The sequence below is a fragment of the Pseudorca crassidens genome, chromosome 2 (assembly GCF_039906515.1).
Source record: "Pseudorca crassidens isolate mPseCra1 chromosome 2, mPseCra1.hap1, whole genome shotgun sequence".
NCBI classification, from domain to species: Eukaryota; Metazoa; Chordata; class Mammalia; order Artiodactyla; family Delphinidae; genus Pseudorca; species Pseudorca crassidens.
In genome coordinates this window covers 25,204,624-25,484,398 of record NC_090297.1, presented here as the reverse complement: position 1 = coordinate 25,484,398, position 279,775 = coordinate 25,204,624, and the positions used below count along the sequence as shown (strand labels likewise).

At 47.5% G+C, this 279,775-nt stretch overlaps 17 protein-coding genes across 48 annotated transcripts in view; 5 read left to right on the top strand and 12 right to left on the bottom strand.

Annotated features, from left to right (window-relative positions):
- BSDC1 (BSD domain containing 1) overlaps positions 1 to 16,028 on the top strand; it is a 23,662-nt gene extending 7,634 nt beyond the window's left edge. For 2 of the 5 annotated variants that reach the window (XM_067725288.1, XM_067725286.1), the window contains 8 exons: positions 1 to 143; positions 1,584 to 1,638; positions 3,579 to 3,694; positions 4,117 to 4,185; positions 4,355 to 4,433; positions 5,385 to 5,861; positions 11,686 to 11,789; positions 15,894 to 16,028. The exon at positions 1 to 143 is cut by the window's left edge and continues 25 nt beyond it. In XM_067725288.1, the coding sequence (XP_067581389.1) occupies positions 1 to 143; positions 1,584 to 1,638; positions 3,579 to 3,694; positions 4,117 to 4,185; positions 4,355 to 4,433; positions 5,385 to 5,861; positions 11,686 to 11,789; positions 15,894 to 15,929 (1,079 nt within the window). In that variant the 3' untranslated portion in view covers positions 15,930 to 16,028. Of the gene's footprint in view, positions 144 to 1,583; positions 1,639 to 3,578; positions 3,695 to 4,116; positions 4,186 to 4,354; positions 4,434 to 5,384; positions 5,862 to 11,685; positions 13,675 to 13,731; positions 13,904 to 15,893 lie in introns of those variants that run through there. The other 3 variants (XM_067725289.1, XM_067725287.1, XM_067725285.1) reach the window with 2 other exon arrangements.
- Positions 14,884 to 17,422, bottom strand: TSSK3 (testis specific serine kinase 3). Its single transcript, XM_067725293.1, has 2 exons — positions 17,278 to 17,422; positions 14,884 to 16,508 (listed from the first exon to the last, which is right to left on the bottom strand). The coding sequence occupies exons 1-2, from the start codon at positions 17,420 to 17,422 to the stop codon at positions 15,847 to 15,849; spliced, it is 807 nt and encodes a 268-aa protein (XP_067581394.1). The 3' UTR covers positions 14,884 to 15,846.
- A 416-nt stretch (positions 17,423 to 17,838) lies between these two features.
- Positions 17,839 to 18,791, top strand: FAM229A (family with sequence similarity 229 member A). Its single transcript, XM_067725292.1, has 3 exons — positions 17,839 to 18,119; positions 18,201 to 18,340; positions 18,533 to 18,791. The coding sequence occupies exons 1-3, from the start codon at positions 17,982 to 17,984 to the stop codon at positions 18,633 to 18,635; spliced, it is 381 nt and encodes a 126-aa protein (XP_067581393.1). The 5' UTR covers positions 17,839 to 17,981; the 3' UTR covers positions 18,636 to 18,791.
- A 21,471-nt stretch (positions 18,792 to 40,262) lies between these two features.
- On the top strand, positions 40,263 to 42,651 carry MARCKSL1 (MARCKS like 1). Its single transcript, XM_067725290.1, has 2 exons — positions 40,263 to 40,559; positions 41,380 to 42,651. Exons 1-2 carry the CDS (start codon positions 40,473 to 40,475, stop codon positions 41,887 to 41,889), a joined length of 597 nt encoding a protein of 198 aa, XP_067581391.1. The 5' UTR covers positions 40,263 to 40,472; the 3' UTR covers positions 41,890 to 42,651.
- Positions 42,652 to 42,844: 193 nt separating this feature from the next.
- On the bottom strand, positions 42,845 to 82,856 carry HDAC1 (histone deacetylase 1). Of its 4 annotated transcripts, XM_067725281.1 has the most exons (14): positions 82,699 to 82,856; positions 76,038 to 76,150; positions 60,734 to 60,851; positions 51,017 to 51,091; positions 48,904 to 49,042; positions 48,302 to 48,443; positions 47,105 to 47,197; positions 45,830 to 45,938; positions 45,608 to 45,748; positions 44,950 to 45,058; positions 44,727 to 44,857; positions 44,320 to 44,472; positions 43,734 to 43,782; positions 42,845 to 43,455 (listed from the first exon to the last, which is right to left on the bottom strand). In XM_067725281.1, the coding sequence occupies exons 1-14, from the start codon at positions 82,745 to 82,747 to the stop codon at positions 43,428 to 43,430; spliced, it is 1,449 nt and encodes a 482-aa protein (XP_067581382.1). In that variant the 5' UTR covers positions 82,748 to 82,856; the 3' UTR covers positions 42,845 to 43,427. The 4 variants fall into 4 exon arrangements, with proteins under 4 accessions (XP_067581382.1, XP_067581381.1, XP_067581384.1 ...); XM_067725280.1 differs by lacking the exon at positions 43,734 to 43,782; XM_067725283.1 differs by lacking the exons at positions 43,734 to 43,782; positions 45,608 to 45,748.
- A 3,350-nt stretch (positions 82,857 to 86,206) lies between these two features.
- LCK (LCK proto-oncogene, Src family tyrosine kinase) lies at positions 86,207 to 94,458 on the bottom strand. The gene is made up of 12 exons (XM_067711875.1): positions 94,330 to 94,458; positions 93,951 to 94,032; positions 93,671 to 93,761; positions 93,337 to 93,435; positions 93,082 to 93,185; positions 92,741 to 92,890; positions 92,323 to 92,475; positions 92,013 to 92,192; positions 89,748 to 89,824; positions 89,503 to 89,656; positions 89,290 to 89,421; positions 86,207 to 86,846 (listed from the first exon to the last, which is right to left on the bottom strand). Exons 1-12 carry the CDS (start codon positions 94,432 to 94,434, stop codon positions 86,644 to 86,646), a joined length of 1,530 nt encoding a protein of 509 aa, XP_067567976.1. The 5' UTR covers positions 94,435 to 94,458; the 3' UTR covers positions 86,207 to 86,643.
- A 12,751-nt stretch (positions 94,459 to 107,209) lies between these two features.
- On the bottom strand, positions 107,210 to 108,795 carry FAM167B (family with sequence similarity 167 member B). The gene is made up of 2 exons (XM_067711869.1): positions 108,320 to 108,795; positions 107,210 to 107,697 (listed from the first exon to the last, which is right to left on the bottom strand). Exons 1-2 carry the CDS (start codon positions 108,578 to 108,580, stop codon positions 107,467 to 107,469), a joined length of 492 nt encoding a protein of 163 aa, XP_067567970.1. The 5' UTR covers positions 108,581 to 108,795; the 3' UTR covers positions 107,210 to 107,466.
- A 3,278-nt stretch (positions 108,796 to 112,073) lies between these two features.
- LOC137218437 (myotubularin-related protein 9-like) lies at positions 112,074 to 122,386 on the top strand. 9 transcript variants are annotated; one of them, XR_010940704.1, is made up of 12 exons: positions 112,084 to 112,199; positions 112,362 to 112,766; positions 112,909 to 113,056; positions 113,229 to 113,354; positions 113,440 to 113,643; positions 114,124 to 114,350; positions 115,685 to 115,846; positions 116,034 to 116,175; positions 116,257 to 116,477; positions 118,157 to 118,308; positions 118,390 to 118,683; positions 119,512 to 122,386. XR_010940704.1 is itself a non-coding variant. In XM_067725263.1 (11 exons), exons 2-11 carry the CDS (start codon positions 112,582 to 112,584, stop codon positions 118,518 to 118,520), a joined length of 1,659 nt encoding a protein of 552 aa, XP_067581364.1. In that variant the 5' UTR covers positions 112,086 to 112,199; positions 112,362 to 112,581; the 3' UTR covers positions 118,521 to 118,703. The 9 variants fall into 9 exon arrangements, 7 of the variants coding, with proteins under 7 accessions (XP_067581368.1, XP_067581366.1, XP_067581367.1 ...); XR_010940703.1 differs by having other exon boundaries at positions 118,390 to 119,715; positions 121,733 to 122,386; XM_067725263.1 differs by lacking the exon at positions 119,512 to 122,386 and having other exon boundaries at positions 112,086 to 112,199; positions 112,948 to 113,056; positions 118,390 to 118,703.
- On the bottom strand, positions 118,750 to 127,042 carry EIF3I (eukaryotic translation initiation factor 3 subunit I). The gene is made up of 11 exons (XM_067725271.1): positions 126,910 to 127,042; positions 126,730 to 126,822; positions 125,363 to 125,450; positions 124,999 to 125,064; positions 123,693 to 123,842; positions 123,478 to 123,605; positions 120,571 to 120,681; positions 120,374 to 120,463; positions 119,980 to 120,053; positions 119,162 to 119,254; positions 118,750 to 119,032 (listed from the first exon to the last, which is right to left on the bottom strand). The coding sequence occupies exons 1-11, from the start codon at positions 126,910 to 126,912 to the stop codon at positions 118,951 to 118,953; spliced, it is 978 nt and encodes a 325-aa protein (XP_067581372.1). The 5' UTR covers positions 126,913 to 127,042; the 3' UTR covers positions 118,750 to 118,950.
- On the top strand, positions 126,973 to 131,972 carry TMEM234 (transmembrane protein 234). 4 transcript variants are annotated; one of them, XR_010940706.1, is made up of 6 exons: positions 126,973 to 127,047; positions 127,337 to 127,488; positions 128,291 to 128,357; positions 130,845 to 130,937; positions 131,217 to 131,367; positions 131,586 to 131,722. XR_010940706.1 is itself a non-coding variant. In XM_067725277.1 (5 exons), the coding sequence occupies exons 1-5, from the start codon at positions 127,032 to 127,034 to the stop codon at positions 131,768 to 131,770; spliced, it is 513 nt and encodes a 170-aa protein (XP_067581378.1). In that variant the 5' UTR covers positions 126,973 to 127,031; the 3' UTR covers positions 131,771 to 131,972. The 4 variants fall into 4 exon arrangements, 2 of the variants coding, with proteins under 2 accessions (XP_067581378.1, XP_067581379.1); XR_010940705.1 differs by having other exon boundaries at positions 131,583 to 131,721; XM_067725277.1 differs by lacking the exon at positions 131,217 to 131,367 and having other exon boundaries at positions 131,586 to 131,972.
- A 105-nt stretch (positions 131,973 to 132,077) lies between these two features.
- On the bottom strand, positions 132,078 to 136,664 carry DCDC2B (doublecortin domain containing 2B). The gene is given in 12 exon segments (XM_067709351.1): positions 132,078 to 132,331; positions 132,334 to 132,379; positions 132,655 to 132,758; positions 133,161 to 133,311; positions 133,942 to 133,996; positions 134,101 to 134,155; positions 134,158 to 134,237; positions 134,549 to 134,680; positions 134,922 to 134,998; positions 135,411 to 135,462; positions 135,573 to 135,581; positions 136,405 to 136,664. Coding segments are annotated over 12 exon segments (1,068 nt in total). The 3' UTR covers positions 132,078 to 132,284.
- A 496-nt stretch (positions 136,665 to 137,160) lies between these two features.
- IQCC (IQ motif containing C) lies at positions 137,161 to 140,002 on the bottom strand. Its single transcript, XM_067725269.1, is given in 7 exon segments — positions 137,161 to 137,551; positions 137,553 to 137,629; positions 137,631 to 138,275; positions 138,392 to 138,510; positions 138,744 to 139,008; positions 139,229 to 139,372; positions 139,784 to 140,002. Coding segments are annotated over 7 exon segments (1,389 nt in total). The 5' UTR covers positions 139,826 to 140,002; the 3' UTR covers positions 137,161 to 137,454.
- Positions 140,003 to 140,125: 123 nt separating this feature from the next.
- Positions 140,126 to 144,545, bottom strand: CCDC28B (coiled-coil domain containing 28B). 5 transcript variants are annotated; one of them, XM_067725272.1, is made up of 6 exons: positions 144,415 to 144,515; positions 142,973 to 143,160; positions 141,665 to 141,831; positions 141,353 to 141,546; positions 141,107 to 141,129; positions 140,126 to 140,321 (listed from the first exon to the last, which is right to left on the bottom strand). In XM_067725272.1, the coding sequence occupies exons 2-6, from the start codon at positions 143,134 to 143,136 to the stop codon at positions 140,267 to 140,269; spliced, it is 603 nt and encodes a 200-aa protein (XP_067581373.1). In that variant the 5' UTR covers positions 143,137 to 143,160; positions 144,415 to 144,515; the 3' UTR covers positions 140,126 to 140,266. The 5 variants fall into 5 exon arrangements, with proteins under 5 accessions (XP_067581373.1, XP_067581374.1, XP_067581375.1 ...); XM_067725273.1 differs by having other exon boundaries at positions 144,194 to 144,492; XM_067725274.1 differs by lacking the exon at positions 144,415 to 144,515 and adding an exon at positions 143,310 to 143,947.
- Positions 144,546 to 147,083: 2,538 nt separating this feature from the next.
- Positions 147,084 to 160,471, bottom strand: TXLNA (taxilin alpha). The gene is made up of 11 exons (XM_067725268.1): positions 160,320 to 160,471; positions 159,572 to 159,781; positions 158,173 to 158,511; positions 156,766 to 156,857; positions 156,003 to 156,173; positions 154,408 to 154,602; positions 152,515 to 152,634; positions 152,205 to 152,279; positions 151,598 to 151,690; positions 151,187 to 151,282; positions 147,084 to 150,457 (listed from the first exon to the last, which is right to left on the bottom strand). Exons 2-11 carry the CDS (start codon positions 159,747 to 159,749, stop codon positions 150,131 to 150,133), a joined length of 1,686 nt encoding a protein of 561 aa, XP_067581369.1. The 5' UTR covers positions 159,750 to 159,781; positions 160,320 to 160,471; the 3' UTR covers positions 147,084 to 150,130.
- Positions 160,472 to 162,982: 2,511 nt separating this feature from the next.
- On the bottom strand, positions 162,983 to 214,673 carry KPNA6 (karyopherin subunit alpha 6). 2 transcript variants are annotated; one of them, XM_067725260.1, is made up of 14 exons: positions 214,502 to 214,673; positions 180,428 to 180,561; positions 179,534 to 179,626; positions 179,029 to 179,128; positions 177,712 to 177,806; positions 176,792 to 176,923; positions 175,455 to 175,543; positions 174,449 to 174,548; positions 173,772 to 173,935; positions 173,514 to 173,592; positions 171,812 to 171,937; positions 171,366 to 171,493; positions 170,160 to 170,338; positions 162,983 to 168,206 (listed from the first exon to the last, which is right to left on the bottom strand). In XM_067725260.1, exons 1-14 carry the CDS (start codon positions 214,503 to 214,505, stop codon positions 168,019 to 168,021), a joined length of 1,611 nt encoding a protein of 536 aa, XP_067581361.1. In that variant the 5' UTR covers positions 214,506 to 214,673; the 3' UTR covers positions 162,983 to 168,018. The 2 variants fall into 2 exon arrangements, with proteins under 2 accessions (XP_067581361.1, XP_067581360.1); XM_067725259.1 differs by lacking the exon at positions 214,502 to 214,673 and adding an exon at positions 207,762 to 207,789.
- A 2,992-nt stretch (positions 214,674 to 217,665) lies between these two features.
- Positions 217,666 to 238,597, bottom strand: TMEM39B (transmembrane protein 39B). Of its 7 annotated transcripts, none has more exons than XM_067725253.1 (10): positions 235,575 to 238,597; positions 233,498 to 233,624; positions 232,767 to 232,986; positions 232,071 to 232,154; positions 231,599 to 231,753; positions 230,744 to 230,824; positions 224,169 to 224,505; positions 223,073 to 223,260; positions 219,639 to 219,759; positions 217,666 to 218,122 (listed from the first exon to the last, which is right to left on the bottom strand). In XM_067725253.1, exons 1-10 carry the CDS (start codon positions 235,660 to 235,662, stop codon positions 217,880 to 217,882), a joined length of 1,644 nt encoding a protein of 547 aa, XP_067581354.1. In that variant the 5' UTR covers positions 235,663 to 238,597; the 3' UTR covers positions 217,666 to 217,879. The 7 variants fall into 7 exon arrangements, with proteins under 7 accessions (XP_067581354.1, XP_067581352.1, XP_067581351.1 ...); XM_067725251.1 differs by lacking the exon at positions 235,575 to 238,597 and adding an exon at positions 235,286 to 235,481 and having other exon boundaries at positions 217,666 to 218,338; XM_067725250.1 differs by lacking the exon at positions 235,575 to 238,597 and adding an exon at positions 235,050 to 235,279 and having other exon boundaries at positions 217,666 to 218,338.
- Positions 238,598 to 243,654: 5,057 nt separating this feature from the next.
- On the bottom strand, positions 243,655 to 279,162 carry KHDRBS1 (KH RNA binding domain containing, signal transduction associated 1). 3 transcript variants are annotated; one of them, XR_010940701.1, is made up of 11 exons: positions 278,629 to 279,162; positions 266,102 to 266,226; positions 265,362 to 265,478; positions 263,858 to 264,004; positions 261,152 to 261,285; positions 260,166 to 260,367; positions 259,629 to 259,696; positions 258,772 to 258,830; positions 256,306 to 256,498; positions 253,641 to 253,700; positions 243,655 to 243,965 (listed from the first exon to the last, which is right to left on the bottom strand). XR_010940701.1 is itself a non-coding variant. In XM_067725257.1 (9 exons), exons 1-9 carry the CDS (start codon positions 279,008 to 279,010, stop codon positions 256,401 to 256,403), a joined length of 1,332 nt encoding a protein of 443 aa, XP_067581358.1. In that variant the 5' UTR covers positions 279,011 to 279,161; the 3' UTR covers positions 255,154 to 256,400. The 3 variants fall into 3 exon arrangements, 1 of the variants encoding a protein (XP_067581358.1); XR_010940702.1 differs by lacking the exon at positions 243,655 to 243,965 and adding an exon at positions 251,567 to 251,830; XM_067725257.1 differs by lacking the exons at positions 243,655 to 243,965; positions 253,641 to 253,700 and having other exon boundaries at positions 255,154 to 256,498; positions 278,629 to 279,161.
- Between the last annotated feature and the right edge of the window lie 613 nt (positions 279,163 to 279,775).

Below are 279,775 nucleotides of genomic sequence, written 5' to 3'. Positions count from 1 at the left end.
AAAAAATGAAGAAAGGGCTGTCTGACTTCCTAGGGGTGATCTCCGACACCTTTGCACCCTCACCAGACAAAACCATTGACTGCGATGTCATCACCCTGATGGGCACACCCTCTGGCACGGCTGAGCCCTATGATGGCACCAAGGTATTCACTAGCGGCACTGGGCTCTAGCTTCTAACCTGAGCTCACAAAGCAGTACACGTTCATAAAAAATAAATACATGTATATAATTAAATTGGAGAATACCAATAAGCAAGAAGATAATAGTTTCTAAACCCGTAATCCCATCACTAAAAGAGAACCACTGATTCTTCGTTGGTGTATAACCTTCCATTTCTTTCTGCTTGCAAACACTGGTAAAGATAGTTTGGGGTTTTTCTTTTTAACAGAAAAAGCACTTTATACATGCAATTTTGTAACCCACTTAAAAATTTGCAATTAACTATTAGCATCTTTCCTAATCACCATCATTTTTAATGTCTTTAAATTCTTGCAAGCGTATATAGCATAATTTATTCAGTCATTTCCTTAGTGCTGCACATTTGGATTCCTTTCAGCTTTCATCCATAATAAGGAATGCTCTGGACAGCATCTTTATGGGCATGATCTCCACATTTGTGTTATTTAAGACTAATTTCCAATAGGAATAAATGTACAGGGGGAGGATATCTTCAAAGCAATTAAATCAACAAGAATGGTAGTATATTTCTATTGCATTTTATCTTCTCACCATTACTTCTTTTTTTTTTTTTTTTTAACATCTTTATTGGGGTATAATTGCTTTACAATGGTGTGTTAGTTTCTGCTTTATCACCATTACTTCTTATATTTTGTGGAGCGTTTTCTCCCAGATTCACAGTGTGGTGTCACAGCAGTTTGGCCTTCTTCATAGCATTTTACCACATTGAATTTCAATTCCAAACATGATTTTTCAAGCATGTTTTTCAGCACTAGTATTAGCACCACCACTTAGTACACATTTAAGTGGATTGTGAAAATTTTTTAATTATAGGATTTTAAATTATAACAGTGAATCACCAAAATCGCTTGCTGAAGTTGTGATACAGCCAGCCCATGCTTCCTGCAATAATGAGGAAGGAAGGACGGGCTTTCCGTTTACCAGCTAAAGTTTGCCACTCCTGTGGCCCTAATGGGAACACAGATTGCAGAACACAATGGCAGACTGGCTATGAAATTAAGAAATTCTTGATGAATTGTTTTAATTTGAGGGAGTTAAATATTTCAAAATTTGCCAGTAAATTTTGCACTTTATTAATATACTTGCACTAACATTTTTCATATCTCACATAATTCAAAACCATTTTATACATATAATTTTATAGCCTCCTTACCCTTTATTTTCTTAGTTTCCAGGGGTGGAATACTGGGTGAAAGACCATTTTTCTAGGAGCCCCAGTTTTGGACTCCTAGCCCAGTGCTCCACTCCATAGCCCACAGTGTTAATTGCCAGGTGCCCTGTGGGTATGGTAGCCAACAGGGGAGAAGCTGGTTGTGGTTGATCGGCAGAGAGGGGTTGCTGTCTATCCCCATCACCCCAGAATTTCTGTTCTCTGTTTTTTTTAGGCTCGCCTTTATAGCCTGCAGTCAGACCCAGCAACCTACTGCAATGAACCAGATGGTGAGGGGGTAGCACTGAGGGTGCAGGCTTGCTGGGCAGGGAGACCAAGCGGGTCTGGATTGCGCACCCTGTTTGTCTCTGGTAGCAGTGGCCAGGCACCCCCTGTGTAGAGGGACCAGAGTGGGGCTAGTTTGACCCTTACATCTGGTGGGATGGGTTGATGGTCCCCCTTCCTCCCTGAACCCAGACTGTCTTCATCCCCTTCTACAGAGGCTTTGCTCCTCTCGTCCCTCATCCTCAGCTTAGGCTCCTTCCCAGCCCTGCTGCCCTGCCTGCCTTCCCTTTGGCCTGTTTGCTAAGCTCCTGCTGTGCAGCAAGCCCCAGGATGGGAACCAGACACCAGAAATGAGTCAAACCCTCAACCAACCCTGTCCAGACCTCCAGGAACCTGCTGTTAGGAGACAGAAACAGGGAATAAAGCAAAGATACTAGAGATAGAGTGACTTGACTGCTTCCACAGAAAGAGGGGAGCAGTGGGATCCCAGAAGATGGCATGTAACCCAACCTGGGAAACCTAGCATGTGACACCTGAATTGAGGTTTTAACGATGAATTAGAAGTAAACTAATTTTACTTTTAGAAGTGGGGGAAGGGTATTCAAGCAGGACAACAGGAATTTGAAGTTCTCGAAAAACCTAGGCATTTGGGAAGGCCAGACAAAGGGTGCATGTGAGGAAATGAGGGCAGTGAGAGCTGCCAGGGGCACCAGACTGGAAAGGCTTTGGGTACCAGACTAAGCAGTTGGAATTTTGTCCTAAAAGGCTCAAGATAGTGGTTCTTAACCTTTTTTTAAGTCACAAAGGCCTTTAAAAATCTGTTGAAAATAACAAGCCCTCTCTCAACAGAATTTTATATGCATATGGGAATTCTTTAACCCTTTGAAGCCTATCTTTGGACCATAGCCTGAAATGCCCTCCTGTACAGAACTGTTGAAGCGTTTTGAGACCTGATGTGATCAGATTTTGCATTTTATAGAAGAGCCTTCAGGCAGTGTTTTGTAGGATGAAATAGAGAGGGAGAGACGGAAGATGGGAAGACCAGTTAGGAGGCTTGATAGGAATCTTCATGTCAGAGGTAAAGCTGGAACCAGGGAAGGGGCGGGTGGAATGAGGAGGAAGGTATGCATGTATAAGAGACGCTGAGGAAGTGGAATCCAGAGTGACTCCATAAGGGAGGAGTCTGGGAGGGCCTCCAGCTCTCCAGTGGATGAGTGGGTAGGACAGGTGAGCGGGGGAAGAAAATGAGCACACGTTGTATTTGCAGCATATGTGCAGGTGGATGTGTCCAGGCACCTGGACCTCTGGATCTGGAGCCCAGAAAGGCAGCCTGAGCTGCAAAGACACACTGAAGAATTGTCAGTGGGAGGAAGAGGTTGAAACTCATGGTTTAGTGGAGGTTATCTTGGGGGAAAATGGAAAACGAGAAGAGATAAGGAAAGGAAAAAGAGGAGCCCACTGAAGACTCAGATGGAACAACGAGAGAAGTGGGAGGAAATATACAAAGAGTGAGAAGCCAGGAGAGAAGAGGGCTTCAAGAGGAAGGTAGTGGCTCCCAGGGCAGAAACTGTAGGATGGTCACATGAGGAGAAGGACAGAGAATCTGCCACTGGATTTGGCAACATAGGGTCACTGGTGGTAACCTGAGAATAGCTGTTTCAGAGAGGAGAGGATTCAGTAGCCAAGTGCAGTGGGATAAAAAGCAGGCAGGCATGGGAGAGAGTGGAGACTGCAGCCCCTCCCAGTGATCACTTAGGGGCCATGCCCTGATATCAAGCTTACCCACCCCTTCACCCTGCCTGACCCCCCACCTTGGGCCATATGGCTTTGGAAAAACCTTAAGTTTTCCTCATTGTCCATGTCCAGGCTTAGGTGTGATTTCTCTAGGCCCAGTGTTCTTTCTCCAGACCCACGGAACTGACCATCAGTGTCTGTCCCTCTGCAGGGCCCCTGGAGTTGTTTGACACCTGGCTTTCCCAGTTCTGCTTGGAGGAGAAGAAGGGGGAGATCTCAGAGCTCCTTGTAGGCAGCCCCTCCATCCGGGCCCTCTACACCAAGATGGTGAGGGCCTAGCCGGCAGGACCTCAACCAACTCCTGGCCTGAGGTGTGGGGAGGTGGGAGGGACATGTCCAGAGTCATTGTGGAGTCCTCTGGCCTAGAGAGCAGCAGGAGGCCCTGAGGAGCCAAACCAGCCAGCTCCTGAGCCAAGAATCCACATGGGGGAAACTAATTTGCCAGGCTTCTGGCAATCATGGTGAGAAATGGAAGGGCCGGCAAAGCCTGGTGGGAGTTCTTTTCTCCCTCCTTGGCCAAGCTGGGCCAGGAAGGTGGGTCTGGGGGGTGGAAGTGCTCTAAGAATCACTACTCAGCCACTTATCCCATCTGATATCCAGAGTGGCTGGGAGCTGGCTGATGAGGCTGGGAACATAGACCCCCACATAACCACTCCCAAAGTCTCATCTCCACTGTCCCCTCCCTCCAGGTGCCTGCAGCTGTTTCCCATTCAGAATTCTGGCAGCGGTATTTCTATAAAGTCCATCAACTAGAGCAGGTATGCTGGCCTAACCAGGGAAGGTCCTCCACTCAGCCATGAGGGAAGGGGGCTGGATTTTGTTGAGGGAAGAAGGGGACAGAGGGTGCCAAGAGTTCTGGGGTCAGGACCAGAGTCTGGGAAAGAGGGTTCCCTGACTGCTCCTGGCCATCTACTCCCCCACATTCAGGAGCAGGCCCGGAGGGATGCCCTGAAGCAGCGTGCAGAACAGAGCATCTCTGAAGAGCCTGGCTGGGAGGAGGAAGAAGGTAAGAGGTATTGAGAGGTGATGAGAAAGTACCAAGTCCTGCCTGTGGGAGACTGTCTGGGCCATTCTCTCTGAAGCCTGGAGGGACATGGCACCCCAGGGAAGAGGAGGGAATGAATATGGTGTTTGCTCATGCCAAGGATACACTGAGCTAACAAGGGGTTGTTTACCAAAGCTGGTGGATCCCAGGTTTAGCTACAGAAATCACATGTGTCACTTGAAGCAGATTTCCCTGCTAGCCCATGGACCAGTACTTAAGAGTAGGGGATGCTTATTGAAATTCCAGATTCCCTTCTTCCACTTCTAAATAAGACTCTATGGACATGTGGCCAAACTTGTATTTTTAACAAGCTCCACTGGTAATGTTAATGACCAGCCAAACTTGGGAACTGCTGGCTTAGGGACAGAGCTGAGCTTCCTCTACCTGGTAGCTCAGCTTAGGACAGTGTGTGGGAGCCACCTGCATGGTATGTTAACACAGTTACTAAGTGCTTATATTATATGCCCAACCTGTACTAAAAGCTTTACATGTATGGTCCTTACCACAACTTCATTATCCCTCTTTTGCAAATGAGGCAGATTGGTTAAAGAAGAGTTAAGTGTCTCGCCCAAGATCATGCACGTGGGATATAGCAGAGCCCAACCTGAACCTCAAACTGACTGACTTTAAAGTCTTGGCTTTCTAAGCTATAATATTATCTTGAGCTGCACTGCTAGAAGCTGAGTGCCCACCAGGCATGTGCTATGCCTCAAGGGTGGGAGAGAGTTTGACCAACAGGGATTATCTGCAGAAGAATTGTGATGGAGAGGGAGGTGAGGAAACTGGCACCCATTAGTTTTGGTTAGAGCAAACTTTGGTGGGAACCTGAGGTCTGTTTTCAGAGAGCTCCAAGGTTGTCTTGGGGCTAACCAGGGTACATCACTCTCTTTCCCTACCTTTCTCTCTTGACAGAGGAGCTTGTGGGCATTTCACCCACATCTCCAAAAGAGGCCAAGGTTCCTGTGGCCAAAACTTCCACATCCCTTGAAGGAGGACCTGGCCCCCGGAGTCCCTGTGAAGAGAATCTGGTGACCCCGGTTGAGGCTCCAACAGAGGTGACTCCATCGGAGAGCAGTGAGAGCATCTCCCTCGTGACACAGATTGCCAAACCCACCCCTGCATCTGAGGCACCAGTGCTGCCCAAGGACCTGTCCCAAAAGCTGCTAGAGGAATCTTTGGAGGAACAGGACCTGGCTGTGGATGTGGGCGAGACTGGACCCCCACCCCTAGCTCAGTCCAAGCCCCACACCCCTGCTGGCCGCCCCAGCGGTCCAGAGCCCCGGCCTCCAGCCAGAGTAGAGACTCTCAGGGAGGAGGTACTCACAGACTTACGGGTGTTTGAGCTGAATTCAGACAGCGGGAAGTCTACACCCTCCAATGGAAAAAAAGGTAAGCCATGGGCTTCCCTGGTGGCGCAGTGGTTGAGAGTCCGCCTGCCGATGCAGGGGACACGGGTTCGTGCCCCAGTCTGGGAAGATCCCACATGCCGCGGAGCGGCTGGGCCCGTGAGCCATGGCCGCTGAGCCTGTGCGTCCGGAGCCTGTGCTCCGCAATTGGAGAGGCTACAACAGTGAGAGGCCCGCATACCGCAAAAAAAAAAAAAAAAAGGTAAGCCAAGGCCAAAGCCCAGGGAGCGTGTGCGGGCAGGGCAGGTGAGAGTTGCCACCTCACAAGGCAGACTTGTCTTCTTGTCCCATGTGAGGATCCTAGGAGCAGATGGCCTTCATTTGTGCTACTGATGATGATGATGACAGCTACTATATTATGATGACAGCTACTGTAGTATTTATTATACCCTATTCCATCAATTCCAAGATGCATTTATTCTCTGAAATTAGGATGCATCTTACAGTTGTTGGGGTTTTAGATTCAACAAAATAAGGTTTATGTCAAATCATGTGTTAAGGATGTAATATTGCATTTAATTTCTCAGTTACCAGGGGAGCTTGTTAATTTCCAGTTTACAACTCACAACTCCATATAACTGTCCTCATTTTACAGATGAAGAAAGTGAGCCTCAGAGATGTTAAGTAACTTGCTCAAATTCACACGGCCAGGAAGTAGCAAGCCCAGATTCAGACCCAGCTCTGTCTGACCTGAAACCCATGCCCTTAACTACCACACTGTGTCAGTTTCTATCCTTTTGAACAGTTCAACTTTGGGGTGGGAACTCCTGTGACATTGATTGCTGTCAAGGGTCTTCTTCCATGGATGACCTCAGGAAAGTCAGTTAGCTTCCCTAGGCCTGTGTTAATTGTTATTATTATAAAATATATAAACAAAACTTACATGTACAGCTTAAAGAAGAATAAAATGAATACTCATGAACTTGCAGTGACCCAGCTTAAGTAATAGAGCTTTAGTTTCTTATCTGCATAATGAAATTTTAGACTGTAGACACTTTGACTTTATGTCAAGGGGGGGACCTCTCTCTAACTCCTGCAATTAAAGGACAGTGATGGCTCTGGTGTCAGCTTGTTTTGCCACATCCAAAATACCTCTCCAGAGATAGCCAATTGTCAGCAAGACCTCCCCTCAGCTCCTCACACGCAGGCATCCTGTCTGCCAACACTCAGCACCAGTTGGCCACAAAGCTTGCCCAGCAGGTGAGCACTGGCCTACTGGCAGTGAGGGACTGGCTTACTGCAGTGGATGGGGAAACAGGCTGATTTCCAGTTTCCAACACAGTGTTTTCCGTCTGACTCTGATTCAGTGAGGTCATCCATTGAGCTCCTACCCACTCTTTATAAGACACTGAGGAGGGAGGGGTAAAGGCTGCAGTCTATGATGAGGCACGAAGCAGTATGAGACAGGCTTGGTACAGGAGGAGTTCAGAGAAAGAAGGAACCTCTGCGCATCAGCAGGTGTTTCACCAAGGAGACAGGCATTGTATAGGAGAGTTGGAGAGTTTGCGGCAGGTGCGCAGGGAGCGGTAGTCCAAGCTGAGGGGGCCTGCAAAGTCCCCCACATGTCAGATCGTGTGTTGGGGACATGGGGCACATTGAAGCGGGTGACCAAAGCCCACGTTTCTGTATTGTTCCCAGGAGAGGGAGGAACAAGAACTTAAAATCTTAAGCCGAATTCAGAAAGTTGGACTTGGTGCCACAAAGCAGCAGGGCATGCTGCTTATATGCCCAACCTGTACTAAAAGCTTTACATATAGAGGCTAAGGGCTCAGGCTCTGGAGTTCAGACAGTTCTGGGTTCAAATCCCAACTTTGCTCATAAGCCATGTGACTTCAGAAAAGGTACTGATCTTCTCTAAGCCTCCATTTTCTCCTCTGTAAGTTGGGGGTAATTATTTCCTGATAGGTCCTCAGTTAGGGAAGAAATTTGGGTAGAGCCCTGCTTTGGGGAGATGATGCAGATAATAAGACGTACCATTCTCTGAGCACTTTCCATATGTCTGTATAGCTCTGTGCTAAGCACTTGATATGCATATCACTCAATCCTCACAAAAATCCTGAGATCTGTGAGATTTTCCCTTTTTTTTTTTTACTGGTAGGAAACTGAGATCAATCACCCATCTAGTAGGTATTTAGAAAAGTGTGACATTGCCTTTAGGAGAGTGAAGAGTAGGTGATGGACCCAATATGTGTTGTGTGGTTGCTGGGTGGATGGTACGAAGGGTCCATTTGAGATAATGGTCGTGAATTTTAAGAGACACCAGTCAGCACAGTAGTACTTTTGTCCAGCCACATTCAGTTGCTCAGGTGCAGGCACAGAGCAGATGGGGAGTTGGACTTAATCAGGGTTCAGGTTTACCCAGGTGAACTCAAAAAGACAAGAGTCCAAGTGTATGCAAGAAGTGATCAGAATGATGGTTCATGGAATCTGAGCTGGGTAAGGGAGGGAATAACAGTGAAACAGTTGGAAGGTTAAAGAATTATTGTTTCCATTGGGAATTGGGCTATTGGAGAGAGTGATGAGAAAAAATGAATGGTGGGTAGAGACTGGAAGAAATGAGATTATGGGGAAGATGCAACATAAGCTCTTAACAGTGCGCTATACTTCCTCTAATGCACTGGGGGATTCGCAAAAGGAGGGCCGGGGGATTCAGTGCAGGAGACCCACCAGAAGTAGTTGTAGTCACTTAATGGGGGGAAGCTGGGGTCTTAGACTAGAGTGGGACAGTAGGGACAGAGTAAAGGGAGGAAGAATCTTAAAAGAGGCCTGGAGGCAGAGTGACTCCTTCTCCCTCTTTGTCCAGATGACATGAGGGAGGCTTGGTCTCTGGATACAGCAGTCTCTGGAGGTGGCCCAGCCACAGGGACCTCTAAGGTTCCAGGGTGATGCCTGTCATTGCAGAGCTGCTTCCCACCTGTATATTGTGCCGAGATCCATTTGAGCAAGGAGACTAGACTTACCCTGCTCAGGCTCCCTCAGCAGGGAGCAGAGAGGGGAGATTAGGGCAGACCCTGTGGCCTGCGGACTGGAAGGAGCTCTGGGCTTAAAGCCCCACTTCACTACTGACTGACCTGGGAGTGGCTTTTGCTTCCATTTCTTCTCTGGAGAAGCAAAGAGCCAATTAAACAGAATAAAATGAGCTGTGAGTGACAGCACCATGAGGTTAATAATCACCTGAAAACTCCCCTTTCTTACAAACAAAAGAAAACAGTAAAACTTCATCATGAAATCTTAAATTGTTGTTGCATAGATCAGTTCTCTGCCACGTGCACAGTGTAAAGGAGAGCTTAGTACTCTCATTGTGTGACAGGACAGGGTGGTGGGAGGAAGCAGGTGGCAGAGAAAGTCCAGATTCACATCTCTGCCACTCAGAGCCTTTGTTTCCTCACCTGTAAATTGGGACTGTTAATACCTATCCCAGAGGGTGGGTGTAAAGTGCTCCAAAAATGTTAGCTGATGCTTTCTTTTTTACCCCAAAGGGTCTGCCCTAGCATTTAAGCCTGAAGAGGAGAGTTTCAAATCCCTAGAGGGCAACCTGGGGTTAGGAAAAGCTGTCATGACCACAGCCACAGCTCTGGAGGGAGAGATCAGCCGGGAGTCCAGCTTCTAACCCACAGGAAGCCTGCACTGACAGGGAGCCAGACGCAAGCCACCAAGAGTGTCCTGAAAGCACAGGGAGCCTTAGATGTGGAGTCAGAAGAACTGGGTCTTGGTTGCAGATCTGCCCCTGACTGGGTGTGGGACCATGTGTAAAATTACTTAACTCTGGGACCAGGCCTTTAACAGCTCCATTTGTTAAATATCCACTGTGTATATATGTTACAGGCACTTTACATGATACTGCTAATTTTAACACTGTTGTATCTCAACTGCAGGCCAAGGTCTATATAGAATCATCTAGGTACCTGTTTATAATGCAGAATTCTGGGTCACCACCTACACCTGCTGAATCTAAATGAGGGGGGATGGGAAGACAGGAATCTGCATTCTAATAAGCTCCTCCAGTGGTTCTTTGCAAAGAGGGTGGTTTTATCCTTATTTTATAAATAAACTGAAGCCCAGAATAACTTGCCCAAGACTACACAATAGATAAAAGAGTTAGGGTTCCACCCAGGTTTGCTTGGCTCCAGAGACCCTGCTGTTACCACACCACTTAGGGCTAGCTGGGTGACTAGAGAACAGTGCAAGAACCCGAATAAGGAATGCGGAGGCCAGGCTTGGGGAGGTCTCAGAGCCTGGGTGCATGGTGAGGAACAAGCTGGACAGGAAGAAACAAGGTATTTACAGGTGGTGCCATTGGGGGATCAGAGCTTACTCTTTTTTTTTTTTTTTTTTTTTTTAGAGCTCTTTTTAAAGGTGCTTTTTAAAAAAATGATTACAAAGTAATATGTGTTCATTTAAAAAAATATATTACCCCATGACCTCATCACCTAGTGATAATTATTGTTAGTATTCTTGTGGGTGTTTTGCTCATTCTCTCTGTATGTGTGCATGCATCTGTGAGTGTATTTTTTTAATGGAATCATACTGCATATGCTCTTTTTTTACAGGAACTATTTTTGTAGTTTTTTTCTTACTAATAACTTTCACATGTACATTTTTTTTATATTGCCTGTAAGAAAGCATACCCAAATATGAATGTTTGGAGCAGTAGTTGTCAAACCTTAGCAGGCATCAGAATTACCTAGAACAGGGAGGAGTAAATGTTTTCTGCACAGAGCCAGGTCACAAATATTTTAGGCTTTTGGGGACATACAGTTTCTGTCCCAGCTCTGTCGTTTCAGCATGAAAGCAGTCATAGACAATATGTCAACAAGTGGCCATGGCTGTGTTCCAAAATTTTATTTCCAAAAGCAGACAGTAGGCTGGATTTGGTCCACAGGCCATAGTTTGCCAACCCCTGATTTAGAGAAAGAGTCCACGAATATTTACTGAGTACAAACTATTTGTTCTAGTCACTTGGAATACGTAAGAAAACAGAAGATCCCCGTCCTCGGGAGCTCACATTCCAGCTCCTCTACTATTAGACAGTAAGCATAGTGAATCTGATTATGTAATACACTAGGAAGTGGTAAATACAATAGAAAAAAGAACAACCAGAGCAGAGTGAGGGGTCAGGGTGCAACTGAAGATAGGACAGTCTGGGTAGGCCACGTTTAGATGGTGAGATTTGAGTAAAGGTGTGAAGGAAGCGAGTGAGTTGGCCTGTGGGTATCTGAGGAAGAGTTCGAGGTACAGGGAACAGTCCTTGCAAAGGCCCTAGGTGGGAATGTGCCTGGTGTGTTTCAGGAGTAGCAGGATCAGTGTAGGTAGAAGGGAGTGATTGAGGAGGAAGAGGTTCATTGTTTATTTCTTCTGGAAGATTTCCATGGCCCCTAGGGAGCTTCTGGACCACAGTACTTCTCCACTATTCAGTAACTTGCTTTTTCTCACTTAATAGTTTAAGACTATTTTGCCATGTATATAAATGTTTTATAGCCTAACCTTTAAAAGCCACATAATGTTCCATCATATGACTATACCATTTATTTTTGTAATTCCCTATCAGTGAACTTTCAGGTAGTTTTTTAAGTTTTCATCACTGTAACAGCACTACAGTGAACATCCTTTTGGTTAAATTTTTTTACTGAATCCAGGATTTTTCCTTAAAATAGATTCCTAAAAGTGGGATCACTGAGCCAGAGAAAGCAGAATGTAAAGACGTTTGGTGTGTATTTGTCAGGCCTTTCTAAAGAGTTCCATCACCCCCAGCTACAACCTCTTCACATACCCCTTCCTGTCTCTCACACTATGGATCATGGTTCCAGGCTCAAGCACAGACATCAGTGAGGACTGGGAGAAGGACTTTGACTTGGACATGACTGAAGAAGAAGTGCAGATGGCACTTTCCAAAGTGGATGCTTCCGGTGAGGTGAGTCGGCCTGGTTGGCCACAGGGAGGCAAGCACAATGATTCCGGGTCTGAGGACTCTCCCTGCCAAGCCCGACTGTCCCTGCAAGGTGGATCCCACTCCTATCTGAGGTGGCAGGCTGCGGGAAGGAAGCTAGGGCCTCCCACTCAGGCCCTGAACAGTAGTCATTAGCAGGGTCTGCTTCCCCTCAGTTCCAGGGGGATGGATGGGGGAGTTCTTGACCTTAGCTCCTATCAGAATCACCTGAGGAACTACTAAAAAATACAGATGCCAGGGCTTCCCTGGTGGCGCAGTGGTTGAGAGTCTGCCTGCCGATGCAGGGGACACGGGTTCATGCCCTGGTCCGGGAAGATCCCACATGCCGTGGAGCGGCTGGGCCCGTGAGCCATGGCCGCTGAGCCTGCGCGTCCGGAGCCTGTGCTCCGCAACGGGAGAGGCCACAGCGGTGAGAGGCCCGCGTACCGCAAAAAAAAAAATAAAAATAAATAAAAAATACAGATGCCAAACCCTGCCCCAGACCTTTTGACTCCTGGTCGCCAGGTGTGGGACCTGAGCAGATTTCTGGCCTTGGAGACAAAAGACGATGTGATCACTTAACCTGAGCCTCTGTTTCCCCATCTAAAACATGGCACTGATCATTATAATTTCATATGCTGTGGTAGATGATGCATGTGCACACCTTAGGCATAGTGCCTGGGGACATGGGCGCACTAATAGACGTTCCTGAAACCACCACAAAACAGTCATAAGCTCAGAGGCCTATTATTCTTACTCTTCACTTCCTCTCAGAATCAAGGATGGTCGTTTTGAATGAGAGGCTGGGCAAAAGTCTCTCATAGCTAATAAGGGACAGGACTGAGGCTCCAGCCCACACATCTGATTCAAGTCAGTGTTATATCCACTGTCACACAAGAACCCCATGATTCCTTCCAACATGTAGCTCAGGAACCTGCTATAAAGAGGTGAACAGAGTAGAGAGAATGGGAAGGGCCTTGTTTTTCATGCTGAGAGACTGAAGCCCAGAGGGAGGTAGTGACCTACGCAAGAGTATTTTACACCTGTGACCTCACTATACCCGGGGTAGAGAAGGCCCATGGCACCTCTTATGCCACGTGGCCTTCATGGCTTTGGTGTCTTTGCAGCCCTCTTTAAAACCCGACATACAGGGCTTCCCTGGTGGCGCAGTGGTTGAGAGTCCACCTGCCGATGCAGGGGACACGGGTTCGTGCCCCGGTCCGGGAAGATCCCACATGCCGCGGAGCAGCTAGGCCCGTGAGCCATGGCTGCTGAGCCTGCGCGTCCGGAGCCTGTGCTCCACAACAGGAGAGGCCACAACAGCAAGAGGCCCACGTACTGCAAAAAAAAAAAAAAAAAAAAAACCCGACATACAATATATCTGAACAGAATTATTTATATCAGGGGATCTGCTGATATGAAGAGAGGCCAAGAGACAGTTGCCTGGGGAGACTTCAGCTGGGGATTAGGGTGCTGGAGCCCCTAGTGAAAGCCCTGCGAGCACCTGTAGTCCAGTGCCACGCTTGCTTCTGATCACAGCACCACTGTAAAGTTCCCTGTCTCTCAGGGCCATATTCTTACCTGCTCCGCAGGAGACAAGTTCTCCTTCAGGGATTGACTGACGGGCTTCTTGTAGTCAGGGCGTCCCCTTGTGGTGTCCAGTGTTGGTTGGTAGAAGCATTTCCTTTGAGTCTGGAACCATCAGAACAGCAGGCCCACCGCTTGGGCAGAGGGCAGCTCTGCTCCCCAGACATTCCTTGAAGCAAGTGGTTCGCTCTGAGAGGAGGCCGGGTATGGCCTGGGGGAGTTGGGGCTGGGGCTGCGGGGAGGGCTGTCCCGAATTGGAGGCAGCCGGGGAGCTTGGGTCTCAGCTTGACTCAGAGGAGTAATACGTGTTTGTGCTCTCCATTATCCCCTCCCTTTGCAGCTGGAAGATGTAGAGTGGGAGGACTGGGAATGAGGGGAGCCAGAGCAAGCCGCTCCCCTACCCACAGCACTTCCCACCTCCCTCGCTCGTCTCCGCCCGGCCCTGGAAGACACTGACTAAGAATGTCCCCCAAATGGCCTCTGTCAGCCAGAGCTCTAGGCAGATTCTGGGTTGTTCCTTGTTGGCCCTTTGGCCCTCTGCTCACATCTGGGAAGGGGCTTGCTAAATCCAAACCAGGAACTCTGACTTGTGCCAATCATAGGATGACCCGAGGGGGAGGAAACCTACCCCCCTCACCAGAAGAGCCTACATTTCTCTGCTGAACACCACTGTTCCTGGGGACTCTTGCTGGGAAGTCCCAATGGATAGCCCTAGCCCATCTGCCTGTGTAGGCAGAGGCCAAGCTACCAGTCTCTTGGAGGATGCCGAGAAAACACACTCTGTCACCCATAAGCAGGCAAAGAAGGCCATGCCACCTGCCCTTGGCTAGACAGGGATGGTGAACACATTTTGGTTCCTGTCCCAGCGGGTAAGAGGCATTCATTTCTGGGAAATTTGCCTCTCTTAGGAATCTCCCCCTCCCAGGCATCTTCCATTCCTGGAAAGGTTCCTTGTGGTTCAGAATCTAGAGACCAAACTCCCTCCTTTTACCCAGTCCAGGCTGGTATGTCCCCAACGCCTTTCCCAAGGCTTCTTCATGTCAGATGCACCTGAGTCCTTAGCCCAGCTGTGCCACCTGCAAGAGTGCTCTTGCTCTTCTTCCCCTCCCCAAGAAGGGAGGGGGCCACTTCAGGCCCTTCTGTGTGTTGCCTGGCGGGATACCTTGTCCAACCAGCTACCCACCTCGACTCCCCTGTAGCGTAGGACACAAGCCAGCTACCAGCGGTACAGAGCAGTGATCAAAGCTGAGTACTTACAACTCTGGTAAGCCCAACTTCTCCGCCTCATCCCTTCTGCATCTTGAAGGGATATGCTGGGGGTGAGCTTCTTGAGACTGTCATCAGGTTTCTGCAAAAGCTCTTCTTCCTGAAGGCAGATCCAATCCTTGTGGCTCTCACCCCCCACTCTGGTAAAAGCTGCACCTCTCTTGGGGGGATGAGGGGCTGCAGGAATCCCTGGAGACCCTGGTGCTTCACGATGCTGCTCTGGTGATTCTTGTATATAATCTGGTGTGTTCACCAATGATTTAAAGTGATTGTGGTCAGGGGCGCTAAGAGAGTGGTGGTCACTTCCACGTCAAACCTTCAATGAGGGGGTGGGATGGAGAGAATGCTGAATCTTTTTTTGATGGGATGGGGTTTTTCTCTTTGTAATTATTTCTTTAGTTTAATTAACCCTTTGGTTGTTTGTGCAATATTATATATTTTAAATTATAATGTATCTCCCCAGAGTATTTTGTAGCCGGGAAAAGAAAAAAGGAAAAAAAAAAGACTCTTAACAGCTGTTAGTTTTGTAATTAAAAAAGAAAGAAAAAAGAACTTTGTCCTGAACCTTTTCCAGACTTGCCGTTAACAGCTATTAAAGAGATTCAACAGAAGCTGGAAGGTGTCTGGGGCTCTGTTCTTGTACCCTACGGCAGCTGCCCCAGAGCCAGGGCAGAAAACACACTATGTGCGTTAGGATGGGAGGTAACCTGGGTTCTGAGGAAGTCCCTTGTCCTCATCCCAGGCTCACCTTGGCCTTTGGGATGAGAAAGGGACAGGGCCCCCAACAGGCCTCTCACCAAGACAAGGAGTCAAGAGGCCGTTACTGCATTCCCAACGCTTCTGCTTTTATTTGGAAAGGAAGTTGCAACAACAGTGGTTCCAGTTGCTCTTGGTCATTTTTCTCCTCTCCTCCGCCTGTATGTGTATGATTCTGGGGTCTGTTTTTAATTAACTTTAGTTAAACACCTGTATGAAAATCACTTGTCAGCTGTAATAAAAGGGAAGTCTGAATGAGGCCCTCTGGTTCCATGAAGATCTTTAAAGGGAAAGAGAAGTAAGGCTGGAGAGGGTGTAGGTAAGTTTTAGGATAAGTAAACAAAGTGTAAAATATATATCACCATTTTAGAAGTGGGTTTTTGGGTTTGCTTTCTCCCCCTACTTTACTGGGGAGGACTTGCCATTGCTTTTATCAAGTGCTTGCTAGCCATGGATGCCAACTGACTTCTTCGATTGAAGGCCGGAGGATCATGTCTGGTTCCAGGAGCCGCTTGAGCAAGTCCTGGCATTCAGCCGAGATGCCCAGATGAGTGGGGAAGGACACCCTCTTCTGCTGCTGCCACAGCATCTTGGGGATGTCTGTGTCATCAAAAGGTAGGCTGGCACAGAGCATGACGTACAGGACCACGCCCATGCTCCAGACGTCACCCTTCTTGCTATCGTGGGGAATACCCTGAAGTACCTCTGGGGCGGCATAGGCTGTGCTGCCGCAGAAGGTCTGGCTCAGCTCCCGGCATGATTTGGGCAACACCTTGGCGAAGCCAAAGTCTGTCAGCTTCAGGTTGAAGCCCTGCAACAAAGCGTTCTCGCACTTGAGGTCCCGGTGAGCCACACCACAGCCATGGCAGTAGCGGATGGCCTCGACCATCTGATGGAAGAGGGCCTTGGCCCGGCTCTCGGGCAGTGGCCCCCCATTCAGCACACAGTCAAAGACATCCCCTCCTTCAGCCAGCTCCATCACCAGGTAGATTTTCCCGTCTGCAGACTCCAGCGTCTCATACACTCGGATGATGTTCTTGTGGTCCAGGGTACGGACAATCTGGAGCTCCCGAGGCAGGAATCTCTGGATAAACTCTACGGAAACAAAGCGAAAAGATGGAGCATCAAGTCCAGAAGGGCCTAACTCCTCCCTCCTGTCTGCTGCCTTCCAACTTCTGTCTGCCTATCTCCCCACCATGTCTGGGTCTTGTGCCTTGGTTCCCTTTCATAGTCTTTAATGTCTGTCTGCTTGGACACTGCAAAGAATGTTCACCTCTATTGTTTTTGTAGTTAATATATTACTGAAAGGAACTACTCCCTGTCAGCCTCAGGGACTGTTGTGAGCAGCCTGTGAGACCACGGATATCAAAGTGCTTTTAGGCTTTTAGACTATTAGGGACTTTTAGACAAGGCTATTGAATCTCAGTTACGAGGCCTGATTTGCCCACAGCATGGTGAGCCCACTCCTCTCACGTCTGCCTCCTGACCCACAGTTCTTTCCATGAGCCCTGTCATTTCCCCATCTCTGCCTTCGTTGGCTCCAGCTCCTGCCCTCTGCTAGCCCTGGCCATGGCCTCGCCAGTCTCTGTTCCCCTCCTGGAATAGGAAAGGCCTTGTGGGCTCCGGCTCTGCTTCTGAGGATCCTTCACCTCCTGCCACTTTAATCTTGGATTTTAGAGGGTGTGATTTTCCTGGACTCCCAGCATCCCTCTGTTCCCCACTGACCTACCCCAGAGCCACAGTCTCTCTTGCTTTCCTTGGTTCCAGACTAAAGGGGAGGAGGGAATGGTCCTTCTGACTGGAGGAAGCACGCACCCACCCACCTCAGCCAGCCCTCGCTTCCTCCAAAGGGGCCCCAGCTCACCTTCTGGCCCTCCCATCTTGTCTATAATTTTAATCGCCACTTTTCTTTGGTGTTTTTTGGAAACTGCTTCTTTGACTTTTGAGTAGGTCCCTTCCCCAATGGTCTTGCCCAGCTGGTACCCATTGGAGAGCAGAAAGCCCTCCATGCTGTCTAGCACCTCCTTCCTTCCTATCACCCTCTCAGCTCATGCTGCCTCTGAGAGGCAGCTCTACTCCACCATTGCCCTTGGCCTGCTCCTTTTCATCCGTAGCCTCCCCCAGCGCTAGAACATTCTCCGTCTGGACACACAAGCCGCGGGTGGTGGAGAGGGAGGGGGGTCAGACATTTTAAAACTCTGGCCCAATTGTGATGTAGGTGTTGTGTGACCCTTGGCCAAAATTGGCAATGCCCCCTGCCTGCCCTCACCACCACCACCAAATCCAGAACGGGTTAAGTCACCGCTGCGCTCAGCCCCCGCGCCAGGTAGTGAGTCGCAGCCCCGCCTGTGGGGGGCGCTCCGGACGTCTGCGCGCGGCCCGGGAAGCCAGGCTCCTTTCCGTGGACACAGCCTCCTGCTCCCTCAACGGGCAGCTGGGGGTCTGCGCGACCCATGGCAAGAGCCCTCCAAGTACCGGCTCGCGCCGCGCTAAGTGCTGGCGCGGCGTGGGGTTCCCCGGCGGGAGGAACGGGTTCTATAAGGTCAGCGCGCCAAGGCCCGGGTCACAATGCAGCCCTCCCCCTCGACGCCCGGGCCCCGGGCGCGCCGCAGACACCTGCCCGGCTCCGCCTGGACCGGAGCGTCCTCTCGCGGCCAGGGCTCGGGCAGCTACTTCCTGCCTGGGACCGGTCTCGGCCTCCGACAGGTAAGCGACGGCCCACGGAGCGGGCGTGGGGAGGGGGTGCCCGGCGGCCCGCGAGCTGCCTGACCGCCACTCCCCGCGCAGAGCGCCTCGGACATGAGTGCCCAGGAGCCCCCGCAGGGTCGGAGATTCCCCATTGAGGCCGGAGACTCCCCTGGCCTTGCCTTCCCCCGCGAGACCCAGGACAGCCCGGAGCGGGTAGCTACGGAGCACAACCCGGTCAGGTGAGGCCAGCGCTCCTCCCCGCCCCCCCACCCCGGCCCACCTTCCGTCCCCCGATCGCCCCACCCCCGCCCCACGTAAGGTCCCACATCCACGCCCGAACCTCAGGGACCCCAAGTGCACTCCCCGATGCGTCCTGTACAGGATGAGCCTGCCCCGCCTCAGCGCCCCCTGTCGCGGCCCGCTTTCCCCAGGCCGCTTCGACGCTGCCCCGGCTGCCACTGCCTGACGCTGCTGCACGTGCCCATCGACGTCTACCTGGCCTTGGGCGGGAGCCCCCAGGTCCGCGCCACCTGAGTGCGCCTGCGCACGGCAGCTCCGCGGGAGCCGGGCTTGTACGTGGCCCGCCGCAGGCCACCACGCTGAGATCGCGCGCGCCGAGCAGGAGACAATGATGCACATTTTAAAATAAAAGAACGATGCACATTTTAATAAAGCACAGCATAAACTGTTCTTTCCACTCCGGCCAGTGTTTGTTTATCACGTCGGATCGGGCCCGCACGCTGCTCCGCCTCATCCAAAGGCATCTTCCCTTCTGCTGCCTCCTCACTTGGACCCAGCCCCAGGGGCCTGCCCTTCCGACTCCGCTTTCTTCTCCCTGGACACCAAGCCCTTCCCCCATTTCTTGCTGGTCATGATCCCTTTCAGGGCCGCCTTTCTGCTCAGGCTCTGCCCTCATCCATCTCCCCAACACTCTCCTTGGTTCTCCAGTAAAATTAGCATTACTGTGCTGGACTCTGGGGGCCCAGGGAAGCTTGGGACTGGAGGGGGTGGACAAAGAACTTAACGAGAATGGCCACCCACACCAGGCCCATTTAATTCTCCCAAGATGGAGTTTGGTTTTGCTACCTGCTGTTTTGTGACCCCGGGCACCCCTGGCTTTGTTGAAGGGGATAGGGGCTGCCCCGTCCATCTTGAGCTTTGGTTTCTCCTAGGACTGGTGGGGCCAGAAGACTGGGGAAGAAGTCGTTTGAAAAACTTCGATTTCTTATTCCTTTTTACAGGTGAGGGAACTGAGCCTTAAGCAACGTGCCTGGGGTCCCCCAGATGACAGGTGATGCTAGTGCACTCCTCAGCGTCCTCAGACTTGAGGCCCCAAAATCCATGCGTAGGAGGGGCCCATGACAGGAAGGCTGCCTGGAAGCTGAATGAGTATTTCCCACTTTCCAATTTTGCTTTAATGAACCTGTATTATTTTAATATTGGAAAAAATGTATGTAACCCAAAGGTCAGGTTCAGTCTCCTGTCCCCTGAGATTTAAGTACGATTGACTCAACACCCCTCCTCTAATCCACATGGAGTAGAAGTCTAAGCCTCCCAGAGCACTTCAGATCCCATGGTCACCAGAAAGGGCCACCCTTTTCGACTTCCACAACTTCCCTCCCAGGCAGTCCCAGATGTAGGAGGCTTATTGAAAGAAGAGAGGATGTTTGTCAAAAAGGATCCACTTGGACTTTAGACTTGACCATTCAGTGCCCTGGTCCTTTAACATCCTGGCTCTTAAAAGCCCCTCCATGCCTTTCCTTCCCCTTCACCAGAATAATCCCTGGCTTCAGGCCATAGTGCTGGCTTCTCTCTCCCTCCCTCCTCTCCCCCTTCACCCTTACCTACTGGAGACCACCCCCAACCTCTGCCCTGCCACCGGGACTCTCTGTTCTTCTATCAAGTGAAATAATCCAGCTGTTTCAATGCCCACCAAACTCCATGCAGGTCCTACTCCGTTTAACAACCCATTCTGCTGCTCTGCAGAAAAAGGGCCTCCCTGCCAGTAAACAGTACTCACCCTCCTTAGGAGGCCCTTGTAATTTTAGAGAGAAAAAAAACGGCCTCTGTATGGATAAGGTCTCTCCATTACAAGCAACTGATGTTAGCTTAAGCAAAAAAGGAATTGATTGTTTCAAGTTGCTGGGAAGGATATGTTAGTGATTAAAGGAAGAACTATAGGAACCAGGGCATCCATTAGGCTGGAATCAAGGATTCAACCCCACCAGGACTGTTGCTTTGTTCCTCTCATTCCTGATTATCTCCTCTGGGCAGGGAACATGGCAACATGGCTGCATCAGCTTAGAAATCCCAGGAAGGGGGAATTCCCTTGCGGCCCAGTGGTTAGGGCTCTGTACTCCCAATGCAGGGGGCCCAGGTTCGATCCCTGGTCAGGGAAATAGATCCCGCATGCATGCCACAACTAAGAGTCCACATGCCACAACTAAGAAGACCACATACCGCAACTAAAGAGTCCACATGCTGCAACTAAAAGATCCTGCATGCCACAACTAAAGACCCCGCATGCTGCAACTAAGATCCGGCACAGCCTAAATAAAAAAAAAAATTTTAAATCCCAGGAAGGGAGACCTGCTTTCTCCCAGTCTCGGTATACCTATCCCTGGGAAGGCCAGTGATTGGCCCTTTTAAATCACATGCACATTCCTTGGGCCAATTACCACTGTCAGGGAGATGGGAGACTACAATTGACTAGGCTGAACCACAAGTAAGCCTATACTTGAGATGCAAGCACAGCCAGGTGATTGACAGCATCACCAGAAAATAATGGGTAATGATGGAGAAAAAACATTCCAGGAGCAGAGACAGCTTATATAAAGATCAAGTACCCCTGGGAGGAAAAGAAGCCCGAAAAAAAGGGATAGAGAGTGGCAGGGGCCAGTGTAACAACTCAATTTGAAGGCAATGAGGAGCCTTAGAAAGTGTGACCAGGAGTTCTGTGTGACTGGGTTCTCCTTCAGGCTTTGCCCCTGTTTCATTCAATACAAGTCTACCAGCCAGGCCTGTGCAGGACACTGGGGATTCAACGATGAACTTGACAAACATGGGCCTTGACCCTCATGGAACTCACATGGCCTAGCAATGACCTGCTGGGAGGCAAATCCCTTCCCTCTGGGCCCATTTCCTCACTAGTTTAAAAAAAAAAAAAGAAAGCACCAGTGATCTCTATGGACCTTGCCAGCCCACAAATGCTGAATCCTTCCCATTCTTCCTTTCTCTCTTATCTCCCTCACTTCCTTTCTCCAATCTTCTCGACACTCCTTTCCTTTAAAGAAAGATTTACTGGGACTTCCTTGGTGGCACAGTGGTTAAGAATCTGCCTGCCAATGCAGGGGACACGGGTTCAATCCCTGATGTGGGAAGGTCCCACATGCCACGGAGCAACTAAGCCTGTGCGCCACAACTACTGAGCCCACACGCCATAACTACTGAAGCCCGTGCACTCTAGGGCCTGCGTGCCGCAACTATTGAAGCCCGCATACCTAGAGCCCGTGCTCCACAACAAGAGAAGCCACTGCAATGAGAAGCCTGCGCACCCCGCTCGCCACAACTAGAGAAAGCCAGCACGCAGCAACGAAGAGCCAATGCAGCCAAAATTTTTTTTTAATTTTTTAAAATAAAATAAAATTTAAAAAGATTTACTAGTGGCCTAGTGGTTAGGATTCCGAGCTTTCACAGCTGTGGCACGGGTTCAGTCCCTGGTCAGGGAACTTAGATCCTGCATGCTGTGTGCCAAAAAAGGAAAAAGAAAAACAAACAAACAAAAAAGATTTACCGCTATGTTTGTTTAGTGAGGGATGCAAAGAATACAGACAAACACCTTGCCAGTGGGCCAGACCCTGGGGCTACATAGCTCTAGAATGGCCATGAGCAAGGGGAAAGGGCATTCCAGGTGGAACACTGTGGACAAAGGCCTTGAGGCAGGAAAGTGGAAGACAATTTCAAGGAACTCAGTTCAATCAACTTTCACCAACACCTACCTGGGCCACACGAGGTGCAGAGAACCCAGGCCTTTATCTGACAGATCCCTTGCCCTTGCAGAGCTCAGAATTCAAGGGATCCAGGGATGAGTTAACAGAAGAGAAGCTGAATCAGGGAGGCCTTGTGTTTGAACTTTGTTCTGTAGGTGACAGGGAGAATGACAGGCTCCAACCTGGGCCACTTCACTCTTTTTCTTCTCCTTTTCCATCATGTTCTCTGTGGCTTTTTTCCCCCTGGAAAAGTCACTGGCCTAAACTCTAGTCCTAGATTTGAGTCCTGATTGCCATTTACTAGCTGTGCAAACTTGGGCTACATACTTAGCCTCTCTGAGTCTCTATTTCCAAATCTGTAAAATGGGGCTAATGAAACCTGGTGGAAGCTTTCAGTAAAGTCATGCACATAGAGCACCAGGCAAGAATGTCGTGCACCTCTAGCACTGAGCAAGAGAGGCTGCTGCTGCTCCTACCTTTGGCTTCAAGGGGCAGCAGAGAGCCAGCCAGCCATGTCCCCAGGGGCTGGGTGATGCCCAGCCTTGGAGAGGGTTGGGGAATCTCTCTCGCCTCCCTCTGCCAAGTTCCTCACAGTCCTGCTCAGGTGCTGAGGAACTTGGTGGGGAGGGGGCGCGGGTCATTTCCAGGGGAATCCCCAGGTGGGAAAGGCAGAACTGCCTCCCTCACCCTAGAGGGTAAAGCTTTCCCCAGACCCCCAGGCAGGACCCCCACATCCCAGCCTCATTCTCAGTTTGAGGAATGAGGAGGGGCCCAGGGAAAGGAGGATACTTGAATCACTGCCTTCCCTGACTTCTCTCTCAGACACCTTATTAGACAGCCCCTCCCTAAGGGACCCTCTTTTAGAAGGAGGGGGCGAAGTACAGATGGACCCCCCCCAGGTTACCATGGAAATGGCAGGGAAAGGGTTGCTATATCTCCATGGCAACAATTGACGTCAGCGCTACCCTTTCCCATCGCTTGATATGAGAAGGGGGCAGCCACCCCAACCACAAGCAAATCCCCCACAAAGCCTCCTCCCTTTACTGAGCCAATCAACCAAGGGGTCGACAAGCTTAATATAGCACAGGAGTTAAAAGCACAGACTCTGATGTCAGTCAAACCTTGGTTCAAATCCTCTTTCTGCATCGTTTTAGCTGTTTGAATTTGAGCAAGTCCCTTAACCCTGGAAGTCTAGTACGTACAACAGGGATAGTAAGCTACATGCCTCCGAGGGTTAATGTGAGGATTGCAGGGGATTATGCAGGTAATAGGCAGTGGGCCAGCTCGTGGGAAGTGCACACTGATGCTAGCGACTCTCTAGAGTCCTGGGGACTTGTCAGGGCATTGTGGCTTCTCAGATATAGACTCGAAGCCCCTAAAAGGCCCCCAGAACCCCTAAGGACTGGGCCCTGAGTTTGAGCATTCAGAACTGGGGGGGGGTCTCAGGGTGAAGCCAGAGACGGTGGAGCTTCCAGACCCTGAGGAAACCCCAATGCCACTTTCCCTGCAACCCCATCACATCTGGACCCTGACCCAAATTCCCCTTCCTCCCCCCCCGCCGGCCTCCTCCTAGGCCTCCTTAGCAGGCATCTAACACTCGGGACTCCATCTGCTCCTCTAGGAAAAAGCAGGGATGAGGGCCGTGGGAAGACATCAGGCAACCTAACACCAGGTAGATCAGTGGGTTGGACCCCACAGGAATATGGGTGTCCCAGCTCCCACTGGCCTCTCCCCACCTGCCCTTGGGGTAAGGATACTGGAATCATTCTCACTCCCTCTCTCTTCTCCAATTCCCAGTCCTGGTGCCCACAGTCTATTCTGCTCTGCTCCAATTCCACCGCACTGCCCTGAACCAGACCCCCATCGCTACTCATCTTGATTACTCCAGCAGCCCCCTAACTGGTCTTGTGCTTCCTTCCCTGCTTGATTCCTCTAGCCCAGAATTATTCTATAAAGACCACAACCCAGCCATGTAATTCTCCTATTTAAATCTCATCAATGGCTTCTTTACATCACTCGTCCAGCCATGTGGACACCCCTGAGTTCTTCACAAAACCTTCTTCCCACCTTTCAGCACATTGTTCCTTCTGCCTGGAATAGCCTCCTCCCATCCCCCTTACCTCTCAGATCTCCACCAAATGTCACTCCTCAGAGAAGCCTCCTCTGACCACCTGTCCTTCCCCTCCCATAGCACCTGCTTGTCCCACTGTGTACTCATCTCTTCCTTGATCCCTGTTGAGTGCCTGTTTACCCCATTACACTATGGACTCACGGAGGGCAGGGGCTGTGTCATATTCATCCTAACATCCCGGGGCCTAGAATGGAAGCGTTCAGGAGTTGGTAGAATGTTTACAGATTAGACTGGCTAGTGAATGACTGCTTGATCGGTCTACAGAGAGGCTGAGCACTGTGAGGAGAAGGAACAGCAGAGCCAGCTGCGGGATCTGGGATGGCTTCCCTAAGGAAGCGACACTGGAACTGAGATGAGAAGCAGTTACCCAGACAAGGACATGGCGGTGGGAAATATCCCTGGCCCTGGGACTGGGCTGTGCCACGAGTGAACGTGGTGGTGAAGACACAGTGAAGAGGGACACATTCATGTTTTGGAAAGACAATCCTGGCTGCTCTGTGAGAATAGACCACATAAGAGATTGAGAGTAGCAGCAGGGAGATCATTCAGGAGGCTGCGGCAGCCTCCCAGGTGAACGGCGATGGGGCCTTGGACCAGGTGGTAGCGGTGGAGATGGAGAGAAGCAATTGGATTTCAGACATATCCTGGAGAGGACAGGATTTCGTAACTGCTTGAATATGAAAAGGGAGGGACAGGGAAGAGTCTAGAACCAAGCCCAGATTTCCAGTTCAGGCAACCGAGAAAACGGCCAAGCTGGGGAACATGGGAGGAAGGGCCGGTGTGGGGCATGTTTGCTGTGAGGTGAAACATCCAGGCGGACGGGGCCAGGAGACAGGTGTTGGGCAGGGAAGAGAGGCTTGGGCTGAAAGAGAGAAGTGAGTCTCTGACACAGGCAGACACCAAAGGCATGGGAACCCATGAGATCCCCTGGGACAGACTGTAGAAGGCCCAAGAACACCCATGATTAGGCAGTGAGTGAAGGATGAGAAATTTGCCATGTGGCGGCAACCACATGGTTGCAAATAAATAGCAAAGAAATCAAGAGTCCACAGTGTCCAGAAAAACAAGGGCACAAAAGTGTTTCAAATAGGAGGGAGTGTTTGTGTCAAAGTCAGCCACTGCTAAGGGGTCAAATCAGATAAAGACTCACGAGCATCCCTTGGATTTAGCAACAGGGAAGTCAGTGGTGACCTTGACGGGCTGCCCCTGTGGAATGGTGGGGGAGGAAGCCAGACTGCAGGGGTTGGGTGAGGAAGTGGAAACAACGTGTGTACACAACTCTTTCAAGAATGTTGGCTGTGAAGGGGAGCTGGAGAAGGACCTGGGGTCGAAGGAGGGCTTTCTTCTTTTTCAAACATAGGAAAGATTAGAGGCTGTTTGTTTGCTGCTGGGAAGGAGCCATCAGGGAGGGAGAACTTGGAGACAGGTATAGGAGAAAGGAATGAGAGGAGGGAAATTCCCCAAGGAGGGAAAAGAGGAGGTGGAATCCCCAAATATAGCCACACAATTGGGAGGGGGGCAAGTCAGGGCCATACAGGGCTCTGGGGCTCAGAGCAGCTGCCCACTGTCCCCAGCAGGCAGTGTGAGTCACTGGGGGGAAATAGCCCAAACAGGCAGTGTGGGAAAGGGAGTGGGGCCAGCGTGCTCCTCAGGATCCCCAGAGGGTGGGGGAGCAGGGCCCAGCCTGGGCTCTGAGCCCGGAACCCCATGCTCTGAGCAGGGCAAGGGCACAGAGAGGTTGTCTCACCCTTTGTAAGGATGGGCAGAGTAGTAGGAAGCCTGGGTCTTACTACTGGGTTTTCTCTGCCCCTCTCTGAACCTGTTTTCCTTTCTGCAAAAAATGTAGGCTTTTAATTTTTTTTTTTTTTTTTGGTGGGAGGGTGGGGGGGTGGGGCTGGGGGAGGTGTCAGGGACCCTTTCTAGATTCCTTCCAGAAATATATGTGTGTTTGAACTTTGCAAACAGTTTCAGGCCTCCTGAAGCTCCCACAAACTCAGTCCTGGCTTCCAGATAAGAACTCCTGAACTAGAGGTGGCTGAGAAGCCTTCTGCCTCTGATATCTAAGAGTGCCCCAGAGCAAGGGAAAGGCTCTTGTAAGGGCCATGAGGGCAGAGTTGGGAGGCTCTTAAGCCCGGGAGCAGTGAGGCCTTCTGAGGTGTGGTTTCTTCCTGAACACACCATCAGGGGTGTGTAAGCAGAAGCTGGAGGCCCCTGGGTGAAATAAGGAAGGGTTTATCCAAACGGCAGCTGACCTTCCTATCCTGGGCCCCCTCTTGCTGCCTCTGCCTGTCCTTGCCTTTCTGTCCCTGATCCTGGGGGAGGAGGGTCTCAGGGGATCCTCCAGCACTGGTGACCAACCCCCTCCCACTGAAGCAGCTGAAGACAGACCACGGACTAGACCCCGCCAGAGGGGCTGGCGCTGCCCCACCCCGCTCTGCCAGCTGCCGCCTCCTGCTAAAAACAGCGGGGCCCGGGGGGACTATGGGCTTTCAGGCCCTCCCCTCCACGTCCCAGGAGGTATTAAAGAGGCCGAAGCCGGGCCAGGAGGACTGGACACTATGCTATTCACCGAGACTGCCCACTTCGCGGCGAATTTTCTTCTGTCCCGGTGAGGGGGCCCGGGAGAGGGTGTCGGCGCGATGAAGGGCCCCGGTCTGGCAGCTGGGGGGGAGGAGTCCAGATCCTTGGGAAGGCCCCGAGGGGGGCCTCTAATCCCCCTCCCCGCCCCTCCACATGGGCCAGGAGTGACCCCGACCCTCGCGCCGCCGCGTCTGACACGAGACTGCCGCCTACTCCCCGCCTCTCGTGCCTCCTGGGGTGACCGCTGCCCGTCTACCCCGCAGGCGCCCCCGGGCCACGCCCCCGCACCGCCTTGACCAGGAGTTGTGTTTCTGGGGCTGCCGGGGCCCGGCCATGCCGGCGCCCGCCGCCCACCGCAGCCTGGGCGACTACTGGCTGAGCCCGCAGCGCCGCCGCCCGCCGGGCGCCGCCTGGCGCTGGCCGGCGCGGAACCTACTGCTGCTGCCGGGTACCACCGGGCTGGCGGACTTACCCTCAGCGTGTAGGCCTAGCTGCTACGGCGCGCGCCCGCGCCTCATGTGAGCGCGCGGGGGCGGGGCGGAAGCCCTGGGAGGGAGGGGCGGTGCCTACGGCAGGGGAGGGGTCTGTGGGAAGGGGCGGATCCCCAGACGCGAGGGTCGGACAGGGGTTGGACAGGCTGGGCTTGACTGTACCTAGGAGCGGGAGGAGTGGGAGGAACTGAGTGGGAAGGGTGGGGCCTGAAGCGGCTGACCACGGAAGGGACAAGGCGAAGCGGGCGTGGACTCAGAGGGGGCGGGGAGCCTTGCCGCCGTCCTGTAGGCCCAGTTTTCCCTCCCTCCAGGTGGAAGCACCGGTGGCAGAATATTAACTACCAATATCTGGGCAAGAGGAAGACACATCTAGCTCCCCTGCGCCCGTGAGAGCCGGTGAGGGGCGGGGCCAGAAGAGGGCGCGACCTCGGAGGGGCGGGTCTAGAGGCGGGGCCTGACGGAGGTTGGGGTGGAGAAAGGGTGATACCCGGGCACGAGGTTAGTCCGCCCTGCCTTACAGGCTCGAGGACCCAGAGGGGTCGAGCCGCAGTGAGAGGCCCCGCGGGCCGGGCGTGGGTTTCTTCAGGGTTATTCAGCCCTGCCCTTCTCAAACCACCACAAACATTTTTTGGAAAATTGACATTCGACTATATTAAAATTTCTGTTTATCAAAGGACAACTAAAGGAGTAAAATAGAGTTCCAAAGAGGGCTCTTCAAACATAATGCCAACTTGGTGCCCCGCGCAGGGAGTGTGGAACCAGAATAGGTCATGCCCTTGGGCACCAACTGAGTCGGTCCCAGGACAGGAGTCACCCCAGCCCCAGGCCTGATGACCAAACTGAATGACCAAAGGGAAGCAGCCTGCTTGAAGGACACTGTCCTGTGTGTGTCTGTGTGTGCTTGATATTTTGGGGCATCTCTGAATGTTTGCATCACCTCTGAGCATGGCTCTTTTTCTCTGTGTGTCTGTCTATCCCTGGTCTCTGTGTCCATTTATTTCTTCAACAAATATTTATCAAGGGCCTATTTTAGAGGGTTGTGCCAGGTTTATACTCTGAGTCATTGAGTTCACATTGGTGAAAAAGAACAGTTGAAGTCCCTGTCCTCATGGCACTTACATTCTGGTTGGGAAGACAATAAAAAAGTCAGAGATATGGGGACTTCCCTGGTGGTCCAGTAGGTAAAACTCCATGCTCCCAATGCAGGGGGCCGAGGTTCGATCCCTGGTCGGGGAACTAGATCCCACATGCATACCGCAGCTAAGAAGTCTGCATGCCGCAACTAAGAATCACGCATGCCGCAACTGGAAGATCCCGCATGCCACAATGAAGATCCTGCGTGCCACAACTAAGACCAGGCGCAGCCAAAATAAATAAATAAAAGTTTTTTAAAAAAAGAAAAAAAGAGATAAACAGTGTGCTCTGTTTGAGAAGATCGAGGTGGGCCAGGTGCTACATTATATGGAGTGGGCAAGGACTGTGTCTTGTTCACAGATCTAGAACAGTGCCTGACTCCTAACTGGGGCTCACTAAAGATTGCATGAATGAATCAGTTGGCTGAGTGGTCCTGTCTGAGGAGGTAACTCTTAATCAAGGCTTGAAGGTTGAGAGATCAGCCACTCCAGACCTGGGAAGAGTGTTCTGGGTGCAGGGAATAGCATGCATATGTCTCGCGGGTGGCCCTTTGCCCCTGGCTGTCTGTCCTGGAATACCCCTTTGGCTATGTCTCTGTTCCTGTCTGTTGTCTCTGTGATCTTGGGAGCCATGGGGCAGGTTTAAACGGGGCCCCTCCAGGCTCTCTGGAAGTGAGGTCACTGCTGAGCTCATTCACTCCACTGGCCCACTCTGGCCTAACCAGCCTAATCTGGACATTCCCCTGGAAGCAATCCCTCCCCTCAGCAGCCTCTGTCCCACGATCTCTGGCTCCTTCCCAGGATAGCATCCTGCAGTCTGGAAGGAAGTCCTTCGTCCTGCGTAACCACAGTCCCTGCTGGGGCAACCGCAGCCCTTTCCTCTCATTCTGCCTCATGGGCCAAGAGGAGGAGATGGGCTGGCCCTGTGGCAGCAGATCCTGCCGGGACAGAGAGCCCAGTAAAGGCCTGACAGAGTGGAGGTGACAACCCCTCTGCAGCCCCAGCGAGATGAACCTCAGAGGGAAAGAGACCATCACTCAGGAGTCTCTGCCACAGCCATTATTTCATTTAATCCTTCAATATCCCTGTTTTGTTTTTTTTTGTTGTTTTTTTTGTTTTTTTTGCGGTACGCAGGCCTCTCACTGTTGTGGCCTCTCCTGTTGCGGAGCACAGGCTCCGGACGCTCAGGCTCAGCAGCCGTGGCTCACGGGCCCAGCTGCTCCGCGACATGTGGGATCCTCCCGGACCGGGGTACGAACCCGTGTCCCCTGCATCGGCAGGTGGACTCTCAACCACTGCGCCACCAGGGAAGCCCAATATCCCATTTTTTAGTTGGAAACTCAGGCAGGTCCAGTGAGGAAAACATGGCAGAACTGGGACCAGAACCCAGGTCTCTTGATGGAATAGTTATAATCCTAACAACTCATTTTTATTCCACATTTACTTTCAGCCAGTTATTATGCTAACACTTCGCGGGCCTCATCACAACCCTATGAGGTGGGTACCATTGTTATTCCCATTATTCTCAGATAAGGAGACTGATCAGGGCTCAGAGCCATTAAATGACTTGCCCGAGGACACCCAGCGAGTTCACAGCAGAGCTGCACAAGAGCCCAGACAGTCTAGGGTGCTCAGCTACACAAACTGTGCCCCAGGTCCCAGAGGAGGGTCACAGATGTCTGTTTTCCAGGGACTTGGGAAGACAGGCTTCAGGTTCATCTCCTCATGGTCCTGAGGCTAACTTGTGCCAAGCCAGGATGAGCAGGAAGATGCCTGGAACACTGCACAGTCCTGTGTCCCCTCTCAGTGGATGAAGATTGTCCACCTTTGCCCTCTCCCCTGGTATCTCCATGTTTCTGCCCTTCACTGCCCGAATAAAGCAGCTTTCACTGCTCTCTGGCTCTCCCTACTTTGGGGGATGATGATCTCTGTTCTCCCGATCCACACACACTGAGTTAGACTGAACCCACAGGGCTGGGAGGGCCTCTGTAGCCGCCCCTGAATGTCCCACTGCACCCGTGACCACCCCCCCATGGGGTAGACTGAGTGAACCCGACTTGTTCCTCCTCCCTAGACTCTCACAGGCCATAGAAGGAGAGAAGCAGAGACATACGCCAGCTCAGTAAAGTGCCACAGAGGGTGACATTAGTTTGTTTGGGGCACAGTGACTCCTCTGGAAGATCAGGAAAGCCTTTTGGAGGGGTACCTTGAGCTGAATCTTGACAGATGGGCAGGCCCTGGGTAGACCTACAAAGGGAGTAGCAATCCAAGCAGAACTGGCAGCATGGAGAAAGGCTTGGTGATTTGCAGCCTGAAATGGTATCATCAGAGCGGTCATCCTGCTGAGAGAACCGTGAGACTGGCAGCCAGGAGGGCTCTGCCTAAGATGAAGCTAGCTGGGCCTGGAGCTTCAAAGACCTTGAAGGCCAGGCCAAGGGGGTGGACATTCTCCAAGAGGAAGTAGGGAGCCATGGACAGGTTTAAAGCAAGGGAGGGACATGGTCCCATCGTGGCACCTCTAAGCCTAGAGCCCTCCCGGGGTCTCAGAGTCCACTCTGGTGGGCAACAAGTGGTCTCTGGCCCTCAACTAGGTCCAAGGCCCTGAGCACCTGTCCCTGTGTTCCCCTTTACTCACTCTCGCAGGTCCTACCTGGGATTGAAGCTGGGAGTGGATCCCGCTCATGCCTTTCGGCAGAGGGTGCCGATGGTTAAAGGAAGGAGGCTTCGGGTGTCCACCCTGACTCATGCACTCTGCGGTCAACAGCAGCCCCCTCCCCCCTCCGTAAGACCCACTTATGACCCCTCCCCTGCCCTTTTGGGAGGGGTCTCAGTCAGATAAAGAGGTGACTGCAGGGCAGCTGTCCCCACTCTCCACACCCAGCGGACCCCTAGAGCTGTCTCCCTTCCTCCTCTAGCCCCTCTCCCTCCACATGGAACCTCGCCCCCATCTCTGGTGCTCTCCGCTCCCTGAATGTCTCTGCACTTCATCTCCTCTGCCCTCTGCCCTTGCCTAGTTCAGGCCGCCTTTGCCATTGTCTGGACCAGTCTGATCAACTCTTCCCTGGTTTATCTCGCCTCCAACTCTGTCCTTTCTAATCTGTGTCCTGAGCCTGTTTTTCTGTGTCTTGTAGGTCCCTGTGGGACATGCGGGGTGATCTCCAAGGGCAGCCAGAGTTCTGGAGAGACCTGGGCTGGAGATAAAGATTTCATAACAGTCAGCATATAGATTCTTTCATAAATACACATAGAAAAGGATAGAGGAGAGGGACTTCCCCGATGTTCCAGTGGTTAAGACTCCGCACTCCCAATGCAGGGGGCACAGGTCTGACCCCTGGTCAGGGAACTAAGATCCCACATGGCACGGCCAAAAAAAAAAAAAAAAAAAAGGATAGAGGAGAGAGTGACAGAGACAGACACACACACACACACACACACACAGGGGATCTTCTCTTTTTCTCTCCAACACACATTTCATTCCAGACGCATAGATCCTAATGACATTCCAAAGGCACCTCAACTCAAGCTGTCCAAAGCTGACCTCTCCTTTTCCATGGTGCCCCGCTACTCCTCCCTAGGCCTTCTGTGTATGGCTTGGCACCTCCTTCCACCCATTTCCCAAGCCAGACCCTCAGGCACCATCCTCGGTCCTTCCTCCTCACTCCCGACATCCATAGTCCTTTGCTAAGACCTGTCACTTCTGCCCCTGGACCCCTCCTATACCTCTACCCCTCCGTCTTCCTCCACCTTCAGCAGCATTTGACATGGCAGATCACGCAATCCTTCTGGAAGCCATTTCCTCCCTCAGCCTTCAGGACACCCCTGCTCCTGGTTCTCTTCCCTTCTCTGCCCACGAGCTGAATCCCCCTGCTGGCTCCCCACTCAGAGTGTCAAAGTTGGAGAGCCCCCGGCACTGTCTTCTTGAGCTGCTCCTCTCGGTGGATCCCATCCAGTCCTGTGGCTTCAAATTTGGGAGGCCGGACTTCCCTGGTGTCACAGTGGTTAAGAATCCGCCTGCCAATGCAGGGGACACGGGTTAGAGCCCTGGTCCGGGAAGATCCCACATGCCGCGGAGCAGCTAAGCCCGTGTGCCACAACTACTGAGTCTGTGCTCTAGAGACTGCGAGCCACAACTACTGAGCCCGTGTACCACCACTGCTGAAGCCTGTGCGCCTAGAGCCCGTGCTCTGCAACAAGAGAAACCACCACGATGAGAAGCCCACTCACTGCAACAAAGAGTAGCCCCCGCTCTCCGCAACTAGAGAAAGCCCGCGCGCAGCAACAAAGACCCAATGCCACCAAAAATAAATAAATAAATACATTTATTTATTTAAAAAAAAATTGGAGGAGGCCTCCAAGCTCTCCTCTGAAATCCAGGCTCATAGATCGATTAACTGCCCGCCTGATGTCTCCACGGGGACCCTAATAGTCATCTCAAACTTAAGCTCCAAGGCTACACTTGCAGTCCCGAGCACTGAGGACAGAGTCTAGCTCAGGAAATGTTGGTGTTGGCTGACTCTCCCTTCTCTCTTTAGTGCAGGTTCCCCATCATCACTTGCCTGGATTATTTCAACAACCAATCTTGTTTCCCTGCTGCATAGCAGGGAAGAAGGACAAAGCTACATGAATGCAGGAAGGAGAACAGGGTATGGCTTGGGGAAAAGCCCAGAGTGCGCTGTGGGGAATCAGACAGGGAGGACCTTAAATATAAGGCACAGACTTTGTGCTGATGGCAGTAGGGAGCCATGGAAAGGTTCAAAGCCAAGGGGGATATGCTTGATTCTACATTTCTGTCACTCTTTCATTCGTTCCTTCACTCATTTACTCCATCAGTCAACAGATATTTATTGAGCACCCTCTACTGGAAAGTGACCCTGAGGCAGAAAACAGCTAGAGGGGCTAGACTTGTGCAGAAAGACAAGTGAGAAAGCTGATGAAATGGCCCAGGTCCAGGTGAGAAGGGCCAGTTATGGAGGTGGAGACGGGATGATGAGCTGACGGGGGTGGCCTGGTGATGCAGCCCAGGTTCCAAGTGGTGGGAAACCGAGTGGTGGGAACCCTAAGCCCAAAGGTGTGGAGCAGGTGGTGGGAGAGCCATCCCTTCCTCCTGGGGAATCTGGAAAGTCCTCAGGAGTGGTTTAAGAGAAGAGTAGAAATTCAGCAAGTAGAGAAGTGGAGAGAGACACTGTAGGCGGAGGGAACAGCCTGTTCAAAGGCCCTGAGGTAGGAGAGGCTCAGCTCTGATGAACTAAAAAGTCAGGAGAGTTGAAGGTCAGTGGGCCAAGGAGCAAGAAGAAGGAGGTGAGGCTGGGAGCCCGATCTCTCGGAGGCACAACATGGAGCATTGAGGGCCAGTCCCTGGGAGCTAAGGCCTCCCTGTGCAGACAGATGGGAGGGAAGGAGGATGTGAGAGGCTGGGAGGGGACAGACAGACGACGTGTGCGTTGGAGGGGGGTCCAGAGTATGTCTTTTCTGGGAATAGTCACCAAAAGGAGGTCCCCGGGGGACACTTCTGGGGTGTGAGAGGAAAGAAAGAAAATCCTCAGGGTTCTGGGGAGAGGCAGATTCCTTTGCCATTTAAGGAATTGACTGAGCCAAATAAATTTCCCTTCTGAACACTTCAGCACCAGCCCCACCACCCGCCCCAGAAGAAAGCTGATGGAGGGGGTGCAAGGTTATCCCAGGGTGGTCCTGGACACCTACCTCCTCTCCCTAGGGCAGGAAGGGAAGAGAAGGGAAGGGAATGGCCCTTGCCCAGCATTTCACGTAATCGCTTAGGAACATTGTTGAATGTTCCCGCGTGCTCTGCGCCTCAAGTGCTTGGTCCTCAGGGCTTTACGTCACGGTACTAGGTCATTTGTCTCACAATAACCCTGAGGCAGTAGGTATGATCATCATTCCTATTTTACAGATGAGGAGACTGAGACTCAGATAGGGCCTAAAGCCACACCGCTGGGATATGACGGAGCCAGCTCTTCACCACTACAGTTGCCTCCGCACAGCAGTACGTCACTGAACCCTTTGCCACAACTCGAAGTGGCGCCTGGTGTCCTCGTTTTACAGAGTGGGCGTTGCGAGGCTCAGCAAGGGGAAGGGACTTGTCCAGAGTCACAAAGCTAGAAGGTAGCTGTAGTCTGGATCCAGATCATTTGGGAGAAGAAGCTGAATGGGAGAGGTGATGCGTCAAGGTCTGAGCAGGGTGGAGAGGAAAGGGTGGGACTGGGAACTGGACTAGGAGAGTTTCAGTTTTCCTTTTAAAGGGACTTCCCCTAAATGGGGGGTTTTGGTTGGAAAGTTGTTAGCAGTCCACATTCCACTGGTTTGGCCACCTCTTCCCCCAAAGGCACCCAGGATCTGAAAAGAAACTGAAAGTTAGAGAAAGGGGAGGGAGGGAGGAAGGGAGAGGCTGAGAGCAGCCCAGAATAACTGGGTTGAATTTCTGGTGACCTCACTGAGCCTGGGGGAGATAGGCAGGCAAGCTGGGATTACACACCTCTTAGCTATTGGAGAAATTGAGCCCCAGAGATACAGCTCTATTAGATAGTGGCTGGGTGCTGTCCAGTTTGCACAGCCACCCGCAACACACACACACACACACACAGAGAGAGAGAGAGAGAGAGAGAGAGACCAGGGGAAGAGGGAGGGAAAGGGAGAAATGAAAGGTCTGGGTGGCCTAAAATCCTGAAAGGGAATTTCCAGAATCCCTTGTCTCTGTCATGTGGTGACTGGTTGGATGGTGGGTCCCAGTGAAGGGCCCCTGAGGTGTCCCAGTATCCAGACCCAGGTTCAAGGCCCAGGACTGGCAGGAAGGCTGCACACCTGGGTCCTACTGACAAACAAGCCAGAACCAGCGTGCCCAGGGTGCTGGGGAGTCAAGTCCCAGGGATCCCAGCCCTGCAGCTGCCTTGCCTCTCCCTGCCGACATCCCTAACTGCTTCTCCCAAATCAGAAGCATCAGGACCCTTTGTGGAGGCCCCCGGCTGAACCCAGCACGGCCACGCCCCTCTTAGTCCTGACCTCCTCCTCTTCTGCTCACATAAACACTCCGCCTCCCTGGGCTTGTGTCCTCCTCTGTAAGGGGGAACAATGATGCCACACAGCTCACCGGGTCATGAGGTAACGTATGGAAAGCAGTTGGTGCAGGGCTTGGTGTACAATAGGCATGTAATCAATGCTGGCAGCTATGATTATTATCACCGTTGGTCATTCCTACCTTTTTTTAAAAAAAATACATTTATTTATTTTTTACTTTACTTATTTATTTTTGGCTGCATTGGGTCTTCGTTGCTGCACGCCGGCTTTCTCTAGTTGCAGCGAGCCGGGGCTTCTCATTGCAGTGGCTTCTTTTGCTGCGGAGCACAGGCTCTAGGCGCTCGGGCTCAGTAGTTGTGGCACACGGGCTCAGTAGTTGAGGTGCATGGGCTCAGTTGCTCCGCAGCATGTGGGATCTTCCCAGACCAGGGCTCGAACCACTGTCCCCTGCATTGGCAGGCAGATTCTTAACCACTGCGCCACCAGGGAAGTCCCCATTCCTACCTTTTTAAAACTCTCCCGTGTGGTCAAGGATCTCATGATTCTGTCCTCTAGGGTTTTTCTTCCTCCTCCCTGCTGGCTCCCTTCCCGGGGCCCTCTCTTGCTGCTGGCCCCACCAGTAGCAGAGCTCCCACCGCCCAGGGACTTCCTGGGTGACCTCATGCACTGCTTGGTTCCAGTCACCCTCTTACTAGCAGCAACCAGAGATCCAGATTTCCTGGGGTCAGTTCTGGCTGAAAACCTTCTATCTGTTATCCCTTTAAGGTCACCAGCCAGACCCTAGCCTTTGGGCCCTGGCCTTTGGCTCAGGAAACATGATCACATGTCTATGTGCTGAAGCATATAGACTGCAGACTTCCTCCTGGATGTCCCCCCCAAATATTCCCTGGGCACCTCCAACTCAGCAAGGCTAGATTCAGCAACTCCCTCCCAAGTTTGTTTTTCCTCTGATGCCCTATATCAGTCATGTATCCATTTTGGCAGGTGTCACCCAAAACAGAAATGTGGGCTACAACATCATCACTCCCATATCCCCACCCCCATCCCTGTACCAGCCAGTCCCCAAATCCTAGGATCCTGTCCCTTAAATCTTGCTCCAGACAAGGCCTCTACCTTCATCCCCACCCCACACAAACCATTTGCTGTTCCCCTTTGTGCCCTCGAAGCCCTTCCTCCATCCCCAGCGCCCCCCGCACAGGCCCCTCATCTGACCCTGCTCTGGCTCTTTCTTTTCCTCGTAAGGTGTTGCCAGGAAAGCCCTGAGAGCAGGGGCCCTGCATGACTCACAGCTGATGCTCTGCCATGCAGAAGCAGAAGGAGGAACTCCAGTCTCCATGAATGTGAATCACAGACGCCAAGCTGTCACTGTGCAGATGAGTAAACTGAGGCCCAAGAGGAGAAAGGACTGGCTTACGGTTAAAGCAGGAGGCGGGGGCTTCCCTGGTGACGCAGTGGTTGACAGTCCGCCTGCCGATGCAGGGGACACGGGTTCGTGCCCCGGTCCGGGAGGATCCCACATGCCGCGGAGCGGCTGGGCCCGTGAGCCATGGCCGCTGAGCCTGCGCGTCCGGAGCCTGTGCTCCGCAATGGGAGAGGCCACAACAGTGAGAGGCCCGCGTACCGCAAAAAAAAAAAAAAAAAAAAGCAGGAGGTGGACCTGGGGCCAGAACTAAGGTCTCCGAGTCCAGCTGATGCTCCCTGGAAGGAGATGGGGACCCTGGGGCTGGGAACTGTGCCGTGCCAAGTCACCATTCCTGAGGCCTCCACTGGTACCTGGCCATCCCCTGGTGTCTCCTCCCCTCTCCAGGCCTTGGCATATGCTGGTCCCTCCCCTAGGAAGGCCCATCCTCCATTTCTGACAAGATACTGCCCTCACCCCTCACCTCGCATCTAACCTGATCACCACCACAGGGCCCTCCTCAGAGGCCTCAAAGTGTCCCCACAGCCTTCTCTATGAGGCGGTGCTCTCTCCTGCCCTCCTTCAGCCCCACGCAGTGCTCTCCCGGGGTCCCATTCCCCTCTGTCCATGGGGACTAGGAGCATCTCAGGACAGGACCAGCGTCTGAGCCTTTACTGGAGAGCTGGGACAGATGGGGGATGTGCGAAACAGTCTAGACTCTGCAGCTTCCGCCATCCAAACTCGAGCCCCCCTGTCTTCCCCACTCCTCCTTCCCCTGCCACTCTGCCCTGGCAAAAGCTCACATCTCAGAGATCCTGAGCATCACAACCTGACTGGCTGAGGCACACACAGCCACTCACACAAACACAAAGTTAGCCACTCTCTTATGCACATTACTCATAGTTATACACCCGATCACAGCCAGACACAGTCACCAACACAACCTCAAGGACAGACAGGCACATACCCAGAAAGACTCAGAAAGTCATCGAGAGTCACCAAGGCTCTCTCTCTCACCCTAAATACACATCACCAAACAAAGATGCAGACTCACACAACTACAAAAGTACACACCTGGTCACACACACACACACACATACACAGAGTCACAAAGTCTCTCACACACAGACAGATACCGAGCAATACACAGTCACACACAGAGAAAAACAGACACACACAGTTGCACACAGGCCCCTGGAGATACAGAACAATGGGCGCATTGTCTGGGCGGGCAGCAGCTGGGGAGGAAGGAGCCGAGTGTGGATGGAGGAGGCTGTGGGGTCTGCTATACCACCCCCACTCACACCCACAGCATCCTAAGCCTCTTCCCTCTTCCAGAAGCCGGATTCGGCTGGGACCTGGATTTGCTGAGGGATTCAGCTCCCAGGTGCCCCCTCCCCAGCCTCCTTCGATGTCTGGTAGGGGACGCTTGGGCTCCCCTGTGGACCAGCCTCCCTCTGGGGCTCTGGGGACATGGGATCCTTTAGCCCTGATGCTCCTCTGTCCTCCTGGAATCATCCTGGCGATTTGCCTCTCATCCCCACGGGGCAGCGTCTGGAAATCGGGAGCCTTAGCATCTGCTCCTAACCTCGGACTCCAACTCCTCCAGGACTCACACACCCTCCATCTGAGCCCTGCCAGCCGGTGTGGGCCGCGCCTGGCAGCATTGTGGGCTCCCTATTGTGGCCGAGACAGAGACGTGAGTCACAACGTCCATCCCTTAGTGGCAGTGGGTAGAGAAGTCACCGTCCTGTCAGTGAGTTGCCGTGGGGCATGGTGTCCCTTCCTCTCCCCAAAGCTAGCTCTTCTCACCTCCCACGCTAACCAGGCAGCCCCAGATCTCAACAGAGACTCCTTCCAGGACTTTCCTTACAGCCCCCAGCCCCTTTTTGCAGGTCTCTCCAAACTCTTAGCCTCAGCTACTGGTATCTGCTATGTGCCCTTGGACATGTCACTTTCCCTTTCCGAACCTCAGTGTCCTAGTCTGTAAAATGGGGGGTGCTAATGAAGCCGAGAGTATTCTGTAGTCTCAGAGTGGGGGTGGGGATGGAGGCTACAGGAGTGAGTTGGTATGTAGAAGCCACCTCAGCCCGCCCCGCCCCTCTGTTGTCAGATCTGTAGGAGTTCCTGATTTCTCAGTCCCTGGGGTGTCTCCACACCGAACAGCCTCAGGCCTCCCAGGAGGCCATACTTGTAGGAGGGAAGGAGCAAGGGAGCGACGTGCTGAGCTGTCCCGGACACAGCCTTGCTTTTGCAACACTTTGCTTCCTCCAGCCCCCATCCCCTTCCTCCTGGGGGCCGAGGGCAGGCAGCCAGACACACAACCGGGGCCAGCCAGGACTCTGGGATTCCCCCTGGCCTGGGCTAGGGGGAGTGGCAGGAGACTCCAGCTGGAGAGTCTCCAGCCTCCTCCCCCCTGCCCCTGTCCCCGGGCTCCCCTACTCAGGCGGGGCTGACGGCTGGACTGGGCAGCTTGGGGGCTGTCCTGAAGGGGCCATCCAAAGCTCCTCCTCCTCAGGAACTGGAGTGTTTTAAGGGTTGTTGAGCGCCCCCCCTTCGGGGAGCCCTGATGTAGGGGAGCAGATGTGAAGGGAGAGCACCGAAGTCAGACAGGTTATGTCCAGGTCTCTGAGCCTCAGGCTCCTCGGCTTTCAAATGGGGATGGAGATGCCCCTCAAGATCACGGCACCACCCCAGATGGGACTTTGTCATGGTTCAGGCTGAGAACAGGAGGGACCAAAGGTGAGCTTATCTGTGGGGGCTTAGTGTGACGGGCCACCAAGAGACTGAGAGGAGGGATGAGGCACGACCTCACCAGTCTGACCAGAGTGACCCTGCGGTGGGTCAAACCTCCCAAGCTGCCCTGGACAGGCAGGCACGTGGGCGGGACCTCGGACCGGTCTCCCGGCCTGAGGGGGCACAAAACCCAGCTGGGGCCCTGCGACTTCCATGACCATATTCTCTGGAGCATAGTAACTCTGGACCAGCCGGCTGACGAGTCTGGGCATGTGAGCCCTTCGAAGAGTTCTAGGGGGAGACTGACAGGGGCTGCCAATGCGGGACCAAGGCGATGGGGGCCACTCCAGGAGCTGGGGCGTCCACCTGAGAGGTGGGCGGTGAGAGGAAGGGACGACTGCTCTGTCCTCTTTCCTCTAGGAGCCCCCCTCCACCCAGCTCGCCTCTGGGCTCGCCTCTGGGCTCGCCTCAGGCACCCGCCTCTCCCCTTCCCACCCTGGACCCCACCTGCCCCCGGTAGCCGTGCGGGTTGGGGAGACCAGACCGCCAGCGTCGCCCACCGCTCAAGTGGCGCCCGCGACTTGAGCCCGCCTCCGCCCCTCGATTGGGCGCTCATTTAAATGTCCGGCCCCGCCCCGAGCTCCGGGCGCATATATATAGGCGGCTCGGCGGGCGGCGGGCGGCATTCTGGCGCGGAGCGGAGCGGCGGCGGGTGTTGCTAGCGGGTCCGGCACGGAGCGGGGGTGCAGCTAGGTTTCCCCCCGACACCCCTCCCCCTCAGGCGCGAGCCCCACCCCTCCGCCGGCCAGGCCCACCCAACCGAACTATCCCCTGCGGCGCGAGCCCGGGGCGGCTCCGGGCGCCCCCCAGCAGAACCCCCACCATGGGCAGCCAGAGCTCCAAGGCTCCCCGGGGCGACGTGACCGCCGAGGAGGCAGCAGGCGCTTCCCCCGCTAAGGTCAACGGACAGGTGGGTGCGCTCGGCACGGCCCGACTCGTCCCCCTCCTCTCGTACCTCGCCCCCTCTAGGGCCTCGGGCCGGGGCCGCGCGCTTTGTCCGGCCCGGGACACGCGGCGCCCCCTCCCCCGCCCGGTCCCTTTGTTCTCGGCGCCGCAGCCCCCGCGGGCGAAGCAAGGGGAGGGGCGGGGAGGGGGCGCCGGCCGGGCCCCGCCGCCTTCTTTGTTCGCGGCCTCGGCCCCCGGCGCTGCCCCCTGGCCGCCCGGAGTGCCGCGCGGGGAACAAAGGCGCTGCTGGGCCGCGCCAAGGGGGCGCCCGGGGGCCGCGGGGCGGGGGCCGGAGGGGAGGGCACTCCCCCCGCAGACTCGACCTCGATAGCCCACAGCTTTTTTTAGGGAGGAGCCGCGAGGTGGGGAGAGCCTGAGGTGGGTGGGGGCCGTTTACACAAAGCAGGAGGCTGGGAAAATAGGCCGTCCAGGTGTGGGGAACAGCGCCCCGGGGCGGCTTCCCGCCCAATATCGGCTTCACGGCTCGCCCGCCAGCCCGGGATCCGCGGCCGCGGGCGGCCCTGCGCGGAATAGAGAGCGCGCCCCGGGGGAGGTGGGTGGGGGCCCCGGGACCCCAGCGCCTCCTGTCGGCCGCGGCCCCTGCGCGCCTGTGCGGGGCAGGAGGGAGAGGTTTGACGGGATGCCGGCTGTGGGGTGAGGTTACAACCAGGCTCTGGGGGTGCGGCGGAACGAGTCGGGACCCCGTTGCGTGGAAGAGGTCAGAGGCGGGCTGGGGGAGGGGAGTAAGAGCCCCGGCCCTCATTGCTGTCTCCTCTGCCCTGCAGGAGAACGGCCACGTGAAAAGCAATGGAGACTTATCCCCCAAAGGTGAAGGGGAGTCGACCCCCGTGAACGGAACAGAGGAGGCAGCCGGGGCCACTGGTGACGCCATCGAGCCGGCACCCCCTAGCCAGGGCGCTGAGGCCAAGGGGGAGGTCCCCCCCAAGGAGACCCCCAAGAAGAAGAAGAAATTCTCTTTCAAGAAGCCTTTCAAATTGAGTGGCCTGTCCTTCAAGAGAAATCGGAAGGAGGGAGGGGGTGATTCGTCTGCCTCCTCACCCACAGAGGAAGAGCAGGAGCAGGGGGAGATCGGTGCCTGCAGCGAGGAAGGCACTGCCCTGGAAGGGAAGGATGCTGCCACCCCTGAGAGCCAGGAGCCCCAGGCCAAAGGGGCAGAGGCTAGCGCTGCCTCCAAGGGAGGAGACACAGAAGAGGCAGGGCCCCAGGCCGCAGAGCCATCCACTCCCTCGGGGCCGGAGAGTGGCCCTACACCAGCGAGTGAGCAGAATGAGTAGCTGGGTGGGGGCAGGTGGGTGATCTCTAAGCTGCAAAAACTGTGCTGTCCTTGTGAGGTCACTGCCTGGACCTGGTGACCTGGCTGCCTTCCTGTGCCCAGAAAGGAAGGGGCTGTTGCCCCCTAGCCACGTTCCCTCTCCTCCTCTCCCTCCTGTGGATTCTCCCATCATCCATCTGGTCTTCCTCTTAAGGCCAGTCGAAGATGGTCCCTTGCAGTTTCCCAAGTTAGGTTAGTGATGTGAAATGCTCCTGCCCCTGTCCCTGCCTCCTTCCCTGTCCCCACCTGTGCAGAAGGCAGTTGCTGGTTTTCTTCCCCAGTTCTTTTCCAAGTAGGCTTTGTTTACTCCCCAAATCCCTGAGCCAGAGGTGGGGGTGCCTACTCCCACGCCCTGAGTGTCCACCTTCCCCTGTTGTTTGTAGTCTCCTGTGCTGGGCCTAGTGGCCCCTGGGCTGGGGAGGACACTGCCCCTGTCTAGGTTTTTCTAAATGTCTTACTCAAGTTCGAACCTCCAGCTTGTGAATCAACTGTGTCTCTTTTTTGACTTGGTAAGCAAGTATTAAGCTTTGGGGTGGGGGGGAGGTATGTAATGTGAAACAACTTCTTGTTGTCTTTTTTTTTTTTTTTCCCTCCCATTGTTGTAAATAACTTTTAATGGCCAAACCCCAGATTTGTAATTTTTTTTTTTTCTAACTGCTAAAACCATTCTCTTCCACCTGGTTTTACTGTAACATTTGGAAAAGGAATAAATGTCGTCCCTTTAGTGGTGCTTTTTAATGAGTGGTCTTCTGGGGTAGGGTGAGAAGACTGGTCTACCTCAAACCTTGAGGGGGGACTGAGACAGGTAAGTTTGTGGGGTTCTTTTGTTTTTGAGGGGTTGCCCAGATCCTCATGGACACCAGAAGGGCAGGGAAGTGGAGTCGAAATGAACCCAGGGATACTACTAGGAGACAAGCTCAGGAGGGTGTAGAAATGTACCATTTTATTACAAAGATTCTCACAAAAATGAAAATAGTATCTCAAAAAGGAAACTAGACTACCAATCTTCATCTGCAGAATTGGGGGGAGGACAGAGAGGGCAGGCAGTGTGAGTTTCTTGGCTCACTGGGGGCCAGTGGGAAGGTATGAGAACAGAATCAATCTAAGAATGGCTGATGACAAGAGCCTGAGAACAACAGGGAGTCCCTGAAGACCCAGCCACCCCTTCTAAAATGCTCAATAAGGGCACCTTTTCAAAGCAGGCACTTCAAGATTTTGTCCTATGGCTGCTTTAAGTGTATCCCTTCCACCCAGACCTGGCATCCGTTATGGTTCAAAATTAAAGAGTTCGGGAGGGATGGGTGGCAAGGCAGCTACTAGAAAAGCTCACCTAACACGTGTGCCCTGAGCTCAGGGCCCTGGTTCCTGTCTAGTCCCTGGGGATATTTATATTTAATATATTTTTATATAAATACACAGAGAAATAGAAAATATAAAATCTGAGGGGTTGTGGGATAAAGGTGGGGAACTTGGCAAGAAGCCAGAACTGGAGAGGTCTGTTCAGGCCAACTTGACCTCCTCCTTGACCCTGTGGAGAGAGCAGAGATTGGCATGAGATAACCCACCCTAGAGGCTTTAAGGCAAAAGTGTGGGTACAATGACTTCCACAGGACCCCGGCTGTCCAGGTGACTGCTGAAGGCTGGGGCTTCCTAGCTCTGCCTAGAACTGCAGAGACAGACAGACTGGTCCCTGAAAGAGGCCTTTGTAAGCTGGACCAGCTGTCCCTGCGCCTTCCCTCTCAGCGTGGTGGGACAAAGGGGCTGGTGCTCCAATGCCAGGGAGATGATAGACAGCTCCTTCCTCACCCTTTGGCTTCTTGCTTCTCCTCCTTGGTTTTCTCCTCTTCTGTGACTTCTAGAACATAAGAGTGCAGGGATGGCCAAGGGCAGCCCCTCTGGAAAGACCCATGGGATCTCCACTTTGAAACCCCTTCCCCAACACTACAGCTCACTGGACATACAAAAGAGAGAAAAGCCCATCCCAGGCCCTCCCAGCGAGCCCTGCAGAGGACAAACAGGTTGGACCGGTTTCCCAGCCTGCTAGAGCCTGAACCCGGTGGGTGGAGGCAGCCCCCTGGGAAACTGGGGTGAAGCACTGAGAAAAGGTCTTGGGTGGTATGTGAGAGCCATGCTCCCGACCACGGGGAGCCCAGGCATGTCCCTGGCTCTGGAGCCTGGCAGGGCTCAATCAGCCAGTGAAGATGACGAATTGAGTTTCATTCTTTTGTGGGCCCTGCCACTTCTGGGAACCAGTGAAAGGCCCAAGTAGCTAAGGAAGAGCCCTAAGGAGCTGGCAGGGCCTGAGTCAGCTCCCTCCTCCCAGTGCCCTACATAAATTCCTCCTCCAGGGCCTGGGGCTCAAGATCCAAGTCCTGGCCCAACCCAAACCCACCTTTCTTCTCTTCTGGGTCTTTCTCTTTCTCATCTTCTGTTTTGACTCTCTTGGCTTTTTTGAAGTTGGAAGAGTTCTTGCGACCGCCTTCTCCCTCCTCGTCAGAGTCGGAGAACTCTTCCTCACAGGCAATTCGTTTGTCCGAGGAACAGACTGGGAAGTAATGGAAAATATGGGTGGGAGAGCAGATTCTTTATCTCAGGGTCTGCCCAGCGCTTTCTTGCATGTTCCCCCAAAAGACACCAAGGGAAGGGGACCTGGACCCTCTAAATTATCCCTACAGGCACAGGTACTTGGGTTTCTCAACAGGTGGGCAGCTTGGGGAGAATGTGGAGCCAGGAACAGTGGAGGGAAGTCAGAACTGCCTGCGGAGTAGGAAGGTGGAGGCCCCTGGGTCTCGGTCTTACTTGAAATGCGCTTGTCAGGGTCTTCTTCATCCTCATCGCCACTCTCCTCTGGAATGGCATCCTCAGGAATGGCCTGCATTTGGACCCCAGGCGCGTGGGGCAGCATTCTCAGGTTCTCAAACAGTCGCTGTCTATGGCCAATGGTAGAGAGGTGGCTGGGCTCTGGTCAAGGACCAACCAGAGCCTGGAATGTTGTTAGGGGTGTGGGGGAGGATATACTCACTTGATCTTTTCCAGGTACTCATTAGTGTTCTGGTTAGTCATATTGGAAGGACTGATGTGAAGTTTGAAATCTGGTCCAAAGTATTCGAAGTAGTCGTTGTATGGAAGCTCTAATTGGGGCAGAGGGTGAGAGAGTTAAGAGACTGGCCACCATGGGACCCTGAGAAAAGCATCTGTAGGTTTATCTGGACCTGTGAGCCCAACTATCAAACAGAGAAGCATGCCTCCAAGATAGGGTGAGGCTTGGGTACCTACAGGATTTCAATTTTTTTTAAAGCCATTCTCCAGTGTCCACACCAGTGGTGTGTTTGTGTGCATACGTGCACGTGTGTGTGTATGAAGCAGGCTGAAGCCCCTGGTTTAGAAAAATTTAGGCAATATTCATTGCGAGCACTCCCTCAGTCACTACCCCAGTTACCCTACAGAGTATGAATTCCAAAGCTATAGATAAGCACCGATAATTTTGTCCAGACCAGCAGCTGAGGGACAGGGGACAGGGTCAACTAAAGGACTCAGAAAAAAACTGACAGCTACGGTCTGAAAACCACAAGAGGATAGCAGGAGAATCAGACTCTGAAGAGGAGAGGTTGTAGAGCCAATGGGAAAGGGGCACGTGAGCTCCTGCGCTGCCCAGCCCAATCTGGCCCTGCAGCTATTACCATTAGGGATCTCTGTGTCCAGGGCCACAGCTGTTTCGTATGTCCAGCACCGGGCGACATTACGAATGGTGTAGCCACCTCCTCCCAGCATCAGCATAGGCAGGTTGAAGCTCTTCACAAATTCCACACACTTGGCGTGCCCTTTGGTGGGAGAAGGTGTGCCAAGTTGCAGGAGCACCCAGCAGGACCCTGCCCTCCCGTCTCTATGCTACCTGGCCTCACCTTTGATGGTCAAATTGAAGCAACCTAACCGATCACCAGACAAGGAGTCAGAGCCACACTGTAAGACGACTGCACTGGGCTGGAACATCTCCATTACTTTGGACATGACCTGAAAGGACACAACCTGGTCACTACCAGCCTCAAGAAAAGCTATTTGAGGTTCAGGCTGAAAAGTGTGGGTGCAGCACTTTCTTCGGCTCCTTATCACTCACTCCTACCTTTCCACTCTCCCTCAGAGAAAAGGGAGTACAAGCCTGGGCTTCTCATTTCCCCACTTTGTTCAGTTTTCTAATTTGAGAGGATCTCCAAGAGCCTTCTAGCTCTAATAAGGAGCCTAAGACAACCTCCTTGTCAATTCCCTAGATCTTGCCCTCCTTTCGTTGCTCCAAGAAGCCCTTCTGATGCAGCCCTTAGCTGCGTCTGCTCTATGAATTTGGTCCTGCAGACTTTGAGCCTTACACTGTGAGGAGGCGCTTCACTTTTGTTTATCTCATTCTCACTAGATTCTAATGTAACTGAGGACAGAGACCATAACTTAGGCTTTTCTGTTGCCCTTACTACAAGGTACACAGTAGGCACCTGGTGTTTGCTAAACGACTACCTAACCTAACCTAACTAGGTTACTACTCTAGTAATGGTTCCTTATTGCTTACAGGTGAAGATTTAACTCCTCAGCATGGCATTCAAGGCTACCTTTGAAATACTGACCCCGACAAACATTTCCCGCCACATCCTTCAACACTCCTCCCTCACATCATACTGGCCTACATACCACGTATTGGCACCTCTATGCTTCTGCTGGTGCTGTTCCCTCTGCTGAATGCCACCCCTCCCCTCCAGCCCCCACCTCCTTCACATGGGTAACTCCTCATTTCTCAAAGTCCAGCTCAAATGTCACTACCTCTGTGAAATCATCTCTGACTACGCTTTCCCCAGCCCATGTTCATCCCTCAAAAACAGCACTGACCACATGCTGTCAGGGATGTGCTTGCCTCCCACACCACAGACTGTGAGGTCTTCAAGGGCATGGATCATGTCTTAGCTATTCTTATATCCAGCAGAGGGCCTGACCCACAGAAGGCATCAGTAAATATCTGGATGAATTTTGTTCCCCTAACTGGCCACACAGCATGCAATCCAGGGTTCAAACACATCTCATTTCCAGCCAGCCTCTCAGTGGGGAGACATCCTGAAGTACACTGGAGGTGTTTTGCTACCCCTCCCTTAGATCAATCCTGTTTATAGCCCAGTGGTGGATAAGCCTAAGCCACTTACCGGCTTGAAAATGGCCTCATAGGACTCGTCATCAATCCCATCTCGGAGCGGGTAGTTAACAGCGTAATACTTGCCTTTGCCAGCCCCAATATCCTAATCAAGAAGCACATTAAAGTAAAACTGAAAGATGATGAAGCTAGGAGGAAGTTCAAGGATGAGGGCTGGAAGGCTAAGGAAAGAAGCAGTGGTTCTAAGAGAGATAAGCTGGGCCCATGAGGTGGGCCAGGGACAGAGCAGGTTAGCACCATTCCCCTCACTGGTGGAACAAGTCTAGCTCACGTCTCTGGACACACCACTGAGTCTGCACCCAGGCTGAGAATCATTTATGGAACCAGAGACTGAATATCCTACCACACAGCATGAGACCTCTCCCCCTGGACTGGGTTAAAGGTGGCTGGGGGCTGGACCATAGAAATAACACCCACCCCACGACAACCCTTTCCTTTCCAGAGCGCTTTACTGCTCACTCCTCTACCCACCACTCTCCTCTCTAGGGAGGTGTGGAAGGAAAGCAGAAACGGAAGAAGAATTCTTCAAAATTGGAAAGGCTCAGTTATTATAATGCTTGCCACGGCAAACAACTGAATTAGTGCCACTTTTTCACCCAAGGGCCACTGGCATGGCAAAATGGCTGGTTTCATTGTATTCATGCTCTCACAAAGCAGAATAGTTTAATGAATCAGTTTCCAGGGATTCTTATCCTGAGGTCCATGGATGGGCTTCAGTAGGAGGAGGCATCTATTAACTGTTTGATAACAAATGTAAAATTTCATGTACTTATGGGGAGAGAGTACATAGCTTTCAGTCAGATGGTCAAAGGGGAGGGTAACCTAAAAACATTAAGAACCCTTGAGATGGTCCATAAAGGTCCCAATTCCTAGCCCGTGGGAGAGAACCTGATGTTTCTAGCCTAAAATTCAAGCTGTCTGGGACATGTGAATAGTGTAATGCAACTCAGCTGTGGCCAGGAGGGAAGTGCAATAGTCAGGAGACCCCCATCCCTTCCAACCCTTTATGTACCATCATTCCCTTCCTCCAGAATAAGAGAGGGAAAGAGACCATGGCAGGTGTCCCAGGCTGGGGTGTGGTATTCTGAATGGCAGAAGACGCAGGAAGTGGTTTTTGGTGACATGAGATAGGAGAGTTAAGAGCTGGCAGCTGAGGGTGAGCTGGTTGGCCCCTGAAGGGAGTTCTCACCCGTAGGTCCCCAGTTCCTGGGAAGTACTCTCCATATTTATGAAAGGACACAGTCATGACTCGGTCTGTGGTATAGAAGGCCTCTTCCACGCCATCGCCGTGGTGAATATCAATGTCAATATACAGCACCCTCTGGTGATACCTAGGATCAGAAGGGGGTCAGGGGGTTCTGGGGACTCTTTGGGAGTGGGACGCGCCAAGGGCGCCAGGTCCCAGCTTACCGGGCTGGCTGCCTCCCTCAGGTATCTCTAAGCACCAGAGACGCGGAAACTGGCTGAAGGAAGGTGGAAGAGCGGCAGGGTGTCTCCAGAGGCCTGACCAAGCCGATCAAGTCCGATCTTCCTACTCTACAGCCAGGGTCAACTCCAGCCACACAGGGACACTCTGGAGGCAGGATCTGAGCAGCGCCTGCCCCTGATCTTGCCGTGGGCTCAGATCAAATCAAGACCCCGTCAAGGAGAGGATGGCCAGAGACACTCACCGAACACATCCTAGCCAGCACACTGCTAGGAAAAGCAAACTAGGGAGGCAAGCCCGGGGGAGGGGGAAATGGGAACCTGGCCTAAGGTGCTCCTCCAAGAGACAAGGCCAGGAAGGCATACTTTAGCAGTTCCAGGATGGCCAAGACGATATCATTGACGTAACAGAAGCCAGATGCCTCGGACTTCTTTGCATGGTGTAGGCCCCCAGCCCAATTCACAGCGATGTCCGTCTGCTGCTTATTAAGTTTCACGGCACTTGCTGGACGTGGGAAGAAAGAACACAAGCCTATTATCAAGCCACTCTCTCCCTTTCCTCCAAGAAGCCAAGGGAACCCAGTGAGAGGTAGGACCTGCCTATTCAACAGCTGTATTGTACAATTCACAAGCCAGTCCTCTCCCCCTACCCTATTCCAATAGGAATAAACATGATATTGGCTACTCTAAAAAAACTGTTTTCCAAACTGAAGGTGGTAACTCACTAGTAGGCCTTCAAATTGGTTTAGTGGGTTATGATTAGTGTGTATATATATATATATATATATATATATATTTTTTTTTTTTTTTTTGCTGTACATGGGCCTCTCACTGTTGTGGCCTCTCCCGTCGCGGAGCACAGGCTCCGGACGCGCAGGCTCAGCGGCCATGGCTCACGGGCCCAGCCGCTCCGCGGCATGTGGGATCTTCCCGGACCGGGGCACGAACCCGCGTCCCCTGCATCGGCAGGCGGACTCTCAACCACTGAGCCAGCAGGGAAGCCCTAGTATATATATTTTTAAATGAGACAGACTAGAATAAAAATATCAGAATAATAGTAAAGGTAACCACTGTTTTGTGAAACTGGCTTCAGAGTGAGAGAGGGTGTTGTGCACGTGCATGCATAACCTGGATTGCAAGTGTAAATACTTCTAAATGTGGTGCATGGTCAAAACGTTTTGAAGAGGGGCTTCCCTGGTGGCGCAGTGGTTAAGAGTCCGCCTGCCGATGCAGGGGACACAGGTTCGTGCCCAGGTCCGGGAAGATCCCACATGCCACGAAGCGGCTGGGCCCGTGAGCCATGGCCGCTGAGCCTGCGTGTCCGGAGCCTGTGCTCCACAACGGGAGAGGCCACAGCAGTGAGAGGCCCGTGTACCCCAAAAAAACAAACAAACAAAAAAAAACATAGAGGGAATTCCCTGGCGGTCCAGTGGTTAGGACTCCACGCTTCCACTGCTGGGGACCGGGGTTCAAGCCCTGGTCAGGGAACTAAGATCCCCCAAGCCACATGGAGTGGCCAAAAATAAATAAATTAAAAAATTAAATAAATAAAATGATTTACTGAGTAAAAAATGTAGGCACAAAACTATACATATATATGACACGTTTTTTGTAAAATACAGATGTATATATGTTATGTCCAGATATATGCACACAGAAAAAAGCATGGATGTACAAACACCAAAATGGTAATGATGGTTATCTGTGGACAGTGTGATTGTAGTCAGTTTTTTTCCCTGTGCACTTCTTTGTTTTCTGAGATTACATTAGGAGGTGGTAGCGAGGGGGGAGGAGAAAAAACAATGATCATAGAAAAATAAACATTTGTTAAAAAAGGGTAGAGTGGGACTTCCCTGGTGGTCCAGTGGGTAAGACTCCACGCTCCCAATGCAGGGGGCCCAGGTTCGATCCCCTGTTGGGGAACTAGATCTCGCATGCATGCCGTAACTAAAGATCCCGCACGCTGCAACTAAGACCCAGTGCAGCCAAAATTAATTAATTAAAAAAAAAAAAAAACTTCCTACATTTTAAAAGAAAAAAAAAAGAAAGCGTAGAGTGATCCTGGAGGTAATCTAGACATTACAAATGGAAGTGGGAGATGCGTGGGGAGTATTTCTGACCTCCAAAGGTAATTACCATACTCTTTTGTAAGACAGATGATGACACTTCCCATTTTTATAGCACTGTGCAGTTCACAAGTTACTTTTATGTACAGCATCTCAACAAGCCCATGAGGTCTGCAGAGAGTTCCTGTATATAGGATGTCTTGGTAGGAGAGGACAGCCAAGGACACCTGTCTGTACCATGTCAGATTGAACCTGGGCTGGGACTAAACCAGGACATTTTCAAGACCTCAGGTAAAAACTCACAGGACCATTTTACATGGTCACAGGTCAGCCTCACTGGGATAGTGGCCTAAAAGACAGACCTCACTAGTACAACCCAGCACAGCCTTTAAGGAGGGATGTATATTCCTTACCCACAGAGCCACCAGTAGATAGCTGACAGAACTCAAAGAGGCCATCAAATACCGGACAGTCCTCACCAACGTTAACTTGAAAAAACATAGGAAAAGGTTAGTTTCCACAATTTCCTTTAGTTTTTGTTTACATATTTATGAGCTGATGGAAAAAATGCAGAATTTGGATTCAGAAGGCTTGGGTTCTTGTCCAGGCTCTACTACTTACTGGCTGTGTGACTGGGTCCAGTCACTTAACTTTGTTGAGCTTTCGTTCATTATCTATAACTAGCAATAATGACATCCACCTTACCCAATTGTTGAGAAGATTGATAGAAATCTTATATGGGGAAGCATTTAGCAAGTAAATACTTGGAAAATGTTGGTTCATTCCTGAGGGAGAAAAATACAGCCTCTTATTCCAGCCTGGGTTTGTTCCTGGACCTCACTCCAGCTGGCCAACAAGGAAGTGAAGAACAGAGACCTATACTGTCATCCACTGGATGCTTAACAACGTGCCGGACACTATGCTCAGTGCTTTAAGTACCTGGTGTCGTTTATCCTCACACACCTGAGGTAGGGTTTGGTCCTATTTTATAAATGGAAAAACAGGCTCAAAGAGGTGAACTGTCAGTAAATGGCAGAGGCGGTATCCAAGGATTGGTCTGCCTGTCCTAAAAGCCTACGAAAATATACTCTGGCCTCTTCCCCAGTAATTTCACATACACAGTCTCATTTGATCCTAACAAGCCCATAAAAGCTGGACGAGACAAATATCAACCCCACTGTGCAGAGGAACAAACAGATGTGGAGAAGCTAAGTGACTCGCCCAGGGTTATATAACCAGGCAGTGGTAGAACCAGAGTCCAGGTGTCCTGACTCCCACAGTCCAGTGCTCTTCTACTATACCAAGTGACAACTGGAGGAAAGTTATTTCAGGCCTAAGGGGTAAAAGTACAAACTAACACATAATGTGGAACCACATGCAAACAATAATGCAAATAAAATGAAAAAGACAGGAAGGGAAGCACACCTGAAGGCTGCAGACTCAGAGCTACAGAGGAACCTTATGGCTCCAAGTCTGCTCTCACAGAAAAGGAAACTGCTGAGATGTCAATGATATACAGAAGTTAGAGGCAGGGTGGGGCTAAATTCTCGTTCTCTTGTCCCAGTCTTCCCATTGCATGCATTATTATCAACGGGGGTTCCCACAGTAGAGCAAGGAGGAGGAGCCCTAGGATGAGGAGGGTAGGAGAGCCCAGCTTAGACTGTGGTGACCTCTTGAGACACAGCTGAAGCTCAAGGTTTGCAATAACCACAAGAGTTACCACCTCTGGCACTGCCCTAAACTTGGGAGGGTGCTCTGATCTGGTGCCCTGCCAAGCACAGTGCTCTGAGGAAAGGTGGCGTGTGTATGGGGGTAAGCAGTAGGTGGCTCTCTCCCCCACTTCCCAGGTAAACACTGGGAGGCTGTGTCAATAAGAACTTTGGTCCCTGAGGCCAGGCTATTTATTTATCCATCGGCAATTGATTTCCCTCTCTGGCTGCTTCCTCCTTCAGTGGGCTTGGTCTGTCTGGGTTCCCAAACCTTTGCTTATACTCCTGTTTGAGATGTGGAGCTCCCATGACAAGAAATTGGTATTTTAGAAACGAGAAAAAATATATTCCTTCAGGCCCCAAACCAACATGTGGCTCAGATGGCCAGTCCATTATTCCCAGCTCAAGGGAGCTGTGTGATTACAGATGGAAAAGGGGTAAAATGGGAGAGCAGACCCTCACTTGGGACTAATCTGTGAGACTAGGGAGGACTTTTCTATGGGTTTTCCCTCTTCCCACTATAAAACTTCTCTCATTCTTAGGCTGGCTTTAGACTGATGGGGAGCAATACTGGGTGAGAGATGGGGGAGCAGACGTAGGTCAAGAAGGCACTAAAAAGCATATACTGCAGCAAGAGACACATGGGATTAAACACTGACTTCAGGATAGTGCTTACACCTTGGTGGTGGTGGGAATGGGGTGGAGAGGGGGGTAGAAGAGGAAGGGCATGTGATCAAAGAGAGGTGCCCAGGAGGGCTTCAACTGTACTGGCAATGTTTTCTTTCTTAGGCTGGTTGTAGGGACATGTTTGATCATTGTATAATTTTTTATAGTTTTGTGTGTGTGTCTGAAATATTTTATGTGCAACATATTTTAAAATAGTCCAGAATCAGGAAACCAGAGTTCCATTCTCCATTCCACCACTATCTTGCTGTGTGACCCTGGGACAGTCATCTCACCTCCCTGGGTTTCAGTTTATACATCTACAAAATGGACAAGAATGCCTCCAAATTTTACCAGCACAAGTCCCTTTTATCACGTTTCTACCATAAGCCTCATGTTTTGATAGACTATCTGCCAAAAATAAAAATTGCATTTATTTATGTTCCCATTTTTAATTATTAAAAATTATGTCAGAACTTCTGCTTAAGATTCTCAAATTCTCAAAGTGACCATAAAGCATTTAAATTACATCCTAGCAAGAGCAAGGAAACCAGACTTATTTGGTCTTATTACATGTATTAACTTCCTAGGTTAGGTGTTGGTAAATACTGAAAAAAACTCAGCTCTTCATCCCTGTTATTGTCCCTGTAGACACCCCTGGTTATAAAGCACTGCACTAGTGACATCTCTCTGAATCAAGTCAGTAAGGTGCCTTGAAGTACTTAGAGAACCTCATCCTTTTTTTTAAAAAATTTTTTAATTTAATTTAATTTTTTTATACAGCAGGTTCTTATCAGTTATCTATATTATACATATTAGCGTATATATGTCAATCCCAATCTCCCAATTCATCCCACCACCACCACTCCCCCGTGCCACTTTCCCACCTTGGTGTCCATACATTTGTTCTCTACATCTGTGTCTCTATTTCTGCCCTGCAAACCAGTTCATCTGTACCATTTTTCTAGGTTCCACATATATGCGTCAATATACGATACTTGTTTTTCTTTCTGACTTACTTCACTCTGTATGACAGTCTCTAGATCCATCCACGTCTGTACACAAATGACCCAATTTCATTCCTTTTTATGGCTGAGTAATATTCCATTGTATATATGTACCACATCTTCTTTATCCATTTGTCTGTCGATGGGCATTTAGGTTGCTTCCATGACCTGGCTATTGCAAATAGTTCTGCAATGAACATTGGGGTGCATGTGTTTTTTTGAATTATGGTTTTCTCTGGGTATATGCCCAGGAATGGGATCGTGGGCCATCTGGTAATTCTGGTAATTCTAGAATTCTAGAAATCTGGTATTTCTATTTTTAGTTTTTTAAAGAACCTCCATACTGTTCTCCATAGTGGCTGTATCAATTTACATTCCCACCAACAGTGCAAGAGGGTTCCCTTTTCTCCACACCCTCTCCAGCATTTGTTGTTTGTAGATTTTCTGATGATGCCCATTCTAACCGGTGTGAGGTGATACCTCATTGTAGTTTTTATTTGCATTTCTCTAATAATTAGTGATGTTGAGCAGCTTTTCATGTGCTTCTTCTCTCTTCTTTGGGGAAGTGTCTATTTAGGACTTCTGCCCATTTTTGGATTGAGTTGTTTTTTTAATATTGAGCTGCATAAGTTGTTTATATATTTTGGAGATTAATCCTTTGTCCTTTGATTTGTTTACGTATGGTGTTAGGGAGTGTTCCAGTTTCATTCTTTTACATGTAGCTGTCCAGTTTTCCCAGCACCACTTATTGAAGAGACTCTCTTTTCTCCATTGTATGTTCTTGCCTCCTTTGCTATAGATCAGTTGACCATAGGTGCATGGGTTTATCTCTGGGCTTTCTATCCTGTTCCATTAATCTATATTTCTGTTCTTGTGCCAGTACCATATTGTCTTGATTACTGTAGCTTTGAGGTACAGTCTGAAGTCAGGGAGTCTGATTCCTCCAGCTCCGTTTTTTTCCCTCAAGACTGCTTTGGCTATTCAGGGTCTTTTGTGGCTCCATACACATTTTAAGATTTTATGTTCTAGTTCTGTAAAAAATGCCACTGGTAATTTGATAGGGATTGCATTGAATCTGCAGGTTGCTTTGGGTAGTATGGTTATCTTCACAATATTGATTCTTCCAATCCAAGAACATGGTATATCTCACCATCTGTTTGTGTCATCTTTGATTTCTTTCATCAGTATCTTACAGTTTTCTGCGTACAGGTCTTTTGTCTCCCTAGGTAGGTTTATTCCTAGGTATTTTATTCTTTTTGTCGCAGTGGTAAATGGGAGTGGTTCCTTAATTTCTCTTTCAGATTTTTCATCATTAGTGCATAGGAATGCAAGAAATTTCTGCGCATTAATTTTGTATCCTGCAACTTTGCCAAATTCATTTATTAGCTCTAGTAGTTTTCTGGTGGCATGTTTAGGATTCTCTATGTATAGTATCACGTCATCTGCAAACAGTGACAGTTTTACTTCTTCTTTTCCAATTTGTATTCCTTTTATTTCTATTTCTTCTCTGATTGCCGTGGCTAGGACTTCCAAAACTATGTTGAATAATAGTGGCGAGAGTGGACATCCTTGTCCTTTTCCTGATCTTAGAGGAAATGCTTTCAGTTTTTCACGATTGAGAATGATGTTTGCTGTGGGTTTGTCGTATATAGCCTTTATTTTTTATTTTTTCGGTACGCGGGCCTCCCACTGCCGTGGCCCCTCCCGTCGCGGAGCACAGGCTCTGGACGCGCAGGCCCAGCGGCCACGGCCCACGGGCCCAGCCGCTCCGCGGCATGCGGGGCCCTCCCAGACCGGGGCACGAACCCGCGTCCCCCGCATCGGCAGGCGGACTCTCAACCACTGCGCCACCAGGGAAGCCCCGTATATGGCCTTTATTATGTTGACGTAGGTTCCCTCTATGCCCACTTTCTGGAGAGTTTTTATCATAAACGGGTGTTGAATTTTGTCAAAGGCTTTTTCTGCATCTATTGAGATGATCATATGGTGTTTTCTTCTTCAGTTTGTTAATATGGTATATCACATTAATTGATTTGCGTATATTGAAGAATCCTTGCATCCCTGGGATAAATCCCACTTGATCATGATGTATGATTCTTTTCATGTGCTGTTGGATTCTGTTTGCTAGCATTTTGTTGAGGATTTTGCATCTATATTCAACAGTGATATTGGCCTGTAGTTTTCTTTTTTTGTGACATCTTTATCTGGTTTTGTTATCAGGGTGATAGTGGCTTCATAGAATGAGTTTGAGAGTGCTCCTTTCTCTGCAGTTTTTTGGAAGAGTTTGAGAAGGATGGGTGTTAGCTCTTCTCTAAATGTTTGACAGAATTCACCTGTGAAGCCATCTGGTCGTGGACTTTTGTTTGTTGGAATATACATATATTTTTTAATATGTGGTTCTTTTGTGGGTTTTTTTCTCATTTATTTTTGGCTGCGTTGGGTCTTCGTTGCTGCATGTAGGCTTTCTCTAGTTGCGGCGAGCAGGGGCTGTTCTTTGTTATGGTGCGCAGGCTTCTCATTGCAGTGGCTTCTCTTGTTGAGGAGCATGGGCTCTAGGCGCGTGGGCTTCAGCAGTTGTGGTGCACGGGCTTCATTGCTCCGCGCCATGTGAGATCTTCCCAGACCAGGGCTCGAACCTGTGTCCCCTGCATTGGCAGGCAGATTCTTAACCACTGTACCACCAGGGAAGCTCCTGTTGGAAGATTTTAAATCACAGTTTCAATTTTATTACTTGTGATTGGTCTGTTCATATTTTCTATTTTTTCCTGGTTCAGTTTTGGAAGGTTATACCTTTCTAAGAATTTGTCCATTTCTTCCAGGTTGTCCATTTTATTGGCACAGAGCTGCTTGTAGTAGTCTCTTACGATGCTTTGTATTTCTGTGGTGTCTGCTGTAACTTCTCCTTTTTCATTTCTAATGTTATTGATTTGAGTCCTTTCCCTCTTTTTCTTGATGTGTCTGGCTAAAGATTTATCAAGAGAGCCTCATCTTTTCTTTTTTTTAACATCTTTACAGGAGTGTACTTGCTTTACAATGTTGTGTTAGTTTCTGCTTTATAGCAAAGTGAATGAGCTATACACATACATGTATCCCCATATCTCCTCCCTCTTGCGTCTCCCTCCATCCTCCGTATCCCACCCCTCTAGGCGGTCACCAAGCACTGAGCTGATCTCCCTGTGCTATGCAGCTGCTTCACACTAGCTATCTATTTTACATTTGGTAGTGTATATATGTCAATGCCACTCTCCCACTTCATCCCAGCTTACCCTTACCCCTCCCCAAAGTCCTCAAGTCCATTCTCTATGTCTGCTTCTTTATTCCTGTCCTGCCCCCAGATTCTTCAGAACCATTTTTTTTTTTTAGATTCCATATATATGTGTTAGCATACGGTATTTGTTTTTCTCTTTCTAACTTACTTCACTCTGTATGACAGACTCTAGGTCCACCCACCACACTACAAATAACTCAGTTTCGTTTCTTTTTATGGCTGAGTAATATTCCATTGTTTATATGTGCCACATCTTCTTTGTCGATGGACACTTAGGTTGCTTCCATGTCCTGGCTATTGTAAAAAGGGCTGCAGTGAACTTTGTGGTACATGACTCTTTTTGAATTATGGTTTTCTCAGGGTATATGCCCAGTAGTGGGATTGCTGGGTTGTATGGTAGTTCTATTTTTAGTTTTTGAAGGAACCTCTATACCGTTCTCCACAGTGGTTGTATCAATTTACATTCCCACCAACAGTGCAAGAGGGTTCCCTTTTCTCCACACCCTCTCCAGCATTTATTGTTTGTAGATTTTTTGATGGTGGCCATTCTGACTGGTGTGAGGTGATACCTCATTGTAGTTCTGATTTGCATTTCTCTAATGATTAGTGATGTTGAGCATCCTTTCATGCGTTTGTTGGCAATATGTATATCTTCTTTGGAGAAATGTCTATTTAGGTCTTCTGCCCATTTTTGGATTGGGTTGTTTGTTTTTTTGATATTGAGCTGCTTGTAAATTTTGGAGATTAATCCTTTGTCAGTTGCTTCATTTGTAAGTATTTTCTCCCATTCTGAGGGTTGTCTTCTCGTCTTGTTTATAGTTTCCTTTGCTGTGCAAAAGCTTTTAAGTTTCATTAGGTCCCATTTGTTTATTTTTGTTTTTACTTCCATTTCTCTAGGAGGTGGGTCAAAAAGGATCTTGCTGTGATTTATGTCATAGAGTGTTCTGCCTATGTTTTCTTCTAAGAGTTTTATAGTGTCTGGCCTTACATTTAGGTCTTTAATCCATTTTGAATTTATTTCTGTGTATGGTTCTAATTTCATTCTTTTACATGTAGCTGTCCAGTTTCCCCAGCACCACTTAATGAAGAGGCTGTCTTTTCTCCATTGTATATTCTTGCCTCCTTTATAAAAAAATAAGGTGACCGGGCTTCCCTGGTGGCGCAGTGGTTGAGAGTCTGCCTGTCGATTCAGGGGACGCAGGTTCGTGCCCCAGTCCGGGAATATCCCACATGCCGCGGAGCGGCTTGGCCCATGAGCCATAGCCGCTGAACCTGCGTGTCCGGAGCCTGTGCTCCGCAACAGGAGAGGCCGCAACAGTGAGAGGCCCGCGTACCGCCAAAAAAAAAAAAAAGGTGACCATATGTGTGTAGGTTTATCTCTGGGCTTTCTATCCTGTTCCATTCATCTATATTTCTGTCTTTGTGCCAGTACCATACTGTCTTGATTACTGTAGCTTTGTAGTATAGTCTGAAGTCCAGGAGCCTGATTCCTCCAGCTCCGTTTTTCTTTCTCAAAATTGCTTTGGCTATTCAGGGTCTTTTGTGTTTCCATACAAAGTGTGCAATTTTTTGTTCTAGTTCTGTGAAAAATGCCATTGGTAGTTTGATAGGGATTGCATTGAATGTGTAGAGAGCCTCATCCTTTTTACCCCCACCTTCAATGACAAAAAAATCTCAGACCTCATTTTTCAATGCACAACTTTAGAATGCTGGTTTCAGGAAAACTGGAGCAAACTGGGAGCCAGAACCAAACCTGAGCACTCCTGAGGGCCTAATATGTCGTTTGTCTTGATAGATTTGAAAATAAAAGCAATAAGTTGTAACAGCAAAAGCTACTATTCACTGCTTTAAATACATTATCTTGGGCTTCCCTGGTGGCGCAGTAGTTAAGAATCCACCTGCCAATGCACAGGACACAGGTTCGAGCCCTGGTCCAGGAAGACCCCACATGCCGTGGAGCAACTAAGCCCATGCACCACAACTACTGAGCCTGCAAGCCTGCGCTCTATAGCCCGCGAGCCACAACTACTAAGCCCGCATGCCACAACTACTGAAGCCCACACTACTAGAGCCTGTGCTCGGCAATAAGAGAAGCCACCACCACGAGAAGCCTGTACACCACAACGAAGAGTAGCCCCCGCTCACCACAACTAGAGAAAGCCCTCATGCAGCAACGAAGACCAAACACAGCCAAAAATAAATAAATAAATATTTTTAAAATAAATAAATAAATACAGTATCTTACTCATCCCCCCAAACTCCATTATGAAACAGGCACTACTGTCTTCCTTTTAAAGAAGGTAAAACAAGGCTCAGAAAGGCTAGGGGACATACTCAAGAACACAGAGCTAAGTGGCAGAGCTATGGGATTCAAACCAAGACATCAAAGCTCATTCTCTTGCTTTAATACGAAGCTGCTTCTCTAATGAGAGCCCTCTCTACTGAGAGTAGAGCCTTATCGCTAGCCTAAATAAGTTATGGAACGGCCCTAAAGCCATCTAAAGCAAAGGAATGAATCTGTCTCACCTGAGAAGGAAATAAGACCCTGTCAATTCAGACAGTAAGTACCTCACTTAGATGGGGCAGCAGCTCCTGGAGTTGTGCGTGGCAAAGAAGCTTAATGCTTCATAAAAGGTCCCTGTGGTTCTCTAATCATTACCAGTGCACAATTATTGTAACAAATAAATTTCTGCCTTGGGAATCAGACTACCTTGTGGCCAGTAGCAACAAAAAAGTGCCATAGATTTCCTGGTATTTCAAAATAAGCTGTCATAAACTATTCAAAACTTCTTCTAGACAATACTGTTACATTGTTTTATTATGAGATCTTAGGTGCTAAGGGATAATTTCTAAAATAACACAAGTGAGAAATCAGGGATGACAGTTTCTTCTCAAATTTGAACATAATTTTTCCACACAGCTAAAACAATCCCCATAATTCCTATAAGCTGAGCGTGGCTTCTGAGATGTGACCTGTTCTGAGTTTCAAGTCCCAAGGGGCAGGGGCAGAATCACCTTAACTCAAAGATTACATCACCTAGAGTCTAAGTGGCTGCTAAGTTCTTAACTAATACTCACATAGTGAGAGCAGTTACAGTTGCATGGGATGACATCCAGTCCATTTTACAAAAGAAAAATCTGAGGGGAAGTGACTTGCCCCAGTCAGTTAAGAGTCAGTGCCGGGACCTATATCACCTGTCTCCCCAACCCAGGTCAGTGCTTTTTCCATTACAACAATTACAGTTTGGTGGGGCGGGGATAATGTTGTGAACCTAACTGGACAAAGTTCAATCTATTTCTTACAATCAGGAAACAAAGAAAACCAGTCTTGAGACAAAAGAAACACTTTGGTACCCTCAGGAAGCAGGGAAAATCAGGTGTCAGCTGAATGGGGGATACAAGGGAAGGTAGGGTGAGTCTCTCCAACTTGAAGGGAGATCCAACTGGGGGCTTGACAGTAGGGAGGGAACAGAATGGACTTACATCTCTGCATCTGCTTGCTGTACTCAGACATGTTATCTGGGCGGATGGAGCGCAAGAATTTAATGTAGTCATCACTGTGGTACTTGGTCATCTCCTCAGCATTGGCTTTGTGAGGGCGCTAGAGGGCAGAGGGGAGAAAAGAGCATGTTATTCTTGACTACTGCCAGTCTTCACTCAGCACTGAGCTAGGTGCTGTACAGAATAAAAAATGACTGATTAGATTCAGTCCTCAAGAAACTCACAATCTAGTTAAGCAAATAAGATTATCAAAAGAGATTCCATATCTCAAGACCTAGATGGCATCTCAAGCTCTATTGCCTAGGCAAGTCTATATTTTTTTTCTTTTTTTCCATTTTTTAATTTAAAAAAATTGTTTTAAGTATTTAATTATGGTGGCAATTCTATCTCTTGAGCCTCAATTTCCTCATTTACCAAATAGGGATAACAACATCTACTTCACAGGGAAGAGGTGAGAATTGGATGAGACTGTTAAATCTCTTTGTAAATTGTTTTACAAATCACTTTCTTTTTAATATTCAATATAACAATATATAATTATGGGCCAAATGGCTCTAAGAGTTCAAGAAGAAGGGGTGACTAGTAATAACTGAAATAGATGGGAAATCCTTTATGAATCATCATCACACCAACAATTCTGATCACATCCTCCCCATAATAACTTCCTTGACATAGTAATTTCCAGGTTATCCCAACATTCTGATTCAGCCTGTCCTCTTTTTAAAAATTCTCTTCCTCTCCTGCCTTAAAGGTGGGTCTCCTTCAAAGACAACCCTCTTCTTTTCTAATAACCAATACTTTTATAGTTTATAAAGCATTTTCAATACAGCTAACATTAATTATTTACTCTGTGCCAGTCACTGTTTTAGGCACAACCTTTTAAAGTCCATACTATTATTATCTTCACTTTGCAGTAAGGAAACTACAGCAGAGAGGGGTTAAACATAATTTGCCCAAGGTTACATGGCTAGTAAGCCAGAATAAGAAAGGTCTGGCTCCAGGGACTATTTGACTCTCATTTAAGCCTCACTTAATATAACGAGAAATACTGAAATTGAAAGACTGATACTGTTTTATTAAAAAACACCCATAGAAGGCTTCCCTGGTGGTGCAGTGGTTAAGAATCCGTCTGCCAATGCTGGGGACACAGGTTTGAGCCCTGGTCCGGGAGGATTCTACGTGCTGCAGAGCAACTAAGCCCGTGCACCACTACTGAGCCTGCGCTTAGAGCCCATGAGCCACAGCTGCTGAGCCCACGTGCCACAACCACTGAAGCCTGTGAGCCTGGAGCCTGTGCTCTGTAACAAGAGAAGCCACCGCAATGAGAAGCCTGGGCACCAAAACGAAGGGTGGCCCCCGCTTGCCACTAGAGAAAGCCCATGTGCAGCAATGAATACCCAAGGCAACCAAAAATAAATAAATTAAAATGAATAAATTAATAATAAAAAAAGACAGCTGGAGGAGCAATACTCATATCAGATAAAATAGATTTTAAAATAAAGAATGTTACAAGAGACAAGGAAGGACACTACATAATGATCAAGGGATCAATCCAAGAAGATATAACAATTATAAATATATATGCACCCAACATAGGAGCACCTCAATACAAAAGGCAACTGCTAACAGCTATAAAAGGAAATCGACAATAACACAATAATAGTGGGGGACTTTAACACCTCACTTACACCAATGGACAGATCATCCAAACAGAAAATTAATAAGGAAACAAGAGCTTTAAATGACACAATAGACCAGATAGATTTAATTGATATTTATAGGATACTGCATCCAAAAACAGCAAATTACACTTTCTTCTCAAGTGCACACGGAACATTCTCCAGGACTGATCACATCTTGGGTCACAAATCGAGTCTCAGTAAATGTAAGAAAATTGAGACCATATCAAGCATCTTTTCTGACCACAACGCTATGAGATTAGAAATCAATTAAGGGAATAAAACATAAAAAACAAAAACAGACGGAGGCTAAACAATACATTACTAAATACCAAGAGATCACTGAAGAAATCAAAGAGGAAATCAAAAAATACCTAGAAACAAATGACAATGAAAATACAATGATCCAAAACCTATGGGATGCAGCAAAAGCAGTTCTAAGAGGGAAGTTTATAGCAATACAATCCTACCTCAAGAGATAGCAAACATCTCAAATAAAAAATCTAACCTTACACCTAAAAGGACTAGAGAAAGAAGAACAAACAAAACCCAGTTAGCAGAAGGAAAGAAATCATAAAGATCAGAGCAGAAATAAATGAAATAGAAACAAAGAAAACAATAGCAAAGATCAATAAAACTAAAAGCTGGTTATTTCAGAAGATAAGCAAAATTGATAGACCATTAGCCAGACTCATCAAGAAAAAGAGGGAGAGAACTCATATCAATAAAATTAGAAATAAAAAAGGAAAAGTTACAACAGACACTGCAGAAATACAAAGCAACCTAAGACAGTACTACAAGCAACTCTATGACAATAAAATGGACAACTTGGAAGAAACAGACAAATTCTTAGAAAGGTATAACCTTCCAAGACTGAACCAGGAAGAAACAGAAAATATGAACAGACCAATCACAAGTAATGAAATTGAAACTCTGATTAAAAAAAAAAAAATGTCTTCCAACAAACAAAAGTCCAGGACCAGATGGCTTCACAGGTGAATTCTGTCAAACATTTAGAGAAGAGCTAACACCCATCCTTCTCAAACTCTTCCAAAAAATTGCAGAGGAAGGAACACTCCCAAACTCATTCTATGAGGCCACCATTACCCTGATACCAAAACCAGACAAAGATAGTACAAAAAAAGAAAATTACAGACCAATATCACTGTTGAAAATAGATGCAAAAATCCTAAACAAAATACTAGCAAACAGAATCCAACAACAGATTAAAAGGATCATACACCATGATCAAGTGGGATTTATCCCAGGGATGCAAGGATTCTTCAATGTATGCCAATTAACCAATGTGATGCACCACATTAACAAACTGAAGAAGAAAAACCATATGATCACCTCAATAGATGCAGAAAAAGCTTTCGACAAATTTCAACACCAATTTATGACAAAAACTCTCCAGAAAGTGGGCATAGAGGGAACCTACCTCAACATAAAAAAGGCCATATACGACAAACCCACAGTAAACATCATTCTCAATCGTGAAAAACTGAAAGCATTTCCTCTAAGATCAGGAAAAGGACAAGGATGTCCACTCTCGCCACTATTATTCAACATAGTTTTGGAAGTCCTAGCCACGGCAATCAGAGAAGAAATAGAAATAAAAGGAATACAAATTGGAAAAGAAGAAGTAAAACTGTCACTGTTTGCAGAAGACGTGATACTATACATAGAGAATCCTAAACATGCCACCAGAAAACTACTCGAGCTAATCAATGAATTTGGCAAAGCTGCAGGATACAAAACTAATGCACAGAAATCTCTTGCATTCCTATGCACTAATGATGAAAAATCTGAAAGAGAAATTAAGGAACCACTCCCATTTACCACTGCAACAAAAAGAATAAAATACCTAGGAATAAACCTACCTAGGGAGACAAAAGACCTGTACGCAGAAAACTGTTAAGACATTGATGAAAGAAATCAAAGATGACACAAACAGATGGAGAGATATACCATGTTCTTGGATTGGAAGAATCAATATTGTGAAGATGACTATACTACCCAAAGCAACCTGCAGATTCAATGCAATCCCTATCAAATTACCAGTGGCATTTTTTACAGAACTAGAACATAAAATCTTAAAATGTGTATGGAGCCACAAAAGACTCCGAATAGCCAAAGCAGTCTTGAGGGAAAAAAACGGAGCTGGAGGAATCAGACTCCCTGACTTTAGACTATATTGCAAAGCTACAGTAATCGGGGCTTCCCTGGTGGCGCAGTGGTTAAGAATCCACCTGCCAATGCAGGGGACACGGTTCAAGCCCTGGTCTGGGAAGATTCCACATGCCGCGGAGCAACTAAGCCCGTGTGCCCCAACTACTGAGCTTGCGCTCTAGAGCCCATGAGCCACAACTACTAAGCCCACGTGCCTGGAGCCCGTGTTCCGCAACAAGAGAAGCCACTGCAATGAGAAGCCTGCGCACTGAAACGAAGAATAGCCCCCGCTCGCCACAACTAGAGAAAGCCCACGCACAGCAACGAAGACCCAACGCAGCCAAAAATAAATAAATTTTAAAAAAAGCTACAGTAATCAAGACAATATGGTACTGGCACAAGAACAGAAATATAGATCAATGGAAAAGGATAGAAAGCCCAGAGATAAACCCACGCACCTATGGTCAACTAATGTATAACAAAGGAGGCAAGGATATACAATGGAGAAAAGAGAGTCTCTTCAATAAGTGGTGCTGGGAAAACTGGACAGCTACATGTAAAAGAATGAAACTAGAACACTCCCTAACACCATACGCAAAAATAAACTCAAAATGGATTAGAGACCTAAATGTAAGACTGGACACTATAAAACTCTTAGAGGAAAACATAGGAAGAACACTCTTTGACATAAATCACGGTGAGATCTTTTTTGACCCACCTCCTAGAGAAATGGAAATAAAAACAAAAATAAACAAATGGGACCTAATGAAACTTAAAAGCTTTTGCACAGCAAAGGAAACTATAAACAAGACGAAAAGACAACCCTCAGGGGGCTTCCCTGGTGGCACAGAGGTTGAGAGTCCACCTGCCGATGCAGGGGACACGGGTTCGTGCCCCGGTCCGGGAAAATCCCACATGCTGTGGAGCGGCTAAGCCCGTGAGCCATGGCCACTGAGCCTGCGCGTCTGGAGCCTGTGCTCCACAACGCAAGAGGCCACAACAGTGAGAGGCCTGCCTACCGCAAAAAAACAAAAAAAAACGACAACCCTCAGACTGGGAGAAAATATTTGCAAACAAATCAAAGGACAAAGGATTAATCTCCAAAATATATAAACAGCGCATGCAGCTCAATATTAAAAAAACAAACAACTCAATCCAAAAATGGGCAGAAGACCTAAATAGACACTTCCCCAAAGAAGAGAGAAGAAGCACATGAAAAGCTGCTCAACATCACTAATTATTAGAGAAATGCAAATAAAAACTACAATGAGGTATCACCTCGCACCGGTTAGAATGGGCATCATCAGAAAATCTACAAACAACAAATGCTGGAGAGGGTGTGGAGAAAAGGGAACCCTCTTGCACTGTTGGTGGGAATGTAAATTGATACAGCCACTATGGAGAACAGTATGGAGGTTCTTTAAAAAACTAAAAATAGAATTACCAGATTTCTAGAATTCTAGATTTCTAGAATTACCAGAATTACCAGATGGCCCAGCGATCCCATTCCTGGGCATATACCCAGAGAAAACCATAATTCAAAAAAACACATGCACCCCAATGTTCATTGCAGAACTATTTGCAATAGCCAGGTCATGGAAGCAACCTAAATGCCCATCGACAGACGAATGGATAAAGAAGATGTGGTACATATATACAACGGAGTATTACTCAGCCATAAAAAGGAATGAAATTGGGTCATTTGTAGAGACGTGGATGGATCCAGAGACTGTCATACAGAGTGAAATAAGTCAGAAAGAAAAACAAGTATCGTATATTGACGCATATATGTGGAACCTAGAAAAATGGTACAGATGAACTGGTTTGCAGGGCAGAAATAGAGACACAGATGTAGAGAACAAATGTATGGACACCAAGGTGGGAAAGTGGCACGGGGGAGTGGTGGTGGTGGGATGAATTGGGAGATTGGGATTGACATATATACGCTAATGTGTATAAAGTGAATAACCTATAAGAACCTGCTGTATAAAGAAATAAAATTAAATTAAAAAAATACTTTATGGGTTAAACAAAAATGTTTGAGGGGTTGAATTTATCTCATGAATTAATTGTACCAATCTACTGATCACAATTTTACTAGCAATTCTCTAAGGGAATCCTCTCCCATCTTTAGGCCTTTGCATATACTACGGCCTAGAATACAGTTCTCTTCACACCCTCTATTCAATCTTTAAGTTGCAACTGAAAAGTTAATTTCCCCAGAAAGCTGTCCTTGACCCCCAGAGTCTCAGTTAAGTAACTCTCTGAAGTGCTCCCCTGAGAACCCTGTACTTCTCTTGTCATTCAAACTGCACAGAAATTGTGCTTGCTTGCTCTACTCCGGGAGGCCAGGAGCAGGTCTATCTTTATTCTAAGAAAATAGCACAGGGGAGTTCACTGGTGGCTTAGTGGTTAGGATTCTGGGTTTTTACTGCCATGGCCCAGGTTCAATCCCTGGATGGGGAACTGAGATCCCGCGCGGCTTGTGCACAGATGCCCAGCACTTAGTAAGTACTCAATAAAAATCTGTTGTCATAATAAATTAACTCTCATTTGGATTATTTTTTGGTTTCCTAATTGGTTCCATTTATATCCAGCCTTACCCTGTTCCAATCCATCTTCCATAACGGTGTCACAGAAATCTTTGAAAAAGTCAATGCCCTCCTCTAGAACATTCAGGACAAAAGAAAAGATTCTAAAGACTAACATAGTAATCAAGGAACTTTGCAAGGTTCCTTTTCCAATCTAATTCTCCCCCTACTCTCTTTCATAATATTATACTCCAGACAAACAACTCTTCTGCAACAAGACCTACAGAGCTTCCCACCACAGTGACTGTAATCAAGCCTTCCTACTATTTGAAATTCATCCTTATCCTAAATCTCTGAAGGACAAAGCCCACCTCAAAAGCTGCCTCTTTTACAAAGTAAACGCAAATCTCACCCTAAGAACCCATCTTTATCCCAGGCCACAAAGTTCCAGGAAATATGACCTCACAATCAAAAACCACAAAACACACAAGGAAACAAAGCACCAGAGGTAAGAGCCCATAGAAACAACTAATAGCAGAATCAGATCCTCAGGGACCTTGGATATAAGTTTAAATAAAAAAGAACAGCACTGAATTTCTATACACCAGTAAGCAATTAAAAAATAAAAAATTCAGAAGATACAATTTATGACAGCATTAAAGAAATGAAGTACTTGGAAAAAATCTAATAAAAGATGTACATCAGCTTTATAGAGAAAATTACAAAACTTTATATTGATAGCCAAAATCTCAACTGCCCATCAACAGTGGAATGGATAAATATAGTATATTCTACAATTAAATAGTACACAGCAATTAATATGAATAAGCTACAGCTACATACAAAAATGTATATTGTATAATTCCATTTATATCAAGTTCAGCAAAATTAAACTATATTATTTAGGGACGGGTAATTAGGTAATTAAATTATGATGAAGAGCAAGGAAGCATTAACAGAAAAGTCAGGATTCTAGTTACCTCTGGGGGAAGAGAAGAGGCTGTGATCAGGAAGGGACATATGTAGGTTTCTGAGGTACTGGCAATGTTCTATTTCTTGAACTAGTTTGTGTTTACATGTATGTTTACTTTATATCCATTTGTTAAACTGCATATTTGTTTTATGTACTTTTCTGTGCATGTGTTATATTTCATAATAAAGAAGCTAAAGGAAATCTTTATGTGAGACATTTAAAAAGAACTAAATAGGGACTTCCCTCGTGACACAGTGGATAAGGCTCCGCGCTCCCAGTGCAGGGGGCCTGGGTTCAATCCCTGGTCAGGGAACTAGATCCCACATGCATGCCACAACTGAGAGTTCACATGCCACAACTAAGGAGGCCACGTGCTCCAACTAAGACCCGGTGCAAATTAATTAATTAAAGACCTAAATAAATGGAGATATACCATGTTCATGGATTCAAAGACTTAATATTCTCAAGATATCAATTTTCCCATTTTCCCTAAGCTGAGGCACAGAGTCATTGAAATTTCAACAAAAATCCTAGTAGATTTATTTGTAGCACTTGATGAGTTAATTCTAAAATTTATACAAAAGTACAAAGCGCAAGGAACAAGTCACTTTTTTTTCTTTTAAAGAACAAAAAAGTGGGAGGACTTAATACTAGATACCAAGACTTCATAAAAAGCTATTATAATTAAGCCACTGTGGCAATGGCATATAGGGCAATAAAGAGACCAAGTCAAGAGAACAGAGAGCCCAGAAACAGACTCAAACATAGTACCTGGCACTAAGTAGGTGCTTAATAAGTATTTGTGGAATAAATGAATAAATACGGACATTTCAGATACAAAAGTGGTGGCACTTAGCGGGGAGAAAACAGACTTTTCAACCAATCAGCTGGGACAATATGGGGGGAAAAGTTTCAGTGGATTCCCTCCGTCAAATCATTTTAGGGAACTCCCTGGCAGTCCAGTGGTTAGGACTCCATGCTTTCACTGCAGGTGGCACTCCTGGTCGAGGAACTAAGATCCCGCATGCTGTGCAGTGCAGCCAAAAAAAAGAGATACATAACAAACCATATTACAAAATCAATTCCAAATACAGTACATATCTATATGTGAAAGGGAAACCTATAAAGATTTTAAAAGATTAATATAGGATCATACTTTAAGGGTTGGGAAGGATTTATTAAGACATAAAAAGCACTTATAAAAGAAACAACAAATATGACTATGTTAAAATTAAGAATCTCGGGACTTCCCTGATGGCGCAGTGATTAAGAATCTGCCTGCCAATGCAGGGGACACAGGTTCGAGCCCTGCTCCAGGAAGATCCCACATGCCGCAGAGCAACTAGGCCTGTGCACCACAACTACCAAGCCCACACTCTAGAGCCCGTGAGCCACAACTACTGAGCCCACGTGCCACAACCACTGAAGCCCACGGGCCTAGAGCCCGAGCTCTGCAACAAGAGTAGCAACCTCAATGAGAAGCTTGCACACCATAACGAAGGGTAACCCCCTCTCCACAACCAGAGAAAGCCCGCGCAGCAACGAAGACCCAACACAGTCAAAAATAAATAAACGAATAATTTTTTTTTAAAAATTAACAATCTCTGTTCATTAAAGATACATTAGATTGAAAAAACAAAACCAAAGTAGAAAATACTTACAGCAATATACTGACAATGAACTATATATACCAGAATATATAAAGAACTACTACAAATTGTTAAGAAAAAGAAAGTCAAACAACCCAAGAGGAAAATGGGCAAAAGACATGAAAATACATTTCACAGCAGAGGACATACAAATGGCTAATAAACATATAAACAGATGCTCAGTTTCACTGGTCACTAGCAAAATGCAAATCGAGACCATAATTACATATTGTTTTTTTTACACCCATTTGATTAGTAAAATTTAAAGTCTGATTCTAAGTGTAGGAGAGGATGTGAATCACGGTATCTCTTATATATTGCCAGTTCATTCAACCACACTGAAAACCAACTTGGCATTTAATATGCACATATTCTACAGTCCAGCAATTCCACTCCCAGAGAAAGAGCCATAAGAAAATTTTGCCTATATGCACTAACAGACATGTACAAGAATATTCATAGTAACACTGGTCCTAACATTGAAAACCTAGATACAAATTAAGACCACAGGAGAATGGATAAATTGCAGTATACTGACATCATGAAATATTATTCAGCAGAGAAAAATTAAAGAATTATAGCTACATGCAACAAGGTGGATGGATTTTAGTAGTTATAATATTGTGAGAGATAAGCAAGTCCCCAACGACTACACGTAGCATGACACCTTTTTTAAAGAATTCAAACACAAGTAAATAAATACTATAACTTGTTTAGGCACGTACAGACATGATAAACATAAAAATATGATAAGCAAGAGAATGATAAACACGAAATTTAGAAGAGTGATTGGGTTGTAGGAATATGAAGTTCACAGCATTATTAAAATATTTAAGTAAAATGAATGAATAAACAATAAAATAACATTTTTAAAAAGAAGACCAAGCATGAACCTTCTTTAGATGCTTATAAACCAAGGATAATGATTAACCCAATTCTGTGTATCCAAGGTCCAATTAAAAGAGAAACAAAACAATAACCAGACAATCAAAAAGAAAAATGGGCAGAAGGCTTGAATAGGAACTTCAAAAGGGAAACCTGTAAAAAGATCCTCAACCTCACCAGTAACAAGCGAAACATAAACTGGCAAAAAAATTTAAATATAACAAAATCAAGTGTTGGCAAGGACTTGGAGCAACTGTAATTCTTCTACACTGGTGGCAACTGGAAACCATTTTGGCATTATTTAATAAGGGTGACTGTGTACCAATGTCCTGACCCAGCAATTCTACTCCTAGTACCTCCCCTTCTGAAACTGTAGCATATATGCATCCAAGAAACATGCTCAAGAATGTTCACAGCAGCAGTGTTTGTAGCAGCTCAAAACTAGAAACAAACCAAATGCCCACCAATAATAATAAATAGACAACTTGTAGTATACTCTTTCAATGAAATACAGTGAAAATAAACACAGCTACATGTATCAACATGAATGACTCTTAGGAACATGTTGAGCAAAAAAGGCAAGTCACATAATAAATACTGTATGGCTCCACTTATGTAACATTCAAACATGTAAAACATGTACTATTTAAGAATACATACGGGTAGGGACTTCCCTGGTGGTCCAGCAGTTAGGACCCCACACTTCCAATGCAGGGGGCCCAGGTTTGATCCCTGGTCAGGGAACTAGATCCCGTATTACCAAATCCCACATGCCGCAACTAAAGACCCTGAGTAATGCAACTAAGACGCAGCACAGCCAAATAAGATAAATAAATAAATATTTTAAAAAGAAAAAAAAGACTACATAATGGTAAATTTATAAAGACAAGCGAGCAAATAATAAATCCCAAGTTCACGGCAGAGGTTAACTCTGGGAAGAAGACAGGATCAGGGAAGGGCATACAGGAGCTTTAGCAGTCATGGAAATACTCCTTTTCTTAAACTAGGTGGTATTAATAATAATGTGGGGCTTCCCTGGTGGCGCAGTGGTTGGGAGTCCGCCTGCCAATGCAGGGGACGCGGGTTCGAGCCCTGGTCCGGGAAGATCCCACAGGCCGCGGAGTAGCTAGGCCCGTGCGCCACAACTACTGAAGCCCGCGTGCCACAACTGCTGAAGCCCGTGCGCCTGGAGCCCGTGCTCCGCAACGGGAGAGGCTGCTGCGATGAGAGGCCCGTGTACCACAATGAAGAGTGGCCCCCGCTTGTCGCAACTAGAGAGGGCCTGCGTGCAGCAGCGAAGACCCAATGCAGCCAAAAATAAATAAATAAAATAAATAAATTTATAAAATAATAATGTGATTCTTTATACCCTACATATATTTTATAAAAATTCTTTCATATCTATTCAATATTTTATAAAAACATTAAAAAAAGAACAGAAGACAATGAATAAGAAGACTGGGACTATACAAAATTAGCATCCAAGGCAAGGAAGAGAGCAGGATTTTTATTATGTAAATAGGAAGATGCCTGGATGAAAAGTGAAGATTTAGATTCTGGGACAGATTAATTAGACGTGTAGAGACAGAATTGGAGAAGGAACCAAAGAGGGTGAAATTGTGTGAAAAAAACTTCAACGTGTCTCCTTCAGGTACAGAAACTTCTATGAGCAGTCTAGGGAACTTCTTTCAAGACTGACTCTCAAAAGCCATTAATTGGGCTTCCCTGGTGGCGCAGTGGTTGAGAGTCCACCTGCCGATGCAGGGGACATGGGTTCGTGCCCCGGTCCGGGGAGATCCCACATGCCGCGGAGCAGCTGGGCCCGTGAGCCATGGCCGCTGAGCCTGCGCGTCCGGAGCCTGTGCTCTGCAACGGGAAAGGCCACAACGGTGAGAGGCCGGCGTACCGCAAAAAAAAAAAAAAAAAGCTATTAATTTCAGGACAGACACTAAAATAAATGGCTCTTTGTGCTTTGGGAAAGGGATGCTAGAATCATAGCCCAGAGAAAGGAGAAGAAAGAAGGGATGAATGCAAAGAAATACTGCTGAGGGGAAGAGGACTAACGATTCATACTCAATAAAGAGATAGAGCCAGAGAAGGAAAAAGATCACATGAAAGAGAACGAGGTCTAGAGATTTCAGAAAGAGATTATACTAGGGTTTTGCTTTAGAAGTTTACAATAAGCATACCACACAGATGAAGTAATCTCCAATAATCTCTATTATCTCCTATGATAGCTACTGTTGGTTGCTTCCCAAAGAACCAGTCTTTCCCTTCTTTCTTGTTAAGAGATCTCAATTTGGTTGCGTGTACCCAGCCCCAAGAATCAAATTGCTGGTGAATGGTCTAAGGACAGCAAATGACCCAAGGAGATTTAAGGGGAAATCTGTTAGGAAGCTTCTAGGACGAGTTTTCCTCTTTAATAAAAAATAGAGTGTGGGGTGAGGACAATGGAAAGTGATCCAAATTAGGGTTGCTGTAAACATTAAGGAAATAACAAGTAGCTCTGGCTTGGTACCTAGCAATCACCAATAAATGTTAGTTAATTTTTCTTCTCACTTAAAGATAGGATCAATTTTTTTTTTTTTTAATATTTTCTTGGGGGACTTCCCTAGTGGTGCAGTGGTTAAGAACCTGCCTGCCAATGCAGGGGACATGGGCTCAAGCCCCGGTCCACGAAGATACCACATGCTGTGGAGCAACTAAGCCCATGTGCCAAAACTACTGAGTCTGCACTCTAGAGCCTCTGAGCCACAACTACTGAGCCCGTGCACCACAACTACTGAGGGCCACATACCCTAGAGCCCACACGCCACAACTACTGAAGCCCGCATGCCCTAGGGCCTGCATGCTGCAACTACTGAAGCCCGCGTGCCTAGAGCCCGTGCTCCACAATAAGAGAAGCCACTGCAATGAGAAGCCCGCACACCACAACGAAGAGTTGCCCCTGCTCGCCGCAACTAGAGAAAGCTCACGCACAGCAACGAAGACCCAACACAGCCATAAATAAATTTCAAAAATATATATAAATATAAATATATATATATATATTTTTTTTTTTTTTTTTTTTTCTTGGCCGTGCCGTGCGACACGTGGGATCTTAGTTCCCCGACCAGGGATAGAACCCTTGTCTCTTGCATTGGAAGCCTGGAGTCTTAACCAGTGGACCGCCAGAGACGTTCCAGGATCCATTTCTTTTTTTTTTTTTTTTTTAATTTATTAATTTATTATTTATTTTTGGCTGCCTTTGGTCTTTGTTTCTTTGCCCCTTGGAGGGAGGGGGGCTGGGGAGACTACTTTACATTGCGGTTGCACGGGCTTCTCATTGCAGTGGCTTCTCTTGTTGTGGAGCACAGGCTCTAGGCACATGAGCTTCAGTAGTTGTGGCTTATGGGCTCTAGAGCACAGGCTCAGTAGTTGTGGCATATGGGATCTTCCCAGACCAGGGCTTGAACCCGTGTCCCCTGCACTGGCAGGCGGATTCTTAACCACTGCGCCACCAGGGAAGCCCAGGATCCATTTCTTAATACCTCAATATCACTCATGGAGGTTGATATAGTCCCTGGGGTATGACAAGTACTCAACAAAAATCTGTTAAATGAAAAAGAGAGTGCTTAAGGTAACACTTGAAAATGAGTAAGATATAACTGGACAGAGTAAATAATGCTCCCAATCAGGATGGGGTGGAAAGAGGCAGAATCTGATCTGGCTGACTTGGAGAGGTTCTGAGGAGGGGAGTGGCAGGAAAGGAGGCAAGCTGAGGCCAGGTCAGCATGGTGTAGGTGTGCAACAGGAAGCGCCATAAGGCCTTGATGCTTACTATTCCACATTCAGGTAACGTCTCTTTATCTAAATGCTAGTCTGCTCCCTAGAGTTCCTGGAAACCTCTGCTACCTTTTATGTTTTTCATTCCCAGATGCCCTTCACACCTGAAAATGCTCTCTAGTCCCAAGATCCGTCTGCTCCTCTATCTACCTTCCTTCCTTGCTTCCCCAGCTGCCTCCTCCAGTGGCTCTAGAGACATGACACAGCCATCTGGGACAGAGACTTATCTCCTTTCAGTCTCTGGAATGGTGAGGAAGGATACTGCTGTTGCTAGGTTACTTAAGCTGTCAGCACAGACTTTTAACAAGACTCTTATGCTCTAACTGTAAGACAACATAGGGGGCTTCCCAGGTGGTGCAGTAGTTAAGAATCCGCCTGCCAATGCAGGGGACACGGGTTCGAGCCCTGGTCCGGGAAGATTCCACATGCCGCAGAGCAACTATGCCCGTGCGCCACAACTACTGAGTCCGTGCGCCACAACTACTGAAGCCCACGTGCCACAACTACTGAAGCCCACGTGCCTAGAGCCTATGCTCTGCAACAACAGAAGCCACTGCAATGAGAAGCCTGCGCCCCACGACGAAGAGTAGCCCCCGCTCACCGCAACTAGAGAAAGCCCGTGCGCAGCAACGACGACCCAACACAGCCAAAAATAAATAAATTAAATAAATAATAATAAATAAATAAAATACTTCACTTGCTCTTCACAGCTTCCAGAAGAGGTTCAGATTGGGAACCTCTGGACCAAATTTGGTCCACAGATGTGCTCATGTGCTTTTGTTTGCACACATTTAAAACAAACAAACAAACTTGGGCCAATATTTTAAACCTGGGAGATTTTACATAATAATCTAGAGTTCTGGCTTCTCTTTAAAAACTGATAGATGGGGCAAAAGTCATCAGATGGAGCTGAGTCAAGATGTTAGACAGTCCATACTGTCTAGTAACTAGAGACTTGGCATCTAGTTCAACACAGTTCCAATCACTCTTTTTTTTTTTTTTCTCCAGCCATTGGATTTTTTGACCCTGGCGCCACAGAGTTGCTTAGTACATCCAATCGTTGCTGACCTCTCCAGCTCTAGCTCCCCTCTCTCACACCTGTGAACTTTATACTACAATACCTGCACACTGAACTACTTATATTTTCCCCAAACACACCATATTGTTCTTACCTCTCTGCCTTTTTGTGTATGTTCTTTCCTCAGCCTAGAATGCCAGTCCCCTCCTGAACTCCAGGCTAAATTCTATTCAATCTTTAAAACACTGCTCAGATATCACCTCTAGAGAACATTCCAAGGCTCCCTTCCACCTTCACACCTTATTATCTCTGCATCTTATACATTGTTTCATTGTTGCACTTACACACTGTACAATTTATTTGTGTACATGTTAGTCACCAGCATTAGAGTGAGCTCCTTAAAAACAGAGAATCTCTATCATTTACAGTGTCTGCCATGTAACAGTCACTCAACACATTTGATAAATGAGTAGTTGAAAAAATGAGATAATGAGTGACATATGGGGAACCAGAGCTGACGAGGTTAGGGAGGGGTGACGCTCCCAGTAACTCACATAGATTTCCATCTTTCGGTAAAGACCATAGTTAAGGAGCAAATTGTGAGTCATGCGGATTCGGTGAGGCTTCATTGGGTGGCCTTGTCCATAATAGTAATTTCCAACATCCCCTGAAGAAGAAAGAGTGACAGTTTCAGTGACACAGTTAGACATACACTTCCAGGAGAACCCATGAATATTTACAACAAATTTCTAGGCAAACTCTCTTTCTGGTTCATCCTAGACTCCAAGATTCTCTCCCACCTCAAGGAAGGGTAACTCCAAAAGAAAAAACAAACAAAAAGCAGGGGACCTTGGTGAGATGAGCATTTAAGGATGTCTGTCTAGCCCAGTTTTTTCCCCTGGAGCCTACAGGCACTAGGATAGTGTGAGGAGGTCATTCCAAATCTACTGGGGAACAGCAGCGAGTGAGGTGACTCACCTCACTGTATCTCCAAGGAATTCATTCCCACAACAGAAAAATAACCATCACTACTTAGAATTACTGTAAGTCACAGTTCACCTCTTGCACATCATGACACTTTATGGTGTCAACGTACATTCGCATTCATTTTCCTACTGGATTCTCACAAAAACCCTGTAAAATAGTTAGGACAGGGAGTATTATTCCCAGTTTATATATAAGAAGACTAAATTCACCATCTCTTGATTCATCTATAGCAATAACCTTCTAATTGGTCCCTCTGCCTTCAATTCAAACTATCTGCCACACTGTTACCAGTTATTTTCCTAATATACAGCTTTGATAACATCACTCGCCTACTCAAAAATCCTTAATGGTTCCCCATCCCCTACAGGATAAAGAATAAAGAACAACTTCAGTATCCTGGCATTAAAGGAGTTTCTTAATCTACTTTTCCAACTTCCTACCACCACCACCTTGCCCCAGCACACTCACTCTCTCTCTCTCTCTCTCTCTCTCTCTCTCCCCCTCCCTCCCCCTCTCTCCCTCCCTCCCCCTCTCTCTCTCTCTCTCTTTTTTTTTTGCGGTATGCAGTCCTTTCACTGCTGTGGCCTCTCCCCTTGCAACTCCCTGACGCGCAGGCTCAGCGGCCATGGCTCACAGGCCCAGCCACTCCGCGGCATGTGAGTCATGTGAGTCTTCCCGGACCGGGGCACGAACCCGTGTCCCCTGCATCGGCAGGGGGACTCTCAACCGCTGCGCCACCAGGGAAGCCCTAGCTGCCTGTTTTTTGTAAATAAGATGTTATGGCACACAACGATGCCCATTAGTTTATATATTATCTATGACTACTTTCACATTATAATGGCAGAGTTGAGTAGTTAAATAGTTACTACAGAGACCCACCCATATGGTACACAAAGCCTAAAATATTTACTATCTGGCCCTTTACAGAAAGTTTGCCAATCTCTGCTATAAATGCACTAGATTATTACCAGCTTCCTGAACATGGCATTCATCTTCACACCAAAGTATCCTTTGTTCAGACTGTCCCTCTGACCTGGAATGTCATTCCTTCTCTGATGATCCTCATACTACAAAGCAAGCTCCAACCATAGTCTTGTTCAGAATAAATGGTCTTTTCCTCTGCATGCAATTATATATGGCATGTAATTTTGTTTTGTATCTAAATTATTTACATATCTATTTTATGTCTACAAGACTAGCTCCTTGAAGGCAAGGACAAATATGCCCTGTACATCATAGAGGCTCAATAAAGATTCAAGGAACTGAGGTGAGACTCAGAGAAGTTATGTGCCTGCTCAAGATCACACAGCTAATGAATGATCTGGGAGTCAACCCTTCTAACTCCGAATCCGGAATGCTAAAAACTGCATTGGGTTTCCCAGGTACCTACTTCAGTTCGCACTTCATCTAAAGGGCTCTGTGAGTCTACTTGGTAGAAAGTTCCTGGAACAATATTTCAAAATCACGTGAATTGCACACCCAAAGTTCTCTCCTTGGAAGTCCATCAGGATGAGGCAGATCTTTCAGCACCAGTGAAAAAAAGGCCCCAACCTCTTAATCATTGATTTGGTAGTGCCAGAAACAGGCTTCATTCCAGGGAGCAATGCACTGTGGGGAATGCCACCAACAGCATCCAAGCCACTCCAGTTCTCTTTGGCACAGACATGGCCTGGGATAATGGGAAGCTTCTAAACAGTTGGATATTTAGGATCTCATCCTCTTCTCTCTCTTTTTAAATAAACTTTATTTTTTAGAACAATTTTAGATTTACAGAAAAATTGCAAAGAAGTACAGAATTCTTAGATACTACACTACTATTTCCCCACTACTAACATTTTACATTAGTAAAATAAAAAGTATTTGTTACAATTAATGAAGCAATATTGATACATTATCATTAACTAAAAGTCCATACTTTATTTAGATTTCCTTAGTTTTCACCTAATGTCCTTCCATCCTCTTCTCTTAATCTTAGTGAGGCCTGTGCTCTCAACCAGAGCCACAAGCCAGAGCACAGCATGTAGTGGCATTCAAGAGGGACCATTGTCCCATACAGGCACAGACTTTGAGACGCAGTAGCAGGGAAGGCAGGCAGAAGAGTTTGTTCCCAGGGCTCCTCAGACAACCTTATCAGCCATGGGGGGCGGTGGGGGGGGGGTAGAACATGTTCTCAAGGCATTGGCAGAGACATCCAGATGCAGACCCAATTTGTGGGCAGTCAGGAGTCACAAGGTCATTACTATGTGATATAACTGGCTTCCTGCTTACCCATATCTCTGGCCTATCAACCCAGAATCCAGCCAAGGTTTAGACCTGGGGAACTAAGATAACTTATGTAGAAAGCTAAGGGAGTACCTGAGGGTGGGGCCCAAAGATACCATTTTCCTTAACAGTTTTTAATCAGGTTGCTGAGAGACTTTAAAAAGAAATAATGCTTTTTGGGCTTCGCTGGTGGCACAGTGGTTAAGAGTCCGTCTGCAAATGCAGCGTACATGGGTTCCTGCCCCCGTCCAGGAAGATCCCACATGCCATGGAGCGGCTAGGCCCATGAGCCATGGCCGCTGAGCCTGTGCGTCCGGAGCCTGTGCTCCGCAACAGGAGAGGCCACAACAGTGAGAGGCCCACTTACCGCAAAAAAAAAAAAAAAAAGAAAGAAATAATGCTTTTTATATAGAATTGGCCATCCCCATCCACTAACCCTGGCTAAGGAAGGCCTACTATACTATGCAATTTTATGTAAGGAATTTGAGCATCCTTTTGATATTTGCACTGGGGTCGTGGAACCAATCCAGCTTTTTTAAACTTTTTAAAACTTTTTTAAAAAGAGCTTTTTGCACTGTTCTTATAGTTTCTCAGCTTTATAGGGGAGTGACCTGAGGCCCGGTAAGGTAAAATGACTTGCCCAATACTTCAAAGCTTCTGAGTGGTAGAGACAAATCTGAGCCCCAAACTAGTGACCTCACTGCAAAACTCACAAGTAGTTTCTCAAAAAGTAAGAAATCTCCCTTCTCTAAAGACTGATGTCTTTTCACTTTTTCTCTTTTTAAACTGAGAGTGTAGAGATCACAAAACTGTGCAAACTGATAAGGCTACAGAGTCAGGCGCCAGCCTCAAATGGGCCCTCACCACTGTCCAGCAATCCTTCCAATTTTTTTTCCTGGCTCCCTCTTTCATAACAGCTATCTCTCTTCAAGATTCCTACTCTACCAACTGCCCTCCCCCACTCTCAGGAAAAGGAATATTCTCTTACCTCATCTTGAAAACTCCCTCCACTTTCTCCCCATCATTTCCCCTTCAAACTTACCTATCTCTGAACTTTTCCTTGCCACTTAACCTCTCTGTCCCGGAGGAACTTCCCCTTGCAAGACTAGTGTCCCTACCTGTGCTCTGGTTTCCATCTCACCTGGTCTCTTCTCAGGAATCTCCATCATTACTAGCCCCTCTCTCCAATATCTGGCTATTTTCCTTAAGAATTTGCAAATACTCAACTCTCAGCCACTACATCTCCCCTTTATCAACAACCCTCTCTCTCTGTCCCAACAAGCTTCCTTTAAAAGATCGGCCTAGGGACTTCTCTGGCAGTCCAATGGTTAGGACTCTGTGCTTCCACTGCAGGGGGCACGGGTTCGATCCCTGGTCAGGGAACTAAGATCCCGCATGCTGCGCAGCGCTGCCAAAAATAATATATAAAAATAAAAAAAGTTCAACCTAATGTCTCCTCTTAACCCATCCATTCATTCTTCAATCTACTGCAATTCAGCTTCAGTTCCAAACCCTGCACAGGAAACAGCTGTTGCCAACACTTGGCCACTCCCTCCCTCTTTTGGCTACTGTAACCCAACACTTTTTGGTTCACTTACATCTCTGGTCATTCCCTTTGTATCTTTATTCATTTAATCAACAAGTATTTCTTGAGAAAATATGTGCCTACTATGAGCTAGGCACTGTTTTGGGGACTGAGCATACAAAGGTAGACAAAACATGATCCCTTTCCCTAAGGACCTTACTGTCTTTAAGAAGTATGAACAAGTAAATGGGCAATTCCAATACACAGTGACAAATGCTATGGCAAGAGAGTGCAGAGCATGAAGAACACTAGACTTTTTCTCAGTCCACTTCCTTAGAATTCCGCCCTGGACCCTCTTCTCTTTTCACCCTATACAACTTCTTACATGGGATGCGAGGGTGACTGCATCCTCTCCTATAAATAAAATTATCACCTGTATGTATGTATTCTGACAATCACCAAAAATCTCTATCTTCTTGTTTGTCTTCTAAACTGCAGACCTGAATGGCCAACTGCCTACTGGACACCTCTACTTGGATATCCCCCAGACATCTCAACAAATATTTCTTCAAAAAACAAAACCCGGGGCTTCCCTGGTGGCGCAGTGGTTGGGAGTCCGCGTGCCGATGCAGGGGACACGGGTTCCCGCCCCGGTCCGGGAAGATCCCACACGCCGCGGAGCGGCTGGGCCCGTGAGCCATGGCCGCTGAGCCTGTGCGTCCGGAGCCTGTGCTCCGCAACGGGAGAGGCCACAACAGTGAGAGGCCCGCGTACCGGAAAAAAACAAAAAAAACCGGAACCTCCCTGGTGGCGCAGCGGTTAAGAATCCGCCTACCAATGCAGAGGACAAAGGCTCGAGCCCTGGTCCGGAAAGATCCCACATGCAGCGGAGCAACCAACCCCCGAGCCACAACTCCTGAGCCTGCGCTCTAGAGCCCGCGAGCCACAACTACTGAGCCCGCGCCCAGAGCCCGAGCCCCACAGCAGGAGAAGCCACCGCAGTGAGAAGCCCGTGCACCGAACGAAGAGTAGCCCCCGCTCACCGCAACTCAAGAAAGCTGGCACACAGCAACGAAGACCCAAAGCAGCCAAATAAGTAAATAAATAAATAAAACAAAACCCAAAGTTATTAACTGACCCTGCCTTCTACAAACACTCAGCATCAAACTGCCCAAACCAGAAACTTGGGATCCTTGTCTTCTTCCTTACTTCTCCATTCATGCGTTTAATTTCTGTCCCAGAGTGATAGTTCCAAGGTATAAATATGATGATGTCACTAACCTGCATACAACTTCAATGATTCACAAGTGCCCTCAGAATAAAGTCCAACTTCCTTAGGGTGGTATGCCCAGCCCTTCATGACCTGGTCCCCATTTACTTCTCCAGCCTCATCACTTGCAACCTTTCTCTCACTCCTGCTCTCTACCTTCTAACACTGTGTCCTCAAATCTATGCCTCCACCGTTCTGCACATAGACCTGCCGTTTTTCAAACGTGCTGTCCTCTTACCTCTCAACTTGCTGTTATCTTTGCCCTGCCTGGGCCTGGCTAATAACTCCTGTTCTTCAGGTCCTAACTGAGATGGCACCTCCTTGCCTGACTCCTCAGGCTGGGCGGGTGCTTCTTCTCTGTGCTCCCAGAACACTCTGAGCTGTCCTTCCTCCCAGCCTGATAGTGGAGAGCAATTCTCTGTCATTGTCTACCTGCTCCTCCGGACTGAGAGGAAGGTGGCAAGTGCTTTGGTCTTCCCATGGCCCCAGCCCCTAAATGCTACCTAGAACAGAGGAAGCTGCTGCTCCACAGATCTCTGTTCAACGAAAAAGTTTGTTCTAACAAGTTGCATCCTTCTCCTTCCAACCTCAGGGGTTCCATTTCCCAGCAGCAACTGCAGGGCCTGCTGGGAGATGGGGAGGGATGCTGGTGACCTCTAGGTGGTGAGCTCTGATGGCCTCTCACCAGAAGAGATGAGGAAGGAAAGGGGCAGTGAGAGACCTTCGGATTCTCAGCAGTAACATGTAACCCTGCAACCTTCTCCACCAGATTCTGCCTCCCCCCTCGGACTCTGCCTCCCCTCTAGGAGGCCGCCGCAAACTCCACATCAGACTTCAGAAGTCCCCTCCAAAGTGACCTCAGGCTTCCCCAGGCGACCCTCTCAGCCTCGGACTCCTCCCTCAGCATCCCCTCTCAGCCTCGACCTCCTTCCCCTTAGCCTCCTCCCTCAGGCTCCACCTCCTTTCCTCTTAGCCTCCTCCCTCAGCCCCGACCACCTTTTTTCAAACTCCGCCCTCAGCCTCGACCTCCTTCTCTCAGCCTCCTTCTCTCAGCCTCCTCCCTCAGTCTTTCCCCAATGCCTCAGCCTCCCCCGAGATCTCCTCGGCTCCCTCTCCCAGATGCCGCCTAGCCCGGCCCCGCCCCCTACCCCGACGCGAGGACTGTGCTCACCGTCGTAGTAGTAACAGACTTTCCTCCTGGTGCCCTGAGTCTGCGCCATCTTGCTCGCCTCCCGTCCCTCCCGTCAGTCTGTCCGTCCACCCTCCCGCCCGCCGGCAGCTCCGCTCAGCGTCAGACCCAGTAAAGAGGGGGCGGGCCTCCAGCGCGTTCCGCCCGTCCCCGCCCGGGCTCACCTATAGCCGCGCAGCCCGGGCACCGCTCCAGCCAATCAGAGGCGCCGGGACGGCCCGGAACTCGGCGGGGGGCAAGGGCAGCCCGGCGAGGCCTCGGAGGGCCCCCTGGGCCTGTACCAAGGTCCGCGACAGGGGGTGGGGCTGCCCCAGGACCGTACCATTCGTCCCGGGGGAAGAAAGCCGGACTGCAAACTTCGCTGTCCCATTCGGCTTTGGGAGAGTGCTTGGAGATCAGAGACCAACTTTGTCATTTGACAGAGGCCTACGGTGGAAAGTGACTTGCGCAAGGTCACTCAGCTGAGTTTGGAGCAGGAGAAATAAATTGACAAAGGACAGGAAACTGCTGTAGGCCAAACGCTGTGCAATAGCTTTACCGACATTATCTCAGTCATCTCCATTATTCTTCACGACGGCTCTGGAGGGGGCCTTTTTATCACCATTTAACAGACAAAGATAATGAAGTTCGGAACTTTGTGGCTTCCTCAGAGTCACACAGTAATTACGTTCAATTTTCAATCGTAATTTTTTGAATGCCTACTATGCATCAGAGGCACATTAAAAATGTGTCAGAACCCAGCCTTTCTTACTCCAAAGCCTACGTCCCTGATGCAGTCACCTAGGAGAACTGAGTGCATTTAGATGGGAGGAAACTGATTGTCCCCTTATACTGGGAGCAGAGTTTCTCAGGATACTGAAGCTACTGATATTTTGGATAATTCTTTGTTGTAGGGGACCGTCCTGTGCACTGTAGGATTTTTAACAGCATCCTTGGCCTCTCCTTATTAGATGCCAGTAGTACCCTGACCCACCCCCAGCTGTGACAACAGAAATTGTCCTCAGACGTGGCAAAATGTCTCCAGGGCAAGGGGGAGGGGATTGGAGGGAGTGTAAAAGTGCCCCCCACCCTACCCTTGAGAACCACTGCACTAGATCAGTCATCAACTAATCATTATTGAAAGCTACAGACTGAAAAGCACTGTGATGCGCTATTAAAATAACAACACAGGGCTTCCTTGGTGGCACAGTGGTTGAGAGTCCCCCTGCCGATGCAGGGGACACGGGTTCGCTGCCGATGCAGGGACACGGGTTCGTGCCCCGGTCCGGGAAGATCCCACATGCCGCGGAGCGCCTGGGCCCGTGAGCCATGGCCGCTGAGCCTGTGCGTCCGGAGCCTGTGCTCCGCAACAGGAGGGGCCACAACAGTGAGAGGCCCCGCGTACCAAACAAACAAACAAACAAAAAAAAACGACAACAATATTAATATTTAGTGAGTGCTTACTATGTGTGAAGTAAGTTACTCATGAGCCTATAGATCTATAGGATCTATAGATATATATTTTATGCCTCTTTACATCTTAAAGACTGCTTGGGCACTTGTGTTCCTCACCTGGGAACTGCATTTGGGCCACTAATTACAAATGTAACAGATCTAAGACTGGGCACTTCTATTATAGAAGCAGCAAAAGACCAGGGAATAAACCCTATTCCCAGTTCTGTGTTGCTGCTTCCTAGCCAGGAACCTTTCTGGGCCCCCATTTCCCTGTTAGTAAAATGGAGAGTGTAAGAAAACAAAGTTCACCAGCTCTGTGGCTGCAGCAGTGTCCAAAGGAGGAGGAGGGTGGGGATCAGATGAGGTCATGGGTGTGGCAGCATTTTATAAAATGCAGAACAGGAATCACAAACTCAGACGCTTGCAGAGGTCACGCAGGTGATGTAAATGAGTGGATTTATATTTATATTGGTTTGATTCAGGTACTTTGCTTTTTAATATTGGATTCTTTTTCACTTTCTAAAGAAATATGTCCTTCTCCCCATCTTTCTTCAAACACACTGCCATCTTCAGGGATCTTTAATTTTCCCACTTTTTAATGGAAATATGGGTGCAAAAAATTTTTCATTTTCCTCTTTTTATAAAAACAACAGCACGAACATGATGATATATAACCACTAACACTCAGGTTCATTGTCTGGGAGCAATAGGGTGTGAAGGGGCTCTGGCAATGGGAGAGCTCATACCCCACCTGAAGGCATTAGCCACTTATTCAGCTCCATGAGGACAGGTAAGCCCAAAAGAGCCAAATCTTCCTATTTTTTTCAAGAGGAGGCAGAAATCTGGAGTTTTATGCAAAACTACCTCAGTTTTATAAACTGACTGCTAACTCAGTCTACTTTCAAGACAGCAGTAAGAGCCATCCTTTTAAAATGTAAGTCAGCTCAAGTCATGGCTCTGCACCCTGCAAAGGCTCCTCAAAATGGCTCCTGCAAAGGCCACGAGGCCCCAGGCCCCATAGGATCTATCCCCCTCCCTCAGGCTACCTTTACCTCTGAGATCTTGCCAGGCAAGCTTCTGCCTCAGGCTGTACCCTCTGCCTGACTGCTCATCCTGCATACCACGTGGCTCACTCCCTGACCTTCAAATCTTTGCTCAAAATTCACTTTCTCGGGCTTCCCTGGTGGCGCAGTGGTTGAGAGTCTGCCTGTCAGTACAGGGGACGCGGGTTCGTGCCCCGGTCCGGGAAGATCCCACATGCCGCACAGCGGCTGGGCCCGTGAGCCATGGCCGCTGAGCCTGCGTGTCTGGAGCCTGTGCTCCGCAACGGGAGAGGCCACAACAGTGAGAGGCCCACGTACCCGCAAAAAAAAAAAAAAAATTCACCTTCTCAATGAGACCTTCCCAGACCACCCTCTTTAAAACTACAAACCTCCCTCAAACATGACATTCCTAATTCCCCTTACCTTGTTTTTCTCCCCTTAGCACTATCACCTTGTAGCATACCATACCATTTACTTCTTTGTGATGCTTATTGTCTATCTTCCTTTACAGAGTATAAGCTCCAGAGATTTTATCTACTGCATATCCTATGAACCCAGAATCATGCCTAGCACACAGTAGATGTTCAATAAATATTTGTTAGGTGAGTGAATAAACTCAATGTTTAAAAACACCTTGAAGGTGAATCAGAACATATCTAAGGTCAAATATAGTCCTTGAATCAGTAGCTCTCAAAAATGCTGTTGCATTTATATAATGGGAGGGGGGAGTGTCTTGGGACACAGCTACTCTCTAGGAGGTTCTGGGTAGGGGTTGCCCATAATCCTTTGGGGTGGGGGTTTGAAGGGGTTCAAAGAACCCATACAGCAAAGTATAGGGACCTCCTCTTGGCCCCCAACATCAGCAGGGCTGGAAAAAGTTCAGACATCCCTTCACCCCATCTTTCACCCCAATTCAGGGTGCCCCAGTTTCCATCTTCTGAACGCTCACTCCCCACTCCCAAGGAAAAGGAGATTGGAGTGGGGAGCAGAAAGATGTGCAGTCTTCACCGAGAGACATTTATTGAGCTCCTTATGGGTGCCAGGCACCAAAGAGGAGCGCACAGAGGTATTAGATAAGGTCCCGGCCCTCAAGGAGCTTCTTGATGACCAGGGGAAAAGAAAAGGGGGTGGGGAGAAGCTGGTGTCAATCACAGGCCTCTCTCCTTTCTTTGGTGGTCTCAGAAGTGGCCGGGCCCAGAAAGGGACAACTTGGACGAGTGTCCAAGACATATATGCACAAGCCACACATGTACAAGACACATGTGCAGAGCCCACCCAACTACAGAACCCGGGTACAGGACACGAGAAGTGTATGTGTCGCATGTGGGCGGGATTCACATGCAGAGTCCATATGTGCATAGGCCACATGGGTGTAACACAGGAACTGCATCTCCCCAAGCCGGGTTGGCTAGGTAGGGGGAGGGCTCCAAGCCCCAGCCAGCTAGGCTCCTCAGGGCTGCGGCTGGTACTGGCCCTCTGTGGCTGTGAAGAAGTCCTCCAGCACGCTGCGCAGGTAGTCAAAGGTGGGCCGGTCCTCCGGGAGCTCCTTCCAGCACAGCATCATCAGTTGGTACAACTCATCTGGACAGTTGTCAGGTCGTACCATGCGGTAGCCTTGCTCCAGGTTCTGAATCACCTCAGGATTGGTCATCCCTAGAGGTTGATGGGAGAACTGACATCAAGTCTCCAGGCTTTGGAAGCCCACAGGCAGGGGTGATGGTCAAGATATTTGACAACTTGTATAGTGTGAGCACCAATCCAAAGGGATCTTGGTCTTCATCAATGGTAAAGCTATACTTGCGGTAATTGCTAAATGTCAGTCGTGCCACTTGTAGTGTCTGCTATGGCTTAAACACTCAATAATGCACACATGTGGCTGTGAGACTTTGGGTGAGCCACGGCACCTCTCTAAGCCTCAGTTTCCTCATCTGGAAAATGGGATAACAGTAGCTCCTACCTCATAGAGGTGTTATCAGGATTGAAAGAGAAAGTGTATATATAGCATTGAGAATGCTGCCTGGAAGAGGAGATGCAGCATAAAGAGTACCTGTAATGATGATTATTTGGTAGGGAAGGATGGAGTGGTCAGGGCCCAGGGCAGGATGGGGGCCCACAGCCAGGACAATGGGGGGGCTTCTCCAGCTTTTAGAACAGGCACATGAGATGCTGCATCAGGAATCCAGATGGACCCTGGACCCCAGCAAGGCAGACCCTGCATGGGGCAGAGAAGATTCACTAGGCCCCTCCATGATCCAGATGAAATCATCTTTGGGCCACTTCCTTCCCTTGGTGCTGATCCTGACCCCCAGAGTAGGCTCTTTGCATGTAGACCCCCAAGAGGAGCTGCTCTGGAGAACTGCATGGTCACAGCAGAAATATAGCTCCCTGTTTCTAAATTACCTGTATGGCCTCTGGTTTCTCCTTCATTCTCTGAGAAGAGACTGTGACAGGCAGTCCCCAGAGCCTAACCCCTAGAGGGTCCTAGCAAAACAGAAGTTTTACTCCTACAAAGCTTCAGACTGGACCCTAGTCAATAGAGACCTCTCTTCCCCAGGCCTTTCCCCTGGGGGACCTCTAGCTATGTGTCACTCAGATTTCAAAATCAGGACACTGAAGGACATAGGCCAGGGAACAAGGGTACAAACCTATTGGCTACACCCAGCCTAAATACAGCCCACAGCCCTACTTTGGCTTGGCCCCTTATAGTGTTTTTTTTTTTTTTTGTTATTGTGTGTGTGTGTATATATATATTTTTTTTCTTTTTTTGACATGTGGGATCTTAGTTCCCCAACCAGGGATCGAACCTGTGCCCCCTGCATTGGGAGCATGGAATCTTAACTGCTGGACCACCGGGGATGTCTCCCCTTTTGGCATTTTTAAACAATGTGAATCATCACCAATATTTGGAAATGGGAAAATTTTCCTAAAACTCCAAGTTTTGGCTTCTCTTGAAAAAACAAAGATCTGTTTTTTGGGCCCCCATGTCTTAATAGGAGCCATCTGCTAGAGCAGATGTAAGTTCACCCAGGTCCCCATTACTCCCCATAATTTCCCTGACCCTAAAGCCACGTGTCAGTTGCCATTTATCATCGTGCTTTCACTGCCTTTATTCTTCTAATAGAAAAATTCTCTAAGGGAGCACTGTGAACTCTTGGCAGGACAACGAGTGTGTTTCTAGCCCCGGCGCTGCCGCTGGACTCTGTGATGGGGCAAGTCCAGGGCAGGAGAGGCCTGCATACCCTCACCTGATTCTAAGGTGTCTTTACCTTCCCAGGAGCAAAGTACTGTGCACACTGATGGGGATGTAGGAAGCTTCTGCAAGTCTGGCCACTGTGCTCCATGACCTCCTTACCCTGTCTTTGTATCCTATTTCCTTTCCCCAGAGTTTCCTAGCAAGTTCCTTCCAAAAAAAATTTCATTCCTGTCTTGGCTGAATTCAGGGGTAAAGGACTGTCCAGGAGATGGAGGGAGGAATGGGAGAGAGTGGGAGTTAGCTGTTTACACGTCTCTCTCACTCTACATGGAAGGCTTCAGAGGGACGGGAAGTCAGTGTTTAGTGAACACCTACTATGAGTCAAGCTCTTTCACAAATAATCTTGTTTCTCATATCATGAAACTGAGGCTCAGAGAGGTAAAGTCACCTGCCCAAGTCACTTGCCCATAGTGATTAATAATAAAACCTAACACTCCTGAGTGCTTCGTATGGGTCAGGTACTGTTCTAACCTCACGTTTTACAACTGGAGAAAAAAGGAATGATCTGATCAAAGCCAAACAGAAAGCATCAGTGGCAGACCTGGTAATAAGAAGCAGGCCTCTTACCTCGCAGGCCAGATCCTCTTCTACATATTAGGCTGCCAGTGTTAGAACTAAAGAAAAGAGCTGGGATTGTTGAGGGAAGAGACATCCAGAGACAGAGATGGAAGCCAGGCCTGGGAGATGTGCACCTAATTGGGGATGTAGGAGTGCCACCCCTGAGACGATGGAGGAGAAGCAGCTAGAGAGTTTCAGATTCTTAGCCTGGGAAGAAGTAAGTGGAAAGACATGAATTTGCCGCCCTTCCCCATCACCCTTTCAGCTCCTGCCCTTGACCCTGACCTGGGTAAGGGATGCGGCCATGAGTGACAATCTCCGTCAGCAGGATCCCGAAAGACCACACGTCCGACTTGATGGTGAATGTCCCATAGTTAATGGCTTCTGGTGCTGTCCACTTAATGGGAAACTTGGCCCCTGGAGGGAGGAAATGCGGTCACCTGGGTCTGCTTGGCCAGACCCTGCAGGCCACAGACTTCCCTCATGTCCCGTACCTACCCTCCCTGGCTGTGTACTCATTGTCCTCGATGAGGCGTGCTAGGCCAAAGTCTGCGATCTTGCAGCTCAGCGTATCAGACACCAGGATGTTGGCGGCCCTCAAGTCACGGTGGATATAATTCCGCTCTTCAATGAATGCCATGCCCTCTGCAATCTGCAGGCCAGGTACAGGTCAGCGGTCCTGGGCCCGACATCCTTCTCCCACTGCCCTGTGCCTATGCCCATCCCCTCCCCAGTCTCCTTACTTGCGCCGCCATGTCCAAGAGTTTGTTAATGGTCAGCTTGATGCCTGTGGAGGTCTTGAGAAAATCCACCAGGCTCCCTGTGGGCAGAAGCAAGAGCTGCTGACCCAAGTTGCCCCAGGGGAAAGCCCTCAGACCCTTCTCCCCTAACTGGGAGTCTAGAAGCAGTGTCTGATGTGTGGAAAGGAAGAGTAAAAGCTGAAAAAGGAGGAGTGTGTGTTCAGAGTGAGGATGCCCGGGATGTGTGATGCCCTTTTCCCGGGGACTAGGGGGCTACTTGGAGGGGTCTGCAAGCTTCTTGTCACCAATGAGGTGGAGCCCAAACTCTTCAGCGAGTCATCCAAAGCCCTGCATGGTCCACATCTGTAGTTTCTTCTCTTCCTTCCACTCCTGCCTCTTTTACTCCACCCACCCTAGACAATTGTGTGATTTTCCACATAGACCCCTGGGTTCTCACCCCAAAGTCTCTTTGTCCCATGTCTCATGCTAAAAATTCTTTTTGTTCATGGCCCAGCTAGACTATTCCTCTAGAAAGCCTCTCTAGATCTACCAAGTATAATAAATTACATCATCATCTTCCTTCTCCATGGTATACTGGAACTTTCCTATGGCACAAACTCTGGTTTTCCTAATGTGCATAACTGATAGCAGCAATCAATCAATGTTCCCAGCCCACAGTAAGCAGCAATAAATGTATGCTGAATGTAGTAAATGGAATCTGGAAAGAGGTGTCCTGGAGGACTGAGAGACCTCAGAGGGTAGCAGAGGGTAACTAGGAGAAGACCAGGGATGGGAGTGACTGGAACAGAGCTAGTGACCGCTGGCCCTTCTCAAGAGACTAAAACCCTATGTGAAGATGACAACAACTTGAGTGTCTCCACTATGAGTGCTGAATTAGTCACTGAAGGCAAAGACCTCACCCAGAGGCAGCAAATATGTGGACATAAACTGCCATTCCTTCATTGTATCCATGGCAGATGTTGCTAACCAATCCCGGTACTCACTTCCAATGAACCTCAGAATCCTTCTCAACACAGAACTCCAAGCAACTACCAATTGAAGGTCGTCTGCTATTTGCCATTTCCAGAATCCATTAGCCAATTAACAGCTTTTTTCCCTTCCTGAAAGAGGGACAGATCTTATACTCCCAAAGAATCAGAGCCAGATAACAACAAACTTACTAAGCTGTTACTATATGGTAGGCCCTGTTCTAACTGCTCTATATGCATTAACTTTCATCCTCACAAAAACCCTATAAGGGGACTTCCCTGTGGTTAAGAATCCGCCTGCCAATGCAGGGGACACGGATTCGAGCCCTGGTCTGGGAAGATCCCACATGCCACGAAGCAGCTAAGCCCGTGTGCCACAGCTACTGAAGCCCGCGTGCCTAGAGCCCGTGCTCCGCAACAAGAGAAGCCCCTGCAATGAGAAGCCCACGCGCCACAATGAAGAGTAGCCCCCGCTCGCCTCAACTAGCGAAAGCCTGCGAGCAGCAACAACGACCCAACACAGCCAAAAATAAATTAAAAAAAAAAAAGACCCTGTAAGAAAGTTGCTATTGCATTATTATCACCATTTTACAGATGAGGAAACCATGGCAGAGGGAAGTGAAGTGACCAAGCCCAAGGCCACACAGTCCTGAAGCCAGGATTCTAACCCAGGCAGTCAGACTCTAGAGCCCTTAATGACTACACTTATTTCTGGATAAGCCTGTTTAGATTTCTGCTGTTATTCTTGGGGGAACTGAGCATCAGAGGTGGCACAGGGACTTGGTCCAAAGCTGGGCCTAGAAGTTCCTATTTACCTTCCTGGGGCTCTCAATCTGTCCGACAGTGGACTGAGGGAGGGGGAGGGGCTCACCCAGAACTGAAAAAGAGGGCTTTGGAGCACTCGCAAGGCTCAGGGGCAGAAGGGAGAGAGGTGGGGCTAGGGACCTACTCATCTCCTGAGATCAAGCATCCTTAGATCAAGGTGGGGTTTGAAGAAGGCAAACAGGACTGACTGCAGGTCAGAGAAGAAGGGGGGCATGGGGGGGGTGAATGCTCTTTCAGAGCCTGCCACCTCAAGCTGGGCTCCCAGACGGGGCTCGAACAACACATCCTCTTCTCCACACGCCCTATAGTCGCTCCTGGAAGTGAGTCTTTGGGGGCTCAGGAAAATTCCTCTAAAACACCTCAGCGCTGAGCCAGGCCTATCGCCTCCGCCCTCCAGCAGGGGCAGAGGAGACGGCAGTGCCCTCCAGCGGCCGCGCACGGAGGCGGCGCTCACCATTCTCCATGTATTCCGTGATGATATAGATGGGCTCCTGGGTTACCACCGCGTAGAGCCTGACCAGGCGCTGGTGTTGCAGCTGCTTCATGAGGTTGGCCTCGGCCAGGAAGGCATCGGGGGACATGCTGCCCTGCTTCAGGCTCTTCACTGCCACCTTCGTGTGCCCGTTGTAGTACCCTGGGGCAGGGAGGGGTTGGGGGAATCACTCGGAGCCCATGCCCCCAGAGCCAGGCAGCTGCCCCGAAACAGGGCACTCTCACGACCTTAGATGCCTCCCCTCCCCGCAGTCCTGGAGGGCCTCACTCACCCATCCACACCTCTCCGAACTGGCCAGCCCCCAGCCGCTCCACCAGCTTCAGCGTCTCCCTGGGAACCTCCCACTCATCCTCCCACCAGGGCTTCTGGGGCTTCTGGGTCTGGCAGGGGCGGCTCAACCTCGTGCACAGCCCGTCCGAAGAATCTGTGAGGATAAGGGAGGAGGGTAAGGCTGTGAATAAGGCGGGACTGGGGGTTGGGGCCCACCCAGTCCCCACCTGGGGAAATGGACTGGCAGGGGAGGTGTGTGGAGCTGTCACCTGATCCCTGGGGCTCCAAGGTACCGCACCTCACCCACTGAGGGGGGAATGAAGGAGCATACTGAGAGATGGATGGAGGGTACCCCGAGAGGCCCTGGGGGAGGCAGGCTGACAGGGCACAGGTGCTAACCCTAACCCTGCCGTGCTCACTCATGTAATGGCGGACCAGCTCATGCAAGCCAGGAAAAGTGATGCGGGGGGAGATGTAGAAGCCGCCCTTGTCCAGGTTACGGATCTTGTAATGTTTCACCACTTCTCCCTGGGTCTGGTCGAAGTCCCGGACGGACAGTGAAAACGATCCTGAAAAAAAGAAAGGATGAAGGAGCGCAAAAGAGGGGGGCGGTGGCCTCCAGCGAATCGCACCTCCGCCGACGCGCCACACACACACACCCATCCCACACCAACCCCGCGGGCTCCTCGCGCCAGGACCTCCGCTCGCTGCCCCAGCCCGCGGCCCCGCCCCCCGCCCCCCGGCCAGCCCAGCCGCTCACCCGTGGTGCTTTCACTCTCTCGGATCAGGAAGGAGCCGTGCGTGTTCCCGGGCGCCAGGAGCTGCCTCTCCGCGTCCTTGCGGGTCAGGGTCTTGAAGAACCAGCTGAGCAAGGCAGAAGCGAGGGCTTCTTTCGTCTGTTGGTCCGTTCTTCCTCCATCACCCTCCAGCATTCACACCACCCCAAGCATCTCTCCTTTGCTCCGAGGTCCCTGGATCTACACCCAGCCATCCCGCACGACGAGTCCCCACTCACGGTTCGGGCTCCAGGCTGTTCGCTCTGGCCACAAAGTTGAAGGGGATGTAACCTTCCTGGCCCGTGGTCACGGACTGCGCCTTCCACCACTCGCCGTTCCTGAGCGACAGCAGCGGTTAGCACGGTCTGCTCAGCCTTGCACTTGGCTGGAACCCCCCCTCGGAGCACCCAGTTAGGCCATGCCACCCCACCCTTCAGCTCAACACTCCGAAGCCTCCCATTTTGTCTTAAGGGCACCCACTGCAAGCCAGATCAGGGGCTGCAGTACCGGAGGTCCCCACTCCCTCACACTCTACCGCAGGGCAAGGATGGATGGCGTGAAGGGGACACTCACTGCTCCAGGATACGTAGCTGTTCACCCTTCTCGAAGCCCAGATCTCCATCGTGGGAAGGCTCATAGCTGTGCAGGGCGATAACCAGGTTGTCTGTAAAGACAGGGGGAGTCAGGGAGAACCTGTCTGGAATAGGCTGGGAGAGCGACTTCAGGAGTTACATGGTAGCTGACAAGACAGAGGGGGGAGGAGGAAGGACAGGGGGTGAGTAGGTGAGGAGATGGAGGCTGACAGCCAAGGATCCACAGGACTTCTCTTCCAGGCCCTGCTGGTTGAAGTCACCTTGCAGTGGAGAAGCTGGGGGGTTGGAGCCCTCGTAGGTGACCAGTGGATCCCGCACTTCAGAGCCATTCCAGATGGACAGCTGTGGGGTGGGGTATAAGTGGAGTCAGAAAGCTGGGGCTGGGTCAGACCCTGGCTTGCCTCCCCACTGCCCTGCTCTCCTTCACTTCAGCTTGGCTGGGTCTTATCACTGAATTTGCCGACCACTTGCTGCATGACCTTATTAGAATGCCCTTTCCCTCTCCGGGGTTCTTTTCCTTTCTGTTGCAGGGGAGAGGGCGCGCTGTTATCTCAAGGACCTATAGTGGTGGTCCGTTTCTCTCCTCCGGGTCGTACACCCACCCGACTCCCACACCAAGCCCCCTGTCTTGCCTCTTACCATGACCTTGCCCTCCAGTGGAACTATGGGGTAATGGCAGTTCTCACACACATCGATGTTTTCCATCCAGTCATCTTCAGGGTTTGAGCTGCAGCTACAGCCCATGGTCCCTGGGGGAATGGAGAGGGCGCTGAAAGGGCTCCCCCAAGATCTACCCCTGCAACATCCGACATGCTAAGACCTAGCCCTGGGAACTTCCAGAAGGACCCGAGATCGGCAGCTCCCCCGCCCCCATTCATAAGCCACAGAAAAGCTGAAATGGGGTCCTAGCTCCCACCTGGGCTGGGCAAACCGCCACAGGCACCTTTGTTAGTCTAGTTGCCCACTTCCTGCCTCTCCCCACTCCCGCTCTCTCTGCCCATCCCCCAAGTTGGGGGACTTCCTACTAGAGATCACATACACTTCCCCAAGCCCTAGGGAAGACCTAAGTTTTGATCCTCCCCTACCAGAGGGGTGTGTGCGCCCCGCCTCCTAATTACAATTCCCCTTTCCAGACGAGCAAGCTGAATATGAGACCCTTTCTCCCGAATGTCAGCCATCAGGCTTCTGCTCCCCCAAACGTCCCCGCACACGAAGTCTCCTTCAGAGGCTTCTTTCTGCTTCTCCCCAGCAGAAAACACTCCAGTGGCCCTCTTGGCCATACCTTTTACTCGTTTGCTTGCTTTAGCAGTGGAAACTTTTTGTCAGATGAAATCAAGCCGAACCTCATAGATCAAGCAGGTCAAAGTGGAGCTGTTCTGCCTGAAGCAGAATGTGGCGGGACCTCACTCTGAAGCTCCTGGGAATCCCTGCAGCACCTCCTCCCCCAGGGCTGCTCCTCAGGACTGCTTGGAAACAGCAGTCCTCAGGTAAAGTTTAATTGAATTTACTGTGCATTCAAGAACCTTTAATATCAGAATCAAATCCACCTCCTCAGTCTATTCTGCTACACACACACACACACACACACACACACACACACACACACACACTCACACAGCCTGTGCTCTGAGCTAGTCTTCCCAAAAACTTCTCGCTCTTTTCTTACAACGTGCCTTTGTTTATGTGGTTCGCCTGCCTTGGAATGCTTTTGCCCATCTGTTGAACTCTAACTCAACCTTCAAGCCTCAACTCAGATATCACCTTCTCTGTGAAGCCTTCCCAATGCCCAAAGCTCTTTGCTCCTACAGTATTCCACTTAGACCACAATAATCAACTTAGGCACTGAGTGCCATGATTACGCTAATTTATGTGTCAGTCCCCCTGCCTCTCCTCCCCCCTTGATGAGATGGGGGGTTTATCAAGAGCAGAAGCTGTGTTTTATTTGCCTGAATGTCCCAGCACCCGGAAGTATTCTTGTTAATAAATGTTGACTGGTATGTGGAGGGTCGATGCACAGATTCTCCCATTTACAGAGGCCTTAGAAACCACCAGGTCTAACCTCTGATTTTAGATGAGCAAACAGAGGACCAGACAGGCCTGCTTCAACTCACACAACTGTTTGGGGCAGAATAAAGCTAGAGTTGCTAATACATGCTGGGACCAAGTAGAAGTGGGGACCAGTGGTGGTTTCTTGGTTAGCAAGACTTAAGATCTGGGGCTTACCTGGTTGCTCAGTGGTTAAGAATCCACCTGCCAATGCAGGGGACAAGAGTTTGAGCCCTGGTCCGTGAAGATCCCACATGCCATGGAGCAACTGAGCCCCATGTGCCACAACTACTGAGCCTGTGCTTTAGAGCCCGTGAGCCACAACTACTGAAGCCCGCGTGCCTAGAGCCTGTGCTCCGCAACAAGAGAAGCCACCGCCATGAGAAGCCTGCGCACCACAACGAAGAGTAGCCCCTGCTCGCCACAACTGAAGAAAGCCCGCACGCAGCAATGAGGACCCAACGCAGCCAAAAATAAATTAATTAATTAAAAAAAAAAAAGACTTAAGGACCTATGTCAATTATATCTTAATTAAAGAAAGAAAAAAAAGATTCAAGGATAGGCCCTGGAGTTATGTTCAAATTCTGGTTCTGATAACTTACTGTGTCTCTTTGCTGAAATCATTCTTCCCCAGCCTCACTTTGCCTTTTCTGTCAACTGGGGATCGTCATCCCTTTCTCATAAGCTTAGATGAATGTTGGCTTGATTTAGAGCTGAGAAAGACTTATACCAGTGCCCATTCTGCCCTACCAACCCCTGCTTTGGAGGGTGGGAGAATGGGACTGATAAATAATCCTCTTGGCTTTAAGGTCATGTTTCTTTTTTTTTTTTTTTTTTTTGCGGTACATGGGCCTCTCACTGTTGTGGCCTCTCCCATTGTGGAGCACAGGCTCCAGATGCACAGGCTCAGCGGCCATGGCTCACGGGCCCAGCCGCTCCGCTGCATGTGGGATATTCCCAGACCGGGTCAGGAACCTGTGTCCCCTGCATCGGCAGGTGGACTCTCAACCACTGCGACACCAGGGAAGCCCTCTTTTTTTTTTTTTAATTTAATCTTTATTTTATATTGGAGTATAGTTGATAAGCTTATGTTTTTTAAACTGAGATACTTATAACCTTTCATGGGTACCGGAAGTCACGGGTGTGTACCTCCCAAAGCATGAGTGTCAAACACATAGTTAAACCTTGTTCACGTAGTTAAACAGACATAGATCTATTACAAATAGAGGAAAATACAAAATGTACGTGGAATTTTAAGCCAAATCAAGAGACTTTCAAGGAAAGGTGTACACGCATATACTCTTTCCGCTACTGTAGGAGTCCTGGGGAGACATTTGAGAAATCTTGCTCGGCTCTGTGGCTGCAAATGGCTTTTTAATTTTTTTGATTGCTAATTTTATTATGGCTAAGAACTGATCAGCAGCAAAAGCCTCCAGAAAAGTACTGATGACAACCTGGAACCTGCCTAAGATGAGCCGAGCTGTCTAGTAAGGTCCTGAGCAACCCATTGTTTGTGATATTCAAATAGGCCTTGGAAAACCACAGGTTGGTTATATTACACAGAGAACACCAACATCAGATGAGGTGTCAACTTAGATCAGTAAGGTCCCTTCCAAGCTTGACATTCTCAGAGGCTTTGAAAAAGGGTAAGAGAAAGATGAGAAGAGTTTGGGGTTGAGAAAATGTGATGAACTGGGGTGCAGCAGTGAGGGGAGGCTGGTAGACGGGGCAGAAGGAACTTTCTGAAGGCTGAAGCTCGTAGGGCTGGAAACTGTACCTGTCCAGGCTGGGGTCACGTGGGGAGGGAAAAGGAGCCACAAGGCCTTGGGCCAGGGTCCAGGAGAGCATGCAGGCAGGACCTATATCCTGGATAAATCTCGGCCTGCCATAAATGACTGGGGACAGATATAAAAGAATGAAATATTGCCATTTGCAGCAACATAGATGGACCTAAGATTATCATACTGAGTGAAGTAAGCCAGACACAGAAGGACAAATATTATATGATATCACTTATATGTGGAATCTAAAAAATAATACAAATGAACTTATTTACAAAACAGAAACAGACTCACAGACATAGAAAACAAACTTATGGCTACCCAAGGGGAAGGGGGTGGGGGATAAATTAAGAGTATGGGATTAACAGATACACACCACTATATATAAAATAGATAAACAATAAGGATTTACTGTATAGCACAGAAACAACAAGGATTTACTGTATGGCACAGGGAACTATGTTCAGTATCTTATAATAACCTATAATGGAAAAGAATCAGAAAAAAATGTATATAGGCATAACTGAGTCACTTTGCTATACACCTGAAACTAACAAAATATTGTAAATCAACTCTACATCAATTAAATAAATAAATAAATGAAAGGACTGGGGCCAGGAGCAAGAAAAAGTTAAGCTGTGTTAAATTAAGCCAAAAGGTACTCAGTAACTCTGCTGGGTATCTGACCCCTAGTGTTTCCTCTGTGGCTTAGTCAGTGCACCTGGAGCCCTCCAGCTGCAGGTAGCAGGCCCTGCCGTATACAAAAGTGTGAATTTCGGAGTATAGGGCCTGGCAGCAATCAGAAGACCCCAAGACCTGGCAATGCCAGAGGTTACTTTGGTGAGTGGCTCTCAGCCACTGGGAGCTACATGCTCCTGTGAAGCCCAAGGATAATGTTGAAGGTTATTTCAATATTTCAAAAATCTGAAAGGAAATGGTACTATGATTTGTTTCTCAGTATGACAAATTGCATTATCGTTTCTTCAATGCATACTTAAGTCTCTGATGAAAATTTGAACTAGAAAACAAGAAAATTAGTACCTAAATGAGGTCATTCAGTCAGCAAAACCCTCAAAATCATGAGATCCATGGGGGAAGAGGGGAAAAGTACAACAGGGGAAGGGCAAAGGAGTCCTTGGAGGGAAGAGTTGAGAAGTACTCATGTAAGTCACCAGCCTCATTTTAAAGATGGAGAAGGTGGCGGATCAGAGAAGGTAAGTGGTTTTCCCAATAGCACGTGAGGGCTCTTGGCAGAGGCGGGACTCCAATCAGGCCCCACCTCCTTTTTCAAGGTACTCTGCTCTATTCTTCCCTCCCTGGAGACTAAAGCGGGCAGGGAATCCTGAGAGGTCATGCAGACAATAGAGAAGGGAGGGAGGTCTGACAGAGTGGGGTCCACTCTCCATCAGGATGTGATCATTGTGCTGTTAACAAAGGCCTTTCTCTCTAAGGCAATTCTCCCTCTATTTGGAATGCATGTTTCTGAGTGTACATTTACCTGCTTGTTGAATACAAGTCAGCACATATTGAGGCATGTGAATCATTGAGCATCATGCTTATGTGTACATACCCGTGGGTATGTAGGAGCCCCTGTGTGCAGATGGATGTGCAACAAAATGGGGGCATGTATAGTTTGTGCGTGTCCCTATGTAATTGTGAGGTCATATATGCATGTATTTATTTGTACAAAATGTGGGTCCCATCCTAGTCTGATTCAACCAGGTTAATAAAGGAGGTCGGCAAAAAGAAAATCAAAATTAAAGCTTATGGGCTTCCCTAGTGGTCCAGTGGTAAAGAATCCGCCTTCCAATGCAGGGGATGCGGGTTGCATCCCTGGTCTGGGAACTAAGATCCCACATTCTGCAGGGCAACTAAGCCTGTGGGCGCAACTACTATGTTCGTGCACCTCAACTAGAGAGCCCGCGTGCTGCAGACTACAGAGCCCACGCGCCCTGGAGCCTGCGTGCCACAACTGGAGAGAGAAAACCCGCACACCACAACTAGAGAGAAGCTCACGCACCACAACTGGAGAAGCCCGCGTGCCGCAACAAAAGATCCCACATGCTGCAACTAAGACCCGATGCAGCCAAAAAGATAAAGAAAATAAATAAATTTAAAAAAATTAAAGCTTAATATAAATTTCTCATAGGAAGGAAGGAAGGAAGGAAGGAAGGAAGGAAGGAAGAAAGAAAGAAAGAAAGAAAGAAAGAAAGAAAGAAAGAAAGAAAGAAAGAAAGAAAGAAAGAAAGAAAGAAAGAAAGAAAGAAAGAAAGAAAGAAAGAAAGAAAGAAAGAAAGAAAGAAAGAAAGAAAGAAAGAAAGAAAGAAAGGTGGGAGGGAAGGAAGGAAGGAAGAAAGAAAAAGGAAACAGATCCAGAGAATCCCCAGGACTCTCAGAACCAGTAACAAAGGCAGATTCTGTGGTGAATGAAACAGGACATTCTCTTCTCCCAACTCAGGAATTCAAGGTCAATAGGAGGAATTTTGTAGATTCTAGACCTCGTCTGACTAGCGTCTGAAATGTTCTCAGTCAAACTCAAGATCTGTCCATGGTTCACAGAGCACCTTGTGCCAGTGATAAAGGGCCCCCCCTCCCTGGGGTTTCAAACTTGGAGAGTGGAGTGAGGGCTAGATTTCAGGTACCATCCCTCTTGTCTCTTTGCATAGAGCCCAACACACAGAGTGGCCCTTCTTACTCTGTGTAGAATTGATCAAAAATCCCAGGCTGCGTGAAGCTCCTGGACTAGAGTTTCTGATCCCAGGGTTGTTTAGGAATCAACCCCTGATTCTTGCCAACTTGTTCACTTTTATCAACTCCATAGACATTGTCTCGCCTGGTTGGGCCTAGAATGTGTTTCGTCCCCTTAAAAAAAAAATGTAACACTTTTCCTCCCCTAAACTGTAAACCGATTCATTTATTGAACATTCTGTCCAAAATGTGTGCCAGCTTCTTGCCTGGGTTTCTTGGGCTAACGCTTTATGTCAAGGGCAGGCAGGCTCTTCAACTGCAGATCACTGTTGCACTCTGGGCCACCCTGTGGCAAAATCTGTCAGGAATAATTTAAAACATTTTCTTGGCCTTTTTCTTTGGCCAAGATTTGGTTATTGGCAAAGTTGCATATGTTCAATGAATAGCCTTAGCTGTGGATGCCTGCACAGAACCCTCACCATGGTACTCGAGAATCAGGGCCATGGTAACTAATTTCTAGTGGGTAAAACAAGGATGTCTCCTGAATTCCCTCCTTTTTTGTGTGTTCCTCTTTGATACAATACCACTTTGGAATAAACTCTGTGAATTCACAGAGTTCACAAAAAAGAGAACAAAAAGATAAGCCTTCTCTTATGCAAACAAGATGGATTTATTCTCATAAACTGGGAGTGGTTTAAACATAGAACTGATTCTGCTGGTTAGTTATTGCCATAAACAAGGGCTATAGAGCAATTATTCTAAAGCTGGTATTTTTGGTAGAGGCCCTCCAACTAGTAACTTATATGTACCTAGTAATTTCTTTTATTGAGCCCCCTTCCTCATGTACCTCTGTCTGTATTTTGCATCATGGGGGTTTTATCAGGACGAAGCCTTACTTACAGTTTGGCGATCCACACCACTTTATTCAAGTTTCTGGAATTCTGCAGGTCAGGGAGGCTCAGCTCATCATATCCATATCATAGTGAACCAAGTTCATTCCCAAGGCCTCCCAGTCACTCACTGACAGAGGGCCTTTGGGCAGGTTACTACACCTCTCTGAACCTCCCTCAGTTCCTTTATCTTCAAAATGGGAATAAAAAAGGGACCTGCGTCTAGGGCTGTTGTGAACGTAATATGTGATATGTAGATGATCTCATATAATAAAGTACTTAACATGGTGCTTGGTACATAGTAAGGACTAAGTAAATGAAAATAGTTATTTGAGGCCTGCGTGGGTATTTCATTACCCCAGCTTTAAATACCTTCATTTTCCTTTCTGATTTTTGGCACTTCCACGAACCACTTTTTCACCTTTAATATGTTTACCTCAAATGGAAACTTCACTACCATAAATGGAAAACCAGAACACAACATTGTAAATCAACTATACTTCAATTAAAAAAAAAACAATGGAAAACCAGTATCACCAGCCATAAATAGAAATCTGTATATATTAAAATAAACACATACTTTAATACCTAAATTCACATTTGTAAATATTCATTCCTTACCCCCCTAAAATCACTCACCTGCATCAATGATGCACAGGCCATATCTGGGGAAATGCCACACTGTGAGACAGAACTCTGGACTTAGGCCTCTGTTGGTAAGTTAGAGGAGACATAACTTTCTTCCTACTTGGCCAGCCTATCGACAAAAATTTAATGGGTATGTCTTATGTGCCAGGCTCTGATCTAGAGCTGGGGACACAGAGGTGAGCAGTCAGAGAGGCTCCCATCCACTTGGCCCTGCCTGCTGTGTTAGAGGTGGGTGCCCCTCTGGCGGGTCACTCCATTTTCACAGGAGGCAGTAAGGCCTGTCTTCAGCTCACTGATCGGTAACGTCTGTGACCCTGACAAACTGACAACAAAAAACAGCAGTATTTGCCAGGAAGTAGCATCTCAAAATCACCACCATTACCCATTAACCAAGTTAACGACATTTAGCTAAAACCGCTGAAAAGATGAGGTAGATCTCCATGTGTTGACATGGAAAGACGTCCCAGATACAACACGGCAAGCAAGTTACAGAACAGAATGTAGAGTTTCAGTCTGTTTGCATTTAAATATGGAGATATAGGGGATTCTTTTAAGCCAGGCTCTGTGCTAAGCCTTCATTTGCATGACTTCATGTAATTCTCATAATAATCCTATGAAGTAAGTGCTATTATTACCCCCATTTTACAGATGCAAAAATTGAGGCCCAAATGGGGTAAAGGTATTTGTCTGAGGCCTCATAACAAACAAATAAGTGGTAGAGAGGCGAGCTGAACCTCGGTCTACCTGTGCCTCCAGAGATTAGGCTCTTAACCAGTATGCTTTCCAGTGGCCACATATAGGAAAATCTGGAAGGACGTGCACCAAATTGCCCACAGTGAGCATAGCCCAGGAGTGAGATTGGAGGGAGCTGTATTTCTTATACGTCTTTGTATGTCTCTGTAAATTTTTAAAAACTGCCATGTGCTAATTTTGTAGTTGAAAAACAAAAAAACAACAAAGCCCCCACGAACACAAAAACTCTGCTAAGAGACGCAAGCATTTGAGGAGAATCAACTGCACACTTGCCCTTCCACTCCTCTCCTTGTCTCAAGAGGTGTAGGCATGGAATAGGGGATACAGGAAAAAAGGTTCTGCGACCACAGAAGTCTGAAAAACACTGGGTTAGACAAAATCAAACAGCCACCTTCTCTGGGGAGACTTTCAGAGCTCCAACAAGCTAATGCTGATGGTGAAGTTAATGTGGGACATTCTGTAGCTTAGACCATGTTGATTTGGCCCCAGACCGTTTTCTTTCCAGGTGGCTCATGGGACTAGCGTTCTTTAGAACAAGCATTGGAAATGCAGCTCCAGGTGCCTTCAGACCAACACCTGGATGGTATCTTTGTCCCACCTGCCCCCATTCCACCCACATACTCAGCTCCCCTCAGCATCGCTTTCCCTACGTTGAGCTTGGCCTTGAAGCCATCAGCTTGTGGGTGTGTGGATGGATTTGTAAGATCCAGCGTACGATGTATCTGCGGTCCCTGCCTCTGCCTCTGAACACACGTGCACACATACATTTTCCAATGATGATATGAATGGTGTTTTGGCTAGGGAGGGAGGGTTCATGTGTGTGTCTGTGTGAAGCCGTGTGTGGGACCCTCCTCTAAAACAGACCCTGTGGCCCAGTCTAGAGTTCTCACACCCACTAGTACACACAGGAAACAAGCTCATTTGCAAAGCCACACCACAAGTGTGAGGGAATGGGTGGCTCACTGGCCTGCCCAAGGTGCTGAGTAGGAGTAATTCTGGTGCAGACATCCCCCCCACCCTTTGGTGCACAATTTGCAGGAGAAGGGGGTGCCTAACCTCTGTTAAGCACCTACTGCAGGCCAGGAACCACCCAGGGCACATCACAGCCATTATTTTCTCTTTGATTCCCCACAGGCACTCTGTAAGGAGGGATTTATTATTGCCTCTTTACCAATAAGTAAACTGGAGTTCGGAGAAATGAAGCCATTTGTTCAAGGAAATGGCAGAACTGGAACTGTGCCTGGGTCCACCTGGCTCTGAAATGCATGTCCCTCACGCTACACCAGACCCACTGGCTCTCTTGTGTTTGGTCTTGCCCTGAGGCCTCTGCCCTCCTGGGACCCAAGAAACAACCCAGGGACAGTGACCTCGGCTTCATGTCCTAGGTACTCTGCAGAATGGGCCTTTATCCTTCTCAAAACTGCCTTGACTCTTCCAGGAAGCCTCCCGGATCACCTAAGGGAAGACTTCTCCCGTCCTCTGAACCCTCCGCCTATTCTCTTGCTCCATCACTTGGCCTTTTTTCCCTTAGAGAAGCATCTCTGTCCCTGAGCCCCGAGGGTGAGGGACCCTGAGTCACCTATCAGCACAGGCTGGGTGGGAGAGGGGACGGCTTATGCCGGTCCAGAGTCTGGATGAGGGCAGGGAGACCCAGCATGTTTTTCAGGCCCCACAAGAGGCTGCAGGCCTTGGAGCTGGGGACAAAAGAAAGGCTGGGACATGCTGACTCAGTGGAAACTGTGTTTCAAGAAAAACTCCAAAGGCGGAGAGGGAGGCAGGGGAAACCTGCAAAGTGTGGCTCAGGTGGGGATTTGCCCCATAAGCAGCAGGCTGAGAGTTAGAAAGTGAGGGGGTGGGCAGGGAGCTGACTCTGCTTCCCTGGGCTGCCACCACCTTCCTGGGGTTTGAAGCAGGAATCAGCAGGACCCACTGGCCCTACACAGACAGCAGCAGTGGGAGGGGGGCTAGAGCGGGAGGGAGCAAAGGGAAGAGGGGAGGACTTCCTGCGGACACAATGGCAATTTTCCAGATGGAAGTCCACGCGGTCCTTGCCCGGGGCCAACTGCACCCCTGTCCGGGATAAAAATAGCCCTTCCTCTTCCCGTCTCCCATCATTCTCTCACCCCCCAACTTCCCAGAGTCCGGTCAGATACTTCCACCCGGGAGGCCGCATGCCAGATGATAAGTATCCCTTCTCATGCCCATCCGTTCCCAAAGGAAGACTCCTCCTTCTCTCACAAACTGTTGGTCACTGAGGCTGAAATCACTGCTCACGTGTCCATCTGGATGCTCTGGGTGGCTCCTCTCTCTCTCTCTCAGGAGAGTCTTGTCATTGGGGTCAGCCCCAGCAACCGGAAGTATTCTTGGGACCCCTGACTCAAGCCTGCCCATCACCTTGCTCCATAGGGGGTGTGTGTCACACCCTAGGCCATCACCCTCTCTCAGGGCCATCACCCTCTCTGCCTCTGCCTCGCTGACGGACTGCAGGGAAGGAGTGACTGGATTTAGGGATTTCTGAAGGCCTTTGTAGCACCTGACGGTCTATGTGCCACATCCCCAAGGAAAATGCTCCCAGTGAGGTGGGGCCTGATGGCCGGCAGTGTGACAGAGGCGGGAGGTAACAGCTACGCAGGAAAGAGGTCATCCGGCTGTTCTGCCTGTCTTCCACCTGACCTCCAGCCAGGTTTTTCTGTCCCCCAGCCTGAAGGGCTGCTGCATACCTGGGGAGCCTGGCCCCAGGCCCAGCTGCAGCCCTCTGCTATCAGGCCCCCCACCACAGCCCCTAGACCCCTGTTCCCAGTACTCCTTACCTGCCCAGCCCAGGAGCCCTCTGGCCCCATTCACATGGCCTTCCTGGCCTAGCCTGGCTGCCCAGACACAGCTTCAGCTCCCCTCTCCGTCGTAGCCACTGCGTGTCTCCCCGCGCCCACGTCCCACCCTGACTTCCTGCCACCTCCTGAGGGCCCCAGCAGCCCAACCACAGGCCTCCAGCACCCCTAGCTTCCTGCTGCCATAGCCCCCCACCTCTCAGCCCTCAGGGGTCCTATACGTCTCCAGTCCAGGCCCTACTCACCCTGAGGGTGGCACTTGGAGGTGATAGAACTTCCCCCCGCCCTCCCAGGGTGCACCTGGACAAGAGATTCAAGGGGAGCCTTGAAACCCCACTGAGCGGGAGGCAAACAGGCACCACTCAGCTTGCAGTGAAGGGCCAGTAGCACTGCTGTCACAGTCTGAGAGCTGGGTGACCCTTTCATTACAGTCGGAGGGCAAAACTAACATCACTTCAGAGTCAGAGGAGACGACAGCATCCCTGTAACATCACTGGAGAGCAGACACCCGTGTTCCAGTCAGATAGATACCAGGCTCACACAGCTGCTAGACACAGCCATGCCATCTCAGGGCACAGGACAATAGTTTATTATATGCAGAGGGTAGGCTAACACCCCTCTTACGGACAGAACACTGGACAACAGGCTGTTTAAGAAAGCGGGCAGAACAACCTCTTGTCTTTAAAGGGGGCAGAGAAACAGCCTCTGTCGTGGGCAGAGGGCAGGACAACCCCCCCTAATTATAGTTGGAGAGTAGGGCAACCCTTCTAACCAGGTAGAGGTGAGACCACAGCTCCTGTCAGAGGCACAGGGCCTGACACTACCTCCTGCAACAGGTGGGAGACAGAACAGACACTCCTGCCCAGGCACCCAGGTGCAGGCAGCAGACTGGCCGTGCCTTCTGTTATAGGCAGGAGGCGGGGACCTTGTCACAGCAGCAAACAGGTCAACAATCTCCCTTTCTTCAGGGGCCAGGCTGAGGGTGACACCCGTCAAGGCTGAGGGCCAGGTCACCAGTGTTATGAGGAACTCTAGGTGGCCTCTCTCAGGCCCAGGAGCTGGGCCTTGATCCCACCCGGCGGAAAGCATAAATATGTTGCCACCGCCTAAGCCTGCCCTGGGGGAGCGGGCTGGGGGAGGGGAGCCCACAGAGCATTGTTGGGGTTTGCAAGGCTGTGTGCACCTCAGCTGCGGAGGGAAGGGGGAGACAGGAAATGGGTGGGGGGAAGAGGAAGCCTGAGCTGGAAAGTCAGACAAAGAGGGTAACACAGAAACAAAAGCCGAGAAATACAAAAAACAAAAAACAAAAAACCTACCGAATGACACAGAGCCCAGAGTCCCAGCTGCGGGGCCCAGCTCCCCTTGCTGTGAACCTGAGCACTTCACAGTCCATCTCTGGGCCTCAGCGCAACAGCAAGAACACCACTGGGGCTAGTAATAATACATAATAATGCACATTTATTGAGGGCTTACAGTGCATTATCTCACTTCAGGTGTATCCAACCACTTGTGGAGTGAGAATTAGCATTTCCATTTTAAAGACAAAGAAACAGATGCAGGGGTTAAGGGACCTCCTCAGAGTCTCATTTCAATAGAAATCAGCGGTGGAGCTGCCACGGAACCCAGGTCTACCAGATCTTGTGTTCTTCAGCTGCCCATTTACCTAAGTCACCTTCCACGGGGGTGATTTAGAATTTTAAGTTCTTTTCCAGTTCTGATCTTGATAAGATAGAGCAACAGAAGTGGAGCTGTGGGGAAGATGGGGAGCCATCTGTCCATTTCCACCCCCAAGGTCAGCCTTCTCTCTGGCAGTAGAATCCCTGGTCCCAGCAACAAGTGACATAGAGCCACCTTGGGCCTGAATAAATGACTGCAGAGACCTTGATGGGAAGCAGAGGTTTATTGAGAAGGCTGGGAGTCTGTGAACTCCTCCCCTTCCTCCACACCGTCCCCCCTCCCCCATCTGGGGCAGCAGGAGCAACAGGATGCAGGGGCTTTAAGCTCCCAGAGCTCTGAGCATCTCCCGGACTCTCCCCCCACCGGTCTCCAGGTGCTGGCTCCTCTGGGGCACCCCTCCTTTCCTTCTTCCCAGGTGGGCTGGGGAATGGGTAGCGGGTGGCGAGGCAGGCACGCGGGTGCCCCTCAGCAGAGGGTGAAGCGCCGGGCGCTGATGTTCATGCGCGTGAGGCCCAGATGCCGCAGTGGCGGGGCCAGGGCCAGGCCGGCTCCCGGCTCCAGCTCCAGCTCCATCTCGGCCTCGTTCAGCAGCTCTTGGTGCAGGTGACAGACTTGGTCCACCTTCAGTCGGTGCAGCTGGGCCCGCAGCCGAAGCAGCTGCGCTGCCAGCTGCCGGTCCTGTGCCTGCATCTCCCGCTGCGGCCGAGAGGGGGCGTGAGCCTGCTGAACCTCCCATTTTTCCCTCCTGGTCAACACCCTGGGTCTCTGCACTGGGTGTGTCCTCCCCACACCCTCACACCCCAGCTCTATCCATCCCATCTCGTAGATCTTGCTCTAAAACCAAGCTAAACAAATACAGGTACCTGGGGCCCAATCCTAGATCAACTAAATGGAATCTCCAATTTGGAGGCTGGACATTTTTATATTTGCACATATTGGATTGAACCACCTATTCAACACTGGCCTCTTGTACAGCGTGGTCAGTACCTCCTTTGTATCTTTGGGGTATAGCAATTCCCAGAGTATGGGAGGCCATGCCTTCCCCAGCTATAACTGGTTGCCCCACAAGGGCAGACTCTGTCCCCTGAGCCACAGGACCACAAGGTCAGTAGATTGGATGGACTCCTTCTTCAGCAAGGCTCCCTGAATAAAACACTGGACAAGTCCATGCCTGGCTCCTCAGCCCTGGGACAAAGCCACAGGAGTGGGCATTTGCTAGAGGCAGGGTCATTCTCATCCCCTCCCCATACCCAGTGTCTTGTGCCCTAAGGACTGCCCTCAAGGCCCTCTGCAAGGCTGCCCTCCCCACCAGACTCACCAGCTCCCGTCGGAGCCACTCAAGGGCAGAGTCCATTGAGTCGAAGCCGCAAATGGTCCCAGGTCCCCCGGGCTCGGGTCTGGCTTGGGCCCTGCGCCAGGCCTGGCTCTGGACCTGGGCCGTCCACTCCAGATATGAGGGCCGCCGTGTCTGCAGCTGCAGCTTGGCCGTCAGCGCCTTTACAGAGTCCAGGCTCTCTTCTTCTTCATCCTCCTCATCTTCTTCACCCACTGCCTGGAATTTCAGTGGCTCCATGGACATGGTTGGGGATGAGGGACAGGGCAAGTCTGAAGCTCTGGGATTAAGGAAAGGCTGGCAATATTACCCAGGAAGAGATGGCAGAAGCTGAGGGTGAAAGAAATGTGCAGGGAGTGTGCGCTGGTGAATGTTCAAGGTGGGTCAGGGAGGCTTGAGTGTGTCGGGGTGGGTAGGTAGATGGGTGTGGGAGGCTGAGTGTGCAAGGGCTGGGATTTTCCTACACTGCTAACCCGGGAGCCACGTGATGCCTATCCGGGTGGGGGCAGGAGAAGCCCTGCTCCTCTGGCCCCTTGGATAAAATTTATTGTCTTTGCCCAGAAGGAGACACCCAGTTCCCAGAAAGGAAGTTGCTCCAGGATAAGAAAAGCATCATCCACACCAGAGTCTTGGCCCTCTTCCCAAGACCCAAGTGAAGGGATTGGGGAGGGGATAGGAGGCTGACAAGCTGCCCCCTGTCCTCACTTATGACACTGGCCCTTCAGCAAAGGAATAGGGTCCAGATCCCTGGCTCAGGAGTCAGGAGAACTGGGTTCTGGTGCTAGATCTGTGGGACCTTGGACAAGTCACTGACTCTCTGTTGGGACAGATCAATGATTTCAAGCTATATTCTAAGGAACTTTTGGTTCCCTTGGAAATCCCTCAAGGACTGTGTGCAGGGTAAGGGCACAGCTGTGGATGGCCTCCTAGACCTTCCTCTCCCTGCCCCTCCCAGGGCTTCAACCAGAACGGTTCCTTTTTTAAAACTTTGTATTGAAATATAACACACAGAAAAATTTACATGTCATAAATACATGGCTTGCTGAATTCTCCCAAACTGAACACACTTATGTAAGTGGTACCTAGATCAAGCAAAGGAGTATTACTATCATCCAGGAAGCCTCTTTTGTGCTCCTGGCCTATCACAACTCTCCTAAGGGTAATGTAACCAAGCATAGGGCTTGTTCATATGCCTGCAGCGCAAAAAGCCAAGCTCTGACAGGGTGTTTGCAGCAAAGTAAGGGTTTATTGCAGGGAGCCAAGCAGGGGAATAAAAGCCAAGCCTCAGCTCCACTCCAACTTGGTCTTTGAATGTTGGGGTTTTTTTAAAAAAGGGGAAGAAAAACAATTTTTTAATAAATAAAAAATAAAGTAAAAGAATAAAAAAGGGGAAGAACCAGACTTCCCTGGTTGTCCAGTGGTTAAGACTCCACGCTTCCACGGCAGCAGGCACAGGTTCAATCTCTGGTGGGGGAAGTTCTGCATGCCGCGTGGTGTGACCAAAAAAACCCCCCAAAATAACAAAAAAAAAAACAGGGGAAGAACAAAGAGGCTGAGATTAGCCATCATGTTGTGACATTTCTGTGACATTTCGTAATCGTTTCTGTGACATATCTTTTTTTTCTTTTTCTTTTTTTTTTTTTTGCGGTACGCGGGCCTCTCACTTTTGTGGCCTCTCCCGTTGCAGAGCACAGGCTCCGGACACGCAGGCCCAGCGGCCATGGCTCACGGGCCCAGCCGCTCCGCGGCACGTGGGATCCTCCCGGACCGGGGCGCGAACCCGTGTCCCCTGCATCGGCAGGCGGACTCTCAACCACTGCGCCACCAGGGAAGCCCCTGTGACATTTCTTAATCGTTGTTTCAGGAGTCAGAATGTCTCTGGTTTATGATTATCTGGCCAGGGGTCCATAGCTAGGGGCTGATGAGCTGTTACCTCATCTTGTCTTAGAGAAACAACTTGAATTTGTATGTTAATGATGATATCTAGAATAGCAGTTTCAGTACATTAATGGTGTTATTGACAGCAGCAATTTTAGACTTCTGACTCTGTGTTTGTTTGTTTTTGTTTTTTTGGCCATGCCACAAGGCATGTGGGATTTTAGTTCCCTACCAGTGATGGAACCCGTGCTTCCTACAGTGGAAGTGTGGAGTCTTTTTTTTTTATTCTATTTATTTTATTTTTGGCTGTGTTGGGTCTTCATTGCTGCGGGCACGGGATTTCTCTAGTTGTTGTGGTGTGCAGGCTTCTCATTTCAGTGGCTTCTCTTTGTTGTGGAGCACGGGCACTGGGCACGCGGGCTTCAGTAGTTGTGGTACGTGGGCTCTAGAGTGCAGGCTCAGCAGTTGTGGTGCACAGGCTTAGTTGCTCTGCAGCATGTGGGATATTCCCAGACCAGGGCTCGAACCTGTGTCCCCTGAATTGGCAGGCAGATTCTTAACCACTGCGCCACCAGGGAAGCCTGGAAGCACAGAGTCTTAACCACTGGACCACCAGGGAAGTCCCTGACTCTGGTTGATTAGTGTTCATTTAGCACAGGATTGAAGTCAGAGGGGACATAAAAGAGAGTAAAGTTTTAGATAGAGAGATTAATCATAAACTCAGTAAGGAATCTTGGTTTTAGGGGGACTTGGTTTCAGTAATACTACCCTAATTTGACAGCATAGATTAGTTTTGCCTTTTTGTATACTTTCTAGTGGTTCTCAATCTTTTTTTTTTTTTTAATTTATTTTTGGCTGCGTTGGGTCTTTGTTGCTGCACGCGGGCTTTCTCTAGTGCGGTGAGCCAGGGCTACTCTTCGTTGCGGTGCGCAGGCTTCCCATTGCGGTGGCTTCTCTGTTGCGGAGCATGGGCTCTAGGCGCATGGGCTTCAGTAGTTGTGGCACATGGGCTCAGTAGGTATGGTTTGAGGGCCCTAGAGCGCAGGCTCAGTAGTTGTGGTGCATGGGCTTAGTTGCTCCACGGCATGTGGGATCTTCCCAGACCAGGGCTCGAACCCGTGTCCCCTGTGTTGTCAGGCAGATTCTTAACCACTGCTCCACCAGGGAAGTCCCGGTTCTCAATCTTTAGCATGGATCAGAATCATCTGGAAAACTTGTTAAAATAGATTGCCCCATTCCCAAAGCTTCAGATTCAGTGTGTTTGGGGTAGGGCCCAATAATTTGCATTTCTAACGAATTTCCATCCCAGCTGATGCTGCTGGACTGGAATTTTATAATTTATACTCTTTTATGTCTGGTTCCTTTCATAGAGCAGTTCCAACTTTATGTTATATTATGGGGGGGCACCTATGATTCCATTATTTGATGGAAGGCTTTTGCACACACACAGAAGCCTGGAACCTAGTAGACCAGAAGGCTCTTTAAAGGCAGGAGTACATCTTATTTTTCTTAGTAATCAGCACTTAACACAGTATAGTCATCAGTGTTTAAGAAATAAAAGAATACTTGGATGGATGGGTCCTCCAGCAAATAGACTTAAACTCTAGTAATTTACCAGCTTAAGTGTGTCTCTTGCCAGACTGAAAATCCTGTGAACAGAACTTTCCTCAGCCATTCTTGGGTCCCAACACCCAGTGTAGGGCCCAGCTCAGTGTACAGGCAATTCATGTTTGGGCAAAGGATGGAGTGATGAGGGATGGAGCTCCTCAGGGCAGAACTATACCAGAAGTGGCCCCCATAGAGGGCGCCCTCAGGCAGGGACTTCCAGCTGTGGTGGGGGAGGGGTGCCTGCTACACAGCTGCTTGCATTTAAGGTGGACCAAGGGATTTCCCCCACCCAGCCTCCGATGTAGGGGAGGATGCAGACAGTTCCCAGTTTCACATTCACCCTTTCCACCTCTTCCACCAGGGTACAGGAGAAGAGACGGTATTTTTCTTTATTTTTTTTTAATCGGTGAGAGTGCCAGCACCCCATAGTTAAAAAAACCAAAAATGTGAGTGCCTCCTGCGACCCAGGCAGGAGGTAAAGGGCTTTAACAAGAATATTCTCCCCATTTCACAGATGGTGAAATTGAGGTTTCCTTAACAGGTTCTAACCCCGGGGTCTTCACTAAGAAGTGCTGGAAATAGGAGGGGGAAATTCCTGTGAAACTGTGCGATCCCTTCCTCCAAGGGGCCTCCTTAACAGCTGTCCTGCCGGCGTCGCCAGCTGCCCAGCCAGTTCCTGTCCCTTTCGGAGCCCGCGCTCACCCCGCCTGACGCTCCTAGAGTCTGTCCTTCTGCCGGGTCCCAGGCCCACCGCTGGAGGAATGGAGTTCTCGGAGCTGATCCGTACGGGCCAGGCCCAAGCCGAGCTCCTGCGGGGCCCGGAGATGCCCCCGCTGCGCGGCACGCTTTGCGTCACCGGCCACCACCTGCTGCTGTCGCCAGGACCCCAGGCGACTCCAGACCTGTGGCTGCTGCTGTTGCGTAATGTCGACTCCATCGAGAAGCGGTGAGACGTGGCGGGGACATCCCCGTAGTCTGGGAACGCATGGCTCCGCAGGGAGAGGGGGAAGGGCAAGCGCAGTTGGAGCTGGTGCCCCCCCTGCATAACGTACAATCCTAAGAAACTCCTTTCTCCTCCCCTCTGGTAGAGGTCAGGGGACATTAAGCCTAAGTTTATCCATCCCCAGCGTCGCGGGTGACGCCGGCACCATCACGCTGCGCTGTAAGGACCTGCGAGTGCTGCAGCTGGACATAGAGGGCGTGGAAGCGACGCTGGACATCGCCCGCTCCATTGAGGTACGCCAGGGTTGCACCAGGGGCACTTAAGCTACCCTATCCCGTAACAAGGGGACTCAGCATCCAGCGTTATCGCGGATGCAGGGTGTTCTGGAGTGCGTGGAGAGGCGGGAGCTGCGGAGCGGAGGGCTGGATTCCGACCTTTCCCAGATCCCTTGCCTTCGTTCCCCAGGCGCTGTCCTCCCTGGAATCGGTCATCACCTCCTTTCCGTTCTTCTACCGTCCCAAGGGCTTGAGATTGGGCGAAGCCTGGCACTTCCACCCACCCGAACGCTACTACAAGCGAATAGCTCGCGAGGTCGGCGCAGTCATGGGGGCCTGGGGATGTGGGAGAGCCGGGTCTGGAAGGGGAGCGGGGACAGGGCACTCACTGTGTGCCCTAGACCTGGTCTTCGCCCCTCCCTGTGCCGCAGACCAGAGCGTGGCGGCTGAGCGAGGCGAACGAGGACTTCAGCTTGTGCCCCAGTTACCCCCGCGCGGTAATCGTGCCTCGCGCCGTGGACGACGATGCCCTGGCGCGCAGCGCCCGCTTCCGCCAGGGAGGCCGCTTCCCTGTGCTCAGCTACTACCACGCTCCCCGCGGAACCGTGAGCCCCACCCCTCCCCAGAGCCCGCCGCTAGGACCCTCTGCGTCCCTCTTGGCTCTTCTCTACACTGGCCGGCCTGTTGGTTGCCCGGCTTCGGCCCGGGCTCCGGCCCTATTCTGGCCCCGCCCACTCAGCTCAACCCTGCCTTCATTGATCCTGACCCCGCCCCTCTCCCTGGTTTCCGAGTCTCGCCAATCTCTGGCCCCACCTCCGGCTGGTCTGGGCCCACTGAAGCCTTGTCCCTCTTTTGTCAACCCATGACCCGCCCACGTTCTACCCAGCGGGTCCCTCCCCCCTCTGGCCACAACCCACCCAGACCCGGTCCGACGCTCCCAGGGCTCCTGGGCTACCCCCCCACCCCACGCCCCATACAGCTCTAGACCCGCTCCAGTGTGTAAACCCGGCCTAGGGATCCCCTGAGCGAAGTCCCTGAACCGGGGCCTGGTGGGTACAGTTTCCGAGCTGAGTCCCTGTCCGCAGGTGCTCCTACGTTCCAGCCAGCCCCTGACCGGGCCCCAGAAGCTGCGTTGCGCTGCGGACGAGGAGCTGCTGCGAGCTGTGCTGGCGGAAGCTCGCCCGGGGGCCCGGGGCTTCATCGTGGACACGCGCTCGGCCCAGGCCGCCAAACAGGCCCGCATGACTGGCGGCGGCACCGAGGCCAAGGCCGCCTACCCGGGCTGGAAACGGCTGCACCGGCCCCTGGAGAGGTAAGGGGTCTTCCCATCCTCTCCTAGGTTCTTTTGTGCAGGACTCTTCATGGATGGGGGCAGGGGGAGGGCGGTCTTGTAGGAACTTCCAGGACTGTTAGGTCTTTCCTGGTAGCCATCCTGCCAGGTAGGCATGTCCCCACTGACAGAGCTCATTCCTGTCTAGGCACCCCAACTCTGCCTGGGTAGAAAAAGCACTTCTTTACATTGAACTGAAATTTCCCTTCCAGGAACACACACACACACACACACACACACACACACACACACACACACACACGCGTGTCCCAGCCCTGCCCTTGAGGGCTGTACCCGCACAGTTGTTATCTGCTCCCTCTGTCTCCAGGTGCTGGTAGAACCAAGAGAAGGTCCTGAGGGACTTTTGTGCTTTGAGATTGGACTGCTCCCCTATCCAGAATATAAAACTCTGTTTATTCATTGATCCGGCCAACATTGACCCAGCACAGAGGCTGAGATGGTGGCCAGCCCAGACATGGTTGGAAGATCAGCAGTAAATGGGCAATTAGAATTCAGTGTGATAAGTAGCAGCACAGAAGAGGCGCCCCTCTGTTAGAATAGGTCATCCTAAGAAAGCTTCCCTGAGAACAGGTGAAGGCATTGCAGGTGTGCAGGAGCAGGGAGCCTAGTCATTTGTTCTGTTTTGGAACTGCAAGCACTTCGGTGAGGTGGGAGTGAGGAGTGTGAGGTGGAGGCAGGGAAAGAGAGATGGAGGTAGAGAGGCTAAAGGGGTGACAGGGGCCAGAGCAAAGGTCTTGAATGCCATGATTATGAGCTCAGAGCTTATCCTAAAGGCAGTGGGGAGCCACTGAAAGCTTTTAAACAAGCCTGAAAAAGTCTCAATTAGATTTTCTGGCAGGAGGTTACTGGTGATCTAGAGCAGAACAGTTCCTGGGAAGTAGGAGCAGATACCAGAATCTCAGGAGTATCGTGTTTCTCTTGTCAGACTGGTTCTCCCCAGGGGGTACTGTGTTGCTCCCATCAGACTAGGGTACATCAAGGGTACTGTGACACCTTCATCAAATTGGGGTTTCCCAGGGCATTCTGTTTCTCCAGGGGGCTATGTGACCCCTCCCCAGGCATTGCTATGCTTCCCCAACAGACTAGGTCTCCCCAAAGGGTCTTGGGTCTCCTCAAGTTTGGGGAAACATTTCCATCAGATTAGGTGGGCTCTCCAAAGGACCCTGTGTCCCTCTTGTCAGGTGGGCTCCTCTGAGGGCTCTATGTCTCCCTCACTGGTCTGGAGCATTTGTTCCTAGGCTATGCTCACCAGAGCTTGGGCTGGAGAAGGGATGACCAGACTCCCACTTGTGCAGGGGGCGGCCCTTACAGGAGAGCTTCGTGTGCCTGATGGAAGCCTGTGGGGACCCAGAGCAGAGCATGGACCGCTGGCTTAGTCGACTAGATGGCTGCCGCTGGCTGTCACATGTGAAGGAGGCACTAAGCACAGCCTGCCTAGCAGCCCAGGGCATGGAGTGGTAAGGGCCCCCCCTCGCCGCCCTACAAGAAAGAGAAGAGGGCAGGGTGGGCAGGGCTCTCAATGTCTGGGCACAAAACCACATCTCAGTAAGCAAATACAGGTTTCAAATGGGCCCTTTCTATTCCTGGCCTGGCTACCCCAGGCAGGGAAGGACAGGCCACTGCTGATAAGCCCTGGGCCCACAGGGAAGGGGCCTGCATCCTGGTGCATGGGGCCGAAGGCACGGACAGCACCCTGCTAGTGACTTCACTGGCCCAACTCATCCTAGACCCCTTGAGCCGAACCATGGCTGGATTCCAGGAACTGATAGAGCAAGAGTGGATCCAGGTAAGTGGCCGCCCAGCCCAGCCCTAGCCCTCCATCCAGAATCTCCACTTCCTTGTGCCCATCGCTCTGCCCCCTCCCCAGGCCGGCCACCCCTTCCAGCTGCGCTGTGCTCACTCGGCCTTCTCCCACACCCACCCCAAGCACGAGGCACCCATCTTTCTCCTCTTCCTGGATTGCGTGTGGCAGCTGGGCCGCCAGTTCCCGCTGTCGCTGGAGTTTGGGGAGGGGATGCTGTTGGCGCTGTTTGATCACTCCTATGCCTCCCCTTTCGGCACCTTCCTCTGCAACAGTGAAAAGGAGAGGTGAGCTAAGGGGGTGTCAATGTGGGTCAGAGGGCAGGCACAGGACAGGGGTGGGTACCTGCTGCATTGGCAGCCTACTTTCTTAGAAGACATCTTCGGGAATTTGCTGGTGGACCATGGTTAGGACTTGGCGCTTTCACTGCTGGGGCCCGGTTCGATCCCTGGTTGGGGAACTAAGATCCCGCAAGCTGCAAGGCGCAGCCAAAAAAAAAAGACATCTTTCCCTTTCAAACGAGTTTCTCTCTTAGAAAAACTCGGAGTGTCCTCTCCTATCCTACCTCCAGAGCTCACACTTCCCCCTAACTTATGCAAAGCCCGAAATAAATGGGTCTATGGCCAATCCTTCAGACCTACCCCCCACTCTGTCCATAGCCAAGAACAAGTGCACTCCTAGCTTAAAAACAAAGACTGAAGGGGAAAGTTGCTGCCAAAGTCATTTCTGGGGCTCTCTACCACTTTGCAGGGTTGATTCTAGTGAAGCAATAGAGTAGAGGTTGAATGCTGAGTCAAATTGTTTGGGCTCAAATTCTGGCTTCACCACTCACCTGCTGGGCGATCAAAAGCAACCCTGAATCTGTTTCATCAGTAGCAAGCAAAGAATCGTAATAGTCACAATAGCCTAGAGGTGGGGTGGGGGCATGTGTGAGGATTAGCTGAGTTAAAATATGGAAAGTGCTTAGCACAGTGCCTGGCACACAGTGGGCACACGAGTGGTAGTCATTTTTATTATTTGGTTGGCTTGTTGCATATGCCACCAATGAGCTCCCATTAGCCATCTTTCTCTCATCAGACTGAGATGAGGGGAGGGAAGGTTCACTGCTAAGAAGGTAGAGCTCATATTTAGTTATCTTTTGTTGCCCAGTGGCCTCCTCTCCACCATGTTGTTTTTACTAACTCTGCTTATCATTCAGGTTAGAAACTTATTTTTACCTCCCTCTCCCCCATCCTTCATATTTAGCTTTTCTTCTAAGAATTTATTTTTTTTAAATATTTATTTGGTTGCGCCAGGTCTTAGTTGCGGCTCGCCGGCTCTAGTTGTGGCATGCGAACTCTTAGTTGTGGCATGTATGTGGGATCTAGTTCCCTGACCAGGGATCGAACCTGGGCCCCTTGCATTGAGAGCACGGAGTCCTAACCATTGCGCCACCAGGGAAGTCCCTCTACTAAGAATTTCTTAGCGTAGTCCTTTCCTGTCCAAGGCCCCTCCTACTACCCTAATCCAGACTTTCCTTTCCACGTGGACCACTGGAACAGCTTCCTCACTGCTCTTATTATCTCCACTTTCATCCTTTTTTTTTAACTCATCAGTCTAGACCTATCAATATTCACCTTGGGCCCTTTCCCACTTTCTTGCTTTTGCTCCTGCAGTTCCCCCTAAGTATTTCCATGTTTTTGCACACCTGGTGAACTGTTGCTGCTAGACCCAGCTCAAATGGCACACTCTTAATTAGCCTTCCCTGATCCTTTCAAAGCAAAGCAAAGCAGAACTCCTTAAGAACTAGGACTTTGTCTTGTTCCGGCTTTATTTAGTGCCCAGTTCAGGATCTGACTAGCTACTGTCATCTGCGGGAGAGGGTATCACTGCCCTGGGGGAGCTGTCACCCTACTAACCAGCGCCCTCACCTGGAGTCCCAGAGGGCATAGCTGAGTCTGGAAGCTCACTCTCTCACCCCCTCCAGATGCCTGTGTGAAGTGAGAACTCGAACACACTCCTTGTGGTCTGGGCTCAATCAGCCAAAAGAGCAACGAAAACTCCGGAACCCGCTCTACGTCCCCAATCCCTTGGCCATCTGGCCCTCTGTGGAGCCCCAGAGCCTGCGACTGTGGCAAGGTGACCCCCTCTCCCTCCTCCTCCCTGGGGGAGTTCTCCCCTCTGCTCAGCTTCCTTACCTGTCCTCCTCCTCTTCCTCAGGCCTGTTTCTGCGCTGGACCCATCCACCTGAGCCTTCAGAGGTAGCATGGGAGAAGGTGTGGCAAATAGCAACAGATCAGAAGACAGAAGGCTCTCAGCCAACAGATTCAGCCTCTGAGCCCCAACCCTAAGTACTGGTCCTTGGATGGTGGTTGAGATGTTCCTGAAACTTCTCCAGGCCCCTCAGCACCTTTGGACCTTGAATGACGGTGCCTGCAACCCAGCCTAGCCCATAATACTGAAGTTCCAGGTTTGAAGTGTCCAAAGTGTAGGGAGAAGGTCCAAATAATAAAGGTATCCATGATTGGTATGAGCTTGCTGGGGCATCACTGAGAAGGGAAAGTGTTGAAACTGACGAAATTTCTGACCAGAAACCATTTATTTCCAAACTAATTTATTTCTCAGAGTCCAAAGCCTTCTGTGAACCTGGCCCATATGGAGATCCGGCGTGTGTGTTGGTGTGTGTGTTGGTGTGCTGTGGTGTGGTGTGGTGTGTGTGTGCAGTGGAAGCTCGGAGTCCTAATCACTGGATGGCCAGGGAATTCCCAGAGATCCGGCTTCTTAAGCCTCAAACTCAAATTCAAAGTACTGTGGGTCGAAGTAGTGGATGCGGACATAACCATCTTCTCCACCGCTGCTGTAGCTGGAAAGAGACAGGCAGGGCCCGGTCAGAGGCCTGCCCTGGGGGAGGCAGGCCTAGCAGGCAGGGCATGGGAAAGGGGCAGAGGCAGGCAGACCAGGGCTGAGCTCAGCTCCCTTCACTGGACCCTACCTCTTGCCATCAGGATGGAAGGCAACACTGTTGATAGGTCCAAAGTGACCCTTGATTCTTCCAAACTCTTCTTCAAAGGCCAAGTGGAAGAACCTGGAGGAGACAGCGGGGTGGGAAGTGACAGTTCATTCATTTTCCATCTCCTTCCAAAACATGTCGAGAGGTACCACTCCCCAAACACAAACTGTAAAGTGGGGAAACTGGGAAAAGGGGAAATGAATGTGAACAGAACAAGACAAAGTTGGGGGAAGATTGGACCCAAACGTCTTCCTTACTATGTGCTGGGCAGTGCTCTAAGAGCTTAACAACTATTAAGTCATTTATTTTATTTTATTTTATTTTTTTTGCAGTACGCGGGCCTCTCACTGTCGTTGGCCTCTCCCGCTGCGGAGCACAGGCTCCGGATGCGCAGTCTCAGCAGCGCTCCGCGCAGCATGTAGAATCTTCCCGGACCGGGGCACGAACCCGTGTCCCCTGCATCGGCAGGCGGACTCTCAACCACTGCGCCACCAGGGAAGCCCAAGTCATTTATTTAATCTGCACAGTTTTATGAGGTAAGTATATTATCATTGTCTTCATTATACAGTCAAGGGTAATTGGGCACAGAGAACTACAGTGATGTGTAGAGCTTCAGAGCGAGCCCAAGAGTTCATGCTCTTAACTGCTATATTATACACTTGTCACAGAAGGGCCACAAATCTGGCTGCACTTCCTAGCAGCCAATGAATTAAGGAAAGTCTCTTTAGTTTTATGATTTGTGTCCATCATGAAAGACATTTCATGAAGTTTCAGTTTGGAAGAGCTCCTTCCCCCTTTACCTGGCCTCGAACTTGCCAATCCGGGTGGAAGTGGTGGTTACATCCATTGCTTCCTGACCACCGCCCAGCACCACCTGAAGGGAAGAAGAAACTCTAGACAGGCCCAAAGGGCAGGCAAATCCATTTTCTGTTTTTTTCCCCCCACCCCATAAGCCTTTAATTATCTCCCACATCAGATTAGGAATATATTAAGGGTAAGGAACAAACATCCTTCAGCCACCTCCTACCCTGTCCCCTGGGGCTTCCCAATCATTCAGCCTTGTTGCTGCTCTGACAATCTCCTCTCTGCCTGACACCATTTTCCCCCAGAGATCTTTTCTTAATTGCTAGACAAACAAGTAGATCCTGGAAACATTCCAAGGCTTTAGCAAGAAGCTCGGGTGGGGTCCCTTACATGGTCATAGTTGGGAGAGAGGGCAGCTGAGTTGACGGGACGTTCTGTCCGGAAAGTCTTCTGGTGTTCAAGGGTTGTGGAGTCAAAGAGCTAGAGAAAGCAGGGGAGAAATCTGTAAAAGGAGCCTTCTTGGGGGGAAGTCGAGAGCCAGGCTGGAGGGTGGGATCAGCCCCACCAGACCCCTTGCCCGGGCTCACCTTGGCTGTGTTGTCCTTGGATGCAGTGACAAACATGGTCATGTCCCTGGATAACTGGATGTCATTGATCTGCCGGGAGTGCTCCTTAATAGTCACCAATACCTCCCCAGACTGCAAAAGAAAGAAGAGTGAGGCTCTGACCAACCTGATCCTCACTACCCCACTGCTCAGCCAGGGTTCTGGACTGTTTCTTGTTCCATGAAGGGGAGGGGTCTGGGTTGGGGCTGCCTCAGTGTCCCCTGAATCAACATTTACTCCCACTCCCAAGCCCAACCTGGCCCAAGTGTGCAGGTTTTGTAAACACTGCTAGTTTACCTAGGAAAACACACACTTATGGTGACAAATCTACAGACCTATTAATTAATCATCATGTAACAGTAGAGAAGTTTCCGTTTAATCCTTCCAACAAATATTTATTGAATGGCTACTATTTGCCAAGCATTGTGCTAAGCACTGAGCAACACCTATTTCCTTTAATCCTCACAACAATCCTATGAAGTATTTTAACAGAAAATTTAAAAGGAATAAACTAAGGTTCAGAGAGGTGATGTGACTGGAGATCCTAAAACCAGTCAGAGGCAGAATCCACTCGCATCTCCTTCCCTCGTAGGGTCTTGGTCACAGGTCACGAGGACCACTGCTCGTCCATCCTTTTCTTAGGTCCTTTCAAAAGGCCGTCTCATCTCCTGATTTCCCTTCCCACTAAAAGAACCTGCTAGACTATGTAGTACAGAGTTTTAGAGTCTGCCCTTAAAAGTACTTCTCTGGGCTTCCCTGGTGGTGCAGTGGTTGAGAGTCCGCCTGCCGATGCAGGGGACACGGATTCGTGCCCCAGTCTGGGAAGATCCCACATGCCACGGAGCGGCTGGGCCTGTGAGCCATGGCCGCTGAGCCTGCGCATCCGGAGCCTGTGCTCCTGTGCTCCGCAACGGGAGAGGCCACAACAGTGAGAGGCCCGCATACCGCAAAAAAAAAAAAAAAAGAAAAAGAAAAAGTACTTCTCTGTAGGAGTTCCCTGGCAGTCCAGTGGTTAGGATTCTGCGCTTTCACTGCCAAGGGCCCGGGTTCAATCCCTGGGCAGGGAACTAAGATCCTGCAAGCCAAGCAGCGTGGCCAAAAACAAACAAATGAAACTTCTCTGTGCCTCAATTTCTCTATCTAGAAAACAAGATTATTAAAAGCCCTGAGGGCAGACTTCCCTGGTGGCCCAGTGGTTAAGAAACTGCCTGCCAATGCAGGGGACACGGTTCACGCCCTAGTCCAGGAAGATCCCACATGCCTTGGAGCAACGAAGCTTGTGCGCCACAACTACTGAGCCTGCGCTCTAGAGCCCGCGAGCCACAACTAATGAGCCCACGAACCACAACTACTGAAGCCCAAGCGCCTAGAGCCCGTGCTCCACAACAAAGAGGAGCCACTGCAATGAGAAGCCCGCGCACCACAACAAAGAGTAGCCCCCGCTCTCCACAGGTAGAGAAAGCCCATGCGCAGCAACGAAGACCCAACGCAGCCAAAAATAAATAAATAAAATTAATTAATTAAAAAAAAAAGCCCCCGGGGTAATTCCCTGGCAATCCAGTGGTTAGGACTCAGCATCTCACTGGCATTGTCACTGCCGATCCCTGGTCCAGGAACTAACATCCCACAAGCTGCATGGCATGGCCAAAAAAAAAAAAAAAAAGCCCTCCGGGTCAAGGGCCACTGTAAGGATACTGGGACTGGGTCTTAACTGACTTTGAATGACAGGCACCTGGCCTGTGCTCTGTAAACATTTGTTACATGATTAAAAGGCCTCAAGCATTAGGCCTCAAACAGAGACCCTCAGAAGACTGTCATTTCCTTTCCTGAGTTACTTTCACCTATTCTGAGGGAAGAATGTATTTCTGTCTCCTCCATTAATTTGGACACATGGTAGGGATGTATCTGGCTCTTACATTTCAGGGAACAAGTACCAGCTTTGCAGTCAGGCCTATCTGGGGGCACAGATCAGCTCACTGTTTGCTATCATCAAGCGTTATTTATGTCTTTGCCCTTGGTTCCCATTCCCTTCCTGCAGGTAGGCCTGGTACTTTAGTGGGCCACAGTCAGTGCTTGTTGAGTGACTGACTAACCTTTATGGTATTATAGTCCAGTATTCTTCAGAAACCCAGGCACCCACAACTGAAATCTGAGACAGCCTGGACTTTACCCTTTGCTCTTGTGGGTCCATCTCATCAGTCACCTCTGAACGTCTCCTGACTGTCAGGTAGTGCACATCCCCATGACTACTGCCTAGAGTTTATGTCCATTCTCCAAACTAGCCTGCGAGAGTTTTCTAAAGAGAAAACCTGATCATCCATAACCATTTGAAGATTACCTCCTGCCTAAGGGAAAATTACAACTCCTTTGTCTCCTGACCCGCAAACTATCTAGTCCTGGTTCCTCTCTTCCGGCTTGAAGCTCCATTTATTCTTCACAGATTAATGTACATGCCACCTCCTCTGTGATAGAGGGCACTTTCTGTACTTGGCTGAGACCTCTGTGGTGGCAAAACTCACAATCTGACCCACGTGCTAGCTGTTTGCCAGTCTGTCTCCCCCGGGGCAGGGCCCATGTCTGATTCACTTCTTTGTCCTCAGAGGCTAGCATGGGGCCTGGCACTCAGTAGTGGCAGGAGAATGCTTAACTGTGATCATTAGTAACATATCCTGAGTACTCTATGACAAGTTTTTCAAACACCTGGTGTCATCTGATCCTTGAAACATCTTACAGATAAATAGGCTCCGTGAAGTTATGTAATACGCCCAAGATCACATAATGAGAAAGGGGTGAAATCTGTATGTGAATCCAGCCCTCTTAACCACTGGGCTTATCCTGCCTCTCATAGAGAATCATTCTGATGGGCTTAGGCCTTACCCACCCCCTCACCTTGGCGCTATACTGGTTGAGCTCTCCGCCCTCATGGCCTGCAATGATGCACTCGCCAAGGGGTCCCCAAACAGCACTGGTGATCTTGGAGTCGTTGCACGGGATCTTCATGTAGGGCTCGTTGTTGTCTGTGTGGGGCAGCAGATGTCAGGCCCTGGGCTCTGGAGTCGAGCCCTTCACCTCAACTCTAGTCCTGAACCCCAGCACCGGCTCACCAATCTGGCTCGGATCCCGCAGGTCGAAGAAGCTCACGAAGCACTGGTAGCCCATCTGCTTGTCCGTGGAGAACATGATGATGTTGCCCCCGAAGTCAAAGCCACAGGTCCGGACTGCTGAATTGGTCTTGACTAGGGCCAGCTGCTTCCCTGGAGACAGGCAGAGTGTGGGCTAGCCCTTGCCCACTGCAGGGAGGACTCTCTCTACACTTGCCTATTGGGATTTCCCTCGTGGCACAGTGGATAAGACTCCGCACTCCCAATGCAGGGAGCCAGGGTTCTATCCCTGGTCAGGGAACTAGATCCCACATGCATGCTGCAACTAAGAGTTCGTATGCCACAACTAAGGAGCCCACGTCCTGCAACTAAGGAGCTGGTGCAACCAAATAAATAAATATTTTTTAAAAGCAAAACAAACAAAAAAATACACTTGCCTATCGTCACGTTGCACTGTTTCTCCTGCACTACTGACTCTAGTGCCCTCCCCCACTTTTTTCCTCACTGCTGTGCTTTGGCTCAAGTCTTTTAACTTCTCCCCACAGTCCCTCCTCAGACACCTGCCACTGTGGCACTCACAGTGGACTGCATTCTATCTGTCTCTGCCTCAGAATGCACTCTTCCACAGCAAAGTCCGGCTCTAATTTCTCTGTGTGTCCCCAGTGCCCAGCAAAGACCTGGGAGATCTGGATTACCAGTAAACGTTTACTAAATGCAGCAGCTTAATAGGCTCCCCTGTCTTCTGTCTGTTCCTCCAATGCTCCCCACTGCTATCTGGGCTTGCTAAAGCTAAACATGCTCTTCCCTGCTCAGGGACCTCCATGGCATGCCAAATCCTACAGAACAAAGCCACGCTCCTGAGTTTGCATTCAAGGCCTGTTCTGGCCCTAGCCTGCCTCAGCTTCCCCACTGCTGTCTATTTCATTCCCCAAGAGGCAGGAACTCCCGCCAGATCAGATGGCTTGGATATGATACTTGCCCTGCTTTCATTCCTGCATGTTCCAGAGCGATGACCTCTTTCTCATCCTTCAAGCCCCAGCTCATATGATATTTACTTTGGGAAACCTTCCCAGGCTGTTCCCACCCCCATTCCAGGCATTCAGATGCCCACCTCCGGCCTTCCACAGTGCTCTTTGCTTCCTCTAACATGGCTTATATCTCACTGTATGCCTCTTTTCTCCTCTGTCTTCTTTATTTTCTTGTCTGTCTCTTTTTCCCTAGACTAAGAACCATCTCTGGATTTATCTCTATTTACCCAGAACCTGTAGGTCCTCACTGTTTGCTGTAAAAGTGAAGGATTCAGGCTTACCTGTTTCACAGTCCCAGAGACGACAGCTGTTGTCAGCTGAGCCGGTGAGGACATGCTTGGTGTCCCCTGAAGAGGGTGTTAAGAAGCATGACAGAGTTCACCCGAGCCCTTGTCCTCCTGGAAGGCCAACTGAATCACCTCCCTGTTCAGCACCAGAGAGCCTTCCTTCTTCTCTCATCCTAACCTCCTCATCCAGAACTGGAACTTGTCCTAAATGCTCCCCCAACCAATGAACAGACCAAGGAGGCAGGTAGCATCATTCTCTAGACCCACAAGAGCAACCCAGACTCCCAACTCCAAGTCAGCAGCCTCTCCATTGCTGGCAGACCCTGGGAGCACAGACTCAGAGCAAAGACAAGGATACAGTCAGCGTCCACACACCACACAGCTCCGGTATGGCCCATATAGGTGCCCAGCCTCTCACCATTCACAGAGTACCATACATTGACAATCTGGAGGTGTCAATGACAATATGACAGGGTGATAGGCATCTCAGGCAGAGCAACGGCCTCCTATTTTGCCCCAGGAGCCCCCAGCAGCCTCTACCTAGGCCAGATTCTGCCCTCTCCTGCTCATCTCTTGGGAAACAGCAGGTTGCTGGTAAAAAGACCAACTCCTGGATTCTCCTCCTTCCCACAGGTAAGCAGCAAGGGAGTCAGGAGGCTTGCAAAAAGTCTCCATTTGCCACTATACCGGCCCTTCCCCAGACTCCTAAACCCTCAGAAAAATAAAAGGTCAAGTCAGGTGCGAGCCTAGCAAAACAGTAGCTTTGGTGTTCTGTCCAAATGGGAGCAGTTGGTAGTAGGGAAGCTTGGGTTCCCATCCCTGCTCTGCTACTATCTCACTGTATTATCTCAAAATTAGTGCTTCTCCCCTCTGAACTTGTTTTCCCATCTGTAAAATGGTCAGGACAGTAACGCCTTCTTCAAAGGGTAGCTCCAATAAAATACTGTCTAAGGAATTTAAAATATAGGTGACTAACATTAATTAGGCATTCACACACACTAAGCTCCTTACTTGAATAATCTCATTAATCTTAAAGACAATCCCAGAAAGAAGCACTATTACTACCCATATTTTGTAAGAAGGGACATTTTAAGTTTATAAAGGTTAAACGACATGCTCAAAGTCACACTGCTAGTGAACGCAGCACTCAGGATTCAAATCAGGTCTGTTTGGTTTCAGAGCCCTCACTTTTAGGCACTCGAGTTAACTTCCTCCACATGGAGGTGCCTCAAAAGGCAGTACTGTGAGGGGCTGTCTGCAGTCAGTGAGCGGCAGGAAAGGGCTGACTGAAATGATACCAGGGACATCTTCATTAAGGCCTCTGTGTCCCTCGCCACCCAAGGATCAACTTTCCCTTTCTTCAGGTGGTCTGCTCCCCTATCCTTGTAGAATAGTTTTGTTCTTCCCCAGAATGGTCTCCTCTCCGCTCCCTGAGCAAGCTGACCCTCGTCCCCCTTCCCCTTCCACAAGGTCCCTTACTTTTCTTCTCCCCGGCTAGTCCTTCCTTCTACCAACAACTGAGTCCTTTCCCACCTCTCCAGGTTTAATGTTCTCGCCCTCCTAATCCCGGGATAGTCTCTCCCTACTTCTCAGAATGGGGCGCTCTTTGGGTTCTCTCTCGCGGCAAAACTGGCCTGTCCACCCTTCGCCCCGGCAGAATGAACTCGCCCCCTCCCGGGCCCCCTCCGCACTGTCCCGGCGGCTCGCCCTCCGGCCGACGCTCACCGGGTCCTTGGCCACCGTGAAGAGGAGGTCTCCCTCGCGGTTGTACTTAATCTGCGTAATGGACCGCTCATGGCCCTGCAGCAGGATCGGCTTCTGTGGGGACAGGACGGGAGTGTCAGCGCCCAGAATCGGCCCCGGCCCGGACCCCCAGGGCAACAACTCTAATTCACGAGAACTCACCATGCCGGCGGTGACGCGAGGAAAAACGCAACGCGAGCAGAACCGGAAGAGGCTTTGGCACAACTTCCGGATTACGGGTCTCCGCCCCTTCGTTCCCGGAAGTGGAGAGGAGCGGCGTTGCCATGGCGGCGACCCTGGGTAGGCGGGCCCCGCCCCTCCCCAGGCTTCCAGACTCCCACCCGGAATTCATTTCTACTCCACCTCCATCACCTAACCCCGACCACTGCTGCAATCCCGAACCTGGGCTCCTGGATCCACCTCCCCGGCCTCCCGGGGTCTGTCCTACCCGCCAATCACACCCGGGGCGTTGGAGAGCAAAGAAGGGCTGTAGGGGCGGCGGGCTGGGGATGGGAGGCCGGAGGAGGGCTGGGGCCGTGCGGTGGGGCGGCGCGGCGGGGGAGGGAGTGTCACTCGCATCTCCATCCAGGGCAGGTGCTGGCTCTGGTGCTGGTGGCCGCTCTGTGGGGTGGCACACAGCCGCTGCTGAAGCGGGCCTCCTCGCACCTGCAGCAGGTTCATGAGCGGACGTGGGCCCGGCAGTTGCTGCAGGAGACGAAGACCCTCTTCTTGAATACTGAGGTGCGTCGGTGAATGACCCCTTTCTCAGGCGTAGCCGCTAAGAATTTGGTCTCTGGAGTCAAACAGGTCAGGGTCAGAATCTGCATTCCACCACTTACTCGCTAGAAGCTCTTGGATGAATTCCTTGTCTGCCTTGAGCCTCAGTTTCCTCATCTGTAAAATGGGAATAATGTAACCATCTCATGGGGCAGTTGTGAGTATTAAGTGAGGTGAGGCACATAAAGCACTTAGCATTGGGCCTAGTACATAATTAGGGCCCAAATCTATGATGTTTTGAGCTGCTATTATTAATATTTTATTATGGTGATCCTTCCAACAGACCTTTCCGGAGGGAGGGCTTAGGGCTCAAATTGGCCCTGGGGAGGCAGGATATGGAGAACTACCTCTGACCCCAACGCTGCCAGTCTAGGCTAGTGGGAAAGACAAGACATAGACACAACCGTCTCTTAGGGCTAAGGGCTTTGAGAGAGGTACAGATAAGTGCTGCGTGAGTTCACAGGAGGGAGGCTGGAGCTAGGGGACCAGGGGAGGGCTTCTTGGAGAGAGTAACACTGGCATTCAGAGACTTGCAGAATGGGGAGGATAGGAACCAGCAGGGCTGAGGGGGAGGGCATTCAGGGCAAAGGCATGGAATTCACTCAGTGACATTCCCTCTGCCCTGGAAGGGTTCTTTTCAGAGGGCTTAGGCCCTAGGCCCTTATAGCTACCCCTCCCTCCGAGGAAAGGCATATCTCAAAGCTCAAAGAAGGCAGCACTGCTCAGTTAAGCAATCACACTGACTGCAGTTTTCTTCTGTTTCCAGTACCTGCTGCCCTTTTCCCTCAACCAGTGTGGCTCCCTTCTCTACTACCTCACCTTGGCATCAACAGGTAGGTCTCTGGGTTAGAACTACTATGCTTAGTGGTGGAGGCCACCCGGAGAGTCACTGTGGGGAGGGTGTCTAAAACACCTTGTTGCCATGAGTGAGGGAGAGCCCCCTGTCTCTGGTTCCCGAGCTGCACCCTCTTCTCTGGGCAGTAGGGCATGGTGGGCTGGTTATGAGTATGCTGCCAGGCACGGGAGTTGGTTTGAAGCCTGGCAGTCTCATGCAGTGGCAGAGGAAGAAAGAAGGTTCATTTTGCTGTGCCAAGGGCTGGCTTTGACACTCTTGCTTCCACTGCTTGCTACCTGCCTAACCTTGAGCAAGTCCCTTATTTGAACCTTGATTTTTTACAACTGGCTTCATAACACTGAGAGCATTAAATTCAGTGTATGAAAAGCATTTGGCAGAGTACCTGGTGCGCACTGTACCAGGAGGAGCTCAATAAACATAAATTGCCTTTCCCCCACTGTTGTTGACTGCCCTCTACTGCGTCAGATACTGTTCTAGTTTTCACATTTTAAAAAATTCTCATCTCAACCCTATGAAGTAGGCATGATTGTCTCCACCTAGGAGATGAAGTTACAGAACTTTGGGCAACTTATTGCATCTCTCTTTAAGTCCCACTGCATGTCCGTGCAGAAGGACTTGAAGCCACATATTACTAAAGTTTATGCTCTTGAACTTTGCTATGAGAATTTCACCTCTCCTGGAGTCTCACCTAGGCCCCCCAGAGACTTGACAGAAATTTGGGTCCCAGGTAGCCCTGGGAAACCCCTCAGAGGCCATAGGAGGGTGAGCGGATAGGCCGACCTCCAGACCTGCCACGTCAGCTTCAACTAGAGTCACTCCGCTTTCATCTGTCTTATATTTTGGGCTTCTCATAAGACTTCATTTAAAGGAAAGTTTGAAAGCCTCTGGCACTCCCTGCTGCCCAGAATGCTAAGCCCTCTGGTCAGCTGACTGCAGTTAGCCATTTACCAAGTTTTGAGCAAATTGGAATTTTAGGATCCTATTATCTCACCACCTACTCTGTATCCTTTAACGCCCACCCATTCTAATAATCAGAACAGTGGTCTCTGTTTATTAAGGATACATTCAGCCAAGGATATACACATGTTATCATATTTCATCTTACAACCCTGTTGTAAGGTGATGTTGTTATCCTGCTATCACTGTTTGTCATGTAGGGCACAGGCTCAGAGTGTTTGAATGACCTAACCAAGGTGACATAGGGAAACCTGGGTCAGCCTCACTCCAGTGCCCTTGCTCTTCCCTTGTACTGTGCTGCTTCCCTCCCCAATCTCCTGTTGCAAACCAGACTTTAGCAGCCACTGCACTCGATGTAAAGTGTGAAAGCTTAAGGAAGGAGCTCTGAGTAGGTAGCTGTTGTGTCAGTTTCTTGGATGGCTAATGCCAGCCTCGGTGGGGCCTCGCAGGGGCTGAGGAGCTGCACGGTTCTCTCCTCCGCTACCTGAAGCAGGTGAGGCCCGGGAGGGCTGGGAAAGAGTGTGCTGAGAAGCCAACATGCACAGTCTGCCTGGCAGTTATGAGTCTTGTAAACTAGTAACTCAGCTTCTGATTTCGTTTTGTTTTTTTGTATGTGTTTAAGAGCACTTAACGTAAAATCTATCTTCTTAAAAAGCTTTAGGTTTACAAAATTTAAGTGTAATAAATTTTAAGTTAACAGTGTTCTTAACTCCATTAGTCTTTTTGAAGTTTGTTTCTTGCAAGTCAGTCCCTCGGGGCTTCAAAACTAAGGAACAGACCCTGGACTGCGGTGACCTCTACTTAAGGCCCAGCCTTGTGGGGCCTGTCCTGTACCTGGCTTCCTACCGCTGACTTTTTTTCTCTTCTGTAATTCCGTAAGGCCCAAGTCTGAGCTGAAACAGAAACAAAATGTGCTTCACCTGCAGTTTTGGTTTGTCCTTATCCATCTAAATAGATTCAATAAGGGCACAGGCTTTGGAGTCAGGCAGACCTTGGTTTAAATCCTCAATTTGCCTCAATTTATGTGATGTCTTTGAGCCTTTGATTCTTTTATCTATGCAGAATGATGCTAATGCTCTTCCTGCAGTGTTTTTGTGAAGATTAATGAGATGTGTGCACAAAGCACCCGGCACATAATGTATACTTGATAAACGTGTTTGGTGTTAATAGCTACTGCATCCTATGGGTTTTGGGTACTTGTCTGTCCAGATGTCCTTGAGATCTCAGAAGTTCTCTTTGAGTGCAAAGATCTCATCCTTACCAGGAAACCAAGGTGGTCCCAGACCTTATAGTTCAGGTCTTCATGCTGGAATCCTGAGGGAGCACTGAATTTAGAGTCAGGAGACCTGAGTTTGAATCCTGAGCTTTGCTGTGACTTCATCTGGAAAATGGGGTCATGAGATACCCTTTTTAAAAGACTGTCTTGATGATGTAATGAAAGTGTTTTGTGCCTAGAAAGACTTTTTTTTTTTGCATCTCAGAGATTCTTTTCATTCTGATCACTCAGATCTGACCCTAGCTGTGCCCATCAGTAACTCTCTGGCCATCATCTTTACACTGATTGTTGGGAAGGTCCTTGGAGAAGATATCGGTGGAAAACGTAAGTCTGGCCACTGCAAGTTTGGGGAGCCACTACTTGGGCTTTGACACCCCTGGGTTAGTTTTTTCCAGAGCCATCTCCCTTGGCCCGGTGAGGAGAGGATCTTCCCCGATCCTGCCCCTTTCTTCTGCAGCTCCACTGCTTCCTTGTGGCCATCAGAGTTTCCTTCCCCTGGGTAGTCTGGGGACAGACCCTGTCTGCGCCCTTCCCTCAGCCCTGCACCAGCTCCTACTGACATGGCTGGTCTCAGAGCCTCTCAATTTCTCCCCATGATCCCAGGAGCATTCGCAGGCATGGTGCTCACCGTGGCAGGAATTACACTCTGCATCACAAGCTCAGTGACCAAGACCCAGGGGCCACCATCTAGGCCTTGAGTGGACCAAGGCCACCCTCCGGCTCTGCTGTCTCCAGGAAGCCCCTGGGCCATGAGGTAGAGGCAGTGAGCATGCGGACTTAGCCCTCCCACCCCCTCCACTCCCCAGCCTCAGCTTCCTCATCTCTTGGGATAATAGCTACCTCATGGATCATAATAAGAGAACAAAAGTGAAAGGGTTTTGTAACTTCCACGTGCTGTTCACCTGCTGCTCGGATTTAGCACAAGAGACTTCACACGCACCCTCACCCTCAGCAACCTTTCTGTCCCAGCAGCACACTTTCTGCTGTCATGTCAGGCCCCAGGCCCCAGGCCTGCCACTGTTCCTGTGCCTGGCCCAGACTATCCCAGCAGCTGGTTGGTGGACCGCAGAACTCCAGCCGCAAGAAGAGAGCCAGCTACAGTCTTTGAGCCAGAAATGCAGACAGGAGGGCTCCAGGGCTCAGCCTTGGCTGGCTGAGGAGGGAACTGAGGGGAAGGTGCATAAGAACAGCAGACGTTGGGGAGAGGAGTTTGCTGTTAGCCTTGCCTGTCCCTCCTGTGAGGTGGGTGCCGGCCCCTCTCAAACCGATCGACATCTATGGGCCCCCGCACTGCCAGACCCCAGCGTTTGGAGCAATGCCAGGTGAGCGGAAGTCTGTAATAAGTGTGTAGGAGACAGATGGAGGTTGGTAAGTATTCTTTTACTGGGACGACCCGCTCCCCAGTTTGTGTTCTTTCCCTGAAGCTCCATTGGCTACTCATCTCTCTGACCAGAGAACCTCATAAGGAAATGGCCTCTGTGGCTGGGCTGGGCTGCTCTGCTCGGAGCGGAAAGGAGGCTGGGCTGTGGGTTTAGGGGCAGAAGAGGGGCTGCAGCGCACCCTGTGAGCCTAGGGGAGGCCCTGCTTCCTTGAGAACCGGCCGCTGGAGGCTGAGGATAAATGGTGGCCGCAGAGTGGCGGTCCCCAGTTCCTGGCTGCAGCTGCTGGCTCTCAAGATGGCAGAGCAGGGCCCAAGGCCGAGAGAGCTGCCCCAGCTCTGGCCGGCTTTCCAGGATCAGGGCCTCTTCCACTACCTGTGCTGCCCTCTGGAGGAGGCAGAAGGCCACACAGAACGGAGCCATTAGCACCCCACATCCAGCCTCCAGTCCTCAGCCTGGGGTTTGCCCACCCCAAGAAAGGAAGAGACCAGAAATTAGCATCTGCCCTCTCATTCAACAAGGTAGGAAGTCGGGCTCTGAGAGGTTAGGAGATTTGCTCACAATCACAAGGGAGAAGAATCGTTTCCGGGACCTAGAGCTGCCTGTTTCCAGCTCAGAACTCCTGTCCCAACATACGGCTTCCGGCCCTGGCCCCAGCCCACCTGATCCAGGGGTGCCTCTGTCCAGGTGGCTTCATCATGTGCTACTCCCTGGGCCCGTGCTGTCTCCATCCTTGCATGGGGAGCCCCATACACTCCCTTGACTTCTGATGTGGGAAGTTACAGGCCGATGCCTAGGCTGAGGAGCCCTCACATTCTTTCCCTTGACCCTCTCTACCAGCCCCTCCCCTCCCCTCTCCTCCCCTCCCCTCCCCTCCCCTCCCCTCCCCCTCGCCCAGGACCTCAGAGGATGGCAGGTTAGCTCAGAGGCAGGCCTTTGGCCCTACCCCCACCCCTTCCAAATCCCACCCCCGAAATGTCATGTCTTTGAGTTTCCATGTGCTTCTTTTCATAAACCAGGTCCCTGTGAAGAGGCAAGGGACTGGCCGTGCACACGGGGGAGTAGGAGACAGTCGTCCTGAAGTCCGGACCAGCTCTGAACCTGGGCATTCTGCCCCCATGGAACTCCCTCAGCATAGCAGGGACAATCCTACGTCACTGTTAGAGGCTGGCAGAGAAGGCCTTGGATTCTTGGGTCCCCTCAAGAGAGTGGAGAGCATGCTGAAAAGCTTGCTGGGGGCTGGCATAAAAAGCAGATGGCTCAATTTGCCTGGCTTCCTTTGGAGAGGACTGGGTTGCCTGTGCTCTGTGGCTATCGGCCTGCGGAGGGAACACTGGGCTTGAGCCGTGGGTGCAGGCTGGCCATACCTTCTCCACTCCCAGTCAAGGTTTGAATGCTCCTGGTGGGAGCTTGGAAGAGGAGATGCCATCCATCTTCATAGCCTGCCTCCTCCCTCCCTGCTCCCTCTTCCATCAGGCTGCCTTATCCAGGGACACGGCAGATGGTGCCTGGTATTCTAGATGCCCAGTGAAACCAGGCCGCATCCCCCTACCCCCCACTCAATGCTCACTGGCTCATCTCTTGGGAGGGCTCAGGCTTGGGGTAAGATGGGGAGTTGATAAGCATCTTTGGACCCTGTTGTGCCAGATATGCTGATTCCGTCTCCAAGCATCCAACCTGGCATTAGGTCCAGCAACTCAGAGTCCTGAAGGTCTTCACAGAGCCCAGATAAGCTGGCTTCAGACCAGTTTCTGGTCTGGCCCCTGTCAATAACTGTGTTAACCTGAACGAATCACTTCACTCCTCTGAACTTCAGCTTCTCCTCTGGAAAACGGGAATAATAATCTCTGTTTCACAAGATTATTGAGAGGATGCAGTGAGATAAGGTCAGAGGCTGAGCTGGAAGAGGATTCGGCTAGTCACTCCTTTTCCTTCCCACCGCCCATGACCCCCTGCCTCACCTACCCCCTGCTGTGGAGCCTGGACTTTGGGTCTGGGGGTTGCCTGCAGTGAAAAAAGAGAAGGCTTGTAGGAGGCAGAGCAGGACATGGAGTCAGGGTGGCTTCCTCTGCTCTAACCTGCTACCCTTCCACCTCACACATACATACCAGCAGCCCCTGGGCAGTGAGGGACGAGGCACCAGATAGGGGAGGGCCTTGAACCATCCTCTCCGACAGCCACATAGTAATGGCCACTCACCAGAGCCTCCCTTGCTGACAGTGGGAGCCCATCCAGGGTGCAGAGTCTGGGAGAGAGAGGTGAGTACATAAGGGCCGGTGAACAAGATGTATCTTCATATGCAGCAGACTACAAGGGGGTGGGTACAGCTATTTCAAGGTGCCCTTTGGCTGCTGGCCCTCTGGGCACCAGGGCCAGTCACCCAGGCTCTGCCCTGGCTCCGAGGGCTGGGCTGGAGGGGCCTCTCCCTGAGGCACAGAAAGAAGTCTCATTTGGGGAAACATGCTTTCCTTTTGCCTTTTCATCCTCAAGGGCAGCGAAAAGCAGTAGGGAGGCTCCCTTTGGGGACATTCAGGTCTCCACAGTCCCCAAACTCACTTGCGCACAGCCCCGCTCTGTAATTTCACCTTCTCAGTCAGGAGTTTCAACACTGCTTCCCAGTCCGTGCTGGCAGCCTGGGACAGCTTCAGGCTAAATGGGGGGCTTAACAGGTCCCCATTCCTGAACACACTGGGACAAAGAGCAGCCTGGTAAGGGGAAGGGTCCCCAGAACTACCTACGTGTGAGAGGAAGAAGGATGGCACAGCAGCCAGAAGATGGTCCAAGAACCAGTGCGTTGTTTTTCACCCATTAAGCATGTTGGACTTTTTATATCCCAGTCGCCAGGGGCTCCTGGAACAAATCCACCCACTTTCCCTTGGTCTCCCTGAAACAAAAATCTCTGCCCCTGTTCCCCAACACGAGCACTCACTGGATACAGCAGGGGGAACCTGCAGGTAGCCGCTGTCCAAGGGCCCCATCACATGGCTGCTGAATCACAGGAGGGCCCTGAAACCCGTCAGGCCCCCAGATCAGGAGCGAGTTGAGGCCTTTTGTCAGGGATAGGTCAGTCCAAGGTGGGTAGGGTGAGGGAAAGAAACCAGACTGGGGCAGAAGAGGGGGCAAGGAGGGATGGGACTGGTCACGCCTTTCACCAAAGGGTACTTCTACCTCCCCTAGGTCACATTCTTAACCCCCTCCCATCCCTCTGTTTTATGGCTTCCTCTTTCCTCTGAGGACCATAGCCTGGAGCTAAAGTAAAGTAAAAGTTTGGGAACGGCACAAGGAACAGTGTCTTGAAATCCTGCACCCGAGAAGGCTCCAGAGCTCCAGGGCTCCTGACTTCCCAGACCAAAGTGGGGGCAGCCCCCAGGGGGATGGGAGAACAGAGGGCTGGGGGCTGGTCGGCCCCAGGACTTACAGGTAGTCTGCTGCTCTTCCCACCTGGATCCTCCCCTCTAGGGTATAAAGAGCTGAAAGGACAGATAGGTCACTGGTCATCTTGGGGAGCCTGGGTCCTCAACAGCCCGGCAGCTGCCAGAGCGTGGGGCTGGGGCCCAGTTCACCAAGTCTGCCTTCCCACTGGAATAGTCTCAGTTATCTCGGTCTGGAAACGGATGCTGATACTTGAACCTGCCTCAGGTTATGTATCAGGCTGGACATCCAGTCTGGGGTCTCAGACCCAAACCACAAGATTAAAGGTCGACATCCTCCTGTATCTCAGAAATTTTCTCATTCATGATGTGTGCGGTTTCATCTCATTTTGTATGAGAACGAGGGCAAGTTAAGTGACTCACCTCAGCAACATGGAAGTGACAGAGCCCAGCCTCTAAGTCTGTCTGGCTTCCAACTCCTGGCTCCTTAACTCTCAGCAACCTCAGCTGAGAGCAGAGGAGGACCTGGAAGCCAGATCTGAGCTGGAAGCTCAGACACTCAAATTATTTATTCTCCCATCTTGGAAAGCATAGCCCCACCCTGTAAAGGACAATCCCAGCCTAATGGAGAGCACAGGATGCCTAAGCACAGCAGGGAGGAAGTGATGGATGGATATAGAGTATTTAGTGGTGGTGGTGATGGGCATGGTGGTGGTAAGGACCCAATCAGGAACAGCCTTTGGAAAAAGGGGCTCAACCAGCAGAATGTTCTTCTTCCCACTGGTTGGTCCTGGCTGGATGGGCATGAACATCAGTGTAAGACTTTGACTGGAACTGTGGCTCCACGTGTTATTTATGTACTCTTAGGTAGGTTATTTCACTATCTTGATTTCCCCTTCCAAAGAATGGGGATAAGACCACCCCCTTCATAGGATTGCTGTATTCCGTGAGATACACAGGAAGTACTGAACACATGCTGTTGCTATCGCTATTACCTCTCTCCCCAGGCTCTTTGACCAGCCCCAGCCCACTCATGGGAACTTGCGGAATCGTTCAAAGCCAGCAGCCACATACTGCCCTCTGTTCTGCAGGTCTGCCAGGTCAGTGACAGGGTGGCCATGACAAGGCGTGTAGAGAGCACGCACGGCCAGTGGGGCCTGCACAGCCGATGTCACATCACAGAGGAAGGTCTCCAGGGTGGGGAAGCAGTGTTGAGTCACCACCAGCTGGTGGCCTGGGGAGAAGGGGTCCCCATTCCGGGACACCACTACCCTCTTGGCTGCTGGACTGCCACCTGCCATAGCGTATCCCCGGTTAGAGACGCAGAGCTGTTGCCAGGCAACTAAGGCAGGGCTGGGAGCGGTGCCAATCAGAGGTGGAGTCCTGCCCTCTCACCCAGAAAGGCAGGGAGAGCCTCCATAGGAGCATCTGTCTGCATTCAAGGTCTCATCCAACCTGCTCTTGGTGGGGCCTCACAAGAGTACGGTGGGTCTGATCACTACATATGAAGAAAGAGCCTGGGACTCAGTGAGAGAGGCAGTGGCAGAGATGACACTGAAACACAGATGTTCCAGTACTGGGTGGAGCGAGGGACTCTCAGCCTCCCTGCCACTCTGCAGCCCAAGGGCTGAGCTTAAAGGAAGATCAGCTTTGGGGGCTGTTCCCCAAGGATGGCTAGTCTGCTCCTGGGCTGTGGCTCCCAGCCAGCTCTGGGGAAGATGCCCCATGTCAGCAGGAAGTGAACAGGAGGGCCCAGAGTCTGTCCTGACCAGAGGCAGAAGATAAATACAGCCAGGCTCAGAATCTAAGGAACACCTTTATTCTCCATCAGCCCCCCAACTTTGCTCACCCCAGGTGGCTCCCTATCCCAAAATTTGGGTTGAGCCACAGGCAGAGGATGAACGTATCCTCCTATCTCTACTGATGCCAGCTCTGTGCTCCAGCTTCTCTTGGCCTCATTAGCCACTAGTACCCACGGGCAGGGGCAGGAGGTAGAGCTGGTACCAGGGAGCTACAATGAGGTCTTGTCTCCCTCATTGCCCTTTCATAGAATCCCCCTTTGGAACCTGGTCTTCCCTGGTTCCCCAGGGTCTAGCCTGGTGGTCCTGTTTTCCACAGTCGCCCCCTCCAGTGATCCTCTCCTGTGTGGTCTGACCCTGTGGAAGACAGTTTCTCAGGTGGCCTTGATCCTCTGGTTTTTCCATCCTTCATGGCTAGATTCATTGGAGGTTCTATCTGTGGAGCTTTTATCACTAGGAGTCCGGCCCTCGGGGTGGTTTAGCCTTCCAGAGATGCAGGCCACCATGCTCTGCCAAAGTCCCATCACAGATGACACGGTCCTCTGAGAGGCCCAACTCTCGTGGCCCAGCTCTTTGGCAATCACGCTCTTTTTGGCCTGGCCCTCTGGGAGAGTTGTCTTCAACGTCTGGGTCCTCACAGAGTGTGGGCAGCTGTGTCCTGGCCTTTCCAGAACAGCAGCCCCTAGATTTGAGGCCTTTGTGGGTCTCATCCTCTAGAAGTTTTGTCAACTGCAGGCAGGTCCCTCCATAGGTCTGTTCTCCACACTCTGGCTCTTTGGTGAGCCTTTTCCCTATGGCCTGATTATCCCATGGTGTGGGCAGCTGTGGTCCTGTCTGTCTGTAGCATAGGTCCCTGTACTTAGCCCCAGCAGTGGTTTTGTCTGTAGTGGCCAGTATTTCTGGGGTTTTATGGGGTTGTGATCTGAGTCTCCAGCAGGAGTCATCCATGTGGTCTGGCTCTCTAGTAGTTCTGTAGGACTGGTCTTCCAGTGGTGGGCCTGGTCGTGACCCAGCTTTCTCACAGCCCTGTCCCCCATGGTCTGCGCACAAGCTGGGCTCGTCTCTTGCCTGGTTCGCCTCTGGGGATCTCAGTGTTTGTTTGAGAATTAGGTACTGTTGGAGAAGAGAACACTGTACCAGGCAGGCCTGCTTGGGCATGGCAGGAGGCTTTTCCCTAACCCCCACCCTTGGCCCTAAATGTGCAGAGAGGGCTCCAAATTAGTGCCTACCTCCTTACGGCTATTGATGGCCTGTTGCAGCCACAGCAGCTCCATAGCCAAGTGGCTGCGGTGGTACTGGAGCTCCTGGAGCTCAGTCTGGCTGTGGGGCAGTCCTGGACCTGCAGCTTCTGTGAAGGAGGGAAGAATGAAGGGAGAAAGCCTTGAGGGGGCAGACAGTGGGCACTGGCCTAGCATTAGACCCTGGCACCCTCCCTCTGCCCACCCATGAGTTGCCCCCAACCAAGCAGAGGGAAGAAGGAAAGGGATGCAGCTTATCTAGCACAAGCCTTTCACTTTTCAGATGGGAAAACTGACGCCCAGAGAGGGTCAGGGGCTTGCCCTGATCTAAGCAGAGAGGTACCTGGGTTCTCCATCTTTGACATGTCTCTGGTCTCCTCTTGGCTCGGTTTCCTGGTCCTCCTGCTCTGCTCATCCTGAAGCCATGGGCTATCATCTCTGCAGGGAAGACTGCCTGAGTTTGCTGCGCTCTCTCCTGACTTCTTCAGTATCATCTCCTCCCAGATGGCCTCTTTCTCAGGCTCTTTACATGGGAAGCAGCTCCACAGTTCCTGCTCTGGATTTGGTACCCTCTCTCCAGCTTTCCAGGTCTGATGGGATTTTGCCTTCTGAGAAATCAGTCAGAAAGGTATGAGAGCCCCAAGGCTAAACCCTCCAAGTGTCTGGGTGCCATGATTTAGCATACAAGTTGATGAGGATTAAGGACTGGGGTGTGAGGAGGTTGAGTCTGCTGCCTTTTCCAATGAGAATAGCTTGTCAGCATGAAGGGTGGAATCCCCTGCCCAGGTCCTTCTTCCCCATCTCTTCTACCTCTAGGGTGTGTAGTACCTTTGGGAGAAATCGGGGCCTGGGAATCCAGCCCTCAGTCCACTGAAGCGTGCCCAGATCACCCTCGATCTCTCGTACAATAGCCTCATATTCAGCTCGAAGACTCTGGAACTGGCGTCGGACCAAGAAGCCCCGGACGCAGGCCTGGTGTGGAGAACGAGGGGAAAGAAAACCCTTATCACTGCAAAATGGGGGCATCTTGGGGGATTCTCCTGGAGAGGTCTGCAAGAGAGGACCCGGCCCCCGGGAGAGGACAGGTGACGCTGTGTGTTGGCGCTCTGGGGGTTCGAGGGAGCGTGCTGGGCTGGATCCACCTCGTCGATTAAAGGCCCTTCCCTTCATTTCCCTGATCCCGTAGGAGTGTGTAATGGGAGTGGGGGGCGCGTGAGGGTCCGTGGGGTCCCCGCATTCTTCAGGCCGGTGGGGCTGGGTCGGTAGGTTCAGAGGTGGGCACGCGGGCAGGTTACTAGACGTGACAGCCTCATCTTGTCCAAAGGTCCCAGTCCGAGATCCCGTGCGGGGGAGGAATCATGCGCACCCCAGCCTGCCCCGCACCTGCAGCGCGGTCACCTTCCGATCCAACCGTTCCCGCTCCATCCGGGCGCAAACTGACCCGCCCGGCGCCTGCGCAGTGCGTCACCAGTCTGCGCCGCGCTGGCCTGCTCAGGCCCCGCCCCGCCGTCTCCATGGCAACCTTTTGGCTCCTGCCCTGGGGCTGGGCGCCAACTGGCACCTGTCCCCAACTCCCACTCCCAGAGCAGCACAGGGGAGTCCAGCCCCGCGAGCGGGACCTCCCAAACCAGAAGTTTGTTGCGAAGGGGCGTTCCCGCGAGAGCTGGGGCCCGGGCGCCCCTGCCGAGTAAAGGCGCGAGGAGGGGAGGGAGGACACAGAGCCGCTTTCTTTCTTTATGGTTTAATTCCATCCAATGCCCCCCTCCCCCATAGCACCTGGGGGGGCCGCGGAACACCCAATCGAGTCCGTAAAAAGTCACAGTTTGAAGGGAATGAGAAGGGGCGGTCTGAGCCTGGGTCCGACACCTACACAGCTGACGGCTCCTCAGGCTCGGCGTTCTCAGCCAGGTGCAGCTTCTGTCTGTGCCTGTCAAGGATTGTGATGCTCTGGACCCGGGTCCTTGCAGCCCTATTTTCCCAACCTGCACAGGCTCAGTTTCCCCGACTGCGCAAAAGGACGGGGGCCAGGGACTCTGGAGTGCTCCGTGGTCTGGGGTTGCAGTCCTCACCTGTCCTTCTTGCTAGGTGCCTTACCCCCTTCGCTTTTGCTTTAGATCATGCAGGAGCGTGCACCCGCACTACTTCTGATAGAACTAGATGCGGAGATAATTTAAGTCAGTAAAAAGAATTGTTCAGTGCTGAAAGAATAGGAAGACATCAGACAAGCTTTGCCATGGATTGGTGTCGGCTAAAGTACTTGCTAAGATTTTTTTTTTTTTTTTTTTGTGGCCTCTCCCGTGGCGGAGCACAGGCTCCGGACGCGCAGGCTCAGCAGCCATGGCTCACGGGCCCAGCCGCTCCGCGGCATGTGGGATCTTCCCGGACGAGGGCACGAACCCGTGTCCCCTGCATCGGCAGGCGGACTCTCAACCACTGCGCCACCAGGGAAGCCCCTTGCAAAGATTTTGATAAGCAAGTAAAACATATTCCCTGCAACCACCTTTCTTTCTCCTAATATTTGGGGAATTCTTTCTGCACCCTCTACCTGGGTAGGGGGAATTTGTGGCTAATTCTGTAGGACTGAAAGGGGTGAGGATGTTGGTTATCTGTAAAGATTCCTGCAGGGTGGTGGGGAGGCCGAAGCTGATTTTATCTCTGGGAGGCGTGCACACACTTACACACTGTCAAGTCCCCTTGAAAGGATACATAGAATTACTGAGATCTTCCAGCTGTCAACAGAGAGAGAAAGGGAAGTTTTTGTAAGGAGGGGCACCTGGTCAAACTCCAGATGCTCTGGGGTTCATCTTCTGGTGGGGGGTTGAGAGACCCAGAGCTTTGGGCTCCATGCACCCCCAGCTTCTCACCCAGGGGCCAGGAATGGTCTTAGAAGCATGTACCCCTCCACACACCCTCTGGTGCCCCCAGGAACTGAAGCACCCAGCCCTGACCCACATTGCTAAGCAGCTGGTCCAGGTTGCGGTCAGCCATCGTCTTCTTCTGCTCCTCAGGTAGCCCCTCAGTGACCCCGTCCTCCTCCTCCTCCTCCTCCTCCTCCTCTCCACACACGTCCAGGCTGAAGTGCAGCCGGGCCAGCTTCTCCTGCATCTCCCGCACGTGTTCCAACTGCTCAAAGGAGCATTCCTTCCCTGGACAACACCTGTCAGCTCTGGGAGCAAGCTTGGGACCCTGGTCCCAGCCACGCCCCAGATACCCAGTCCTCCAGCCCCACCTACATGCCCTCTAAGCCCCGCCCCCAGGACTCACCGAAGGCCTGCAGCCGGCCTGAGTGGAAATCATTGAGCAGGTTCAGCAGCCCACCTTCCATCTCATAGACATCGGTCACCTCGGTCAGGAACGAGTGCTGCAGGGGGGTGCCTGCAGAGCCACCCCCACCTCCTGCCAGCACTGGGCGGCATTTCTCCTTGCTGACCCTGGGTGGGTGGGCATGGCCATGGTCACAGGGTGAGTGGCAGCCAGGTAACCCCAGGTCTTCTGTGCCATCTGTCTATGCACTAATTCACCCTTCTATCCACCCACCAATGTAAATGGATGTTTCGCCCTGTTCTGGGCACCGGGATGGGTAAAGGGAAGGGAGTGGGTGAAGAAGGGTGAGGGTGAGAAGTCAAAAGAAGTCTTTTTCTGCCAGTGATACATCCAGAACCATGCCTGGAATGGGGCTCCTGGGTTCCAGTCTGAGCACCTCACTCATTCTTCCTGTGACCCTGGGTGAATCACTTGTCCTCACCGGTCCTCAGTGAACTTGGGGACAGTTACTCCCTTATTACCATGAAAGCCATCTTACCTCTTCCAAAAATATCTTTCTGCCCCTCTTGTTTGTAAAAACCTTTTCTTTGAATTTTCCATTGCCCTCGGGATAACACTGAATGATCTTTCCAGCTTGGCCCCACTGCCTCTCCAGTTGCGTCTCCTACTATCCCTGCCCCAGTCCTGAGCTTCAGCTACCCCGACTTGGCCATCTCCCAACATGCCTCTCAGGCAGGTGGTGCCAAAGGCACAGGGAAACACAGTAATCAGAGAAAGAACGCATGGGTAGTGGAAACAAACACAGACACTATAGGGTAGGAGGTAAATTTTCAATCATTAAAAAAATTAAGCGGAGAATTCAAATTGTTTACCCAAGTATCCCCTCACCATTTCCTACCCCATGACAATCCAGGACCACCAAATCACCTGTGGTTCCTGGAACCTTCCAGGCAATATTTTCCTACCATACTTCTGCCAGGCAAGCCCCTCAGCTTAGAACATTCTCCCTCTCCAGTGTGCCCAACAGCCTTCTCTGACTCACTTCCTGGAAGTTTGCTCACTCCCTGCGCTGAGGTGCATCATCATACTGTGTGATCCCCGTGACCCACCTGGCCTTTTCCCAACACACTTGAGAGTAGGAACTGGGTCTGAGTTCTCAGGGGCCGGTGGGGAGTGGGAGGAGCCCCAGGGAAGGCATGGATTACTGCTTAGTAACGGTAGGCTAAGGCCCCCTTTACCTTCCTGCCCACAGGGCTCAGCCCAGAGTTAGGGTCCCTCCCTCCTTGCCCTCTTCCCTTCTGTACCCACCTCTTGAACTTGGCCCGCTGCTTGGGGGATGGCAGATGAGGGAGTCCCAGGGCCAAGGAGCCGCTGTGGCTGGTGGGCACTGGGACCCTGCGTAGTGTGCCTGGGGGCTGGGCTGGCTGGGTCAGGCAGGGCTTGGGACTCCTTTTCTTCTTCTTGTCCTCCATTGGATGCTGGCTAGGCCTCAGGCCCTGGGAGGGAGGCAGTCCCACTGAGATAGTGAGGGGCAAAGCCATCCCTCCACCTAGCAATCCCTGAGAGCTGCAAAGGATGGCCCCCAGACCTTCCTAACTCTCCCCTCAGCTGCCCAGTATGGGCAAGGCCAGGTGCCAGCACCTACTGCTGGGGTCACAGATGTGTATTTGAAGGAACTTCTGTGGCCCACCCCAGGTCCTCCTTGCCTTCCAGTTTTAGCCTGAAAACCTAGGCCCTGCCTCAAAGGGCTGGACCAGACACTATTTTCCTGCTGCTGCTGCTCCTGGGGTTTCCTGTCCCTGTAGCTGCGGGGGCGGAGCTGGCAGAGGAAATGGAGGGGGAGACAGGGTGGATGTGAGCTGGCAGGAGCCCGGCTGAGGATTACGAGTGTCTTAACTCGGCTCCGTTCTATTTATCAATTGCCTGGACAGACGCTGACAAACCTCAGCATGGAAGGTGACAGAGATGTAGATGGGATCACCTGGGAAGACCCCGGTGTGAGGCAGTAACCCCCTGAGGATGGGCAGCAATGGCAGAAGCCGTGGCACGCTGGCAGGGCTCAGTGCGGTTTCCCCGCACTGGCATCCCTCCTCTTCCACCCCGCCCCCAATGGCAAACACCAGGAGACTCCCAGAAGTTCCCTGGGACAGACTTCCAGCCGCTTCACCCTCCCCAGTCAGGAAGTCCCCGCTTGGCTTCAGCTGCAGCCAGAGAGGGCCGCGTGGTCGGGCACGTAGCAGGCAGCCTGGGCCTCCAACAAAGGCTGCGCCCGAGGCTGGCACCGCTGGATCTCCCGCCCGGCCCCGCCCCTTCAGCCCCAGGTCCGCGGAGGCCGCCCCCCAGATGGAGGTCTGAAGACCCTTTACGGGGTTTCCTCAAGCTGCTTACTCCCAGTTTCCACCACCAAGCCCGACTCCGCACTCTGGGATGGCGGTGGCGCTGGGGGCATAAGCATTTAAATTGTACGAGGCTGGCTGGCACTGGTGTGGGACAGCGGTGGTGGAGGGGAGACAGAAGCGCGTCAAATACCTGGCCCAGCAGCAGCTTGGTTCAATTAAGGACTCGATAGAAAAACTGCAGCGGGAGCCTCGGCTCCCCAGGAATGGCTGGGGGCGACCTGGGATCTATTTCCCACAATCTCCAAAGCCGTGTGCCAAATGGATCGCTCATCTCGGGAGCCAGGATCCGAAATGGAGCAGCAGACCCGCGTCATTGAGCCTCTGCACCCACTCCCGAAGTGGGTAACTGACCTGGAGGTTTGGGGTCTGGAGTGATGCTTCCGTGGGGGTTCCCTCCGCCCGCCGCAGCACTCTCCAACTCGGGAACGGAAAGGGTGGAAGCTGAGCTCGCAAGAGGCAATTTGCATTTAAAGAGAAAGTGACCTTTTTCAGAGTGGGATGGAGTAAGATGGGAGGAACATCCCCACATTTATTAAGCTGTCCCTTTCACTCGACTTTACCTCTCCAGCTGAGCTAAGGTGATGACATTTGTTGTGTGATGGCAATCTAAAAAAAAAACGCTTTCACTTTCCTATCAGTTTTGGAGAGAAGTTACAGTCCCTTACCAAATGGTGGCAGCTTTGTCAGAAATGGAGGGGAGGAGGAGGTGGGGGGTAGAGAATGAATGAATATATATATATATATATATATATATATATATATATATATATATATATATATATATATATCATATAAGAAGCACAAGAAGCAGCAGCAGCAGGAAAAAACTGCAAGAGAAGACAACCATCTTTCAAATGAGTCCCGGTCCCCTATTAAGCATTTTACGTGCATTTAATCCTCATAACAACCCTGAAGGAAGGTAGTCATTTTACTGAAAATCAACAATAGTCTTTTTTTAAAAATATATTTATTTATTTGGCTGCACCCGGTCTTCATTGCGACATGCGGGATTTTCAGTTGCGGTATGCAAACTCTAGTTGTGTCACATGGGATCTAGTTCCCTGATTACAGACCAAACCCGGGCCCCCCACGCTGGGAGCCGCTGAACCACCATGGAAGTCCCAACAGTAGTCTTCTGAGGTAACACCATTCCCCCACAGCACCCAGACACTCTTTGCTGGTAGGTGGTGAGGGCTGTATTCAGTCACTCATGAAATGACAAGACCAAGCCGACCCTCTCCCCACACCCAGGCCTAGGGGCCACGTGTGGGGAGCATCAGGTTAGAGCAAAACCAGTGTGATTACCCAGCGCTTGACACCAGCCCCCAGGCGGGAAACTTATGTGCCTGATGGGAGGCTGACCCAGCGCTGCTGGTGCCACCCCAGGAGGCCAGACCAATGGGGCAGCTAACAAAAGACCTGGCAGAGGCTCCCAGCTCAGGTCCCCAGAGAAGCATCTGATGCAACAGGAGGCTGCCCTGTAGTCTCAGATAACTGCCCCGGGGCCAGCGCACAGTGACCCTACCTACATTCCCCTCCCACTGGGCAGGAGCAGAGCCTCCCTGGGCCCAGGCCTCCCCGAGTTCCAGAGGGCTGGGCACTCTTTCCAAAGGCACCTGAACAGGGCTCTTTCCCAGATGCTTCCAACACCTAGACTGCTCCAGAAGGGGAGACATTACTTTGGGACTTCCACACCAGGGGTCTGAGGGAGGGGTCTGTGTAGGTAGGCAGAGGGGACAGCTGGAAGTCCCTCTCCTCCCCTACCAGGGCTGCTAGAGAGTGGCACAAAGGCTCCTCCAGGAAAGTGGCAGAGAGTCCAGGAGCACCTCTAGGGTGAAGTTATTCTCAGAGCTGCTTTAATCTGGAGCTCCAAGAATTGTGGCAGTCTCCCTGGACCCCCTCCAAAGGATATTTAACTGGAACCAACCCATGTGGCTGGCACAGAAACATATCAACCCATCAGGATCCTGGCCTGAAGGGGCAGAGGTTTTGTGGGGGTTGTCACAGCCAGCGTGGAAATGTCTGCCTGTGGAGGCCTGGAGGGAAATGCAGTTTGCCTCTGCCATTTGGGGGGCATTCATATATAATCCTTTGAGCCAGATCAGCCAAGGGAGGGCAGAGAACAGGGTGCTGGGTGAGGCCACCAGTAGGATGTCTCCCTTATAGGAGTCTCAACTTTTACACCTAGCCTTGGGGTGGGTGAACAGGAGTTAGAAACAGCCCATTCTTAAGGACTACGTGCAGTTTGGGTCTTGTCATGGAATGACAAGGAAAGGAATCAAAGGAACCTGGAGGTTCCTGTGTATTCCCTTGGGTGGGCCAGTGCCAAAAGGATGCTATGCATGGCAGACAGCCCCCAGTGGTAGTGATGACAGTGTCCCCTCATCTTAATTTGGGCCCCCATTGGCCTATGGCCAACTCTCTGGTCTCCTTGCTTTTTGTCTTCCTCATGGACTCGACCGATTTCCTGTCTAAACAACTTAGGCGGTTGCCCGTGTCTCCTGGATCTAGCACGAATTCCTTAACCTGGCACACAGGCTCGTGATTTGGCCCCTGCCTCATCTCCCACCAACCTCCTGTGCACCTGCATTGTCAACCACTTCCTCGCTAAATGTCAAACTTCCACTTGCCCTTTGGGTCCTAAGGACCTTCCAGGATCCAGTTCTATCCCCTTGCTGAAGGGAACAGGACCTCTCCCATGCTCCCATATCACAACCAACCTTTCTGTATCTAAAACCACCTTTCCCCGTCACTAGCCTGTAAACCCTCAGGGAACAAGGACAATTCTTTTTTTGACAGGGACAACTTTTGATTGAGAAAAATCATATATATATGATGAGCATCACACCAACTTTGCCAAGGGCTCCACTCAGGCAGCTGAAGTGTATTTGCTAGTGTCCTGAGCCTGCGGTGACTGTTGGAAGGCAGAGCCAGAGACTTCGTAGCAGATGTGGACACATCAGTGTGGCTGGATGGACCCAAAAGCAGCAAATGACCACGAAGGTCAGGAGAGAAAAAAGTTAAGGCAACAGACTCTTTATTTAATGTGGTTTTAAAATACATCAAAATCAAGTCCCTGGCTGTTGTGAATACCAAACAGAGACAAAAAAAGGCCGTCAGCACAGCTTCAAACAAATCTGGACAGCCAGGTTGGGCCATAAGGGAAGCAGTTACAGGGACAGAAGGCAGCACCCTTCCCCCAGGCGGGTGCCTGGATGTCCCTAGGATGACCTCCTCTGTGCTGTGCAAGGTGGGAGGGCTGGAGCAGCAGCTGGAGAACCAACTCAGCAGGCCTCGGCCCTCCCCCATAGACACCAGGGCAGCTCCACTGGCCTTTTGGTCAGCCCTCCGAAGGGCCACCAGGGTGGGGGTGGAGGAGGGGAAATAACCATTTTTACAGACATAACATTCTCTTATAGAAAGTGCCTGAGCGCAGCCCATGGTCCAAAAACCTCACGGAAAACAAAATTTTTTAAAAGTGCTGCTGACACCTCTCAGAATCTGGTGTACATGAAGCTCTCAGCTGGACAAGACCCTGAGCACAAATTACTGTCAGCAGAGCCTCACCTGCTGTGGTCCCCTGGAGGAAAAACTAGCAATCTAAGAAACCAACACAGCTCTTGGTCCTAAAACTGAGGTCATGGGCATGAGACCTGCCCCAGGGAGGAAGGAACTGGTCTTCACTCATGGATAGGTCACCTCTTCATCTGGCCCAGGACCCTGGCTGGTATGGGCAGCACCCAGAAACCTGGGCTGACTTTGGGAAGCAGAGCAAGCAGAGCAGCTGTAGTGATCGGTTAAGATTTGGTCAACGAACAGGAAGAAGAATGGGGTCCCCAATTATAGCCTAGCCTGGATGCCTAGAGACAGGCGGCTGGAGGTGAGAGCAGAGGTTCTACCCTGCACAGCTGGGGCCACCTTGCTCACTGTAGATCCTCAGCAGCTAGACTTGGTTTCCGAGGGCTATAATTCCCCACACCACACTGGGCTCCAACAGTCCCCTCCCCACCAACACTATGGGCTTTAAGAGGTAGCTGAAGTGGGGCAGGCAATCATGTGGGTCACTGCAGGCCTTCCTGCTTGTTTTGAAGGGGGCAGGCAGAAACTTCTGTCTCTTCTCTGTACTTCCTTAGCTCAGCAAACCCCGTATGGGGTTGGCAGCTCTTATGTTCCTCAGCAGAGCAGCATCTCAGCCAGGGATGGCAAATAGGTCTCAACACTCATACTGGTTGCTGGGGGAATCTTGAGAAATGATGTACCAGGGATTTAGCAGGGAATACTCCGAAGCAGATTAGTGGTACCTACCATGGGGGGAAGAGGGGAAGTGCTGTGCCATTCATTTGCCATCTCTGGTCTAAGTCCTAACATAATTCAGGAGTACTTAGCACTCTTCATGAACCTAATTATCTGAGGGATTTAAGTTAAGGGCTGAAAAGAGCGGGCTATTTGTGGAAGATGAAGGGACTTATAAGATAATGAATTAACTTCAAGGAAATACAGCAAGAAGCAAAAACTCAACCCTCCGATCCATCTTGGTCTGTGGCTCCCTCAGCTATACTGAAGCTGAGGCCCAGCTGGAGATGGGGTTATAGGACCCCAAACGCAGCGTAGCCCTGCTTCCTGACCCAAGACTCATTCTGCTGTTCCAGAACATTGTTCTGTACAAAGATTGACTAATACACTGGCAAGTTTGCCACCAGCAGGACTTTCAGAGTATAGAGTAGCATGTATGAGGGGTGGGAGTGGTGGAGCTAGAGAGGAAAACACACACAACTATCTGCAGCCATTCTGTGGACTTCTGGGGCTCAGTCAATGGCTGAGTCGCATTCTTACCCATTAGCTGTCAGATAAGAGCTGGGGGCTCCCACACAGGAAGAAATGGGATGTCAAGGGGGACATATCACAGCTCTTACTACTTGGGCAACAAAATCACGGCAAACCTCAAAAGAATGCACATTGGTGGTGTGGGTGCAGGAAGCAGAAACAGACTCATGAGGCCAAAGGGACAGCTGGACCCGGGGCCCGGCAACTGCTGCATGGAGACAGTGGTGGTGGCATCAGCAGTGGCCTCCCAGGATTGTAAGCTTGTGACAAAGCCATCAGAAGCCCTTTCCTTTCTCTCACTATAAACAAGCAATCTGACTTCATCAAGCAGGAATCCTGAGCACCAACATGGCAAAGGTGCCAGGTGGGGTGGTGAGGGGGTGGGGCACTGGAGGCCAGGAACCCAGGCACCACCACCATAGCACCCCTTCTTCCTCAGAAGATCCTCAAAACAAACACTGTCATGTGCAAAACCGAAACAAAACCAAGGCAAACAGAACAAAACCCAAAAACCTTCAGAAAGAATCCTTTTGATGATCTCGTCAATCATTTGTGCAGGCTACAGAGGCACCTGTGAATGATAAGGCTACTGCGAAGCATCATTGGCCTGGTCCTGGCACTACCGGAGCGCAGGGGAAGCTGAGGGGCTCCCTACCAGCACATCATCCCGCACAGAACATGCTCCAGGTCCCTTGTCCTAGGTAGGGAAGCAGTCTAATCACTGGCTCTGAGTGCCTTGTCAATGCTCTGCCTGGCGACCCCTTTTCCAGATTAAGAGAAGCAAAGGAGCTTCCAGGAGAGCTAGGAGAGCCAGAGCTGCCCAAGTCCCACTAACAGGAGAACACAGTCATGGCCTGGGTGTGTCACCTGTCATGAGCCCTGAAGGTAGCAGGGAGGGAGGGGCTGAGCCTCAAATTGGGCAGGGAAACGCTCAAATCACTTCTCCTGCCAACTTACTGTGACGGCAGCCACAGACGACAACTCCGCTTTAAGACTCTTCAGCTCACAGAAGAGCCACTGACTTCATCTGTACACACCCCCACCTCTGATGCAAGCCCGTTTTACACTTACAGATATAAATGTATGAGGCCTTGCACATATGCCATATGTACGTAAAACTGACCCACAAAATCCAAAACTGCAAAGAGTCAGATGGCAGCCAGGTCACAGCACCCTGGGCCTCAGCGGCGGGAGCCTCACATGGGCCAGGCCTGGCTGGGCTGCTCGCTCCCTTCCCAGCTCCCTAGGCAGTGATGGAGGCGGGTTCCTGGGGCCCAGTTTGGCCTGATGCTTCCATGCTCGGTGCTCCGGGGCAGCAAGGAGCTTCTGTGACCCTTGGGGAGCTAGGTGCTTGGACCCTGGGCCCCTCGCCACCCTGTTCCTTGGAGGTATTGGCAGCCTCTGGCCTTCGCTCAGGGCCGCTGTCAGTGAGGGGAGCCTGGCCCCCAGCACTTAGGTCCTGCACCCTCTTGTTCAGGTCATTGCGCTCTGACTGCAGTGCCCGACACAGCTTCTCCAGCCGCTGTATTTTGACCTGCAGGCCCTCCAGCTCTTTGTCCCGGAGTGTTTTCTAGGGAGAGACATAGGGCCTTCAGTTCCATGTCATCAACGCCCCACCCAACACTGCCACTTGGTAGAAAACATTCACACTTTAACAACGCTGGGCACCGATCAGAGTAAAAAAGCTGGCCGCTTTCAAGTAAACAGCCCTGGTTTATGCTGAGACTTGGCTGTCGGTTGGGGGCAGTGTGGTGTAGAGAAGGGGCATGGCTTGGAGACAATGGATTCCTCTGTTTATGCACCAGATGGCCTTAGCAAAGTACTTGGCTTTTGAGCCTACTGCCTTATCTGTTATACTGGACTACTAATGTCACCCTCACAGATCTCAAGAGAGCTCAATGAACCGGCACATCTAAACACTCAGCAGGGTCTGGCACACAGCAGCCTCTCCGTCAATTAGTTATTTTCTCCTCCTACATCTCAAGCCACAAAATCAAATTATCTGGGCAGTTCTGCAGCTGCATGCAAGCTATGCGCATCACTGGCACCCCTTGTTTTTTCTGCTCCTTTCCTCCTTTCTTCCATCTGCTCTCTTTGCTTCCCCTACAGACCTATCACTAAGCTCACCACCTCCCTCGGGGAGACAGCCGACAGTGCCTCTGGACTTGGATGGACATGTATGTGAATCCCAGCTCCACCTCATGGCAGCTGCATCACTTCTCGGTACAATGTACAGGAAAGGGCCCAGTACTCAAGAGCTGCACACCCCCAGCCCAGATGCAGGTCACACTCAGCCCACCTCCTCGGCCATCTCAAGCAAGGCCTTGTTGCTGCTCTCCCACCGGGACCGGTACATGGTGGTTTCTTTTTCCAGCTTCTTGATCTTCTTAGTCATCTGGATTATGTGACACATAAAAGGAAATGGTCAGGGGTCCAGGCTGTCTGTGCATCTGTGTCTCCAAAGTGGGGAACGATCCCAAGGGGGCAAGGTATTACTGGGCGCAGTCAGTGCCCTCTGTGCCACCCCAGGGTGTCTCCAGTTAAATACAGCCCACCCAGACCCTACTTATGGTCTCAATCACACTATTACTGTAAACAGCTCCTCGTGAAGCACTCCAGGGAGGGGGCTTCCTGAAGGCAGGCCCAGTGTTCAACTCTGAATGAAGCTGCTTATGCCCCTGCAGCCACACCCAGTCTGGACCACTGTTACCTTTTCCATCTCTTGTTTGAACGTGGTGAACACCTCACTGCTTTTGGAAAGAGTGTTCTGGAACTCTTCAAACTTCTCCGTGTATAGGGCAAGCTGGGTGAGAAAGAAGCCCACAGGTAAGACTGGGTTTCTCTGGAGGGCACTTCTGGTCAACACACTCAGACTCACCCTTGGCCCTCTGACCCAACAACTCTCTTGAGATACCAGTTTTCTTTAAAACAAAACAAAAACCATATATTTGGAAGGATATAATCTAAAATGTTAAGCCTAAAAAGTAGGATTTGGGGGTGACTTGTATTTTCTTTTATGTTTGTTTTCAAACTTTTCTTCCAGAATGAAGTCTAACTAATGTAACTGAAATCACCCATTCCATCCCCACCTCCTCAACAGCAGCACAACAATTCTGACTAGGAGCCGAGTACTTCGAGCTCACCTAGCCACCTGGTCACCACCACACAGGTGCTGGGAGGGTCCGGGGAGAACAAAGTCTTAGGAAGGTCACACAGGAGTCAAGGTGGTCCTAGAATGAGGGTTCCATTTCCCTCCCCACAGGATGGGGCTCAGTGTGGGGACCACGAAGGCACAGGGGGAGGCTATACAGTCTCACCTGCTGTTTCAGGTGGGTCTCCTGCTGCTTCATCAGCTCGCACATCCTCTGCGACTCCACAGCCTCTTTGAGGAGCTATTTCCGAGACAGGACCCCAGATTCCATCAGAAGCCCCCAGAGGCTACGTCTGGATTTTCTTCGCCACACGCACCATAACCCATCAAGGCTTCCTGCTCTCAGACTGGTGTCTGAGGAAGCAGTGCCCTGGTCTGACCAGACAGCAACCTCTCCCGTACAAACTTGACTATAAGCTGAGCCAGAACCCAACCTGCCTCCTCCCAGACCCCCACCCCTGGGGCCTGAGCCTCACAAAATCCTTCTCCCGCTGGTGCCTCTCCTCTGCCTCCTTCAGCATCTCCTGGGCCTGCTGGAGCTTGGCGTCCACCAGCTGCTGCTGTAGGTCCTTGTGTTTGAAGACTTTGTCAATGTGCTGCAGGAAAGCATCATGAGAGGGGTCCATCTGTCAGGAGCTCCCTTTCTCAGGGAGACCCAGGGGCTGCAGGGATGCCCCATGTGCAGAGACCAGGGCACTGCCAGCCTACCACCTCAGTCTGACATGTTGGACTCCCACGTGTCCCATAGGATGTGGGACCCAAGTCCCTGGAAGGTCTACTGCCCAACCTCACCTTGTGTCTTTCCCACTGAGTCACTCTAGAGTGAGCACAGGGGTTTAAGGATGAGATCAGCTCCCAGGAAGCCAAGTAATAAAAATACTCCAATCTCTAGCCTTAAGAAAGATTACGTACTCCATTGGACTGAGAACCCTTACTTCTGGAGCCCAACTCCCTTGTAAATGAGAAGAAAGGGCAAACACGACTTCTCTACCAACATAACAGCTTAGCTCAGTTGGCAGAGATCTGCTGTATCTGTAGGTGAAGATCAGATGTGTGGATCCCAAGGAATGGCTGTCCTGACTGCTGGAGGAGCCCCGGGAACTGGGACCAGGTGAGAAAACAGTGATGGAGAGGTGGTGATGAACGTGAGTGCTACTTCAAAGGTCAAAGCAACTGAAAACAGGGAGGTGGAGAATGCGATGTATTTTTTGGATGGGGGAAGAAAACGTGGCTTCGAGACACGTCTAGTTTGAGACATGATGAATTTCAGTCACCTGTGATCTACGGTTGGGAGGCTTGTGGGGCAGGATGGGAGTGCCTGAATCTGACTGGGGACGGGGTGCACCTCCACTCCCACAGGGAGAACCAGGGGGAAAGGAGAGGGAAGACGAAGAGGGGCCTCAGCTGCTTGAAGTAGGTGCCTCACTCTGGTGGCTCAGGAAGCCTCCATGTCTCTCAGTGCTGAGGGACAAGAACCAAACCAACTCCTCTCAAACCAGCCTTCATCCCAGAGGATGAAGCACAGGAAAAGAGGTGGGTCAGGGAAGGCCCCTCCAGGCCCTGCACACGTGATCACTACACTGGACTGTGAGCCCAAGAGGGCAGGGTCTTGCCCATCCCACCCACCACCACACCCACCACCACACCCCACGGTCTAGGAAGGGGCCTGGTCCAGCCCTGTAAGGTAGCTGCCAATCTCCCTGTTCACAACATTTAAGAAACAGAAGCCCAGAACGCCAAGTGACTGGCGTGTGGGGACCCAAAGAGAGGGATCTGAGCGCCTGGGGCAGCAACCAACACCAGCCAAGGGAGTGATATCCTGCCCTTTCAAGTGGCAGGGGCAGCAGAGCAGCAAGTAATCAGAGGACACAGCCCCTAGAGTCGATCACTGAACACAGTTCCAGCTCCTCAAATTCTAAAATACTCTGAAAACTGAAATTGCCCTAACCAAGCAGATAAACTTGTAAGGCTAGTAAGCATTGTAAGGTTAATTATAAACCTAGGTGAGAATACTCAGAAGTTTTATTGCATAAGCATTAACATGTCTGATTTGGGGGTGCTGCCACACGGCCCTGCTGGGGGTGCTACATAATACCCAGTCCATGAACATAACTCTAGTCTAAAATGTGGACAGTTCTAATTCCAAAAGACACCTGGCCCTACTGTTTAGGACGAGGTGCTGTGGACCCGCGATTGTGTGGCCACAGGCGAGTCTCTTCTCAACACCTCAGCTCTCATCTACATGAGGATGTACAACATCACTCCCCTCCCGAGGAAAGGAGGGAGAATGGGGGAAGGGATGAAGCCTAGAAAGCGCTGCCTGGCACCGGCATCCACCCAGAACCCACAGTCCCCTGGCGACCCCTCACCTCCTCCCGTAGCTCGTACTGCTCAATCAGCTTCTTGAGCCTCTCAGCCAGCTCCACGTTCTCCTGGCGCAGCTTGGAATTGCGCTCATTGTGCTGTTCCATCTGCAGCTGGATGTCATTCAGTGTCACCTGGAAGTGCGAGGTCACCTCCTTGCGTTTCTCCTCCTCCTCCCGGGCCCGCTGCACGCCTTCTTCCTGGGCAGAGAAGTCAGCCCCAGCTCCATCATCCACTGTCCCCTGGCCAGACTCACAGGGCTCCCCCACCAGTTCAGGTATGTTCTCTCCCAGTAGCCCTCCCTGCTTTCCAAGTGAGGAGTAGCCAGGATCCAAGAGGTCATGCAATGGGGGCTCCTAATGGACCCCTCTGTATATCGGGTGACATCGAGCCAGAGACTCCCTAGAAAAATGCAGGCATACACGTAAGTGCCTTTCTAAAGAAATCTGGATTTCCTGAGGCCTACTCTTCCAGGCCTCAGAACAGGATTTGGAAGACCTATTTGTCTCAGTTTAATGTGCTTCTATCTCTGACCCACCCCCTCTCCCCTGACCAAGTAGTTAAAATTCAGTAATTCCCAGGGTTGGCAGGGCTGTGCAGAATTAGGCACTCAGACACTGTTGGTGGGAAGGCAATCTGGCAAAATCTATTAAAATTTGCATATTCTTCGACCCAGACATTCCACTTCTGAGATTTATCCTATGGATAAATTCCATGTAATTAGCCAGGGATATATATAACAAGAATTTTCACTGTAGCTCTATACATGAAACAGTGAAAAATTGGAAACGACACAAAACACATTAATTAGGGTACTGATCAGATGCAGCATATCCATACAATGATGCTGTTAAAAAGAATGAGAGAGGCTTATAAAACTGCTAGGGAAAGATAAGGCATTGTGTAAAGTGAGAAAATGGAATAGGCTATGAAACAATACATGTATAATAATTTCATTAAAAATACTTTACGTAAGCTTTTATATGTAGACAGGAAAGTCAGAAGGCTGCACTTAGACTTACATATAAGTAGGTTTACTTCCCATTAGTTTCTGCTGGGACCGGGACCAGGGTCAAGGAGGGTGGGCAACAATTACCTTTGATTTGTTAGACTTTTGTCACCTTTGTATCTTTTACATCACATTTATATTAAATTTGTAATGTTTTAAAATAAAATACAATTGAGAAAAACAAGTTGCAAAATATATTTACTGATGCAAATTTTTAAAGAAATATAAAGGATATATATACAAAAGCTATCTGGAGATCACAGTAATGACCAGGCCTTAACCAGACTGACCCCACCCTAGGAGAAGCAGAGGTTGGAGAAAGGCCCCAGCACTCCAGACTGATGACCCTCTCCACCCTCCAGCTGCTCACCTGGGACTGCTATGGGATGGAGAAACCTAAAGCCCTGCATCCAGGTTCCTTCAACACCTTAGCCTTTACCTCATCTAATACAAGTGCATGTCAAGTGGTTACAAGTAGCTCTCTAAAGTACGGCATCATTGGGGAAATCTCTTTCTATGCCGAAAGCCTGTGCTGCTTTTAGGGGGAAAGCCACCAAAGACAAGTGAGGTCAGGGAAAGCGGCTGGCCCACCTTGAGGGAACGGTTGTGGCGCTGCAGCTCTCGGCACAGGCTCTCGAGCTTGCTGCGGGCCAGGACAGCCTTGCTGTGCTCGCCACGCAGGTGGTCCTTCTCCTGTACCAGCTGGCTCTGCTTCTTCTGCAGGAGCTTCATCTGCTTCTGGGAGTTCCGGTGCTCCTCCAGCTGGGAATGGGGATGGGGACGGCAGGTAAGAGCCCCGTGGGGACCCAGGGTCTCCTGAGCTGACCCGACTCCAGCCACCACAGCTCAGGCTGGACACTATGAGGGTGCTTCACACACTGCCCCCAATAACCCCAAGGGCCCCAGCTCAAGGATACAGAAATGGACGCTAAGGACAAGCAGAGGGGCACAGCCAGCAGATGCCAGTTTCTCTCTGAGCTTTGACTGCAGATTCAAAGCTCGCAAGACTCTCAGACCATGACATTCCCCCAACTCTCGGGACACCCATGCCTTCAGATGAGCCCACCTGCTACCCACCTCCTTATACTCAGCAACAGACCCTGGTTCACCATTTCTCTCCTCAACATGATTCCTAGAGTCAAGGTGGCCTTTTCATTATCGACAGATAATCCTTCTGGCTCCCTGGCTTCACAGACCCTCACCTCTTCCTCAGACCCTGTCCTCTCTCAGCTCAGGTCCCCTCCCATGAGCCTATTCGGCACTGTACAGGAGAAATACAATGCGACTCAGAGTAATTAAAAATGTGCTGACCTCCCAGGGCAGGGAGGGTACGAGGAGAATGGGGAGAACTGACCAGCTCAGCATACTTCTTGCACAGAGCCGCGAGCTTCTCCTCTGGGGTACTCAGCGTGTTCAACGTCTGCATCAGTAACGTGATCTCCTTTCCTGCAAAGCACAGGGAGCAAAGGCATGTACCCCCTTCTCTGGGGGCCCCCCCTTCAGGTCTGGGCCCACTCTTCTGCCTTAAGGTAGCCCTCCCCTATTCTCCAGCACCCATCACAGACGACATGCTCAATAAATACTAATTAAATGAATGACTGAGTCTCTGTCAAATCCCCGTGGTGAGCACCACGAATGGGAGAAAGAAAACTGCCTACTCTACCTACAGGTGAAAGAAAGGTGTCCCACCTGCGAAGTCAGTGCTGTTTCAATGCAAGGAAGGCCCTTCTGAAAGAGGAAGGATGCAAAAGGAACAGGTCTCCTTAAGAACACTGCACTCCAGTCAACAGAGGCAGACAAGAGTGCACTTTAAAATGACTATCCTCCCCAATTAATAAATATAGCTTTCAATATTTGATCCTAAGATTAAAATAACTAAAAAAAAAACCCTTTAAATTAGGGCAACAGGTAGGGGGGGTGGGGGAGTACCGACTAAGACATGGGTGTAATACCACCTTTGATTCTCTGACACACACTAACCCTCCATCCCCACCCAAGTGACTCCCCCATGCCTGTGACTGAGTCAAAGAGAGGGCCACTGTACATAGCACTGTGCCAGGCTCCTGAAGTGTCAACCCCGGGAGGCTCTGAGAGATCAATGCAGAGAATGCAAATCATGGGCACACAGGCCAAAACAAATCCAACCCACAGATGGGTTCTGTTTGGCTCCTATCGTATTAGTTGCCAACTATTAAAATCTAGAGATTTCACATAGTAACTCTAGATTTCTGGCTTAAAAAAAAAAAAAAGCCAGCTACACTTTTTACATGCTATCAACTCACTGGGACCAGGTGGCAGTCAAGCTTTTGGATAAAGGGGGCATTCTCTTGGTCTCATGGGGCCCTCTGGCTAGCTTGGTTTATTTGAATTTTCAACCCTGGTCTAGTCTAATTCTCTTATTGTGCAGAGCAGTGAAAACTAAGGACCAGAGAGGAGAGACGTCTTGCCCAAGGTCACACAGCAAATTAGAAATGGTGCTGGCGGGCACAGACTGCCGACTCAGGACTCCTGCTTTCCATCTCTCAAAGAGAGCAGGCTGGACTTCGGTTCCTGCTTGCTCCCAAGGCCAGAAGCCCTTGTGCAGTGAACAACCTGTACACCTCTATCTATGGCACCACTGTCTCGGCTTTGATTAAACGACGTAGTTTGACAGTTCTGGAAGTAGGGTTTCCTCTGAATCCTGGCAGAGCAGGCTAGCCCAGGATGTCAGGTCCAAACTCCCTCCCCTCACCAGCCTCACAAGCAGCTGCCCTCTGCTCACCCAGACCCTTGGCTTTCTTCTTCTCCTGTGGCCTTCGGTGGTCTCGGTCTACGACCTCGTCACTTGCCCGGCTCTCGTCTGTGCCCGGCTCCCCCTTGGAAGTCTCTTTCTCACCATTGACTACTGGGGTCTCTGGCTCGGGCTCCCCATTCCTCGAGGCATAGGTCCTGGACTTCTCTGCATCTTCGGGTTCAGCTGGCTCACCCTGTGCCCCATCCTCGCCTGGGCCCCCCTGACTGTTGTCAACACAGTATGTACTGAGGATGTCTTCCAGCTGGCGGCTCAGCTCCTCAGAGACATCCTGGAGGGCCCCAGACTGAGCAGTTTTGGCTTGTGCTCCTTCAGCAGGAGAGGATGAGGGGCAGAGAGAGAAATAAGATGGTTATGCCACTGGTTGGGAGTTTTCAGGCCCAAACGTACTGGTTTGGGTTGCCTAACTTCTCTAAGGCTCAGTTTATTTCCCTGTAAAACGATGTAACTATTTCTCACTACTGCCCAACCACGCTTGTTGTGGGTATAAAAGAAATCAAGTAAGTAGACCATCCAACACACAGGGGTGGCATCATGTAGCAGGAACTCTACGTCCAGTCCATCCCCTTCTCCTCCCCGCCAATGTCACCTCTTGCCATTAAAAAAGTTTCAGGGGGCTTCCTTGGTGGTGCAGTGGTTGAGAGTCTGCCTGCCGATGCAGGGGACAAGTGTTCGTGCCCCGGTCCGGGAAGATCCCACATGCCGCGGAGCGGCTGGGCCCGTGAGCCATGGCCGCTGAGCCTGCGCGTCCGGAGCCTGTGCTCCGCAACGGGAGAGGCCACAACAGTGAGAGGTCCGCGTACCGCAAAAAAAAAAAAGTTTCAGGGAATTCCCTGGCGGTCCAGTGGTTAGGACTCCATGCTTCCACTGCAGGAGGCATGAGTTCCTGGTTGGGGAACTAGGATACTGCAAGCCGCTGGCGCCGACAAAAAAAAAAAAAAAAGTTCCAGAGGAGACACTGCTTTGGGAAAGCAAGTGTTCTCCTTACTTGCTGCAAGTAATAAATCCTTCCTTCTCTGGTGGGGAAAAAAAAGTCCCAGAAATGCCTCAAATATAAACAGCAGTTACCCACTGGTGAACGACGTGTTTGTAACCTGGATTTGCTGGTTGGGTGTCTCATTTGACTGCCAACCTGACTTGATCCTGTCAGAGCCTTCTCTCAAGAGTTCTGTCCCTGTGCTTAGAGTGGGAGCCTCTATCAACTCCCCAGCAGCCAGTGGGGACTGCACAGACTCAGCGCTGTCCTCCTCTCATTCTACATTTCCTCCTTGCTGGGTAAACAGTGGCCTTGGCCTCTAACTCCAGAAGCTGGACCGGCGCACCACAAACTCCTCCCCCTGCCCGCTGGAAAAGCAGAGCTGGCACACACCCTCAGCCTTCCCTGGAGCCTGGATGGTGGAACCTTCAGCTTCTGTCGCAGGAGCCGACTGGCTGGGCCGCCCCTGGGCTCCCTCGGGTCCAGCTTCCGGTTGCCCCGGGGTGTTTTTTGGGTTGGAAGTGTTGCCTGATTGCTTGGCAGCCCCATTCTTTTTGTCTTGGTTCTTCATTGTGGTTTGCAATGTTAGGTTAGGAGCAGATCCTATAGAAACAAACACACTTGCTATTTTCCAGACTTTAAAATTCTTCGCAGCCTGGATCAGAAATCCCAACACCGGGCGCGCAAAGCTTCTTGAAACAAACCGGCAGGCCTTCCCTGGAGGGAGCCAGCGGTTCTCCGTTTCCGGTCCGTCACCGGCGCCTGGTGTGCCCAGGAGTGAGGGAGGAGCGGCCTCCTTTTTCCTGAAGCCACTTCCCGGCACAACACGGTCCCCTCACCACAGGCCGCGCGCGGGATACGTTCAGGGCCCGGGACTGACGTGGCGGGACGCTGGATTCCCGGTCCTTCCCCGCCCCCCACGCCCCACGTGCCGCTCCCCCCTCAAACCCGCGCGCAGCCACCCACGCCTCGCGCGCCCTCCAGCCGCGCGCGCCGGGCGCGCGCATGCGCACAGGCCTCAGCCCTGCCCCCCGGCCCGAGCCCTAGCACGGAATCCACGCGATTCCTCGCACCGGCCAGAAGCGTCTGGGACCACAGACCCTCTGGCTCGCTTCGTACCCCTAGCCGACGCTGTACGCACCTCACCGCCGACGCCCTGACGGCTTCGCCCGCTCTGCCCTCGTACCGGAAACCCTGGATAACTGCTGCCGGCAGAGCCTCCTGCTAGCGCCGCAGCCAATCAATAGCCGGCGCTCGCGCGAGGCTTGCTGGGAAAGATGAAGCGAAGGCGGCCTCCGAGGCGGGTGAGTTGGGAAGGGAGGGGAGGGAAAGGACTACGCTTCCCTCCATGCACCGGGGCTGACCCCCACTCCCAAGATGCAATAGGGTTTTAGTCCTCGGAGCCGCAGACCCAGGAGGTCCGAAAGGAGCCAGTCATTCTGCACAAATACTCACGTCAGCCTCGTTTCTGTCTCGAAGGAGCTATGATTCAGCTCCCAGAGCCTTGCGCCTGGCTGCTTTTTCCGGTACGCCTCCACCACCCCGTCCCTCCTGCTGTGAACATCTACGACTATCTAGGAACCCTGAGGACGAGGGAGAGAATACACTGGGCTGGGCATCAGCCCTGTATTCCAGTCCCAACTTCACTAATTTGCTATGTGACGGTATTCTTTTCCCTCCCAGGGCTTCAATTTCCGTATGCAAATAGAAGGTTTTAATAGTTTTTTGAACAATAGCTTTCCCCGTTCCTCGTAAATACTGTACTGTTATTGCCAATTTACAGCTGTGGACTGTAAGACAAAGGTTAGGTAACTTGTCCAAGGTCACATCGCTATTGAATGATTAGAGCAGATTCAAAGCTAGGAAGTCTGGCATCCATCTTTACTGGACTACCCTGTCTCTTACTCAGAAGAAACAACCACCACCGTAGGCTTTCCTTGAGGATGAATCAAAATAACTTGGGAAAGTAATTTATTTTTCCATCTTCATTACCAGCTTGAGCCCCTCTCTGAAAGGTGCTGAGGGGGCCCTGCAAGGGGGACTTTGGCCTCAGCAGATTCCTGAGGCTTTTCTGACTGGCCCACCCTCTACAAAGTCCCAATTGCACTGGAGCTAAAAGGGAAAAAAAGCCAAGCTTTTCTCCAAGTGTAAGATCACAATTCTTTTTCTGTTTGTCTATAGATAATGGAATAAAGCCCAGCAACCCATGTGCCTGGAATTTAATGCCTAAATGGTTTGTTTGGCTTCTGTTTCCAGCCAATCCTGCCCAATCCCTCTGCCTTTTTTGTTACATCTCTACTTTTACTATCTCCAGGATTTCCCAGGTTTTTGCAGGTGCTTTTCTACCTTCCAAAATTCCCTTCTTGGTGAAACAAAATCTTTTGAGGCCCACTGAGCTCAAAGTTCACTTCAGAACCTTTTCAGTACTCTGCAGTCCGTCCTAGCTCCCTGGGTCTAGACAGAGTTCTATTACAGCATTAGTGATGAGGTGTTGAAATTATTTACTTACAACTCCCTGAACGTTCAAGAACTGTTGGCTAAATACTTTAGTCCTAAAGCCTAGCAACAGTCTGGGGGCTGAGAAGGCAGAGAATGTTTTAAATTGTTGTGCAAATTGGGCATCTTTTTAGGGCTCTTAAGATGTTAAATATTTCCTCTAGTTGAAGAGACTTCAGCGCAGTGCTCTTTCCCACCCCTTAGGCAGTGTCTACCAGGTAACACTGAGAGGCAATATTCGTATAACAGTATAAAGGTGGAACTCAAGCTCAGAAAGCGTTGGAATTCAAGTCTCTCAAAACCAAGGCCCTCATTATTTCCAGAAAAGCATGTGGGAAATCTCTTGAGGTAACATATGAATCAGGCCTTCGTGGATTTCCATAGGAAGAGGGTGTTCTAGGCAGAGATAAAGAACATAATATAACAAGGTACACATGGGATGAGAGGTGGAGTGGTGCACCAGGAAGGGTCAATGGTGGTCTCCAGGGGCCAGCTGGGTAATGAGAACAGACAGGCAAGGAATAAGAAAATTTGATAGAAACATGGGTTAAAAAGTTACTTTCTTCTTTGCTGTAAGAGAAAATGGCAACATTAGCGCCTGCCAGAGTAAGGGAGCCCTCTGGGAGTGGTGGTTGGGAATGGTGGTGATGGTGATGGGTAATAGAGCTCTTGCAGATTGTTTTCATGCAGAAACTCAGGCCCAGGAGTGCCAGATATTTTTAAAATATAGACACATCTTTTAATATTGGCAACGAATTAAAACTTAAAACGTACTGTGTCAGCCAACCAAAACCCTCCTTTTTGGGTTGTATCAACTTTTTGGCTGCTAGTCTGTAATCGCCGCTTTAGGAATTGATCTAAACCAAAGTGAGGAGTTTGTGAACTACTTTGGGCTCAAAGGGCTGTGGAGTGGTGATGAAATGTGAAAATCTTACAGAAACTCTAGAAAATGCAAATTAAACCACAGTGAGAGCCAGAGCTTCCATCAGTGGTTGCTGGGGGTTAGGCAGAAAGGAGGGATTCCCAAGGGGCATGTGCAAACTTCTAGAGGTGATGGACATGTTCACTCTCTTGACTGTGGTAATGGTTTCATGGATGCAAATATGTCAACACTTAACCAGTTGTTCATTTTAAATATGTGCCATTTACTGTACGTCAATTATGTTTCAATAAAGCTGATTTCAAAAATTCTTTATAGCAGAAGCAGGCTGTAACAATTCTTAATTCCACTGTTAGGTCAAAAGTTTAAGCACCCTCACTTCAGTGACTTCCAAAAAATCCAGTCTAGGATCACTCCAAAGAACACGATTTAGAACTTTGCAACAGGTTTTTATTTTTGCTTTATATCTATTACAGTGTTTGAAACCTAAAGAAATACATTTTCTCTTCAAATTTGGATGTGTATATAAATATCATTTGTCTGGACTCAGCACACGCAATGCCATGGTTTCTTGGCCTGTATCTGCTCTGAAATCATCAAGCTTTGTCTGTCTACCCAGGGGCCCTGAGAACATGGAAAACAATAGCCAGAGTTTATAGTTCTTAAAAGCAAATAAATTTGGAAAGAAAAACTAGTAAGGGAAAAGGTTTGATTCACCTTCCTAGGGTCTATAGCTGGGAACCCAAGCTGTTTTTGAGGGATATCTGGTCTGTCCTGGGTAACTGGGACCTCATACCCCCTTTGCTTCTTTAGTGGTTCAATCAAAAGCAGTTCCCACAAATCTGGCTAAAAGAGCCAATACCCAAATCCAGGGCCTGAGGATTGTCACCATGGCAGAGTTTTCTCTTCCCAAACCCAGAGGCCGAACATCTGACCTACATAGGGGAGCAGGGCTAGAGTTTAGCGGAGGGGTTCAGGAATGTGCTAATGTGGACATCAGCAGTCAGGCTGGCCCAGAAGTAGTGAGGTGCGCCCAAATGCACTGAAGACCTTTATGACACACTACACAAACCTTTCTCCTGGGATGTTCTGGGCCTCAAATTTAATGGTGCCTCTTCTAATTCACAGCCAGGTTTGATTCTGCATGTAGCCCAGGCCTGATGCAAAATGCCCTCTCAGAGGAAAACAGCTTTAATTAACAGACTTACTTGGTTTATACTGACCTCAAAATTCTTCCCTTACCATGGTCTTCATCTGGGGGTGGGTCTAGGGAACAGCCAATGGGATGACTGAATCCTTTATGAAGGCCTTGGCCAAAGAGCAGCTATTGCCTACCACATGGATCCCCGCAGGGCCAAATTCTCAGCTTGTTGGCTTAACAAAAAAAATACAAAAGTTAAGACAGAAAAAACACTGGACAAGATTGGTCTAAAATGTGCAATCCTAAAACGGCTATGGAAAAAACCTACTCTGAGCAATTTCTCAGTCTCACATGCACTTATTGCTAGGATAGTCCTACCCGGAAGATGTTGCTACTGGTTGTGAGGCTTTCCTATGGTTCAGTGCACTGAGCCTTGCACCCTTCCCCAGCCTGCCAGGGAGGCAGACAGGCACACACAATCCTGAGGTCCCCAGCCAGCCTCTTCTCCCTATGGGTCCCTGTAGTGCCTGCAAGGACCTGGAGAATCTGGCTCCTTGCCTTCAATTGAGAATCCAGAAGCCAAGCCCACAAGGTGAATCTACTGAGGAATATTCAAGATGATGGATACCAAGCTGAGTGAGTCTTGGGGAGAAGAGACATGGCCTGAACAAATGAGCTGAGGCCTTCAAAGAAGGGCCTGTGGGAGGAGGAGGGAAGTACTGCTAGGCGTTCATCTCCTTCCCTTCTATTTTGCTGGAAACGGGTAATTGTACAGTGTAGGGGGAGGGCAGGCAGACATGAGAAAATTGAAATCTAGTTCATCCTGCTAGAGTTTTCATATTAAACTGGTTTGGCTGAAGAGAAAATGAAGGTCAGTGCCTGAGAGCCTTCTTTCGCTCTTCCTTAAGTGTGGTATAGCAGCTATAATCTGTGCAGTTCAGCTCTAAATAGGGCTCTTGGAAAGAGGCTTCCAGGGAAAAGAAAACAGGAGTAGATCTAAAGGTTCTAGGTAAGGAGGAACACAAAGGGTCCCGGAAAGCTGAAGTCATCAACACGTTACTTGGAAGGGTCTTTTGTACCCACTGCCTCAAGTAACTAGGCTGGCCAGGTGAGGGTGGAACCTATGTGGTTCTAACAGAAGGTTGCAGCCAATACCATGGCCGGTCAGTCAGCGGGGATAGCTCAGAACTGAAGGCAGGCTTCTAAGACCAGAGAGCCTGTTAATACTAGAGAAGATGACATGGGGGTGGGACGCCCAGAAGGGCTGGCAATAAAGAATAGCTGGCACTGTTCAAAACAGTATTTGAACACTTGAGCTAAGAAAAAGGCTCCTTGTCCCCTTAATCCACACCTAAGTATCTCCAACCCACCAGAGATCTTAAAATGGACATAGCTATGTGCCAAAGTATTAAGATTCCAAACACAAGTCTTCTCAGGCTACTCCCTACAGCAGGTTGGGGAGCCCCTCCATCCCTGTAACATCCATTCAGAAATCTGTCAGAAAGCTCTGACTTCACCTAGGCCAGGGTCTGGAGTCCAGATGGGGACTGCCCACGAAGAGTGGCTGTCAAGCCTGGGCTAAAAAATATTTTGCTTCCCAAGATGGCCAAAGGAGAGAAGGAGATACAAAAGATGATGTTACTGCCTCTGTGGGCTGGAAGAACTTCACCTGTTGACTGAAAAGGGGGTCAGAGGAATACAGTGGGAAAGCACAGTCTGAGGAAGACACTAACAAAGGAAAGCTCCTAGAGGCCATGTTTATCTGAAGAGAAATTTGTCCTCGTGCCCTGGGAGACTTCAGCCTTTGGAGTCCTTGTAGAAAACAGGCTTCGAGTAGTAACCCATGATCAACAGAGTCTTCTCTTTGGTGCATGGCCCAGATCTGAAGCAAAAGTAGATTTGGGAGGAACAGCTGGGGAAGGCAGGATGTGTATGTCTCACAATAAGAATTTGGTCCCAATGTCAGGGACTTAATTATTGCTAGAGATGTACAAAGTAGATCTTACTAAAATAAAATGCTCTGCCCTTTGGACAAGGGGTGGGGGGTGGCTTTCTTTTGAACTGTAGGAAAATGGTTTTGTAATGGAGTCGGCAGGCCAAGTGAAGAGGGTCCTGCGCCTTGCCTACCTGGGAGAGTGGGGTTGGTAGTTATCATGCCCAACCTGCAGAGCAGCATCTGACTCACTTAGGCAGTACAGCACTGGTGTCACTTTTCAGTGATAGCCACCAGCCGCAACCACTTTTCTCAGAAAATGCCTCTGGAGTTGGATCTCAACACTGGAAAGAGAGGGCAAATTCAAGACCAGTGGCCAAAAACAACTGAATGTTTTATCTGTAAGCAGAGTGGCATGGATTTCACCTGAGCCAGAGGGGGATGTGTAGCAATGGGAGCAAGAATGGCATTGTTCCTGGGGAAGGGAAAATACAGTTTGGAGCAGGGCACCTCTGCCCGACCTCTGTGGGGAAGCAGGGACAGGGCAGATTGTGCCTTCAGCTCCACCACTGGCCTACACTTAGCCAGCAACTTCCTCCACCCCACCCCCAACACCTGGGCTTTACTATCACATGTAGTCCATTGAAGCACACAGGCAAGCCATTGAGGCACTGCAGTAGCTCTACTCAAAGGGGAAAGAAAAGGCATTAGGATTATATTTGTCACAGGAAGGGTAAAATCCAAACCATGTACAAGGATCCCAATCAGGGAAGACATCAATCACTCTCAAAAAAAGTCCTGAGGCTGCTAAATATCTCGGATAGGAGACACGGCAGCCACCTGTGATAACTTATGTGGACAAAGGTGTTTGAGACTGAATCTGAGGAGGCAGACTGCTTTCTGGGTTTCCTGATGTAAGCAGGATGCTCAGTGGTAAGGACTAGAGTGGTAGACTTCACCGGGCCCTGGGGCCATCCTTGCTCCCTCCATTCAGGTACTAGGACAATCAGACCAGGATGCCCTGCTATATAAAGGTTCCAGAGCTAAGGGTTGGTCCCTGGTGGTGGCCCGGAACCCAAGCAGAGAGGAGAAGGATCAAGGTCAGGCTTCCTGAGCAAGAGAGCTTCCACATCTCTTTTTGGTCTTCCTCACAGTATCCTACTTACAGAAATTACAGAGACAGTTCCTCCTCTTGAGACCAATTAAGGTTGACCTACGTAATATATAGAATATAAAAAAATACAGAACTTTTTTGACATTCTCTCCTTTGGAAGTAAAATATACATGATCCAACTACGGAAGAGGAAGAAGAAGAAAGGCCAAAGGCAGGGATCCACTGGCTATCCCAATACATGACACTCTCACTCCAACCTCCTCTGCAATTTATGGGTCACCAGAGCAAGGACTTTCTCCTCAGGAGAAAGGAAGGACCACAGCCCTCTGTCACGTGCTTAGGAGAAAATACAGCTACCTCAGAGGTTCATCTCAACTCTGAGGGGAATTTTCAAGTAAACAAATGAAGTTGGGTCGCACCACTGGAAGGTGGGTAGGAAACATGGGATCAGTAGCGACACATGGGAAGCCCCGTCTGAAGGCCTGTGTTCCTCTCCCCTCACTCCCACTGGTGTACATGCCCCAGGAGAGTGAAGGGGATCTCCCAAACTAAAGAGGTCTGGGCAAGGGGTTAAAGGGAGGGAGGGGCCTTTGTCTCATGGTGACCTCCCCCTCAGCCTCTAGTCCCAGACAATGCTGGCAGCTGGGATTCCTAAAACCAGGAACTCATGGCTCTGGGAAAGAGCAATTGTAATACAAGAAAAATGTGCAAAAGAAAAAAAATTAAATAACGCAATCCAAGCATACAAGATTAATATTCTGTCCGAGCAAGAACACTTTGTTTTGGATTTCTCCCCTCCCCTCCCACCCCCGACCTGTGGAATATTCCATCTGCTCAAGTACCCAAGATAAGAGTTACAGAGATCAGGGCAGAGGACTGGGAAGGATGAAGGAAGATAAAACGGAAGGAAGTCACCACTAAAGAAAAAAAAATAAAAAATAAAAAAGGTGCAAAATTGATTACCTCAGTCCTCCTTTGTCTACCCCTGGGCTCCTGGGTTAAAGACATATGTGCAGCCAAAATCTAGTGTAAGGAAGAAAAACCCAACACGTCCCCTTCTTGTCACAAAACCCAAATGTGAGCCTCAGATGGTTCTGTCTGTCCAGAGGGTGCTCCCTCCAGGGAAGGGGGCGGAGCAGGTCAAGAGCACAGTTTCCAGGGCAGCAGAGGTGTGTGGTGGCTGATGGTGGGGAGGGCTGGTTTCCCGCCCACCAGAGGGCTGCCTTTCCGCTGGTTGGTGGTGCTTCCCATCCCCTCCCCTCCCCGGAGGCAGACATTATAGCTGGAAGCCCTCCATGGGGGCCTCAGGCTGCTGGAAGATAAACTGCTGTTGCGTTTCATCCACTTGGGGAGCCAGGCTGCTATCATCATCTTCTACGCCAAAGTAGTGCTCAATGAGGTCAAAGGCCTTCTGGTAGATCTCCTGGTTCTCATGGCTCTGGAGAAACTCAATTTTATCCAAGCCTATGGTGGCAAGAAGAAAGGAAGGAGAAGAGTAAACTTTGAGTGCTTTTCTCTGGGTCCATGAAACAATCTATTTTTTCCTTCCCTGAGTTATGTTAGCATTTATAAACACAAGTAATATGATCAGATCTCTCTTTGATCTGAAAGAGGAGAGCCGAGATCTTTACCTAAAATGACATAACACCAAAGGAAAAAGACCAAAATGTCAGTTATAAACCGGAGAGTCTAGTCCCGATTCTGCTTTTAACCTGGGCAAACCATTACTGTTCTGAATCTCTTGGAGATGAGTGATGAGTCAATCCAGCACTAACAGACCTTGCTAAGGAAACCATAAACAAAACTAAAAGACAACCTGCAAAATGGGAGAAAATATTTGCAACCGATGCGACTGATGAGGGCTTAATTTCCAAAATATACAAACAGCTTGTATAGGTCAATAACAAAAAAACGAACAACCCAATAAAAAAATGGGCAGAAGGGACTTCTCTGGTGGTCCAGTGGGTAAGACTCCGTGCTCCCAATGCAGGGGGCCCGGTTTTGACCCCTGGTCAGGGAACTAGTTCCTGCATGCATGCCACAAGTAAGAGTCTGCATGCTGCAACTAAAGATCCCGCATGCTGCAACTAAGACCCGGCGCAGCCAAAAACAAATAATAATAAATAAATAAATATTTTAAAAAAATGTGTGTTGTAGGTGTACAGAATCTTAAAAAAAAGGGCAGAAAACTAAATAGACATTTCTTTAAAGAAGACATACAGATGGCCAATAGGCACGTGAAAAGGTGCTCAACATCACTATTATTAGAGAAATGCAAATCAAAACTACAATGAGGTATCACCATATACCAGTCAGAATGGCCATCATCAAAAAGTCTACAAGGGAATTCCCTGGTGGTCCAGTGGTTAGGACTCAGTGTTCTCACTACTGGGGCCCTGGGTTCGATCCCTGGTCAGGGAACTAAGATCCTGCAAGCCATGCGGTGCAGCCAAAAAAATAAAAAAGTCTACAAATAATAAATGCTGGAGAGGGTGTGGAGAAAAGGGACTCCTCCAACACTGTTGGTAGGAATGTAAACTGGTGCAGCCACTATGGAGGTTTCTTAAAAAACTAAAAATAGAGCTACCATATGATCCAGCGATCCTACTCCTGGGCATATATCTGGAGAAAACTGTAATTCGAAAAGATACATGCACCCCAGTGTTCATAGCAGCACTATTTACAATAGCCAAGACATGGAAGCAACTGGAGTATCCATCAACAGATGAATGGATAAAGATGTGGTGCATATATATAATGGAATATTACTCAGCCACAGTAAGAATAAAATAATGCCATTTGCAGCAACATGGATGGACCTAGACATCATCAAACTAAGCGAAGTCAGTCAGACAGAGAAAAGACAAGTATCATATGATATCACTTATGTGGAATCTAAAAAATGATACAAATGAACTTATTTACAAAACAAAAAAAGACTCACAGACATAGAAAACAAACTTATGGTTACCAAAGGTGAAAGGGTGGGGAGGGATAAATTAGGAGTTTAGGATTAGCAGATACAAACTACTATTAACAAAACAGATAAACAACAAGGACCTCCTGTATGGCACAGGGAACTATATTTAATATCTTGTAATAAACTGTAATGGAAAAACAAAACAAAAGAAAGAAAAGAACTTGCTGCTAAAAACTCAGCTGAAAACATGCCTTCTGGCTCCTGATTCTATTATCAATTCTGGAGCTTTATTTTTGCATCTGTACCATAACCTACTTACTAGGTAGAGCCTATCAGAAACAGAACTCATCTACTGCTCCTCAGAGGAAATGGAACTGGTGGGATAAAACCTTGCATTCAATGATGACCCCCTCAAAACACACACCCTCACATATGTATACTATTTCAGAGTTTCTCTCTACTTACGGCAGAGGTGAGGTTGGGGAGAGGGCACCTACCATAGGCTTCCTCGATGAGGCCACAGTAGGGATTGACCCCTGAGCCACTGCGCTTGCCCTCTTGCTCTCCGAGCCGAAGGATGTTCTCCAGTCCATTGAGGGCGACTTGCACAATCTTTGAATCCATCACAGTCAGCAAGTCACACAGGGGTTTGATGCAGCCCAGGGAGACCAGGTACCTGAGGGGCAGAGACCAGGTAAGTTCTAAATTAAGACAAGGCAAGGGAGGTGCCAGGCAGGTGCTATGGGGCCTCTAGGTCTCCCTCACACACATCGATGCTCTCAGCAATTCACTCTGACTGAGCTTTCATAACCATCCATCCTTTATCTCACACTCATCACCCTCCCAATGCTACTGGTTTAGTTCATTTCCATGTAGAAGGCTGCCATGGATTCCTCCTCTTTGTCTCTAATGTCTCCTTGCTGCAGTATTACCTACTTTGAACACATCATTTCCCTGCCTAAAATTTCTGTAGTCCCAGCTCTACAGTCATAACAATACAATCTGGCTCCTAACCTTTTCTAGCTTCCCCTCTCATTATTCCCTTCCGAGAATATTACATTCCAGTCAAACAGTAAAGGTCTCCAGGTTTCTGATTTTTGTACCTTTACTTATGCTTTTTCCTGTCCAAAATGCCATTTACAACCCTGTATCCTCAAAAGCTTCACTCAGTGGCTATCCTTTCTCCTAAGGTTTTATTTATACTGAATATATTCCCCTTCCTAAGCTACAAGCTGAAGGCAAGGCACTTCTCCAATTCCCATCACTCCTACTCAAGTTGATAATGGAAACCAAAATCAAAGAGCATCCTCGCACAAAATAACTTTCCTATTTGCTTCTCCCAAGTATCACTGCCAAAAATGATTTCCCAAAGAAGCTGCTCTGAATGAGCCATAGCATGGTTCTCTTTCATTTGTATGGATAATTGAGAATTACATAGATTTAAATTCTCTTGAGGGTAGAAAGAGGCAGAGGAGAGAGATGTCTGTGTCATAAGTTTCCATTCTCCAGGAGGGAAAAGAGGTACATGGTTTACAGGAATCTACTTCAGATTCCCATGCTACACTCTAGCAGCTTACCAGTTAAACCCTACTGGACAGGGGCAGACCTATCCCAGAAAAGGCAGTTTAGAGGTCACATGTAAACTGTGAGCCAAGAGGTAGAGTACACATATCACTCAAGACAATGGGAAAGGACTGTGATACCTGATTTGTTCAGGGGTTCCTCCTGATGTGGCATTGGTGATGGCCCAGGCTGCCTCTTTCCTTGTACGGAACTCGGCTTTCTGAAGGATTTCAATCAACACAGGGAAGATATTTGCATCTATGACAGCCTGAGAAGAATTGGGGGGTGGAGGGTGGGGTGTGGGGGAGGAAAGAAAGTCACTTCAAGAAGGATAAGCAAATCCAGACCCCAAATCAGCTAAAAGATTAAGACATCTTCCCCTTCCTGAAAGTTCTTTTCACATAGGTAAGACGCTACAGAGGAACCTGGCTTCTGTTACACAGAATCTTTGACTGATAGCATCCATTGACCCCAATTTCAAAAGGGAAATAAAGTTTTTCTTCTAGAGGGCAATATCCCGCAATGTCTCATGTCCCCAGGCCTTTCTACCTGCTGCCCCCCACAACTTCCCTCCTGCTTGTTCTACCTGTATCTGAGCCCTGTTGCCAGCAGTGATATTTGAAATGGTCCAACAAGCTTCCTTTCGGATTGACTCCTTGGAGCTGCTCAGCAAGTGGAGGAGGCAAGGGAGGGCTGAACAATTAAGAATGACCTAGAACACCAAAAGCACAGGCAACAAAAGAAAAATTAGATAAACTGGACTTAATCAAAATTTAAAACTTTTGGGTACCAAAAGACACCATCAACATAGTGAATTACACAAATCACAGAATGGGAGAAAGTATATACATATCATATATCTGATAAGGATTAATATCCAGAATATACAAAAAAAATTTTTTTAAATGCAGGTGGCCAATAGGCACATGAAAAGATGCCAAACATCACTAATCATTAGGGAAATGCAAATCAAAACCTCAGTGAGATACAACTTCACGCTTATTAGAATAGTTATCCTTAAAAAATCCAGGCAATGCAAGTGTTGGTAAAGATGCGGAGAAATTGGAACCCGGTACACTGCTGGTGGGAATGTAAAATGGTGCAGCCATTGCACTGTTTTGTGTGCAAAACAGTATGGTGGTTCCTCAAAATCTTAAACATAGAATTACCATATGATCCAATAATTCCACCCCTGGATATATACCCAGAAGAACTGAAAGCAGGGACTCAAACAGATACTTGTATGCCAATACTCAATGCAGCATTATTCACACTAGCCAAAAGGTGGAAGCAACCCAAGTGTCTACCAACAGATGAGTAAATAAACCAAATGTAGCATATGCACACTTGGAATATTATCCAGCCACAGAAAGGAATGAAGGTGTGACATGCTAAAATATGGATGAACCTTGAAAACATTATGCTAAGTGAAATAAGCTGAAACAAAAGGACAAATATATATGGTTCGGCTTATATGAGGTACCTAGAGTAGTCAAACTCCTAAGAGACAGAAAGTAGTATGGTGGTTACCAAAGGATGAGGGGAGGGGGAAATGGGAAGTTATTATTTAAAGGGTACAGAGTTTCAGTTTGGACTGATGCAAAAGTGGTGGAGATGGATGGCGGTGATGGTTGAATAACAATGTGAATGTACTTAATGCCAGTGAACTATACTTAAAAATCGTAAAAACAGAAAAAGTTATGAATATCTGTACACACAGGCACATGCATGCACACACAAACACAAAACAATGACCTAGAAAATGAGTGTGGGCTTGAGTGAGACTGCTCACCTGTAAGAAATTTGTTAAGAATCCCACAGAATTATGCAAACTACTCAAGACGCAAAGAATACTCAGATCTCTAGCCTTTGAACAGAGAAACACTGTATACTGTGCTCTCAATGGAAGTGTTACTAGCAGGAGAGTAACAAGAGACATGGGATTCTAAAGGTCTAGGAAGCAGGGGTGAGGTTCCATAGCTTTTAGTATTTCAAAGGTACCGTAACTCAAAATCTGTTAACAATTACTTTACAATGTCCCAGGTAGTGAGTCAGGTTATTCCATTTAGTTTTTCTTCAATAGCACCCAATGGATGATGACTTGCTTCCAATTTATAGAAAAAAGTGAAGGCAACCAAGTTGCCCCCAAATAATATAGAAAGTGGCAGAGCTGGAATTTTTCACTCAAGCCTATGCTTTCTCTCCTATATCATGTTGCCTCCTACCAGGACCAAAGTCTGTGGCAGGGAAGGATTCTGTCCATAGACAGCTGTCCTCCTCCTCCTTACCTGGGTCTGGATGTCATCCCCGGTGACGATGTTACCCACAGCTCTCAGAGCAGGAGAAGCCACTTTGTTATCGTTGTGCCTACAGAGGAGGGCGATCTGATCAGTAGAGGGCCAGCACATGGCATTCAACTCAGCTGACCACCAAGGCCAGCAGCACTCATGGCTCCAGACCTTTGGATAGGGCAGCAGATTGCTGACTGTAGTTCTGAGTTGGAGAAGCTTAGGGAATCTGTACCCTTTCTGACTGAGATCACTCACATTAGAAGTTCGACCAATCTCCGGCAGACTCCAGAGTCTATGACTGCCTGGATCTTCTCGTTGGGGCCATCAGACAGATAAGAAAGGGCCCAGCAAGCATCTGCCAGCAAGTCTGAGTCGCTGCTGAAGAGTAGGCGAGACAGCACAGGCAAACAGGGGGAGACCTGTTGGAAGCAGAGAGAGAGGGACTCAGGTGGACACGGTTACATCATCTCTACCACTAACCCTAACATCGCTGAGCCCTCCTCTACTTAGTAAGTCTAAGACCTGGAGATTTCTACTACATTAAGCCATCAGGCCCACATTTTCACTTTACCATCCAGGCATATGAGATCACCTACTTCATTGACGACTGCCTTTTTCAGTTTCCCAAGGATGAGACTCTGAGGGTTCCCCAAAGACTTGAAAACTCCCATTATCAAAATTCCTCCATATGAAGGAACCTGCTTTCACTCAGGAATTGGTAAGAAGCTCTCTTGGGACTTCCCTGGTGGCGCAGTGGATAAGACTCTGTGCTCCCAATGCAGGGGGCCCGGGTTCAATCCCTGGTCAAGGCACTACATCCCACATGCATGCCACAACTAAGGAGCCCACCTGCCGCAACTAAGACCCAGTGCAAGCAGATAAATAAATAAATTTTTTTTTTTTTTTTTTTTAAAAAACAGAAGCTCTCTTACCTTTGCAAACTCTGGGGGTGGGTTCTTGCCTCGGCACAGGTTTGACAGGGCCCAGACTGCATTCCGTGTCATTGTCAGTCGTGTGGACTTGGTAAGTAGCCTGAAGGGGACAGCAAAGCCAGATCCTGAGCAATGATGCTCTTTTCATAGAGCTGTTGCCTACGAACCCCAGGAGCAAATCCAATCAGACCCCTAAGACTCTAGAAGCCTGTTTCTTCCTACCCATAGATTTAAGTTAAGTGAGCCTGTTTGGCCCCGGAGGCCGACCTACATCTTCACAGAGGATTAGGACCAGCTGTGGCTTATTAAGACCATAGCTAATAAGGACAAACAGAGGGCTGGACTGTGAGTAAGCATGCTAAACGTTTAAGATAGGACATACTGTGCCCTTAACTGCGGCCACAAGTTCTAAACAAGAGTATTGTTGTCTTTGGAAATAAAAGCTGAAGGTTTAGTGTGAGGGCTTTAGCCATGCACTGTGGAATGATTTTCTGTGACAGGCCCAAGAAGGAGTTATAATAGTAGCCTATGAGATTGTGGCCTCTCAAGAAAAGCTCCTTCCTGTTTTGGTTTAGACGTAGCTCTATTATAAGGGTACAGAGGAAGGGATGGGAGCATCCAGATGACTCTGCAAGGGGTCTTAGATCTGTGGCTTACAACAGAGCTCTCCAATGTACTGGGCATAAACCCATAGCAAATCAATGCATTCCGTAGAGAAGGTTAGATTCTTCCAGATGGGCTAGTCCTTCCTCTCTCCTCTGGCTCAACAATGAGACAGGTATGACCAACATGAGATTCTACAGTGCTACAAAGTGAGGAAGCACAAGACACAGACCAGTGACACAATCTTCTTACTCTCAAAAGATACTATCTTTTACTCTGGCAATGAGAATGCACTTCTATCATTTTTGTATTCACTCATCGTCTTAAGGTAAACTGCTCCCCAAAGATCTGCCGCATGGCTGCCGGAAAGATACCCCAGGTGCAGATGATAATAATTACTCACGTTAGCAAAGGATTAAGGATGGAACAGTTCAAGACGTAATCTCGGCAGACGGAGCTGTCTCCAGCTATGTTTCCCAGTGCCCAGACTGCCTAAAAAAGGGACGATGGAACTGTCATCCACAGAGCCTAGAGGCTTCTGTGAGTACTTTATACTCACAACTACAGAGTGACACCCACCAGTAACCAGGACAAACACCCCATCAAGACCTTAAACACACTAAATAAGCTCAGGTACCCTCCTTGTTAAAACTGAGCACTTGCTCTATTTTAACTCTGAGAGTTCCTGGTTCACTGGGGGAGGCAGGCTGACATTGTACTGCAGCCAGAGAAGCCAGACCAAGACCTCCTTGTCCCCACCCCCCAGAAAAGGAGAAAACGATGGGAAAATTGCATTCTTGTAGCCTCATAGGACCAACCCTATATGTAGTAATATAGGAAAAAACCCTAGTACCACTCTCCACTTCTATCCAACCAGTGGAAGAAATGGAAGTTGGGTTTTTATGATCTGTAGGTGCTGAGAAATGGGTATTGTGGTGTCTTTTTTCCAGCACCACCTCTGATGCCCAATGTGTGGAGTTTTTTCTACACCAACAACCAATTCTCTGATACCAACTGTGTCAATTCAGTTAAATTCTGACAGTAACTCGGAGTTAGGGCAGATCCCACAGGCTAGGGGCTCAGTCCCACAAGACTGCCCTCAATTTAGATACTAGCTGCAATTCCCAGGTGCTACCCATACTTCTTACCAACTGGCTATAAATTCAGGAGTTCCACAATCTCCTCCTCAGGTTCAATAATTCACTAGAATGATTCACAGAACTCAGGAAAACACTTTACTTATGTTTACCAGTTCACTGTAATATATACAACTCAGGAAGAGCTAAACGGAAGAGATGCACAGGGCAAGGTATGGGTTGAGGAGTGGGGTTGCACAGAACTTCCAAGCCCTCTCCAGTCACGTCATCTTCCCAGCACACTGAGTGTTCACCAACCCAGAAGCTCTCTGAATCTCACTGTTCAAGCCTTTTTATAACCCAATCTCTAGCCCCTCTAACCTCCCTGGGGAGGGTGGGGTGGAGGGGTGGGAAGAGTGGGGGTGGGGTGGGGCTGAGAGTTCCAATCCTCTAATCCTAAATTTGGTCTTTCTGAGGACTAGACCTCCCTTCCTGAAGCTATCTAGGGCCCTACCCGGAGTCACCGCTAATGCGGTGACTAGGCCCAGTGAGCCATGGCTGCTGAGCCTACGTCTCCTGTGCTCCGCAACGGGAGATGCCACAACAGTGAGAGGCCCGCGTACCGCAAAAAAAAAAAAAGAATTAAGTTAAATTTGGGCATTACCTGTTCCTGTACATCCTCAAAGTCCGAGTTAAGCAGCTCTATAAAAATGGGGACAGCCCCTGCTTCAATGACAATTTTGGTCTGCTGAGAGGTTCCAGAGGCAATGTTCGTTAGAGCCCAGGCAGCTTCAAACTGAAAGTGAGATTAAAGCCATGAGTGAGAGGTCATTCCAGATGAGCAGCCGTGCCTACTAGCTGGCTCAGCAATAAGCCTCCTGCCCCTGACTTAAAAACAAAAACAAAAAACCACACAAGCCTTTCCCTCTCCACCTTTAAATGATAGGAAGAGGTACTGGCAGTGATATAACATAATGGGGAGACAGAATTGGGCTTCCATGGTCCCAGGTCTAGTCCTGCAGTACCACTGCATCCATGAGTCCTTTGGCAAGTCACGTTTTTATTTCCCGAGCTTCACTTTATTCATCTCTGAAACCAGGATAAGAGTGAGATGGGTCTCTAAAAGTCCCTTTCAGCCAAGTTTCTAATAAGTTCCAATGGATTGACTCATTACCCATTTGTGAGAAGAGAGACCCAGAGAAGCTAAATGGTTCACCTCAGGGTTAGGAGTGGACTAGAACCTCTAGGGTTGGCCAAAAAGTTCGTTCAGGTTTTTCTGTAACATCTTACGGAAAAACCCGAACGAACTTTTTGGCTAACCCAATATATTTATATTTATAATTTAAAATATAACCTCTGAATAATCAGTCTGTCATATTCTGGTATCTTTCCTTTGAGATTGTTTTAGGGAAGAGTTTGTGGGTCTCTTATTTGATTGAGGTCAAGACCTCTGAGGTAACAGCATCTCTTAAATGTTCCCTCAATATCTTGTCTATATCCTAAGAGATGTGTCTGTAGAAACATGCCACTACAATTTCTCGGCAAAAGGGCTTTCATCTGGTAACTCTCCACCCCAGGCCTCACCTGTAATGTACAATTCTCATTCCTCTTCAGAAACTCCACAAACCGATCCACCACTCCTGGAGTATTGATAACTTCATCTATTGGAGGACTAGGTTCTGGAAGAGGGAGAGGAAAAGTCAGGAGAGGCTCTGACTAATGCTTTCACGGGGGTAAGTCCACCATCCTTCCTAGATACTCCTGACCATCCTTCTAAACATTCCCAAACTCCCTTTTGGTGAGGTAGTTTTAACAATAGCTGGTCATGGGGCTTCCCTGGTGGCGCAGTGGTTGAGAATCCGCCTGCCAATGCAAGGGACACGGGTTCGATCCCTGGTCCGGGAAGATCCCACATGCCGTGGAGCAACTAAGCCCGTGCGCCACAACTCCTGAGCCTGCGTGCCGCAACTACTGAAGCCTGTGCACCTAGAGCCTGTGCTCCACAATGAGAAGCCACCGCAATGAGAAGCCCGCGCACTGCAATGAAGAGTAGCCCCCGCTCACCGCAACTAGAGAAAGCCCGCATGCAACAACAAAGACCCAACACAGGCAAAAATAAATTAATAAATAAATTTATATATATATATATATAAAAAAACAATAGCTGGTCATTTTTGAACTGTATAAAATAGCTGAGATGCCAAAGAGTAAAGCCAATCCTAATTTAACTATGCTCACCTTTGGCTTCCTAAACCTAAGCAAGTAACTAACCTTACTTACCTAAGCAAGTAAAGAATTAAGGGAGAGAAGACCAAGGGAGGAGCAACCCTAGTCTAAACGCTTCCCTTCCAAGACCAGCATTCTTTTCTTGGGAGGAAGAAAAGTCAGGGAATATTTTTCCCATCATACATCAAATTTTTACTGAGCACAAACTATGTGCCAGACATGGTTCTGGGTATCGAGGATACAGTAGTGAACAAAACCAAAAGTCTATGCCCTCGTAGAGCTTATATCCTCGTGATGAGAAATATCCTGGTATGTCAGAAGGCAGTAAGTGTAATAGGAAAAAAAAAGAACAGGTAGGGCAGGGTAAGGAGACTGAAAATGCTGCAGGGGTGGGGGGAGCTGCAATTTCTGATAGCGTGTCAGGGTAGGCTTTACTGAGAAAGTAGGATCTGATCATAGAAATGTAGCAGCTGTCACACAGTTATCTGCAAGTAAAGGATATCAGGCAGGGGAAATAGACAGTGCAAAGGTAAGAATGTGCCTGGCTTGTCCAAGGACACCAAAGCCAGCAGGGCTACAGCAGAATGAGTGAAAGGGAATAGTTGATGAGGTCAGTGAGAAGAAACAAGACGCTAAAGTCACGCAGGGCCCCCTGCGGAAGACTAGGCTTTGTACCTTTGGAGAGCAGTTTTCGGAATTTCTGTGTGGTTGCTAACTGCAGGTCAGAATCGTCAGAAAAGAGCATCTCCACCATCTCTCTTGTGATCACGCTCTCCTAGAACATAAAACAGGTTCACGACTTTGCAAACCAATACTAGAGCCAGATATGAGCTCATAATCCTGTTTGGAATCCTCCTTTCTAAAGACTTGAGGGCAAGAGGAAGGGGTAACAGCAGGCTCAGAAGGTGTTTAATCCACAGCTGCTTCAAGTTGGAACATTTGGAAGTGATTCTTAACCTCTGAGGCAATTGATAGCTTCCCTTAAATGTTTCCTCTGGTGTTTCCATCAGAGATGAATCCTTACTGACTCCTTAAGTTGACCACCTACAAAAGGGCCCATGGAATAAAGAGCTTAGCATGGTTGTTGGTAAAGCTAACTAGATGATGTGAACTGACCAATTTCTGTTCTGTAGAAGCAGGTACTTCCCAAGCTTGCCTGGGAAGCTTGCAAGGGTCTTACCCCAGTGGTAGAGCTCACATAGGAGTCCATGAGGAGACTATCGAACATGGCGGCTTCTTCATTAATCAGCTCCACATTTCTCCGTTTAAAAAGCTGAAAATAAAGAGAAGAGACAGTGGTTAAGACTTCTTACCGAAACAAAGAAAATAAAGTATGACCCAATGTTAAATTATGGCATAACTGTCAAGGAATGCTACTGTATGAGAAAATGCCAAGCTTAATATGCTGATATGGAAAGATATTCAAGGGCTTTACTTTCTATGTTATAGATTGTTTACATTTTTGGAGAACATTTTTATAAGCATAAAAAAATCTTTTAAAATTCCTGTGCCCTTTGTATAAAAGGTGATGCATATAAAAGGCTGTGAAGGAAAGAAATAATGGTAAAGCAAAAGGGTGGGCAAAAGCAGGTTAGCATCTAGATCTGGGCAAGGAACCAATTTGGTGGTGGTGTGTGGTGCATGGTGCGTGACAGTGTAGACGATGAGGCATTAATACAATCTCAGTTCTAGGGAGACTTACAAAGAATGGACTCAAGAAAGAGAAGTAAGGCAGCCCAGATGGCTGACAAAATTCTTAAAGGGCCAGGCTTGGGGCTGGGCCTTGACGGCCAGATCTAACAGTGACTACTGGGTAAAAACAAGGGGTTAGCACTAGAATGTTATATTGAAGATATAAATGATGTCCAAGTTGTTCTAAATTATGGAAAAGGAATAAGGGACAGTTCTTTCTCAAAGCTTCCAAAATTTCTTTACAACAAAGGAAGCTGGATGAGCGGCCCACAGAGATAAGCTACTTTCCCAAGAGGAAAGTGAGAGTGCAAGGTGGAGGTCAACCATGGTGGCTGGCCTGCCTCCCTGAAGAGCACGTTTGAGAATACTTGGGCTAACCCACTTGTTGCTCCCGTTTCTGCTTCCGGAGCTGAATGCCCTCCTCCTCTCTTCTTCGCCTCATTTCCTCAGGGTTTAGGGCATTGTTCTTATAGCTCTTCATTCGATAATTGTCTTTCCCTGGGCTCGCCATGGTCTCTGGAAGAAGGGAAGATACAAACATATTGGCAAAGGCTCTTAAGAGGACAGCATTTCCTTCTCACTGGCTTCTTTCCCTACCCACCCTCCCCTTCTCACGGGGACTCACAGGTTCCCAAGGAGGCCTAATAATCTCGGTAACTGCACCTGACATCTCTAGTACCACCCACACACAAACAACAGTCTCCTTTAATCATAACAAACTTATTAAGTAAGTGCTATTATAGCAATTGATATAAGCAGAGGAGTTAAAAGGTGTAGGCCCTGGAGGCAGACTGTGTGGGTTCAAATACCGGCTCTTCTACTTGTTAGCTGTGCAACTTTCAACAAGTTGCTTTAACCTCTATGCCTCAGGAGCTCATCTTTAAAACAGGGATATAATAATTCCTATTTCACAGAGTTGTTAGAAGGATTATATAGCTTAATACATGAGCACGGAGTTGTTAGAAGGATTATATAGCTTAATACATGCAAAGTACCATTTAGAACAACAGGCATATGGTAAATGCTCACAAGCTATGATCACTTCTATGACAAGACAGAAAAGTTATATGACTTGCCCAATAAACTCAAATATATTTAACCTACCCAGGTGATATACGTTATTGTGTACCCAATTCAGTGGAATACCATGTATTTTTTTTAATAACTCATGTGGCCACCCATCTATATTTTAAAGAAATTTAAAATTTTATTCTGTAATATTTGCTACATACAAAAAGATGAAACATAATGTAAAGTTACCAAGCAAAATAATACAATGAGCATCTGTCAACTCACCACTAAACCTAAGAACTAGATTATTAATATGCCTGAATCTAGTAGTAGGGTCTTCCCCTATCCCAGGCGCCTCCATCCCCACTCCAACTCCAGCCAAAAGAAAACGGCTATGATGAATTGTCATTATCTTTGCTTTTGTTTTTATTAATCACATATATGTTTACCCCTAAATACTGTATCATACTATGTTTAGTCTACTGAGAATTGTCGCCCCTCCACTGGGTTTTTGTTTTTTTCTTTTTGCGGTACGCGGGCCTCTCACTGTTGTGGCCTCTCCCATTGTGGCGCACAGGCTCCTGATGCGCAGGCTCAGCGGCCATGGCTCACGGGCCTAGCCGCTCCGTGGCATGTGGGGTCTTCCCAGACCGGGGCACGAACCCATGTCCCCTGCATCGGCAGGCAGATTCTCAACCACTGCGCCACCAGGGAAGCCCCCTCCACTGGGTTTTTAAGATTCACCCATGTTTTTGCATGGAGCTGTATTTCTTTAATTTTTCCTATGTCATATTATTTTACTGTATAAACACATCATAATTTATTTGCATTTCCCTGATGATTAGTGATGTTGAGCATCTTTTTCATCAACGTGTTGGCCATTTATATGTTTGCTTTGTAGAAGTGTCTATTCAGGTTCTTTGCCCATTTTTAATTGCATTATTTGTGTTTTTTTGCTATTGAATTGTGTGAGTTCCTTATATATTTTGGATATTAATCCCTTATCAGATATATGGTTAGCAAATATTTTCTCCCATAGGCTGCCTTTTCACTTTGTCGACCATTCTTTTGCTGTACAGAAGCTTTTAAGTTTTCTAGTTCAAGATTTCTCGTTTATGTGATCCTACTTATTTATTTTTGCTTTTGTTGTTTGTGCTTTTGGTGTCATATCCAAAAAAATCATTGCCAAGACCAAGGTCTTTTTTCCTGTGTTTTCTTCTAGGAGTTTTAACAGTTTCAGGTCTTACAATTAAGTCTTTAATCTATTTTGAGTTGGCAAATTACATCTTAGTCTTCACTTCCCAGACCCTCTGAAATAGTCTGCAGATCATACTTTGAGAACCCCTGCTCTAAGGAATGAATTGCTGTGTTTAGGCAAGTAGATGTTAAACTTCACCAGATAGTACCACATTGCCTTCCAATGTGATGCCAATTCACACTAGCTCAGCAATACGTACCAGGTTCCCACTGATGTATATCCTATTACTCAGAATTATCACTTTTGCCAATCTAATAAGTATAAGGTACTTCACTGGGATAATGATTTGTATTACTAATAGGGTTAGATTTTATGTTTATTAGTCATGTTTCCCTTTCTGTGAAAAATATCTGTTTATGGTACTTCGAATATTTTTCTATTGAACTACTTGTCCTTTTCTTATTGATTTATAGTTCTTTAGATATTCTAGTTATTAACCATTTGTTAGTTATTTGTATTACAAATATTTTTTAGGAGTTTGTATCTTTTCATTTTTTGCAATTTTCACTTTATGGAGTTCTTTAACAAGTTCTTAATTATAATGTAGTTAAATTTTTCTTTAATACTTAGCTTTTTCTGTGTGCCTTGTTAATAAATCCTTTCACGCTCCCAAGGTCAGAAAGATACCCTCTCATGTCTTCTGAAAGTTTTAAAGCTTGCCCTTTACATGCCAGTGTTTCATATACATGAAATTTGATTATTTGTGTATAAGCTTTAGGAAGTTAACACAAAGTCTGAACATTAATGACTTAGGTACACAGGTTAGGGAAAAAAAGAAAGAGAAATCATACAGCAGAGAGAATCAACAAGGCAAAACTTGGAACTTTCAAAGATGAAAAATAGTCAAGTCTCTGGTGAGATTTCTCAAGAACAAAAGAGGACACAATGTTAGGTAACTGAAGAGCCTGAAAAGCGAATATGAACAACTTTATGCTAGCTAACATGTTTGAAAAGACAAATTCCTAGAATAATATAACTTGCCAAAAGCGACTCAAACAGAATGTGACTAGCCTTATAACCATTAAATATACAGAATCAGCACTAAAGAATATTCCCACAAAGAAAATGCCAGGTTTAAATGGTTTTACAAATGAGGTTTTAAAATAAATATATAAATTTATTTATTTATTTTTGGCTGCATTGGGTCTTCGTTGCTGTGTGCGGGCTTTCTCTAGTTGCAGCGAGCAGAAGCTACTCTTCATTGCGGTGTGCGGGTTTCTCATTGCAGTGGCTTCTCTTGTTGCGCAGCACGGGCTCTAGGTGCGTGGGCTTTAGTAGTTGTGGCTTGCAGGCTCTAGAGCTCAGGCTCAGTAGTTATGGAGCATGGGCTTAGGTGCTCCATGGCATGTGGGATCTTCCCGGACCAGGGACCAGGGCTCAAACCTGTGTCCCCTGCACTGGAAGGCAGATTCTTTTTTAAAAAATTAATTAATTAATCAATTAATTTTTGGCAGTGTTGGGTCTTCGTTGCTGCACACAGGCTTTCCCTAGTTGCGGTGAATGGGGGCTATTCTTTGTTGCGGTGTGCGGGCTTCTCATTGCGGTGGCTTCTCTTGTTGCGGAGCACGGGCTCTAGGTGCGCAGGCTTCAGTAGTTGTAGCACGTGGGCTCAGTAGTTGTGGCTCGCGGGCTCTAGAGCGCAGGCTCAGTAGTTGTGGCGCATGGGCTTAGTTGCTCCGCAGCATGTGGGATCTTCCCAGACCAGGGCTTGAACCCATGTCCCCTGCATTGGCAGGTGGATTCTTAACCACTGCGCCACCAGGGAAGTCCTGAGCTTTCTTTTTTTTCCCATAAATGTATTTATTTTATTTATTTTTGGCTGTGTTGGGTCTCCATCGCTGCGTGTGGGCTTTCTCTAGTTGCGGCGAGCGGGGGCTACTCTTTGTTGCAGTGCACGTGCTTCTCACTGTGGTGGCTTCTCTCGTTGTGGAGCATGGGCTCTAGGTGTGGGCTTCAGTAGTTGTGGCAGGCGGGCTCAGTAGTTGTGGCTCACGGGCTCTAGAGCACAGGCTCAGTAGTTGTGGCACATGGGCTTAGTTACTCCGTGGCATGTGGGATCTTCCTGGACCAGGGATCGAACCTGTGTCCCCTGCATTGGCAGGCAGATTCTCAACCACTGTGCCGCCAGGAAGCCCCCCGGGCTTTCTTTCTTTCTTTTTTTTTTTTTTTGCGGTATGTGGGCCTCTCACTGTCGCGGCCTCTCCCGTTGCGGAGCACAGGCTCCAGACGCGCAGGCTCAGCGGCCATGGCTCATGGGCCCAGCCACTCCACAGCATGTGGGATCCTCCCGGACTGGGGCACAAACCCGTGTCCCCTGCATCGGCAGGTGGACTCTCAACCACTGCGACACCAGGGAAGCCCCCCGGGCTTTCTTTTTAATTGCAGTGAGCAGGGCTACTCTTCACTGCAGTGTGCAGGCCTCTCATTAAGGTGGCTTCTCTTGTTGCAGAGCACAGGCTCTAGGGCGCAGGCTTCAGTAATTGTGGCAATGGGCTCAGTAGCTGTGGCTCGTGGGCTCTAGAATGCAGGTTCAGTAGCTGTGGCACACAGGCTTCGTTGCTCCACGGCATGTGGGATCTTCCTGGATCAGGGATCGAACCTGTATCCCCTGCACTGGCAGGCATGTTCTTAACCACTGTGCCACCAGGGAAGTACCGGAAAGGACATTCTTTTGATAACAATACCAAAGAAGGATAATATGAGAAGGTCCTACACTTTTCCTATATCACTTATGAACAAGGATACAAAAATTCTAAATAATATTAGAGGGAGGTGGGGGAGAGATAAATTAGGAGTTTGGGATTAACATATACATACTACTATATATAAAGTAGGTACACAACAAAGACCTGTAGTTCACTGTATAGCGCAGTGAACTACACTCAGTATTTTGTAGTAACCTATAATGGAAAAGAATCTGAGAAAAAATATACATATATATAAAAGTATAACTGAATCACTTTGCTGTACACTTGAAACTAACACAACATCGTAAATTAACTATACTTCAATAAAAAATAAAATAAAAAAGAAGATAATGAAATAACATCATTAACTGTACTGAAAAAAACTGTCAAACTAGAATTCTATGCCCAATGAAAACACTTTCAAAAATGAAAGTGAAATAGACTTTTTCAGACAAAAGCTGAGACTCTGTCTCTAGCAGACCTGCACTAAAGAAATGCTAAAGTTGTTCAAGCAGAAAGGAAATGATACCAGAAGGTAACTCAGATCTTCACAAAAGGAAGAATACTAGAAATGGTAAGAAGTAGGTACATATACAATAACTTTCCCATTTAAAAAATTTCCTTAAACCTAAGAAGATAAAATGAGAATTATAAAAAATAATCCAAAAGAAAGCAGGTAAAGAGGGAAAAAAGAACCAAGAACATATGACAAATAGAAAACAAACTCATTTCCAGAGTTACAACATTATAATATTCAAATGTCCAGTTTTAATTTAAAGAAAATTACAAGGCATACAAGGAAAGAGGGGAGTATGGTCCATTCGAAGGCACAGAATAAATGGACAGAAACTTTCCCTGAGGAAGCCCAGACACTGGACAAACTAAGACAGACTTTCAAACAACTGTCTTAAATACACTCCAAGAGTTAAGGGGAAAATATGGAGAAACAACTAAAGGAAATCAGGAAAACAATGCTGAACAAAATGAGAATATCAACAAATAGAAAAGGAACCAAAGAGAAGTTCTAGAGTTGAAAAGTATAATAACTGAAATGAAGAATTCACTAGAGGGGTTCAACAGCAGATCTGAGCAGGCAACAGACAGAAGTAGCAGGCTTGAAGACAGGAAAATTGAAATTATGCAGTCTGAGCAGAAAGGGAAAAAGAATGAAGAAAAGTGAACAGAACCTAAGGATCCATGGAACTCCAACAAGCAAATCACAATATATGCATTTAGGGAGTCAAAGAAATGGGAGGGAAAGGGAAAAAGAATTCTGAAGAAATAATGACAGAAAATTTCCCAAATTTAATGTAAGACATGAATGTACCAATTAATCATGAGAAAAATTCAGACCCACATCTAGATACATAATCAAACTGTTGAGAGCCAAAGACAAAAAGAAAATCTTGAAAGCAGTAAGGAAGAAGTGACTCATCACATACAAGCCAACTTCTCATCAGAAACCATGAAGTCCAGAAGGCACTGAGATTTTTAAAGTGCTAGAAGAAAAACTGTCAAAGAATTCTGTACCTGACAAAACTGTCCTTGAAAAACAAGGGAGAAACTAAGAAATTCTCAGATAAAAGCTGAGGGAGTTTGTTAACCACTAGACTTGCTCTATAAGAAATGCTAAAAGGGAGTCCTTCAAGTTGAAAATGAAAGGAAATGAAAGGACACTACACAGTAACTTGAAGGCAGTAAAGGTTAACTACATGGGGAAATACAAAAGCCAGTATTATAGGATTTTTGGTTTGTAATGCCACTCTTTATTTCCTACATGATTTTAAAGAAAAACATATAAAATAATTATAAACCGATGCTATTGCACACACAGTATATAAAGATATAATCTGTGACAGCAACAACATAAAGAGGGGATTGGAGCTGTACAGGAACAAAGTTTTTGTATGCTCCTGAAGTTAAGTTGGTATCAATCCAAACTACATTGTTATAAATTTGGGATGTTAAATGTAATCCCCATGGTAACCACAACCTCTCTATACAAATACATACACACACACAAAATAAAAATATTCACAAAGGAAATGAAAACAATTCACTACAATAAACCAACTAAATACAAAAGGCAGTAATAGAGGAAGAAAGGGACCAAAAAAGCATAAGGCATATAGAAAAAAAAGAACAAAATGGCAGAAGTCCTTCCTTACCAGTATTTACATTATAGTTTTTTTTTTTTTTTTTTTGGCTGTGCCACATGGTTCAGGAATCTTAGCTCCTCAACCAGGAATCAAACCTGGGCCCCCAGCAGTGGAAGCACAGAGTCCTAACCACTGGACCACCAGGGAATTCCCGAGTAATTACATTATACTTAAATGGATTAAACTCTCCAGTCAAAAGGCAGAGGATTAAAAAAACATGATCTGGGCTTCCCTGGTGGCGCAGTGGTTGAGAGTCTGCCTGCCGATGCAGGGGACGCGGGTTCGTGCCCCGGTCCAGGAAGATCCCACATGCCGCGGAGCAGCTAGGCCCGTGAGCCATGGCCGCTGAGCCTGCGCGTCCAGAGCCTGTGCTCCGCGACAGGAGAGGCCACAACAGTGAGAGGCCCACGTACCGCAAAACAAAAAACAAAAAACATGATCCAACTATATGCTGCCTGCAAAGACTTACTGTATATCCCAAAATGCAAACAAGTTGAAAGTAAATGGATGAAAAAAGATATTTATGCAAATGGTAACCAAAAGAGAGCTGGGATGGCTATACTAATATCAGATAAAAAAATTTAAGTCAAAAACTCTTACAAGAGTGAAAGGAGGACATTACATACTGATAAAAGTATCAATTCATCAAGAGATATAACAATTATAAATGCACCAACTAGAGCCCCAAAATATATAAAGCAAACACTGACAGAAGTGAAGGGAAAAACAGTTCTACAGTAACATTTGGAGACTTCAATACACCACTTTCAATAATGAATAGAACCTAGACAGAATATCAATAAGGAAATAGAAATCTTTAACATTATAAATCAGGTAGACCCAAAAGACATAGAATACTCCCACCCAACAACAGCAGAAAACGTCTTCTCAAGTGTGCATGGAACGTTCTCCAAGACAGACCGCGTTAAGCCATAAAGAGTCTCAACAGATTCTAAAAGACTGAAATCAGACAAATTATCTTCCTTCACCACATGGAATGAAGCTAGAAATAAATAACAGAAGGAAACTAGAAAATTCACAAATATGTGGAAACTACAGATTCTTAAATAATAAAGTTGGAGAACTCACACTTCCTGATTTCATAACTCACTACAAAGCTACAGTAATCAAAACTGTGTGGTACTGGCATAAGAATAAACATATAGATCAATGGAATAGAACTGATAGAAAAGAAAAAAAAAAAAAGAATTGACAGAATAGAACAGAGTCCAGAAATAAACTCACACATCCACAGCCAGCCAACTGATCTTTGACAAGATGTCAAGTCCATTCAATGGAGTAAGAATAGTCTCTTCAACAAAAGGTACTTGGACAACTAAATGTTCAGATCCAAAAGAATGAAACTGGATCCCTAGCTTACACCATACATAAAACTCAAAATAGATCAACAACCTAAATATAAAAGCTATGACTATAAAACTCTTAGAATAAAACATAGGGGTGGGACTTCCCTGGTGGCGCAGTGGTTAAGAATCCACCTGCCAATGCAGGAACACGGGTTCGAGCCCTGGTCCGGGAAGATCTCACATGCCGCAGAGCAACTGAGCCCATGCACAACTACTGAGCCTGTGCTCTAGAGCTCGCGAGCCACAACTACTGAGCCCACATGCCACAACTACTGAAGCCTGCATGCCTAGAGTCCATGCTCCACAACAAGAGAAGCCACCGCAATGAGAAGCCTGCACACCGCAAGGAAGAGTAGCCCCTGCTCGCCACAACTAGAGAAAGCCCGTGCACAGCAACGAAGACCCAACACAGCCAAAAATAAATAAATAAATTTATACATATATAAAAAATATAATAATGGTCAAAATGGTGAATTACATTTTACACAAAAATTGTTTTAATTGCAGCATATGTCCTCCATTTAAATCTAACATACAATCCCGGTTTTAACATTTTCTTTTTCTAACATTCTGTATTTGTTTATTTGCATTCATTCATCACAGGGCCAATTATATTAACTATATTTTCTTATTTTCTGTGTTCCTGATGTTCTGGTACTTGGGGGCCTTACAAACCCAGGAGAGACTGCCACTCCCACGGCTAGCTAATTCCCACAGATAACAATGTGCCTAAGAGCATGCCTTTGCAAAGGAACCAATCCAGAGTCATATCTACTTTATCTTGCCTGTACACCCAGGAGGCAATATTCCTGTGCTTCAATCATCCCAGGGCCCAAAAAGTAGTAGGCAACTAGAGACTACTCTCATAGCCCAAAGCCCTCCAGAATTATTCAAATTAGCCAGTCCTAAACTGTTTACTCTGCCCTGCCTTCACTTTCCCTCTGAAGCTCCAGGCTCTGGCCTAAACCTTCTGCTTGCTCCTGCCCCTTCTGCCTCCTGACCACCCTGGTGTCTTCCTCTGTGACCCTGTGTGGCCAGTGGTGACCCACTTCCCACCCCCTAACCACCCTGCCCCAACCAGACCTGTGAGTATAATAAACTTCTTCCTTACAAACCTCATTCTTGCTTCCTCCTGTGGCCTCAGTGACTTTATCATACCTTACTCAATATTTACATTTTAAAAACAATCTCATTATTTTAAAAAACTGATAAAAGTGAAGGTGATAATGTTGAAGTATGAGTAGAGGAAGCATTACCAACTTGGTTCTTTCTCCCTTTATAGGCATTTCTCATCCTCTAAATTTCTTATCTGAAACAGTTAATGAAAGTATTGCAAAAGGGATGAAAAATAAGCTTTATAGGCACACAGAAAGAGATAATTAACTCTAATATTGCCTCTTTTCTGGAGTGGTTGGGGTGATCATGATGAGAGTTGAAAAAGAAAGCTCCCAAAGGCAAGATTAGGGCTGGTTCTTCAAGCAGGAGATCACCTTGAGGACACAAATGGAATAAAGTACATAAATGTGAGGGGGAAGAGTAGTCTATAAAGAGAATCTGAGTGAAAAAGAGATACAGAATGGAAGTTGAGGAGAGAGCTGAAATAAGGAAATGAAACTTCAGAGAAGGTGCCTCTGTTCATTCTGGAAAGTAGCTAGGCAAACCAATAGCAGCAGCAGGGTCTTACAAGGTGCAAGTTTCCACATCCACTTGGCAAAGCCCAAGTCCATTTACTGTTTAAAAGTTCTAGGGGGCTGCAGTGGCCTCCCTCTGGGGTCCCTGATTACCCGTATGCCTGGAAACAGGCACAGGACAAATTTCTAAAGGGAGCATTGTGGACTGCTCTCCCCCATACCTGACACATGGTTTTTCATGACTCTGAGCCTGGGCTCTCCCAGAGGGCTCTCTTCCTTCAAGAAGAGCTGACAGTGAAGCTGGAAGGAGAACCAAGCTGTATTTCTTTAGTCACCATGGTGACAAGAAACTATCACAAATATGTGCTTATGAATTCACTGGAGAAGCCAAGCAGGAGGTTAGACTGGAAGGAGGAACATTTGCAGAAGCACATCTGGAATCAGCAACCAAAGGAATGCTGGACGCTCATTCAGGGACTATCAGGCAGAGGGGCTTTTTTCATCATGCTCTCCCTTACTTGCTGAGCCCAGATCAAGAAATCCACAATACAAATATATCAATACCTTTTCAAGCATCTGACTGTCTCAGGTAGCCTTTGAGTTTTCTTAGTCAAGGAACTCTCTCAAAGTGAATAGTTCCCTTAAATTGTACCTCTCATTTCTAGGAAATAACTGGCTAATGTTGCCATGCATTTTCTAAGCTTTGAGAACCAAGGAACTAGCAATAAAAATACAAAATAAGTACAGACCCTGTTACGGCCTGAATTGTACTCCATCCCCCACCAATTCATATGTTGAAGTCTTAAACCCTAATACCCCAAAATGTGACTGTATTTGGAGACAGCATCTTTAAAAAGGTGATTACAGTTAAATGAGGATACTGGAGTAAGGCGTAATCCAATATGACGAGTGCCCATATAAGAGAAGATTAAGATACAGATGCACTTAGAGGGACAACACCATTTGAACACGAAAACTGCCATTTGTAAACCAAAGAGAGAGGTCTCAGAAGAAGCCAACCCTGCTAACATCTTGATCCTGGATTTCTAGCCTCCAGAACTATGAGAGAATAAATTTTTGTTGTTTAAGCCACCCAGTCTTGTTATGCAGTCTTAGCAAATTAATACAGGCCCTAATTGATAGATGAATAACCTGTGTCTCAAGTCACACACTAAGCGAATAGCCAGATTACTGCAGTATTCCATTTAATCAATGGTATGTTTAAAATTTTAAGATTCATAAAATTTAAAAAATTATGCAAATTTTCTTAGAAAAATGGCATACTACATAAAGCCAGCTTTCCTGTGTATGGGATGGGAATGATATTACGACAGCTGCTGGCTCTAGGTCTTTGCAAACCAAAGTCTTACATTCATGGTCTGTATTTAACACTATGAAGCAGTCAGTCAGCCTTTTAAAATTATTTCTCAGGGGAATCCCCTGGCAGTCCAGTGGTTAGGACTCCACACTTTCACTGCCAAGTGCCCAGGTTCAATCCCTGGTCCGGGAACTAAGATCCCACAAGCCACACGGTGTGGCAAATAAATAAACAAATAAACAAATTCTCTTGTCCTGGTGCTAAACTGAGTGGGGGCTCCTCTTTGCAGAGGGCAAGTTTCTAATAAAATGTACCTCCCCAGGCACAGAAAATGAGCTAAACTTAATGCCTCTTCCTTCAGGAATGTAAGAAACCTGATTCCTCCCAGAGTGAAATGGCTTTTTTCAGCCGGCCTCTCTTACTTCTCACTAGGAATTCTCTACCAAATGTGCATCAGTGTAAGATTCGTGAGTTAAAACATTGGCCACATGCCAGTTAATTAAAAAGGAAGAGCTAAGAGTGTACTGGGATATAGAAACTCTCTCTAGATATAATCTCCAATCTTTACAACAATCCTAAGAATCCACTTTACAGACGAGAAAAATAAGACTCAGAGATTAAGTGACAAGCCAGGAAGCTAATAGTCAACCCTGATCTAGTTGGTCCCAAACTCCAGGTTCTTTTCATTTCCTGAAAAGGGAAGCAATTGGTAACAGCAAATCCATCTATATATGTGCTGCCAAAGGGAGCACAACAGCAAATCCATCAGAATTCTGGGTTGGGGACTGCTCTGTTACCAATAAACGAATCTGCTCCCATTCCAGAATTTCAGTTAACCACAAACTCAAATGCCTTAAAAGGTAAAGAGGTTATTTATTTTTTTTTTTTGGCTGTGGTTCACTGCTTGTGGGATCCTAGTTCCCCGACCAGGGATTGAACCCAGGCCAGGGGAGTGAAAGCGCTGGGTCCTAACCACTGGACCACCAGGGAATTCCCAAGAAGTTAATGATTTTTTTTTTGCGGTACGCGGGCCTCTCACTCTTGTGGCCTCTCCCGTTGCGGAGCACAGGCTCCGGACGCGCAGGCTCAGCGGCCATGGCTCACGGGCCTAGCCGCTCTGCGGCATGTGGGATTTTCCCGGACCGGGGCACGAACCCGTGTCCCCTGCATCGGCAGGCAGACTCTCAACCACTGCACCACCGGGGAAGCCCAGCTAATGATTTTTAACGGGACAGTTATAATAGGACAACAGGGATTGGGCTCACACTCAATTTTCATAACACTGTGCCAGCCAAACAAAATTTAATTTTAACAAGGGCTAGGGTGAAATCAGCTGTTAAACAGCCCTTGGTTTGAGGACAATTAAATAATTACATAAACCCCAGCACCATGCTTCTCTTTTTAAAAAATGTTTTCTTACACAAGATCTAGCTGACCTCTACAACATCCAATGAGAAAGATTAGTCAATTAGGAGCATATCCACTTAACAGCTAGGGAACCAGGTTCAGAGGTACTGTGACTTGCACAAGATCATTTAGCTATCAAGTTGTGAAGCTGGGACTGAGATCTAGACCCTGTAATTCCATAGGCCTTCTCTTTTCATCCAACCTCAGAGAACAACTTCTTTTCATTCTCTGATAAGACACATAATTCTATTCAATTTGGCTACTGGGCTCCTGCCCTTAGACTAGGTTCTATCCATCTTGATCTATTTACTCACAGTCATTTTTTTTTTTTTTTTTTTTTTTTTTTTTTTTTTTTTTTTTTTTTTTTTTAGTGGTACGCGGGCCTCTCACTGTTGTGGCCTCTCCCGTTGCAGAGCGCAGGCTCAGCGGCCATGGCTCACGGGCCCAGCCGCTCCGCGGCATGTGGGATCTTCCCGGACCGGGGCGCGAACCCGTGTCCCCTGCATCGGCAGGCGGACTCTCAACCACTGCGCCACCAGGGAAGCCCCCCTCACAGTCATTTTAACTTAAGAATTACTAGGGCTTCCCTGGTGGCGCAGTGGTTGAGAGTCCGCCTGCCGATGCAGGGGACGCGGGTTCGTGCCCTGGTCCGGGAAGATCCCACATGCTGCGGAGCGACTAGGCCTGTGAGCCATGGCTGCTGAGCCTGCGCGTCCGGAGCCTGTGCTCCGCAATGGGAGAGGCCACAAGAGTGAGAGGCCCGCATACCGCAAAAAAAAAAAAAAAAAAAGGAATTACTGACCACTGACTAATTTTCATTAAATTTTTATCTTGTTAAAAAAAATGAAATAACATAAAAAAACCAAACAGTTACTGGCAATCAATTTTCTAATTAGTGCATAAGAACCGGGAGCAACTGAAAATTAGTACTGGGACTTCCCTGGTGGTCCAGTGGTAAAGAATCTGCCTTGCAATGCGAAGGACTTGGGTTCGATCCCTGGTCAGGGAACTACGATCGCACACACCGCAGGGCAACTAAGCCCGCGCGCCACACCACTGAGCTCGTGCACCTCAACTAGAGCCCGCGTGCTGCAAACTACAGAGCCCAGGCCCTCTGGAGCCTGCGTGCCACAACTAGAGAGAGAAAACCCGCACGCTGCAACTAGAGAGAAGCCCGTGCACTGCAACGAAGAGCCCACGAGCCGCAACGAAAGATCCCGCATGCCTCAACGAAGATCCCGCATGCCACAACTAAGACCTGACGCAGCCAAAAATAAATAAATCAATAAATAATTAATAAATCTTAAAAAAAAAAAACTAGTACCAAAGACGTTTGCCTAAGAGATTCCCCCCTCCACCCACCATATCTGACTTTTTAGGAATTCAACCTCATAATACAGGTTTTTCTTTTGCAGTGAGTTCTCTCCCTAGACCACAAATCCAACCAACCACAAAACTGAAGTATATCTGACCCTTTGTGAACACCTATACCATCAGAATTAATTAAATCAAACTTCCTCCAAAGTGGATGAAACCAGCTATGATGCTCGGATTGGAAGGGTAGGAAGATAACACACAATACACAAGTGACAGATACAGAGACTAATAAATGCAATCATTTTCAAAGATGTTCTTCTAAAACTTACATGGCTGAGTTTCTTATCAAAGATGACAACAAAGACCGGGTTAAATTTTGCCTGTCTTCTTGCTGGTCTACCTGGTAGATAATTGCTGTGAATGTATACAAAGTTGATGGCAAAATTTTGGTACATTTAAAAATTTTTTAAATTGAGGTATAGTTGATATACAATATTATGAAAGTTTCAGGTATACAACAGATTTGACACTACTGATTTATAACTTTGTTAGCTAAAATCAGCAATGTAGGACTAGTTCTAGGAATCTCACCACCTACCAATTCTTTGTACTGAGAATCAGCCAGACACTAATCTTTTCATTGACTACCTGACTCCCCAAGCTACTGCCCTATTTTTCTGTTCTAATGAATAGGAAAACTATTTTTTCGGCAGAAAAATAGTTTTTTTAATTAAAGAGGACTACCTGCCCTCTTTATTATGAATTATTTAAACACTTAAAGTTACAAATGTCATGACTTGGCACTGCACCCTAATTACTTTAGTAATTGTCTCATAATAACGACCTTCTTATATAAATACAATACCATTTCAAACCTAAGAAAATTAACGAAACATCTATTATCTAGTCCATATGCAAATTTCCTTACTTCAAAATGGCTTTTATAGCTAGTTTTTTCGCCCAAATCAGAATCTAGTCGAGTTTCAGCCCTGTATTTAGCCTTCTATTTAACATTTTATTATGAAAAATGTCAAATATATACAAAAGTAGACAGAATAGTAAATAAAATGAAACTCAATGCAACAATCATTCAGATTCAATAATCAACTAGCTGCCATTCATCTATGCTTCCATCTATTCACAGACCCTGTATCATTTAAGGAAATTCCTGGCATATCATTCCAACAACATATATTTCAGTATGTAACTCCAAACAATAAAAACGGTTTTTAAAATTACATAATTATTCCAACATTTGGTCACTTTTTTTTTTTTTTTTTTTTTTGCTGTACACGGGCCTCTCACTGTTGTGGCCTCTCCCATTGCGGAGCACAGGCTCGGGACGCACAGGCTCAGCGGCCATGGCTCACGGGCCCAGCCGCTCCGCGGCATGTGGGATCTTCCCAGACCGGGGCACGAACCCGTGTCCCCTGCATAAGCAGGCGGACTCTCAACCACTGTGCAACCAGGGAAGCCCCATTTGGTCACTTTTAATCTACAATGTCCCTGTCCTCCTTTCCCCCAACCCTTTTATTTACTTGTGATATTGACTCTCTGAAGAATGCCTTAATGTCTTAAAGAATGCCCCACATTCTAGTTTTGTGCCATTAATTTATACCCCTATCCTGTGTGTTTCCTGCAAAATGGAAGTTGGGTCTAGAGGCTATAACAGATTCAGGTTAAAAATACACTTTGGCAAGAATACATATAGGTGATGTTCTTTGCTTCATACTACATCACATCAGGAGGCATCTAATGGCAGGTTGCCCAGATGATATTAAATTTGATGGTAATCAGATCTCTCTTCTTGAAAGTCATCTATGTACCCTAAGTCTCCATTCACATAAAATTAATGTGACATGTTTCTTGACTACTACACATTTTATGTGTAAGATATAATAACATAATGAAATAACCAACTTTAAAAAATAGGCATTGCCAATATTGTTGAATCTCTGTGTGCTCTGTTTCACTCTAACTCTTCAAATCTGACTTCCATTCCTTCTGCTCCAAAGAAACTGCTTTTATCAAGGTCACCGATAACCTCCACATTGCCTTATCTAATGGATAGAAATTTCTGTCCTCTTCTTAACCCCTCAATAGTAGTTACTAATCCCTTCTCTCGAAACACTCAGTTTTCTTGGCACCACTGCCAACCTCATCCAATCTTCTCAGTCTCTCTTGATGGCTCCTCTTCCCTATATCTACATATTGGTTTCTATCTTCACTCTCTCGAGGTGATTTCATCCATTCCCGTAACTCCCAAATTTATGTCCCCAGCCCAGTCCTTTCTCTTGAGTTCCGAACTCATATATTCAACTACCTATGGAAATCTTCACTTTCGTATCCAAAACTAACTTAATTTCTTACACCCTCCCCCCACCCCCCCGCCCCAGCAATACCAAGAGCAACAGCATTTACAAGTTACTTAATCCAAATCCTAGGTTAAAAAAAACCATCATCCTTGACTCCTTCCCTTCTCACACTTTTCTGATCTAACCTACTGACAAATCCTGAATGTATCTTGAATGTATTTACCTCTCTCTCACCCCATACAAGTCACTATCATCTCTTGCCTGGTTACTACGACAACCCACCCCCAACCCATCACCACACAACAAAATCAGAGCATAGCACTGCTCCCATGTAGAAGTAAAATCTTCTTCACAATTTAAGGCGCTGCCTATATCTTCATCTCATCTCATTCAACTTTTTACCCTCAGTCATCATATGCTCCTGTCACAATGGCTCTCTCAGTATTTGGAAACTATCAAACTGTTTCCGGATACAGTCTTCACATTTCCTGTTTTCTTTCTGTCCACAATGCTCTTCCCTAGCTCTTAGAATTGCTAATTCTTAACTTAAGAATTACTAGGGCTTCCCTGTCACACTAACCCAAAGTAAGCTACTCCATTTTTGTCAGAACAGGTTTTATTTCCTTCGTTACACTATGTACAATCTGTATCTGTTCTCCTGTGTAAGTTCTACAAAAACTTCTGTTGTATCCCCAGCATCTATGATATATACAAATATTTGCTGACTGAATCACTGTTCAAATATCTAGTCAATACTTACCGAGCACCTACACTGTCCCAGACACAAGGTGTAGCTGTAACAGTTGCTTAACAAGTGTTTGCCAGTAAGTGTAGGGTAAGGGAAGAAATGTACAGCAAAGGAATCTTCCTTGTGACTGGAGTGGAGCAGAACTTCCAAAAGCAGATTTTAGAAAGATTTCTTCCCAGAAACCCAGAAAGCACAGGTTTCCTCCAGAATTGGTATGAAAAGTGAATAGAGATGCTCTGTTGTAAGGACACACACACACACACACACACACACACACAAATAAACAACTTAAAAAAAAAAAAGACTGCAGGACACAAATGGCTCAGAAAAAGACATTTTAGACAGCTACACCAGTGACCTTGTCAGTATTCATTCTATTTGACTTTCTAATTTGTCACTGATGATCACTTCTGCCTTCTTGAAACTCCACCCATGATTCTGAAGGCACCACCCTCTCCCAGTTCTCTCACCTTTCTAACCACTCCTTCTCAGGGTTTATACTGTGTTCCTCTCCCAACACCAATCTCTCAATGTCAGTGTGTATCAAAATTCTACTTTTGGTCCTCAGCAGAAGCAGCCCCCTTTCCCAAGTGACCTCCCTTAGCTTCAACCTCCACTTTTACACTAAGTACCAAATCTCTGTTGTCACAACCTTTGCCTGTGTGTATTTCCAAATGCATACTGGCTATCTCCACCTCACTTTCTCTCTCCTTAAACCAGTTTCTTCTCCTAGGTTCCCTAGTTAGGAGTTAATGCCATTACCATTCATCTGGTCTTAGAGTCAGCCATGAACTTTCTATTCCCCAAAGACAACAGGCTGGCAAACTGATCTTCACCTGTACCAAAGATTCTCTCCTTAACCTCCTTAACCAAACTCTATCCAGGCTCCTCTGAGCCCTTTCTCAACTAGGTTCAACCTTGGTCCATCAAGATTTGAACAAAAAACACTAACATAGTTTCTAACAGCTCAAGGTCACATCACTAGATGACCCTAGCCCCCCTTAAAGTGCCTGCCTGAGAGAATCTCAAGGCTGCCAAATGAATTTACTGTTTCAGCCAACACCTGAATATAGGGTTCCTGTTTCCCAGGTTCTGTGGGAGGGTAGGAGACTACCTTCAATAAGCCCCAGTAGCAAACCCAGTTGGGTCTCATGTGGACCACCTCCCCCTTCCTTGCATTTTGTAATTTTTCATTTCCCTGACTTTACTGAGCTCTCTCTCACCCCCACCTCCATTCCCTCATCCTTCCTTTAAAACACCCAGTTACCTCTGCACAAAGTTGAAATCAGTTCACACTTTTCCCTATTACAATGGTATATTACTGATTAAAATCTGTCCTTATCACTTTGGTGTCCAACTTTATCTGTGTTTATCTTTGTTTACCTGTTACTACAAACTGGTTCCCACTGACAACCTCCAATGGCCATGTTTTAGTTCACAACTCATCACCTCACTTCTAGATCATTAACTCTTTGAGAGCAAGAATGTGTAGCACAGTGCGCAGCACACACATGCTCTCAAATGTTCTATTCAACATTTTTAAACTTCAGTTTTCCAAAAGATCTGAAGTGGTTTACAATAAATTCAACAAAATAAAAATACCAAACCCAAAAATCTGGAAAAGGAATATACACATATGCATAGAAAATGGGGAAAGATGAATGCAGATCAGCAGAACCCAAGAGTCATTTAATTATTGAAACTGACTTGCATTTTGACATGTCAGCTACCTGTCAGCCAAAATAAAGCAATATGATTGAGCTCTTACATAATTCTCAATATCCATGATGGTGTCCTTTGAAGCACAAAAGTTTTAAATTTTCACTAAGTCCAATTTATCTTTTTTGGGGGGGTGGGAGACTGCTTGTGCTTTCAGTGTCATGTCTAAGAAACTGTTGTCTAATCCAAGGTCATGATGATTTACTCCTGTTTTCTTAAATGGGTTTTATAGTTTTAGCTCTTTACATTTAAGTTTCTGATCTAAGTTAATTTATTTTATTTTATTTTTACTGTTTTATTTAATTTATTTTTTGGTTGTACCGCGCGGCATGCAGAACTTCCCCAACCAGGGATCGAACCCACACCCCCTGCAGTGGAAGCAAGGAGTCTTAACCACTGGACCACCAGGGAAGGCCCTAAGTTAATTTTTATATATGATGTAAGGCAGGAGTCCAACTTCATTTTTCTGCATATGCATACTTATTCTTTTTAGGCAATATATATATCAATAGTACATTAGGATAATCAAAATAAACCAGTGATTCACACAAGTCCTTTCTTAATGAATTTAACATTAATTGAGATGCCTTCAAAGTTTTTATGATAGAACCAATCTACTAAACTAACAAACTCCTGTGATATATAAGTTCCTTTCCTGTGTCAAGTTACTTATTTCCATGTCCTGCTAGGACACCTCCATCAGGCACCAAGGCAGGCAAGGATCATGATGCTCCTGCCAAAAAAATCACACATCTGTGTCCTTGCTGCTAGATGTGAAAAGAAGCAGTCTTCTCAAGTCCAGTCCAGAATGCTTTCCAAAGTCTCTGACCGTGGTAGAAAGTTTTCATCTACTAAATCCAGACTAAAAGCCTTTTGAAAGCTCTTTCAAAAATGCCAAAGTCACGGGCTTCCCTGGTGGCGCAATGGTTGAGAGTCCGCCTGCCGATGCAGGGGACACGGGTTCGTACCCCGGTCTGGGAAGATCCCACATGCCGCGGAGCGGCTAGGCCCGTGAGCCATGGCCGCTGGGCCTGCGCGTCCAGAGCCTGTGCTCCGCAACGGGAGAGGCCACAACAGTGAGAGGCCCGCATACAGCAAAAAAAAAAAAAAAAAATGCCAAAGTCAGGGACTTCCCTGGTGGTCCAGTGGTTAAGACTCCACACTCCCAAAGCAGGGGGCACTGGTTTGATCCCTGGTTGGGGAACTAAGATCCTGCATGCCACAGGGTGCAGCCTAAAAAAACCAAAACAAAACAAAAATGCCAAAGTCAATCTCTAATCTCTGCAGAGGGTATGTTCCCAGGGAAAATTCAAATTTGATTGGTAATGATTTAGAAACAATTTGCTTAGCTTTTAAGTCTAAGCTCATACAGAATCCCCATTTTATTTATTTTTTATAAATTCTTTTTGTAAATATTCATTTGTTTATGGCTGCACTGGGTCTTTGTTGCTGCACGTGGGCTTTCTCTAGTTGCGGTGAGTGGGGGCTACTCTTCATTGCGGTGCACGGACTTCTCACTGCGGTGGCTTCTCTTAGTTGCAGAGCACAGGTTCTAGGCACGTGGGCTCAGTCGTTGTGGCGCACGGGCTTAAATGCTCTGCAGCATGGGGGATCTTCCCGGACCAGGGCCCGAACCCGTGTCCCCTGCACTGGCAGGCGGACTCTTAACTACTGCACCACCAGGGAAGTCCCTAGAACGCCCATTTTAGAGGTGAGAAAACTGATGCATAACTTGCAGAAGGACCCAGCTACTAAGTGGAAGACTCTAATCCAGATCTTTGAAGACTCTAATCCAGATCCTTCTGACTAAAGCCAAAGCTCTCTCTATTACATATACTCTGCTCAACAGCATACTAGCCACAGGGGTCTCCTTTGTTATTTCTTGGAAGAAGTGTGTCAATGTTTCTTCTTGGATTCTACCACCCTAACCACTGCCTGACTCAATCTGTCAATGACATGTGGTCCAGTTCTTGCCAAGAATAGGGAATACAGGGCTTCCCTGGTGGCGCGGTGGTTGAGAGTCCGTCTGCCGATGCAGGGGACATGGGTTCGTGCCCCGGTCCGGGAAGATCCCACATGCCACGGAGCAGCTGGGCCCGTGAGCCATGGCCGCTGAGCCTGCGCGTCCGGAGCCTGTGCTCCGCAACGGAGAGGCCACAGCAGTGAGAGGCCCGCGTACCACAAAAAAAAAAAAAAAAAAAAAGAATAGGGAATACAAATATCAGAAGATACCAACACAGGGACTTCCCTGGTGATACAGTGGATAAGACTCTGTACTCCCAATGCAGGGGGCCTGAGTTCGATCCCTGGTCGGGGAACTATATCCCGCATGCTGCAACTAAGAGTCCGCATGCTGCAACTAAGATCCCGCGTGCCGCAACTATGACCAGGCACAGCCTAAATGAATGAATGAATGAATGAATGAATAAAAAGGTATCAACACAGATATGAATGGAAGTAGAATTTTGTAGGGACTGGCAGTGGTTAGGTAGTCATTTGAAGGCTATTTGCCACTTCAAAGGAAAACCAAAAACAACCATTTGAGTTAATCCTCCCTGTTCTGGTGTAGGGTTTGAAAATCTTTTTAAAAAGTTTAACATTGGGGGCTTCCCTGGTGGCGCAGTGGTTGAGAGTCCACCTGCCGATGCAGGGGACGCGGGTTCGTGCCCCGGTCCGGGAAGATCCCACATGCCGCGGAGCGGCTGGGCCCATGAGCCATGGCCGCTGAGCCTGCGCGTCCGGAGCCTGTGCTCTGCAACGGGAGAGGCCACAGCAGTGAGAGACCTGCATACCGCAAAAAAAAAAAAAAAAAAAAAAAAAAAGAGTTTAACATTGGGACTTCCCTGGTGGCGCAGTGGTTAAGAATCCGCCTGCCAATGCAGGGGACACGGATTCAATCCCACATGTCGCAGAGCAACTAAGCCCGTGTGCCAAGACTCCTGAGCCTGCGCTCTAGAGTCCGCGAGCCACAACTACTGAGCCCGCATGCCACAACTACTGAAGCCCACGCGCCTAGAGTCTGTGCTCTGCAACAAGAGAAGCCAGCGCAATGAAGAGTAGCCCCCACTCGCTGCAACTAGAGAAAGCCCGTGCGCAACAACGAAGACCCAACACAGCCAGAAATAAATAAATAAATAAATTTTTAAAGAAAGAAAAGAAATACTTAGGCTGAGTGAAGGCACTGTGCTGGATAGAATATCAACAGGCACACCTGAATAGTGTGGTATTAGTGAAAGGAGCTACAAAGCCAGACAATCTGATTTCTGGTCTGCTACTTAACAAGTGTACAGCCTTGAGTGTCACTTATCTGTATCTCAATTTTGTTACCCTTGCCCTGTCTACCTCAGAGTTACAGTGAAGATCAAATGAGAATACACATGAAAGCACTTTGTAAATAGTAAAATGCTGTGCTAGTAAGGTAGAATTAGGTTTGGTAATAGTTTTTCAAACTTCTGGAATTTCTCTCAGAGCTTTTTATGACCAAGAAATACTGCAAACAAGGAAACAGTATGGAACAGTTCTGACGGCATGAGGTTCTCAGGGTGTTTGTTATCTGTAAGCCTGTCAGAACTGTCAATAACCAAGACAATGGGAGAGACTTCTCTATGGACAACTGGATTAGTCCATAATGGGGCCATAATAAGGCTCCTCATATTCTGGCAGATCCTCACAAGAATGGGCTGAAGAATGATCACTCCAGGAAACAAAGCTGAATCTATAAATCAGGAGGTCTGGCTAAAAGATCATGTGGGAAAAACAATCTTCTGTACACACAACTATATATTCAAAGCTCAAGGCCTAAGTGAAGCATGACACACTGAGATACTGCATCAACCAGATAGCTGATAGTCCAACTTCTCTAATCCTAATTCTCTCCTAGGATTTACTAGTCCTTTTGGCCCTTGAATCTATATATAAATGCAATGCTCAGACCTAGGAATGGGGAAGTAAGGGGTGGTGAGAGACATAGGAGAGGCCCAGGATAGCTACAGTCCAATTTCTCCAAAAGAAAAATTCCAAACATCCCTTGTAGACTGTGCAGAATCTGGAGGCTCTTACCTTCCTAGCGACACCCCATTGCCACTATCACTAGGTGCTACAAGGAACTAAAATGAATTACTTAAAGTAGGAAAACCAAAGCGCTTACCTTCCATTTCAGTCAATGCAAAAACATTCACTGAATATCTCCCAAGCACTCACACTGCTCAAGGAATCAAGGTGAAAAGAGAAATCCAAATGGTTATCTCCAAACTGACTCAAATAGACAAGTGATTTATTATTCATTTAATAAAATGTATGTGCCAGGCACTGTGCAGAAGCTTCTGCCTTCAGGAAGCTTTACAACCTAGTTTAGTCTCACAGCATCAAGAACAAAAAACAGGGCTTTCCTGGTGGCGCAGTGGTTGAGAGTCATCCTGCCGATGCAGGGGACACGGGTTCGTGCTCCGGTTTAGGAAGATCCCACATGCCACACGGAGCGGCTGGGCTTGTGAGCCATGGCCACTAAGCCTGCGCGTCCGGAGCCTGTGCTCCGCAACGGGAGAGGCCACAACAGTGAGAGGCCCGCGTACTGCAAAAAAAAAAAAAAAAAAAAAAAAAAGAACAAAAAACATAATGAATCTAAGTGTGCAGTGATGTCAGAGAGTGGAAGTGAGAACTATTTTTACTGTGTGGTGAGTTCTGAAGTGGTCTTTGAAGGCTAGATGGTTAATATTTCTAAAGGTAATGGCGTAGGGAGGGACAGCAGTTTACCAGGAGCAAAGATTTAGAGATCAGAAAGCCCACGGTTGGTTTGAGGGACAAGATCAGTTTGGTTAGAGAGGTATAAATACAAAGGCCCACAAGCAAAATGTCTTTGGGATGTAACAGTGAACTGCTGGCCCCTATTCTGCAGCACTCCGCCCCTCCATCCCCAGTCTTCAGACAAGGAGGGTTCTGCATGGCCTGTAGGTGCATTACACAAATCTCTCTGACTGGCTCTTCATTTCAACCTTTGGTAATAGGAGAAAGGGTTTTTCTAACAGCCCTTGTAACAAAATAAAAGCAGGATTTCTCTAACCTGTACATATTAATTCAAAAAGGAGGAGCTAGATTTGGGATGCAATCTTCTGAGGAGCCCAGGACAATATGGGGAAGAAGAGCCAGACTGAGAGGCCACACAAAGGGAACCCTCTCTGTCCTCATTAGACATGCTATGGACAGACACTCAGTGCTGCCCCTCAAACCTTGTCAGCTCCTTCCAATATGATGTAGTGAGAAAGAGCACTGATTTGAGAGTCAGGTGAGCTGGTTCCAATCCCAACTGAATAACCATGGGCAAATTACCCACTATTTTGAGTCTCTGCTTCCATTACCTATAAAATGAGAATAATAAACTTTATAGCCCAGTATGATTGATGAGGTAACGTGAAAGTGTCTAGGGTCTAAATGCTGAATCAATGGTATTTCCTTTTTCTTCTCAGCCCTACTTTGAAAGGCTTCAATTCCCCATGAGGGCAATTTCCCAGAAGTCAGAGTCAAAGAGGACGACTATATTTTCTTGCTCTCCATTAGCAGGTGGTTTTTCCTCTTCCATTCTCCTAACACTGTAGCTCCCTTCTCTTAACCTTTATCCTTCTATTCCATCTTCATTCCCTCCAAAGCTAGGCTGTAAGAACCAATAAGCCAGAGTTTTTTGTTTTGTTTTGTTTTTTTAGGCCACGCCGTGTGGCATGCAGGATCCTGGTTCCCCAAACAGGGATCAAACCTGTGCCCCCTGCAGTGGAAACATGGAGTCTTAATCACTGGACCGCCAGGGAAGTCCCAAGCCAGAGTTTTCAGAAAGGGCCTATTCTCTACCATTTACCTCACCCCAAGATAAGCAATTCTAACCACGTCTCATTACAATTATTGCTTCTTTGGAAGATTTAAAAGCTGATGACTTTCAAATCTACATCTGCAGTGCATATCTAATACTCAAGGGGTTCCTTCTATCCATGTTCCATAAGCACCTCAAATGCTTAAAAAAAATTTCTTTTTAAGTCCTCATCTCCATAAACCTGCTCCTCATACATTCCTTATACATTTCATTATCCACAATCCCATATCTGGAATTCTGAAATCAAAAGAGCTCTGAAAATAAGAAGGTTTTTAGTATATATAACACAAAATACATTTAGCAACAAAACCTGAACAAAATTAACATGAGACTATTTATAGCCCTTATTAATCCCACTCAATTAATATTCAAATGATTTGCCTGAAAATATTAATATTATTTGACTATACAGGGCTCTATCCCAGACCCTGCTGGAGGTGTTATGCACTCAAAAGGGTGAAGCTGGTTCATGGGGGAGGGGGAGAACTTAGATATTACAATGGTATGTGGCCCTCCAAAGCTCAACCTTACAAATAAAGACTTATTCCCTAGTATCTAATTTTTCTTGCTGGATTTTCTTGAGTATTACATAAGCAGCATTGACACTCACTTCATAAAAGGCAGACAAAAAGTATGCAAGAACTATACTACAAAGCTATGGCAAACAGACAGCTATGACTGGGGGACTTTCTCTTGACTGATGGCTGAATCTTGAAGTCATATGACAAGAGGTGGCCTGAGCATGCCTGTTTTGCCCTGTGGATGTTATTTATGTTTGATCCTCAGTGCTTCTGTGTGTGACATGGGTTTTGATAATTAAATTAAAAATTTACATTTTATTATTTAATTCTACAAATTAAAATGTGTCCCAATTAATTATGCCAAGTGCTAAAAAGAAAAATGTTAACAATATCTGAACGACTATCTAGCAGCTAGTTAAAAGTTATTTTCTCATATCAGCAAAAGTTAAAAAGTTTACTAAAAATAATGTTAAGAAACTGATTTTTCTCTATTGTTTTGTTTTTGCTGGAAAATGAACAACTTTAAATGATTTTTAAAAATCTGATTACACTGTTTCTGTATTTATAAATACTAATTTGCATATGCAATTTGATACATTACAACTTATATAAGTAAATAAAAGTTACTCAGCAAATACAGCTATAAAACTTAGTTAAATGTAAATAGCTTTTTAACTTTTAACCTAAAAATCTTGTTTAGTCACTCTTAACCTTGCATTGAATAAAAAGCAAGCTTTATGCTTACTCATTTTATGTATAAAGCACAGACATACTTACTGTACGTAAAAAGATATAGAGTATATCTGCATGTTAAAATTTCATGGGAGGGATGCATTAGGGAAAAAAGATGTCTAAAAAGGCTTCTTAGGAAGGTGATAATGAATGGAAAGGTTGAGGAAACAATGATATAAGGGATTAGGGAACTGTACCAGTATCTTCTCAGCTTTTCAAGTCAGAAACTTGGGAGTCACCCTTGACAACTCTTTTCCCCTTATCCCCATATCCAATCACTAGTAATGGTCAGCTTTATTTCCTATTTCTGGACTGTCTCTGTCTCTTCTTCTCCATTCCTACTGCCATTACCCTAACTCAAATCTTCATGATCTCTTGCCTAGACTTTATAAGAGCCTCATTAACCTGTTCCTTTTCTCTTTATTCCAAACTTCTTGAAACAGTTTGTCTCTCCTCTCTTATTTCTTAGCCCACTCCAATCTGCTTCCATGCTATCAAAACTGTTTTCGTAAAAGACACTGATCAAGTGCAAAATGCTAAATTCAATAGACCTTTTCAGTCATTTTTCTCGTCCTCTTGGCAGCACTCAATCTTGATAGCCATATCCTTCTTGAAATACTCTTTTCCGTTGGTTTATGAGACATCAATCACTACTTGTTTTCTTCAAATTGTGGCTGCTGATCCCCTTCTTCCTGCACATTAAAGCTAATGAAACTTGAGGTTCTCTTTTCAGCCCATCTCCCATGATATACATTTTTCATAGGCACTATCAGTGATTCCCATGGTCTTAGTTACCATATATAAACAGATGATGAATCCTCTATCTCCATCCCCAGACCCCACGCTTGAGCCCCAGACTTCTCTATCCAGTTGTTTTTTGGACAGCTTCCCTTGGAGGTCACAGAGATACCTCAAAAGTGTCCAAATTTAAACTCAACTCAGTTAAAAGCATCACTATCCACTCTGCTGCTCAAGGCAAGAGGCCTAGGAGTCATGCTTAATTCCACCCTGCCCCAACCACTTTCAGCCTCCAGATGAAACCAATAACCAAGCCCTGCTAATTCAAATTCCTAAATCTTATTCTCCACTGTTACTACCTCAATCTCCATCAACATCTCTTGCTAGGACTACCACACTACTTAAGAACCAACTACTTCAAGAACCTCCTGGTTGGAATGTTATCGCAGTCTAATTCATTCTCCCCAGAGCAGTCAAGCAATATAAATAAATTAATTTGATCACGTCACTTCTGAGATTAAAACCTTTCAATGGCATTTCACTGTTATCAGGATAAGGTCCAAATATCATTCCCCCTATGCTACCAACCCACCTAGCCTACCAATCTTTTGCTTGTGAAATAATCATTTCACCCTGCCACTGACAACTATCCATAGATCAGCTCTCATTAGCTTAAAGGCCTTCCCTGATCCCCCTATGGCGGGGTGGACCCCCTTATTATATAAATCCATAGTAATGCGGACTGCTCCACTCAAAATATTTATCATTTTATAATGGTATGCGACACAAAATCAACTGGGACATAGGAAGAAAAACATACACATATGTTGTAACTAACACACATATATATGTATATAAATAACATATACAAATGTTACATATATATAAAAATAATATATACGAATGTTACATATATATAAGTAAAGCTTACCTTTATTATGCATTAGCCTATTAATACTGGCAACTTTTATCTGTTGGTCAGGTGGCCAAGTTTTCCTGAAGGAAGACTGGGAGTTATACCAATCAGGTGAAGACACTAGTTCATTCACATTTATCATACTGCATGACACTGTAGTTTGTGTGCCTAGTTAAGTGGATTTACAAGATAGCTACTTTTAACTAAATTAACATTCACAAAATAAATAAACAGCTTAGAGTCCTACCAAGAAACTGAATCGGGGCTTCCCTGGTGGTGCAGTGGTTAAGAATCCGCCTGCCAATGCAGGGACATGGGTTCGAGCCCTGGTCCAGGAAGATTCCACATGCCGTGGAGCAACTAAGCCTGTGCGCCACAAATACTGAGCCTGTGCTCTAGAGCCTGCGAGCCACGATTACTGAGCCCACATGCTGTAACTACTGAAGCCTGCGCACCTAGAGCCCGTGCTCCACAACAAGAGAAACCACTGCAATGAGAAGCCCGCGCACTGCAACAAGTAGTAGCCCCCACTCACTGCAACTAGAGAAAGCCCGCACACAGCCACGAAGACCCAACGCAACCAAAAATAAATAAATAAATTTAAAAAAAGAAAATGGGGCTTCCCTGGTGGCGCAGTGGTTAGGAGTCCGCTGCCAGTGCAGGGGACACGGGTTCGTGCCCGGGTCCGGGAAAATCCCACATGTCGCGGAGCGGCTAGGCCCGTGAGACATGGCCGCTGAGCCTGCGTGTCCGGAGCCTGTGCTCTGCAACGGGAGAGGCCACAACAGTGAGAGGCCCGCGTACCGCAAAAAAAAAAACAAAAACAAAAAAGAAAATGAATGGAAGATAATGTTAATAATGCAGGAAGAGGAACAAAGAAACAGCAGAGCTGATGTCTCTGGAAGTAAAAGCTCCTAAGTACCAGAATTTCACCTGCCACATCACAATAAAACAAAACAAAATAACATAATGACCAGCTAATCAGATCTAAGTCAGCCAAAGATTTAAAATTATCTAGAAGATTATTTAAAATATGGACTTACACTCTCTCATGCACCTTACTCTGAATGTATAATATGCTTAAAAATAATACTTACTGAATACACAATGCTATCATGATCAGCAAGACATTTAAAAACACTTGTCTTGGGCTTCCCTGGTGGCGCAGTGGTTAAGAGTCCATCTGTCAATGCAAGGGACACGGGTTCGAGCCCTGGTCCAGGAGGATCCCACATGCCGCAGAGCAATTGAGCCCGTGCACCACAACTACTGAGCCTGTACTCTTAGAGCTCGCGAGCCACAAATACTGAGCCCACGTGTCACAACTACTGAAGCCTGCGTGCCTAGAGCCCGTGCTCTGCAACAAGAGAGGCCACCACAATGAGAAGCCTGTGCACCTCAATGAAGAGTGGCCCCTGCTCGCCGCAACTAGAGAAAGCCCGCAAACAGCAACGAGGACCCAACACAGCCAAAAATAAATAAATAAAATAAATAAATTTAAAAACACTTGTCTTCATCCTTTTATAATAAATACGGTGTATATATTTTTTGGCCTTGCCTCACGGCTTGCGGGATCTTAGTTCCCCGACCAGGGATCGAACCCGGGCACCCTGCAATGGAAGCAGAGTCCTAACCACTGGACTGCCAAGGAATTCCCAAAATGTGTTTAGATTTTAAAAGTTAACTTGTAACATCTAAAAATTTTTAATCTGTTATGAAATCATATGAAAATTCAGATTTCCAACCTCAAGGGGGAGAGGGATTGTGGAAAGGGATGCGAAATTATGCAGTAAGGCAACACTAGACCTACATTCTGTCATGGCAACAACTGGCTGGACCTCATCAGATTGCATGGGACTCTAGTTGGCCCGCCAGTCTACATTTGGTTGATTTTACTCGATTACCCATTAGAATTTAAGCTCTAGGATTTCACTAAAAATATATATATATTTTTGTCTGTTTTGTTCACTGCTGTATTTCCAGGGCCTAGAACAGTAGCTGGCACACAGTAGGCATTCAGTAAACATTTGCTGAAATTAACAAATAACAGGTGCCTGCCTGCCTAATCCCTAAAAATGTTTCTGACAAGTATTCATAATATGTTTCTGCCTTCCCCTAAAAGACAAATTGATTTATCTTTTATATTTAGCACAGGGCCTGACACATACTAAGTACTTTATTTGCTCACTGTATGACTAATAGCAATTAGTTATCACTTACTGAGTACTCACTGTGTGCTAAACACCACGTTAAAACACTTTACAAGCATTAGCTCATTTAATCACCCTAACACTCCTATGAGGCAGATGCTATCACCCCTGTTTTAAGAGATGAGGAAAATCAATCTCTGGAGATTAAGCAATTGGTCAAAGCTCTAACTGTATTACAGAATGAAATAACTGTAACACAAGATAAAATATGAAAAGAGCTATAGGAAAGGCAAGAACAAAGTGCTACAGAATTCAGAAGGACAGTTCACTTCCAGTTTGGAAGGCATAACACACATATTTGGGAAAGGTCCCTGAGGGAGGTAGCATTTAAACTAAATCTTGTAAAAGGGCCAAGATTTTCATAGGAAAAGATGGGTGGGGAAGGGATTGCTTTTGTCACTTTCTCTACCAGGAAAGGTGAAGTACATACCAAGGAGGTAGTCTGAGTAGAATGTAGGATACGTGGATAAATATTAAATCGAACAAGACTAGTAAAGTCAATAGGAAGGCCTTGAATACCATACCCTATGGGTTATGATTTTATCCTGTAGACAAAAAGAAGTCCATGAAGGTTCCTAAACTAAGGAGAAGAGTGACAAGACCAGAAGGGTGTTTTAGCAACGTTGCTGCAGCAGAACTGGTCAGGGTGCGGAGGCTATATAGAACAGATTTAGAAGGCTCCTGAAGTAACAACACCTTTACAATTTACAATATTTTCTGACACCTAGTACTTCACTGACACTTCACTAACAACATTAATAAATAGTATTATCATATTTTCACATCAAGGAGCCTGAGACTTAGCAATTTTAAAGACCACAGAATTAAGTCTTTGTGGGACTATGCTGTGAGAATAACCAACACAAAACAATTTAGGGAAGACATCAGTAACAGGATCACAGTATCCAACAACTGCCAATATAGGAAGGGAAGAAAAGAGTAAGGAACCAAAAATAGGTAAGATTTCTATCTTATGCCCTAGTGTCTGGGCCAGTGGTCCCACCATTAACAAAAATGTAGGAAAGGTACACCAGGAAGGGGGAGTGAGTTTGATGCTTGTGGGACACAGTTTAGTAGCTCTCTAAGTTGCTGTTAGGAACTGTGGGGTGGGTGGGCAAGGCTGGAGGGAAACTAAGAAATGGGATAAATTACTTCCTGACCTGGAGGCATTATCAGAAAGGTTTTGTTACTTGCAGCAAACCAGAAGCAGCTTTTAGTATCCTAGAGCCCAGTGACAGGACAGTTCCAAAAACATCATGAAGAAATCAGATTCTTTCCGTCTTCTCGACCCTCACCCTTAGAACTGCCTGCTCTTATTTCTAAATTCTGCCTCATGATTCCAGCGTTGCTAATGGCAATTTCAGAGTCAGAAAAGGGATCTTTCCTTTCCAGAGGCAGAACACAGCCCTTAATAGCCTATATTTTGGTTAGAACCATACTACCTGAGTATTTCCTCTATTTACTAGCTGTGACTTTGCTTAAGTTACTGAACCTCTCTGTGCTTCAGTTTTCTCAACTAGAATGTGAGAATCTGAGAAATAAACGAATTAGTATTACAGTACTTAGTGCCTAGCACATAGCAAGTTCTATGTAAGTGTTCGCTATTATTATAGCTTTCCTATCTCTCCATCTCTTTGAAGCTCTCACACTTTGGTGATACCTGGGTTAAAATATAAAGTGGCAAAAAAACAACAGAATAAAACTTGGCAAATAAGGAACTCTTTTCAGAAGTCCTCCAGGCTTCCTTTCATATTCATTAGCCAAAATCTGCATCACATGCCCATACTTAAATCAATCACAGCCTAGGGAGATAGAATTACAATGATTGGTTTAGTTTATATCAATCAAGACCTACCCCCTGGGGCTGGGAAGGTGCTGCCAGATTCCTGGTTAGCAGGATGGCAGGAACAGCGATAAAAACGACCGGTGTCTGCCAAGACTTAGTCTTGAGAGGCTGCGGTCTCTGCTAGGGAGGGTTAGAAAAAGTAACTTCCAGAGCTGCAAGCCTCAACCCCACAGGGTTCCTAAGAGCAATGAAATCACTGCAAAGATCTGTTAAGGCTAGTGAAGTTTGGCACAGGAGAAATAGTATAGGATATAGGCCAGAGCTCGAGGAGCGTACTCTTGAGAGGCAGTGAAACACAGCAGGTTCTAGATTCATGGAGGTGTGACGCAGGCCATGTTAGCGTTCCCAGCCCTAGGGCCTAGATCACCAGCCTTGGACTTAATCACCTAATCTTCTCAAAGCCTGTTTACTCATTTATAAATGGGGATAACCCAAATTATCTCGGATTTGATGTTAGGATTAAATGTAAGGATGTATTTCACCCCGTAGTATAAGGATCAGAGAAAAAAACAAAAATAACCAACCCACACACAAAAACCCCACAAAACAAAAACCCCAATGGCCTGGTGTTCAGAAAGACAAGGTGCAAGGCGGGATGGGGGTGGCGGGGAGGTACCTGAAATGGAGTTGCAGAGAAGAGAGGAGGCTGCCTGACTCTAGACTAAAACTCCCCTTCAGGACCCTGGTCAGGTTCTGTTGCTCTATTGAAGAACTTTCATTTCAAAGTTTACCAGAAAAGGATTAAATTTAATCACACCTGAAGTCTTCTTAGAGGTTTATGTGCAGCAAAATGGGTAAGAATCTCACTTCTGGCTTTGCTGTAACTAACTGTGTTATGTTCTCTGAGGTAGTTTCCCCATCTATAAAAACTAAGTAAATCACTGTCAAATTTATTTCACTGGGCTTAATAAACTAAATATTAGCCCCTTCCCTTTGAGGCAGCAGTGTTCCTGAAATTGAAGGCCAATACAAAATCTATAACATAAAAGCCCCTAAAATTTTTCATTGATACATAAAGTTGCAGCTACAAGGACAGGCCTATCAGTCTTAATGGAGGATTCTGGAAACCAGAGTACTTAAAGGAAAGGAACAAACATTACTGAAAACATTATTGAAGGTGGAAAAGAATCTGTTCTGATATTTATAGAGCCCTTACTAGTCTCCAAACACTGTGGTATCTTATTTAATTCTCAAACACCTCGATAACCCTGCCCCCTCCCCTCTTTCTAGAGATGAGGAAAGGAAGGCTCAGAAAGGAAGAAAATAACATTTATCGTGGACTGTACTGGATGTTTTCCACATGCATCACTGCATCTGACATTTAAGTGACTTCTCTGGATGAGAGTTACGAAGTAGCAGGCAGGATTATAATGCCAGATCTGATTCTAAAGTCATTGCCCTGCAGCTCAAGGGAGTAATTTATGTTTCCTCAGGATCAGGTTTCTTACAAAACTCAATCCCAGAATCTCAAGCCCCACCCCCAACACACCCACAATAGTTGGGGTTAGCAATTCACTTTGCAGTTTTCCAGTTTCTTTCAGATTAAAGATTTCAAAGTGGGCCCACTAGCAAAAATACAAAACACCTTTACAACTCTGCCTAGGATTAAAAGCTTTCTTTCCCCCTTTTCCAGCCCAATCACTTGGGAGCCAGGCCATAAAGAACAACATCTATAAACTAGGGCTCTGGAGCGATCAACCTGGTTTAAGCCACTGACTGTGCGACCTTGGGTAAGTTACTTTACCTCCCTAAGCCTCAGTTTCCTTATCTGTAAAATAGGGATAATAGCAGTATCTATCTCAATAAATAGGTTGTGCATATTAAATAAAACGTGACATGTAAAGCAATCAGAGCAATGCCTGCATACGGGAAGAGCTTAGCAAATTTAATAGTTCTCATTGCTGGAGAAGAAGTACCACTGATGGTTCTGTCCCTAAGTCCAAAGACTTCGCCATCGTATTCTCTCTGAGCACAGGCCTTGCTACCTGGAGTCCCTTTAGAAAGAGCAACAGGTCGCTCCTTTTCTCCTAACCAGGGCCAGGCCCAGAAACCTAAAGCCCCCGACCTATACATGACTACGAGATCTTGGCACTGGTTTTCTATCACTACGAAGGCTGTCACTCTGAACCCAACCGAACCACCCCATTTCCGCCTCGGCTCGGTAAGTTCTCCCGGCCTTCAGCGGCCCAGGCTGCCTTCGGCATGGCTGCCCCTGGTTACAGGCCTGGAGCTGGCTCGCCTGGCGTCCCTTCGCCAAATAACTCTCTCTGCGACGTAGGGAGGGTTTCCCTGAGTTCAGGGCAACCAGTGAATCCAGTTAAGAGGCGCGTCGGTCAGACACACGCCGGAGAGGGCTGCCTTAAACGCCTCCCGGGCCTGCCACCGGGAGCCCGGCCCAGACCGGAGGGTCAGCCCCTTTCTAACCTCCGGGAACGCGTGGGGTCCGGCCCAGGGCCACCACGTGGGGGCTCCAGGAGTGGCAAGGTGTTTCCGAAACCAGCCCCCAAAGACTGCTCCCCGCTTGGGCCCTAACCTGGCCCCAAACTGGCCTGAGCGGCGCTCCCGGCCTGGCTTCTCCCCTCAACCCTATTTGGAGGAGCCTCAGACATCCTCTGCACACTGCAGACAGGCTCTCGCCAGACTCCAAGCCCCGACACTGCCTCAGACCGAGTCCCCAATTGCCTGGTTTCCTTACTCACCCATCGCGGCTCCGCTCGCTCTTACTTGGCGGCGGCAGCGGCGGCAGCTTCGGCGGCAGCTTCAGCGGCAGCTTCAGCAGACAATATGGCGGATCTGCAGGACGGCAGCCCGAAACGGACAAACAACTTAACAATCCCGGGAAGAAACGCGCTTTCGGCCCCACCGCCTAGTTCACAGCGACGACCGCATTTAAAGAGACCGCAGCTACTAAAGGCGGGGAATAAGGATGGAATATGAAAGGAGTGGGTGGAGAAAAACTGGGAGGGATACCTACTAAAGAAAGTTAAGTGTGCTTAGGATTTCTCAGCTTTTTCTGCTATTTCCTTTTTATAGTGAGGTCTCCTCCCGTAGAAACTTTTTCTTCCAGAAAGGTATTCCTTCCTTTTGTAGTTAAAACCACCCATAGACCCTGAGCCGGATATATGAATAAGGAGTCATCTGGAAAGGTGAAGTGACTTGCTCAAGGATATAGCGATAAGGAAATGAAGAAGTCTAGAGTAAACCCGATTACAATCTTATTGGGAGATACAAAGTGGAAAAATAATGAGACCGGTGCAGTGCTTTATAGTTGACAGAGCTATTTCATTTAGCCTTACTGCAATCTCTCTGAGGGCACAAGTCAGTTCTATAGTGTTCATCACTGATCTCCAGCACCTAGCACAGCATCTGGCACGTGGTATGTGTTCCATGAATAACTGTTGAATGAATAAACAAACGAATGAATAGATCTGTGTGAGTTACACAAAAAAAGGGATATGATCTCCCTTTTTAGACATGAGGAAATTGAGGCTCTGAGGTTCATACATCTTTTTTTTTTTTTAATATTTATTTATTTTGGCTGTGCCAGGTCCTTAATTGCGGCACGCGGGATCTTTAGTTGGGGCATGTGGGCTTCTTAGCTGCAGCATGTGGACTTCTTAGTTGCAGCATGCAAGATATAGTTCCCCGACCAGTGATCGAACCCACGTCCCCTGCATTGGAAGGCGGATTCTTAACTACTGGACCACCAAGGAAGTCCCGTTGTCGTGTGTCTTTTGAATCATGGAACTTATGGCTGGTGCACATTAGACCTCCCTTTTTGCATAATAGGATTCCGGTCCTTCTGTCCCCCACCTCAACACACAGAGGAAGGCTATGTCTTCAAGTCACTGGTCCCAAGAGGGAGCTATCTTTTGGAAGCCCAGGTCCTGTCATAACAAATTGCCACCTCTAGTTGTGGACCTGGCCCACCTAGGGAAACAACTCAAAAAGCCAATTCTAGGACTCAGGGTCAGGAAAGGGAGTGTTATCTTTCTCTTGCTACTGCCACTTCTCAAGGTCAGACCTCTTCATTCTCTGTTGGTCTATTTTACCTGCCTCCTCACTGGTGTGCCTCCAGGTTCTCCCATTTGCACCCATTATCTCTTTAAAAGCAGAGATCTTTTTTTTTTTTTTTTTCTTTTGCGGTACGCGGGCCTCTCACTGTTGTGGCCTCTCCAGTTGTGGAGCACAGGCTCTGGACGTGCAGGCTCAGCGGCCATGGCTCACGGGCCCAGCCGCTCCACAGCATGTGGGATCTTCCCGGATGGGGGCACGAACCCATGTCCCCTGCATCAACAGGCGGACTCTCAACCACTGCGCCACCAGGGAAGCCCAAAAGCAGAGATCTTATCATGTCCTCTGCTTAGTGATTTCCTACTAACGGCCTTAGGTAATGCCCAAACATTTCAATCTGACAGTTAGGCTGGTCCTTACTGGCTTCTTGCGCTACTCCCTGCCAGGCAACCCAGGCTCCATCCATATTTGGGGAACCATATTCCCCCAAATATGCTCCTATCTTCGTTTGTGCCTTTGCATATGCTCTTTCCTCTGCTTGGAACGCAATGCCCTCCCTTCCCCCTTGACTATGAGGTGAACTACTCACTTTCAAGACCGAATACAATTTTCACCTTCTTGAAAAAGCCTGTCTTTCCAGACAGAGTCAGACTATCTGTCCTTTCTGCTCCCCGGTGCCCTGGACACACATTTTCCTCAGCAATTGGCAATCTAGGTTGTTCACAAGGTGTCTCTCTCTCCTGGTTGTCTATGAAGGGACAGTATCTTCCTCATCTTTGTTTCTGTCCCAGTGCCTGGCACAATGCCTGCCTCCGCAGAGGTACCACAAACATTTGCTGCAGTGTCTGCCTCCTGTACACCACCATTGGAGCATCTGCATAACTTGTAGCCAAACAAGGGCTCAGGGGACACGGGCAGACTAGATGAATGGCTATGACCATGTCTCCTCTCCTGCCAGCCCCTGAGCCCTCCATCCTATGCTCCACAGGAGCCAGGTGGCCTTCCAAGCCGCTTTGTTTCCATTCAAGCCCTTGGCCTTGCTCACACACCCTCCCTAGCCTAGAGCCATGGGTCCTCCCTGATCCAGTCCCTGCAGACCTTTCCAGATCCAGCCCACCTCCCCGCAACTTTCCTTATCTTTCTTGCTCTAGGAACCACTTTCTGCTTACCTTCTCCAAATACCCCAGGATGCTACTGCTCGGCTTGAAGCGCCTTTACCCCCTCTTGTCCACCTAGGAAGTGGCCGATACAACTCAGACTATCCCCTCCTCCAAGAAGTCCAGAGAGCATTAAATGTTCTCTCCCCTGTGCTATTCTGTACCTTGTAACTGTTATACCCCTCCCAGTGTAGTGACTTGTTTGTTTCTGTGTCTTGGCATCTTCACCATCTACCTCGGCATCTGACACAGAGCAGGGTCTCAGTGACTGCGTGCTGGGAATCAGTATATCACATTCTGCTGGGATAGTAGTGTTATCTTTCAGAGGGTTTTGGGACCCAGCGCTGCCACTTCCTAGCTGTGTTACCTTGGGCAAGTCATGATACATAGCTCCCTGAGCTCCTGTTTTCATCTATAGGAGTGACAGCACCTACCTCCTAGGGTTGTCATAAAAACTGGATTAAGACAAGGCCTGTCATACATGTAGAACAGCCTCTGGCACACAGTGAGCATTCAGCCAGCAGCAGCTACCATGCTACGGTGACCTCGGGTGTCTCATCTTTTCTCCACCGGAGAAGGCAGAGCTCACAGGGGCCCCAGAAGCCACACACGGGGTGTCCTGGCCAAGAATCCCACACCTCTGCTCTCTGCCTGACAGGCAAGAAAAGGAGAAAGAAATACAGGACACAGGCTTATTGGGAGTATAAAAATAGGACTTTTTTTTTCTCCTCATAATCACATCAATTATCAAAGAAAAACAGTATGTAACAAAAATACAAAGCTCTGGTGGATTTTTTTTGTCTGTTTTTGTTTTTTTTTTTGCCCCCCACCCATCCCTCCCCAACAGCCGATTCCCAGGGAGCCCCTGGCTGAAGCCTGGATGCTGTCCCTGGGTCGCCCTGGGGCTCAGGAGAACCGGTGGTCTAGGTCCCTCTGGGGGTTGACCGAGTACGAGTAGGCCTTGCCCAATACCAGGCGGTCTCGCAGCAGCTTGAAGAAGGCGTAGTAGTTGCTGAAGAGGATGAGTGCCAGTGAGATGGTCTGGTGCCACTTATCAGAGGACATTAAGGAGTACAGCTGGTAGACGATGACAGCGCCCTCCAGCAGCAAAAGGATGTTGAGGATCCGCAGGGGTTTGCTGAAAAAGAACTGCCCAGGAAAGAGTAGGCATGGACTGGAAAGTGGGCTCCAGAAACCTGCCTCTTGGAAGGGGGTTCTGGGTAGGCCAGTGAAGGGGTCAAGTTCTTGGGCCCCATGCAGACTTGGGTGGGGAGGAAGACTTCGTAGGGTTGGGCGTGGACCTTGCCATCTCTCTGCCTTTGTTTGTGGTGTTCCTTCTGTCAAGACTACTGCTTCCCACAGAAGCTGTTTAAGATCCGGATCAAAAAAAACAAAAAAAAGATCCGGATCAACTTCCACCTCCTCCCAGAAGCTTTTCTTGAGAAGTCCTGCTTGTTCTCTCAAACTTTTGCTGGTCGAAAACCAACACCTTATTATATGTGACTTCCTGGGTACTGTCAGGCCTGAACAAAGTAGAATCTTATGACAGAGGCATGGAAAGTTATTATAGACTCTACAGCCTGAGTCATTTACTATTTCATGTGTAGCATCCCCCGCTAGGCCGGAAGCTTCCAGGGGACACGGAGACACATCACTCTTACCTGGTGTCTACAGGGCAAGGTAGAGTGTAGAGACTAAGAAAATTTTTCTGGTCAGTTTAAAAGAATGATCGATGTCCAGGGATCTTGATTCTGCAGGGGCCAAGGTACCTAAACCTCAAGAGCTGATTATAGGATGGCAGGAGAAGTGCCAGGAAACAGGAGTCTGAGAGACCAGCACGCCAGGCTCAGCTCTGCACCTGACAGGCTGCAGGACCTTGGGCAAGTCCCTTCCCTGCCTGAACCTCAGGTTTCTCTACTGGGAAAAGAAGAGGTTAGCCCAGATCAATGATTTCTCAAACCGTGTTCCTCAGAGCCCCAGGTTCCAGGAGGTCTTTTAGGGGCTACCACAGTGGTAAGCAGGAAGTGAGGGGAGTTCCAACCCTTTCAAACAGAGCAGCGCCATGAAGTCCTATATACTGAACTTTAGTTTGACTGAGTTGGAAAAAAGGATTTTGACAGTAAAATAAGTAAATAAAATGGAAACCACCAGCCCAGATGATTTTGAGCAGCCCTTTCCATAGTACTGAGTCCATGAGCCATTACCATTAGTTCCCAAGTTTCCCAGTAAGGCACCCTTGGAACAAGTTAAACTCTCTAAGCTGATTTCAGTACCTGAAAACCAGGACAGCCCTGGTATTTCTTTCATACACAAGGTTCTGGTGAAGACTGAATGGGAGGGTGCATGGGAAGTGTTTACCACAGTGCCTGGCACACAGTAAGGAAAGACGAGTGTAATTATTTTCACCACCAACAACCCCTCCTTTTGTTGTATCATCTTTTCTACCTCCACCCAATGTTTTCAAAGATCTGGTACCAAGTGAGCTACAGTTATGAAGGGATCATTTGTATGGCTGTCCTTGGGCTGCACATGTGCATTGTCTTCTTTTGGATTTGGGAAATATTGAAAATAGCCGCCTCTTGCTATGACATCGCCTTCCTGCCCCGCTGATCCTCCTGCCCTCTAGATCAGGCCCCACCCCTCCTTCCCAGGGGAGGAGACTCACGTGGAACCGGAAGTGGGAGACGTCGGAGGGGATGGCCACGTTGTAGTGGCCCACTGCTTTGTAGACGTTCTTGCTGTGCTTCACCAGCACGCCCTGTGGCCACATGCATTCTTCAGTCCACCTGGAGGCACAGCCCGACAAAACTCCCTTACGCCCAGCTCACCCACACAAGGGGATGTGAGAAGACTGAGCATGGGGTGACCACCAGGGCTCTACTCCCATTTCTATCACTTAGACACAATGACTTTCCTTTTCTGCGTCTTAGTTGCCTTTTCTGTAAAATGGGTAACTGTAAGAAATTCACTGCACTGGGAGTCGGAAGGTTTAGGGCTGACATTCATGTCTCTGAGGGATTTCAAGAAAACCCTTTTCCCTCCCTGGGGTCATTTTCTTCATCTAGCCTCCCATCAGTCTCACCTCTAGCCTCCCAGCAGTCCACCACACAGCTGCCCGAGTGGTCTTTGTGAAACACCAAGCCAAGCCTGACTAGTCTCTCCTCAAAACCCTTTGAAGGCTTTCCGGTGCCCCTGGAGTCAAGTCCCCAACAATGTGTTATGGCCTCCGAGTCCCAGTGTGGCCTTCCATGACCCCCACCACATAGCACCTGCTCACGCCACCCAGAACTGCCTCTAGTTCCTCCAGCACTGCTCCTGTCTCTTCATAAGGTGCTCGCTCCAGCTGGGCTGCTCTTCCAGATGCCTTATCCCACAGAGTTCAGCATCTTTTAAATGCTCCCTGAATCTCCTGCTACCGGTCCACTTTCCCCAATGTGTTGTCACTTATTTATTTCCCTGTATCCCTCACTAGTCTGGGAGCACTGAAGGGGAAGGCATGGTGTCCAGTTCATTTCTGTGTCCTCGGAGCATGCCACAAGGCTTGGCACAGAGGCGCCCCAGAGAGCATGTGAATAAGGTTGTGGGACCAGTGAATTCTCTTCCATTGTTCTTTGAGATCTCCCAGGAAATCTAAGGGTCCTGGGCCAGAGGACTGAGAATAACTGTCCACAAGAAGCTCAATCTCATGCTCCTGTCCTGTTGATTCCTTCATGTAAAAAACAGTTACCATGTCATATGCAACAACATGGATGAACCTCACAAACAATATGCTGAATGAAAGAAGCTGGACCCAAGAAGAATGTCTACTGTATGATTTAATTTACATGAAGCTGTAGAATAGGCAAAACTAACCTATGGTGAAATGAAATGAAAAGATGGTTGCCAGGGGGAGGGGGTCATTGGGAAGGGCCATGAGGAAATTTTCCGAGGGGCTGGAAATGTTCTGTATCTTGATGGGGGAAGGGTTACATGGGTGTGTATGTCTTTATCAAAACTCAAGGAATTGTACACTTCAAGATCTGTGAATTTCACTGTATGGAAATTCTACCTTAAAAAAAGCTCACATACAAAAAACACAAAAAATTTGCTGTTGGACCTATCACAAGCCAGGCATTTGCCAGGAGTGAGGAGATGGCCGAGGGCTTGACAGACAAGGACCCTGACCTCCAGGAGCTTTAGTCTTGGAATGACAGGCAAGTAACTAAGCAAACACAGCAGAGGAGGAGCACAGGCAGGGCAGGGACACTGAACCTATCCTGGGTGGTCAGGAAAGTGTTCCTGGAGGACGCAAAGTGCTAAACGATGAATAGGAATTAAACAGGAAAAGAAAATTGGAAAGGTCACTCCACGCAAAACATGCATCATAGGCAAAAGCCTGCATACAAAAGTACATATAGGGACGTCCCTGGTCGCGCAGTGGTTAAGAATCCGCCTGTCAATGCAGGGGACACGGGTTCGATCCCTGGGCCGGGAAGATCCCACATGCCGTGGAGCAGCTAAGGCCGTGTGCCACAACTACTGAGCCCATGCGCCACAACTACTGAGCCCATGCACCACAACTACTGTGCCTGCACTCTACAGCCCGCGAGCCACAACTACTGAAGCCTGTGTGCTTAGAGCCCATGCTCTGCAACAAGAGGAACCACTGTAATGGGAAGCCCGAGCACCACAACAAAGAGTAGCCCCCGCTCGCCACAACTAGAGAAAGCCCGTGCGCAGCAACGAAGACCAAATGCAGCCAAAAAAAAAAAAAAAGAACATACAGAATTGGAGGATCCGAAGAGGTTGGGTCTGGCTAGAGCAGAGTATGAGTTGGGGCATGGGAAGAGACAGAGCAGAAAGGCTGGTAGGAGTCAGTTCATCATGGGAAGCCACGTGAAGGAGCCTGGATCTTACCTGAAGACCATGGTGAGCCATGGGCAGGTTTATCCTCATATTCAGCCATGTACTCTCTTTCTACTCTCCCCTGCCCTCAGAGCCTTAGGCTAAGCCAAGCCCCACTTCAGCCCATTTGGCAATATCCATCCACTCTCTGGACCACCTGGACAGAGCCTGAGAGGGACCCTGACTGGCATGGAGGGCCAACATCAGGAGGCTTGGCCTCTGCGGCCTGCCTTCGCATCTCTGTGCGCCTACCCCTACAAACCTGTCCTAGGGGCCTCTTCTCGGCTGGGCCTTGTGCTGGGCCCAAGACTCAGATGTGATTCAGAGATGGTCCCAGCCTTGAGGAGCTTCCAGTCTAATGGGGGAATACAGGCAGGAAAATTAGCATAACCGGGGTAAAAAGACGGTGATGAAGGGCTGTAGAAATGCTAGGCACCAGGAAGGATGGGTCAGGCTGAGGGGAGGACAGCCCAGCCCCTCAGGGCTCCTGAGCAGGGTGACTTCTGCCTCTGCTCTGAGTGCAATGCCATCCCGCAGCTGGGCCTTTCTCACCCCACTCATCCTAACTCTTTGTGTACACGGCTATCACCCGCACCAGACTGTAACTCCTCAAGGGGTCTCGTCTTAGCCATTTCCTCCCTGTGGCTTTTCTTCCCTGGCCAGGGTACGTCATCAACTAACACAGCACCATACCCTGTTACCAGACTGATGTTTCTAAGGCACACCTTGGAATGGGTCCCTCCACTGTTCAAAACCCTCCAGAGCTCCCCTCTGCCTATAGGTCAAAGTCCAAGCTCCTTTGTCCAATACACAGCACCAGGCCTGGGACAGCTTAGGTAGAAGTAAATGCTTTCTGAAAGAGTAGATTAGCCAATGATTGGATGGATGAGTGAGTGGAAGGAGGGAAGCAATGAGTGAATGCATGAGCAAATCAGCCAATAAGCAAGTACCTAAGTCAGTGAATGAGAAAGTCAATGAGTCTATGAATTTACCACCTGCCTTCCTCCCATCTTCAAGACACTGCAAGTTACCCAAGGACAGGAGACATGTCCTTCCTGGGCCCTGCCATATCCCACTCTGGCCACAAGGCCTAGCATACAAGACATGCTCAATAACTATTTGCTGATCGAATGAATGAGTTGATGAGCAGGGAGGTGAGTGACTCCAGACACTGACCAGGGGGGGCTGGGGTCGAGCAGAGAAGGGCAGACTCACGGGTGCTGCAGTACATTGGAGCACAGTGCTGGGTCCACCTTCTGCCAGCAGCCCAGGTGGGCAGCGGCCTTATGCAGCAGGTCGCAGTAGCTGGCAGGCAGCAGGTGCTGCATGAGGATCACCGAGGTGCTGATGGACACCAGCAGGAAGAGCTCGCAGGACCAGCGCTTGTCATAGTAATGTGTGTTCTGGGGGCAGCGGGAGGTGGGTGAGACCTTGGACACCCATAACGGCCTCACTCCCTCCCCCATCCCTGATTCCATCTGTCTCGGAGATCAAGACAGCCCTAGAGAGACCTCGGGGTGGCCTGAGACGAAGGACTGAACACCTAACAAAGGTGGCTTGATCATGGGCTTAAACCCTATGCCCACTACTCAGTTTTCTACAAAGAAAAATTATTCCCACTCTGAGCCAGAGAACAGGCTCTGGGGTTCAACAGAAATGAGTTCAAATCTTGGCTCTGCTGCTTAGTCACTATGTGACCTTGGGCAAGTCATTTCACTTCTCTGGGCTAGCTTCCTCATCTGTTAAATGAGGATGAGAGTAACCACCTCTGAGAGGCGTGAGGAGGATTATAATACTCATCAAAGCTCTAGCAGGTTGTAGGTGCCCAACGGACATGAAGTCCTCTCAACCCCCAATCATTCAGTGCAGCCCATCCTCAGAGAAATGTGTCAAGCCAGCTGGGGAGGTACCTTCCCACATGGCCATACAAGCCAGAGAGAGAGCACAGGCCTTTGGAGTCACTCAGATCTGGATGAGTCCTGCCTTTCGAACTTAATGACAAAGCAGGACACCGTGACATGCCTGTGCCAAAACCGCCACACTGAAACACCAAGTCACCGCCTTCCGTTACCAAGTATTACAAACAACAATGCCATGTCCCCCTCGCTGGCTGGGGGACCTCGTGCGGGCCACGTGCATTCAGCGAGCCTTGTTTTTTCCACTCTAAAATGAAGGCAGGAGTCACTCTGGCCCTCAAGAGCACATATGGGAATCTCATCAAGAGCAGCAGAGTTATTTATGCGAGCAAGAGGGCTCCTGGGGGGCAGGCAGCAGGGTGAGGCCCCTTTCCTCCCTGGGTCAAGCTACGCACCTTCACGAACCAAACAGGCACAAAGGCCACGTAATAGGCGCTCAGCATGGAGCTGACCAGCACCTCCTTCATGCGCCAGTTGAAGTCCATCTTGAGGAACTCCACCTCACTGCGGATGAGGCTGGGCGACAGGCAGCAGGCGTGGGTGGGCATGGCGTCCGGGCCGTACAGCTGCCGCGTGTGCTGCTTCCACGTCTCCCGCAGTGTCAGCAGGTAGTCCCGGCTCCGTGCCAGGCCACTGACCGCCTCCCGGGGACCCATGGAGGCCATGTGGCTGAAGAGGTTTGTCTTGCGGAGGTCACAGTTCAGCTGCAGGAACGGAATGTACATCCCAAACCTGCTGGGGAAGACAGTGGTGAGGGCAGGCCTGCGCAAGGGCCAGGATCCCAACTCTTAACCACCAAGGGAATCTTCTTTCCTCCTGGGCTTTAGCTCTCCTGGCTGTTCAGAGGGGAGACTCTACCGGTCCCTCTAGCCATCCAGCCTCCCAGCCAATGATCAGTCATTCAACCCATGTATTAGCACTAAGTGCATGCCAAGCATTGTGCTGAGCGGCAGGTATACAGTAGGAAGCAAGACACGAGTCCCGGCCCTCACAGACTATTGCTGCCCAGCAGTAATCTTAACAGTCCACATTCACTGGGCACAACCAGTGCTCCAGATACTGTACTAAGTGCTTTACATGCATTCTCTTCTTTTGTTTCTCTTAACTCTGTGTTAGGTACTGTTAGTTTGTGCCCTTTTCAGCTGAGGAAGCTTTGACTCAGACAGGTGGAGTGGATTCCGAAAGCTCACACAACTAGTAAGGAAGTAGTAGAGCTGGGATTCAAATCCAGAACTGTCTGGCACCGGTGATAAAGACAGATACTCAGCAAATACTACAAGTAATTCATTAATTGAAAACATACATGGGGAAGAGATATGGGAACATATGTATATGTATAACTGATTCACTTTGTTATAAAGCAGAAACTAACACACCATTGTAAAGCAATTATACCCCAATAAAGATGTTAAAAAAAAAAAAAGAAAATATACATGGTACCACAAAGGAGAGGTAGACATTGTCATGGGTGCACATGGGGGCAGCTCTGTAGCTTGCAGAGGAGGACAGTTCAGGAACAATATTTATTGTGTGTCTATTATGTGCCAGGCACTGAAATGGGCCCTTGAACAGTACAAACCACTTCCCCTGAGGAGTACCCCTAGGTCAGGGCTGGAGCTAATTAGTTAAGAGATAGTGTGTGTGGCTGATATCATTTAAGGAGAAAACTAGACAGACCCATAGCCCAGAAGAGTAGATCATTAAAGTGGGTAAGTGCCAAGCACAGTACATGGAACGTCACGATAGGTGCTCTTGACAGGCATTCCTTGTTTTAGCTTAGGGCCTCTCAATTTCCCCAGGCTCTCAGACATAGCTCCAGGAGGGTCCTGGGCTGCTGCCAGGAGCCAGACCCAGTGAGAATGCTACATTTTCTTATCTATAGTAATGTTCTCTTTCTTTATTCTGAACTTCCAGGAAGGGATATATGAGTGTTCTTGGGCACTCATATAATTAGCCTCTTTGGGTTTTTGCTTTCTGGCCTATAGAATGGGAATGCTTCCACTTCTCCTAGGGTAAGGTTCAAGTAAGATAACTTAGAGAATTCTGGTCAAGAGCATAACCTTTGGGGTCAAATAGGCTAGGATTAAAATCCCAGCTCTGCCACTTACTAATGCTGTGATTTAGGGCAAGTTATATAATCTCTAGGAGCCTCAGTTTCCTTAACTTGCCTTAAGTTACCTAGCTTGTACTGATTCTCTACGCTCAGTCAGGCATTATGCTAGTGTTTTTATAAATACTCTCTTTTAATCTTTGCAACAATGCCCAGCATGGTGTCTGGCCTAAAGTAGATCAATACAATTTTGTTTAGGAAAGAAAGAGGTCAATGATTCTGTGGGACAGAAAAGAACACTGAAATGGGATTCCCAAAACACTCTTCAGGGCACTTGGTGGGAATGAGGGCGTGGGGCACCTACATGAACATACAAGGGCTTCAGACTCAACCTTAAGGACAAGTACTTAAGAATCTTCTTGGCTTTCCCACTAAGAAGGACTGCCGATACAATTAAATTATTTGATAACAGTGAGTAGCTGCTCTGACACGTCACAAGTTAGAAACAACTTCACATGCAAGACGGCAGATCCTCTTTCATCCTCTCCATCCTAGATGTGACAGTATCAATGTAGAAAATAAATAAATAAAAGTAGAAAATAAATCCATATCAGCAAAGAGAATGGGAGTGAGGGTTATCAGTACATAAGTGATTCTGACAAATTTACACAGCAGATGGAAACATGTTGGCAGATGAGGAGGTCATCATCTAGAGTAGCGCAGTCCAATAGAAATATGAGAGTCACACATGTAATTAAAAATTTTCTAGTAGCCGCATTAAAAAAAGGAGAAATTAATTTTAATACTCTATTTTACTTAACCCAATATAGGCAAAATATTATCGTTTCAATATATAATCATTATTTATGAATGAGATATTCTACTTTCTTTTTTTGTACTAAGTCTTCAGAATCCAGTGTACATTTTACACTAACAGCACATTTCAGTTAAAACTAGCCTATTTCAAATGTTTAATAACAATAGGCAGCTAGAAGTTACTAAACTGGATAGCGTAGGTCTAGAATGTGCCATGAGAGGGTTACAATGGGGGTAGGAGCTTATCTGCCCAGAGTGACCCAAGAGATACTGGCTTGAAGTGGGCACATTTGATAGAGGGTAGAAGTGAGAAGCAGGGCTGAACAAATGGGATTAAACACAGATCTGTATTCATTTATGAGTCACTTCCTTTATTCTCCTACAAACCTGACACAATCTGCCCTGAAAGATTCTTCTCTAAAGAAACTGAATAAACTGAGGAGAACTGAGGTCTCCAATGGGGGCACCCTACAGTAATACCCCCCTCCGCTTTCTGGTCTATGGGTGCACACAGCTTGACAATTAGCACCTCACTCACTCTTCCTAAAGCAAAGTCTACCAGTCAGTGTGCCCTGCCCACATACTTAGAATTCCCAGTCAAACCTCCCATTCACGTATACAATGGCAGAGGGAGAGAAAATGCATTCCAAGCCACTCAGTCCTCCACTCTTAAATGCAAACAGACAACCAAAGAAACTAACTACACTTAGAAAATTAGCAGCATGAAACAGAAAAATTGACCTAGGGGAAAGACAAAATTGAGGGAATGTAAGAGATCTTTAAAACAAGAACAGAATGCTATGAGAAAAGAACAATCAGAGGGGCTTCCCTGGTGGCGCAGTGGTTAAGAATCCACCTGCCAATGCAGGGGACACGGGTTCGAGCCCTGGTCTGGGAAGATCCCACATGCCGCGGAGCAACTAAGCCCGTGTGCCACAACTACTGACCCCGCATGCTACAACTACTGAAGCTTGTGCTCTTAGAGCCCGTGCTCCACAACAAGAGAAGTCACTGCAATGAGAAGCCTGTGCACCACAATGAAGAGTAGCCCCTGCTCGACACAACCAGAGAAAGCCAGTACACAGCAACAAAGACCCAATGCAGCCAAAAATAAAAATTAAATAAAATTAAAAAAAAAAAAAAAAAAAACAATCAGAAATCCAGAAAGAGGACTTAGAGATGAAAAATATGATTGCTGAAAAAAATCTCAATAAAAAAGCTGGAAGATGAAGTTGAGAAGATCCCCCTAAAGATAAAGTAAAAAGAAAGAGAAAAAGATAGATAGAGAAAGAGAGAGACAGAGTCAGAGAGAGAAAGAAAGAGGGGAGGGAGGGATGGAGGGAGAGGAAGAAAGGGAGAAAGATGAAAAGTATGAGGGAAAATATAAGAGAAACAGATGACCAATCTATGAGGTCTACCATCTGACGCAGGGAAGTCCCAGAGAGAACAGAAAAAATGGAAGGGAAGACATTATCAAAGAAATAATAGAAGAAAATTTCCCTGACCTGAAGAAATACACAAATCTCCAGGTTAAAAAAGTCCTAGAGTACTGATAAGATGAATGACAAAAGTTCCATATCAGACACATTCTTGTGAAATTTCAAATAATCAAAAGATAAACAGAATGCTCCCAAAAGCTTTCAGAAAGGAAAAAACAAGTGGTCCACAAAGTAACTGGAATCAAACTAGCATCAGACTTCTCATTAGAAACACTGGATGCTAGACACAATGGAGCAACATCTTCAAAATTCTGAGAGAATATGAATTTGAACTTAGAAATCGACATTTGGCCGAACCATCAATCAAGTATGAGGGCAGAATAAAGACATTTTCAGACATGCAAGGACTAAGACTGTATATACCTCCCATATACCCCTTGTTAAGAAAATTACCTCATAATGCACTCCAGCAAAATAAGGGAGAAAACCAAGAAAGAAGAAGACACGGGATCCAAGAAACAGTGGATCCAACCCAGGAGGGCAGGAAAGGAAGTCCCAGGCTGAGAGCTGTATAGCAGGCTTAAAGAGCAACCATTCCAGACTGGAGCAGGAGGATGGAGGGCTCCAGGAGGGATGTCTTTGGACGGAAAAATGGACTCCAGGCAACAGGTAGTATGACTGACAGGCTGGATAAACTTGAGGATATGTTGAAGGCCCATCATTCTTTTGTCAACAAGAAAAAAGAAAGGCAATTAGAAACTCCAAGAAAAATAAAAAGCTATATAAGAAAGTTACAATCTAAATATGAAGCAAACTAAAATGTGGCATGGTTTTAAGCAATTGATGGAATATCAGAAAAGAGAAACCATTTGACCTTGACACTAGGAACATTCTTTTTTTAAGAGGCCCAAGATTATAATTCAGTAAATATAGAGAAGGAATATCATCTATGCACACTACTTGGTCCTGCAGTGAATAATATTTTCATATTCACAATAATATCAAGGCCACTTATTGGTTTTTAATTTTTAGAATTAGCCTTAGACAAAGAATGGAAGACTTAAATGTGGCTATATAGGAGAATGTGAATGTCAAGCATGACAATATAAGAGTACAGCTGCCAGGAAGTGATAGGAGGAAGAGGGGAGGAAAAGCCAATGGACAGGGTTCCTAATATTATGTTCTTACATAAAAGGGATTAAGACACTGACTATTGCTGATGGAATAAAAAACACAGGCATACTCATATTATTGAAAAAGAGGCCCAACAGAAAATTAAAAATAATAACAATTATCAAATACTAGGAACAGTACGGATAGAAGGTGAAGTAAATCTTCATCTGTCAATGCAGGGAATCAATGTATATGTGCATGTGTGCGTGTGTACGTGTGTGTGTGTGTGTGTGTGTGGTATGCTTGCATATGCACAGAACATTAATTTCCAGGATATATAAGAAACCAGAAACATGGCGGTTACCTCGTGGTGGTTAGGTTCCCTTCCTTCTAAGAGTGGAAGGAAAACTGGGTAGCTGGGAGACAGGAGTCAAGGGAAGAATTTTTCATTCTACGCTCTTTTATCTGTTTTTCAGTTTTAATGATGTGAACCTATTACCCAATTATAAAATCAATAAATAAATGTGTAAAGAAATAAACAAAAGCATAAGGATATTAAAATTATGGAGGTAACTCAGGGAACACTTAAAACCAGAAACAGTAAAAGAGGTTGCTTTTGAGAAGTGGGACTAAAAATCTGGAGGGTGGGGTTAAAGGCTGTTTCTCATCATAAGCTTTTTTTTTTCTTTTGGCCACACCACACCTCGTGGGATCTTAGATCCCTGACTAGGGATTGAACCCACACCCTCAGCAGTGAAAGCACGGAGTCCTAACCATTGGACCACCAGAGAATTCCCATCATCAAGTTTTTTAGCACTATTGAATTTGATTTTTTTATGATATACGTGTCTTATATTAATAAAAATTTAAAGATTAAATAATATAAAATAAAGCAAAATATGAACACTGGGTGATGTCTGAGTAGTCACCAGAAAGTGTCAAATTAAGGCAACTGTTGACATTTCTAATCAGTACAACCTTGGAGGGCCATTTGTTGATATCTATCAAAAATGTAAAACATAGCTTTTGGTGCAATAATTCTACTTCTGGGAATCTGTTGCACAGAAATTTTGGACAAGTGTGCAAAGATGTATGCAAAAGAATGTTCCCTGCCTCATTGTTTCCAATAGGGAAAAGCTAGAAACAACTCAAAAGTCCACCAACAGAAGACAAACAAAACCAATTGTGAAAAGTCAATTCAATGGAATATTATGAGGCCATTTAAACAACTGAGGCAGACCCATATATACTGCCATAGGAAAATATCCAAGTTATATGACTATGTGAACGTGTAATAACTTATACATTATCATTCATAGAGATTAACCCTATTTTTCTGTTTTTAAAAAATGTGTATGTGTGGGTACTTGCACAGAAAAAATTTAGAAGGACATGCTGCAAGATAATGGTTTTCTGGAGGACTGAGATTATGTGGGACTTCCATTTACTAAGTTAAAAGCTTCTGTAAAGTTTAATATTGTTACGTGACACATGTATCACTCTTGTAATTAAAAACTAGTTATAACTAAAGCAAGTGTGATTTGGCTCCTACCATGACAGTGACCTTTTGATCACGCAGGGGAGAGACGAGTGTCCAGTTCTGAAGCTTCCCAGGGAACAGAGGTGACCCAGCCTGAGGAAGTTCATGACTCAGAAAGCCCAGGGGTTGGGAAATGACTGCTAATGCCCAGGCAGCCAGCAGCCTGCCCCAGAAACAGCCAGAGTGGACATCTTGCCAAAGCTCTCCCCAATTCTAGTCTAGAAAGGGGCAGGCCTGTGCTCCTCCCAGACACTATCTTTCCATCCTCAACAATCCGGGTTCTGGCAAGACGGAGGAAGTGAGTGAGCAAAGCAGACACACAGACAGACATACGGATATGCATGTGAAGATAGATACACACACACACACACACACACACACACACACACACACACACACACACACACACGCTTCATGCACAGACACCCACACAGAAACATGCGTGCACCCAGGTGCTTGCAAGCATACATACCTGGGGGAGGCACCGAGAGACTACATAAACACTAAGATATGCAAAGAGACAGAGAAAGAGAAAGAACCAGAGAGAGAGGAAAGGAAGAGAGAGGAAGATGAAGCCCGTGCATACCCCCTCAGGAGCTGCGGGATATACACTCAGATCTGAGTCCCCTTCTGACCTCCCCCTTGAGGGCACCTTGGGGAAATTATGCCTGCCGTCTCAGTTTCTGCTCCTGCAAAAGAAAGCTAATCGTCCTGATCTCAGAACGATATTGTCAGACAATGTGAGAGGGTACTGTTGCTGCCTGCCTGTGAGTCTACTGGGTACGGGGGCCCAGTGCCCAGCCACACTCAGGGCAGAGGTCAGGAACAGGTGCTGGCCAGTGAGGGGGTGGAGTGAGGGGTACTCACGGATAGCAGAGGAACAGGAGGTTCAGGAAGGAGTAGGTCCTGAAGAGGTGGATGAGGGAGCGGCACAGACTCCAGCCTGTTGCCGTGAGAACGGTGAAGCGGGTGAGGAACAGCATGATGGAGCGAAAGAGGGAGACCTTCCCCCTCTGAGAAGCCTGGGTCAGGGCGAGATAGGACGGGATGGGGCCTTGGATGGAGGTCATGGGGGCTGTGCCCAAATCCCACCCAGCATGGCCCGTGATCCCGCCCGGGGAAACGTGGGGCAGCAGGCTGGGCAGAACCTGGCAAGGTGAATCCTTTCCCTCGACGCCCAGGACTCCAAGAGCCGATGGGATGTAATACTCTTCAACCAAGTTCAAAGGGAGCCCCAAGGAAATGCCTCAGGGTTGAAGGGCTGGGCACACCTCCTTGGTACCCCCACGGGTAAAGGGGAGTCCCAGAGTTCCCCAGCCAGCCTCTGGGACCCAATCACCTCCTTCACGATGGACCCAATGAAGCGGCGGCCCAGAACAATGGTGGTCACCATCAGCAAGTTGAAGTCGATCAGGTGGAAATTCTGTCAGGGGGCAGAGGCTGGGGGTCACGTGGGCCCCCTGCCCATGTACGGGCTTTTCGCATACCCACCTCCCCCTGCCCAGTCCTTTCCATCAGGACTGTCCCCACTCTCTGACCTTCATAGGCCTCCAGCTGAGTCAGACCAGGAAAATACCTAGAGGAGTAGAACAGGACCCAGAGGAGGAAAGTGGGACAGTCCCTGGAGACAAGAGAGTGGTGTGTGAGCCCTCTTGCTCTGATCACCCATGCCCCTGCCCCTGCACCTCTCCTTCTGCACAGAGCTCTTTCCTCTCCTTGAAATAGCCATGTATGCCTGTGACTCACCTCCCCCACAGGACTTACGACTCTGTGCTCCTTTAGACAAAATCTGAGTCAGATTCATCTCTGCTACCATTACACTGTGTAGTGTGGTGCTGAGCACACTAGGGGTGAGCGTTCAGGAATCATCAGTTTCCTGTTCTTTTTATACCTCTCATGCCCAGCATGAGGCCAAACACACAGGGTTCTGCGTAAGCTATGCTAAACTAAAACCAAACATGTCACTCACACACACACACACACACACACACACACACACACACACACACACAGCAGGTCCTAGCTGGGCACCTACCAGGGAGGTGTGGGAGGGCGGGTGGGAGGGCGGATACCACCACACTGTCTTGTAGATGTTGATGTAGTGGACGAAGAGGGCTATGAGCTGGCAGAAGAAGAGCTGCAACTCAAACAGAATGCTGGCCTGGACTGGCAGCTCGGGGATCTTGCAGTGCTGCAGGGGCACGACCGTCTGGGTGGCCAGTGGGGGGCTGGAGAGGCCCGTCCCAGAACTGCTCCTGGGGGTGGGAGGGAACAACATCAGGAGCTGACCTGAGAACCCTACCAAGAAGCACTTCTGGGGCACAGGATTGCAAAGCAGGACCAGAAAAGCAGCTCAGGGTAGGGATGGAGTCCTCCTAATCCTGCCTGTCAGACAAAGGAGATGACAGAGCCTTTTCCTATTCATAAGCTGATTCAGTCTTTCCAACATTCCCCAGGAAGGAAAGAATTATTAGGTCCATTTTACAGATAAAGAAAAGGAGGCCCAGAGAGGGGAGACAACTTGTCCAAGCCACCAGCAAATCAGAAGCAGAACTGTAACTGGAATCCAGGCCTTCGGGTTTATTACACTATGTCCCACTGCATCTGTCCCACTGACCACCCTCTGGGACTTTTCTGCTGCTCCCCACCCTTTAAGCTCCCATCTGGCATCTAGGGTATCACACCCTAGAGCCCAGTCAGGGAGAGCTTTGTCCAGATTGCTCCTGAGAGCCCACAGTGAGGCACAAGAGACAGAAAGTAGTTTACCTGGTGCGGGAACGGACACTGGTGACTGATGCGCTGGAAGTGTGGCCCCCACCTGAGCCCCCAGAGGATCCTGGCTCACAGAGTGGATTTCGACAGTAGGATGTCCTGTTGGGACCTCTTCGTCCTCCTGCAGGGCTCGACATAAGGTAGATCCTCAAGCCAGAGGGCATATATCAAGGATAACAGCAATGATACTGGCTGCCAGTTACCTGCTGTCTCATTTTGTCGCTCAGTTACAGAGACCCATGATCTGGCCCCTGCCCACCTCTTCCAACTTATCTCCTACCATTCCCTGCCTCGCCCCCATGCTTCAGCCAGCCTGGCCTTTCTCTCTTTGAGCAAACCAAGCTTATTGCTACCTTCTGCACTTGCTGTACTCTCTGGAGAGCCATTCCCTGCCATTTTGTAAGTATCTGCCCCCATAACTCTCTATCTTATTTTTATATTTTTTCACAATTCACTCTTCATCTTATTCATCTGTTAACATATTTACTGTCTATCTTTCCCACTGGAATGGAAGGCCAGTGAGGTCACTATCCTGATCTGTCCTTTTCACTGCTGTATCCCCTCCTCCTACCACAGTGCCCAGCATGAAGTAAGTGCTCAATAACTGTTGATGAGGGAATGAATCCGGAAAGGTTCCACAGATTGGTAAACTCAGTTTACATTGTGTCACAGGTAGTCTGGGGGTCTGGGTCCTGCGCTCTTAGCGCTGGTGTACACTGCTCCTTTCAGATACTACAACTCCCTGTAGGCTTACAATTATGGGCACCCTTGAAGTTTTTTCTCCAGGACCCAAGATCCAGTTCAGTGGGCAGCCTGGACTCTCACACTCAGGACCCAGGGCCTGAGCACAGTGTCAAGGGAGAATGGTGTGGTTGTGAACCCAAAACTTGGACCTGCAACCTCTTTTTCTAGGCTTAGCAGTCTAGCCCAAGCTCCCAGGCATCACCCTGCACAAAAGTCCTGCACAAAGCTCCAAGGCACCACCCCAGTCCCAGTCAAAGTTATAGCCTTGTTCATACCTCCTCATGGCAGCAGAGCAGCCTCCACACACACACACCCCTTGCCCTAGCTTCTCAGCCTGTAAGTTTTTCCCACATGTCTCGGAAAAGTTCTTGTCCGGGAGCTCTGCCCCAAACAGCCCCCAGCCCCAAAGCTCTGTTCATGTACTACTGTACCTGGCTTAGAAAATCCCACACAGGCACCCTCAGTCCAGATGCTCTGCCCACACCCACTCTCCTCTGTTTAGAAGCTCTGCACCCACATAAAGCCCCTCAACCCAGAAGCCCCGCCTACACACAATTGTCAGCTCATAAAACCCGCCCACAAGCCAATAAAAGCTCTCTCTGCCCAGAAGCCTCGCTCCAGAGTGGGCTCCCTTCTTCTGGAAGGTCTCCTTCCAGGCCCACCTCACCAGTACAAAGCCCCTACTGCCCAGAAAGTTTGCCACTGCACCGGGGCCTACAGCTCAGGAGCTCCGCCCTTAGCACTAAGGCCGCGCCCGCCGTTAAGCCTCGGCCCACTCTAGCCCAGAAGACTGGGTCCTCACCAAAGCCCCCAGGGAGCCTCCGCATTTGGAAGCCCCTCCCACCGCTCCGATGTCCCGCCCCCACAACAGAAGCCCCACCCGCAAAACGACAGGAGGGGGCGGGGTCCCTCTACGCCCACATCCCCTCCCCCTCCCCTCGCCGGGATCCTGTCCGCGTGGGGGAGCAATTAGCAGCTTGGCCGTCCTAACCCCCGAGCCCGCCCGTTCCCGGGCCGAGTTGGACCCGCGCCGCTCACCCATCTCCTCCCCCCGGCGCTCTCCGCTTCGCCGCCGCAGCTCCAGCGGGCAATATGTCGGAGGCGACGGCGGCCGGGAGAGGACTAACCGCCGCAGCCCAGTCCCCTGGTATCAGCTGCGCGCTCCCGCCTCGCCGCCAAATTTGCATACAAGGCGGGCTAGAAGCTGGGGGCGCGCTTCTTAAAGGGGCCGCTCGGACCAAGGCAGTCCCGCGCGCTCTTTGTCTCGCGGTCCCCCACGCGTTTCCTGCAGATGCTGCTGAAAAGCCCGAGAGGGAGGGGAACTCACCTTCTTCTCTTACCTTGCGTGCCTTCTCCCAGCACCTCTTCAGGGCCGAGGGAGGGGGCCGGAATAGCCTCTCGGTTCCTGCATCCATGAGTGTTCCTCCGGCGCCTCAAACTCATCGCGTCCCAAGTTGGGCTTTCATCTTTTCACTTTGGCCTTATTGCTCTTAGGTCCACCCCAATCAAAACCTGGGAGTTATTTCCCCATTTCCTTCTACCCCCACATCCAATCTTCCACCTAGTATTGCTGACCCTAAGTCCTAATTATTTATCACATCTGACCCTATCCGTCTTCCACCACCTTAGTTCAATTCCTGATTCTGCCAGTTCCAAGACTTGAAATCCTGTTTCTTGCTCTTTACTGGTAATATTCACCTTATAGGCCTTGGTGGCCTATAAGGTGAAATAATGCATGTAGAACAGAGTCTGTTTTTGTTTTTTTCAGAGTCTCTTGTAATTAATGTTCGCTGTCATTACTATTATGATATATGGCAAGCACTTAACACAGAGGAAGCACTCGATAAATGAGCTGCTACTAGCAACCGTTATGATTTCTTCCCTCATAAGACCTATAAGACGTCTCAATCGTCTGGTACCTCCGTTACTTAGCACAGTCTTTGGTACATAATAGACAACAATAGTCAGTTAATTAAATGATTTAGTAGATATTTAATTAATAGATACTCAGAGCTTACAGTTAAATGGGAGGAGATGGATAAAAAAATTAGTAAATTCTGCAGTATGTTAGAAGGGAATGATTACTGTGGAGGAAAACAGGAAAGGGGGATGGGAGGTTGCAATTTTAAACAGGGTAGTCAGTAGGCTTCATTGAGAAGGTGACTTTTGAACAAACACTTGAAGGAAATGAGTGAGTCAGTGCTGCAGATGTCTGGAGAAAGCGGGCAGTCCAGGCAGAGGGGAAAAGTCATTGGAAGGGCCCTCAGGTACAAGCATGCCTGGTGTGTTTAAGAAACAGCAAGGAGGCCAGTGTGGCTTGGAATGGAATAGACATGAGAGTCAGACATGAGAAGGAATGGACCTGTGGCTTTTACTCTGAATGAGGTGGGAGCTAGTGGAGGGTTTGTACATCCATTTTTTAAATTAATTAATTAATTATTGGCTGCATTGGGTCTCCATTGCCATGTGCGGGCTTCTCATTGCGGTGGCTTCTCTTGTCGCAGAGCACAGGCTCTAGGCGCACAGACTTAGTAGTTGTGGAGCACAGGCTTTGTTGCTCCGTGGCATGTGGGAACTTCCCGGTGCAGGGCTCAAACCACTGTCTCCTGCATTGGCAGGCGGATTCTTAACCACTGCACCACCAGGGAAGCCACCTGAACTTCCATTTTTAAAGAATCACCAGCTGCCCTGTGAGAATAGACTGTAGTGGCACAAGGGTGGAATCAGGGAGACCAGGATGCTTTGGCAGTGATCTTAGCAAGAGATGTTGATAGTTTGTACCAGACTGGGTGAGGTGATGAGACATGGTTGGAGTCTGGATTTGAAGGTAAAGTCAACAAGATTTGTTGACAAATTTGGATAGGTGTGTGGAAGAAAGAGAAGATCAGGATTACTCCGAGGTTTTTAGCCTAGGCAAATGGAAATATGGAGTTTAACACATATACATCTATTATAGATTTTATACCAAGTCAGGCCTTCCTTTCTGGGGAAAAAGAGGCCCAGGGAGGGAGAATGGCTGGGTCACAAAGCAGATCACAAAGCCTGCTTTTTCTTTTTCCAGCCAAGGAAAGTCTGGTTAGAAGAGCTCTTTCTGACCTCTTTGGAGTCCTGAATTTGAAGTGTATCTTGTTAATTACTGAATCCCCAAAGCCTAACACCACCTGGCACAAGATAGGCATTCAGCTAGGATTAGTTCAGTTGAATTGAGGTAGTGGCAAACTGGCTCTTGAAAAGGCCAGTTGGGAAGGGAAGCTAAAGGGTTTCAGGAATATTCCATAGAAGACTGAGGCTGGGACATTCCTGGGAACTCATTTTAACTCAGGTCAGTAAACATTTCTGAGCATCTATTATATCTTGGGCACTGGGGATACAGAGATGCCACTCATCAGTGGGAGACAGAGAGGAGAATCAATAAATTATGACAGTGTGATAACAATAGCAGTATGTACCAAGTTCAGAGGTGAACGGAAGATGACTAACCCTGACAGGGGAGGTAGTCAAGAGAAGGCTTCATGGGAGAGGACATCAGAGCTGGTTTCTGAGAGACGAATAGGAATTTGCCTGTTATACTCCTCAGGGAGAAAGCAGTAGCTTGAGTCTGGTAATTGCCTTACTGGGGCTGGTGGCAGGGGATTGTGCATCTATTATATGGAAGGTACTGGACCTTGTACATGGCAAATACTCAGGAGACGTTTGCTGAATCGATTTGAGGGCATTCGTACAACCCAGGGTAAGAGGGTAAGGCCACTCAAATGGACCACTATGCATGTAACCCATGACCTGCGGTTCCTGCCCACCTTCTACAGGTTGACTACTGATTTTACCTGCCCAGCATCCATTCCTCTTTCTTCTGGTAAGAATACCAATTTTCCCTTGGGAATCTACCTTTCCTCCCACTCTCTCAGGCCATGTGGTTTAGTGCGGCTGCCTTACTCTGCAGTTTCAGTGTATGCAGATAACCCTGGCCTGACAAATCAAAGCATTCCATCCCTGCCACATCAGGCTACACTGACTGGTTGGGGTGAGGGTGGAGGTGTGTTAGTGACCCAAATTAGGCCAAATGAGATGCAATCCTGGGATCTTTGCTAAACTACTGGGAAATAAATATTCCCCCCTCTGGGATGGCTAAGGAAATAAAATATAAACTTGAAGTTCTTGGTGGTTATCTTGCCACCTTTTGGGGGGAACTGGCTGACAATGAAAGAAACACAGAAAAGTCAAGAAGTCAGGGGGCTTCCCTGGTGGCGCAGTGGTTGAGAATCTGCCTGCCAATGCAGGGGACACGGGTTCGAGCCCCGGTCTGGGAGGATCCCATATGCCGCGGAGCAACTGGACCCGTGAGCCACAACTACTGAGCCTGCGCATCTGGAACCTGTGCTCCGCAACAAGAGAGGCCGCGATAGTGAGAGGCCCGTGCACCGCGATGAAGAGTGGTCCCCTCTCGCTGCAACTAGAGAAAGCCCTCGCACAGAAACGAAGACCCAACACAACTAAAAATAAATAAATAAATGTATTTAAAAGAAGTCAGGAGACACTTTCTTGATGGCATCATTTGATCTAGTTATACCTGAAGCCTTTATGGACTTTGCTGTTAACAAAAAACCAGTTTGTGTTTAGTGTCTGACAACCGCTACTGCAAGAATCTAGAACAATATACATTTCTCAGTATCTACCAGAAACGTCTAGGGCCTTAATCCTTTTACATCTGCCGCCTACAGGCTCCCTGGGAAAATAATCGTAAGATGGCAGGATGTTGGTTAGGTTCTTGTCCTCTAGATCTGTGGCCCCACATCTCAGCTGTTTTGTGACCTCGAAGCCCTCACTTCCCTCCTGTATGTCTTCATTTCCTGATTAACTTGCTCTCTATTGGCTCTTCCAGGAGTCTTGAGTTTTTGAGGAAATGCCACTGGCTCTAGGCCAATCATGTGTCATTGGATATCAGGAATTGGGATCTCTTCCTTGGTCCTGTTATTCTGGGGCCAAGGCTGGCAAGTCTGATTAGTTTTCACCCTGGATTATGCAGACCTCTGGTGGTACACAGCGGGGGTCCTGAAACCGCAGGATAAAACACAATACTGCTTCCTGGAGTGTCAGTTTTATTCATGGCAATGTAAGGCAATATTTTCAATATTAAAAGTGTAGTTATCCACAGCACCTTCTCTGAGCCAGACTTATATGGAATCAAATCCCGGCTTTACCACTTACTAGGTGCACGACCTTAGGAAATTACTTAACCTCTCTATGCCTTAGTTTCCCCAGTGTAAAGTGAGGATAGTATAACTCACAGGTGTAGAGAACAAGCTAGTGGTTACCAGTGGGGAGAGGGAAGAGGAAAGTGGCAAGATAAGGGTAGGGGATGGAGAGGTACAAACTACTATGTATAAAATAAGCTACAAGGATATATTGTACAGAATGGGGAATATAGCCAATATAAAGTTATAATAACTTTAAATGGAGTATAGTCTATAAAAATTTCGAACCACTATGCTGTACACCTGAAACTAATATTGTAAACCAACTATACCTCAATTGAAAAAAAACAGTGAGGGTAGTATTAGTATCTATCTTATGAGATCATGGTGAAGATTAAGTTAGTCTGTGTAAAGTACTTAGAACATACCCGGTGCCTGGGAAGTGCTATTTAAATATCACCTGTTATCACCTGTTATTGTTATTAAAACATGGATATATTAAGTAACAAGAAAACTAATGTGAATTTAAGATCAGTGACTTTTGAAGAAATGTCACCTGAATCTCTGCCTCAGCTTCCCAGAGATTTGCTCTTTTGCCAGCAAGAATACTTACAACATCGAATTTTCACTACAAAAACCTACCAGAGAACCCAGATGTCTTCATGTTCTTTTAATTTCCTGGGCAATTCTCACTTCCACGTACATGTTAGTCTCCCCATCCAACCTTCCACATCTCAGGGACACTCACCCACCTGTTCTCATCCAGACATTTGTTCTCATCCATGTCTTATAATATTTGGTTATTACAAAGATAATATATGCAAGCTTGAGAAAATGCTGCATTTCTTTAGTTTTTCAAAAATGTGTGGATTTTGGTATGTAATGTACTGTGTGGGGGTGGGGGCAATGAAGATAGAGAAAACAGCATGAGCAAAGGTCCAGAGGCAAGCTATGTTCCAGAAGAGTAAGTCATTTTGGCTTGGGAGAATGGAATATGGGGCTGGAAAAACAGGTTAAGTTCCTATCACTTGAGGATCTTGAACACTACAGGCTACATACAGTGAAGAGTTTGGATTTGATTTCACCTCTCTAATCCTGTTTCATCTGTAAAATTAGGGTAATTCTCATGTCATTGAATTGTTGTGAGGATTAATGACCTAGAGAAGCAAACATATGGCAGAGTAATCCTATATAGGAAATGGAATGGCTGTCATCATGAGTTGAGGTCAAGGATTCTTCTTGGTATAGAACAATCCCATCTCTCAGGGCGGCCTGCAATTTAGTCTCGCTTGAGGTATTATTTTATGCAATGCACAGCTAAGCCACCAGAGGGAGCTCGACACAAAGGAAGCACAGCTCCCAGCTCCACAGGAAAACTGGTGGGCAGGGCTAGGCAGGGGATGTGGAATTCTGGACCCAATCCAGAGCTTCTCGATGGTAGGGGTAGGGAGTGGATCCAGGCGCCCCCTCTCTGGCCCTCTTTTGTTTCTTAGACCCATCCCAAGGAGAGGAGTGGGCATGCTGCTGCAAGCTAGAGTTTAGCAGCTATTCAGATTGAAGAGCTCTAGGATGGAGGTGGGGGGCTGTGGTAGAAGAGAGTGAGGGCCAGATCCAGTTTGGGGGCCTGAGTTTCTGTATCTTAATCAAAAAAGGCTTTCATCAACTCTACTCATAAGGGCCAAACTCCTTAGAACACCGTGGGCCAGGCCAGGGAACTTCAGAAAAGGAGCTGGGGCTACAGCATGAGGAATGGGGGGCAGGGAGAATGGGAGGCAGTGCCACATCTATCAGCCTTTAGAGTGGCATCTACATTGCCCTGGGACCCCAGCATGCAGGTCTATCAGAAAGGGCTGTGGGACCTAGCTGCTCCAATCATGACTTACTAACCAAACTTGTTTCATCGGATTTTTACAAAACCTCCTTTGACTTACCTTCCCCACTTACAGTGATTTAAACAGGGACTTTTCTGTTACAGATGTTAAAATCAAGGCCCAGAGGTATTTAGCAATTAACCCAAGATCAAGTGGTGCTCGAGGGCAAAGCTGGGCCTGGAAAGCAGTAAGAACAGCTCTGAGGGGCCCAGGAAAGGGAAGGCAGGCAGACAGAGCAACAGCCTTCAGAATCGCTGCAGCAAGCGCTGGCTCTTGGCCAGACTTCAAACCCGCCCCTCAAGGGCCAGCTCTGCTTCTAGGGCCCAGGCTGCCGAGCCCCGCCTCCACACTCCCACCCCAGTCCCCTGAGAGTCCATCACCCCGGCAACAGCCAGAGAAAGGCCCAGCTAAAATATTTATGGCTCAAAACAGTCCAGAGGCTTTGGATGGGGGAGGGGGAAAAGCTGATGTCATCCCTTCTCCGCTTGCAGGCGAGGTGACTGACATGCAGGGCAGCTGGGTGGGTGGGCCAGGCCCACTAGGGTCAGGGCTCTCAAAGGAAAATCCCTAGGGCTGCAAGTGGTAATGGGAGGAGGGAGTATGTGATAAGACTCGACAGGTGACAGGGCTGGGTAAGAAACACAAGCCGGAAAAGAGGAGGAAGGACACCTAAGTGTTGAGCAGTATTTGGATAGACTCTGTGTGAAGTATTTCACACACATTTCAGTTGCTTCTCAGATGCCATTCAGTGGATTGGGACGATTATCCTACTTTTACAGAGTAAACAGGCCCAGAAAAATACACATAAGTGAGGAGCTAGGATTTGAATCTAGATGTTTCGCTTTGGCCCTTGTGGACTTCCCTGTAATTCCATGGCTCCCAAGTAGGTATCCTGCATCTGGGGGTTGAAGGTAAGGCTGCCTAGAATCTAGCGCTGGCTTCTCAAATAGTGACCCAGGTTCTGCACCTCCATTTTTCTATGACCAGGACGCCATCTGATTCCCTAACTGCCCCCTGTCCTAAATTCCTCTCCTGCCTGCTGGACCGAAGCAGGTCCTCAAATGCTAAAGAAACTGGCCACAAGATGAGGCGTAGGTGACTAAGAAGTCAGGGAAAATGAAGCCTCAATGGCCAACTCTGGACTGAGTCTCAGTGCAAACAGACTGACAAACTCATCTCAGTTTGCCTGGGACTTTCCTGGTTTTAGGACTGAAGTTCAATATCCCAGGAATCTTCTCAGTCATGTAAAACCTGGATCGTTTGTCACCCTAAATAAATCTCTCAAACACAATGCTTTACTGTTTCAAAGTACTTGGTGACTCTAAGAGGTACAAACAGGTCAAAAGCAGGGGCTATAGAGTCTGATAGCACCTTTCTTTAACCTTAGGCAAGTTATTTATCCTCTTTGAGCCTCTGTTTCCGCATCTGTAAAATGAGTATAGTGGATTGGAGGATTAAGTCAAATAGTACATATAAATGCTTGACATAGTGCCTGGTACAACTAAGCAGTCAATAAATTATTAGCTATTATATATTTTAATCAATAATGAAGATAAAAATGGGCTTAGAGGTTAAACAACTTGCCCAAAGTAAATCAACCGATTTCAAGGTCCCTTTACTGCTAAGAACAGAATCCAAAGCTCATTAGAATGCCTCAGGCACAGTCTGGATAGGTCTCTCCAAACTCAGCCCTTCCCCTGGTTCCCTTGTTGGGATAAATAACCAGAAGGCATTGAAGGAAGAGTGTAGTATTAGAGAGGTCCCTAACCTCTCTGGGTGCTCAGTGTAAAACCAGCCTATGGCATTGGCCACAGGAAACCAGAAGTCTAGGAAAGGCTGACTTTCAATCCTTTAAGAGAAAATGTTAGGATAAATGGCTAGCCCAATATAGCTGGATAGAGAGTGGGAGTTAGACAGGGGACCTCCTTTGGCTCTCTCCCAAAGCTGATAAAAGCTACCGGAGTGGGACTATTCATCACTTGACTGAAACTTTATTGAGCTCCTCAGTGCCAGATGTTTGCTGGGGAAGGGATATAGTCCAGAGTGAAGTGGGAAAAGCCCTACCCTATCCTTCAGGAGATTTTTGGACGTTAGTAATCAAAAATGAAGAGAAAAACAGGCTCCGAGGTTAAACAACTTGCCTAAAGTACCCGAACCTTCTAACTTGACTTTCCTCAGCCTGTTACAGAGTTGGTGACCAGCCACTCTCTGGGAGCCCTCTGCAAGTGTTCAAGGCTGGCATCCACAACACACGTGTGGCAGGGTGGGAAATAGGTGGTGGTAGGGTGTTCCAGCCAGTGCTGCTGGAGACTAAGGGGAAGCAGGCAAACTGGGAATGACACAGTAAGAGCTGCCAGTTTATTCATGTCTAGGAGGCCATGCTGAGGATACTGTTAGTCCCCTTCGATTCTTTAAAGTCCTAAGCAGGTTTAACTGTTAGCATCACAGCCCCCTGTAGCCCTAAGGACTCCATTCTGGGCCTAGGGACTCTTAGAGGATTCTGGGTGGCTTTCTGTGGGTAAATCAGACAGATCAAGAGGTGGGTGGGAAAAGACTGTTGATCTTCTCTCCTGGGTCTCTCTGTGCTCAGCAAATGCCCTCAGGCCAGCCTTGACACAGCAGGCGGCTCTCCTGGTTTCCGGGAGTCCTCTGATGCTGCAAAGACATAGGCAGAAAATTAAGAAGCATGAAGTTGCTGTATCGGGGGCTTCCCAGCCTCCCATTTGGCTGGTCTGCCTCCCTCACAACCTCCCCACCCCACAGCACAACCCCCGTTGCTGCATTCAGGACAAGGTTTTTAGGTACACAGGTGGGTAGGAAACAGAAGTCCACGGCCTATGAGCTCCTTTTGCTATCCGTCAGGCAATGAAAATGGAGACTCACACCTCACACCTCCCATCTTTGGCCATGCCTGAGCTGAGTGATCTGGGGCAGAATCAACTAGACCTTTGGGGCCTTTAACTATACAAGCTTTGGGGCCTCCAGCTATATAAAGGGGAAAATAATCTCTGCTCTCTCAGAGATGTGAAAAAGATAACGATTAACAGAGAGCTTTAAATCTTTTGAAAGAAAGGGAATGGGGAACAGGAATCTTCTCGTAGCTATTATTAGTACCTCAATCCTAGGCTCCGGGGTCCACCTCTTCTGGCCTTATGAGGGGTTCTTCCTAGCCCTCAGTTCTCGGCGTTATCCACAGGAGAGACACATTCTAAGCCTGGGGCACAGGTCAGAGCCCTAATCTTATGCCAAAGACTGTAGCTGTGCTCTTCATCTTAAAAAAAAAAATGCCCCAGTTTTTCAAGCCAGTAACTTGGGGGCCCTCACTGGTACGTCCCTATTCTCCCACATCTAATCAATCATTCTATCTCTGAAGTTCTTGAATCCATTCATTTCTCCAGTGTAGGTCTTTCTCATTCATGTCTTTCCTCATAGGTCCCCATAACCCATTCTCCACTCAGCAGCAAGTGAAGTTTAAAAAGCAGAAATCTAATTGTGTCACCCCTCACTACTGGAATTCAGTGGTCTTCAGTGATGACCATAGCATGAGCCCCGGATTTCCACCTCACCTTGAACCTGCCTCAGTCCTACACTTTGCCTAGAATGTGTTTTCATGCCCTTTCCTCAAACCATCTCCCAAACTCTCTGCTTAGTTAACTCTGCCTTTAGATGTCAGCTTAAACATTTCTTCAAGGAAAACCCCAGAGCTAGGTTAGCTCCTGTTGTATACCCTCATGGCACCCGTTCCTTTCTTTCACAGCATATGTCACAATTGAGAATGATTTATGCTATTTATGAGATTAATATGTTTAGTGTCTGTGTCCCCAAATACACTATAAGCTCCACGAGGTCAGGGACCAATTTTACCTTGTTCACTTGCCACTGACTCTCCATTGCCTAGCACATAGTAGGTGTTCCAATTTATAATAATGAATGTATTTTTTAAAAAAAGAATGAAAGGGGTCATTCATACTGATCTCTGGAGAGAAGCTTATGAAGAATCATATCAGAGCACAAGGTATTTCTATTTCTCAAAGGCAGATGCAGAACTTGTTTCCTACATTCCAACCCTGGAGAGCCTGAGAGATGGGGAGCACCCCATTTTATACCTAAAGCTGGGCTGTAAGTAGGAAGCACGAAGGCTGCAGGAGCCAGAGGAAAGCAGAGAAAAATTAGCTCTGTATCTAAACCCAAACTCTTCCATCTCAAATTCCTTATGTGCCTGGTGAAGAGACTGGCTATCCTGAGGTGGGCCAAGGTAGGCTCCCAAGGTTGACAAGGGAATAGCTAATCCAGGCATCTTAATGCAGTATTAAGAACGTAAACAGTCCCCAATTTTCCAGCCATGTGTTCTACTTTGGTGATTAATCTGGGCTGACAGCCTGGCTGTACCTCACACTCTGCCTGGAAACATGTCAAACGCGCTGTCTTTCTTCAGGAGTCCCCACAACCTCTCCCAATCTGACCTGGAAATGAAAAGTTCCCTGGTCCAGTGGGGGGAAGCACTGTGACAGCTTGTGTACCTGTCTGAGAACTCCTACCTGCCCACTGCTGCCTGAGATGCAGCCAAAGACAACCAGCACAGCTTAGGCTAGGAGGGAGAAGTACACCTACTGCTGAGAAGCTGCTGGATTTGTAGTCAAGGAATGTCAAGAAGCTAACCTCCAGCAGCACGGTTATGAAACTCAAATCCCTTTCAGATACAAGGCTCCCTCCTTTTAGAAGAGAGAGCTAGTGTTCTCTGGAAGAGAACACATCCTCAGCCCCAGAGCCATAACAGGCTATTGAGCAGAAGACCTCCAGCCTGGGGGTTAGAAAATTGATTTTTAGAGGTCAGTGAACATATCTGCTCATTACCTCAAACAAAAGGGTTTGGTCTACTACTTGAATGCAGCCTCATTGGGAGCCCAGGGGAGCTATCAGGCCACAATAGGACTAGGGTGCAGTGCCCACCATAGGTCTTTGCTCCCAAGGGCTGAGGCCAGGGAACAAAAGAATGCGCAGTTAGGCAGTGCACTGTGCTTCCTCCCCTTCCCCCCAGCAGCTGCTGTCTCAGACAACTGTATGCAGCCTGTCTGCTCAAGGCTATTAAATATTCATCAGATGCTTGCTAGCTTTAAACATGCCATGACAATTAATCCAGAGAGCAGGAGGTACATGAGGGTCCAGAGAGAGAGAAAAATGGAGGGCAAAGAAGGATCCACTTCTTATAACTTCAGGAATCTGGAAACCAAGCTAGGGGCACCACACATTCTGTATATCAAAGCCCGGAACTACTTTCAGTGTAAGCTGATCTTCTGGTGGCCACTGTAGGTACAGAGGAAAGACCAGGAGGCAGCTAAGTAGTAGCAGAAAGACTAGGGTCTGAACTCTAGTTCTTGGACCCTGTGGTCATCCTAACCTGTGCATGTCAGTTTCCCAGGATAATCCTCACTTCACAGAGTTGTGAGAATTACATGGGATGCTGCAATATGATACTCCCCGGAGAGTTAGCACAGAATTAAGAGCTTAAAATGGAGGCAGAGACTTCATTCATTTAAGACTTAAAAGTGGTGAAGCAAAGCCTTGCTTAATAATTCCTCAAGAGTGAAGTTTCCATCAGTGGAGACTCACAGAGTTTTGGTCTCTAATTCACAGGGTGGGTGAAAGGGATAGGATACAGGATGATGCCCTCAAGATATGGTGAAGGCCTAACACCCCACCCTCAAAGAGCCCAAATATCTAAGAGGAGAGAAGGTTATTCTTTCTGAAAAAGGTAAGAACCATATGGCTTTTAGGTAAGAGGGAGCAGAAGTCAGGCATGGGGAGGGGAGAACACCTCCTTTGCTCTCCCACAAAGGGTGGTGCACTTTATGGAAGATGATTCTCTTCTGCTTCCCTTACTTCCCCAACTCACCAGCACAAGGGCAAACACGAGTGTGTTCAAGTCACTCCCCTACTTAAGGCCTTAAAATAGCTCCCTGAACTTCAGAATAGTGTCCAAATCCCTTGACTAAAATTTAGCTTTTCAAAATCGGCAGTAACTTACTCTCCTAGCCTCTGTTTATAGCTAACATGTACTGACTGGGTGCTTATTACATGTCATGTTGAATGTTTTACATGCATTAATTCACCCAATCTTCACAACAATGTTATAAATGAAATGATATTATCCTCCCATTTTACAGATGATGAAACTGAGACTTGGAGGGGATAACCCATCTAAGGTTCCAAAGCTAGTTACACTATGTAAAAATGTGTTAAACTGTGTAAAAGTGGGATAATAATAGCTACTTTACAGGTGGAGCAGACAGTGCATGGTACACAGTAAAGAATGTTAGAATTGACAAAAATGCAATAATAGCTAAGTAACCTTTTTTCAGATTTTAACATTTCTGAAATCAGGACACATCTTACACTTATATGAAAACAAAACACTGTGTCAGTTTAACTGGCAGTATTTTTTATTTCTTCGCAGTATTTAATGATGCATCTTATAATACATAGCCTCAGTGTCAATGAAATATGGTGTTCATCTTATAGAAGCAGCATGCTTTCAGCATAAAGAATGGGCTTTGGTATACAAAAATGCTGATGTGGACCTCCTCCACAACTTGCAATACAACTGTGGTAAATTACTTCACCTCTCCTAGTAACAGCTGCCTCATTTACAAAAACAGAGACACAGTAGACATGCAAATTAAATTTTCTTCTCCCTTAGCCAGGCAAAGCTGCCTATTTTCTCTATATCACTTCCTCCTTTTAAAAAAATGGGGTCAAGACCAATTAATGGGAATAGACAGAAAAGTAATAAAATGAGGGAAAATTAAAATGACTACTTAATAGTAACTCTGCCAGCTAACAGCAGCCTGTATAGGCTCACACAAAGCACGAGAACATAGCAAGAAAAAGGGAGCCCACGTGCTGCCTTATGAATTCTAACTCAAATGATCTTTGGGCGACATACAGCCGCAGAGGTTTGAGGCCAGGGAGGGATTATTTAAGCTTCAAATATCTAAGCAAAATATCCACCATCACTACCTTTATCCCCCTAGTTCACTTGGTTCGGGAGCACTCTGCATACGTATAGGCAAGAAGCCTTATGGGTCCTAACTCTCAGGCTGCTGTTCCTGAAAAAAAACACAGTCTGAGTCTGCTTCATCCTTGGTGGCCAGAAAGCCCTAGCAGTTGCTGATGCATCTTCACCTACATTCTTAGCCTGGGACAGGAGGGGGAAGTGGTGGGAGAGAAAGCAAGAGTGGACAAACCCTAAGGCTATCTGAATACTGTCATATCCCTAGGTAAGGAAGGGTGAGAGAGTTCCCTTAGCAGCAAGTGTCATCTATAAGAGTACCCTGGAAACCCTGGAGGGAGATGGGGGGAGGAGCAAGGGAGGCTGATGGTGGGGGAAGGGCATGTAGGGCCTCAGCCTTTGAGCCTCTGGAGAACTACATATGGCCAGGCATAGCAGCTAGAACAGCCTCATTTCCACTTTAGCAGCCTGCAGTATTACAGACATGATTTGGGGTCACCCATACCTGGGATCAAATCCTAGCCCCACCACTTACTAGCTCTTATTGATGCCAAAATAGTCCAGTCAGCTATTATTTATTATTGAGTAGCTACTATACGCCAAAAATTATATTAATCACTTTAAGTAATACCTACTTCAAAGGGGAATAGATCTATACCGCTATAGTCAATTGATTTCCAACCAGGATGCCAAGATCATTCAATGGGGGAAGAACAGTCTTTTTCAATAAATGGTGCTGAGACAACTGGATATCCACATGCAAACGAATATGAACCCCCCACCTCATTCCATATACAAAAATTAACGCAAAATGCGGGCTTCCCTGGTGGCGCAGTGGTTCAGAGTCCGCCTGCTGATGCAGGGGACACGGGTTCGTGCCCCGGTCTGGGAGGATCCCACATGCCGCAGAGCGGCTGGGCCCGTGAGCCATGGCCACTGAGCCTGCGTGTCCGGAGTCTGTGCCCTGTAACGGGAGAGGCCACAACAGTGAGAGGCCTGCATACCGCAAAAAAAATAAATTAATTAAAAAAAAAAAATTAACGCAAAATGGATCATAGGCCTAAATGTAAGAATTAAAACTATAAAACTCTTGGAAGGAAAAAGGTATAAAATTTCAGGACCATGAATGAGACAATGGCTTCTTACCTATGACACCAAAAGCACAAGCAATGAAAGAAAATAACAGATAAATTGGACTTCATCAAAATGAAAAACTTCTGTGTTTCAAAGAAAATAAAAAGAGAACTCACAGAATAGGAGAAAATACTTGCAAATCTCATATATGATAAGAGTCCATCATCCAACTATATAATGAACTTACAATTCAATAATAAAAAGACAAATCGTCCAATTTAAAAATTGACAAGAAGATTTAAATAAACATTTCTCTAAAGAAGATAAACAAAATGGTGGGTAAGTACATGAAAAGATGCTCAATGACATTATTCATTAGGGAAATGCAAATCAAAACCACAATGAGATACCAATTCACACCCAGCAGGATAGCTGTAACAAACAAAAAGAAAATAGCAAGTGTTGGTAAGGATGTGGAGAAATTAGAAACCTCATACATTGCTGGTAGGAATGGTGTAGTCTCTGTGTAAAACAGATGGGCAGTTCCTCAAAAAGTTAAAGAGTTACCATATGACCTAGCAATTCCTCTCCTAGGTATACATCCAAGAAATTGAAAACATATGTCCACACAAAAACCTGTACATGAATGTTCATAGAAGAATTATTCATATTAGCCAAAAAGTGGTAAATGGATAAATAAAATGTGGTATATGCATATAATGAAATAGTATTTGACAATAAAAGGAAGTACTGACAACATGCTACAACACGTATGAGGCTTGAAAACATTATGCTAAGTGAAAGAAGCCAGTCATTAAAGATTATATGTTGTATAATTCCACTTTATGAAGTGTCCAGAATAGACAAGGTGATAGAGACAGAACATGGACTAATGGTTGCTTAGAGCTAGAAAGGATAAGCTGATTGTGGGGAAATGGCTTAATGGGCACAGGATTTCTTTTCTGGGGTGAGAAAGACGTTCTAAAATTGATTGTGTTGATGATTGTACAACTCTTGTATACACTAAAAACCCCCGAATCGTACACTTTAAATGAGTGAATAGTTTGGTATATGAATTATATCTCAACAATCCTAATATGCCTTTTAATCTGTATTAATAGAAGCTAACCAGCAGCTGCAACTGGCAGGTGATGGGCAGAATTTGGCTTGCAGCATATGTTTTATAGGGACTGACACAAATCTAAGCAAACATTAAACAACTGGCAGTATATAAAATCCAAATTTCTAGTTTTTCTTGAAAATCAGATCTAGCAAGTCTAACAAATAACTTTTAGAGCTGGGAAAGAAACATGAGTGAAAATGATCTTCAGGGACTTCCCTGGTGGTGCAGTGGTTAAGAATCCGACTGCTGATGCAGGGGACATGGGTTTGAGCCCTGGTCCAGGAAGATCCCACATGCTGTGGCGCAACTAAGCCTGTGCACCACAACTACTGAGCCTGCACTCTAGAGCTCGTGAGCCACAACTACTGAGCCCTTGTGCCACAACTACTGAAGCCCGAGCGCCTGTGCTCCACAACAAGAGAAGCCACCGCAGTGAGAAGCCCACGCACCTCAACAAAGAGTAGCCCCCTCTGGCTGCAACTAGAGAAAGCCCGCATGCAGCAACAAAGACCCAATGCAGCCAAAAATCAAAAAAAAAAAGATCTTCAAATACATGATAGGAATCCCTTCAGAAGTCCAAAATAGAATCAGTATAAGCTACTAGAGTGACATTCAAAATGAGGGAAAACTACTAATACTTGGAGCTGTCTTAAATGAAATGGGCTGCTTTGGGAAGTAATATTGTGTCCTATCACTATTTGAAGTACTGATATGTACTATAACATGCATGAACCTTGAAAACATTATGCAAAGTCAAAGAAACCAATCACAAAAGGCACATATAATATGATTCCATTTATATGAAATGTCCAGAATAGGGAAATCCATAGAAACAGAAAGTAGCTTAGTGGGAGAGAGGGGAATTGGGAGTGACTACTAACACGTATGAGATTCTTTTGGGGTAATGGAAATTTTCTGGAATTAAATAGTGATAATGCTCATACAGCACTGTGAATATTCTAATAACCACTGAACTGTGCATTTTAAAATGATTACAATGGTAAATTTTATGTTATGTGAATTTTATCTCAATTAAAAAAGAAAAAGGTAGACAGGACCAAATGAGATAGTTTTTATTAACTGCGTAGGATGGTATGACGCACATAGTGATACATGTTAGCTATTATTATCAACTCCATTTAATGATAAAGAAATAAGACACAGACCTGCTATATAAAAAAAAAATAATAACTAAAATAAAATTCAAATCATAAAAAGAAATGACACAGGGAATTCCCTGGTGGTCCAGTGGTTGGGACTCGGTGCTTTCACAGCCATGACCCAGGTTCAATCCCTGGTCGGGGAGCTAGGATCCTGCAAGTCGTGTGACACAGCGGGAAAAAAAAAAAAAAAAAAAAAGATGTTCATTATGCTTAAAAAAAAAAAAAAAGAAAAAAAGAAATGAGACAGGGGGTAAGGGTTTTTTTCTGGTTGTTAAAACAAAGACAAGGGCTATGATGAGGCAGAGCCAGGACAGGTCCCCAGGCTTCCCTGGCTCTAAAACTTATAGATGTAATAAAGTTCACAGGTAGTGACAGAAAACACTGGGACCCAAACTGCACACCCAGAATAGGCAGACCACTGGCAGGCCTGGGTCTGCCAACAATGGAACTTGCCTTTCCAAGCACAAATTACAGGCCAAATAAAGAAAGACGTTTCCCCAAAATTCTGCTCTTAAGACTACCTTAGGAAGAGTTGAGACTAAATTCTCTGCATTCAGGGACTTTCCCCTAAAATTTTCTAACCATTCATGTGACCAGTATCAAACTTAGGCCTTCTGGATGCACAGAACCATGCTCAGTACACATGGCCCTCCTTAAAGCCTCCGTATCGCAGAGGCTCCTGGCCGAGAGGTGGGTTTGGAAGAAATGATCTCCAAGAAGGTAAATTTCACTGTCAAAGGACACAGTATCTTTGGCCTACCTAGTTGGATCCTTTCTCCTCAGTGCCCTCATAACCCTAACAACTTACTCAGGGGCAGAGAAAAAATCAATAGGAAGGCTCACTCAGTTGTCAGAGCCCCCAACTACCCAACCAGGGAGTTAAAATTTTTTAGGGAAAAAGACTAATATTTACTATGTATAGGGCACGGAATTGGTTGGCCTTACATATATTTGAACTCCTTCAGTTTGCCAACCACTGTGAAGTGTACATTATCACTGTCTTCCTTCTCAGATGTGGAAATAAGTGATGTGTTTTAGGTCACCAAACAAAAGATAGCTCATAGATTCAACTCCAGGTTTCTCAGGTTCCATGTCCTTTCTACTACACCACAATGTCTCTAACCAGGGGTCTCTTCTGCGTGAGAAATACCCCTTCCTTAGATTAAAAGTGGTATAGTATGAGAGGTAAGATGTTAGGTTCTGGCAACACATAAACTTGGGCTTGATTACCACCCACACTAATTATGTAATCCTGGGAAGTCACTTACCCTCATTAAGTCTCAGTTACTTCTGTAAAATACGGTTATTACTGAATAACTGTCGTTTGGTTGCTCAGTATCATTTCTTTCCTAATAACACCCTGACTTCCTTTTGAGGAATTATTTTCTTACTGCATACTGGTAAAGTACGGGCATGTGACTCAAGCTAATCCAGTCTGACACTTTGCCTCTCTAGAACTTGAACCTTGAAACCAAACATGGCTAAGAGTGTACTTATTCCAGCAATAGTGTCCAAGGAGCTAATCCCAGCTTTAGAACCACTCCTGTGATCTACCACTGCTGTCCCAGTTCGCTGTAGCCACTCTGGTTCCCAAGCAAGATTTTCTAGCCTTCACATTAAATCTGCGGACCCCTAATATCCTTCCAATAAATTCCCTTTCATTTACATGAGCCAGTCACTTTGTTGCTTATAACCAATGAACTCCAAATGAAACACCACCTTATCAGGTTATTGACAAAATACAGTGGGACTCAAAAGATGTAAGCTGACAGTCTGGTCATTACAAGTAAATTCAATATGGACTGTAAACCAACGTAAAAGCATGGTCAGGTTGTAAATATGGTACAAAGTACATACAAGCAAGATTTGCCCATTGATTACCTCCCAGGCTACCACCTGGCAAAACTGTTTTAGTTACGATAAAAGTCCAATATCCTTAATAGAAAGCCACCTTAACATACCTGACATGGGTCTTCACTACCCATTCTACTCCAAGAAATGCCTCAGGAGTTTTCAATCACCTGAAAATGGAGAAGTAAGAGATAAGTCTTTTAAAGAGGAAGTTCTAAAGACATACAAAATAAAAGATAGAGATCCTGCATGCAGTTTACACATTACAGGAGAGAAACATGCAACTTTAAAGAAATTTTAACTAACATTTCATTGTGAATATCAATACGGGGACCTATAGGGGCTCACATCCTTGTACATTTTAAAATAGCTGAGCAGAAAGCTTTACTTTGGGGAGCAGCAGGTCTAAACTACAGTCATTGAAATTTTACAATGTGTCATTTAAGATGTCAGACTTTGTGCCCAGGTTACATTACAGTTCACTTGTGATGGGCAGGATTATTAAGAGTTATGGCTAATTTATGCGGCAGCATATGGTTTTTCTTTTTACAGCTATTTTTATTAAACAAGTTTTGCAAAGTTTTAACATTAAAATTAACAGCTAAAGAATTGTTTATGCAAGTTGCTGTCACAGTTTATGTAAAAGAGAAATATGTGCTATTAAAATCAGACATTTAGGTTACCTTTGGTTTTTTGCGATGCATGTTAGCTTTACACATCCTGATTCTCTTGCGATAATTTTCCTTTAAAAAGGGGGGTATAGAGTGATCTCTTTTCATCAAAACAAGACATAATGCCCTGAAAGCTGACTTCAAACCATGGTTGAAAATTCAGTTATTTACACTTTATCACAATCTACAAATACATTTTTTTGTTGGTGTGTTTTAAAAAGAAAAAAAATGTCCATCATGCACTGCTGCAGGCAGCTTGGCACTTCATACAAGAGGATTTTTCACCCCCGAGCAGTTTAGGTGGCTCCCTTAGGGAAGGCATGAGAACCCTGAGAATTAATGTAGAGGAGTGGAAACAGGGTCAACCAATTCCATCATTTCCTCTCTTGGTCTCTCAGGAGGGAGGTTCAGAGCCAGGCTATCATGCCACATCCTGCCCCAGCCCAGTTGATTTATTAACAGCATTTCTGGGATTGGAAGGGAAACCCTTAAGGGCACCCAGGGTTTGCTGAATTGTCATTATCTAAAGGCAAGTGCTATCCCTCTCCAAGTTCACAGAGATTATTTGGTGTCACTCTTAGGGCCACCTACAGGCTCTACAGAAGGTGCAAACTAGAATGGCTGGAACTTTAAGTACTGAGGCCTATGTATGGAAACCAATCCAAGTTTCAACTTAGTTGGATTTTTCTCTCCAAAAATTAGAGCTTGTGATAAGGACTGGATAAAACTGCTTTCAACAACTTCCAGGGGGTGAAAAAGCTTTGGTTATTTTTAAACTAAAACTTAACAACTCATAAACTTTTTTTTGGTAAACTTAAAATAAAATACCCCCCCACCACTTTTAAGAATGTCTCCAACTTTTAACAAGCCCATTAACTTTAGAGTTAATTTAAGTTTATTTAAAAGAGAAAACTATTTTATTGTCCACCCAAAAAAATGACAATTCATCACATTTACTTTGATTAAAAAAGGACTAAACTTTATTGACAAACTGCTGCAGACATTTTGACATAAGTTTAAGCTACCTATTTAGGCAGACTTACACATGTAGCATTTAATCTTCCAAGAACAAAATGGGAGGACGGTACAAATCCAATTAGGACTTTAACTTATGTACAAAGTGGATTTTGATTCCTTTTTCATTCAGCTGCAGTGTCCCTTTTTATATCATGCTAGTGTTGAGACATACTTGACTAACTACCTTGGTAACAGTTCAATATTGACAACCGTCAACTTAAGAAAATCATCAGCTTTTGGCCCCAGTGTCCAAGTGAGCTTTTCATGGAGTGTAGAATCTCAGATGGACAAAATACTTTGCCTTTTTAAATACTGAAATGTTAATTATTAGTACTATTACTGAAAGGTTGTTCGTGACTAAAAAGCTCTGCATCAAATTCAAATGGCCAGCCCCTCTCCCCATATCAACCTCTTCGAAACCTACTTCCCACTAAGTATCTCTCAACACTGTATGTCTGGGGCTAGATTTCAAAACCCACATAATGAAAAAGTCAGTTTTACGAACCTAATTTTGTTGTTGTTGTTTTTAAGTCAATTAACGTTAAAAATTGCATCAACTATTTAATTCATGAGGATCTTTCATATTAAAATTTAACCTTAAGATTCAACCGCCATGTGCTTTTAAAGGAAACGTTTTTAGAGACGTCTGAGCTCACTTTTACATGGTGGCACCTACTGCCGTTAACGTTTGTGATTTTAAATCTTAAACAGCCCTGAATTTTGAAATGTAGCCTAGTTTGGGATTCTGCAACTACAACTTTACGGGATGCCTCAAGTCAAAACTAAGAGAAAGTTAACAAGCCTTAACTTCAGAACCTTTAAGCAAGCAATGTCACTTTTGAAACTAACAGGTTTGTGGTTTTTTTTTTTTACTCAACTTCTGTTTTATTAGAAAAGGTACATTTCTGTTTATATTTAAACAACAAAGAAAAAAAGCATCTACACACTTAAAAAATTAATTCGATATTCCTAAATCTATTTTAACTCATTTTAAAATACTACATACAGAAGCCAGAATGCAGAGTTAAGAGTGGAGTAAGGTGGGGGAGAAGAAGGGGACCACGAAGAAAAACACTTAGACAATTACTTGTCTGTTGTGGGTAAAGCAACAGGAATCCTGGGAGATACAAGAAATCAGTAACAACTTTGCTCATAACTGATATTTTCCCCTCATGTTTGTTTTTAATAACGTCCATATGGGTGCTCTCTGTATGCTCCCTTCACCGGCCTAGCTGGAGGGGCCTTCAGCGACGGCCTGGTCCCATTCCAGTCATCTTGGCCTGTGGGGAAAAAGCAAGAACAGTTTTATAACCCACGTGCCAATGGCATTTCTAGATGGGCAGGCGTAGGTCACCTGGTCACCAAAAACACTGCTTTGCTTCCAATGTCTTGCCACCTCCTGGGTGGTCCTTACTTTTTTACTCTGCTTGGCCCTCCTGAGCAGCTTAGGCAATTTTCCAACTGTAGGACAGTTCTGCGTGGACAGAGGAAACAGTTCAGGAAGAACTTGGAGTGATGTCCAGGAAAGAAGCTGTCCATAGGCAACATAATCTATACTCCAGCCCCCAAACCTGAATAAACCCAACACCTTGCTTGGGACAAATGAGGAAATCGACCTCAGTGGATCTGCAATGCTCTTTCCTGTTTCCAAAGCAATTTGGCACAGAGCCTCAGGTAAGGTGACAATTTCTGGAAGTCTTTCAGATTGGAAGCAGCAGGTAGCTCCCTTCCCATGCAACAGCAAGTCTGATTTCCCCGTGGAGAAATGTCCTCTGGCTCCCTGGGAAGAGCAAGCAATGGCCACGTTTCAGGAGCCCTCCACCAGCAGAGCTGGTTCACTGTTCTGGCAGTGGGAAGTACAACCAAATGTGTTAACAGCACTCATTAGGAGAATTCATTATCTCCTTTTTTGTGCCAATAGTCCAGAGAAGCCAGACAACATGACTGACATCCTCAAATGGTTTTCCTTTGTGACAGGGAAAAGCCTATAGGAGAGATGATCACTTACTAGAGCTGATCTCTTATGAACACGAGTTGTGTTTATAAGCTTATTCTTCCCACTCACCCCCAGATGTTACCCAGGCCTGTTATTTCTCTAGCTCCTTGCATTCACAAACATCTGCTTCCATCAATATAGGTCTAAAACTCCTTTATGGATGTTGCACAAAGCCCTATGCTATCTAAGCCTGTTTATACCTCTAGTAAAAATAGATATGTCCATCACTTTCCAAGTGGCTTCTGGGTACCAACAAGACAGTTTATTTTTCTAACTCTGCTTATAAAGGCAGAAATCAGAACAGATTAACGGTGGCAACATCATACCAGGAGAACAAGGAGCAGCCTGCCTATTTCAGTGCAGTCTTTTCTCCAGCAAAACAGAAATGTAATTTAGTCAAACACATACAGAGGCCCCATTGTGCTGCTTCACCGATGAAGGGAAATACCCTGGAGCAATCATACCACCCTTCTAAATAGTGGCATATGAGCAGAGAGCAGTGCAGTGTTACGGATGGCAACTGTCCAGTACCATTTAGCTAGAACTGGTAAAAACTGTTTCCCGGGCAAGCAGCTGACTGGTTACCACATACTGTGCTGAGGAGTTGAGGAGTCTGTCTGTGGGAACCCTAAGAGGCTCTCTCTTTTCAGTTAGGGGTAAGGGAGACTGTCAGCTGGTAACTTAAAAGGTCAACTGCTGACCCCCTTGCCAAAGTCTCTGGACTTCCCTTGGGTATGCTGGAAACACCTCACATTTAAAAGGCTGCTCTCTCTGCATCTACTGCCACATGGTACTCCCTCTGGGACCCATTAATACAGGGCCATAACTGGCTCTTGAGGATACTCTTGAGCAATGTGTTTTCAACCAAGCCTCAGGAAAGGCAGTTTGGTCCTGCTGCCATTCCAGCATCTATATAGCTCTCAGGATTATAGGACTGAATGGAGATGTCTCCAAGACAGTAAGGAGCTTGGTGCCAGTACTGCCCTGAATTGGCTTCAGTCCCCAGTTTCTAATCTAATGGACACTATTCCTGCCCCCAACCTGCTCTTGCCGTTTAGGTTTCTTTCAGCTAGCATTTCCTCTACACTGAGATTCTTCATGATGAGATCCAAAATTGTTTTTAAAAATGAGGTGGGGCAGAAGAATTGGATATGATTAAATTCTTATTATCCACCGCCGTGGCCTAGGTATCAGCAGCAAAGGCCCAGCAACATAACCCAGGCCTAGCCATCTCCCAGCCTAAAGTCCAAAAAGAATCAACATCAGCTGAAAAGCCTGCTGCTCCAACCAGGCCAACCTAGACCTGAGCCCTAGTTTAGGACACCTGCTTAGCCGTCCAAGAGTAATAGCACACCTATCTCATTTCAGTAAGTCCTTCTTTCTACCGCACACCACACAATTTAAGAGCAGGACTCCTATTGCCACATCTATCAACATACTGGCCTTCTGTTAGAGGTTTCTCCTTAGATGCATGACTGACCCCCAATAATCCGGTCACCAGCATTCTCCAGGGCACTTACTTGCACATTTTGTCCCAACACAGAAATAAATACATACCATATGCTTCATAAGAATCTTGAACCTCCCCATGTCCATAGTCATAATATTCTGAGTCCCTGAAAGCCAAAGACAGAGTGTTAGAGCTATGTAGTAACCATGTTTCAGTTTTACCTTTCTCCCCAATACTTCCATATTTCAGTCATTTTTTTGTGGGTATAAAACAAAAAGATGCTCATTTTACCCCATCTCCAAACCACAAAATATTTCCAAAGCATGTACACACTAGGTACTCATTTAAAAACTGTGACAACCATAGCAAAGAAAAACGAATAGCAACAATTTAAAGTGAAAAAGCTCAATCCAAAAGCTCAATCTTAACCACAGTGTACATACACATGTATTCACAGGGCTAACCGGAAGAGATTAAAGAAACATGAAAAGAACTGTTCTGTCCTCATTGTAGAATTATGAGACCTTTTCAATCACAGTTAAGATATATATATATACACATACACTAAAAATGTTTTTTAAAAAAAGAGCAGAAAAGAACCTGACTTACAACAGTGGGATTCTAGTATCCTTTTAAACTTTTATGCAACTTTAATGTGGCTGTGACATTTTTTAATAATAAATCAAAATAATTTTAAGGCCTCTTCCCTTTGTTTCCATGTAGTCACAGCTCAGGAATTTTTCATCTGCTAACCCCAGATTCTACACTATAATTTAAGATTCACAGTTATCCAAATTTGCAGATCCAAGTGTGTGCCTTATAGATGTCAAAAGCAGACGAGAGACCCTCAAGAGAGGTGAGCCACCCTGCTCCTTAGATTTGTGCTGCCTAAATCTCTCAGTTCCTCCAACTCCCTCTTATCCATCCCGAGGACATGAAACAGCACTTCTACTGCCTGACTCACCCTTGGCTTTGGCTGTAATAGCCTTCGTAGCCTTCATAACTCTGTTCTGCATATGTATCATCATATCCCTAGAACAAATAAAATGAAATAGAAAGTCAGAATCACGGAAAGTAGGTAAGGTAATTATATCCCATGGGAGTATGGCGGGCTTCTGGATTAAGAGAACATGGATTTTCCCTCCAAAATGTTAACACCTGTTGTGGAATAGTCAAGAAAAGAAAGGACTAAAGAAAAAAAAAAAGAAACCATGTTTCTTTTGAACTTCAGCATCATCAGCAGTAGTAGTGTGAGTTCCTTTAGTAACACACTAAACATCAAGGGACAACTTATTTCCTGTTTAATCTACATACATACAGTAAACCATGCTTAAAAATGGAAAACTCTTCTCATAGTTTAACATTCACTGCAAGAGAAGAGGGCAGATTCCAAATCTTACAGGCAGTCCCTGCCACCTACATCAAGGGCCAAGGCCCTGTCATTCAACTTCCTTTGGCAACCTGTTAGGTATTAGGAAATGGCATTGTCCGAATGTCTTACATATTCTTCATAAGTTTCTGGTGCAGGTGGTGGAGGCAAAGGTATTCTCTGGATGCCTGCTGTCCGTGCTCTTGGTGCTGGAGCACCCCTCACAGTAGGTGGGGGTGGCACTCCTCGAGTCACAGTGGCACCTCTGGTGATGGCTCCTCTCACTGGTGTACCACGCACTAAAGCCCCCCGAGGTGGTCCAACACCTCGGCCCCTGCAAAAAAGGAAGTTTATTTTAAATGGAGATTTTTATAAATAGGCTACTTTCATGTTCAGATTTGTTTGCAAATTCTGGAGCTAGACAGATTTTACGATGCCTTAAATAGACTATTATCAAAACACAGAGGAATGGGGAGTTCCCTGGCAGTCCAGTGGTTAGTACTTGGTGATTTCACTGCCGTGGCAAGGGTTCAATCCCTGGTCAGGGAACTAAGATCCCACAAGCCACTCAGCGCAGCCAAAACAAAACAACACAGAGGAATGTGTAGGTGGGTAAAGGACCCATATTGTAAGGCTCCCCAGGTCCCATGGTGGACCTGTTAATATCTCATTAGTGGAGCGTCTGCCTTGGAGAGTCTGAACAGTCCATAAAGGTCAATCAGCAAAGGTAAAATTCTAAAGTCAAAGACCATTTAAAAATGCTAAAACTGTCCAAAAGTTAAAAAAGCTTTTTTTAAAAGTCCTAAAGCTTCAGGACTGTTGTACCTGATTATAGTCAAAATGACGAAGATCTAGAACTCCACTTTTTTTTTTTTTTGGCCATGCCATGCAGCTTGCAGGATCTCAGTTTCCCGACCAAGTATTGAACCTGGATCACAGCAGTGAAAGCGCCAAATCCTAACCACTAGACCACCAGGGAACTCCCTAGAACTCCACTCCTGATGCAACATACAAATCCTGAGACCCTTTCTAAGCTGGAGATAAGAGCACCAGTAAAACAGAGATGGTACCAGCAGTCAAATTCACATCCCATTTCTAGTTGTCTCCATTATTTATACCTGGGAACAGGTGGAGGAGGAGGTGCAGCTCCCCGGCCTCTCACCGGCACCCCACGTCCGCGAGAGGGCTCTGGTACTCCATTCAAGTAGGAGAGCTCTAGGAACTGCTCCTGGCAGATATCATCCATCATATCCTGTGGATAAAAGATAATGGGAAGGAGTGTTATTCTCTACCTTCTGCTGAGAAGTCACCTAGCCCATATGGGCCTTGGATGCTAAGAACAACTTTGAAAGCCCAGATGAAGTCTCAGGTCATTCATTCTCTGAAGTCAAATGGCACTCCACCTGTCACCTCTTTGAGGAAAGTCTTGATGGTAGACCCCTCATTATTCAGATGAAGTTCTTCATGATGTGGTCCCTGCCTAGCTCTCCAGATCACTTCCATCCTCTCTCCATGTATAACCTCCTTTCAAGCCATGCTGAACAACTTGCAGTTCAGAACATGGCATACTCTTAAACATCCATTCTAGCAAATAGTTTCCTCTTTCTAGAATGATAAAAACCACTACCATTAATTAAGTTCTATGGCTGGGTACCATATAATAAACTTTATATAGGGTTTTCAGTTTAATCTTCAAATTAACCCTGAAATAGGCAGATCTTCCCATTTTACATTTGGGAAAACAGATTCGGGAAGTATAAAGCAATCAGTCTAAGGACACAGAGCTAGTAAGTGGCAGATTCTACATGTAAATTCAGAATTACCTGTCTCCAAAATCTAGGCTTTGAATCATCAGACTATGTTATTGCCTTTTTTTGTCCACCTGAGGGACTCTAACTCTCACAAGATTTAATCTAAAATATTACCTCACCTCTTTTGAAAAACTTTCTCTTGATGCCAACCCTTCACTCCCTCCTCTTTTCCCACAGCACCATGTAATTTTCTCTAAGCACTTACCACATCACTTTAGAATTGTTTGTATGTCTTTCTCACTAGGTTGTGAGCTCTTCAAGAGCCATTTTTGTAACTTCAGACCCAAGCATAGTATTAGGCACCTACCAGATACTTAACAAATGTTTGGGATGAACAAGGAACCTGAGGCTCAGAAAAGTGATATAATAACTTGTCCAAGATGATGCAGATAAAGCTCCCAGTCCAGTGCTCTTCCTACTGTACCAGGTTCTAAGGGGAAAACGGAGGGCTCTGGTCATGGACGCAAAAACAGGCTCACTTTTTTTCTTCACAGGGGGGAAGAACTGAGCCAAATGCCATTTGCAAATCTTTTCACATATTTCCTGAAGAGAATCATTCAGTCTTAACTTCATGCATTTTTATATATTCCAGGTGTATACAGCTTTTAGAAGATTCTAGTCACCACAGAGATGCCCCCCTCCACCAACTCTTCACCTCCTCTTACCGTACACATTTCTGCTGGTTGAGATTCACATTGGAGAATCAAGGGACCAATGATGGGCCATTTGCTCATATTCCTCTAACTGCCACAGTAACACTGAGGAAACCCAGATCTCCCTGGCAGGCTTCTCTTTTGAAGATCCACTTACATGGAAGCCTTATAAGCCTAGCCCTTTTGAGAAGTATGCTGAGACTAATGATAAAGAGGAGATGGGCATTCTCCTGCAGTCCTTCAGAAAACGGATGGCTCAGGATGCTTCAACATATACCTCAAAGAGTAAAAAGCATATCCTCAAGGGAAAATTTACGAGCTCTGAGTTTTTCCTAGGATATTTTAAATTGGCTGTTTCATGTTGAACACTCTAATGATGACGAGATACTTAGAAGCAAAGCAGCTGCTGAGACATTTAAGACAGTGTTGGAATCCTTGGCGCTCAGCATTACAGGTACACATGCCCTATAAATTTTTGCTCTACCAATTCTCACATGCTGATACAGTTCCAACTCCCTCATTTTACATATACAAGAAAACCAGGAACTATATATCACCTTCTCTTAGTGATGAAACTATGATGCTTACTCAATTCTAGCTGAATAGTACTCCAAATGCTTAAGGTTCCAGATTCATACTTGGTTATTAAATATTCAACAGTAAGTAGTTTTCAGAGTAACACTGAAAACTAACAGTTCTTGCCAAATGGCAAAAATTCATCATTTTCTACTTACTCAAAGAATGAAATCTCTGACCAGGTAATAATAAGCAAGACAGGTAACCTGGTCTGTTCCAATTCTTCCAAGGCCTTAGTTACATTCTGAAAGGAGCTGTACACCAATCTGTTTAATATTATCAACAGTTAAGCCTACAATCATCATGCCTCTTTCAAATCATCTCTACTTGAGTAAACTCCTCCAGGAGAGAAAGCCCTGAATGCACTCAGGTCGGAATTCAATCCATTAACACTGGAGGCTAGAGGCTTCTTGCTGTTATCATCTAGACTCTCTAGAGTCTAGAATAAAACCTCCCTAAGTGCAGGGGATTATGACCACCTTAGTCAAATCTCTGTTAACCAGATGTTAAAATGCCAGACACACTGTGGATCCAAATTATTGACCAGATACTAGTATACAACTAAAACCACATTAGACATGGAGTGGGAGAGTGGCCTTGGGGCACAGTGGTTTGAAAACCAGATACAAATAATGGACCACCTCAGAAAAATGAACATAAATGAAGAATTTGGTATATAATTTCAGGTTATGCAGACACCTTGGATAAGAAACCCTGCCTTAGCAATAAGCACAAGATCCCAGTTTTCTCTTGCTCAAAAGATACAGGATATAGATTTCCTTACTGGTACTAGAAACTTCTTGACTTCCTCCATAGCATGGGCCATAAGAGCATAAGCCTCACACGGGGGTCCAAAAACTTCAATGAAGACATGCAGATCCATATTCAAGTGGGCATATTTGGGGTCTCCACCTTTGCGCAGCTCTTCCTCCTGTGGAAAGATGCACAAAAACATCGCATCACTTGGACTAGGGAGAAAATGACACCTTTACCTCTAAGCCAAAGAGACACTGAGAAATGACCCCAACACCTAAAAAAATAGAAAAGTGTAAGAAAAAAGCAAAACAAACTCTGGAGAATAGTAATTTACACAGTCTGCTAAACCTGCAATTAGTCTGCTGCTCTTCTGTTTTGAATCACTGGTGTATTCACTGGAGCTCTTATTAGAAGGTATACAAGAGACAAACTTATTTCCAGTTTCCATTCAGATAACAGCTGTTTGCCAAGCATTCATCCATTCACTCATTTATTGCCAAGCATTCGCTTTTAAATCCCTGGTAGAGCTCTTAACTACCAGCTCTTCTTATCTGCTTATATGGTCTGGGAAGTTCTAGGGAAGGAAAAAAGTCAGGACAGAGAGAAGAAAATCTCATGTAAATCTCATTAGCTAGAATAACATACCTCAGCCCTAACTGTATTCATCTAGTGAGAAATGTGAGTGGACAAAAGAGGGTCTGAAAAAACATGTTTGTCTATTAGGCTGCATAAAAGGAGGCCTGGGGCTTCCCTGGTGGCGCGGTGGTTGAGAGTCCGCCTGCCGACGCAGGGGACATGGGTTCATGCCCCGGTCTGGGAAGATCCCACATGCCGCGGAGCGGCTGGGCCCGTGAGCCATGGCCGCTGAGCCTGCGTGTCCGGAGCCTGTGCTCTGCAACGGGAGAGGCCACAACAGTAAGACGCCCTAGAAGGCTAAGACTATTCTGTTTCGGTGGTAAGTTTCTCCATACTTACAAAGAGCATAAAGAGTATGGGGCTATGGCATGGAAAAAAAAAATAAGCATTAGGTTCTGTTGTTAGGATTACTCATGGTTCCTTTTGTAATATCTTCTTTTAGAAAGCCTCACATTCCAGCTGGCTATAAAACAAACCAGCCAACTAATCCTCAGACTCACCTGCACTCACAAGACTAGTGCTCTCACTTTTCCACATTACTGAAAAGGGAATGTGCTGCTCACATTTTAGTGTCTTTAGTCTCAGTAAGTTTCAGTACATCCAGCTCCCCTTCCAAGTTTTCATAGATAAGCTTACTAATGCCAAAGTTGCTACTGCTGTTTCCATTACTATGCAGTCAAAGTCAGAAAGAAAACAATTACCAGGGAACACCTAGGTTCTTCCAGCGTTGCCAAAGAAGTGAATTAACTGGTCTATAATCTCTTATATCCAATGCAAATTTCAGGGAATCACATTCTGTACATACGCAAGTGCTAACTTCCATAAGGAATCTATACTGGACTCTGGGCTACTGGAAGGCATTAGGGTGTTTTCTTGCCTCATTAATGTGAGCTTACCTTGGCCTTGTCTCTCATTGAGCCCTTTCCCAACACAGAAATCTTTGCACCAGTCTCTTCTTGCAGTCTTTTGATTGTATTCCCTTGTGGTCCAAGGATCTTCCCCACAAAATTGAACTGACAGAAAATAAAGACAGATTTCTAAACACATATGTTCCTATAAAATATTTTCACACGTATTATTTATCTTCAATAATCCTGTAAAATAGGTAGAGTATTACCACTCCCTTTTTACTGAAGTATTATACTGAGGCTGTACGGATAAAGTGATTAACCTACGGTTATACAACTGGAAAGTGGCAGTTCTTAGACTTGAATTTCCTGATGTAGTTTCGCACTCTTTCCATAATATCACACTGCAACCCTTCATACATTTACGTAAATATTTTAAAGCCAGTTACTTCAGAACAGAACAGACATATGGTACCCTCTGGTAGTACTGGTTTGATAAACTAAATACAACTAGTTGCTTTCCAAAAAAAAACTTTGAGAAAAAAATTCTTTTTTTTTTTTTGATAATAAAATGATGATTATATTTCCGTCCTGGCTATAGCTATGCTATTAGGGACGGACTTGCATGTTTCAACTGCCAGATACATATATGGGACAGAACCTTCACCAGCTTAAGTTTCTGACACATCACAATCTCTGCAAGTCTTCTGCTACAGCCCACGCTACAAGACATACTACATACTCTCATACTACAAAGACAACTCAAAGTGAGGCACTCTTTCCCTTACCTTGGGATACTGCTTGACAGGTATCAGAACCCTCTCCTTCAGCTTCATGTTCTTGTGAGAAAATAAATCCAAGTAATTCTCCTCATCGTCCTTTTTTGAATCCCCTTTCTGAATCTTCTCAATTTCTGAATAGGACAAACAGAATTTCATTTAGTTTTTTCTTTTAAATAAAGGCAAAATTCTGAGTCTGCTCAGCTTAAAGCAATAACACAGAGTACTGTGTAATGAGAAAGTGCTAATTTCAAATGGAGACTGGGTGAAAGCACCAAAGCTAGATGAAGCTAACTAGGAAACCCAAAGCCTGCTTCTAATAAGAGCAGTCTGCTCTTCCACTTCTAGTGGAAACCTCTACAGAGACATTCAAATGTTCTTAACACAAAATGGATTTAGCAGTGAATTGGGGAAAAGGCGATAAACGAACTAAAAATATTAAAATCTGCATCAAGAAAAAAGTACAAAGTCATATCTTAATGAAGAGACAAAGTCAATAATTTAAATACACAATGGAGAGTCCCATTAAAATTCTGTAACAGTAGTGCTTTGGATAGTAGTAATCCTTAAGAGTCTGAAAGATCTGGTTTTTGCTCTGCCACTCACCAGTTGTGTGAGCTCTGAAAAATTTTTTAATTGCTCTGAATTTTGGTTTCCTCATTGTAAAATGGAGGCAATATCTACCTCATGAGGTTACTATAAAGACAGAATAAAATAACATATGTAAACATGCTAATTAAAGCCCATTTCTTTCTTTCTTTTTTTTTTTTCCTTTTGGCAGGTGGGATCTTAGTTCCCCGACCAGCAATCAAATCCAAGCCCCCTGCAGTGGAAGTGTGGAGTCTTAACCATGGGATCGCCAGGGAAGTCCCAAAAGCCCATTCCTCAGGAAGTGTTTTAATATATACTGAACACTATCTAGCCCAAATTCACTCAGTGTCCTAAAGGAAAAAATGCACCAAGATAATTTCAATTCATGGGTTAAGACAATTTCATCAGCTAGAACCTTAGCAACCAAAAAGATTTTCTATCATTAGGGAACTTCATTCACCCATCCATCCATTCATTCAGTGACTGCAAGTGTTTGAGTGCTTCCTATGGAGAGGCACATGAAGGGACAGATACAGGTATGATCACTAACCACTATGGAAGACTTACTAAGAGCCAGGCACCTTGTCCTGTAAAGTATATGAGAAACAACAGAACAAGTCAAACATGGTCCCAATCTCCACTATGTTTATATACTAGAGTTCCCAGTCTATGAAGTCAGCAATGAAGTATAGTTAAATGCTACAACAGGAGTACTAACAGGGATGGGGGCCGAGTATGGAGGCAATGAAGAGCAGCAGCTAAAAGGTTATATACTATGGTCCACTGAGAACAACCACCAAAAAAATTATACTCCCTAAAATTAGTGGAACATTCTAACTAACACAGAATGTTCTCCTTATATAACATTTCCAGTGTTTCTTCTATAATTTTAAGGCAAGTGTTCTCAAACTTCATCGAATCACCTGGAGGGTTTGTAAAACTAGACTGCTGGGCTCCAATCCCAGTCTGGGATTGTGTTAGGAGTTTGCATTTGTAACAAGTTAGCAGGTGATGCTGATATTGCTGCTCTAGGGATCACACTTTGAAAACCACCAGTTCTGTATAAAGACATACGACTTCAAACACGTACTGCAAATCTAAACCTTTAACAATTAAAAAAAAAATAACTGTTTAGACTAAGTCCAGCTGTAAAGTACACGGATGAAGGAAAGTTACTGACACTGACAGACTACAGAGTTCAGAATTTCAAACTGAAGGCTTCTGTTTATTAAAAAGCCTAATTTCAGATGTTACACTCTTATAAGAATGGTAAATGACAGTGCTCTTTGCACTCCTATTTTTCATTGCTTGTAATAGAAAACAAATTTAACCTTACAATCAACAGACTAAATGCTTCTTCATTCAACACCTATTTGTTTACTGTTTCACTGGTAGTGTATCCTGACCCCACCCCTTCCCACTTACTGCTAATATTAACTTTTTGTAGTCTCTAGTTTTGAGCCTACCACCTCTGAACACACCTCTTGAGTTTCTGGGCTGGGAAACTGGGCACTCAATCTTCCAAAGTCCACAGGAACAAAGATGCCACATTTCTAATCTGAAAACATCACTGAGGAGCTTCTAAATATGTGGAACAAATTACATGCTTCATTCATCTTAACTATGTCTCTCCGTGTGTCCTAATTGCTGCCATCTAGTTAGGCCCTTCAGCTGTACTTTATACCACTTTCCAGAAACTTTAATTGGTTAGAACAAGAAGATAAGACTCAAAGTCTGTTAATCTGTACTCCCATAGGAAGCAGGGATGCAAAAATTGAACCCAGTAGAAAGGTTTGTTTAATATCAGTGTAATGTGCCCCGTGAATTTAAGACCTTTCTATAACATGGATCCTTCTGCTATATTTTGAACTAGGCAGATCTTTAATTAGGATCCCCTTGTCCACTTACCTCACAATTTAAAAAATAACGTTAAAGCATTTTCAGAGAATTCAGAGAACAATGATTTTAGTAAAACAGAACTGAAAAGATAAAACAATCAGGGGGTTAGCCTAGAAAGCAAAAGAAGAAGAAGCAACTTGAGCCTTCAAGAAGGGTGGTCTTCCACGTTTGGAAGGGGAAGGACCAAATATTTATTAAATGCCTACAATATATCATACTCTATACACATATTACCTCATTTATCCTAAAAAGTAACTCAGTGAAGTAGCTGGTACTATCCCCATTTTATAACTGAGGAAACAAAATTAGAGAAGTTAAATCTCTAAGTCACAAAGCTGTTAAAGTAGTAAGAGAGTAAGGATTAAAACCCAGGCTTTCTCTAACTTCAAACCTCATGCTTTTATTATTGCCTTTCAGTGAGGAGTTGTGGGGGGCACTTTAAGCAAAAAAGAGCTGATTCTGTGAAGTTTTGGGAAGTACTGCTTATACCCCCAGACACTGTCATGCAGCTAAAGACAACAAGAGGGCTCTGCGTGTGCCTCAGATGTTCAGCTGCCTGATCTTTCTTTTCTTTTTCAATTCTTTTTTTTTTCTCCGTTTTTCTTTTTCAATTTCTCTTCTTGGCCTCACTTCTTGTGGAGGGCAAAGGAGCAGGCTGTAATGGGAAGAAAATAAAATCAAAGAGAAGCTTCCTAAAAATGCCTCACCCTCAGGCAAAAGTACTTTCTAGACAATCTTCTGAAATTGACTCCTTTACTTTTTTTTTTTTAATTTGTTTACTTTCGGCTGTGTTGGGTCTTCGTTTCTGTGCGAGGGCTTTCTCTGGTTGTGGCAAGTGGGGGCCACTCTTCATCGCGGTGCACAGGCCTCTCACTATCGCGGCCTCTCTTGTTGCGGAGCACAGGCTCCAGACGCGCAGGCTCAGTAGTTGTGGCTCACGGGCCTAGTTGCTCCGCGGCATGTGGGATCTTCCCAGACCAGGGCTCGAACCCGTGTCCCCTGCATTAGCAGGCAGATTCTCAACCACTGCGCCACCAGGGAAGCCCTGAAACTGACTCCTTTAAAAGATCTTTGCTTGGGCCTCTGGAGACCCTGGGTATCCCAAGAGTCAAAGAAAGAAACGCTAAGGTGTAAACAACACACAGAGAGGTGACCCATTTGCTTCAAAGTTAGATGCTGACAATAATCATATCTTACCGAGTGCCTTTTATGTGTCAGGAATTTTGTATTTATTGTTTCCCTTTGTCTTTATAACCAGGATTATCCCCACTTAACTAGTGAAGAAATCTTGTCCAAGATCACAAAATTAGTGACAGAGCAGCTATTTAAACCCAGGTTATTCCTTACGTCAGTCAGAGCAAATTCAACAAATCTCGTGGCTTTTCTTCTACTCTTTTACTATAACTTAATCTTTCCTTTTTTAGGTAGGTGTTATCACAACCAGACTGTTAGCTCCAAAGGATGAGAACTGTTTCTTAAATGTATGACTGAGAGGAAAGAACCTGAGTTTTGAAGCTAAACAGAACTGGGTTTGACTCCCAGCTCTGCTACATGCTTGCTGTGTGACCTTGGGCAAGTCATTAAACCTCATTTAGTCTTCCTTCTTACTTTTAAAAAGGATTTTTTTTTTAATGGATGAAAGATTTAAGGAAGACAAAACTGTTAATACAAGAGAAGTTTGAAAAAAATTATATACAGATTTTATCAACTGGACTGGCTTAACTAAAAATGGCTATCATGTACATTCCATTAACTGAACATGTGATAAGGAGCAAGACAAGCAAGATTTTCTGACTAAGACATCCAGAGATAGTGCTTCTAGGAGGGCAAGATTCATAGGATATCTGCTCCAAAAGGTCAGGTGTCATGCCCTCCTCCAGACTATCAATGTATTTGGTTCATACATCTAACGACAGCACACCTTCCCCTGCTATGAACAATTTCTGGACCCTTGCCATTATTAAACTAACTGCAATTTATAGTACAGTGTCTACTAGACAACAGGCATCTATAAACATTTACCAAATTAAAGAAATGTACCATTAACACCCCCTAACTTCCCTTAACGACTCATATAACTTCATCATTCCCAAATTTATAGTTCTTTGCCCTGTATCTTTTCTGTTGGTAAATCCTTTTAGAATCACAAATCCAGTAAGTTCATTAATTTTGTATAAAACCACTCCATTTTTTTCATTTTTCAAATTATTTATTATTTAAAGCAAGAGCACCGAGTTATAGGTTCTTAATCTGGTTTGGGGTCATGAGCCCCTACAGACTAGCTCCCCAGAAAAAGATACCAACACAGTATTTCACACACAGTGTTGACTAAAGGTGGGTACTGGCTCAAAAAAAATCCCTCAAAGCCTGAGTTAAGAGCACTCTAAGGGGCTCAATTCCCACATTCCAGGATAGCGGCAAACTCTATTATGGCATATCGACCATAGTCTCCCAAATCTCTTAGGGTACAACTTAAGAGTTTAAGCCTTTTTTTCTCTTAAAAACAAAACAAAACAACAAACCACTTTATTTTGAGATAACTGTAGATTTATATGCAGTTGTCAGAAATATGAGATCTCGTATATCCTTCACCCACTATTCTCCATAAAATTTTGCATATCTATAATATCATAACCAGAAAATTCACATTAATACAATCTTACTGACTTTACTCAGATCTCACCAGTTTTGCATGTACTTATGTGTGTGTGTATGTTTGCTTAGTTCTATGCAATTTAATCATGTGACCACCACCACGGTCTCAGTACAGAACAGTTCCACCACAAAGATCCCTCATGCTACCCTTTTATAGCCACAGTCACCTCCTTTCCTCTCTCCCCAACATTGGCAACCACTAATGTTCTCCATCTCTATTATTTTATCTTTTCAAGAATGTTAAACTAATGGAATTGTACAGTGTGTAACCTTTTGAGATTGGGTTTTTCATTCAGCATAATTCTCGAGGGAATTCCCTGGAGGTCCAGTGGTTAGGACCTGGCACTTTCACTGCCAGGGCCCGGGTTCAATCCCTGGTCAGGGAACTAAGATCCTGAAAGCCGTGCGGCCTGACCAAAAAAAAATCTCTTGAGATCCATCCAAGTTGTTGCATTTATCAATAGTTCATTTCTTTTTCTTGTTGAGTAGTATTCCATGGTATAGATGTACCACAGCTAAACTATTCATCAATTGGAGACATACGGGTTATTTCCAGTTTTTTGGCTATTATGAATAAAGCTGCTATGAACATTCACATACAGGTTTCATATGAACATAAGTTTTAATTTTTCTGGGATAAATGCCCAAGAGTACAACTGCTGAGTCGTATGGTAAACACATGTTTAGTTTTGTTAAAAACTGCTCTATCACAGACCTATGCATGCTAACGATATTTTACTTCATTTTGCTAGTATTATGTTCCATAAAAACAGTATTGTAGGGCTTCCCTGGTGGCGCAGTGGTTGAGAATCTGCCTGCCAATGCAGGGGACACGGGTTCAAGCCCTGGTCTGGGAAGATCCCACATGCCGCGGAGCAACTAGGCCCGTGAGCCACAACTACTGAGCCTGCGCGTCTGGAGCCTGTGCTCCACAACAAGAGAGGCCGCGATAGTGAGAGGCCGGCGCACCGCAATGAAGAGTGGCCCCTGCTTGCCACAACTAGAGAAAGGCCTCGCACAGAAACGAAGACACAACACAGCCAAAAGTAAATAAATAAATAAAATTTTTAAAAAAAAACAGTATTGTAGGGCTTCCCTGGTGGCACAGTGGTTAAGAATCCGCCTGCCAATGCAGGGGACATGGGTTCAAGCCTTGGTCCAGGAAGATCCCACATACCATGGAGCAACTAAGCCCGTGTGCCACAACTACTGAGCCTGCGCCGTAGAGCCCACGTGCCACAACTACTGAGCCTGCGTGCCTAGAGTCCATGCTCTGCAACAAGAGAAGCCACCACAATGAGAAGCCTGTGCACTGCAATTAAGAGGGGCCCCCACTCGCTGCAACTAGAGAAAGCCCACGTGCAGCCACAAAGACCCAACACAGCCAAAAATAAATAAACTAAAATAAAAAAAAAATAAAAAAATAAACAGTATTGTACCATAGGTATGTAGCCTTATGGGATTGACTTTTTCACCTAACATTAGATTTCCAAGATTTCTCCATCTTGTGGCATTCAGCTATAGTTTTCATTTTCACTGCTGTATTAAGTATTTTATTTTGAGAATCTCACAGTATCCAATCAATGGTGAAACAAAGTGCACTATTTTATGAGTGAGACATTCACGGGCAAAAGTTTCTTTGAGTATATTCCTAGGAATAACCTTGCTCAATTTAAAGAATTTGAATGTTCAGCTTTCAAAGGAAATGCCAAACTGTTATCCAAAGTGGTTGTACCAATTCACACTTCTACCAGCACTGTTCCTTCTAATCCACATCCCCTCAAGCACTAAGTCTTGTTTGACTTCATTTCTGTCAATGTAGCAGGTTTTCATTATTTTCCTGTCTCCAAAATTTTTTTTTCATTTATCTTCATTTACTCTTTTAGCTACTTAAAAATTTTATTGAAGTATAGTACATTTACAAAGTTGTGTTTAATTTCTGCTGTATAGCAAAGTGACTCAGTTATACACATATATATTCTTTTTCATATTCTTTTCCATTATGGCTTATCACAGGATATTGAATATAGTTCCCAGTGCTATACAGTACAACCCCGTGTTGTCTCTCTCTTTTAGCTACTTTATATTCAATATGTCAAGTTGAAAAAAATAAATCCAGTTTGGAATTAGTTTGAAAAATGCAAAAAACCAACATGTTAATTTAAAAGTTGTCATCTTTATAAGACTAGTTCCTCCTCCCACCAGGACATGGCATATTTCTTTTTATTCACATCTTCGCTTACCACTTTCAATAAAATTTTAAGTCGACAATATGTGATCACAATATTCCTCATCTGTAATATAGAGATAAAAATTCTTCCTGCGTCATAGAATGGCCATGAAGATGGAATTAATGAGTACCACGGGTCATGGCACATGTTATATGCTCTACAAAGGTTACAGATTGTTATTGTTTGTTATGAATATTCACATACATTTTGAATTGATTTTTATTGCCTATCCCAAAGTTTTTGCTATTCTAAAAAATGAGATCATTTTGTCAATTCTTTTCTAATTGGCTACTGCTTCTATATCAGAAAGCTACTGATTTATACATCTTTACCTTGTAATCAGCCACATCACTCACCATTTTCCTAGGTAAACAACCATGAAGTTGTTGCAAATAATGATAAATTCTGCCTCTTTCTTTCCTAATATTTATACTTATACCTACACAGTCATCCCTTGGTGTCCCAGGACCAAACTCCCATACCAAGATCCAAGGATGTTCAAGTCCCTTATATAAAATGACATAGTACTTGCATATAACCTACGCACATCCTCTTGTATACTTTAAATCATCTCTAGATTACTTATAATGTCTAATACAATGTAAATGCTATGTAAATAGTTGTAAATACAATGTAAACCAGCGCAAAGCCGATTCAAGTTTTGCTTTTAGGAAATTGTGGAATCCCTCCCACCCCCGAGTATTTCTGATTCATTGTTGGTTGAATCCACATATATGGAGAACCCGTGGATATGAAGAGCCATACTTGGTCTATAGTTCCTTTGCAATTCCACTTTCTGGTTTTAATAGGTCTTGCTAGCTCTGTAGAATGAAATGGGGACATCTAGGTGTATTTCCATAGTATACTGTAAATAAAATAAAGAAATATACTATTTTGAAATTTCAATAGATTTTTGTCTGGAAATATTCTGCACTGAGGGTTTTTTTTTTGGCTGCTCCACTGCGTGCGGGATCTTAGCCTTGACCAGGGATCGAACCCATGCCCCTTGCAGTGGAAACATGGAGTCTTAACCACTGGACTGCCAGGGAAGTCCCTGCACTGAATGCTTTTGGAAGATGAATTTCTGCATATCTTTTCAAGATCATCTGGGGATTGTTAATCTACTGAAAATGTTTACTTATTCCTGAGTCATTTACACTAACTTGTATTTTTCTAGTTATAAAAAGTAGAAAAAGAACACTGATATACATAAAAACATCTTATGTTTATTATGTAAATATTTAACACAAATAATATGATAAATTATTTTTGTTTCAGAAAACAAGCATGGGTACCCTGAGAGTCTTTGTATGTCTGCAAACGCATTTAATTGTCATCGTGGTTGAAGATCAATTTGGCTAATATAGAAATCTATATTCAAAATCGAAATCCCTCAGAATTGCGTTATTTTTCCATCATGCAACGAGGATGAATATTCATTTATCAAATATTTAGTAAGAGGCCACTCTGTGCAGCACTCTTAAAGGAACAGAAGATACAGCCATGAACAAAGCAGACAAAAGATCCCTGCCCTGGTAGAGCTGACATTCTAGTCATAAAGAAGCAGCAGCCAACAACCAAACACATTAACTACAACATATGGTGCATCAGATGCTAAGTGAAAAATAATATAAAGCTGGGAAAAGGTACAGGAAGGGCTATGTGCCTGGTAAAGAAGAGTGGTCTGGGTCTTGTAGCACCTCTTGGGAAACAGGCAGAGTTGCCTGGAGGAGTCACAGTCCTCAGTGCTAGGCTCTGCTCTCCCGGTTTCCTCCTCCTTCTTTGTCTTGCCCTGTGATCTTCACTGCCCTGTTGGCTAGGACTTTGATGTGTTCAGAAAATCTGATGAAACAGATTTTCTTTTAATATTTTAGCACAAAATTTATTTTTATTTTTTTGAGTACAATTTGTTGCAGGTACTATAGTGAGGGGTGGGGGGGGGGGCAAAGAGGGTTAGGTGTGAGGATCCAGACTCTGACTTCAAATTCTCCATATGCTGCTTACTAATTTTGTTACCTTAGGCAAATGATTTAATCTGTTTGCCTTGGTTTCCTCATGTGTAGAAGTAAGAATAATAGGAGTAACTTCCTCATAGTATTGTTATGAAGACTAAACATTTGATGTAAAGTGCTCAGGCCAGTGTCCAGCATCCAGCATAGTGTTAGCTGTGTTTTTCTTACCTGTATCCTTATCAGAGCTTAAATACTACTATTCCGTCTTCTCAATCTCACTTTCTCACAATTGGTTGACTTTACTACGACCACTTTTCCAGATCATTCAAAAATGTCTTAAAATAAATCAACTGTATTTCAATTTAAAAAAATATCTTCAAAGCCAGGTCCAACATATATCAAGACTTATCCATGCTAAGAAATATTCACATATCCCAAGTTAGTTTTCTCAATGAGCCAGCATTACCTCAATCCCATTTCTCCAATTAAAATTCAATTTGGTTAAAGGAAAAAGACATCAAAAAAGCCCAAGTTTAGAAGATGTGGCACATATATACAATGGAATATTACTCAGTCATAAAAAGAAATGAAATTGAGTTATATGTAGTGAGGTGGATGGACCTAGAATCTGTCATACAGAGTGAAATAGGTCAGAAAAACAAATATCGTATGCTAACACATATACATGGAATCTAAAAAAAAAATTGGTCCTGAAGAACCTAGGGGCAGGACAGGAATAAAGACGCAAACGTACACATAGACAGTGGACTTAAGGACACGGGGAGGGGGAAGGGTAAGCTAGGACAACATGAGAGGGTGGCACTGACATATATACACTACCAAATGTAAAACAGATAGCTAGTGGGAAGCAGCGAATAGCACAGGGAGATCAGCTCAGTGCTTTGTGACCACCTAGAGGGGTGGGATAGGGAGGGTGGGAGGGAGACGCAAGAGGGAGGGGACATGGGGATATAGGTATATGTACAGCTGATTCACTTTGTTATACAGCAGCAACTAACACAACAATGTAAAGCAATTACACTCCAATAAAGATGTTAAATAATAAAATAAAAGGTGTTAAGAGTGGGGGGAAAAAAAGTACCCAAGTTTAAAAAATGTAAGAAGGGTGAAAATCGGAAGTAACTTTTAAGGATCAATAGTTTTTGATGGCTATCCTAAGAAACCTTCTTTTACTAAAAAGACGAGCACCATACTGGACACTTGATGTGCTCAGAAAGGCAAAAAAAGCTTCCATTTTCATACCTTACTCAGTACCACGAATTTACAACTAGGAGAAAACTGGTGACATGTTATTATCTAATGATTACAGGTCAAAGGGAACTGTGCTGGTGCTTTTTACACAACATTTAATCCTCACAACTCACCATCCCACTTTACAGATGAGGTTACTGAGGTTCAGAAAGTTTCCCGGGAGTAGGTGACTAGTCAAGAGTTAGAATTTCAAACCCAAGCCAACACCTTAAAGTTCTAAAGTTCGTTATTTTATCCTCATTTAATATGGACTGATTAAAGACAGGAGGAAATAAAAATAAGACCCAGTCAACCTATACCATTTAGTCTGACGTTCCTGAATCTGCATGTACTTGCTTTCAAACACCTGGTGTTTGCTATATGCAAGACAATATGAAAAATATAAAGATTTAAAAGCATTCCTTGGGGCTTCCCTGGTTGCGCAGTGGTTAAGAGTCTGCCTGCCGATGCAGGGAACACGGGTTCGTGCCCCGGTCCAGGAAGATCCCACATACCGCGGAGCGGCTGGGCCCATGAGCCATGGCCGCTGAGCCTGCGCGTCCGGAGCCTGTGCTCCGCAACGGGAGAGGCCACAACAGTGAGAGGCCCGCGTACCGCAAAACAAACAAACAAACAGAAAGCATTCCTTGCCCTCAAAGAGCTTGCCAGAAGAACACAATGAACAGTAATGTTTCAAACAATCTGACTGTGTTATAGAACAGCAAAGCACAGAGTTGAAAATGTAAGCAGTTTATCTAAATGTTCTTATTCTTGACCACCTCAGGCTTTGTTTACTGTGTTTAAAAGTAAAGACCTCTAACCAACGGTGGGAGACAGAGAACAAAGGGAGGGAAATGATATTTTCATAACGGACGTGTCCATTATATCAACCCTGCCAAAGAGTCCAACTACTCATTCAGTGTTGGAATGCTGTGAATTTTTATTTGCTTAATAAAATTTAGGTATCATAAGATACACTTATTAAAACGTTTTAACTAGAAGAGAGAGCAAAACAGACGGCTTTAGGGAGAAATCAAGGCGACTAGGTGATGGCCAGTTTTGAGGAAAAAAGGAGCGCTAGTGTACACACAGAGAACAAAGACTACTATTCCTAATCTATTTCAGGACTGAAGCAAAAAAAGGGGGGGAGACCATGCAACTTCTTTCAATTTTTTCCCATCTTACTGGGAATGTCATGGAAACCATCCTGAATCTCCCTGTATCACCCCCTTTCACTGTCTCTAGGTTTGTTTTTCCCTTCTCCAATGACGAGCACGCGTTGTAAAATAAAGGGATCCAACCGTCTGGCTCTACAGCAATCGACCATCTTATCGGCCGAAGTCGGCAATCTGATTCGGAAAACCTCAAGCTCCGATTCCCACAGGTTGCTCCAGCCTCCGAGCAACTCAAGCTCCAGTTACCGCGAAGTCCGACCCGGCCCCGGCGGCCGCGGCGCGCTGGACAGGGCACCCCAGCCTCACCCCATCTCACCTCGGCCCTCCCTCCCTCCCTCCCGGCTCAGGCTGCCTTCACCTCCTACACCCTCAGTTGAGGCGCCGACCGCCACCCGCGATCAAAAAGCTTCCCCTTTCGGGGAAGCGGGAGATGAAGGTTCATTTCTGGAAGAATCTGAGCACTCGGAGCGCGGGGCAGCTGCAAGAGGTGGGAGGGGGAAGGGTCGGCAAGGGGGCGGGGAGCGCGGCACTATCCATCAAAATCTTTGCGCGAGGAGATCGCCAAGTCCCCTTCGGGCCTCCACTGCAGCCTAGGAATTGTCCCTCGCACCCTGGACCGGAATGGGAGTTGTAGAATCTAGGGTCCCGAAGACGAGGACGAGATAAGGGGAGTCCACGACTGCCTGGGTCCCCAGGGGGCGGTAAGGGAGAGGAACAAAGCCGCTACCACCCATGACCCCGGGTGGCCGGGCGACCCACAGGGACCCCGGAGGCGCCCTTACCTGCCGTCAGCAACTGCATGGCGTGAGTGAAGGACGGGTCGAGCGAGTCCTTCTCGGCCATGAGTTCGGGCAGGTATTTGTTCTCCGGCTCCATCTTGACCGAGGCAGTGGCTGAGGGGGGCAGCAGCGGGGTCGGCGCTGGACCGCCCACAGTCGCGTCGGGACCCGTGGCCGAGGGCGGCAGCAGCGGCGGCGGCTGCGTGGCGGGCGAGGCCCGGGCGCCCCCCCGGGACCCCCCTCCGCCTCCCCGGGACCGGTGAGGCAGCGGCGGCTGCCGAGACGGCGCCTGACGCACCGAGGGGTGGGCACCTGAGGGGTCCATGGAGCCGCTGCGGCCTGAGGACCGACTCATGCGCGCGGCGGGGTCGTCCCGGCGCTGCATTGTGGAGAATATGCGATCGAGGGATCGAGGAAGCGACGCGGCAGAGGCCCGAGCGACGGTTGGCGAAGGTGGGAGAGCGGGAGCGACGGCGACCGAAGCCGACCCGAGCGACCCAGCGAAAGAGAGCACCGGAAATGAGGCGACGCGCGTGCGCAGCCAGTACCGGCACCGCCCTTGGGTTTCTCCGCGGAGAACAAAGTCCCTGTTCGGGCCACGGCGCCTGCGCACCGCCGCGGAGCCCGAAGAAGTCGCCTCCCCGCTCCCCTTTTTCCTCCAAGCCCGCCAGGCCGGAGCCTTTTGCGCGTGCGCGGGTGTCCGCGGGCTCCGTTAGTTTCTTTCCCTCGTGACTCGGCGCTAGAGGAACACGTGTCTCCTCCCACTTATGGCCGAGAGCGCGGAGGGGGCGGGGGCTGTGGAATGTCTTTGTCTGCGCGCGGGCCCGCGGCTTGTGGGGCGGGAGACCTGATGCTCGCGGGGCCACGCCTCTTCCAACGGCTGAGCTGTGGAACTCAATGGGGTGGGGGAGGGGAGAGGGGTCACTGAAGTATGGAAATGAAAGAAGACCCGCCTGGGGGACGCGGGAGAGGAAGGAGAGAGAATTGGGGCTGTTTGGGCAGAAAGAGAGGAGGGAGAGATTAGCGTGGAGAAGGGAAGACTAAAGGAGAGTCTGACTCAGAGTTGAGGGGTGGAGAAGGGAAGCTTAGAGGGGGACATTGAGGAAGGACGGGTCAATGGAAAGGCTGAAGGCTATTGGAGGAGTTAAAC

Bases quoted from the DNA above. Each gene is read 5' to 3' on its own strand.
- TSSK3 (XM_067725293.1), bottom strand. From the start codon at position 17,422: ATGGAGGGCTTTCTGCTCTCCAATGGGTACCAGCTGGGCAAGACCATT. The intron at 16,509-17,277 runs GTGAGCTGGGGC...TTGTTTCCGTAG, and splicing joins CAAGATGGGAGGGCCAGAAG to AGTTTATCCAGAGATTCCTG.
- FAM229A (XM_067725292.1), top strand. From the start codon at position 17,982: ATGCAGCCCTCCCCCTCGACGCCCGGGCCCCGGGCGCGCCGCAGACAC. The intron at 18,120-18,200 runs GTAAGCGACGGC...CTCCCCGCGCAG, and splicing joins CCGGTCTCGGCCTCCGACAG to AGCGCCTCGGACATGAGTGC. The intron at 18,341-18,532 runs GTGAGGCCAGCG...CGCTTTCCCCAG, and splicing joins ACGGAGCACAACCCGGTCAG to GCCGCTTCGACGCTGCCCCG.
- MARCKSL1 (XM_067725290.1), top strand. From the start codon at position 40,473: ATGGGCAGCCAGAGCTCCAAGGCTCCCCGGGGCGACGTGACCGCCGAG. The intron at 40,560-41,379 runs GTGGGTGCGCTC...TCTGCCCTGCAG, and splicing joins CCGCTAAGGTCAACGGACAG to GAGAACGGCCACGTGAAAAG.
- HDAC1 (XM_067725280.1), bottom strand. From the start codon at position 82,747: ATGGCGCAGACTCAGGGCACCAGGAGGAAAGTCTGTTACTACTACGAC. The intron at 47,198-48,301 runs GTGAGAACTCCC...CTTCTTGATTAG, and splicing joins CAGGAACTGGGGACCTACGG to GATATTGGGGCTGGCAAAGG. The intron at 43,456-44,319 runs GTGGGTTTGGGT...CTCTCTCCACAG, and splicing joins AGACCCAGAAGAGAAGAAAG to GGTCAAGGAGGAGGTCAAGT.
- LCK (XM_067711875.1), bottom strand. From the start codon at position 94,434: ATGGGCTGTAGCTGCAGCTCAAACCCTGAAGATGACTGGATGGAAAAC. The intron at 92,193-92,322 runs GTGAGTGAGGCC...TCCCTGCCCCAG, and splicing joins GTTCGGAGAGGTGTGGATGG to GGTACTACAACGGGCACACG. The intron at 89,657-89,747 runs GTAAGGAGACTG...CCTGGCCTGCAG, and splicing joins TCTTGGACATGGCGGCGCAA to ATTGCAGAGGGCATGGCATT.
- FAM167B (XM_067711869.1), bottom strand. From the start codon at position 108,580: ATGTCCATGGAGCCACTGAAATTCCAGGCAGTGGGTGAAGAAGATGAG. The intron at 107,698-108,319 runs GTGAGTCTGGTG...TCTCGGCCGCAG, and splicing joins AGTGGCTCCGACGGGAGCTG to CGGGAGATGCAGGCACAGGA.
- LOC137218437 (XM_067725261.1), top strand. From the start codon at position 112,582: ATGGAGTTCTCGGAGCTGATCCGTACGGGCCAGGCCCAAGCCGAGCTC. The intron at 112,767-112,908 runs GTGAGACGTGGC...CCCCTCTGGTAG, and splicing joins GTCGACTCCATCGAGAAGCG to AGGTCAGGGGACATTAAGCC. The intron at 116,478-118,156 runs GTGAGCTAAGGG...CACCCCCTCCAG, and splicing joins TGCAACAGTGAAAAGGAGAG to ATGCCTGTGTGAAGTGAGAA.
- EIF3I (XM_067725271.1), bottom strand. The intron at 125,451-126,729 runs GTGAGCGTCGGC...TGACACCTCCAG, and splicing joins TCACGGTGGCCAAGGACCCG to ATTGTCAATGTATGGTACTC. The intron at 125,065-125,362 runs GTATCCTTGTCT...CACCCTCTTCAG, and splicing joins GTGGTGTGTGGACGCTGACT to GGGACACCAAGCATGTCCTC.
- TMEM234 (XM_067725277.1), top strand. The intron at 127,489-128,290 runs GTGCGTCGGTGA...TTCTGTTTCCAG, and splicing joins CCCTCTTCTTGAATACTGAG to TACCTGCTGCCCTTTTCCCT. The intron at 128,358-130,844 runs GTAGGTCTCTGG...CTGATCACTCAG, and splicing joins CCTCACCTTGGCATCAACAG to ATCTGACCCTAGCTGTGCCC.
- CCDC28B (XM_067725272.1), bottom strand. From the start codon at position 143,136: ATGGAGGACAAGAAGAAGAAAAGGAGTCCCAAGCCCTGCCTGACCCAG. The intron at 141,832-142,972 runs GTGGGTACAGAA...CCACCCACCCAG, and splicing joins CAGCGGGCCAAGTTCAAGAG to GGTCAGCAAGGAGAAATGCC. The intron at 141,130-141,352 runs GTGGGTCAGGGC...CTCTGTTGACAG, and splicing joins TGGACCAGCTGCTTAGCAAT to CTGGAAGATCTCAGTAATTC.
- TXLNA (XM_067725268.1), bottom strand. From the start codon at position 159,749: ATGAAGAACCAAGACAAAAAGAATGGGGCTGCCAAGCAATCAGGCAAC. The intron at 152,635-154,407 runs GTGAGGGGTCGC...GCTTTCCTGCAG, and splicing joins AGTACGAGCTACGGGAGGAG to CACATTGACAAAGTCTTCAA. The intron at 151,691-152,204 runs GTGAGACTGTAT...TTTCTCACCCAG, and splicing joins AGACCCACCTGAAACAGCAG to CTTGCCCTATACACGGAGAA.
- KPNA6 (XM_067725259.1), bottom strand. The intron at 177,807-179,028 runs GTACAAAGCCTA...TCCCTCTTCCAG, and splicing joins CCGAAAACTGCTCTCCAAAG to AACCTAGTCCTCCAATAGAT. The intron at 173,593-173,771 runs GTGAGTGATCTC...CCTCCTCTGTAG, and splicing joins AGATTGGTCGAACTTCTAAT to GCACAACGATAACAAAGTGG.
- TMEM39B (XM_067725250.1), bottom strand. From the start codon at position 235,074: ATGCGGAGGCTCCCTGGGGGCTTTG. The intron at 232,987-233,497 runs GTAAACTACTTT...TCCCACCCCCAG, and splicing joins AGTGTCCGTTCCCGCACCAG to GAGCAGTTCTGGGACGGGCC. The intron at 231,754-232,070 runs GTGATTGGGTCC...GCCCTGACCCAG, and splicing joins TTGGGTCCATCGTGAAGGAG to GCTTCTCAGAGGGGGAAGGT.
- KHDRBS1 (XM_067725257.1), bottom strand. From the start codon at position 279,010: ATGCAGCGCCGGGACGACCCCGCCGCGCGCATGAGTCGGTCCTCAGGC. The intron at 264,005-265,361 runs GTAAGCTCACAT...ATCTTTCCACAG, and splicing joins CAATGAGAGACAAGGCCAAG to GAGGAAGAGCTGCGCAAAGG. The intron at 258,831-259,628 runs GTGAGTCAGGCA...TTTGGCTTTCAG, and splicing joins TATTACAGCCAAAGCCAAGG to GGACTCAGAATATTATGACT.